The following is a 241,457-nucleotide window of genomic DNA, read 5'->3' as shown; positions in this document are numbered from 1 at the left end:
ACGACCCTTAGAGGGAATTCTGGGTGAATGAAAATGGTGGGCTTGAGGCATTGTGCACCAAGTACTCTACTCACACAGACTCAAAGGCCCGAGTTCGGGCAGGATTCAGGCGTCCTTCTTCATTCCATTAGGCAAATACTAAAGACTACTGTTGTGTGGAGAAATGGATCAGGTAGGCAAAAGTGGATTCTTATAGAAACACTAAGAGACAGACGAGTCCAGGCAAGAGATGCCTCCCCGGGGTGAGGGAATGACTATGAGAATGAGTTTTTGGAACTGTATTTGAGGATATTAGGAGACTGAGTATGTGTAGGCACCCCAAGTTTCTGAAGTGATTTCTCAAAGAATTCGTTGTAGGTGGATTAGAAAGGCAGAATAGGGGCTGGAGATGGCTCAGTACTTGCTCCTCTCACAGAGGACCCAGGACAGTTTTCTAGCAGCCACACAGAAGCTCCCGGATGCTTATGACTCCAGTTCCAGGAAATCTGAAACCTACTTCTGGCATGTATGTGCTACACATAACAGGCAAAACACTCATATCCATAAGAAGTTTAAATATTTAAAATTTTTGATGAAGGCAGAATAAATCACTGCAGTGTTTATTTTAAAAAGGAAAACATATTTTAAGAAGGAAAGGCATAAACTAATATGAGTTATTTATGATTATTTTGCAATCGGAAGATCCATCCAGGAGTCCAAACCTTTTTAATTATTTTTTAGCGTGTGTGTGTGTGTGTGTGAAAAGACTGGAAGAGTGTGTCTGATCTTCTGTAGTTGGAGTTATAGGTGGCTGCAAGCCACCCAACAAACCACCCAACATGGGTGCTAGGAATCGAACTTGGGTCCTTCTGAAAGAGCACCAAGCACTCTACTGCTGAACTAAATCTCTAGCCCCTCTGAGCACAATGAGCTACCAGCCAACAGCAAACACTGGTGAGCTGAAAAGGAACTGAACTAAAGGAATTGTGGTTCTTGGCCTGCCCTCCCCAGTTAGGACTTACATTCTGCCGTGAAAGATATTGTGGGTAGTGAAGCCAGGATACTTGTTCAGAATTTTTCACACACTGAGAAAAACTGGCAATGTGTATTTTTGTTATCCCTTGTTCTCCAAACACCATCTGATGGTTTAATTTTCTAGAAAGGAGAATCTAACATATGTATTTGCTTCTGCTGCAACTGTACTGTAACAAATTAATGCCCTCACACCATCATGCCTCTGAGTTTGACACACAAGAGTCAGTCTCAAAGCCTTTGTCATCATCTTGCAGCGATGACGGTAAGATATTAGATACACATTACACTGATACTTGGTATGTACTGACAGTGCCTGGTTAGCAAATTTTGCAGCATAGGTTAATCATTTGCTGGTCATGTGAGGGTCTGATTGGGTAGTGTATGCTTTTGTTTGCTGAACATGGCGCCGTGACCTCTGATGAGGAGCTGGGTTCCTGAATCTGCAAAGCTGCTTCTAAACTACATGGAGCCTTAGTAAACCACCATTCGATGTAATGAAGCTCTGGTTTTTCAGCTGTAATCACTACCTTGGTGATATAAGAGTGATTTTAGGGAGAGAGCTCATGCTGTTGCTGTTCTCAGTGGCTCCCTCACCCTCTTCCCTCCTCTGCCTCCCCACTACCTAACTACCAGCTCCTCATCATGGAGGTTTATCTGTAGGCTTTCTTTCCCTGGGAATCGCCCACGACACCTTAAGTCTGGTTTGGTGATGCCCTTGGTGTCCATGACTCAGACTCACATATCAGGGAGCCTGTCGCACAGCCTTATTTAATGCCAGCCTTGCTTTACTGGGTCAGCAGCCTCCTAAGCGTGAGGAATCTCAGCTGACCGCTCTACTGCGGTCCTCTCAGGCCTGAACGTGGGGGCGGGCACAGAGGACACACTCAGGAAAGATGGAGAGAATGAATGAGGCCACTTTCTTGACTCCTTCAAGCTGTCAACTCAACCCAGGCTCAGGACATGGTCACAGAACACTCAGTCAGCCTCATCCCCTAGAGGAATGTCCGTTAAGTGCGCAGGAACCAAGGAGAGGGGCGGGAGAGGAGGGGAAGAGAAGGACCAAGCTGAGGGCATCAGTCCAAGCTTCTGAAAGACAAAAACGTAGTCCTCCCTGGGATCTGAGCCGGGGAGGGCAGGGCGGGAACCGAGAGGAACCAGAAAGGATCAAGCAGTTGATGAAAAGAGCAGCGTCCACACAGGGAGACATTCAGCAAATGTTGTCTCCTGCATGCCTGGGTCTTTGTGAGGCATGGATGATGAAGCAGAAAGCCTGCCCTCCTATAGCTTGCATGGAGTAGCAAGAGCAACTAGCAAAGGAATTGGGCTGGGATGTGGCTCAGTGGTGCAGTGTGTGCTTACACGGTCAAGGCGCTAGGTTCCACCTCTAGTCTTCCTCCTACCTGTCATTACACCAGTAAAGAAAACAGCGAGGATGGGGCTGGAGAGATGGCTCAGTGGTTAAAAGCATTGCCTGCTCTCCCAAAGGTCCTGAGTTCAATTCCCACCAACCACATGGTGGCTCCAACCATCTTTAATGAGGTCTGGTGCCCTCTTCTGGCCTGCAGACATACACACAGACAGAATATTGTATACATAATAAATTTTAAAAAAAAACAGCAAGGAAAACTCAAGCCCAAGGCTCTTTACCTGTTTTCCTGCACCAAGCCTTGCCAGATACAGTTTCCCAACAAGCCCTGGGGCTTATCTCTAGGGAGCTGCAGGTGAGTTTTCCAGCAGGCCTGCACAGGTTCAGAACCTGCCCAAGCAGCCTGGGCACACTAGGTGGGGGGCAGGTTTGGCGATCAACACCCTTAACGCCTCTCTGATCACTGCTCTAGGACTAAAGATGTCCTGGGCCCAGCCCTTGGCTGTCCTAATGTCCAGTCAAATCCTAGGCCCTGCCCCTGAAGTACAGACTTGGAGAAGGACAGCTGTCTTATTCTCTGAGGTGAACCTATGTGATCCTATGTGATGGAAACGGGATGCTGGCTGCCTAACAGAATCAAATTCCAAAAGACAGCACTGTCAGGGAAGCAGTCTAACACTTCTCCTATCCAGTGCTTTGCTGAATACTGAATATTGTCGGCAGTGTCCTTTCTTTGGGGAAATCAGGAGTGGAACTGAAAGACTCCTGTGGGCGTCTTCCTTCGGGAGAGACCCCGTGCCCAGAGATCAGTCGAAAACACGCAGCCGGATGCAAGCAGCAAGAGGTTTATTGGATACGCAGGTACCTGGGGCGACAGAGTCTCTCGGAGGACTTGCGCGCCGCAGGTTGGGGGTGAGGGGTTTTTATAGGAGAGCAAAAAGCGATGTTTACAGAAGCAAGATGCAGGGTGGTAAATTCTTAACCTAAATAACAATGAGGGGACTACTCAGCGGTTTACTGTTCCTCTTATCCTGCCCCCCCCTTTCCTGGCTGGCGCCCAGATGTCTGATTGCACAGCCCCTGACTCGTGACGAGCCCCGCTTTATATGTGACTCAGGCCTCGCAATCCTCTCTTTCTTTGTTTCTATGACCAATCCATAAATCTCCTGTCTTGCAGCCAGATAAGGCTGTCCTTGCTCTAACCTCAGGTATCTTTGCTCAGCATTCCGGAGGCCCTGAATTCCGGAGGCCCTTAATTAAGCCTGTTATTTGCTCAGCATTCCGGAGGTCCTGAGCTAGTTATCTGTGAACCTTTGCAAAACGGTATAACTGTGGTTAAAACGAGGGGTCCTTCAGAACATGTATTGACCTTTTATCAATTAGTGAAAAGGAAGGCTTTGGAAAATATTTCTTCTGGGATTCAATAGAGATTGGGTGTAATTCAGAGTATACACAAGATCAGTCTTCAGTTGAGTGCATTCTCTAACACTTCCTGGGCCTTGAGTTTCCTCAGACTGCATGAGAAGTGTAATGTTTACTTTAGGCCGCTAGATGGCGACAGAGCCCCTCCACCTGCTGGCGGTAAGGTTCTCATGACATCCTGAAAAAAATCTAGAAGTTGGGGGTCTAAGCCTGGGGTCTCCAGAGTTTGGCAGCCTCGTGAAGGCTTATGATAGTCCCAGCGCCAGTATCCTGCTCCCTGTCTAATCCAGCTGTGCACACTTAGACACATGTTCAGGGTCTCATCATTGGTGAAAAATGACTGTCGGGACTTGGGCATGGGGGTCTGTAGAGATGTTTCAGTTTTCTCTTTCAGATGAAACAAGCTACCCCACTGGGCATTCTCCTTCTGGTTAGCTTGTGATTCCAAAGAAAAATAAAGTCTAATACAAGACTGGGTTTCAAAGTCTGTTCATGGGTAGAGTTTAAGTTGCCAAGTTAAATATTTTCAAAACTGTGCCTAGCCAAGACATCTTTACAGCAAAGCAAATGAAATATAAGCATTGCTGCCCCCTCAATTGCATGGATACTTTATGAAGACCTTGGGAGGGCCTATGTCACTGTGCTCACATGGAAGCATGTTCTTATAAGAATGGGGGAGAAAATTTTAACTGCATTTCGTTGAAACAAATGCCTCTTTCCAGCCACCCTGTCCTCTGTCACACTTTGCTGGGAGTCGTGACAGTTTCGGGGGAGAGGGGGATTTGACTAAGGGGAAGTGAGCTGGGACTGCAGTAAGACTGAATAGATGTATGGGTGTGGCTTGCAATCGCAGTTAAATGATGGCTGGTCATGTAGGAGTGGCTTCCAGGAATAAACACCCCATCCAACTTGGACAATTTAATGACATTGTGACATGAAAACACAGGACCAAAGGGGATGAAGTGCCCAGAGCCATAGTCCATGATGAGGGAATTTCCATGAGATGGCTGAGCAGGAAAAGTGTTCAGGCTGTATACACCTGAGTACCTGGTGTATACAGGTACTGAGTACCTGGGTTTGGATGACCAGCACTCATGTGAAAACTGATCATGGTAAAGCTCATCAAGGGGAAGCTTACTATTCTTTTTTTTTTTAAATGTATTTATTATGTATACAATATTCTGTCTGTGTGTATATCTGCAGGCCAGAAGAGGGCACCAGACTTCATTACAGATGGTTATGAGCCACCATGTGGTTGCCGGGAATTGAACTCAGGACCTTTGGAAGAACAGGCAATGCTCTTAACCACTGAGCCATCTCTCCAACCCCAAGCTTACTGTTCTTTAGCACTGGTGTAAGCAGAGACACTCCCTGCAAGTGAACACTAAACAGCAAATTCTAGGTTCAGTGAAAGACCTCGGAAAATTAGGTACAGCAGCCAAGATGGCTCAGTGGGTAAAGGCTCTTGATGTAGGACTTGGCAACCTAAATTCCGTCCTGAGACCCAAATGGTAGAAGAAGAGAACCAACTGTTGCAGGCTGTCTTCTGGCCTCTACTCACACACCCCTTGTTCATCAAACAAACCAAAAAAATAAAGGGGCTGGAGAGGTGGCTCAGTAGTTAGGAGTACTTACTGTTCTTGTAGACTCAGGTTCAGTTTCCGTCAACCATCTGGTGACTTGCAACCATCTATAACCCCAGTTTTAGAGAATCTAAGATCATCTTCTGACTACAGGCACATATATGACACATAGACACACATGCAGGCAAAACACTCATACACGTAAAACAATAAATCTAATAAATAAAGCATAATTTACAAATAAACCAGGGATAGGTGGTGGTAGCGCACGCCTTTAATCCTAGCACTCAGGAGGCAGAGGAAGGTGAATCTCTTGAGTTCCAGGCCAATCAGAGGTTAACAGGGAAACCTGTCTTGAAAAACAAAACAAAACACCCCAAAACCCAAAAAGCAAAACAAAAGTCAGTGTGGTGGTGCGTGCACATTTAATCCCAGCACTGGGGAGATAGAGGCAACAGGATCAGAAGATTAAGGTCATCCTTGGTTTAATAATTTGAGGTCAGTCTGGGATACTTCAGAGTCCATCTCCCATCTACCTCAAGAAAGAGACAGAGAGAGAGAGAGAAAGAGAGAGAGAGAAAGAGAGAGAGAGGGGGGGGTTGAGATTTTCATAAACTAGAATCTATCAGTGTCTGTCAGTGTCACCAACAGCAAGGACAGCCAGGACAGAACGTGGTCACATGTTCTCTGCTCCTCACTTGCTACATTCTGAATCTAGGAAAGACACCAAGGCCATGTGTTTCTGTTTTTTGTTGTTTATTTGTTTGTTTGTTGTTGTTGTTGTTTTTTGAGACAAGGTTTCTCTGTGGCTTTGGAGCCTGTCCTGGAACTAGCTCTTGTAGACCAGGCTGGCCTCAAACTCACAGAGATCTGCCTGCCTCTGTCTCCCGAGTGCTGGGATTAAAGGCGTGCCCAACTATAAGACCATGTGTTAAATGCAAGGTTTCCTCTTGCTGCTACTGGGAAGTGGTGGAGTCTGGTGGGAGATGTTATGATCATAGGAGATATGTCCTTGAAGATGGTAGTAGGTTCCCAGCCTCCTCCTCCCTTCCTTGACTTCTTGCCTTACAGGGACCAGCTGTGACCTTCCAGACACTTCCATCACAGTGCACTCCTCCCCCACCTCAGGCCTAACGCACCAGACCAGAACTCCAGAAACCCCAGATTTTCTCTCTCAATAGCAAGCCTGGTTTAGGGGTGCTGGGGATCAAAGGCAGGACTTTGTACAGGCTAGGCAAGCACTCTGCCAGCTGAGCCACACCCCTAACCTGCCCAATACTGTGTTTTGGTGAGCAGGTTTTTGCTTTTATATAGCTAAAATATGTAGCATTTAATAGGATAATGTTTGACTAAAAAGTAGCTTTTCCCCCTTTTGTGTCTGTATTTCATTTCATATGTCCTAAGAAATTTTTAGCTCCAAATTTTATGAAGATCTTGTGTGGATTTTTCTAGAGACTTGGTTGTTTAAGTCCATCCCAAGGGCGATCAAAGGAACAGTAGTTGGCTTTCAGATCCATTTTCTTCCCCTTCCCCTTTCTCTCCCCTCCTTCCTCCCTCAGCCCTCGTTTGCAAATGTATTCTAACATTCTCTGTGATTTTTCTCTTTAATACCTAAGTTCCTTTAGAAAACTACTATTCAATAGCCCAAAATTGGGTATTTTATTTTATTTTATTTTTTTTCAAAGTTTATTAAAATATAAAAGTTTCCATTTTCACCCCTCCTCCCAACACCCTCCCACTCCCCCCACTCCCTCTCCTCTTCCCTCTCCATCCCTAAGAGCAGTCAGGGTTTCCTGCCCTGTGGGTAGTTCAAGTTCCTCCCCGCTCCCTCCAGGACCAGGAAAGTGAGTATCCAATCAGACTGGATCCCCAAAAATCCAGAATATGCAGAGGCTACAAGTCCCAGAGTCATTGTCAATGGCTTTTTAGAAAGACTTCGGGCCAGCCACATTCAGAGAATCCAGCCTCCTCCAGAGAATCTGCTTGGATCAAGCGCTCCTTCAGTCCCAGTCAACTGGCTTTGGTGAACTCTCATTAGATCAGTCGCCTTGTATCAGTGGGTGATCGCTCCCCTTGTGGTTCTGATTTGCTTTTTCATGTTCTTCAAAATTGGGTATTTTAAAATGATGTTTTAAACTTTTAACCATTGAGTTCAGACAACATACCCCTTTGACTGTGTTCTTTGGAGTTTGGACCCTCCAGAAGAGGGTCTATCTTGAGAAGTAAGTGTTCTGGGAAATGTTGAAAAAGAATACATGTTCTCAGATGGTGAGACGGCTCACCAGTTAAGGCACTTACTGCCAAGTTTGAAGCTGATTCATAAGTATATTGCACAGATACATGTATGACAAAGTAACAATAGCAACAAATGGCAAAGTCCCCATTTGTACAGTACTTGACTTTAATGGATCAAGCATTCATATTGTAGTACTTTCTCGTCGGGAACAGCAGCTCATAAATAATGACATGGAGACTTATTATTAATTACAAAAGCTTGGCCTTAGGTTAGGCTTGTTTCTAACTAGTTCTTTTTGGTTTTTGTTTGTTTGGTTGTTTTTTGTTTGTTTGTTTGGTTGTTTATTTGGGGGAGCTGGGGACAGAATTTCTCTGTGTAATAACCCTAGCTGTCTTGGAACTCCCTCCATAGACCAAGCTGGCCTTGAACTCACCGAGCTCCACCTACCTCAGCTTTATGGAACTCACAGAAATCTGCCTGTCTTATTTATTTGTGAAACAGGAGCCCCTCTCACTGAACCCGGAGCTCATGGATTAGGTTACACTGTATGGGCAGCAAGCCCTAGGCTTCCTCCTGTCTCTGCCTCCCCAGTGTTGAGATTCAGGCATGCATGTAGTGCTTGGCTTTTGCACGGGTGCTAAGATTTGAACTCAGGTCCTTGCACAATTTTCCTCCGTAGGTGACTAATGTGGTCAGTTTCTTGTTCATACCTTTGGAGAAAACCTGGGTATAGGTTTTCTCACATTAGGAGTATCTAAACCCAAAACAGTCTATGCATTCCACAGCCTACAAAGAGAGAACAGTTAGCCCAGAAGCTGGCTCCATTACTCTCTTCTTTCTGGAATGAATGGCTGCTTTTACCAACTTCCCTAGTGGTTCTAGTATGACTCATTAGCCTATAAGGTCATCTATCCCTCAGTTGACCACAAATGGTCTCTTACTGGACACTCCCTCTATTCCTTCCTTTTTTCACGTGGCAATGTATCATGGAATCAATCACTCCCAAATCAATTCACAGAACACTTCCTCATTTCTTACAACAGCCATACAGTGTTTCTCATCTGCTAGGCCATGATTTCTTTAGCCGGCCCCTAGGATGGGCACTTAGGTTGTTTCCAGCCTTTCCCAACACAAACATTGCTGCCGTGAATCACCGTGTGTGGTTTCACAGCTGGGCTAGGAATCTGGGAGACCTGGGTGGAAGGGTGTGTGCATCTGTGATTTGTCAATCTTTCTTAATTTCCTCATTGGGGATATAGCAATCTGTGTCTCTGTGTTTCTTATACCAGGCCTGTGTGAGGACACAGGGGTCTCAGAGGCATGAGGCAGTGCCTCATTCCTGAGGGCTGGTTCACCTTGAGAGGTTTTCCGGGCTAGGGAGAAACCCCACTCTCCTCAGGTTTTAAAATATATATATATATATATAGTTATTTATATTTGGGGTATGTGTGTTCGCCTGCATGGATGTATGGTCACCACGTGTGTACCTTGTGCCTCGCAGAGGGTGTCGTATCAGATGGTTGTGAGCTGCCACGCAGGTGCTGAGAACTCAACCCAGGTGGTCTTCAATAGCAGCCTTAAGCCCTAAGCCATCTACCAATCTCCACTCCCCTCAGTTTGGGAGCTCCATTCTTCGTTGCAGGAACTCATGCAACCTGCCACTCTAAGCAACTGATCCTTCTCTTCCCAAAGTCTGATTCACCTCTAGCCTGTCCAAGGCCTACTGTGGTTCCAGGTTACAATCGCAAACCTTTAACGAGCTCTGGGAATTCTGGCCCTCCTATCTCCTTCCCACCACATCCATTTCGTTCCCTACAGTAAATTTCCTAACTGTTGTCCCAGGTCCTCCTTAGGATCTCAGTGTCTTTGCTGTGGTCACCCCTTTTTTAGCTCAGAGTAATCCTTGGGAAGGTTTGGTGCCCTTGCCTCTATGAGGACCCGCCTGTAGCGAACTCATGGCGTCCCACCAGGTCTCTCTGGTCTTCATTGCCCCAGAAGTTGGCGTGAACCAGACATGGAATCTGTGCTCCCGGTAAAGCAATTACTGCGTCCATCTAAGAGACCAGAGACCTCTGGAGTGTCCACGCCCTGCAACCTCCTCTGCAGTACGGCCACCAGGAGGCGCCGTGCTCCCTCCGTGGCTCCAAGAGAGTGGACCCGGGGCGGTGGGCGGTGCAGCGAGGATATGGTTCTCCCGCCAGAGGCTGCTGCGAAAGCCAGGCAAAATCTATGGCATCAAACAACTGGGAAATTTTCCCAGGTTGTTGGCCACCTGCTGTCAGGAGGAAGAGAGGGGAAAAAAAAGTGGGGAGATGGATCTGCTGTCTTCCCTTGGGTCTGGGAGGAGAATGGGCACCCAGCCAACACCAGACCTTAGTTTCCCTCGGGTTTTGGGTCTTCCGTTTAAAAAGCCTTTGGCAGATGTCCTTTAAAGTCAGCGAATTCGCCTTCAATCCAGCACTCTGAAGCGTAGGCAGGCAGATCGCATAGACGCAGACGTTCCTACCCTACCGCCGGACTTCAAGTCTGCTTGGGGTGAGGAGACACATGGATCGGCTTTCCATCCTCCATTAAAAAGAATTTCTTTACTGGACGCTGGAAAAGTAGGAGAGGCCCCCCAAGAATGTGTTTCCATATAGCTATTTAATTTTTTAACTTTATTTTTAATTATGTATATGGGTATGCACACATGAGTGCATGCGCACAGCGAGGCCAAAGGCATCAGAGCCCCTGGAGCTGGAACTGCTGATAGATGTGAGCCACTTGCCGGTGATGCTGGGAATCAAACTCAGGTCCTCTGCAAGAGCAGTATGAGCTCTTACCCATGAGCCATTTCTCCAGCTACCCCCTACCACTCCTTTCTGAGAAAGGGTCTTGTGTATCCTAGGCTGACTTCAAGCTGGCTACATAACCAAGAGGACTTTGAACTTTTCTGCTCCTCTTCCATCCACTTCCTGAGAGCTGGCATGACAGGTGTATGCCACTATCACGCCTGCTCGTGTGGCACTAGGATTGAATACAGATCTTTGTATCTGCTGGACAAGCACTCTATACCAACTTAGCTACATTTCAACCGCCAATGTCCCAATACCCTAAAACAACAACAACAACAACAACAACAACAACAACAAAACCAACAGGAGCAGGCTGCCTCAGACTCGGCGGCCCATGTACCGAGATTGCGAGGATAGTATGACCATTATGAGCAGCCCCAGAGGGACAGTATCTGTGGACTGTGACTGTCTGTAACTGAGAAGTTTCTCTGTGGGGTGGGTCTGGAATGCAGAAGGTGCAGAATTGAGAAAACTGCTTCCAGGCATAGCGGCCACCATTCCCAGCTCAGAGGCAAGCAAAGGCAGTCTGAGAGAAAGACACTCGGGCTCTGGTGTTTAAAGTCACTCCTAGAAGAGAAGCCTCCTTACCCATAGCCTGCAGGTACTTAAGACTTCCACACTTGACAGAGTTGTGGGCCCTCAGTCCCCAGTAGGAGCTGTTCTGCTTTCTACCTAGATGTGAGCTGGAATGGCTGGGCTGGTTCTTAAGATTTTTCTTTTTTTCTTTTCTTTTTATTTATTTATTTTTCGAAGCAGGGTTTCTCTGTGTTGCTTTGGGGCATGCCCTGGAACTCACTCTGTAGACCAGGTTGGCCTCAGACTCACAGAGATCCTCTGCCTCTGCCTTCCGAGTGCTGGGATTAAAGATGTGCACCACCACTGCCTGGCCCTTAAGACTTTTCTTAAGCAAAGACCAAGGTCACACTGTGCCCACTGGCTGGGTTGATGTTTTGTTGGGGGAGGGGGAGTTGGTGATACTATAAACTTAACGAAACTTCCATCGTCACCGTTTCGAACCGTGGTTCACTTACAACGCTCATTCACATTGCCATGCAGCTGTCCCCACTGACCATCTGCAGAACTTTTATTTTGTAAAACCAGAACTCTGTCTCCATCAACACTAAGTCCTCATACCCCATCTGAAATGCCTGGTAACATCATTGGTATGGGTCAGAGATCAGAGGGAAGCCACAGAAGTTTTCAGATTCTCATGTCCCAAAACAAAGAATTGTAACCGGGATATGTGGTAGTAGAAACAGAGACAGCTTATTAAGGAGAGGGACAAAAGGGCAGGCAACGTGCCTCAGTGGTATGCACCATCCAGCAATGGCAGCCGTCACACTGCAGAGATTGAGAATGAGTAGCTGCTCGGTCCACCGGACTGATGTTCAGCTGTCCCAATCTAGCCCTGAAGGCCTGGTGGACTCCTAGAGAGCCTCTGGTTCCAGTCGGCCTTGGGGGTCAAAAAACTGGGCTGAATATTGGTGAAGGATGGCAGCAGCAGTGTAGACAACCCTCCATGAGAGTAGATGCACTTGCCAGCATAAGACAGAAGAGCAAGCAGGCAAAAACCATAAGCATCTCCTTTCAATCTTCTTACAGTAGGTGCCACCAATCCCTATTCAGGGTGGGTCTTCTACTTCAGTGGATGTAATCAAGAGAATGTCTCATAGGTGTTCCCAGAAGCTGATCTCATCGTTGATTCCAGATCCATCAAGATGACAAACAACATTTACCATCCCAGTAAGCAATGCTGTGATTGGTTAGAGGCTGATCAGTTAGATGCCAATTTGGTTCTGACCTCAGGCCAGCTATGCACACAATAAATGATCTGAGCTTCAACCATGCTAATGCTCAACCCTAGAGCTAAGCAGTTTTGCTTTGTTAAGCTGTAATTATTAATATTATTATTTTGTTTCTTAAGATAGGGTTTCTCTGTGTATCCCTGGTTGTCCTGGAACTCACTCTGTAGACCAGGCTGGTCTTGAACTCACAGAGATCCGCCTACCTCTGTTTTCCAAGTGCTGGAATTGAAGGTGTGCGCCACCACTATCCAGTAAAATTTTTGACCTGAGTGTATGGCTGTGTACCATGTGCATGCAGTGCTTGCAGAGGCCAGAGGGGGCATAAGATCCTCTGGGACTGGAGCTACAGAAGGTTAAGAATTTCAATCTAAGTTCTGGGAACCAATCCTGGGCCCTTTGCAAGAGCAGGAAGCGCTCTTTTTTTTTTTTTTTTTTTTTGGTTAAAATATTTATTTATTTATATTTTGCATACATTGGTGTTTTGCCATGAGTATTGGGTCTCCTGGAACTAGAATTACAGACTGTTGTGAGCTGCCATGTGGGTGCTGGGAATTGAACCCCGATCCTCTGGAAGAGCAGTCAGTGCTCTTAACCACTGAGCCATCTCCCTAGCCCCAGGAAGCGCTCTTGATCACTTGCTTACCTATCTCCCCAGCCCGGCATTCTATGTTTTTCAACGTTACACACTAAGATCTGGAGACCTTGTCTTGACCAGCTCTTTCCCTTCTGCAGCTCCAGAAATGCAAACCCAGAAAAAAAAGAAGCCACGGCAGAGATTTGGGGAGCTCAAATCTTCAGGGGGACCGACATATGTCTGGAAACCAAGCCAAGCTTAGTAGATGCTTTGCCCTCTTGTATATACTGGAACACAGCCTGGGAAAGCTTCTCCAGTTAGAGCAGCAGAGTCCTGAGGCTTAGGACATTGGGCAAGTGGGTCTTATACCCTGTACACAAGCCTTGTGCTTGACTTTCTCCCCAGGCAACCTCCATTCCAGCAGTCATTGATCCCAAAAGCCTATGAAACAGAGGCTAGAGTCAGGGGCCACGGTTTCTTGTTGTGGACACCTTAACTCCCAGGATACATCCGTCATTTTGAAATGTGCATTAGGGTGGCAGAGGCCAGTGTAGAGTTCAACTTCCAGTCTGTCATTCCCAGCTCTCCCAATGGTAGAGGAAGACTAGAAGTCTGCCTCTGCCCAGCCTCCTGCTCATGATCAGAGGGTCTCTTGAGTTTTGCAGGCTCTAGCTTGGAAAATCAGGGATCCCCAGAGGTCTCCAGGGCTTCTGCAGCAGAACTTAGAGACACCTTCAGCCTCAGCCCATCCTCCAAAGACCCCCCCCATACACACCCCCAATGTCTGCAGGCTGGGAATGGCATTCTCAGCTTGTATGTTACCAGCCTGGTCCCTGAGCCCAGGCTCTCACTTCAACACAGCAGCTGCTAGTCCTGCAGAAAGCACTGTTTGCAGGCTGAGCTGGTGTTGGACACCCACACCCTATCTGTGGAGGGCATTTGTGGGGTACCCTCCCTTCGAACTTTCTATAAAGGCCCCCGCCCTTCTCTTTCTTGCTCTGTGGATGGGGGTGGATGGCAACACCAGAGCTAGCTGCTGGGCTTCCTCTTTGCCTCGCTTGCTGGGCAATGACAGAGCCTTGGACTTCCAGCTGCTGACAGGGTCACCAAGGGCCACCCAACTGCTCTGCCTCCACTCCCAGATGTCTCAACCTGAACCTATAGCAGCCCAGGGATGCTCGGTGAGGGCTTATCTACACAGGGGTTCTGGGGGCTGGGGCAGACCTTTATCTCTCAGCCATGGGCCTGTCCTACAGTTGGGGCTTTGTAATCTGACATTGTGATTTTTCATCCTTGTTTTCTCCCCGCGGAGGGAGGGAAGATTTGCTGAGTCATGCTGGGGAGGTGGTTGCAAAGGGTTGGGGGTCTAGGCAGCTGGAGGGCTCTGATAAGTCTGAGGCTGGGCTAAGGGGTGCTGGGGAGCCAGCGGGAGGAAACCCAGAGCTGACGGTTTCCAGCTAAGATTGACGTCTTCTGTAGAGCTGCCCTGAGGAGGGCTGAGCCCAGAATCCTGAACCTTCCCTTCTGAGGAGTCTAGGGCATGGCCCAGACCTCAGGGGCCACCGATGCCAGCTAAGCCTCTGTGCATCCTGTGATTGTCTGGACAGTGGCAGTAGCCATGGTGGGATACACTAGGTCACTTTTGGTATGGACACATTGACTGAAAGAAGCCCTGGCAGGGCAGTGCTGGGCCAGGCCTCTCGGCAGGGGGGAACAGCTGAGGCAGGCCCAAAGGGCCTGGTTTCAACAGCCGGCCTCTGTACCTGTCTTCTCCATTGAAGGCCATCTTCCTTATTTTAACAGATCAAATTCCCCCATGCTTCCTCCAGAAACACTTCCCTGACTCTTGGGGCTGGGCTTAGCAACTCCCCTTGGTCCCTCAAAGCCCTCTGAATATCTTTTACCCCCAGGTCTTGCCTCACAGAGAACAATCCAGAGAAGAACCTGGGTTTTAGGGTCTCTCCTCCAACTCTTCGAGAAATTGTTCTCTAAAAGTCTGGGACCTGCCTGATGCCAGCGAATCCTCAGATGACAGCAGGCTCCAGGGCCTCCTGTCTGCAGCAGAGCGGAGTGGGTGGCTGAGAGGTAGGCCTTGCCTGCCTTCCATTCACCTCTACTTGGTTTCCCTGTATACTTTCTGCAGAGTGGTGTGACCTGGCTTCTAGTGCCAGGTCCTCCAACCTCTCCAGGAACTGTGTGAGTGGACCACACACAGATTTGGGGGCTACGTTGGCCTTAGGGAAATGGCAGACAGAAAAGTCCAATAGGGCAGCACCGGGGGCTTCCCCAGGACACTCTACCTAGTTTATTTCTGATTCCCTGAAGGCCAGGGTGCAACCACTGCCCTGAGGAAGGTGGGGGGGGGTAACTGACGCCCCCGAGTCTGTGGCCACATCCCCTGCTGCTCCCAAAAGGGACTTTGGGGACAGGAAGAGCTGCCCACAGTGGTCGCTTTGGTCCCTTCCTGCTGCCCAACTGAGCTCAGAGATAAGTCCTTGTGTGGCCCAGAGAGGCCAGGGGCCCAGGCCTTCCCCAGAAATCATGTCAGAATCCCCTACATGGAGGAAGGGGTCTGAGGGCCATGATAACCCCTCTATTTTTGAGAGATCCGGGAGGAAGTTCTAAGTCACCCTTGGCAGAAATAGCTCTGAGCTTCTGCCTGGCGTCTGTGGCTGCAGCTGGTGGCAGGGTTGGGTGAGGAGTGTGTCACGGTTGGAAACATCACACAGTGGCAGGGTGCCACCTATGCCCCAGCCTGGCCTGGAAGGCTGACCCTGTGTCCCCAAACCAGGATAATCCTGACAACCACGTGTATTGTGCCCTACTACCTCACGGGAGGTGCTGGAATCATGGCACAACGGCAGAAAGGAGGGTGCCGCTGCGGAGGCCTGGGGTCTGAGCTGTTGGAGGGCGGCTAGGAGAGAGGGAAAGGGCAGCATGATGGGGTAGGGGGAGCAGAAGGAGCAGAGGCCCAGCGTCAGGGAGTATATTGTCTACAACCCCACAAGCGGTTCAACCTTTCTGACCTCGGTTTGGGAAACGGGAGTAATGACAACATCCTTCAGAACTGTTAGCACATTTCACCTTCCATTGTCTGGTCTGTGCGAGTGCCCGAGGAATATTCGATACCAGCTTGTTATCAGCGATGCCAGGCAGGAGTTGAGCAGCAGAAACATGTCAAATGTCACTTTCCTACTGTGCCAGTCTTCAGACTGTATCTCTGGGGCTTGGTTTCTTCCCCTCCATTACAAAACCTCCACCCTTCATTTTCTTGTTCAAGAATTGACGGGAGGGTCTGGGTGTGGTGGCGCTCACCCATCATCCCAGCACTCGGCAGGCCGAGGCAGGAAGGTCACGAGTTTGAAGACAATCTGAGTGACAAGGCAAGACCATGGGGGGAAGCAGGTGGAAGGTTCCGAATTCTAGAGCTTGCAAAGGTGAGGAAACTTCTGACCAAGCCACCCCCGGCATTCCAGCAGCCAGAATGGCTTAGCTCCCCTCCCACGTCCATGTCCAGAGCTGTCCTTCTACACTCAGGGATTTTGGTGAGGCCTCTTCAGACCAACTCTTGACTTTGTGAGTCCCTGGTCATCACCATCATCACCTCACACTACATCTCTTGCATCGCTCTGGGGAGAAGCTGAGATTGTTGACTGGTACCCCAAGAGCCTGACCTTTCTTCTTAGAAGGCTATCTGGTGGATGACAGATCTGTGATGGATTCAGCTCAGTGGGACCAACATTAGGCTTTTGCAAGGCTCCTGGGTGCAGCTCTCATATATGCCTCTACTGGACACATTGCTGGCTCTGCAGTTACCCTGGGCACCTGCTTGGGCCTCATTTAGGCAGAAGTGGGAACCTGTAGATACAGACTGGTCCTGGCTTGGAAGACTCAGCTCACTGCCTCTATTCCCAACAGCAGGAAAACACAGTAGGAGCCTCCCCCCTTTTTTTCTTTCCTTTTTATTGCCTTTCTTGCCTTCTTTACTGTTTATTGTTTATTGAAGACAGGGTCTCATGCAGCCCAGGTGTTCACACTCACTATGTAGTCGAGGATGATGTTGCATTCCTGATCCTCCTACCTCTGCCTCCCAAGTGCTGGGAGCATCACCACGCTGGGATTAAATTTAGGGCTTTGCAGATGCTGACCAAGCACAGTGCCAACTGAGCTATGCCCCTCGGCCCGTCTCTCCCTTTTAAAATGAAAGAACACATCCTCTCTCTTCCCTGGATACCTCTCAACACTTTCTGCTAGAGAAACCATGGAAACTCCAGAAGAAAGTAGAGAAAAGGACATTAAAAAAAAATTCACACTCGAAGCTAACCCTGCGGTAACTGATATGTGTGACTCCCTCTGTAGAGGGCTCGCGCAGCGGGGAGTCAGGCTGAATGTGGTTGTGCTGAGCTCTAGAGTGCCATTGCCTTCAAATGCCTTTTCCTTTAAGTCCCAAAGCACTAGAGGTGCTGGGGCGGGGCATCTCCCAGGACCCTGCTTCCCCTTCCTCTGCCTCCTGGCCTCCTGGCCCTGGTCTTCCTTCCCACTCATCCACTCTCACTCTGAAGCTCAGCGGCCTGGTTTCCGGGCAGGGATGAGCACATCAGGAGGTGGGCCTCCCTGGGTGGTGACAAGCGCCGCACTGGACAGCCTAGGGGTCTTGCTAAGTGGAAAGCGAGTCCAGCAGTTACCTCAGACCTCGGGGCAGAGAGAGAGGGTGGTGTGGGAAAGGATGGTGATGTGGCCTCAGTATTCTGTGCTCCCAAGTATTTTTCTCCATGTGTTCTGGAGCATTGGAACCTTCCAGGGAATGGGACTTTTGCTCTAGAGCCTGCACAAGAACACAGCAGTCCCGCTCGCCTGTTGAATGCCCGGGACGGGGTCCCCAGCCTGTGCCTGCCTGGAACTGATTCTCAGCCGTGGCTGCGGGTGGTGCAGTAGTCAGGGCCCCAAGCACCTCGGGGGTCTCTTTTTCCCTCCCAGCTCTTGATTTTGGGTCAAGTGGTTGGAAGTCTGTCTTTCTCTCCTGTTCCCCCCTTTTCCCGCGCTCTGGGCCACCATGCCCCTGATAACACTTGGAAGGCGCTATCGACGCAGGAGTGTCCTCCCACCCAGCCCACTGCCAGGCTCTATGCTGACAGTTGGCAGCCTGCACAGGCTGATAAACTTATCAGGCCAAACCTGAGCACGGCTAGGTCAGAACATGTCCTGCCTCAGATTTCCCTCCAGTTACCTTTCTGCAGTCACAGTCCCCGAGAACCCTGGCCCTGCCTGGCTCCTGGCAGAGCCCAACCCCAACTAGACCTATGGAAGCCATTGGGGTAGCACCCTTCCAAGCCAGAACTAATGCTGTGTCCTGGAAAGAGTCAAGTGTTCACTGTCCAGTCCTCAATTCCTAAGCCAGGGTACTGCTTTACCAGTTGCCAAAGATCCAGGGCTCCCCGTGGACCTAAATTTACTAGGAACAATCAGGTATTGGACCCAAATGATGGAGCCTAGCATCTGCTCTAAGGCTACTCCTGAGGCTGGAGCAAGTCAGCCAACACTGCTAAGGCAGAAAGAAACCTGTCCACAAGGAGCTGTCTGCCCATGTAACAGGAGCCTAGAGAGGCTGGCAGTTTGGAGGGAAGGGGCGGAAAGGCAAACCTCAAATTACTATAAACCTCAAATATAAAGCTCAAGTTATATTTGAACAGCGGGAGTCTTTTTTTAATGCCAACGATAATGTTATCATCCTGCCTGTTGCAGGAAACAGCGTGCTTGGGCATACACTCATCACACACACAGAAGAAAGACAAAAGCATGCATGCACACCGTTTCCCCTCAGGGGTGGCCCCTCTAGACACCCTTGCATCCTTCCTCCTTCTATGTGTGCATATAACAAACAGAATTGTATCATAACACTTACGCTTTTTTTTTCAAAAAAAATGTTTTATCTATTTTCTGGGTGTGGGTGCTTTGCCTGTATGTGTGTCTGTGCACTACGTGTGTGTCTAGTGCTCTTGGAGGCTCTGGAACTCAAGTTACAGATGGTCCTGAGCCACCACGTAGGAAGTGAGGGTTAGACCTGGGTCCTCTGGACTAGCAAGCAGTGTTCTTAACCACTGAACCATCTCTCCAGTCTTGTATACTGATTTTTAAAAAGAATTATGCATATGTGTGTTTTGGTCATTGTTGGAGAAAGTACATGCAGGTGCTTTGCAGAGGTCAGAGGATCAGATTCCCTGGAGCTGGAGCTACAGGGCATTGTGAGCTGCTTAACATGGGTGCTGGGAACCAACCCCTTGTTCACTCAAAAGCAGTACTCACTTTTAACTGCTGAGCCAACTTTCCAGCCCATGTGTCCTGAATTTTAGACTCCCTTTTCACTTGAAATAACTTCCTCTGGGAAGCTGTTAATTCTGCAAATTTATTTTCTCTTCCATTCCTCAGGCATACACATGCCCTAAATCCAAGGTTCTCGGACAAACAGCAGGAGAATGAGTCACCAGTCTTTGCCAGCCCCCAGAAGCCTGGACTAACAATACCTTGGTGGGTCTTCTTCAGGCTTGCCTTTGTAAATAGTCAGTGGGCCTGGGTGTCGGTGGAGAATTGGCTTTGGAGTCGCCATGGACACTCATCTCATATAAAATAACCTAGTATTTATTTGTGGCTTTATTTTGCTGTTTGTTTTTTTAGATTAAGATCTTTCATACTGGAGGCTGACTGAACCCTCTATGTAGCTTGAACTTCTGATCCTCTGGCCTCTGTCTCCTCAGAACTGGGATTGTTGGCATCTGCTGTGGCCTGGTATTTGCAAATAGGCCACACATGCGTACATACATACATACATACATGCATGCATGCATACATACATACATGTGTACATACATACATACATACACGCATCCTCACGTATACTCTAGGTTTTTCTGTTTTTCCAATTTCCCTCTCATACTTTAAGCTGCTGCTTTATGACTTATAACCTCTAACACAGAGCAAGTGCCACATAAGTGACTGTTACACTGTGTTGTTCAGGAGTAATGAGAAACAGTGGGAAAGGGGGGCTGGACAGATGTCTCAGCAGTTAAGGCACTGGCTGTTCTTCCAGAAGTCCCAGGTTCAGGTCCCCTGTCACATGGCAGGCTCACAACCATCTGTGGTTCTTGTCCTAGGGGATCCAGTGCCCTCTCTGGTCTCTGCAGGCACCTGCACACATGTGGGGCACGTAAAGTCATGCAGGCGGGGCTCGAGAGATGGCTCAGTGGTTAAGAGCACTGGCTGTTTTTCCAGAGGGCCCAGGTTCAATTCCCAGCACCCACATGACAGCTAACAACTGTCTGTAACTCCAGTTTCTGGGGATCTGATGCCTTCACAAAATACCAATGCACATAAAGTAAAAATAAATAAAGAAAAAAAAACCCAAAAAAGTTGTGCAGGCACATGCACACAAAACAGCAGTAAACAAATCTTTTTATCTTTTAATAATGAGAAAAATGTGTGGGCATGGTTGGTTCAGACTCTTTATCCCCCATAAACTTCCTACCCTTGGTTGTCAGGCTCAGTGGTCGTGAGTACAGAGGGCTGTCAGACAAACGGCTGTGCTGCTTTGACAGACTGACATGCCGCACTGCTCTGGTGCTTTCCCTGCATCCGAACGCCCCGTCAGAACAACCCTTACAAAGCACACTTACCCGTTTCAGACAGTGTACAGCTGTGCTACCAGCCATGTGGTCAGCTGGTTCTCGTGGGCACTGGGGATGCGCTTTCCTTTATTTTATTTTATTTTATTTCATTTCATTTTATTTGTCCTGGAACTCTCTTTGTATCCTTGAACTCCCAGAGATCCGCCTGCCTCTGCCTCCTGGGTGCTGGGATTAAAGGTGTGCACCACCACCACCACCCAGCATTCTTTTCTCTTTTATGGACAGAATATACAGACACGCTGCACCCACTAATCTCTTAATTGCCTCCCTAGGAGTGGAATAAGTGATCAGAGTTTGAAAACTTGTTTCTGGGGTCCCTGAGCTCGAATGTGAAGCCAAGCAGATGGCTGAGAGGGAGAGAAGAATGTGCTCCCGCGGAGGGAGCTCCGTGGATGTGAGGAAGAAGATCCACTGTTCTGGAGGGCTCAGGGCTGGAGGGCCCAGCGGAGCCTGATTCTCCCTCACCCTGTTCCTGCCTCTCCTCTGGCCTGGGACACCCTCCACTGCCCACCTTAGCCACCTTCCCAAGCTGAACTCTCTGGAGTGTCCCTCTTTCTCCTCTCTTCCGGCCCACAGAGAAGGGCCCTTTGTCTGTGTTTGCACCCAGAGGGCCAAGATTCTTCCTCATTCTCAGACCGTCCCCTTTGGAGCTCCACCCATGCACCTGAGAAGACACAGAGTGGGTTCATTGGCAGAGTGGAGCAGGATTCCAAATCCAAACACTGGGTCACCCATGAAAGCGGAGAAACCAAGAACAAGGTCTCGGGCCCAACTGGATGATGGGACGGACCACAGCTGGGCTTGAGGGACCCTTGGGGGCTGTTCCAATCTTAAAGGTAGCACAGATTCCCATCTTTCCACTCTCAAATGCCCACCACCCAGCCCTGGCTTCCTGGCCTCCGTCTGTCGACCTCATCTTCTCAGCCAGCCTATTCTATCAGAGGTAGAGAGGGATTGGGCCACTCACAGCCCACAGCTGACCTAAGAGACATTTCCATCCTTATCACTGATTTACATTGCAGCCTTGGGCCAGACTTCACCCACATTCAGAAGGAACACAGATCCCAGCGGTGGGGATGCAGTGTCAGGCAGCCACCACCAAGCAGACATTGTATATGGCCCCCTACTTCCTAATGTGGTCAATTTGTTTCAATATTAAAATATTGGTTTTTTAAAAAGATTTCTTGTACTTTTGATTGTGTGTGTGTGTGTGTGTGTGTGTGTGTGTGTGTGTGTGTGTGCATGCGCGCACAAGTGCTGCTGGTACCCCTGGAGGCCACAGACTGGATTACCCTGAAGGTGGAGTTCCAGGCAGTTGTGAGCTACCTGATATGGGTGCTGGGAGTCACACTGGGGGCCCCTGCGAGAGGAGCAGCATTAGCTCTTAACCGCTGAGCCATCTGATAGGCCCAGAGCATTTGTTTGAATATTCACCATTGAGTAGCTGACTGATTCTCTGTAGGGACTCACCAGCACCCCTCTGATATAGATCCCCCTCCCTACCTACCCTGCCCTCCTCCTCCTGGCAGTCCCACCTCCAACCCTCATATGCTCCCACCACACTGCAGAGTCCACACTACTCAATCCATGAAAATGGAGTTCCCAAGGTTGGGAGGGGGAGGGGCAGCTGTAGGATTAAAACTTGGAAAGCTGGATTCTGACCTGGCTGCTAACTGTCTGTGTGACCTTGAGTGAGAGCCACCCGGTCTGGGTCTGTGGCAAACAGAAGTGACAGGTGATTTTCACAGAGCTGGGTGGTATCTCTCGGTTCGCACAGTGACGGGAATTTCTGGCCAGATAGGAAGCTGGGAGGCACCAACAGGAGCAGAGGACAAGGGTCTTGCACTTCCCTCACTTCCAGCCAATGGGCAGTGCCCCACCACACCCGCACCCACCGCACCAGCCTCCCTCAGTGCGAGGTGTTACAGAGTCTGTAGCTAGCTGTTCTACCACCAGGCAGAACAATCACAGGTCAGTCTGTGAGGTACCTCAGGGCTTCCTCAGATCCTGGGCTGCTGCCTATGTGAAGTCCGTCCTGCATAACCCCACTCCACTCTGGGCACGGAGCCACGCCAGCCCAATCTGGGCCATAAAGCCTTCCCAGTCTGGGCTCTGGTACCTGTGCCCACACCCACTGTGGTCTGCGATATGAAACACAGCGCCATGAAACAGCGCCAGCCCACTCCCTACTCTGAGGCCATTGTGTCTCTTCCCCTTCTGCTATGGGGGCACTCAGTGGATGAGCAAACTGCTTGCCCCCGACCTCAACCTCAGCCTCAGCCAATCTGGAGGAAGGTGTTCACCTGCTTTCCTGTCTCTGCTCTCCCACACCCACCTCCTACACAAACACACACACACACACACACACACACACACACACACACACACACTGCAGAAGTGACTGGAACCCTGATATTGTCTTGGTTTTGTTTAGCAAACAAGACACATGCAAAGCAGGTCTCTGTGTGTTGTGGGGGCGGGGGGGGGAGGCTGTATGCATACAAGAGCATGAGAGTATGTAGGCACAGAGTATCCCTTTACCCATCCTCTACCTTCACACTTTATCTCCTTACCTGAGGGGTGCAGGATTCCCGCCTCACCGCACCCCCACTAAGTGTGGCTTTGGGCCAGTTTCTTATGTTGTCTGGGCAGGAAGAGCCTCATATTCATTGCCAGGGGTCCGAATACCCTAAACAAGTCCGTTTAAGAGGCCAAGGCTGGCCTGGGGTGAGAACTCAGGAAGTAAAGAGCTTGCTTTGTAGGCACGAGGGACCTCGATTTGATCTTCTGTATGCATAAAAACAGCCAGCTGTTGAGGTGCACACCTGTAATCCCAGTGCTGGGGAGGCAGAGACAGGAGGATTGCTGGGCTGGTTTGGGCCCTCCCACCTAGCAGGATCCTGTCCCTGTGAGAGGGATAGCCCTTGTGAGGGTTTGAACGGGATCTCTCCCACAGCCTCAGGCATTTGAACACTTGGTTCCCACTTGCTGGTGAGGTTTGGGAGATTTAGAGGGTGTGGCCTTGTTGAAGGAAAAGTGTTACTGAAGGCAGGGTTTGAGTTTAAGGATTTGTGCCATTTTGAGATCATTCCCTCGACTTCATGCCCGCTGTGCAAGACGTGAGCCCTCAGCTTCCTGCTCCAGCTGCCATGCCTGCTGCTTGCCACTGTGACAGACTTAGCCCTCTGAAACCATAAAATTCCAGTAAACCTTTCCTTCCACAAGTAGCCTTGGCCATGCTGTGTAGCCCTGGGTGTCCTGGAACTTGCTCTGTAGACCGGGCTGGCCTCGAACTCACAAACCTCCACCTGCCTCTGCCTCCCGAGTGCTGGGATTAAAGGCGCGCGCCACCACTGCTATAGGACCACAGTGTTTTATCGTGGAAACAGAAAAATAACAAATACAGCCCTCCAACTCTTGAGGCATACACACACACACACACACACACACACTCACACGTTTAAATTGTGTTTTGCAAAGGAGCCTTTTAAAGACAATGGAATTCTTTGAGGGTTCCTTGTCTTGTTTTGTTTTGGTTTTGGTTTGGCTTTTGGTATTAGGAATTGAACCCAAAGCTTCACACATTCCAGTCAAACGCTGTACCACCATTACAGCCAAGCCACCATGGAATTTCTTTACTGAACACCCTCACATCTCCAATAGGCTGGGCTCTTGGAGCTTCAGTTGTCTCATCTGTAAAATGGGACAATATCACATGCCTTGTGGAGGGTCGTGTGGAGTGGAGAAAATGTATAGAAACGCTTGTGTCTGTACTTTCTACCAAGGGACTGTGAGCAGATCCTGGGCCGTGGATGGGAGACACAAGTAGTTTGGTGTTAGAGGAGAGAGCCCCTGGCTGGGATAGCCAAGGGGGGCTTCGTGGAGAAGGTGGCACTGGTGTGGTATTATTGGAGGGGCAGGACTCTAAATAGGAATGCAGAGGGCTTGGTGGTGCTTATGAGAACTGGTTCCTGTGCACTGTTTTCCTTGGATAATTTCACAGAATCCTGCTAATATTGCCACCTGGACAGGACTGCTGTGATTACAATGAAACTCAAGGAAGCCAGGCATTTCTCTCTGAGCCAGAGAGGTTCAGAGCCCTCCTGAAGTCCCAGAGCTCGTCGGGAAGCAGCCCCAGACTTCACTTAGTCACTCCTGTCAAGCTCCTTTTGCCATCTTCACAAGGCAACACTAAAGAGGTCTGTGCCCATTCCTTATAGCTGCTGCAGGAGACTGATACTGCCTGCAGCAGCCCTAGCCCCACCCTCCCAGGCACCTGCCATGATGCTTCTCAGTTGGTCTGTTAGCTCCTTGTCTAGGCCCTAAAGTCTTCAGACATTCCAGGCCCCTAGTAGGCACTTTACAAATGGCCAGATCAATCTTTATTTTCATTTACATCAGTTGAGAGGAACAGGCTTCTGACACACCAACTCCTCATTTCCCAGCCCTGTGGCTGTGGAGCCTGACTCCCGGATGAATGTGGTGGGCTGGGGGGCAAGGGTGAGCAGAGGGGTGCCAACCTTCAGTTGGGGCAGGGGAAACTCTGACTATGGTAGCCAGGAAGAGAATCCTTAAAGCTTCCAAGTCACCAGGCCCAGAGAAACAGACAGGAGGGCTTCTCTGATAGACCCAGTTTTTGTCTGGCTTTGCCATTCTGATTTTGGACACCAGGGTCTTGTAGCCTTCTGTGCTCCGGCAGGGGACAAGACCAGCGTACATCTGTGACTACGGTTCAGAAAGGCCCGAGCTGACACCTTAAGGCAGTCAAAGAAGGAGTGGGGCTTGCTTGATATCGCCCAGCAACTCCACAAATCTCAAAAGAAGCCTCCTGGACAGTCTCCTGGACAGCACTGCTTCTGGGAGGATGGGGGACCAGGGTCAGAGTTGTGAGAGTGGCCTTCACATGAGACACACTGGAACAGGCTGGCCGGTAATCTCACTTGAGGTTGTGCTGGCTCTCACGGTGACGACGTAGGTCCACCTTGCGCTGGAAGCCCTTGGTGCACAGCTCACAACTGAAGGGCTTGAAGCCTGTGTGCTTGCGGCTGTGGGTGATGAGGTTGGAGCTCTGGCTGAAGGCCTTCCCGCACACCTGACACTTGTGGGGCTTCTCACCTGGGGAAAGGGCAAACGGCAGGGTGGGGTCAGGAGGCAGTGCCAGGCCTGCAGCCTCCACCCTGCAGACATTCATTCTCTATTATGTCTCTTTTATGGCCAACCTTAGAGAATGGTGGAAAATAGCCAGGCGGTGGCGGCGTACACCTTGATCCCTCCACTTGTGAGGAAGAGGCAGGTGGATCTCTGAATTCAAGGCCAGCCTGGTCTACAGAGGGAGTTTTAGGGCAGCCAGGGCTACACAGAGAAACCCTGTCTCCAAAGAAAACAAGGAAGGAAGGAAGGAAGGAAGGAAGGAAGGAAGGAAGGAAGGAAGGAAGGAAGGATCAGAAAGTGGAGAGCTACAATAGATATACCCCGGACCAGGTATGCTGGTGCACAACTCTAACCCCAGCAGCCTGGAAATAGAGGCAGGGGAATTTTGAGGTTGAGATTGAGGTCAGCCTCAGCATCATATTAACTTCAAGGCTATCCTGGGGCTATGTGAGAATTTGTCTCAATAAGCAAGCGAAATAAACAAAATTACCTCTCTGATGGTCAATTGTCAACTTGATGGGACTTAGGATTACCCAGGAGACACACTTCTGGGAGTGTCTGTGAGGAATTTTCTAGATTGGGTTAACCGAAGGTCCACCCTAAATGAGGCTGGCACTGGTCCATGGGTTGCGGTCCTGGACCGAGTGCACAAAAGGCAGAAAGCAAGCTGAGCGCCGGCCTTCCTTCCTCTCTTTCCTGACTGCGGAGGTAATGTGACCTCATGCTCCTGCTGCCATGTCTTCCTGCCGCTGCAGACTGTACCCTCAAACCGTGAGTCAAAATAACCCTTCTCGTAAATCGCTCCCAACACTCATCCTGGTCATGTAACACAAAAAGTAACTGATGCTGTCTCTCTCTGGAGTCTAAGCTGGTCTAAGCTGCCGCAGACCGTTCTTGTTCCTCAATAGACCCCCGTGGCCTGGGCAGGGCCTGGCCCACACAAGCACTGGGTTATGGCAGAGAGAGCGTGACAGAGCGAGCGGCTGTGTGAGTGGGTGGATGAAACTACACATTCTGTCCGCGTTCTGCTGCGGGTCCATGCTGACTTGGCTATCTCTCTAGTGTTTCTTCACATTGAGTGATTGTCCAGCCCTCCAGGGCCCCATCAAGCGGGCCTCTTGGCAAATGATAGGATACCCAGAGTTCAGGAGGAGATCCGATGACCTTTTCCCAGGCTTGGCTTGGGGGCACTCACCTGTGTGGATGTAGGTATGTTTCTTCATGTCCGACTTCTGATGGAAGCGCTTCCCACAGAACTGGCAGGGGTAGGGCCGTGTGTCCGAGTGGATGAGCAGGTGGGTAGATAGGGTGGATGAGCGCTTGAAGGCTTTGCCACACATCCGGCACTCGAAGCTACGCTCCTGCCGGAGGAAACGAGGCCCTGGGGGGTCAGGTGCAGGTGGGGCCTCGAGGCCCGGGACAGCCAAGCTGGGCGCAGGACTGGACCCGGCTGGGACGCCCTGAGAAAGAGGACACTCCGTTGGGGTGGCCTCAAGGGCAGGGTCTAGCGGAGCAGGAAGAACCCGCGGCCTGTTTCTGCTTCCCTGGCTTAGACTGAAGCTGCGGCCTGACTGTCTTCCTATGAGATAGTTCCTTGTGCCTTTCAAGGCATACTTCTCAAAACAGGCCTCAAGGTGTGTCAGCTGACTGACAAATGAAACCACTCCCCTAAATATTTCAGGATTTCACCAGTAACCCAGAATGAGTTCCTCTTGGCTGGGACAGCTACGTGCTGAGTCAGTTTAGTTAAGACAGGCTATCACCTAGCCCAGCTTGACCTTGAACTTACTATGTAGGTAATGATGACCTTGAACTTCTGGTCCTCCTGCCTCTGCCTCCTGAGTGCTGTTCTGTACACAACCATTTCTGGTTCATTTGAAGTTGGGGCTCAACCAAGGGCCTCCTGTACGCTAGACAAGCACTCTTCCAACTGAACCACCTCCCCAGCCTAGCAGCCCTAGGATTTGGGGAAAGCCAATTAGCTTGGTGTTGATAGATTTCTTCATTTCTGGGTATTGGGGCAGTTCTAGCAGTAGCATGGATTGGCTGTGGGAAGTTGGGAAGTGGAAGACAGGGCCAGCTCTCAGTTTGTTGCCGAGGGATAGAAGCTCCTGGAGTCATTCCCCACCGTTCCCATCTACCCAGGCATTAGTAATCCACTTCCATCTGGCTTATATGACCTCTCTGGAATCGGGCAAAAGAGAGCTGGAGAGATACATGTTCCACTCTGGAAAGGAATGGGTCCCAAGACTGGGTCCCAACTGACCGAGATAAGTGGGGTAAGCTATGCATTTAAACCTAACTCCAACATTCTGAGAATTGAGGATGCCTTCAGGGCCACCCAGCACATAGGATGCTTTCCTGGTCTCACAGACATACTCTAGCCCCCATCCCCAAATCCTCAGTGCTTCTTCCGACCAGATGTGAGGCCAGTTCAGCCCATCAGAGACCCAGTATGTTAGGAGACTCAGACCCAGGGAAGCAAGTAGTGAGTCGTCCCCGCTCCCGCCCAATTTGTGTCACCTTCAGCCTTTTCCAGCTGCTCACCTGGGAATGGACATGCGTGTGCTGCTCTAAGCTCACAGCGTGGCCGAAGGTTTTGCCACAGATGTCACAGGCAAAGGGCCGGGTTCCACTGTGAGAGCGGCGGACGTGCACTTCTAGCCCATGAGGGGTGGAGAACACCTGGGACAGAGCGGAGGGTCAGGCCCCTGAAGGAGGCAGGCCTGTGGTCATTCAGGCCACGGGCCCAGCTCCTGAGCAGGATGGAGCAGGAAAGGGAACTGCATTGGTTGTAGTGGCATTTCATCTGTATTTTAATAAATAAAGCCTGCCTGAAGAGCAGAGAGTAAAACAGCCCCAATGATCAGCCTTGCAGACCAGGCAGTGAGACCAGGCAGTGGTAACCTATGTCCTTAATCCCAGTAGCCACACTAGTTGTCATAGAAACTGGGCGGTGCATGCCTTTAATCCCAGTGGTGCATGCCTTTAATCCCAGCCCCAGAGACAATTATAAGGCAGAAGGAGACAGCTCTCTGTCTCAGACCCATTCTGAGATTCTTGGAGGTGGGATTGCCATTTCGGACTGAGTTAAAGGTAAAAGCCAGTGGCTGGCTGTTTTGCTTTTCTGACCTTCAGGTTGCACCCCAAGTTCTTTCTCTGAGTTTTTATTAATTGTGCATCAATTGGTGGTCCTGCTGTTTTTCTGTTGTGTATCCCAGGGAGTCCTCTTACCTCTCTGTGACAGTCCCCTGTCTATAAAAGGGAAGCCGTAGAAGGGATCCAGAAGGCCCCTACAGCCCTCATGCCATGCCTGCCCGTCACTCACCTTGTTGCACTTGACACAGTGGTAAGTGTCCATGCCCGGAGAGTAGCGGAGGCTGAAGTCCAAGGGGGACTCGGTGCTGGGCACAAGGGGGCTGCCATACAGCCTCACGGAGCGTTCCAGAAAAGCCGACTGCATGGTAGAAGGGGTCTGTTGGTAGCTGTGGTTGTAGGAGGAAGCCAGGGTATCCCAAGAGAAGCTGGGCTTGTAGAAAGGGGGTGACTCAGAGACTGGCGACTCTCCATCCTGGGGTTGGGATGTCACCAGAGGCCCCTCTGTGTAAAGACACATGTGGGTGATTTATTGTAAGGATTTACTTTTAACTTTTTTATTTATGCAAGTGTGTACTGTGTGTGTTGGTGCCCTCAGAGGCTAGAAGAGGCTAGAAGAGGCTAGAAGAGGGTACCCTAGCTGGAGCTACAGGCAGCCATAAGCTGTCTTGTGATGTTCAGGTCCTGGAAGGGCAGCAGGCGTTCCTAACTGCCATGCCTTCTCTGACCACCAGGTGATCAATCGTTTGTTTATAGACAGGGTCTCTCTATGTAGCCTTGGATGTCCTAGAACTCTCTCTGTAGACCAGTCTGGCCTTCAGTTTACAAAGATCAACCTGCCTCTTGCCTCCCGAGTGCTGCTGGGATCGAAGGTGTGCACTACCACCACTTGGTTCAAGCAATTAATTTTGAAATAAGGTGACCCAGTGCTCCATCTCCCCTGGTGACCTCCCATTGAGGGTTCCAGTGTGCAGCCCCAATATGCACCGTTGCTGTAAGTCTTCACTGCGGTTTCAGCCCCCGCACCCTGGGTCACCACCCTATAGACCTCCGCCTCACACCCACAGCTCAAAAGCCCTCATCTGGAGCAAATGTCTGACCGGAAGTGTGCAGCAGAAGCAGGGAGCCCGGGCGGCATCCAGTGACCTCACTGGCCCTCCCCAGTTTCATGGCCCCAAGAAGTTCTACCACAGAGGCCAACTGTTTTCCTCTCTGGCACTCACAGGAGACAGTGGGGACCCCCTGCTGGGTACCTGGGGCTGAGACCATCTTGGGCAGGCTCTGGTCCAGCAGCACCTCCCGCTCCTGTTTGACTGTGTTCCAGTCCAGGGTCTGACTTGGGAGTAGTGTGCCAAGGACAGGGCTGCTACTCAGGATATGCTCTTTCATCACTGTGAGAAAACAAGACCCAAGAGTCACCACCTACAGTTCCGGAATGTCTGCAGGAGCAAGAGGCACCATGTTTCCAGAAAGAGGGAAAGCAGGGGCACTCCTCTACTGCGGCTCACACCAGATCCTCCGGCCGACATGGGGAGAGGTAAGGAAACCCAGAGCACCTGACCTCAGATCTCAATTGGATTCATGTGTCCCTATCTGGCTCCAAGCTTGATGCACCCAGAACCCAAATGCTAGAGGAGATGAGCATTTCATCCCTTCATTCATTCATTCATTCAGTCAGTCAGTCAGTCAATCAGTAACAGCTGCACTGCTCCTTCTAGCTGCAAAAGAGATGCAGCAGCAGCGTCCAGACAGAGAGTCCAGTGGGCACGGGGTGGGGTCTAGCCTGAGCTCAGACTCACCAGGAATCACAACAGGAGGCCAGACCAGGTCATCGTCCTGTGCACGGGGCTGGTGGTAGGTGTGCGCCTTCTTACTCTTCACTAGAAAGGACCGTGGCATTTTTCAAAGTGTGAGCCACACCTGCAAGGAGAAAAGGGGCGGGAGTGGCTAAGAGTGACCAGCATCCTTCCTTTGGATTTTGGAGCCTCCTCCAGATATCAAAGACACCCTACTCCACCCTGGGTTGTATAGTTTCCCCAAAAGTTCACATCCACCTGGTACCCGTGAATGTCACATGAAGTTAAGATGTGACTGGAAATAGGCCTTGCACCCAAAATGACCAGTGACCCTACAAGAAGAGGGAAACCTGGGTGTACAGAGAACTGCTTGTGTATCAGAAGCAGGAATTAGGGACGCTAAGGACGGCTGACTGCTTCCATGAGCTGGGAGAGACCCAAGAAGTGGATTTCTTGGAACTTACAGAAGGAACCAAACTTACCGATACTTTGACTTTGATCATCTGGGCCCCCCCAGAACTGTGAATTAGTCACAGTCAAAATATACTCATGTTTAGCAATTAGAGTCAACCTAGATTGTACTGGGAAGGGAAAGAGAGGATGGAGCTGGGGTTTCTGAAGCAGACACCCTGGACCCCGGTTCTGAAAGTTATACTTGAAGGGTTGGGGGTGCAGCTCAGTTTGTAGAGTGCATGCACTAAGCAATGATTTCAATCCCTGCGCAAAAACAGGTATGATGGTGCACGCTTATAATCTCAGCTTTTGGGAAGTGGAGGCAGGAGGATCAGTAGTTCAAAGTCGCCCTCAGCTTTATGGCAAGTTCAGAGCCAGCCCGGGTTATAGGAAGCCCTGTCTAAAACAAACAAGGCTCAAGAGCTGTTCTTGAGTTGCAGTTGGACACACTTTGAGAGATCACCCAATCTGAGCTTATATTTTTACATGAAAAAGCTCACGGAGAAGCCAGGTAGGGTCGTGCACGCCTTTAGTCTCAGCACTCAGGAGGCAGAGGTAGTTGGACCTCCTCAAGTTCAAAACCAGTCTGATCTCTAGAGTGGCTCCAGACCAACCAAGACCACATAGTGAGACCCTGTCTCAAAAACAACAACCCCACACTCCCCACCCAAAGAAACTCATAGGGAGAGACCCTCCGTTTGCCTGTTGTTCAGTTTGTCTACTTAACTTCTCTGGGCTAATTTCCTCTACTTAAGGTGTGCTGTCCAGCTGGAATGCTGGTGAGGACCCCAGGTTTTCACTCCTGCTTTTGGCAGGGGTTGAGGAGGGGATACTTACAGAGGAACTTAGAGCAACCGAGACATTGAGAACCTTAATTGTAAACCTTTATTGCCCAGCAGGCTGAGAGCGGCTGCGGCCACACCTTCAGCTTATATTCTACTCTCCAGAAAGGGAGGGGATTTCTGTCTGTGAATCATGGGAAGAGGCCTAAGGCAACCCATCCGCTACACCTGGAGGTTTGCTGTTTTCTCACGGGTGGAGATAAGGAGGTGAGTGTCCGTCAATTCAAGCGGTGAGTATCATCACTTAGCTTCCTAGTCGGGTTTGGGGAGAGTTTGAGGATCAAATGAGTCGAAGGACTGGCTCAGGTCAGAAGGCTCCTGCTGAGTCACCTAGGGTAGCATATGGTGGCCCTCCCACAGATGGCCTGTATCTCTGCCCTAGTCTGTGCGGTGCTTTCACGGTCCTGGGAGACAGAGAGCCCCCTTTGGAGTCCTCTATCTTCCCTGTACTCCAGACTGTTCAAGCTGAAAATCGAGAGCCTGGGAGGAGTCCCACCCCCACCCTCACCCAGGACCAGCCACCCGCTGAAGGCTACGCCTGTGATACGCCCAGCAATGGCGGGAAAAGGATTTGGCTGCGACTGAACAACAGTGCAGGCTAGGTGATAAGACCTCAGCTCAGACCGGGGTGGGAGACAAGATTAGGAAGGACAGCTTGGAGCTTAGTCTCAAGTCACTCCTGTCCCAGGGGGTGAACCTCAAGTCTGCTTCCCCACTGGCCTAGAGCCCTGTTGGGGAGTATCAGTGGTTGGTAGCCAGGCCCGGCCTGCTTTGCTGTGGTGCCTGTGTGCAGGTCAGCTAATAGGGGGAACTAATTCAATGCCAGGCATTGCTGGGAGCAAGAAAAGGCCTTGAGTGTGCAAGGTGTGCAGGCACCTAGGCTGAGCCATTGTGTGGCTTCTCCACTCTCTGAGGAGGAGCTGAAGGGGCCAGGAGGAAAGTTTGGCTTAGCCCAGCAGGTGTACTCTAAGCATGAACCAGAGAGCTGGCACAAGTTCAAGGTCCTCCATTCTCTGAACTCTAAAACGAAGGATGGAATTTAGACTCTTGGGTCCATTCCACCGAGAGATTCTCAGGTCTCTAAACAAAGGATTCGGAGGGGCGGCTGCTCTTTCTGGTACACACATCAGCCACGACCTTATCTTCCAGGGACAGCCTTCCTCCCCGCCCTCTTCCCCTCCTGGGTTCTTCTTTCCTCCCCCTTCTGAATCTTTCCAGCTCTTCACTTCAACCCTGAGAGGATGAAGGTGGGCAGGAGGTGGGGGGCGGGGGCTGGGTTTGCCTCCATCTTTGTTCTGGGAAGACCTCGAGAGCCACAATCTATCAAAAGCTGGTCGATTTTCTTTTACATACATTATTTTCTTAGGAGATCAACTAAAACCAAGATGCGCCCTAAAGTAGTCAAGATAAGGCAAAGCGAAAAAGAGCTGATGGTAACCAGGGTCCGCCTTAGCCTGCCTAAGCACCTTCAGTGAAGCCCTGTTCCATCCGCCTCTCACAGAAGAGAGGCTGCATTTGAGCCTGCTCCAGGCAGAACAAGGCCAGGCAGGAGGTGTCCGTCCGGCCCCAGGACCTCCTACTCACAGCATGGAGACAGCAGTTATTCAGTGTGGTCTGTGTGCCACCGGTTGTGCCAGGCCTTTCATGGTGCAGCTGCTGCACCAAGGAGGAAAAGAAGCCATGGTCTCAGCCCTGTTCCATGTCACTGGCAAGAGGGAAGTAGGAAGTGTCCTCGGGTGGCAGGTGGGGATCTCAAGACTTAGAGAGGATGCTGGCTCCTCCAAGATCAGGGCAGAGCCAGACCTAGGGCTATGGTCCTGTTTGGATTTGACTTCTGGTCCACTGTCCCCACCCCACCCCCAATACCGTCTGTGCTCTTCACAATAGCCACTGGTATAGACTACAGCACCCAAAGAAAATGGGAGCTAGAACAAAAAGCCATATTCCTCTGACCCTCAAAGACCCCACCCAGGGTCCTGACCAGCTTCCGATGGAAGACAGATAAGAACTTCCTTAAAGCTAATTTTGCTTGTGGACCAGAGGTAAGGGTAACACGAGGTAAACCGACCAAAATCCAGGGCAACACAGAACCATGACCACCAACATCCTAAGCCCTTATGCTCACTTGACAAGCAAGAGGTCCTGTTTTTTTTTTTTTTTTCCTCCCACTGGATTGCTCTAGCCCTTATTTGTTCCCTTCCAGGGCATTCTCTCCCCTAACCTGGCAAACAGACATACAGCACTTAGCCAGACCCCCAAGCCTACAGTGGGAGCCAAGTGTTCCCAGAGAATTTCCTTCTCACCCTTGTTGAGTGAGTTTAAAAAGGAAAGAAAGAAAACAGGAACCGATTACCTATAGTGTAGCTAATTAACAACCACTCGGTTTTGATTCAAATACACCATTCTAAGAAAGAGCTCAGGGCAGAGATTGTGAAAGACACTCGGATTTCTTCATAAAACAGAGGCGATGATGGTATCTGGCGTCCGGAAAGAGGCCCCTGTTAGCGTGCTTCATAAACCTTCTACCCCAGGGTCGATGGCAGTGGGTCCATCGACCCTGAGTCAGAACCTCAGCTGGGGTTGCCTCGAGGGACACAGCATCCTACATGCCCAGGTTTTGAGTATAGTGGGCTCAGGGGGATTTGATTGTCCTGACCTGTGGCACCTTGGACAGCCAGTGGGGACAAGTCTGATTCTGTGACCGCGTGAGCCGCTAACCTGGGTTTGGTTTTCCTATCTCTCAGAAGAGACGGTTGGGCTAAGAGATTTCTAAACTTCCCCTTTACTCTAAAAATCCCATGTACAATCTGTCGGCCTTTAGCTAGGGACTGAGCCACCTTGCCTGAGACACTGGCCACTTGGGTTCCCTTTTCAGGAGGGTTGGGCAAGACTGAGTTGATTCTCAGGGTCAGCTACAGGGGACCCTTTGGACTTCCTTATGTATAAGGGCAGAAGGGAAGGAGGGAACAAACAAACAGAGCCATCTCCCCGAGTCATGGGCCAGGAGCCTGGATCACCTTAGGGAGCCTAAAGCCAGTGAGTTACTGTGCAATCCCCAGCACTGCCAAATACAAACACATAAAGTGAGCTAGTGACTTCCAGTCATACACTGAAGCACAGAGTTCAGACACTGTGTACATCCACGTTGATAGCAACTCCATCGTCAAGAGCTGACAGGTGCAGGTTCCATCCAGGCAGGATGGATCAGCACAGTACAGCCAGGCCAGAGCACGCAGTATGATTCGGTCTACCAACCGAAGGAAACTCTGGCGGTATGCATGGCATGATGAACCCTGAGAACATGGGAGGAGAGATAAGCCAGCCACAGAAGGACAAGTGTTGTCCCGTTGCACAGAATAGGCAAATTCACCGAGACTGGAGTAGATTTGAGGTTAACAGGAGGGATAGGTATTGGCTAATAGGTATGGAGTTTCAGTTTCACAAAAGGAATGGGATGGATGCTGGGGGTGGTTTACAAGGTGAATCCACTTGACAGCTAAGGAAAAGTTCATAAGAAGAGCTAGGCACAGGGGCAAGCCCCTGATGTCCTGGATACTTGGGAGGGAGTCAGGAGGACTGTGTGTGAGCCTGGGAGTGCCAGGCCAGCCTGGGCAAACATGGGAGACACTGTCTCCAGGAAAAGCAAGTGGGTCAGTGGGTCTCGGAGGGCCTTTCATTGCCATGGAAGGCCAATGACCTGCATTCAATCCCTAGAACCCATGTGGTAGAAAGAAAGAATGGGACAGACAGTGGTGGTGCACCCCTTTAATCCCAGCAGAGACGGGCAGATCTCTGTGAGTTCAAGGTGAGTCTGATTTACAGAGGGAGTTCAGGACAGGCCTCAAAGCTCCAGAGAAACCATGTCTCAAAAAAGAAAAAAAAAAAGAAAAGAAAAGAAAAAGAGAGAGAGAGATGAGCTCCATAAAGCTGTTCTCTGACCTCCACATGTGTGCTGTGGTATGGGCACCCCACATCTCTCTCACACTCAAACAAACCCTAATAATAATACTACTAATAACAGAAATAATATTTTTTTGCTGTTTTTTTGAGACAGGATCTCTCTACGTGGCTCTGGAAGTTCTGAACTCTCTTGTACACCAGGCTAGCCTTGAACTCACAGAGATCTACCTGCCTATGCCTCCCAAGTGCTAGGATTAAAGGCTTGTGCCACCATGCCTAGTTAATGACCATAATTTTAAGCTAATTAAAGAAAGGAAAGATAAAAGAAAAATGAAGGAAAAGAGCTGGGGGTGTAGCTCAAACTGTGGGGAAGTGGAGGCAGGATCAGAAGTTTAGGGTCTTTTTTTTTTTTAACTACATAGCGAACAAAGAAAGAAGAGGCCAGGGGACCTGTGTACTTCTGTGGCAGACCCTGAATTCCACACATAGGAGCACCACACAAATCAAAAACAAAAGATGGTCAATTTCATGTACATATATTACCACAGTGGAAACAAAATCGAGCAAATGAAACATTATCTGCACTAAGAGCCGAGCAGTGTCTGTGGTTGGGATTGCCGCGGGAAAGGAGTCAAAACAAACACCTCCAGACCGAGGAACCTTCTGCTATTTCTGCCAGGGAGCCAATGTCGTGTCCCAGGGAAGGGAGACCTCGAGCTAGCTGGTTCCAGGACCTCTAGTGGGACCCTCACCATGCCCCCTTTCCTGAAGCATCGGGAATGGTGAATGCCATTAGAGTGATTCCATCAGTCAAACCTAAATGATGCAGAACTGCCCAACTCTCCTCCCCCCCCCACACACATGTTGACCCCTAAATTGAAATGTTACACCTCTCCTGATGGAGAATGAGCCAGTCACCACTTTGCAGGGCTTGGAAGGACACAGGTAGATGGAAGGGCACAGTTCTGCCAGCACCCAGTGGCTCCCATACCCGCAGCCAGAGGTGATCTGAGCTTTCGCTAGTGGTCTCCTAAAGATGCTGGCTTTCTCAAGACCCAGACACGGACCAATAGCATCTACGAGGCATCTCTGCAATGAACCCTATTTTCTAAGAAGCCCAAGAAGGCAAACTTGCCTTTTCCTCTAAAAATAGGTAGGCAGAGCCATGCATGCTCAAAGAGAGCCTGGAGCCCCTGACAGTTCTTCCCACCCACAATCCTGTTGTTCCCAGAGGCTGGGGCAGGCTCAGCTTGTCGCTTTCCTTCGGTGGGTTCCAAAGGAGAGGGCATTTGGGTCCTCAGTGGTTCCAGGAACTTTTGAGAAGGTCATCAGGGGTTGTGGGAGGGTGGGCTACAAATTCTTTCTGAGTTCCCAGCACAGGGCAGCTCTGCCCACAGGGGGACACTAATTTGGGCACCTCCAACTGTGTTGCATACTGCCCACAGCCCTAGAAAAACTCAGCGTGTGTGTGTGTGTGTGTGTGTGTGTGTGTGTGTGTGTGAGAGAGAGAGAGAGAGAGAGAGAGAGAGAGAGAGAGAGAGAGAGCGAGAAGATGATTCAGGGTGAAGCCCAGCTGCGTACAATGAGGTTTCACGAAGTTCCGAGAAGGAAGGCATGATCCCTCCACCAGCATGGGTCATCCTAGACTGGCCCGCACTCCTTCCTCCTACTCTCCTCTGGTGATGGGCAGTGCATCCAGAAGAGAGACTACCACAGTATTCCCCCTCTAACTGTAAAGAGAAGTAGCCAGTCTGCTTGGGATCCCAGGGCAGAAACTTTTCTGAAGAGTTGGGCCACCACAGAGTCTGGCAGCACTCACCTGCAGGAGCTGTCCCTTTTGTGAGTTCTGCCTGAGGATCCTGAGAGCCCGGAACCTCCACACGCACAGTCCCTGGGGACTGCTCTCAGCTCTGTCAACTTTATGAGTCTCTGCACAAACAGACACTTCTCCTTTTTGCCTCTCTCTCTTTTTTTTTTCCTCTTCTGTTCCCCTCCCTGATTTTCAATCTGATTATTTGTGTCAAAATCTGGCGGCTGCAGCGTCAGCCAATGGCCGGGGCGAGAGAGTGCAGCCGCATTTGCTTATCAAAACCTCACAGGAGCTTCTAGCCCACTGGAAATTTCTCCAGAAACTTTGAGTAGGCATTTGGGTGAAAAAAGGGTGGCTAACTTATTAAAATTTAAAACATAAAGCATTCACGTACAGTCCCTGACTTTGGGGACCTGGGGGGGGCATTACTTTCTTTAGGTTTTGTTTCTCTACCTTCTTTCCTTCATTCTCTCTCTTCCCTTTTTCCTTTCCACATCCTTCCCCCTTTTCTTTAACCCTTTGTGTCCCCCCTCCTTCTCTCTCTCTCCTTTTTCTCCTCTCTCCCTCCTTCCTTTTCCTCCTCCTTTCCTGTCTTCCTTAGGTTCAGCATTACTCATTTGTGCTGGGGCATAGAATGGCATCCCTGCTTCAAAACCCTTGGTTGCTGCTGGGCCACTACACCACACTTAACCAACAAGGTCCCTTCTCCTGCTGGATTCATTTGAAAAAGCAAAACAAAACAAAATTGGAGTGTCCCCAGACTCCAACCATAGATAGGCAGAGTAGAAGAACAGAGAAAGTATGGCAGTGAATTTCGGGGCCTGGGACCCTGTGTCTGGCCAAATCCAAGTACAGATTGAATAACAAGTACCAGGGCCGGCATGTGCTGCCATCTGGTGGCAGCAAAAGAGAAATAGAGGCCAATGGGGGGCCTCTGGGTATCCAGGCCAGCCTGGTACCTTTCACCCCATTTGAACGGATAGCTCCATTCCACCGCCCCCACTTTCTCTTTCCTGTTCTGTCCCTTGGCCTCCTCCCACTTGGGGATGACTGATGTATTCCGGGAAGTTTTGCATACACAGAGAACTCCACAAAACAGCACTGTTAGCTGATTTGCATGCTCTTGCAGTCAGGACTGGAGAGATTACATTTCCCTCATAAAGAAAACAAACGTGGTCACAGGAAGCCCCGATTGAAACTGCAAGTTCAAGGTTCGAAGTGTAGAGAGAAAGGGATGTTTCAACCGGGGCCTTTCTGCTGAGAGGCCCAGCCGTGCAGCCACAGCCAGCGGCCACACAGATTCCCCAGGAAAGCACATGACAGTCGGGGCACAGGTCCCACCTGCTGGCCACAGACAGGAGACAGTCACATCTAGCCTGATGATTATTCTTTGTGAAAAGAGATTTAAGGAAACGTCTTGAATATTCTTTAGATGGTACATGTTACCAGGTAGCGGTCATTGAGCACTGTGTCACTGTGCAAAAAACTACTTTTGTTTCTGTTTGGTTTTCCGTTTTTTTTTTTTTTGAAACATGGTTTCTCTGTGTAACAGCCCTAGCTGTCCTGGAACTAGCTCTGTAGACCAGACTGGCCTCAAACTCATAGTGATCCACCTGCCTCTGCCTCCTGAGTGCTGGGATTAAAGGTGTGCGCCACCACTGCCTGCCTTATGCAAAAAGCTTAACAGATCGTAATTAGGACATTTTCAAAGCATTCCCTGACATGGCCCAGCTCTCTCTTACTGTCACGTACATTTACACTTGCCTGTCTTTCCTGCCGAGCCACGTCTCAGTTACTCCTTTGTTGACATCTCTAATGTCTTCATACACCACAGCGCGCGCGGTGCCTGCGCGCACAAACACACACACACACACACACACACACACACACACACACGCACACACACACACACACACCCTTTCCCCTGATAACCTTACCAAAACTTTTGGCTTGTGAACGCACAGTTGTTTGGCTGGTCTCTAGCCTCAAGCTGCTGTGTAGCACAACCAGTTCTACGGTGGCTCTGAAGTCCCATCCAGGGAAGGTTCTTGCTGGCCACTGAAGGACCCAGACCCAGGTCTCTTAGACTCCTCTAGAACTAAGCCCCCCTCCCCCTGGGATAGTAGTGGCCAGGCTACCAGCCCCTTGAGTACAGGACCCCCACCTGGCATGACAGGCGCACACAGCCCTGGACCAAGCCACCTGGGTGACCTCTGGAGCCACCAGCACTTCTCTAAGCAGTCAGTCTTGCAGACCACACCTTCCTTTTGTCCCTCAAGGGCTGAATGCCTCCAGCATCTCTGAGATCATTCATTCATTTATTCGACAGTTACTCCCGAGGTCCTTTCTTGAATGTAGTACTTCCCTGCTTCCTCCTCCCTTCTCTGGGTTTGGTCTGTTGGTCAGCGCCTCCTGGGTCCTCTCGCATGGCGGCAGGGGTAAGAGTGTCCAAAGGTGTGACCATACAGGGCAGACGACAGAAGAGTGAAAGGAATGTTTGTGCCCCATAAGTCCCTTTCAAATATTTTTTTATTTGTGAATATGAATGTGACTGTTTTGAGTATTCACATGGGCAGCAGCATCTGTGGAGGCCGGAAGAGAGAGTCAGATTCCTGAAGCTGGAGTCACAGGTACTTGGGAGCTGCTTGTGGGTGCTGGGAACCAAACTCACATCCTCTGAGAAAGCAGCAAGCACTCTTGGCCACTGAGCCATCTCTCCAGCCCCTCACAGTCCCATCTGCAGGGCACCGATGCGCTGATGAGGAAGGCCGAGGCCTCCTAACAGATAACCTCTCACTGCCATGGCAGTCAGCCCCGTGATCACACGGGAATCATGGAAGGGTATATTCAGATCACAGCAAGTTTTAGACAGGAGCCTCACAAAGTCTTTCTTGGTCTCCAAGGTAGAGCGGAGCGATTGGAAAGAAAACTTGTCACTCCAAGCAACAAGCATCTTGATGTTGAGGTTAGAAGAAGGCAATATGAGCGTGGAGCTTTAGAACGCGGACCCAGAGCTGGGGGTTCAGGGAAGGAAGTGACCTTTATTTATTAGTTTATTTTATGTGTACTGCTGTGCACTGTGTCCCTGCAGTACTGGCGGTGGCCAGGAGAGGGCAGCACATCCCCTAGAAGAGCAGTCAGTGCTCTTAGCCCCTGAGTCCCCCAGTCCCCATGAAGTAGCCTCTAAATGGGTACTGGGCTGAGAAGAGTGACTGAAAAGGGGAACAGGCCAGACGAAGAGCCAGGACCTCAGGGAACTGACCACAGCTAAGTTCAAATGCCGATGTGATAGACTGAAGAAAGGGGAGCCTGGGGAGGAGAGAGGAAGCGTAGCCAGGGAGGGCCTCCCGAATGGAAAAGCCACCTTTGATTTCCCTTTACTTGGAAACGCAGAACTTAGCTGTCAGTGTTTCCCACGGTGTCACAGGTCTCTCAGGTGACCCACTTCCAGACGCCAATTGCAGAAATTCAGCACAAACTGTTAATATTTTAAAGATTTACTTAACATGTGTATGTGTATTTTGCCTGCAGGTATGTATGCTAACCCTGCATGTGCCTGGTACCTGTGGAAATCAGAAGGAAGCGTCAGGTCCCTTGAAACTCGAATTACAGGTGGTTTTGAGCTACCGCCTTGGTGCTGGGAATTGAACTTGGATCCTCTGCAAAAGCAACAAGTATTCTTTTTTATATATTTAAAAATTGTTTAACATAATTTTTTATTGATTCTTTGGGAAACATGTGCCCCAGTTCTGCTCATTTCCCAGTCCCTCCATATCTGTCCCTCACCCCCGTATAGCTCCACTTCCAAAGAAAACTAAAAAAATATTAATTAAAAACAAAACAGATGAAAACCCACTTTGCTCCTCCACCTTTCCCACCTCCCTAGCTCCTCTTCATTCATCTTAGTGGCATTGGGACGGTGATGTATCACCCAGTGTCCCCTTCTGTTCAGTCCGCTTTGCTTGCTAAGTTCAGTGGAATGAGTTGTTGGTCTAGTTCAAGGCCTCTGGTTTCTGGCACACCCTCAACACTGGACCTCACTGAAACTCCTCCTGGATATCCTGACGCTGCCCAGAGTCAGGAAGATTCTGCAGCCATGGTTCCGCACGACCAGTCTCTTGGTGGGCTCTGGCAGATCATGGAGGGGGTAGATGCTGGGGTGGGCCAACTCAAAGCCCTGGATGTGAGACTGGGTAGTAGCTGATTTGGTCAATCCAGGTGTTGGGATCACCCTGCCTCAGGAGAGCAGCGGAGCTCTCCCACACCTGGCAACAAGTATTCTTAACTGCCGGGCCACATCTCCAGTCCCAAGGTTGGCTAATGCTGGGCCACATCTCCTAATGTTGGCTAATTTGACAATAACAAGGCATCCATTTCACTCCACTGATAATTCCGCTTCCGGTCTGGTCGGACTCGGGAGCTGCAGGGATGGTGTCAGGGTTCTCATTTGCTTTTGCTGCCTGGATCGGTTAGTTCCTTTTCTCATTGTCCTGGCAAAATACTCGAAACAGGCAACTTAAAGAAGGACAGGAATCTTTTGGCTTCTGGTGGAGAAAGGGAGACGGCAGCAGCACAAGCGGCCTCTCACTGTTGTGGTCCCAGTCAGGAAGCAGAGAGACGCAGCGCTTCCCACCTGGCCCCAGTGGCTGTCTAGACGCTGCGAAACAGCATCCATGACCCCATTACTCTTGCATTTTGCACATATGCAAAATTAGCACCATGTGAATGACATTGACCCATTCTACTGCCAGCTTGGGATACGGTCTGACCCCCCTGCTACCAAAGGTCTCGTGGCCTTGGTGCTCCTTGGTAAGTGAACCACAGACAACCCTTCCTCAGGCAGTTGGTTGTCAACATGGGATCCTTTTGGAGACAGTCTCCATTCAGGTGCTCTCCTTTCAAATGAACTCGTATTTTCACAAGTTGGGGTTTTTGTTAAGTAGGGCCTTCTTTACCTATTATTCCAGAAAAGAGACAAGGAAGGCTTCTCTTTTTAAAATTATTTTATTCATTATTTTATTTATGGTGATGGTGGTGGTGATGGTGCTGTGTGTATGTGTGTGTGTGTGTGTGTGTGTGTGTGTGTGTGTGTGCAGACATACACATGTAGGGCTGGTGAGATGGCTCAGGGGAGTAAGGCACTTATCACACAAGATTAGTGACCTGAGTTCAATACCCAGAACCCACATAAAATTAGAGAGTAGGCTCTCTCTCTCTCTCTCTCTCTCTCTCTCTCTCTCTCTCTCTCTCTTTCCGTGTGTGTGTGTGTGTGTGAATTTATTGATTTATTTGTTTGTTTATTGTGTGGGCATGCACTTGCCATGGCACGTATGTAGAGGTCAGAGGACAACTTGTGGGAATTGGTTCTATCCCTCCACCACGTATGTCCTGGAGACTGAACTCAAGTTATCAATCTTGGTGACAGGTGCTTATAGCACTGAGCTGCCTCTCTGGATCCAAGTCTTCTCTTTAGTGTGCTAATCTCTTTAATGGCTGCTTTTTTGGTCTCTGCCTTGCCTGCCATCTTTAAGCTCACTCACGTTCCCTTCCCCACCCCACTGCAAGGTTTTTTTTGTACCTTTTTGCTGTCTTTCACTGTAGTGATAACTGAGCAGTCATGATGCCACACCCTGAACACTATGCCACCTTGACATTTTTCTCCACCCAACAACTTGGTCCCTTGGTTTTGAATTCAACATCCACTAAACTTTCAAGACACGAGAAGAATGCACCTAGGTTCTTTGCCAGATTGTAACCCAAATGGCCTTTTGTGCAGCTCCCAGTGCAATCATTGCTCACCTCGGAAACCTCACTGGCCAGGCCTCCACTTTCTGCATGTCTCTTGGCACGCTGGTCTTCCAAACTCCCGCCAGAATGGTCCCGTGAACTCTGCCCAAGGCATTCTCAGGTGCCTGGCACTTAAAGCTCCAAATAATTCCACATCCTTCCATAGACCAGCTCAGAAGGCCAAAAACCACATGATCGGATGGTCACAGCAGTGGCTCCCCTCCTGATACCAATTACTTTGCTCACAGTTTAAGAAGGGCTACTACATGGACAGGTTGGGGAGATGGCTCAGGGGCAACATGCTTGCGGTACAAGAATAACCCCTGAGTTCAGATTCCCAGCACCATGTAAAAAGTCAGGCATGGGGGCACGCACCTGTGATTCCAGTATTAATTAGATAAGCAGAGGCATCAAACTCCCAGGGGCATGTTGGCCTGCCAGATAAGCCCCCCAGTGGGCTCCAGGTCCAATGAGAGACCCTGTCTCAGACATAGAGACCCACAGAGGAAGACACTCAGCATGATCCTCTGACTTCCATACACACACAAGGATGAACCTACTGGCCCTGCCCTCTGTGGGGCTTCTGAGAGCTGACTGAACTGGGCTCATCTTCTCTATGAATTTCAGTGCTAGGAAAACATCCATTTACATGTGTTGTTTGAAGTGCAAGATTAGCCAGAAGCAGGCAGAGAAGAGGAAGACCTGAACTCAGTCACGGGGGAGACTGTGACTTCTTCCAAGTCTAGGTTTTTGTTTTTTTTTTTTTTTGTCAAGACTGGCAGACCCTGAGGAGACTCTTGCAAGCTCTGGGCACTCTAGCTCCTAGTATGTGGCCACACGGTGGCACTCTCTCCTCTTTTTCATTGAACAAAAATAAGTCTTCAAAAAGAATTTAGAGGTGCTGTTTGAAACACAAGAAAGATGTATGATCAGACAGAAATACAGATTTAAAATTCACCTATTTATTAATATTTTCAATCTGAATTTCTTTCTAATTTCTAATTTCTGTGTCTTCTCCTTTTCTTTCTTTCTTTTTCTTTCTTTTTTTTTTTGATATTTGATTTTTTGAGACAGGATTTCTCTGTAGTTTTTGGTGCCTATCCTGGAACTAGCTCTTGTAGACCAGGCTGGCCTCGAACTCACAGAGATCCGCCTGCCTCTGAGTGCTGGGATTAAAGGCGTGCGCCACCACCGCCCGGCCCATCTTCTCCTTTTCTCTCCCCTCTTCCTCCCACCCAGCCCGTTGCTTCTCCTCTCTCCATCCGTCTCACCTCTTTTAGCCATCCTATATGACTGTAATGGTTGCAATTCAGCCTCATCATTACTGACATTTGCTTGGGTAGCCATGTGGCTAGAAGAATCTTCCCAAGGTGGATAAACAGCATTTCAAAAGTCCTTCCACAATCCTACATGAGGCACTATCCTGAGAGAGACTCTAAGGTGAACTCAGACTCTGGTCTTCTGGACATGGTGGGCAGGAAGAGCAACTGAGGCCCTGAGAAAGGCCTGTTGGGTTACCTAGTATAAAGGTTTACTTTGTCGACAAGGCAGAACCTAGAATTAGCTAGGAGACAACCTCTGGACACATCTGTAAGGGAGTATCTAGCCTGGGCTAACTGAGTAGGGAAGATCCACCCTGACTATGAGGGGTGCCATTTCATAGGCTGGAGCTCTGGGCTGAATAAAAATGAAAGAATGAGCTGAGCAGGGGCTGACGAGATGGCTCAGTGGTTAAGAGCACTGACTGCCCTTTCAGAGGACCGGGGTTCAATTCCCAGCACCCACATGGCAGCTCACAGCTGTCTGTAACTCCAGTTCCAGAGAATTTGACATCCTTATACCAATGTACATGAAATAAGGTTAAATAAAGTTAAAAAAAAAAAAGAATGAGCTGAGCACCAGTGGTCACTCTCCTTCCTGCCTGCGGATGCCATGTGTCCAGCTGCCGCAAGCACCTGCCGCCGCCATGTCTTTCCTGCCACGACGAATGTATCCTCAAACTTGGAGCCGAAATCAACCCTTTCACGTCTCAGGTAGACTTTGTCAGGTGTTTTATCACAACACGAACAAAAGTAATACACTTGGCTCCTAAGAAACAGCCAGGACAGAGAGACACTCCCATCCCTCATTCCCACCCCACCTTCTCTACTCCTTTCTGAAGGGTTTGTTTTATTACTTCCAATCTTGATGTCTCAATTTATAAAAAGTAAAATAAACGCCCACTGGTAACTAGCCGGGCCGGTAACCTCCATACACCACAGCTGGAGTTGACCCACCCAGCAGCGCATGTGAACGGGCTTCAGACTTTGCATCTGTAAAATGGGACTGGAGGATGCTTGCCTGCACAGGTATCGTCAGGAAAACGTTAATCTGTAGCCAGCTTTTAGACAGCTTAACACTCGCTCTTAGTCTCCACACTCGCTCTTTAATAGGATGGCCAAGAGCAGCCTTAGTAGCTGGGGGTCGGGAGGAGGACAGGGCAGACAGTGTCAGCCTTGTCCCATCAGGCAGCCTGTGTGGATTTACCTGGCGGGTTGATCATTACTGAAACACCTGGCATTTGGTTACAGCTCTATAAACTTCCGTGACTTCCGCCTTCGCATTGGTCTGGGAGACTCCTAGAATTTTCCACCCTGAGGCTGCTGGAGGTAAAGGAGAAAGTGAGTGTCCTAGGTCGAGGCCAAGTGCTGTAGAGGGCTTGGCAGAACTCTTTTCTTTGGTCTTAGGGAGCATTTTGAGATTGATGGGAATACAGTCAATAGAATTCTAGAATGGAGATCCGAGCATCAGTCCCTAGGCAGGCACGCTGGCACCGTGGCCAAGGCCACACTGGCCTAATCAGGAATAGTCTGCCTCACTCTAGTGCACAGACCCCACTCACTCTTAAGATGCCATCACCATAGATAGCACAGATCAGTAAGTGTGTGACACATGAATATCTGTTCTTTTCCCTCTAAGCCGTGTGTGTGTGTGTGTGTGTGTGTGTGTGTGTGTGTGCATGCTCTTTAGCCAGTTCTAGGAAGATAAGTCTCCTTGTATGTCCATCAGGCCCTCTTAAATATCTGCACATGATGTCCTCAGTGCCTGGGTAGTTTCAGACAGAGGAATTCTTTGCGGCTAGCTAGCTGGGAGAAGGAGGGAGCTTTCACTGCAGGTGGAGGAAGAAAGCGAAGTCTCAAAGAAGGGAACAAGATCTCGGGACGGTGAGTGCCCCTTTGCAGGTTACTAGAAATGCAAACTCATTTGGAAAGTTTGCTCTGTCCCCATCTGCCCCCTGGCTCCACGTTCACTGTGCAGCTCAGAACTGGGCAAGGGCTGGAAGGCAGAGGCAGGGGTGGAGTCAACATGGAAGCCAGGATTTGCACCCAATTTGCATCTCTTTTTGCAAGAAGGGGCTGCCCTTAGAGAGCTTTCTCTCAAACTGGAGTTGGTCAGAGTTCCTCAGAAGCATGAGTGTGGCTCTCGACCAGGCTGTATTTTGATCTTTAAATATCTTTTCAAGTTTTTATTACATAAATTCAGACAGAAACGCAAGTAACTGCATGTTTTGAGCCCTCCATGTCCACATCTACATTAGGCCGTAACATTGGCCAAATAGGCCTTTTCTCTGTGGACACACATTTTAGCTCTGATGGAACAGTTTGAAAATACAGACACCATGACACTTCACCCACGTTTGAGTATATTTCTCCTAAGAATAGGCTATTTACTTACCACATGAACACACAGAAGACAGACATTTTCTAAAGCTGTCCTAGCCAGCCTTCGCGCTCACTGTCGTGGTTTGTCAAAGCTTTTCTTGTCTTTATTATTTTTTCTTTTTTCTTTTTTTTTCAAGACAGGATTTCTCTGAGTAGCTCTGCTGTCCTGGAACTTGCTTTGCAGAACAGTCTGGCCCCAAACTCATAGAGATCCACTTGCTTCTGCCTCCAGAGTGCTGGGATTAAAGGTGTGCGCCACCATGCCTGGCCCGCTCTTCCTGTTTAATTTTTTTTTCAGAGGCTTTCTTCTACAGCGGCTCTGTTAGAATTCAGCACACATACTGCCATGTTCAGCTCATCCATGCCCATGTGGAGGCCGGAGGTTGACTTCAGTTATCTTCCTCTATCAATCTCCATGTTAGTTCATTTGTTTTTGATGGGGTCTTTCACCGATGAACTCACCCATCTGGTATAAAACGGTCCTGACTCCTCTGTCCACTCTCTACACCCCAGCAGAATCAAGGTCAAATGTCTTTACATACTGGGCTCCTAAGGACCTGGCCTGCTCACCTCTCTAATGATCCCTATGGAGGCCCACTCACTGGTGACTGAGACAAGTCTCTGTGACTCAGTTTCTTTTTTTTTAATTATTTATTTTTATTTTAAGTACATTGGGTGTTTTGCCTGCATGTATGTCTGTGTAAGGGTATTGAATCCCCTGGAACTGGGGTTACAAGACAATTGTGAGCTGCCATGTGGTCGCTGGGACCTGAACCTGGGTCCTCTGGAAGAACAGCCAGTACTTTCTACCACTGAGCCACCTCTCCAGCCCCTGTGACTCAGTTTCTTATAAAGTTATACCTACTGGATAGGGTTTCTCTGAAGGCTGTATGTACGCATGCAAAACCTCGGAACAGAGGGTTCCTAGTTCATGTTACCTGTGCCACCTCCTGTCCCAACTGCTCTGGCATTTTTGCCTTTTCCCCACACACGTTCTTGCTCTTCCTGGACTGTTCCTGGCAGTCTTCTGTTTTCTCCACTAACTGCTCTTCTCCATGGTTGAAGTCTTCTCCATGAACAAGAGAGGTGCTGGGTGTGTGTGCTATAACACTGCCTTTTGCTTAAGTTTATTGTAACACCTGCTCGATGGTATTATAATTGCCCCTGAACTTCCCTGTCTCTAACTCTGGTCTATAATGTTGATGAGGCTCTCTTATACTACTGAGAGATCAAGTGTGATCAAGCATTATTCTGGACGTTTCTGTGAGAGCACTGTGAATAAGAATGGCATTTACAGCAGTGGACTCTGAGCAAAGAATAATTCCCAGCATGAAGTGGGCGGGTCATGGCAAACTGGGGCAGCGCTGAGTAAAGCAGACTGGCCTCCACCAGGCTGGGGTAATTTCTGTTATAGTTGGCCTTCGGACTTGATGGGCAGCATTTCTTTTTCTGTTTGCTAACCTGTAAACACACCCTGCAGAGTTTGGACTTGCTAGGCTCCATAATGGTATGGGCCAAGGATCTCTCTCTCTCTCTCTCTCTCTCTCTCTTTCTCTCTCTCTCCCTCTCCCCTCCACTCCCCATCCTGCTCTCCCCAGGATGTTTTAGCATCAGTCATTCAACAGACAATTATGTTAAGAATTTGTTGTTGTTGTTGTTGTTGTTTTTTCGAGACAAGGTTTCTCTGTAGCTTTGGTGCCTGTCCTGGAATGGAACTAGCTCTTGTAGACCAGGCTGGCCTCGAACTCACAGAGATCCGCCTGCCTCTACCTCTTGAGTGCTGGGATTAAAGGCGTGTGCACCACCGCCCAGTGATGTTAAGAATCTTAATGAGGGGTCAGGGATTCAGCTCAGTGGTGGAGAGAAGGGAAATGGTAGAGATGGAAATTTAGATCTTCATTAAGTGAAGGATGCTAGGAATGAGGAATGAATATCTGCACAAATATAAACTTTTTTGCAATATATATTTTCCTTTAAAAAGTACATTTGAGAAGGCATGGTGGCATACACCTTTTATCTCTGTACTGTGAAGGCAGAGGCAGGTGGATCTCTGTGAGTCTGAGCCAGCCTGGTTTACAGCATGAGTTCCAGGACAGCCAGGGTTATGGAGAAAGAACCCCCACCTCTCTCTCTCTCTCTCTCTCTCTCTCTCTCTCTTTCTCTCTCTCTCTCTCTCTCTCTCTCTCTCTCTCTCTCTCTCTCTCTCACACACACACACACACACACACACTAGACTTAAGGCTGGAAGAGATGGCACAGTGGGTAAGAGCACTGGTTGCTCTTGCAGAGGACCTGAGTTCAATTCCCAGAACCTATATGGTATCACACAGTTGTCTGTCACTCCAAATCCAAGGGATCCTATACCCTGTCCTGGCCTACATGGGCATCAAGAATGCATATGGTGCGCAGACATACACACACACAAAGCACCTACCCACATTTTTTTTTTTAAAAAAAGTAGTTGATTCTGAGTTGAATGCAGTGGCACATGCCTTTGATCTCAGCACTTGTGAGGAAGAAGCAGATATAACTCTGAGTTCCAGGCCAGCTTGGCCTATATATTGAGTTCCAGGTGTACCAGGGCTACAAAGTAAGACTCTGTTTCAAAACCAAAAAAATAAAATAAAATGTAGTTTATTCTTTAAAAAATTATTTTAGCTGGGTGTGGCGGCGAATGCCTTTAGTCCTAGCAGAGGCAGGTGGATATCTAGTTTCAAGGCCAGCTTGGTCTACAGAGCGAGTCCCAGAACAGTCAGAGCTACATAGAGACACCCTGACACTAAAAACAAAAAATAGGAAATAAATAAATAATACAAATTAAAAAGATTTGTTTTTAATTATGTGTATCTGTGTGGGGAATGTGCATGTGTGTGCAGAGACTCTTAAGAGTTCAGAAGAGGGTGTCAGATCCCTGGAGCTGGAATTATAGGTAGGCACACAAGCTGTCATGTGGGTTCTGGGAACCAAACCTGGGTCCTCTGCAAGAGCAGCAAGTGCTCTTAACCATGGAACCATCTCTGCAGCCCCAAAGTAATTGTTTTTTATTTTCTTCCTTCCTTCTTTCCTTCTTTCTTTCCTTCTTTTCTTTCTCTCTTTCTTTTTGAGACATGATTTCTTCTATGTAGTCCTGGATGTTCTGAAACTTTATCTTCAGACCAGGCTGGTGTTGAACTTAGAGAATAACCTGTCTCTGTCTCCTGAGTGTTGGAACTAAAAGTGTGTGCCACTACATTCAGCAAGTAATTGATTTCTTTAAAGTAAAAACAGTAAGTGTTTGGGTTTATAATCTATTTAAAAATAAAATATAAGATGAAAACATAAATCAAGGTATATATTTTTTAAAGATTTATGTTATTTATGTGTATGTCATGTGTGTGTGTGTCTGAGTATATGCCTTATGTATACGGGAGCCTGCTGAGGCCAGAAGAGGATCTCAGAATCCCTGGTGCTGGAGTAAAAGTTTATTGTTGGCCACCTAGCCTGGGTACTGAGAACTACACTCAGGTCTCCTGGAAGAGCTGCAAATTTACCCACAATCTCCTCAGAAAAGTCAAAAGAAACTCCTAGATTCTTGGCTGAGGGATACAATCCCTCATGGAGGGATTTTTCACTGTAGAGGTATAACAGCAAAGAAAGGAGACAGCCAGCGCTGGGCAGGATCTTGGGGCTGTATGACGACTATGACATATAACAAAAGCAGCTCTTGCTCTGCTGGCTTTCTCTGTATCTCCATCTTAGCCTTTGTCTGAAAGGATTCTTTTCACAGCAGAGTTGGTCCTCATATTTCTGGCTTTTAAATTTTATCTCCCCCCCCTTTTTTTTAAATTAGAAAGCAATAATTGTTCATATGTTAAGGCTAGTTTTTAAAAACCACCTTGACACAAACTAGAATCAGCTAAGAGGAGGGAACTTCACGAGACAACGTCTCCATGAGATTGGGCTGGAGGCAAGCCTGTGGGGTATTTTCTTGATTAATGATTGATGTGGGAGAGTCCAGCCCACTGTGAGTGGTGCCAATCCTTAGGCAGGTGGCTTTGAGGTGTACAAAAAAAAAAGGCTGAACAAGTCATGGAAAGCAAGCCAGTAATCAGTATTTATCCATATTCCTGATATGAATTCCCTCAGTCATAGTGTCTTAGTTAGGGTTTCTATTGCTGTGAAGAGACACCATAACCAACACAACTCTTTTTGGGGGGAGGGGGATTGAGATAGGGTTTCTTGTGTAGCTCTGTCTGTCCTGGAACTTGCTCTGTGGACCAGGCTGACTTTGAATTCACAGAGATCTGCATGCCTCTCCCTCCTGAGTGCTGGGATTAAAGATGTGCACCATTCCTGCCTGGCTTGAGACCATGATGACTCTTTTAAAGGAAAACATTTAATTGGGGTGGCTTACAGTTTCAGAGGTTTAGTTCATTATCATCATGACAGGACATGGTGACATGCAGGCAGGTATGGTGCTGGAGAAGGAACCAAGAGCCCCACATTTTGATCTGCAGGCAACAGGACGTTAACTGTCATACTGGGCATCACTTGAGCATCGAAGACCCCAAAGCTCACCTCCACAGTGACACACTTCCTCCAACTAGGCCATACCTTCTAATAATGTTGCTCCCTTTGGGGGCCATTTTCTTTCACCATAGACAGAGTGTATCTGAAGAGATGTAAGATAAAATAAACAATTTTCCTCCCCAAGTGGCTTTTGGTCATGGTGGTCTCCCATAGCAGAAGAAACGTTACTAAGATGGGGTAAAGTATAGTATCTGAAAACAGGCTTCTCAAGAAAGATTCGTTTTTATTTGTGTGTGCACATGTGAATGTAAGTGTCCAAGGATGACAGAAGAAGGTGTTGAATCCCCTGAAGTTACAGGGAGCTGTGAGGCACCCAGCATAGGTGCTGCTTATCTATTCTGCTTATCTATTCTCTGAAGGGGCAGTCAACACTCTTAACCAGCCCTGTCCCAGGTTTTTTACCTTGACCTGAGTTGTTTAAAGGGGGTTGTCCCACTGACTGGGAACAGAAGAACGGATAAATTAGGTGGGAGATGGACCCATACCACATTCTCCGCGAGTCCAGAGCCAGAATGAAGACACAGAAGTGCACTCGGGCATAGGAGCAAGCTCAGAGCAGCCCTTATCTTGTGCTATCATGGAGGTCCTGAGAAGACCTCCTCATAGCTATCAGCTTGGAGCTTGAGTCTCAGAAACGTGATCTAGGCAAAGGGAAGGTTCTGAGCTGCTTGTTGGAAGCCCATGTCAGTAAAAGAAACAGATTGAGGAAACACGCTTGCGTGATTCACACTGAAGCAGAAGGCACAGCCAGGCCTCACAGTCAATGGCCCGTGTCCTACAGTTGTCCTTCTCTGTAGGGCTTCGGATCTGCTCTTCAGATCTAGTCACCTCCAGCAAGACTCTTGGTGGCTTCCTCTCTGCTGTCCAGGATGCTGTGGAGCTGTGGCTGGCTCCAACTCCACAGGGACCAGCGCTGTATGGCCTTTCTATCCAGCCCTCTTCTGCCTCAAGGGATGAGATCACAAGGGTGTGTCACCATGTCTGGCTTTTTCATGTGGGTTTTGGGGATTGGATGCAAACCCTCATGCTTACATGGCAAAAATGATCTCCTAGGCCCTTGGTGACTCTTTTTTTTAGGCCAGAATTCTTGGACAGCTTGCTACACAGTACAAAGAAAATGGGAGGCCACAGACTCCCTTTCCTGGTTTAGTCAACAGAAGAAGAAGCATACCTTTAGCATACCTGTATTGAAACACCAGGGAAGCAGTTTTGTTGGTTAGACTCCTTCACAAGAATTTTCTCCTTGGGAGACTAAGCAATGTTTCCCAAACCTCCTTCTAAACGCTCAAGAACAAACCAAAGTTAGGCTCCACCAAAAGTTCACTGTAGTGAACCATTGAGTTTACTAGGCTTACGAGAGCATTGGGTGAGGGGTTACAAGCAGAAGCATGGGTAACCCTAAAATAGCCATGACGGAAGGTATGCACCCAGCACGGAAGATGGCTCCTCCATGCCTGTGTAGATGGAACCCTTCTCCTGTAGTCTTCCTAGCTTATATTTTCTAACCCTTCTCTGAGATCCCAAGCCACGGGCAACTCAAGTAAAGGGCATACAACTGGCTGGAAGGAGTAGCTAGATACTCAGGTGATGTTCCAGTGGCCCTCTCTGCTCACTCCTTCTAGGAAGGAGTGCCAAGTCACATCCACAGATGGGATGGTCTTTTATAAGCAGGTCATAGAAAGAAGGCAGCTGTGCTGCAGGAGAGTTCTATACAATAGCTCACATCACATGTTCAAGCAGGGGCCAATTGGTTTAGCTACATGATAGGCATCTTTTATTGGCGAGGCCTGCCTGATCTGTATTTGGTGGTCTGGATGTAGTGTGATGGCCAGGGCCACCAGGACAAGAGCAGAGGAAGGGCAATTCAGCTCCTCAGAAGAAAGGAGAGATGCGGCCCAGAATAAGGTGACAGATGCCTGCTGTAGGCACCGAGTCGGCACCATCGGCCTACACAGGACACAGTTAGGAAACCCTGCCCCAGGAAGGCTCTAGGGTACTGTGTGGAAAGAGATGGTCTGATGAACAGCTTTTCAGTAATAAAAATCAATCTAGGAAAGCCCAGATTGGTAAAAACACCTCCTGGCAAGGCTGTCAATCTCTGCCTGCCTTCTTGGCCTCCCCTCCGCAGTTCCTGTGGTCCATATCCTGGTAACAATTACTGTTCTTCCAGACCCTGTACAAACAGAAACAATGTGGCCTCTCTTGAGAGCCAGCATCCTTGAGTTCAGCTCTTCACTGTCCCCCCCTTCCTAGGAGAACATTCCAGCCCCATGAGGTCAGCAAGCCGAGGGAAGCAGGGCAGGGAGGGGGCCCTTCTGGTTCCCCCACTCCATTCCTTTGTCACTGTAAGTCTCCCAGCTACTGGTGGTCTCAGCAATCTCTGAGCATATATGAATCCTCACACTGGTGTGAGGCAAGAATCCACTCTTGTGAAATGGTTTAGGGACGAATGAAAGCGAGAGAATTGCAAGCCCTCTCCTCCCCTCTTTCCCTGACCCTTCCCCCAGGGGCCTGTGCTTGGGCAGCAGAAGAATCTGGCACTTGGTGGACTAGCCCTGAGGACTAATGGATGCTCTGCCCACAGCGAACACAGGATGAACCAAGCTGACAAAGCCCGAATGAGGCCCTGCACTTTCCACATTTGAATGTCAGGCCGGCTCTGCTCCCACTCCTTCAGGCATCACCCTTGGTTGTGTGGGTGAGGAGGCGAAGACTTGCCCAGTGAGCATGGTGGTGGAAACCTGCATCCAAACTCCGGCTGGGATCTAGAACTTCTTCCATCTGCCTCTGTGACAATATCTGACTAGCGACATCCCCAGCATCATTCCTACCCTCCCAGTGACCCAATACGTCATGCTATAAAGACTGTTCACTGTGCAAAGAACTCCAGGAGAGATGGAGGTATGTGAGAAAGGCAAGACAGATCCTGGACTCTGCTCATGCAGCTGGTGGCCTAGAAAGAGCGCACTTTTCTTATCCTCATAGAGGACCCCACCAAACGTCTCACATTAGCCCTAGCAGAGCCCATTTGGGGCTTCAACGTCCTGACAGCCCCGTTCACTGTGTGGCTACTTAAACACCTGTTCTCTTCTTCCAGCCTGTCTCGAATTGGGACCCAGTAAGTCCCTAAACTTATTCCCACAACTCACCAGGCATTTTCTTACTGGAAGAAGGATCATGGTCTTCTGGTTCCGAGTCCGGAATGTCTTTCTCTTTGCAGCCACCTCTTCTATTTCTACTTCACAAAAACTAGCTTTTATATAAACTCCAAACTGAGAATAAGCAGTTGTGCTGGCTAGTTTTTATGTCACTGGGGAAGAGGGAATCTCAACTGAGAAAATGCCTTCATTTTTGATGTAATTGGAGTTGAGGGCTCAGCTCATTGTGGGTGTCTTTTCTGAGTATGTGGTCCTGGATTATATAAAATACCAACCTGAGGGAGCCGTAAGCAAGCAAAGAAGCATTGTTCCTCAAGGTTCTGTCAGGAGTCCCTGCTAGGACTTCTTGTCACGATGACTGCAAATGTGCATCAACCCTTTCCTCCCTCAGCTGCTTTTGGCTGTGGTCTTCATCGCATCAGCAGCAGTGAAGTAGGACAGTGGTGTACTTCTGCAGCCCAAGCAGGTGGGAGGACTGATCAAGAGAATCTCTAGTTCAAAGCTAGCCTGGGCTGCATAGCCTGACACCCTGCCTCAGAGTAAAGAAAACCCCCAGAGTGCTACTGAGCCTTGTACTTTTTTTGCATATTTCTACACATTTAACTGCGTTGTGTTTCATTTTTATTTTGACTTGGGTGCCTTTCATTCCTCCTCCTCTCATCATCATCACCACCACCATCTTAGGTATGTGGATGAGTGCCTCCCTGTATGTATGTTCAGGTGTGTGTTCCTGATTCCCAAGGAAGTCAGGAGAGGGCATTGGATCCTTGGTACTGGAGGTATGTGTTCTGGGACCCTAACCCTGGTCCTCTACAAGAGCAACAAATGTTCTTAATGGCAGAGCAATCTCTCCAGTTTCTGCCTGTCATCTTTCACTATTGCTCATTATGTAAGTTTAAATATAATAAAAATCAAAAACCAACCAAACAAAAATCAATACTGGGCAGTGGTGGCACATGTCCTTAATCCCAGCTCTTGGGAGGCAGAGGCAGGCACATCTCTGAGATGGAGGCCAGCCTGGTCTACAGAGTGAGTTCCAGGACAGTCAAGGCTACACAGAAAAACCCTGTCAAACAAAACAAACAACAATAACAAAAAGAAATATAAAAAAGATAAAAACAATGTAAACAAAAGCTAATAAAAAATCAAATACAGGGCTGGAGAGATGGCTCAGCGGTTAAGAGCACTGGCTGCTCTTCCAGAGGTCCTGAGTTCAATTTCCAGCAACCACATGGTGGCTCACAACCATCTGGAATGAGATCTGGCGCCCTCCTCTGGCATGTGGGCATACATGGAGGCAGAATGTTGTATACATAATAAATAAATAAATCTTTAAAAAAAATCAAATACATTCTGATATTCCTCTAGAAAGCTTTTCACTATAGCTAGGCTTCCCCTCTCTCTCTCTCTCTCTCTCTCTCTCTCTCTCTCTCTCTCTCTCTTTCTCTCTGTTTCTGTCTCCCCCCCCTCTCTTTTTCTCTCTGTCCATCCTGCAGTGAGCACTCACTAGGCATGAGACCCAGTGTTTAAGTACTTCACACGCTGGATCTCTTTGCTTCCTTGATTCGCCATTTCAGAGGAAGAAACTGAGGCTCGATAAGACTAGACAACAAGTCACGGCCTGCAATTAAATCGAGGTATTCCGACTTTACAACTGCCTCCTGTGACTAGGGCTGGCCTCTCTAAGTCACTAGGTGTGAAGCCACTCCGCAGGCTCACTTCTGCTGTGATTGACAGGTCGTCCATCCACGCCAACCCCAGCGACTCCTTGGGAACTAGGAACGCACACTGGGAGATCCCAAAGGAGGCAGGTGTGCCAAAGGTAGAGGCACCCGTCTGAGATGGCCCCGCGTTCCCACTGCACCTCGCCAGGTCCGCTTGTTTGTGCCCAAGCTTACTCCAAGCGCGCGCCGCCTGTCACCGTCACGTGGCCGCCCCTCCCCGCCCCACCCCTCGATCGCTCGCGTGGCTCCGCCCTCCGCGCCGGCCCTTCTTTCGGCCTCCTTCAGAGTCACAAGATCTCTCAGTGGGCCTTTAACCTTCGCGATCCTTCCGCCGTCCCCGCCCCCACATTAAAAATCCCTTTCGGTTCTATTTTTCTAGGCCAGCTTGTATCGTCACAAGTGGGATATCCTGTTCTATCTGGAGAAGCAGATGACTTTGGCCATCAGGCATTAAGCTCGGAGTGTAGGAGGCATCCGGATAGGGACTCTTTTTCATGGCGGAGGCCTCCGCCGTTTGGAGACGCATCACGCCAGGGGGAGGTGCTGCGCGTCCAAGATGGCGGCGCCCTGTAGGCTGGAGGGACTGTGAGGTAAACAGCTGAGGGGGAGTAGACGGTGGGTGAGTACGGGGATATGTCCCCCTCTTTTCCTTGTGGGCTTTTCGGGGCAGCCCTGGCAGCGTGACCTCAGCCTGCGGGGCACTGTGAGGCGCGTTGGCCGAGTCGGGGGTCCGGGAAAGGGGGTTCAGGGAGCGTCTCCCTCGCCCTCATCGCGCGCTGGCTCCGGCGGGGCTCGGCTAGGGCTGGCGGGGCCCCGGGGAGCCGAGGCGGGCCTGGGCCGTCGGAAGGGACAGGTGGCTGCAGCTTCGGGTCTGTGGTGGGCCCGCTCTCCCGCCCCTCTCGCTTGTTGCGCTGACAAGCTCCCGCGGGGGTGCGCGGCGCAGGTCAGAGACCCCGGGCCGAGCCGGGAGACCTGGGGGTGGGGCCGCGGCCCGAGACTCCGCGGCAGCCGCTGGCGCTGCGGCTGGAGAATGAATGAAGGCCGCCCGTGGGCGCCCAAGACCGCCCAGCGCCCGCTCTGTCGGGGAAAGTGTGCACGGCCGGCGTGCCTGGCTCCGGGTGCACTTGTGGGTGTTTAATTGATGCAGGGAGACAGTTACCTTCTAGTCGGCAGAGGTGCTCGTTAGGGACAGCTACTCGCCCAGCCACTGCCGGACGCTCATTCATTCATTTGAGGACCCGGAGGGCCCCGCAGCCTGGAGTCCCAGACACCTTTGTGGAATCGAAGCACTTTCTTTGTGTTGGGGTTAAAAGAGTTTGGCTTCGTGCGTTTTGAATCTGGGATGGGAAGGACGTGGGGGCGGAAGGGGGGGGTGCGGTCATCGGCAACCGGCTAACGTTTGAGGGGATAGGGACTACCTCTGTGCCCGGGCACTATTGGAAGTGCTTTGCAGCCATCCTCTCTCTGCAGCTGGACAAAGGAGAAGCAATCTGCAGTCTCCCTCGGTGAAGAAACTGAGGTCTGGAAAGATTGGGGTAATTTGTGCAAGGTCACACCCCCTTAATCTGAGACAGCACTGGAATTGAGGACCGACTGGTTTCATTTGCCTGTTATTTGATTAAAACTGGCCTATTATTAAGTGATTTAGTTAATCATTTGGCCAAGGTATGTGCGTGTAACTTTAAATAAGGGTGCATTTTGGCTTGTATGTCTTACGCTTTTTGTTTCTTGTAGCACCTTGAATTTGTTAGTCCAAATTAGATTACACAGTATTTTGTATTTTTCTATAAACTGATGACATTCACTAAAAAAAAAAAAAAATTCAAGCCCTTGCTTAAAAAAAAAAGTGTAGAATTAGCCCTTCTTTTTACATAGAGTAAGCTACGAAAGTACTAAAATAGACTAATGTTCTTCCGAGATACTTTGATTTATAACTTTATGATCAAGTTGGAGTCATCTGCATTCAAACAGGCTGGGAAAGTGCGGCGGTAAATTCCAGGAAGCATCACAGAGCCTACTCTTCTGGGAGCCCTGATTTACTGAGCAACCCACCTGTGATTCTTAACTTGAGCATCCCTGAATAAACCTGGGATATGCAAATAGGAAAACCGATTTAGGGTTTTGTAAGGAAATGTCCCTTTAACAGTCATACATCAGGCAAACGAGACTCCCCAGACTTCTCTAACCACCTGGTGTAAATGTAGGGGTATTTATAGAGGATGTAAACAGAAAATACCTTCTTACTAAAGTTAATATCTTCTCTAAAAACACCATTACATCATGGGTCTAGAAGGGCAGATGATGTAAGCTTTCTCTGCTTCATGCATTTCCTGGTGTCATGAACACTTGGTATGTCCCTAAATTCCTAGTTCTAAGAAAGCAGGCTCAGCTTTCTTGCATGTTTTCGTTAAGCCGAAGTGTGTGCCTCGGCTGGGTTAAGAGCAGTGATGTCTGGTTCTTTTGCTGCTGTGATGTGAAGCTTTCTGTGCAGACCTGGCTTCACCTGTGAGATAAAACTCAACAGTTTGATCAGAATATTTACATATTTGCAGGGGAACACAACTGCCAAAAGCAAGGGATCCCAAACTAGTTCTGAACCTCTGTGCACCCAAACATCTGGCCCCATAGTACATCTACATATTCTGTCCTTGAGGATAGATACCCTGCCCACGTTTGTTTGTTTGTTTGTTTGTTTTGGAAGAAGTCTGCTTCTCTGTACTGCAAAGATAGGTGATCATGGGCTTAAAGTATCATTTTGGCTATTTGCTTTTCTCAATTCATGATTTATTGTAGAGGGCTTTCTTAAGGTATCTTCTAGCCTATTAGTGTAGTTGTGGTTTGTACACAGGTAGTTTGACCTGTAAGTGCTGTCTTCTTTCAGAGTTTTTTAGATTGTAGGTATGTTTGTTTTTGAATTCCAGTGCCATACTGAACTAACATTAGTTTCTCCCAGAACTGACTAGATATCCTTGAATGCCAGATTTCTTGACTGAAAGTCTTGCTGACCAATGTTAATTGGTCTTCACTCTATGGTAATAGTTCTATAATGACAAAGATAACGAGCGAGTGACTCTTGGGCCAGCGGGGAGGGTGAGCTTGTTTATCCTTTAAACAGTGATTCCCTTTATTTTCTCGTATAAGTCTCCTTTTAAAAGACAAGGCTTATTGGTCATATATAAGTAACTTCAGGCATAAAAGAAAAGTATATGAAATAGTTGAGTTTTTTTGTTGTTGTTTTGCTCATGTGTGTGTTTTAAAGCCTCTGGTCATTGCTCTTTTTTTTTTTTTTGATGTGCATACTCATTTAAATTGCACCGAGATTTCCTGTAATTTGAGTTTTTTTTCTCTTCTTAAGTCTGTAGTTGCTAAAAATTAGTGACTTAATGTAAATTTTAATGAGAAAGAATAAAAATATACACACGCACACACACACATATATATATACACACACACGCACACATATAAAAGATATGTGACCTTAGGACCTTGTCAGTTTCAGTTTCTTCTAGTTCCTCCTCTTTTTTGGGGGAAGTATAAAAGGAAATAGTAAAAGTAACGATATATTTTATAGCCAAATGAGTTCAGATTAACATCTAATGAATAAGTGTCTTAAATGCACAGTGTTATCCCCAAGCAAGGCGTGGTAGTTACTGACCTGCAATTCATAGGTCATGATGTAAGTAAATAGGGTCATAGGGTCAGAATGCTTTTGATTTTATCTTAGTCTGGTGATGAGATAAATAGAGCAGGACTGGGTGGTGGTGCAGGTAAGGACAGGAGCAGTACTCTTCTGCCTGTGGTGGTTAAATTTGTGCTACATTGTGTCCCTCACAGAGAACAGTAGCAAATTTGAAGTGTATCGGTTTTAAGTTACAGAATGGTTTTACCAGTGTTTCAAATACTTGCTAGTAAATGGCTGGGCTGCTAAATTAGCACTCTACTCTGCAATACATTTTGTTTAGTGGTAACATTGTTATAAAAGTTTGTTATGTGCTATGCACATCTAAGTGTTTTTGTATCTGATCCCCCTTTACTTTTCTTATACCCTTGGGGAGACCAGGAAAGAATTCTGAGACTTGCTGAGCTGGAAGATGAACTGTGTTTGATTGGCTTCAGAAGCCAAGTATTTAATGTTGTATTAAGATAAACTGCACAGTCTGCTGATCTCCTAAACTAACCCATAGGTCAGTGGAATTTTTGTTTTATTTATTTATTTATTTATTCATTCATTTATTTATTTTCTTTTATGTGTATTAGTGTTTTGCCATGGGAACTTTAAGGTCCTCTTAAACTGAAGTTACAGACAGTTGTGAGGTGTCATGTGAATTCTAAGACTTGAACCCGGGTCCCTTGGAAGAGCAGCCAGTGTTCTCTTAACCACTGAACCATCTCTCCAACTCCTTTGTTTGTTTTTTGAGGGGCTCATAAAATGTAGACCAGTCTAGACTTACCATATAGGCAAGACTTTGCTTGAGTTTCTAATCCTCTCCCTTCTCATTTTTGGGATTACTGGTATACACAATCATGTCTAGTTGGGTTTTGGGGGACCAAGGCAAATCTGTTTTTTTTAAGGTCTGTAAAAACCTGTGGGCCAATATTTCCTTTTCTACAGATGATACCTCATCACCCCAAAATGCATATAGATAATGAGATTTTGGAAACAGTGTTAGAGATTTTATGAACCTTGCTTAAAGCCCAACCAGTCATTTTAGATAGCTTACTGCTCTTAAAAACACATTTGTAGTCTAGAGAGATGGCTAAGTGGTTAAGAGGACCTAAGTATAATTTCTGTCATCAATATGAGGGTTCACAACCACCTGTAATTCCAGCTCCAGGGGAATCCAACACAGTCTTCTATCCTCTGCAGGTACCAGGCACACATGTGGTACACAGATATTTTTCAGGCAAAACACTTATACATATTAAAAACAAAAACAAAACAACAAAATCTCAGCAAAACTTACACACTTAGGCTTTGTTAAAAACATTTTTTTTTGAAAGCTGGTAGGTAGGAAAAGTTCACTGGTGGAACCTGTTATATTTCCCCAAGGTGTTTGTATATAGATTTTTTTTCTTACTATCGGTCTTCACCACTTTCTGCTCCCTGGATTTCTCCCCCCCCTTATACCCACTACGATTTATTTTATAGTTATTATTTTAAATTTTTTATCTCTCTCTCTCTAACACATATACACCCACTAAGATTTAGTTTATGATTATTTAAAAAATTTTATAACTGTGTGTGTGTATACATGTGCACGTGTGTGTGTGCCTGAGTGTATGTATGTGCACCAAATGCATCCAGGTACCCGAGGAGACTGGAAAATGACTTCAGTACACTTGAACTGAAGTTACAAATCCAGTTTTGGTTGGTTGTGACCTACCATGTGCGTTCTGGGTACTGAATCTGGGTCCTCTGCAAGAGCAGCTAGTGCCTTTAATTGCTGAGACATCTCTCCAGAAACCCCAAAGTCCTGTCCCATCCCATGTCGTCTCCCCCCCCCTCCCGCTCTGGGTTCTTGACCTTTAGTGGTGTTGGAATCACCTCAAAGGTCCACTGTCTAAGATTCATGTCCTGCATCATAAAGATGCAGGGCAAGGCTCAGGATCCTGCCTGCCTCACCACCACCACCACCACTTTTTGTTTCTTTGTATTTTGAGGAAGAGGTCTTTTTATTTGTTTGTTTGTTTTTGTTTTTCGAGACAGGGTTTCTCTGGGAACCTGTCCTGGAACTAGCTCTCGTAGTCCAGACTGACCTCGAACTCACAGAGATCCTCCTGCCTCTGCCTCCCGAGTGCTGGGATTAAAGGCGTGCAATACCACCACCTGGCATCTCCCTCTCTTTTTAAGAACATGCATTTCTAGTAAGTTCTTGGGCACTGCTGGTGATAATGAGGAGCACACTTAGAAAAGCACTGTCCTGTGCTGGCCAGCCCTGTGCCTTCTACCCTGGATTATTTGTTTGTTTCTGTTGTTGGAGACAGGTTCTCAGTCCATCTTGTTGTCTAGCTTTCACTGACTTTGTAGTCCAGACTGACTTTGAAATTTACATGCTTAGTGTCCGTACTCAGCTGCCCTGGAAGGCTTCTGTTTAGGGAAGCTCTATGTAGTGAGTTCTTGAATATACATTTGGTATCTTTTATTTATTTTATTGTTTTTTGAGACAGTTTTACTTGGCTGCCCAGGCTAGCCTGTGGTTCACTCCATCCAACTGTCTCTGCTCCAAGTGCCAGATCACAAGTGTGCATGACCATGCCCAGCCCAGGTGCATTTTCATAGTACATAATTTTGTTCATGCTAATTGTCAAAATAGAACTATTATCTGAAGAAAAAATTTGCCTTGTAGAACCTAGCTGTGACCCTGTGGGCCTATATCTAGAGGGCTTGTCACCTTCAGAGTTAAGTGAGCTTAGTAACCTGTCCATTGTCCATTGAGGACTCTAAGGACAGTCATTATAAGTGGACAGACAGTCTGGTGTGTTGGAGCTTTCTTGTCCTGACTTCAGTGACCTTGAAAGATTCTACAGCTTTGAAGACTAAAAATTACACCTGTACCATCAGCTCTTTTACCCTTTCTTCCTTTTGTGCCCAGAAAGAGAATTAAATCAAGTGTCTAATTTGTTTGCATGCATTAGTGCTGAGAGCATTTTGATTCAGTTGATGAGACGTTTCTTTTAACTCACTCTGAGCTAGGACCAAATACGCATAGCAGTATAACATTTCTGCTCTGTCTCAACTATACTTGATGATGCAGGAATCTGTTTGTGCATGAGTCTGTCTGAATTGCCTTTAGGTTTTTATAGATAAAATCTTGACTAGAGAAGATTAAAGAGGCACTCAACCTCACTGATACTGAGAGTTGCATTTGTATATTATAGGCCATTGTGTACAAAGCTCTCCGAGGTGACTTGACGTGCAGTTATTTATCTTATTTGAGCCACTGTCCTGACAGAGGTAGTGAAAAGATATATACAGGTCCTGCTAATGACAGATGTTGCTCTGGAGTTCATGTGTAATCCCAGATATATAAATGATCCGGCGATATCTAAAGACTAAAATTAATTAAGATAAATTGTGAAAATCTGCCACCACTGTTCTTTCTGTTTACACCATGGTGACACACAAAGCCCCTGTCTTCCTCAAGCCTGCCTTTTTTTTTTTTTTTAAATATATACAGTGTTCTTTCTGCATGTGTGCCTGCAGGCCAGAAGAGGGCACCAGATCTCATTACAGATGCTTGTGAGTCACTATGTGGTTGCTGGGAATTGAACTCAGGACCTCTGGAAGAGCAGGCAGTACTCTTAACTGCAGAGCCATCTCTCCAGCCCCCTCAAGCCTACCTTATATTTTTACTTCAGAAGACTGCTTATAGAAATGAAATTATGGAGGAGGAGTTGATTGAGGAGAGGGTCAGAAGGGAGGTGGGAGGACGGAATAGAAGAGGAAAGAGGGGAGGCTGTGCTTGGAATGTAAAATAATTAATAAAAGAATAATAAGAAAAAAAAGAAAGTTATAGTGAACACGACTTTTGAATATCAAGGAAGGAAAACTCTAGATATGAGGTACTTTTCTTTTTTCCTCATATCTTTTGAAGAAGTGGGGAGCTAATGCTACTCTTATGTTCTGATGAGCATTTCCACCTGTACCCCTCACTTTCATGGAGGTTCATGCTTTACCTCTCAGTTAACTCCCTTCCCCTGGGCAAGATTTAAATATAAAAAGAATAAGTGAATGCTTAAAAATAGAATACTAGTAGATAGACTTTAGTGTACCACAGAAAACTGAAGCCAGCCATTTCTATTACTGTATTGTTAAGCATGAGGGTAAAGTAATGAAGTCTTACTGTTTAGCCAAACCCCACTTGAATTCCTGTGGTAGTGTTCTGTAGGAAAATGGCCCTAGCCTGGCAGGCTATAGGATCTCATCTTAGTGTATCCTAATTTTATCCTACCTTAAGTACTTCTTTTCAGGTAGAAGATCCAAGTGGGATTATTTTATAAGAGGAAGTCAGTGTGATTCACTGATTAACAGGTGGTTTTAGGATTCTGAAGATGAGAGGCGCCTGCACCAGCTCAGCTCTGGTGTAGTGGAAGCAGCTAGGAGGCATTTCTTGTTTGCAAGATCTGGCCAGGAGCTTTTATAGGGCCAATGGCCAGCAGCACTGCCCACAGACTTGCTGTGGCTGCTGAGACAGTTGGCATGGCTCCCTGAGTGTGTGCCACGTGGTACTGTATCACCCTGTCACTAGGGCAGAGACTGTATTGGAGAGGTATTCAGTCCTGCTGTTTGACTTTGACCCAGAGCTTGTCCTCTACCCCATGTAAGTAGATGTCTGTAGTATGGAGCCAGGATTGACAGTCGGGGACTTTAGTGGTAACCAAGGGAACAGACTGAACATTTGCCTTTTATGTACTAAGTACCAAGATAGTCCTGGGTGTCTCAAACACATGGTCCCTGTCCTCGTGAAGTTTACAATCTCCCAATCAGATAATCCCTAAACATGGGGTTAAGAACCCATACATTTTGAAAAATGTATTTATTATATATTTGTTTTGTGTGTATGTTTGTGGGCACACACACCACTGTTCATGTGTGGAGGTCAGAGGACAATTAAACGAAGTTGGCTTTCTTCTATAAGCCATGTGGGTCTCTGGGGATCGAACTCAGGTTGTCAGACTTGGCAGCAGGTGCCTGTACCCTCTGAGCCTGAAGTAAGTTCCCGAAACCCACTGTTTCTGAAGGGCTCATGTTTAAAAAGCAAACTGGAACATGTTCATATATATACTTATTTGACATGGATAATGAATAGCATGGACAGAAGTAGGGTAGAGGGGAAGGGAAGGAGAGAAGCTGCTGTTGAAATATTTTATTCCTGTCATGTAGGATTAGACTTAGCCTGTGCTGCTTGAAGGCAAAATCAGGTTTGTACATTCAGTAACCCCTGTGTCTGCTGCCAGGGCGCAGGTACTTTGTTGGCTGCAGTTGCTCCCCAGTGTGTCCAACAGTTCCTCATACTCGCTTAATGGGGTTTTAGAAAGTGACCAGTACAGACTTCTTGTGGACCATGAGCCTGAGCTGATGGGGTCTGGCAGTGGGAGGGCAGAGAAGGCCTAGGAAGGATGAAGAATCAGCTGAGGAGAGGGCAGAGGTTTTTAGATGATGTGACTGGATGTGCCTGTGCTCAGGTGGGTCGAATGCCTTCATGGCTGAGGAATTTCAATTCTCTGAAGGCTATATAGCAGGGCTGGGAGGGAGTGTGGCCTATGAGAGGGTGAGGATGCAGGCCCACTAAGTTTTTTGTGCCTCTTACTGACCTTACTACTATGGCCAGTCTTCTGAGGTCTTCACTGGAGCTCTATGTGAGTGTTGAGGTTGTGGATATTCTCAGTTTACCTGGAAGATAATTCGAGGTAAGACAGCACTAAGCTAAGTGACTTAGTGTTGTCACTAAGCATCCCAGAGCTATAAATGAAAGAGCTAATGTTTCAATTGGGAGCCTATTCTAGACTACCCTGCCCTCTTGCTGCTAGTGCAGAGGAGAGGAGACTGTGCTCTTAGAGTTCACTGCAGTGGGAAGCAGGTGACTACCTGCCAAGGATGGGGGCAGAGCTGTACTAGGCCAGTCTAAACTCTCTTCTGATCAGGTCTCAGGTTTTCCTTCATTTTAAGGTTATTATAAATACATATGTATGTGGGTTTTTTTGTTGTTGTTCTTTTTTTTTTTCTAGTGACCATGAAAGACACCATTCTGACAGCACTGGAAACTGATGTACCAACTGTCCTCAGAACAGGTAAGGTAAACATTTAGTCTAGTGACTGGAGAGGATAGGAGGGAGTGTCTCACCTTGCCCATTGGTGCCCCAGCATGCAGATGTTTCTATGTTCAGGGGTGTAAGTGTTTATAGTCTTAGCTCCCTGCCAAGCACTAGAGCATATATGGCTTGAGGCAGTCAGCCATATCACCAGTGACCTCTTAATTGTTGTTTGATGCCAGGCACTGAGTGTATTACACAAATGGCTTATTTTCTTTTTTACAACAACACTTGGCCTATTTCCATTCTATAGGAGAAGAATTGGCCTCAAAGATGGGCCGTCCATGAAAATCAGCTCTGTGAGTAGAAAATTCATGTTTTAGCCACTAATTAAATTGAAGCCTAAAGCAAGTCATTTAACTAGGGAGAAGTTTTTAACCCTGGCTTGACCTCAGGAATCCACTTTGGATTCTGTAAACAAGCTGGATGCCATGTCTAGACCTCACCCTGTAACCTGCTGTGCAGTAGGGCCTGGCCTTGGTATTTGTGTCCTCTGCAGGTGATTTCAATATGCATTGTAGCTTTGTGAGTTAGCACTTTAGCTCTTGATGTATTTGTTGGTGGTCTTAAGTTTGCTTTTTTGGATAAATTATTTCTTTTGGTGGTTTTCAGGAACTGATGGAGTCTTGAAGTCCCAGAATATACCCTTGATAGTTATTGAGACTCTGACACTTATGCAGATCTGAGTTTAGTCTTAGTGACCTAAGTAACTATTGAGCTACAATCTTTTTTTTTAAAGATTTATTTATTAATAATGTATACAAGTGTTCTGCCTCCATGCCTGCAGGCCAGAAGAGGGCACCAGATCTCATTGCAGATGGTTGTGAGCCACCATGTGGTTGCTGGGAATTGAACTCAGGACCTCCGAAAGAGCAGTCAGTGCTCTTAACCTCTGAGCCATCTCTCCAGTCCCTTGAGCTACAGTCTTTATTAGCAAAAGTGATGTATTAGTTGCTGTGAAAAATATCTTGACAAAAGCAACTGGAGGAAGGAGAAGGGTTGATCACAGTTTGAGACTATCATGACAGGGAAGTTATGGTGGTGGAAGCTTGAGGCAGCTGCTCACACTCCATCTTCACTTAAGCAGGGAGTGATGTTCAGCTCGTTTTCTCATTTTTATTCAATCTGGGGTCTCAGCCTACGGTGTGGTGCCACCCACACTCAGGGTTAAGTTTGCTCTGTTCCGTTAAAACCTTTTTAGCAGCACCTACACGGGGTGTGTTTCCATGGTGATTCTCAATATCAGATTGACAATGAAGATTAGCCATTGCAGGTACCAGTTGTCATGTTTGTGTTCTGTACAGGAGTCAGGGAAGATGGAAGGGTGTTTATTCTACTATCTTTATACATACACTGCTAATGTGACTCATTTTGTAGTCAGTGGAAGCTCCTAAGCTCACCACTGCCTCACCTTTATCATGAGGATCATGCGGTAGTCAGATGTCACAAACAGGGACTTAGTGTGACTGGTAGATGGTGTTACATGCTTAGAAATTAGATGTTCATTCTCTTTGAGTTTGACTCTTGCTTCTCAGTTTCTTCATGTGTTCTTCATACTGTCCCTTCTGACTGTCTCACTGTGTAGTCCAGACTGACCTCCATCTTCTTGGCTCAGCCACCAGATATTGGGGTTACGGGTGTTTGCAACCACACTGGACTACATTAGCCCCTCTTAGAATTTCACTGAATATGAATTTAGAGTCAGAGCATTAAGTGTTGAGATCAGTTACATCAAAGTGGAATTTCACTGTTGTTAAAAATAAATCTCAAATTTTATTAGTCATTTTTCATTACTACAATTTCATTTTTTGTAGCACTCAGATTTTAAAAGTGTGAAATTTTTGTGTAGCAAAGTTCCTCAACGAGTGCAGAGCACCAGATTGTCTTCTGGTGACTGTGTCCGTGATATGTGTGGTACCCTCTGACCAGGCACACTGGTCCTGTCATGAGGCCACACTCAGGGATATTTCCAGTATGTGATTGTCTAGGGACTCACAGCTTCAAAGGTCTCAGTCATCCTTCAGCTTCCGCTTCTAGAGAGCGCTGGCAATTCATAGTCTTTATTCTAGTGGCTTTTTTAAAATAGGCTCAAGACTTAAGCATTTTTATAAAGAATATACTAAAATCTGAATAACAAATATCTTGCTATTTTATTTTTCTTACTGTTGTTCCCTTCTTCCTGGTTTCGTACTTTTTTGTTATTGTGTCATTTTGTCTGTGATGCTAGGGATGGAGCCCAAGCCCTGACATGTTAGGCAGACTTTCTACCAGTGAGCTAGCCTAACCCTTTTCATGCCCTTTATGTTCTATTGTTACTGGTGGTTATGGATTTCTTTTCATAATTTTTTTTATGTAAAGTTGATTCTTTATCTTTATTTCATCCCATAAGATGGAAAGCTGTCCAAACATGATTTTCTTCTTGAAAGACTTTGAATTAAATGCAGTTCTTACAGGTTATTTTGTTTATAATAAGGTTCAAAAACAATTCTGTGGCATTTCAGGACTGGGGGACATATCTGCAGTTATCTGCTTGTCACTCTCCTGGCAGCGTTAATTTGATCCCTGGAATCCTCATCATGGAAAAGGAGAGCCAACTCCTGAAAGTGCCCCTCTGACTTCCATATATGAGTGTGTGAGATACGTACATACACATAGACAAGCAAATGTAAATTTTTAGGAAATGATTCTGTGAAGTTATGGTTAAGATAGAACTTCATTTTTATGTGTTATTTAAATTGTTAGAAGTGGTTGACTCAAAGAACATACATTGTTATTTGTAAAATTATCTAAATAAACTACTCTTTTAATATTTTTATTTTTAATATTTGTATTATTAATTTGTCAAGTGATTTAAATGTTCTTGATTAGGGCTGGGGATGGAGTTCAGTGGTGTAGTGTTAGCCTACTATGTGCAGGGCCTGGATTAGATCTCCAGAACTATGTTGGATATATCATTAACTCACTGTTTTATTTTCATAATTGCATATTTTGTACTTAAGTTGACAATTTTGACTTACGCAGGCCTTAGGTTTTGTCTTGACTGTTTTGTTTGAGTTAATATTTAGGTGTGAACTGTTAGTTTAAATATACTTCTTGTCCATAATAGCAGGACCTTGTATCTAGGTGTGCTATGAACCATGTAGTGATATCTACCCTACACAGGAAAAGGATGTTAGACATGCCACCCACTCCCATAGTTAACTGTTCAACTGTAGCCTTTCAAAGGCTGGCACATTAGCCTGTTACAAGTATGAAGACTGGAAGTCTGCTTTTCAAGATCCTGCTTTCCCTGTTGTTGAGACCATAATGTTTCATGCACTCAGAGTTGACCAGTAGCCATAGAGGGTCAGCTTGGCTGAAGGTTCCTCGTGATTAGAAAGTTTCTTTTATTCCAAGTGGTGCCAACAACCTCCTGCTCTTCTAACATGCGATCAGGGGAGGTTGCTTAGACATGGTCCTCTGACCAGAGGACTGAAGGAAAGGTGGCGACAAGGGTGTGGGAGAGAGGGCTCTAGGAGTAGAAAGAAGAGCCCGTGTGAAGGCCTGGCCAACTGCAAGGAGACACACTGGCTTGGGGTGAAGAGGCAGAGGTGAAGGATAAGTAATTGGCTCATGACATGGGGTGGTATAGGACACTGGTAAGTTTGGCTCTGATTCTCCAGGGGAACGTTCTGACTGATTTTAAATGGGAGCCATCCTGATTTCCATAGTTCAGAGTTTCTGTACATAGCAGGCAGAGTGAGGGAGGCTGCTGCTCTCTTGTTTAGAAGAGGGAGATGGGTGGGGGCTGTGCTTTGGGGTGTGGCAAAGGGGATACATAGCAAAATGAAGAAGTTTGCAGATGGGTACATGTGGGATTTGGGGGTGTGGGGAGCCAGGGATATTATCCAGGATTTGTCTCTTTTAGAGATCCAAAAGACAGACAGAGCAACAGGTTTGAGAATCAGGAGTAAGTGTTGAAGGTTATGACTTTTTTTTACATGCGCAGCGCCCTCTGTGTGGTACTGCGGCATTCCTCCAACAAAATAATGCTGAAGGAAATGTTACTTAGCCCTGTGGGATGCAGAAATGGTTCTTTGGGATCTGCCTTTTGAATTCTCCATAATGTTCTTTTCTGTAGTATGCTGTTTCCATAGCTGTACTAGGCTGTGTTGCTGTGCCTGTGGTGCTGAATTTCCACAGACTGAGGTGCATTTAGTAGGTGGTCAAGCGGAGACTCTTCTCTCTCTCTTTGCACATACATGTCATGAGCCCTTCCTGTCTGTTTCTTTGATGGTGCACACAGAAGCTCTCTTCAAACCTACCATGTCTGTCTTAGCACTTTATGCTTGGATTCCCTAGGTCAAAGTTAATATTCCCGTCCAGGGACTGATTACAAAGCTTGTGATTTAGCTTTCATGAGAGTGTCTAAAGTGCTTGAACTAGGGTTGCTAATGAGGATCTCCCGTAAAGCCCAAGATTTATATTCTTTTTTTTTTTTTTAAGATTTTATTTATTATGTATACAGCGTTCTGTGTGCCTGCAGGCTGTAAGAGGACACCAGATCTCATTTTGGATGATTGTGAGCCACCATGTGGTTGCTGGGAATTTAACTCAGGATCTTTGGAAGAGCAGCCAGTGCTCTTAACATCTGGGCCATCTCTCCAGCCCCGATTCTTCTAGGAACTAAGAGTTAGATTTTTTAAAAAGTGTATTTGAGACCCACAGATAAAAAAATTGTTGTCAAAAATATTCTGATGTGTTATAGAATAAAACTTGATCTTGGCTTTCTGTAAGCCTTTTGGAAAGAGAAGACTCCAGAAACCACTGTTCACCAAAATTTCATTTACAATTTGAAAACAGGCAAGTAACCTGAGCCTGTTGTTCTGACAATGCCTGGGTGGTAGAGCAGACACCGTCTAGGTTTGTCACTGCGTTCTGTACTGTCTTCTTTTGGAGAGCTAGCCTGGCATTACTGTCTTCGGAGTATACTGAAGACAGAATCTCGCTTATCGTACAGTAGATAGAATAAAAACAAACTTGGAACAGAATATTTGAAATTTGTGAATTACTTTCTCCATCACTAGCTGGAAGAATTTTTGTGACATACTGTAAATAAGTGCAGGGATTAATCAGGCAGATGTACTCTTATGAAGTTGTCCTATAGGTGTTGACCTAGAGCTATTTCTGTTATGATGGGATCCAGCTAATCAGTGAGGAGTGTACAGAGCTTTGCACCACACCTCATCCTGTCACTGAGCAAAAATGGCTGTGTTGATATTATCTTCATTTATGAGCTTAATTTAATTCAGTTTTGTTTTTGTTTTTGTTTTGTTTTTCAAGACAGGGTTTCTCTGTGTAGCTTTGGATCCTGTCCTGGCACTCATTCTGTAGACCAGGCTGGCCTTGAACTCACAGAGATCCGCCTGCCTCCACCTTTCAAGTGCTGGGATTAAAGGCATGCACCAACAGTACCCAGCATTTAATTCAGTTTGTAAGAAGATAAAGTTTGGGCCTGGAGAGATGGCTTAGTGGTTAAGAGCACTGACTGCTCTTCAAGAGTCCCTGAGTTCAATTCCCAGCAACCACATGGTGGCTCACAGCCATCTATAATGTAGACCTGGCGCCCCCTTCTGGCATGTGGGCACACATGGAAGGAGTGATACACACATAATAAATAAATTAATCTTTTAAAAAAAAAGAAGATAAAGTTTATTTCTATTTTTAGTTTTAAGCTTTAAAAAAGATTAATTTATTTTATGTGTATGTATTGCCTGAGTGTGTGTGTGTGTGTGTGTGTGTGTGTATAACAATTTTGTGCAGATGCCTGAAGGGACTTGAAGAGGGCTTTGAATTCCTAGGAGCTGGAGTTTTAGCAGATCGTGAGCTATCATGTGGATGCTGGGAACTGAACCTGGGTCTGCTGCAAGAGTAACAATTCTCTTAACCACTGGGTCACCTCTCTAGTCCTTTTACTTTTTTTGATACAAGGTTTCACACTGTAATTTAAGATAAATTTATAGCCATTCTCTTGTCTCATTCCCAGGTGCTTGGATTACAGGCATGAGACACCATGCTGGTTTCAGTTGGATTTTTTTAAAGTATTTCTCAAACAGGCTTTTGTATCACCTATTTAAGAAACCTGAAAATGGTTGACTAGTGGTGGCGCATGCTTTTAATCCCAGCACTTGGGAGGCAGATGCAGGCAGGTCTCTGTGAGGTCGAGGCCAGTCTGATCTATACAGTGAGTTCCAGGACAGCCAGAGCAGTTACACAGAGAAACCCATAACAAGTTCCAGACTAGCCAGGGCTGCATAGTGAGACTATCTTTTAAAAACAGGCAAAAAAAAAAAAAAAAAAACCACTTGGAACTGGATGAGGTGGTGGGTACCTGTAATCCTAACAATTAACAATGTGGAGTCTGAGGTGGGGGCTTGCTTAGGCCCAGGGCTTCCAAGACTAGCCCAAGCATTATAACAAGACCTCATCTCAAAAAGGGGAGGGAAGAAAACCAGATGAATTGCCTGGGGTGTTACTAGAGTGATTGCCTGGGCCTAAGCATTCCAGGTGGTTCCCAAATCAAGCCTAAGAACTGCTACTGTGGCTTCCTCAAGACAAAAAAATAGGGTTATATTTGTTTAGCATTTTAGGGCATCCTTATTCTCCTTTGTAAAGTAAAGCTAAAACATGTTTGCTTCATAGTCACTATGTTGACTAAAGTTACATATTTAGTCCAATGTCATAATCATAGATTTGGGGCTCCCGAGGTAGGCAGATCTGGGTTCAGATTTGTTCTCCCCTGGTTTTACTTCTTGCCTTCTCTGTGACCAACAGCAAAGGCTTGTTCTATTTCCCTCTCTTCATAATGTAGATGCATATGCCCATCATGTGGTAGTAGTATCAGGAGCATATACAATGATGTTTGTTGAAAGTACACAGTGCTTCTTATACATAGTAGTGAGTCTCTGCCTGTTTAAATCTGTTTTAAAGATGGTCACACATATGTAGTGATGTAAATGTAAAGATAAGGCAGTTGTTCCATTTCCAGTTTGGCAGTGTGTCCTAGTGGTCCCACTGTACAACCACTTGCCTACCGCTGGTAGCTTTTGGGTATGCAGCAGATGTGTCCAATGAGTGTGTGCTAAAATCCAAGACAATCCCTGGTTAACTCCAGCTGTTGGACTGGTGGCCTAACCAGCTTTCTAACTTCAGCCATTGACAGTGCCATGAAGAGAGTAGCATGTGCAGCTTAATTTGTGGAAGCAGTTCGTCTACTTTGTAGAGCAGGATTGGAACAGTGTTAGCCAACACCCAGGTGGACATAGATGTAGAGAGAACTACTGGATTGCTGTGGTGACAGTTCCAAAGAGTTCCATTGGCTTCCTAAGTTTGTACATGGAAGAACATTCCTGTCTTTCATCAGCACAGTTCTGCCTGCAGAGGCAGTGTTGAATAGCTTCTCTGTCTTGTTCTATGTGTTTTTGGTTTATGGGGTGTTAAGTAAGAGTCATTTGTCACGCTGTCCTTATTCCCACTTTGCAGTCTGGTAGTGGCCCTAATGAAGAGCTGTCCAAGCCTTTAGCACACGTCCTGGAGCCTGCACAGCATAGCTGAGTGAGAGAATGGCCCAGCTAGCCAACATTGGGGAACTACTCTCCATGCTGGACTCTCCCACACTGGGCGTGCGGGATGACGTGACAACCATCTTTAAGGAGTCCCTCAATTCTGGTAAGTGGAGAATTGTCCTCACAAGAAGAACTTGATCTGGAGCTGAGTATGTTGGGGCCTGGAGGCAAATGAATGATTGTCTTCCTCTTCAGTCCTCCATCCTTGTGGTTAGAAAGTTGCACTTTTTTTGTTGTTGCTTCGAGACCTTGTTTCACTACGTATTCCAAACTAGCCTGGAACTTGTGACCCTCTTGCCTTAGTATTCCAAATGCTGGGACTTCAGGTGATTCCTCCACACAGTCTTTCAAAGTGCTAGGCCAGAGAGAATATCCATTGGTGGGTTCATACTGCATGTGTTTTGAACATTTAGTTATGACAGTGTTCAAGTACACACACACTGCTATGAAGACCATGCAGCAGCTCATGAACTTATCTTCAGGTTCTGCCATTTTGTCTTTAAAAAAAAAATGTGTGTGCATTCAAATGCTTGAGTTTATGTGTACTGCATGTGTCCAGTACTCCGAAGGTCAGAAGGTGGTGAAAAATTCCCTGGAATTGTGAGCCACCATGTGGGTGCTAGGAACTGACTCCACGGTTCTTGTAAGAGCAGAAAACTCTTAACTGCTGAGCTATTTCTCCAGCCATTTGTTTATTTATGTGTTTATTTTACTTTTGTATGTGTGCATGTGCACATATTAAAGAGGCTAGAGGAAGACATTTGGATGTTCCAGTCTCCTCCTATCACTCTTTGCCTTATTCCCTTGAAACAAGGACTCTCACTGAATCTGGCTGGTGGCCAGCAAGCTTGTTATTTATTTTTCTGTCTCGGCCTCCTGGGACTGCACGTATTCACGACCATACCCAGATTTTTTATGTGTTCTGCTTGACTTTTTATGTGTTCTGGAGATTTGAACTCATATCTTCATGCTTGTGCCACAAGCACTGTACTCATGGAGTCATGTAACTATGATAGTATTTTATGTGCTTTTGTGGGTATTTAGGCCAATGAGCTTGGAATTATCCTGTTAGCCTCATGAATTTAGAAAGGCAAAAACAGTGTTTAATGACTTTGGATAGTGTAAAAGGACATTTTCTGGCTTTTATGACAATTATTGAGGGAAAAGGAAATAAGTCTGATGAATTATCCTTTTTGTTTAGAACGTGGGCCTATGCTTGTGAACACCTTGGTGGATTACTATCTGGAAACCAGTTCTCAGCCGGTATTGCACATCCTGACCACCTTGCAAGAGCCACATGATAAGGTAACTGAGTGAGGATGTCTGAACATCCACAGCAGTTTGTCCACAGCTTATCTCCAAAGGCTTGAATACATTTAAAATAATTTGTAGGCTCTGAAAAGTTTACTAAGTAACGTAAATTTCAGAGACTTACAAATCTTGTTCTTTAAAGAAATCTTGTAATTCCAGGATTGTAGTAGATTAATGGCAATTGAAATAAAAACTTTTTTAAAAGCTTTATTTATTATGTAGTGTTCTGCCTGCATTTATGCCTGCATGCCACAAGAGGGAACCAAATCTCATTATAGATGGTTGAGCTACCATGTGGTTACTGAGGGTTCAATAACTCAGGACCTCTGGAAGAGCAGCCACTGCTTTTAATCACTGAACAATCTCTCCAGCCCCCAAAATAAAGATCTTTAAACTTGTGCTTTGAGTAGGGTTTTTGAACGTATTGATAAGGGAAAATCTCTAAGTTTTGCATTTGCAGGTGAGGTTGCATGCTTTTACAATGCCTACTGTGGTCTTCTTTACTCCAGGCCAGACTGCAGCTTGATTTACATTTAAGATTAGAACATGGATGCGTGACTGTTACAATAAAGGTCTTTCACCTTTGCAACCTTGAGTTGTTTGTAATACAGTCTTGTCCCTCTGCAACTCTGTGTTAAGGGATCCTTTTTCATAAATTGCAGCTGGCTGTTCTCTCAGGCCAAATGAAGAAAACTTTGTTCACTAATGTGGTTTTGAACATCTCGGATTAAGCTGATTAGTCTTTTGATTGGAACCTTAGCCTTTATAGGCTGGACCATATCTTTACCCCATGGGCTTATTAAATCTTTTGGGACCTGTATTAGAGAGAAGACTCGAGCTGGGAGTTTATCATTACAGCCTGTAATTTTGTTAACTTCATATACTTACAAGAAAATTTCTCTTGATCTTTTACATTTTCAGCACCTCTTGGATAAAATTAATGAGCATGTAGGCAAAACCGCCACCCGTCTATCCATCCTCTCGCTGCTGGGGCATGTTGTGAGACTACAGCCATCTTGGAAGCATAAGCTCTCTCAAGCACCTCTTCTGCCTTCTTTATTGAAATGTCTCAAGGTAGGTTATTTGCAAGGTTTTGAAGGAAATGCCTCTGTAAATATTGTTTCTGAAAAGTGTCATAATACAGCTTGCAGGAGTCAGTTCTTTGCTTCTACCATGTGGGTCTTGGACATTGAACTCAGGTTTTCAGGCATGATGGTAGGCGCCTTTACCCACTGAGCCACCTTAACAGTCTTGAATCTATCTATCTATCTATCTATCTATCTATCTATCTATCTATCTATCTATCTATCTATCTATTTATTTATTTATATTTTATGTGTATGTGCAAGTCCTTGCATGTGTATATATGTACTAGATGTATGTCTGGTACCCATGGGGGCCAGAAGAGGGAATTGAATCCCCTAGAAATGTGTTACAGACTTGTGAGCCACCAATCCAGTTCTGGGAACTGAACTGGGCTCCTCTAGAAGACCAGTCTGTGTTCTTAATCACTGAGCCATTTCTCTAGCTCTCCTGTTTTTGTTTTTGTTTTTGTTTTTGTTTTGGTTTGTTTTTGTTTTTGTTTGTTTGTTTGAGAAGGATGTTGGGATGTTGCCTTGTAGTCCTGGATGATCTAGATCTCTTTATGGAACCAGGCTGGCTTTCAATTCAAGGCAGTCCTCCTGCCTTAGCCTCCCACATGTTAGAATTACAGGTGTAGCCACCATGTTTGGCTTGTAGGAGTGTTTTAAAAAATAAGAGAATTGGTCTGGGGAGTATGGCTTAGTGGTAGAGCTCTTGCCTAGCATACATAGGCCCTGGGTTTTGTTCCCAGTACTAGTGAGAAAATGAACTAACTCTCAATATGCAGTGTCCTTTAATCACTTGATAGAAAGCTAACGTCTTAGCAGGTAGTTGAATGGGTGAATGTAGCAATGTAAGCTGTCTCTTACACTTCATCCAGGTGATGGGTTAGGGACTCTTGAGGCTTCAGGACTTGGGAGTCTCAAGCCAAGTTAAACCCATCTCTCAGATGAGGTGGTGGAGGGAAATGGTCCCCCAATATCACCACAATGGTGACAGGGCTTAGTGCTTCTGCTAAGTCTATTTCAGTGCTGTCCCTCAAATTCTTAGGGGTCAGGAAATGAGCACAAGAGGGGCTTCAGATCTGTGACCTCAGGATTTGGACCCTCATCCCAGTGCTGAGCCTGACGTCGCCCTTCCCTTCTGCAGATGGACACTGATGTTGTGGTCCTCACAACTGGTGTCTTAGTGTTGATCACCATGCTACCGATGATCCCACAGTCAGGGAAGCAGCATCTTCTTGATTTCTTTGACATCTTTGGCCGTCTCTCGTCATGGTGCCTGAAGAAACCAGGTACAGCTACAATCTCCTCCTCATCAGGCTTTTCAAGGGAATGCTGTCCTTACTGTTAGCAGCCATGTGCTGTAGGGGAAGGAAGAATGTATGGTATTTACTACATAGAGAAGAAATACCTATTGCAGGGCACATAGGAAGTGGGACTGGCAAGACACTGCCCTTATGCTGTTGATCAGAAAGGGTTGTCAGAAACTGAGGGACAGGATGTACAACTTCCTGAATCTCATTAGTAAAACTGGGTCACAGCTTCTACCTCTGGATGCTGTACAACTGAGCTTACAAAATGCTTGTGTCCTCTGAGCTGTTGTGTACAACCATAGCTTCACAGCTTCAGTTGTGGGAACCTATTGGTTGTCATGGAGGAGGAGACAGACTTCAGTGTCCTCTTTAGGGTATGAGTGTGAAGTGCATGAGATTTTCCCATATCAGATCATATAGACAGGCAGTGCAGCTCCATCAGAGGGATTCAGAAACTGTCAGCCTGTGAACAGCTTCTGATAGTCCTAGCATGAAATATTCATGTTAGAAGATGAAATATGTATGATGTATGAGGGAGACTGCTGCAGCTTTCTACACAAGGACTATTGAGCACAAGCCTGGTTTGCTACCTTGACTGTATCTTCTTGGGAGAAAGGGACTGTTGCTCCTAGAGAACTGGACTTTCTTGATAAGGCCAAATTAATGGAATTGTCCAAGCACTTTAAGCTAATATCTACATTGTAGTGTTTCCTCTTTAGTTATAATTCTGCACAGCTAAGATAAATCATATTTTGGCTTTGAAGGTTTCTTACATGCTCCTTCTATAAACTCTCACGTGTTCAGTATGTACCAAATTCTGTGTGTGGTACTAGGGGAGGGGAATTGCTCCCTTTTCAAGACACACATGCTGAATCAGGCAAGAAATGTCACTACAGATTGTAGGGAGCGTGACTGTGAGATTGGGAGAGTGACACCAAGAGGAACCTCAGTGTTGGAAGAGTGTTTGGAGTCTTGTGGGATGTCTGGAGAGGAGGAGGTGAGCTTCAGAGAAAAAACATGCTGGCATCCTCAAGTTCGTGTCTGTACAACTGGTTTCCTTCCTTAGGCCATGTGACAGAAGTCTACCTTGTCCATCTCCATGCCAGTGTTTATGCCCTCTTTCATCGCCTCTATGGAATGTACCCTTGTAACTTCGTCTCCTTCCTGCGCTCTTACTATAGTATGAAGGAAAACGTGGAGACTTTTGAAGAAGTTGTCAAGGTGAGTTAAAAACAGCAGCTGTTGTGAGCCTTAGAGCTTCTTTCTGACAGGTACTTTTATAGCGTTCCTATTATGGCAGACAGGAAAATTTTAAGAAGAAATCCGTGATACCTCTACTTTAAACCAGGTAGCCACTAATTGTCTTTCCAATTCTCTAGTCAAGAGTTGTTCTGTGCATTTCATATACATGGGATCATGCAGGATGTGGTCTTTTGTGAGTGACTTCTCACTGTATTTCAAGGTTCATCTGTGTTGTAACATGTATCAGTACTTCATCCCTTTTTGTTGTCAAATAATGTTCCATCATGTAGATTTGCCACACAACTTCACACCTATAATTTGTCAACCCAAACTCTTCTAGCCAATGATGGAGCATGTGCGAATTCATCCGGAATTAGTGACTGGATCCAAGGACCATGAACTGGACCCTCGAAGGTACAGAAACCAAATTAGTGACAGAATTTTTGAGTTTCTTAAGAGATTGAAAGTGTGATCTATGGATACCTTTGGGAATATAGATATTCCACTTGCCGATGGGCTGGAACTTTGCATATAAAGCATACTCCTCACAGGGCTATGACTGCTTGAGCAGAGGCAGTGGCACCTCAGTGCCTGTCCCCAGAAGCCCAGAAAGGCTTACTTTTTGGTACTTAAGGAGGTTGGGAGGTTAATTGGGTAGCTGAAAACTAGGAGATTACAGAAAGGCCAGGCATATTTGGAATAATGAGGCAACTTGGGTCCCTTTCTCCATGGGCATCGCCAGGTGCCTGACACCCCGTGGGCTCTGCAGGAATTCCCAGATGTGTCCTGAGGAGCTGCTGAACCTGCTGAGTTGTATGAAGCTCAGCTCCGTCAGCCTGTCAGGCAGATTTATGATTCCCAGTGAGGGCATGGAAGCCTGCTGGGGGAAACTGAGCCACAGGTGTCAATCTCTGGGATCTTAAAAATACTGGTTTATACCTGATAACCCTTACAAAGTCATACCTCTTCTGTCATGCGGCCCCAGTCAGCTTAAAGCAAGGTATAATAACAAATAAACATGTAGCTAATCCCAGCCTGAAAAACAGAACATTCCAGTGTTAGTTCTACCTGAGAAGCTCTTCCTCCTACTCCCTGTCTACCTCAGAGGCAGCTCTGCCTTGCCTCCATGTTCGCTATTTTCTCTATAGTTGCCTTAAGTGTGGCTTGTTTTAAGAGCTGATTGCTCTTAGATACAGACTTGCAGAGGATGAGGGCAGGAGCATTGTCACCCTTGATGGGCCTGGCTTCACCTTCTTTTAGAGTGCTTTCCAGGGAGTCATTGCAACTTACAAGTGAGGCCTGGGAAGCATAGGCTTTCCCTTGTCTGTGTCTGGCAAAGCTTTTCATGAGAGCTGTTGTCAGATGTGCTGTCCTGGCTGCTTCAGCAATAGGGGTCTCTACAAAATCCTTCTGTGGAGTAAAACAAATGCTGATCTAGGTAGGCAGTGAGAGCTTCCTCAGAATGTAGTAAAGACAAGTTTTCTCAGGTCAGTGGATGCTGTCCCTTGGCTGAAAGGACAGTGGGAGCCTTGGAGATGTTCAGCAGCATGCTTGTCTTTTGGCAGGTCTGTTCTGAGCTAGCTGTGGGCTTGCTCTCTTGAGCCATTGATTGGTCTCTTTCCTGGGCAACATCTCCCATTTCTTATATTTCGTGACTTCTTTCCCATTTCCTGTATTTCGTGACTTCTTTCTTGGTGTGTGTGTGTATGTGTGTGTGTGTGTGTGTGTGTGTGTGTGTGTGTGTGTGTGTGTTGGTGGGTACACACATGTGTATGCATGTGAAGGCCAGAGATGGATGTTGGTTGTCTTCCTCAATCAATTTTTTCCTACCTTATTTTTTTGATGCAGGAATGTTCTCTGAATCTGGAAGTCATCATAGGCACATCCCACTGTGCTTTTTGTGTGTGTGTGTATGTGGAGATATGGGTTCCAGGGATTAGACAAGCACTTTCCTGACTGGGTCATTTCCCAGGCCCTTCCTCCGGTTGTGCTGTACTGCATCCTCTAACATTTAGGAAAGATGTTGTTGACCTGGCTGGATGTGAATGCTGGGCTAATAGTCTCCTTTAGTGACTGGAGGCAGAAACCCATTGCCATCTTGCTGACAGTCTTGCTGGTGCATTTTTGTCTCTAGGCTGGCAGAATATCTCTCTGTTAGTATGATAGTCTGAAATTTCCTTGTGATATACCTTGATGTGAATCTGTTGTCATTGTTCAACATACAAGGTTTTAGGTCTTAGTAGATTTCCTTCACTGTTTCAGCATGGCTTTCTCTCCTCTGTTGTCCTTCCTACTCTCCAGTGGTGACAACAAAACCTAGTTTTCCTTTCTGTCCTTTAGTCTACTTCCTGCAGGCTTAGTTGTCATTGATGTTCAGCCTTCCCTCTTTGGTTATTTCCACTGTTAGGCTTTTTGCCTAAATGCTCTCTTTAGTTCATAGAGTACTTTTCTTTAGTTGCCTATCTTCGTCTCATAGTGCCTTTTTTATTTTCTCTGTATAGTCTGTTTCTTCTAAGCCTTCCCCCCTTTTTTCACTTGTTTTGATTTGTCCTTTTTAAGTCTCTGAGGCTTTTTGCAAAGCTTTAGTGATTTTCTTGTTCTTGAGTGAGAAGACAGGAAAGCTGCTTGTGAGGTTTTATCTAGAACATTTTTGTGTGGGTCTGTGCTTCTGAGGGAGATACCAACACTAGGATTGTGTTCTTCTTTAGCTGGTCAGATTTTTAGACAATTCTTCTGATCTCCAGGCTAGTGAGGATCTGGCTGTTTCTGCAGAAGAGGTAGGTGGTTTGAAGAAGAAGAGGCTTGGTGGTTTGAGCATTTAGATTGTGTACTTTCTCGTAATTTTTTGGCCTGGGATGCATTCATGCCCCCACCTCTTCTGTTGAAGCTTTGTTCTGACCTGACTTCACTTTCCTGAAGAGAATAACCAGATTCCCAGTGAGGAGTAGAGCTCTTTTTGGGACCATAGAGTTGGAGGGCTTTCAAATGCTCCATGCTTCTCCAACAGCTGCTTCAGGGTAGCTGTGTCTAGCTTCCAGTTCCAGAAGATCTGAATGCTCTGAGTTCTTGGACCCCTAAGGGTTGTACAGTATAGCCCAGCTTGCTGGTGGCTTGAAGCTTTGGTTTAGGGCCTTGCTTCTCCAGTTGTACATGCCAGTTAACACCTGTCTGCTGCTCTTCACATTTAGACACTTATTCTTTATGTCTTCATCTCCTCCCTGTGTTTTGTATTTAAAAATAGGTCTTTATTATAGGTGGTGGGACTTCAGGAGATTGTACTCTTGGGTCAAAATGTTCCATCAGCCATATTAGCTTGGGGGCCTTCCCTGTCAACAGCACATAGCACCTCAGTGCCCAGGGTTATAGACCTTCTGGTCTTGGAAGGAAGCTTTGTCTGCTGTGAGAGAGTCAGAGAGGTAAGGAAAGGAAATCAGGAAGAAACATTGACAGCAAAACCACAGATCAGACAATTGTCCATGGTTGTATGGGGCAGGGTGATGGAGTAAAGGGCGTTCTGACATAGTAAAGAGCTCTTGAAATTAAAATGAGCCCCTAAATAAGCATTTCAGCAAAGGAACTGGAGTACAGCTAAGACTGGCTCATCTGAACAAAGGACAGAGGCAGGTCTTTTGACCTCTAAAGAACAGCTTTAGAATAGTAGACAGAGCCTAATAGCCAATAAAAAATGTTTTGAAGGACACTTTAGTAGAAGAACCTGTAAAAGAAATTCACTGAAGTCGAAGCTTCTAGATGGAAAAACTTTTTCTAGTGCACAGGTCAGTCAATTGAAGGATTGCTGCCAGGCCTCAACTTTGTGAGATTTCAAAACACTAGAAGAATAAACCTTTCAGAAAGTTGCAAGATAAAAACAACCAGATGCTTAATAAGATCCTGAAGTCAAAATAGTGTTAGCTTCTCAACTCCTTCACGAGGTTTTTAAGTTCTGTGGTGTGGGTCTCTTTTAGACAGGCCAGAGCTCAGAGTTTACACCCCTCCCACCCCAACCTACATTCCCAGCTGGCCAAGGGAAAATGCTCTACCAAAATAAGCCCAAGAAGGTTGGGGTTTGATGTAGGTTTGTCAAAGAGGTGTCAGAACAGTGGGCTGAGGACTGACACAGCTCCAGAAGGTCCCTCAGCGGGGAGGGGAGACGAACCCTTGTAGATCCTTCATTTCATTATGTGAGAGAGACAGTGGGCATCAGTCCAGAGCAACCAGGGTAGCTCAGTTAACATTGGGCATATCATAAACTAGGAGAAGGAAACAATGCCAGGCCATCCCAAGTGAAAACTGTATCAGAACTCTTCAGCTCTGCCATGGTTGATGCTTACATAGTCTTAATAATTATTTAAGTCAATTTTGGAAAAAGATGAAAACAGCTTGGGGAGTGGGGAAGGATGAACAGCAGTGATTCTGGTCCTTAGAGCAAGTTAATAAGTGAGAAGCATAGAGTGTATTTGCTGGGTCTTAGAGAGTTAGGGAAGTAGTTCAGCTAGTAGAGCTAGAGTAGCTGTCAGAGACATTAAAATATGAGCAGTCTATTTAAACCTGACGTGGTAGTGTATACCTTTACTCCCAGCCCTGGGGAGACAGAGGCAGCTAGATATCTGAGTTTGGGGCCTGCATGGTCTACAGAGTGAGTTCCAGGACAGCTGGAGTTACACAGAGAAACTCTGTCTCATAAAAACTAAAACCAAGATTTTTTTTTAAAGTCTATTTGAGTATCAAGGAAATACTTGTTTTACATGAACTAAAATAAAAGATTTAGAGCCAGTGAGATGGCTCAGTGGCTGAAGGCATCTACAGCCAAGCACAAAAACCTGAAGCCACATGGTGGGAGAACCAGCCCCCATAAGTTATTCTTTGACCTCTTCAGGTGCACTCCACTCCACACATGTGGAGTGTGAAATATTTAACTGGATTCTTTCCTAGCATGTGCAGTATTTAGAGTTCAATCCCCAGTACTGCAAAATAAGCAAAACATCTACTGTAATCCTCTTTTATGTTTATTTGCTTATTGTATGTGTCTGGGTGTATGCACATGCTCATGCATGCATGAATGTATGTGTGTGGAGAAGAGGACAGCTTATTGGAATAATTTTCTCCTTTTACCTGTATGTAGGATCCAGGGTTTGAACATGGGCAGTTAGGATTGGCCTCAAATGTCTACCTGCTGAGTCATCTTGCTAGCTATGTATTTTTTTAAAGGGATCTTTTCTTTACTAAAATTAATCCTGTGTGTATTGATTCCTCATTTAATCACTTTCTAGTCATGCTGAGGGTGTGGAAAGAGGAGTCCCCCCCCCCCACCAAAACCCCATATACATGTCTATACCCAAGGGACTATGCTTGGAACACATACAAACACAGGACAAAAGTCCTGTCAGAATGACCATGAACTTAGAGCCACAGACAGTAAAGCTTTGTGTCTTAAGAGCAAGTTTATGCTCGGGCAGTGTGCACAGTTTAACTCTTCTGCTGGTTTGGGGCATTTGTAGAACATTTGGCAGCTCTAGAAGAGATTAAAGAAACTAAGAGAGTGAATACTGTCTGTAACTCCAGGTTTTTGTGGTGCTGGAGATTAAACTCAGGTCTTGTAGATGTTGGCAAGCGTCTGTGACAGAGTTACAGTCCAGCCTCTGGTTTGTGTGTGTGACAGGGGGTGGGAAGGTGTGTATGTGGAGGTCAGAGGGCAACTTTTCAGGGATCAGTTCTCTCTGTTTTGAGGCAGAGTCTCTGTTTCTGTCCTTGCAGTCCACTGGCACTGGAGCTTCTGGCTGATTCTCCTCTGTCTCTTTCTCCCATCTTGCTGTAGGACTGCTGGGATTGCAGTTGAATGCTACCACATCTGACTTTTTATGTGGGTACCAGGGAGCAAACTCAGGTCTGTCAGGCTTTCTTGAGGAGTACATGCTTTTACTTGTTGAGTTATTTCCTAGCCCCTTTAGTTCTTTGAATTTCAATACTTAATACTGTCAGTCTATTTGTGGGCACTTATCAGAACACTTTGTGGTTTTTTTTCTCATTTAAGATATTCTAAAGTGATCAGATTGCTCATTGGTTCTCAGGTGCCTGTTTGCTAAGCCTGATGACCTGTTCACTCTATAGGACTCCTGTGGTAAAAGGGAAGAACTAACTCCACAAGCTGTCTGCAATCTCCACCTGTCTCGCTGTGGCATTCCCCTGCTCCCAAGTAAATAAATAAAATGAAAAAGAAATCTTTTAAAAAGAGATTATATTCTAATCAGGTATATCCTAGCACTTGGGATTGCCACAAATTCAAAGACAGCCTGGACTATAGAGTGAGTTTCAGGAGAGCCAGGATCACAGAGTGAGACCCTAAGCCAAAAAACATAAAATTTAACCCCCACCAAAAAGATGGTAAAAGTCCTTTAGTATTCAAAAACATGATTTTTAAAGTCAATTTTAGTAATGTATATGGTTTACATACAGTAAAATTAGTTTTGTTAAGTTTTGACAGCAGTTGTGTCCACAGTAAAAGTTTCCATGGCTTCTGGCAGCCACTAATCTATTGAAAGCATGCTAATCACAGTGTTGTGCTGACCACTCTGCCAGAGGATAGCTCCCTTTGACTGGCCTTATTCCTGCCAAAGCCATATTGCAGCTCAGCATTGTCTCCTATGTTTCTGTAGGATTGATTGGAGATGTGTTGGCCTGAGGTTCACACTGCAGAAACTCTTTTAACATCTTTACATGCTTTTTAGTCTTAATTGGCTGCACAGTATTTTTGGTCCAGGATGTGTTAGAAGAACCTGTAGGCTTTGACTGGAGACCTCAGTTCAGCCCAGCTGCTTAGTGCTTTCAGTTCCTCCCATCCCCTGATTAGCTTTGTGTCAAAGCAAACCTCCCCGAGAGCTGCCTGTATACTCAATCTAAGAAGCTATTCTTCATCTTTGTTGGTGATATTTTTCTTTCAAACTGTTTCTATTAATTTCATGAAATCGTTTTAACTAGGGAAGGTGATTTGTTCAATGAATGGCTAGTTTTTATCTAGTGCTGTTCCTGCCTGGGTAGCATGGTTGTGCCTCATGCTTTGCTAATCACAGTCCGGTGGCCAGCACTGAGTTGACCTCTTGAGGATTTAACTATTGTAGTTAGGTGAATTAGTGCATACCTTTCTTGACTTTTGTTGCCTTTTCTAGGTGGAAGACATTAGAAACTCATGATGTTGTAATAGAGTGTGCCAAAATCTCTCTGGACCCTACAGAAGCCTCGTATGAAGACGGCTATTCTGTGTCTCACCAGCTCTCTGCCTGCTTCCCTCACCGTTCAGCTGATGTCACCACCAGCCCTTATGTGGACACACAGAATAGCTATGGTAAAAAGCAACAGGTCCTCTCTGTTTACACCTTCATCTCTGGAAAGCATTGTTTTTATTTTTGCTTTCAGTGCGCTTCCTAGAGTAAGACTGCCTAGGGACCTCTCCTGGAATAGTCTAAATTAGAGTTTATCTCTATTTTGTTTGAATTATTTTCTACTTTTTAAAGCTTAAATGTTCTCAGTTTCTCATCTAATAACATTGCAGATCCCCAGACTAGTCCTCAGCATATAACACAGTGAGGTACAGGTGCTTACATTTGGTTCCTGTGTCATAAGGGACTCAGCTTCCAGTGGAGCCCCAGACTGTACACTGACATGGTCCGAGAGTCTGGATTCATGGCAGCTCTTGGCTTTAGCTGTAATGGAGGCTGCACATGAGGCTGTCAGGCATGGTGTGCCTTTTAAATTGTCCTCATGTATCACTAAATCAGACCTGCCTGAACTTTAACTTCCAAAGGGTATTTAAAGAATCTTTAAAGGCTGGATATGGTGGTACACTCCTTTAATCCCAACTCTTAGAAGGCAGAGGCAGTGAATCTCTGAGTTCAAGGCCAGCCTGGTAATGTAGCCAGTCCTAGGGTAGTCAGGGCTGTACAGTGAAACCCTTTCTCAAAAACAACCCACAAGAATCTTTAGATGTTAGTTTATTCTCAAGTATGCCCAAGCCTCTAGTGATTTTGTTTATTTGTTTGTTTTTTGAGACAGGGTTTCTGGCTGTAATTCTGACTATCCTGGAACTCACTCTATAGATCAGGCTGGCCTCAAACTCACAGAGATCCTCCTGCGTCTATCTCCTCAGTGCTGGGATTAAAAGTGTGTGCCACCAACCGCCCAGCTGCCCCTAGTGATTTGAAATAGAGAATTGAGTGTTATCAGATGATCTAGAAGATTGAGGCTGTTTATCAGAATGACTCAGCACCCTATACTCACCCCTGCCTCCTTCCCTTTCATTTCAGGGGGCGCTACTTCCACCCCTTCCTCCACTTCTCGGCTGATGTTCAGTCCAGCTGGGCAGCTACCTCAGAGTCTGAGTTCCCCATCAACACGGCTGTTACCTGAGCCGCTGCAAGTATGGTGCCACTCAGTGTGCCTTCCCCTGCTCTCCTCCTAGTGAACTTGGGCCATTGGTCAGGATTTAGTATGTAGTGTGGCAGTTGCACACTGTGAGTTTCAGGAGGGCCCTTTAAGGGCTCATAATAGGAGCAGAGAAAGCCATTGTTACCACGTGAGCACCTTGGAGTCCAGACACTTGAAATGCAACATGCAGTTTGTAGTTCTAAACTGAACGTGGCCTAGAAATCTTGTGTAGGATGCAGTGCTCCCTTACTGATGCTAATGTTCCTTGTTGATTTCTAGGCTACTCTCTGGAGCCCATCTATGGTTTGTGGTATGACCACTCCTCCTACGTCTCCTGGAAATGTCCCGCCTGACTTGTCACACCCCTACAGTAAAGCCTTTGGGACCACGGGTATGCGGGTCGTAGTTGGACTTGATTGATTGGTTTGGGCCTGTGTTTTGTGACAGAGGATCTCATAGTGACTTTGGGTGCCATTTGGCATGTAATAAACTTGTTTTTTGAAACTTAATATAAGTTTCTGGACTTTTCAGAACAAGTAAAAAGATAGACACTGAGGCCAATCTGGATCAAGAAGTTATCTAGACAGCTATATTTGTAGTGGTAGCAGTGTTGAGAAAATGATAGCTTTTCTGATATTTGGCTCAACCTTTCTATGTATTGTCCTTGTCTCTGAGCAGGTGGAAAAGGAACTCCTTTGGGAACCCCGGCAACCTCTCCTCCTCCAGCCCCGCCCTGTCCCCCAGATGACTGTGTACATGGGCCAGCCTCCCAGGCCACAGCCACACCCCCCAGGAAGGTGAGTGGCAGGCCAGAGATACCAGTGCATATCTTGTCTTGTAAATCCTAATTATGCCAAGTACCATCCTGACCCCAAATGGGTTGGAATTAAATCATAATAATTGAAAATAGGTGTCATCTCTTCTCAAGGTAAGACCTGCCAACCCTGAGACCCCAAAAGCCTTTCGGACTCAGTGGGTTAGACCAACTTTCAAATCAACATTGATTGCTGTGTGCCCTCCCTGTGTCATTGGCAGTACAGACAGTAATAAGATGCTGACCCCTTAGCACAGACCAAGTTAGAGACCAGACTCTCAAGGTATTGCATCCCCCCCACCCCCATACTCTTTCAGCTTAGAAATAGGAAAAGGGAGGAAAAAGCATGTTCTACACTAAGAAGCAGAAATGATGAGTTTTCATTAAATCTGGGCCTTGAAATTATGTATATACCCTTAGGAAATGTAGCCGAGTATTGTGGCACACGTTTGATTCAGGCTCCAGAAGCGGAGGCAAAAGGATTGTGAATTCAAGGCCAGTATAGATGCAATGAGACCCTGTCTCAAAAGAGCAAGCAAAATAAGAAATGTACTCAGAGCGTGTTTTATTGCATGCTGCAAGATGAGGAGAGTTCTACCTTGTAGCTGTTTGGGTTGGAGCTGAACTAGCTGCTTTTTTTCTATGGAGCATAATTTATCTGAAAGACAAGTGACTGACAGATGCTTTATTCAGGCCTGAATATTTAGCAGGAAATTTCTTTTTAATTGATTTTTTTTCAGATTCAGTACAGGCTAATGAATTTCATTATGACATTTTCATACTTATATATACTTTGCTCATATTTTCTTCTTCCCCTACTTGTGACAGTTTCTTAAATGATGAATCAAGTCTGTCACTTCAAGGTAAACAGCTGACAATAATTTATAGCCAATAATAAAATCCAATTATTTGCAAGTGAAAATAGGCCATTAAAAAGCTCATAAGCCTAGGGCCTGGCATGGTGGTGCAAGCCTTTAGCTGCAGCACTTGGGAGGCAGAAGCAGTTGGATCTCTGTGAGTTTGAGGCCAACCTGGTCTATGTAGCAGGCTCTAGGTCTTCCATTGCTACATAGATCCTGTCCCCAAAAAACAGCCTGGTCAGAGTAGCACACACCTTTAATCCCAGCGCTCAGGAGGCAGAGGCAGGTCAATCTCTGAGTTTGGTGTCAGCCTGATTTACATAGTGAGTTCCAGGATAGCCAGGGCTACACAGAGAATCACCGTCTTCAAAAACAGTGAACTAACCTTTAAACCCATTACTATGTGCCGCAGAACATGCCCAGCATTTTCACTGTTTGCTTCCATTTTCAGGAAGAAAGAGCAGATTCCTCAAGGCCTCACCTGCAGAGACAGCCGTATCTTCTGAATGACCGAGGACTAGGTAAACTCCCTGGGTAATGATGGACCTGGCTTGTCTCTTTGCATTGAACTCCATAGTTTCAAAGCTAAGCTAGGTGGAAGAAGGGTGTTCTGGAGGAATAGCACTGATGCCGACATAGAGGCACACAACAATACCAGTATTAGAAAGCTGTTAAGCTCCTACCGGAAATGTGTCTGCTTTGAGCAGGTCAAACTAGGTGATTTTATCTATCATTAGAGACATTATGGCCTGAGAAGTGTATTTTTTGTGGGATTGGGTTTGGAACTTTTGTAAATGCTGCGTAAGTTCTCTTTCATAATGGTCCCAGCTTTGTCGCTTCATCTGGAAAAACTATTGTAAATCTGTGTGCAGTGTTTCAGCTTTGTGTTTTGCAGGGGTTAGCCAGTGTGACCTGAGTTGTCTCTATCTTTCTGCAGAGGATTTGTCTTCAAACAAAGGTTCCGTTACTCTGGGGAATCTATCAGATTTCCTAGGTGACCTGGCTTCTGAGGAAGACAGTATTGAGAAAGATAAGGAAGAAGGTAATATGTGTGGGTTGCTACAAGGCGGCGAAAGTATCTTGTTTCTGTCTCAGAACTAGGCTCTAGAGTCATAACTCACGAGCTTGCTAGACTTTCTGTGTTGAGGTGAAAAGTAGTGTTCCAGCATGTACAGGGAAAGTATTGCCTGCTTTAATTCTCCTGTAGTACACAAACCCAAGCCCATTTGCCTGGTTGAGTGTTTACAGGGCTTTCTTGTTTCCCCACCCTCATTTCAGCTGCGATATCTAAAGAACTTTCTGAGATCACCACTGCAGACGCGGATCCTGTAGTTCCTCGAGGGGGCTTTGACTCTCCCTTCTACCGAGACAGTCACTCTGGTTCTCAGCGGAAGACTCATTTGGCAGCCTCTGGGACTCAGGGCTCCAGCGTGAACCCTGAGACTTTGCACTCCTCTCTGGACAAACATGGGCCTGACACACCAAAGCAAGCCTTTACTCCTATAGACCCACCCTCTGGCAGTACTGATGCCAGTCCCGCTGGGGACAGAGATCGCCAGACTTCTCTGGAAACCAGTATCCTCACTCCCAGCCCTTGCAAAATTCCACCTCAGAGGGGAGTGAGCTTTGGAAGTGGTCAGCCTCCCCCATATGATCATCTCTTTGAGGTGGCCTTGCCAAAGACTGCCTGTCACTTTGTGAGCAAGAAGACTGAGGAGCTTCTGAAGAAAGTGAAAGGAAACCCTGAGGAAGACTGTGCGCCCTCTACCTCCCCAACGGAAGTACTGGACAGACTGATAGAGCAGGGAGCAGATGCGCACAGCAAGGAGCTGAGCAAGTAAGCCTGGGCCCTGTTGTTTCTAGACAGCGCAGGGCTATGAGGGCAGAGCAGGACGATCCCTTTCCACTTGTACCCGAGACAGCTGGTTTTCTTGTGTTGTCTTAAATATCCTTTTATTTTGTTGCTTTTTATTTATTTATTTTTGTTGCCCATGTTTAGAGCATGGGCACTTGTGCCTGGATGATCTGTGACAGAGACAACATCCGTTTGTAAATAAGTCAGTACAGGTCATTCTGTGCCTCTGTTCTGTGAGGATGCTCCAATGGGTGTTTGCACATCTGTTCACTGAAAGCAGGCATTAAAGATGAGGTTATAATAGCTCAGAGAAAGTAACACTGATTTCAGTATATCCTCCAGGTAGAGGTTTCTGTTTTCTCTTAGTGCCATGATGAAAGATGACATCATCAGCATTCTCTACAGGTCCACAGCACACAGACATTGAGGCAGCTTTCAGTCTTTTTTTCCTTACCCTGGCAGAGAATTCCAAGGAAAGAGAAAGAATTACCTGGCTAAGTTGGGGTTGATCCTTTTGCTGCTGGTTCTTAGGAAATGTTAGCTTAATCTTTTGTTTGTTTGTTTTGAGACAGGATCTCACTATATAGCCCAGGCTAGTCTGAAATTCATGATCTTCCTACTGTGGTCTCCCAAGAGCCAAGATTACAAGGTTGTACCACCACACCTGACTAATTTTCACCTTTTTATTTATATAATACCCTAAGGTGGAATTTGATAAGAATTGTAATATTTAAAACTCCACTTATAAAATGAAATTTGGTATGTTAGAATCAGGTAGATGACTTGCATTTATCTCAACAGGGTGACAGTAGCTTGTCCAAGGAGAGTGACTGGGTGTGTGTGGAGGGAGTAGGGCTCAATGTTTCCTGGAAAAGGGTGGTTGGACAACAGATCCTATAGCACAGCCACTAAGCCAAGGAGTTCAGTGCTAGGGCTGAGACTTAGTTATATGCAATGGACTGCCTGCCCCTTCCCAGCCACCAAGACTCCCTTCCAGCTTAGCCATAAACTTGGGAGTATGGAAGTTCTCTTAAGTCACTGCAGATTCTGACCTTGCTACAGCTAAAAGTCCATATTTTTTGGCTGAGGATGTACCCCCGTTGGTAGAATGCTTGCCTAGCATTCATAAAGCCCTTCATTTGATCACCAGCACCATATAATAAAATGGCCCATACCTGCAGTTCCTGCACTTGGGAGATGGACGCAGGAGGTTCAGAAGTTCAACATCATCCTTGGCTACACAGCAAGTTCAAAGCCAGCCTGGGTTGCATGAGACTTTCTCAGAACACTATCACCAACAACAGAAAGTCCAGATTCGTGTTTTCTAGGTCAGATCAGTAACTTATTATAAAATCTTTTCCTAGGTTGTCCTTACCCAGCAAATCTGTTGACTGGACCCACTTTGGAGGTAAAGTTGTTGCTTCAGCACACATCCAGCCCTACTCATCCCTTTTCTGTACTTGAAGGGTGCCCTTAGGAAGGGGCTTCCTTTGACTCCTGTTCCAGTTGGTGAGAGGATCTCAAGTATTGCAGACTCAATGTTTCATATTTTTAAGGAGTGGCAAGTACTATGAACTTGGGAGTTCAATGAAAACGTAAGCACCAGGTTTCACTAGTAAAGATCTGCATGGTGGGAATGTGCTAGAAAGTCTCGTTGGGAAGCACAGAAGTGAGGGAGCAGTGGCAGAGAGAAAGGAGGTCATGATCAGGTTTCCTGCCTCAGGAGCCCTCCTTGGTACCATCTTTAGATTCTTTAAAGGGAAGGCAAGTAGAAGATTCTTCCATCTCTTAAGAATGCAGTGCTGGGAACTCACACACTAATTGGTTAGTGTCAGAATTGTGTGCACACATGTATGGAGACGGTCTCTCACTGGCTTGCTACTCACAGCTTGCTACTGTACCAAGGCAGGCTGGCTAGTGAGCCCCAAGGGTCTGCCTGTCTTTGCTTCCCCAGTGCTGGGATTACAGGCACAAACTTCCGTGCCTCTTTCTTCATGGGATTTGGATATCAAACCAGTCCTCCATGCTTACATGGCAAGCATTTCATGGATGAGCTGTCTTCTAAGACCCCAAGGATTATGTTTCTTAAGTAAGGCGCATGGGAGGCCCTTAACAGAACTGTGTGTAAAAGGCCTTTCTGCCACCTTCCCTCTGCTTTAAAATCAGGCTCTCCTCCCTCAGATGAGATCCGCACCCTCCGAGACCAGTTGCTTTTACTGCACAACCAGCTGCTGTATGAGCGGTTCAAGCGGCAGCAGCACGCCCTCAGGAACAGAAGGTTCCTGCGCAAGGTGATCAGAGCAGCCGCTCTGGAAGAGCACAACGTGGCAATGGTGAGCAGGCAGGGGTATCCATTCACATGGTGGCTTATAGAGAGCAGCTGCCAAATAAGAGAGTGGGCTTTGTTAGTCCCAGCTCTGCTCCAATGGCTTAAGGGCAAGCCACTTAGCCTGTGAGGTACAGGTATACCCAGATGAACTCCTTCAGCTCTCAGGAACCATGAGAACATGTGATTTTTTTTTTTTAATGACTACTTGGCATTGGCCATGAATGTAAAGGGCCCATGTAGTTTTATTTTTCCTGCTGGTAAGCTATTTCATGGTACAGAACTGAAGGGGTTTGATGTCATGGAAATAAAGCCAACCAGATCTGGACTTTGAATGGTGGATTTCACCTTTTGGGTTTGGTGGAAGGTTGTTTATTTGTTTGAGATAGGTTCCCTCCATATAGCCCTGGAACTGGAACTCACTATGTAGAGCAAGCTGGCCTCAGACTCACAGAGATCCACCTGCTTCTGCCTCCTGAGTGCTGGGATTAAAGGCGTGCACCACCACACCTGGTTTATCTTAAGCCTTTTGATGCCTCTTTACCCATTCTGTAGACAACAAATGATAGTGACAGTCTGTGTTGTATCCTGTGGTGTTAAATTGTACCAATGAGCATTTGCCTTGTGCTGGGTACACTGGGTGATAGTGAGGACCCAGCATTCTAAAGGACTAAAGCACTATATATTCAGGGTCTTCCTCAGTTGGCAGCTAGGACTTCAGCAATTATAAGAAGCATAGTGTTTCTTAAGGAAAGTTCCATGTGCTCATGTGGATTTTGGAAAACATTGACAGTAGAAAGGCACCAGGCTGGTAAATATATGATTAAAATTCCAGGGCAGTGTGTGACTGTTGATGTTGGTGATGTGGTAAGCTTGAGTGTCACTGCCTGTGTTGGGTGGCCCCTAAAATGATGCTGTCCCTTCCTTTGCTAGAAAGATCAGTTGAAGTTACAAGAGGAAGACATCAAGATATGGAAGGTGAGTCTTCAGAAAGAACAAACTCGATACAGCCAGCTTCAGGAACAGCATGACACCATGGTGACCCAACTGCACAGCCAGATCAGACAGCTGCAGCATGACCGGGAAGAATTCTACAACCAGAGCCAGGAGTTACAGGTATCGCTGCTGTACAGACGGATGACAGTAGAAGATTTGGCATCAGCTATGTCCTGTCACCTTACCTTATTCAGCTTGCCTGAGATGAATACTTTGCTTTCTAAAATGACCTTATTTCATGTTGCATAGTTCTTACTGAGGACAGAAGTTCCCCAGATTTCTTGGTTCATAGTTCCCTTAGTTCTCTGGAGCCAAAAGAAACAATTTAATGTTCCTCTAAGCCAATGGTTTGCAACCTGTGGGTTGTGACCATTGGAAAACTGTTTTATTTCCAATGGGTCTTAGGAACTCAGACACCACTCAGTAGTAAAATTACAGTTATGAAGTAACAATGAAAATAAATTTATGACTGGGGCTTCCTAAGACCATAAGAAATGTTTTCTTATGGTCATGACCCACAGGCTGAGAACTGTTACTCTAAGCAGACGAACACCAGACTGATTCCTCCTGACATAGTTGCTGGGTGGAAACAGCACACCTACATTTAAAATATTTTAAACTTCACTTTTAAATAAGTATAATTGCCAAGGTCATGTGACCCTGTTGGGCCCACACAGTGTTCTGGCCAGGAATCGGTAGATAGTGACACTCTCATTTCCATTCTGTTTTCTCATATTGTTTTGTTTTGTTTTTAAAACACATAAGCCACCAAAGCCCAGCTTTGCCAGGATGTGGCATTGTCCACAGGTATGTGGCCTGTCTCTACCAACTTATTGGTAGTTCCCATGATATCCCCCAGATGTCACTGTGGTCCCCTTAAAAAGTGAAAAGTCTGGGCCACATTTCTTTGTGGCTGCCTGGCCTGGGACATGTAGTTTGGAAACTGTAAGGATCAGGTCTTTGGGAATTTTTCCCCTTTGTTTTTTACCTTTATGGAATCTCTCCTTCAAAATGAAACTGATGGACAAGAGAGCAGTTGAGGAACAGAGCATCTCCAGCTCTGCCTGTGCCCATAGGTGCTCTTGTAACCTCACAACCAACTCTCTTTGGTAGACAAAACTGGAGGACTGCAGGAACATGATTGCAGAGCTACGGGAGGAGCTGAAGAAGGCCAACTACAAGGTGTGCCACACTGAGCTGCTGCTCAGCCAGGTTTCTCAGAAGGTAAGACGAGATCCCACCTGCTGACTCTTGCTTCAGGGCAGGCAAATATATTACTTGTATGTATGTGTTGGTGCTCCAGCAGGGAACAGTTCTACCCAGGAAACATTTGTCTGAAGACATTGGTGCTCCTGGCAGTGAGTGGGTAGGTGGCATGGGTATTGCCAAATGCAGCATTCCCTCCAGAGCAGACAGCCCTCACAATAAATGTGCCTAATGTGCTGGGGCTAGGCACATCCTCTGGAGCCCCTTTTTTTAATACCTTGTTTATGCAATATAAACAGTTAAGGCTTTTGAGCTGTGACTCCCCATAGGGATTCAATGACATCTCTGTGTCATATATTCAAAAAGGGTGAGTTCTCTGGGACTGTGTCCCATAGCTGTGTCTGCTCCAGTGTTCTTGGACTAGCTACAATGGAATACATCCATGTTGCTTCTGTCCAGGGCACAACCTAAGTATATTTCTGCTGCCATTAGGTGCTTTCTTCTCCACTAGCCCTGGACTCAGGTTTATTCTACCCTGCATTACCCTGTGCTCCTCGAGAGTCACTGTCTGTCGACTAGTTTTGCCATTCTGAACTTGTACTTTCTCACTTCCATCTGGACAGCTCTCCAATAGTGAGTCGGTGCAGCAGCAGATGGAGTTCTTGAATAGGCAGCTGCTGGTACTCGGAGAGGTCAATGAGCTGTACTTGGAGCAGCTGCAGAGCAAGCATCCTGACACCACCAAGGTAGGTAGCCAGGGCACTGAGAGGCAGAAAACTGCTGCCTGGCCCCGTGTTCTGCAGAGCAGCTAGGCCCAACCACACAGCACTGGCCAGTCATTGGAGGGCATGGAGCAGGCATGTGCTCTAGTGGGACTGCTTTGCAGGGGTACTTTTCTCACTGCTGTGACCAACCTCCTGAGAAAGCAGCCGGAGCAAGGAAGGTTTATTGGCTCACAGTTTAAGGATCTAGTCCATCTTGTCCAGGGAGGCGTGGTGGCAGCAGTATGAAGCATCTGGTCACATTGTATCCACAGTCAAGAAGCAGAGAGAGATTCATGTTCATCTTGCATTCTCCTTTTTATTCATTCTGGGACCCCAGTCTATGGGATGGTGCTGCCCATATTTAGGATTGGTCCTACCACTTCAGTTAACTTAGCCTACATTAGTCTCTTCCAGAGAGACCCAGAGGTTTGTTTCCATAGTGATTCGTATCCTGTAGGTCACCAAGTTTGGCCGTCACACAGTGCAAGAGTGAGATGTAACTGCTGCAGAGCAGGAGGGAGGGGAAAGGTGGGGGGCACCCAGCTCTGTCTAGCACACCTTCCAGGACCTAGGGTGTGTGGGTGCTGCTGTGACCCAGCACTTGTGCTGCTTTGTTTCCTTTTCCTTGTGACTCTGGTCCTACCGATGTTTGTTTCAGTGCTGGTGTCAGCATCAAGGCCTGTTAATGTTTACCAATGCACTAAGACAGCTGTCCGTGTCACTGTACAGTCAGCCTTGGTGGAATTAGTGAAGGGACTGGGTACTCTGATGCTCTGGCACTGCTCTTCCATCAAGTGCCTTTAGCACCCTTGGGTCAAGGCTCTAAGAAATGTTATCTGTGGTCTCCAAGTGGACAGTGTCGTCTCAGAACTGAAGAGACATCATTCGTAGTAGAGTTGCTTCTGCTCAGTTCTTTTTACCCTCCGGTTCAGATTCTGGAGGATGTCAAAAGTGAAACTGTCTAGACTGCAATAATGAATTACTCTGAAAGCAGAATAGTTTCTAGAGAATGTAGGGAACAGACCCAAGGACCCCCACCCACCCACCCAAAGAGTTTGCTGAGGTGCATTGTTTTTTGAGATAGGGTCTGCCTATGTAGCCTTGGCTGCCCTGAAACACGCTACATAGACCAAGCTAGCCTTGACCTCAAAGAGATCCACTTATCTCTGCCTCTCATGTGCTGGGATTAAAGGTGCTGCCATCATGTCTGGCTGCTGCTGAAGCAACTTTTTGATGCCTCCAGAGAGATGATGCCTAACTGGACTGACTTCTGTTACTCAGACTTCTGAGACCATTAGCAGCCTTGTTCCCTCTTGGGTGCTGTTTCACAGTTAGGAACTAGGAAGCCCACTTGTTAGGTGGGCTGCCTTCTGTTGTATATCACAAAACAAAATGAACAATCTCACTTAACGATACAGAGTTTTAGTGCTGTACTTGAGGAAAGTCCTGAGACAGATGAATTCCAAGTTGGTCAAGGTGGCAGTTTGGGACCAGCATGAGGAAGCCAGGCTCTTTGTGCTCTTCTCCCCACCATCTTAGCTTGTTAGTCTTGTCCACCAGCTAGCCACACTGGTGTGCCAAGTGCCCCAAGTTCAGCCTTCACAGGCCAACCACGTGGTATTCCCAGGAAGAAGCGAGTACCCCCTCCTATGGGTGGGTGTCTCTCAGAACAACCCTTCTCAAAATCCTCTGCACACTTTCAGTCCTGTGTCCCTTTCTGTTAGGTTTGTATGGTGCTTGTTACTACCTTGCGAGGGCCTTGAGCAGGCCAAGATCTGCCCCTAGGTGGGGATCTGGGTCACTGTTCTTCAGGCCCATAGAGGAGGTGCAGGCATCTCACAGGCTGTGAGGTACTGAGATGCCCAGGACTCGCCATTTTAATTCCTTGTGTGAGCATCCATAAATAGTACAGGTGCTACTATTGCTGTGCAGGGGGTTCTAGGGCCCTGCACATCTCCAGATGGTTAGTTCCTCATAAGATGTATGGTGCTGGCCCAGAATACTCCCATGTACTGTAACCATCTCTAGGTCACATGCACAAGCCTAATGTCAGGTAAATACTATATAAGCAGCTGTTAAACTATATTCAAGAATAATGACAAGAACCCAGCATGGCACACTCAGTGCACACAGTGAACATGTTGAATTTTGGCTGGCAGGGTCTGTAGCTGTGGAAGGTGATTGTGCTGCCTCTGTTACAGAAGTCATTACCTGCAGCTCTTCAGCACAGCTGGAATGGCCATTTTTTTAGCCATTTCTACCTTCTGCTTTCTGGAAACGTCTGATTCACTGGTCAGCATTGAGGCTTGGTGCCTTCCAGAAAGGTTACCTCCTTGCAACTTAACAGTTTAGGATCTTTTCTGAAAAACTTGTATGGTGTTGGGTGTGTGTGTGTTAAACAGTTGCTAGGAAAGCCTTCTTTGCACCTTTTGGGAGCATATCAGTCTACACTTACTGTGGATTTCCTGATGCAGGCAGGCCACCTGTATGACTTGGCTGACAAACTTTAGCAAGTATCCAGCCTAAAAATGCTGCGTCTCCTGAGCAGACATATTCTTTTCGTGTCCCTATCTCAGCTGCTAGTAGAAGAGGGAGGAAGGGTAAAAAGAGGGCAAATGACCAGTGCCACTAACCTGATGCAAAGTGGCTTATCCAGTGCATTTTGTGGCCAGCATGATCCTGTGGGCAATGGTCCACTTTTGCGTCTTTACTGGTACTGTATGCACCCTGCAAACGGAGTAAATATATGCTTCCTCTTACAGAGTCCTAACATTCGCTCTCAGGGTACTTGCGATTCCTGACTTTTGTAAACATGCTGTGGTGACTGTTGTACAACATGGCTTCCGTGTTTCAGATGGTTTCCTCAGTGGTAGACATCAGAAATGCCCAGGAAGCCACCCTCACTCGGTTGGGTGAGGACACTAAGTGCCTCTCAGTGTTGGGGACACTTCTTGTTGAGTTACATTGCACAGTTGTATATAAGTACTGACTCTAGGCCTTTTTTATAGGAAGTAGAAATGATGAAAACTGCATATCGGAAAGAACTAGAAAAGAACAGAAGCCATCTTCTCCAGCAGAACCAGAGGCTGGATGCCTCACAGAGGCGAGTGTTGGAACTGGAATCTCTTCTGGCCAAGAAAGACCACCTTCTTCTAGAACAGAAGAAATACCTTGAGGATGTCAAGAGCCAGGCGAGGTGACTCACAGGAAAGGTGAGGGTGGGATAGGGGTGAGTCCCCTCCCATGTTCTGAAGCAGGTCCTGTCTTTCAGTGGACAGCTGCAGGCTGCAGAGAGCAGGTATGAGGCTCAGAAGAAGATCACCCGGGTGTTGGAACTGGAGATCCTAGACTTGTATGGCAGGTTGGAGAAAGATGGCCGCCTACGAAAACTAGAGGAGGACAAAGCAGAAACAGCAGAAGCAGCAGAAGAGAGGTGAGAACGGCTGCATCAGGGTTCTGGAAGGCTCTGCACGAGGGACCACAGCCAGTCAGGCAGCATGGCAGGCCTGTGGGGAGGCAGTGACAAGCAGCTGAACTACTGTCCTCTGCTCAATCCTTTACAGAGAGTCATCCGGTTGTCTCCCGGCCACACTCGATTATCTGCCCTTCCATTGCAGATGTCATTCAGTATAACCCCAGCTGTCACTCCAAGTGACTCTCCTGCTTGTGTCTACTATTACAAACAGAGCAGGGGGGACAGGCAGGATGGCTCAGTGGTTAAGAGCACTGGCTGCTTTTGCAAAAAGATCTTAGTTTGGTTCCCAGCACTTAGGTGAACCATTTGTAATTCCACTTCCAGGGAACTTGACACTGTCTTCTGGCCTCCTCAGGAATCAGGCACACACATGGTACATATGCATACACTCAAATATATAAAAATTTTAATTAGAGAATGGGCAAGCAAGGTCCAAGGAGCAATTGTAATTTCCCATTTCCCCAAGAGTGCTCCAGTTACCAACTGCATTCCTTCTGGGTCTCTTACAGGCTTGACTGTTGTAGTGACAGCTGCTCAGATTCCTTGATAGGGCATAACGAAGAGGCTTCTGGCCACAACGGTGAGACCAGGACCTCCAGGCCTAGTGGTACCCGGGTCAGCTGTGGAGGCAGAAGCACTGGAGGCAGCAGCAGCAGCAGCAGTGAGCTTTCCACTCCAGAGAAACCCCCAAGCCAGAGGTTCAGCAGCCGCTGGGAAACCACTGTGGGTGAGCCCTCCAGCAGCATCCCCACGACTGTTGGCTCACTTCCCAGTTCCAAAAGCTTCCTGGGCATGAAGGCCCGGGAACTGTTCCGTAATAAGAGTGAGAGCCAATGTGATGAGGACGGTGTGACCAGCAGTAGCCTTTCTGAGACCCTAAAGACAGAACTGGGCAAAGATTCAGGCGTGGAAAACAAGACTCCCTTTAATCTAGAAGCCTCACACCCATCTTCCCCAAACTCGGACAGCGTGGGGCAGCTCCACATCATGGACTACAATGAGACTCATCACGAGCACAGCTGAGGGGTCTGTCAGTGTTAATTTGCGTCTTTGTCAGCACAGAACAGGAGGTGTGAATGCACGTTCTAGGCTTTTCTGTTTCCAGGGTCTGAGCGGCTGCTTGTGCAGTGACAGCTGGCGGAATGTGGGATGATGGTTTTTAGGTCTGGCATTGAGATGCTTTCCTTCACCCCACCCCAGCCTCTTTCATTTACCTAGCAGTATGTACTAATTGAGGGCCTGTGTGTGTCCCTTGTAGCTTTATTTTCTTCCTTCCTCCCACCAAATGGTTGTGTCCTTTGAACCTGTGCAATATGAGGCCAAATTTCATCTTTGGGCCCAACACACCACTCTGCTTTCCTAGGTGCAGATAGATAGGTGGCTCTTGGGTAGACCAGGCAGTTAGTGGCACTGCAGGTAAGTCCAGTTTTGTCCCTTCCAGGAGGCTGTAGCCTACAAAGTAGATTGTCTTTACAGGAGCGTTTCCACTGCTCTTTTAGATGCTGAAGTTCAGCATCTAAAGCCACAGATGTAGAGAAACTGGTTCCTTCACCTCTGCCTTCTTTTAGAAGCTTGGATATGCTTCCTAGAAGGCTCTGCGAGAATACCAGTTGTTCTGATAGTGTAGTTGGTGCTGTGGAGGCCACACTGCCTTACTCTCTGGAAAGCTCTTACCCCTCTCCCCCACTACCTCTTATTTATTTGGTATTTGCTTGAATGCTGGCACCATGCTGCCTGTAGGTGGGTGTGTAGGTGGTCGTTCTGCAGTCCGCAGATTGTGGGGAGTGGTCACTAGGAGAGGCACCCAGGATACTCATGCACATGTGGAAGTGTGCCTTTGGCTGGCCCTATCCAGCTGAGCCATGGTTCCACCCTTCAGTCTGTTTGCCTCTCTTCGTCCACGTCTCTGATTACCAGCTGCTTTGTGATTCTGTAGCGGACAGGCTCAGAAGAGCCAGAATTTCCTTAGAGTTTATGTGACGATCGTTCTCGGGCTGGGGATACCTCACTATAGTAGGTTTAGCAGCTTTTTTACACCAATTCTGACTTTGCAGGAGAAAGTCCCCCTGGAGCTTCATGTCAAACACTTCTGTTGGGAACAGCAGAGCGACTCAGAGTCTGGGAGGGTTGATGGAGGTTGGTAGCCTGTACCACTGCCTTCCCTCATGCTCATGAGAGGTGACATGGTGTTCGATCAGAACAAGGTGGTGGCAGAGAGCCCAAACTCGACCAGTGCTCCTGAAATAAATGCTGGAAGTGTAAGAGTTGTTGCCTGATATTCTGGACCAGGCAAGGAGACACTTGGGAAGGAGCCAAGAGCTTGGTTTTCTTGTTTCTATTCTATCTGGTATATAAAGAACAGAAGGGTTTAGCTACAACAACGGTAAAACATTAGAAAACTAATGGTATGAAATCTTACTGCATATGGAAGTTTCCAGCCTAAGGATGAATGTCTTTTTTCAAAGTGTGGCAGTAATTATCCTAGCATCTCTAAGTAAGGTGAGACTCATTGTCACCGTGGCAGTACTGGCTGGAGACCTGTTAGGGCCATATATTTGCCAAAGCTAGCCCACAGGAAAACCACGCCACTGACTATTCTCAGACCAGCAGAGGGCAGCAATTGCCCCTTGACGACAATGCCGTGCTTTTCATTTAGGTCTGCCCAGAGGAAAGCTGAAAACCTTGTGTTCTCTCACCTGATCCATTGTAGAAAAGGGCAGATGAACTGGGAAAAAGGTCTCACAGTTAATGGGAAAACACTGCTCCTATTAACCCCCACTCCCCTAGCCGCCACACACACACAAGATCTGTGCCAGAGAACCAAGCCTTTTTCCAGTAGAAAGAAAACTTACAGACTGCACAAGTGCTGAAGTTGAGGGAGAGGAGACAGCAGCATGGTAGACTGAGGTACAGGCTGGAGTTCTGTACCCAGTGACAGAACCTGAGCATCCTGTGTGGCTTGAGTTCTAGAAGGCTGTTGAGGCTTTTTTTTTTTTCCCAGCTAAGGTCGGGGGACTGTGACCTGAAATCATCTTGAAGGTACCCAGCCTAAACATTGACTCTTTCCAAAGGATTTGAGAATCAGTGAGTGGAAGCTTCTGTTTAGAGGGCAGTGACAGAGCATCCAGGGATCAGTGGGTCACCTGATGCTGCTGCAGTCAGGAGGGAAACTTCTGAAAGGCAGCTGAGGTGTAGGCCAACGTATGGAGCAGTAGGTGTCATGGGCAGCCTGGTATGTGTGAATGCTGTGCTTGAATGGCTCCATCCTTGAATCACTTGGAGTCTGTGCTGTGGTTGTCTCCTGCAGTCTGGAGTCTGTTAGCAGCAGCAGTACAATGCCACTGGAGTGGAGGAGCAGGTCAGTGCCTGGGCCAGGAACTAAGCACGCATCTGTCCAACATTCCTCCCTGACATCCATAAGAACTTGCTTTAGGAGCAAGAGCAACATGACCGTGAACATGAGGGACGGGCTCTAAATGGCATCCCTGGAGCAGGCAGCACAGCTGCCAGGGGCGAATGCTGATTTGATAGCTTTGCTGACCCTTTCAGGAAGAAAGTCTATTCAATCTTCTGGACTAAGCTGCAGAAGCTTCTGTTTGTGACATGGTTAGCAAGGAGTCGCTCTTCTTAGAAGGCAAACTCAAAACCCAGGAAAAGTCATGGAAGCCACAGGTGGTTAAAAAAAAAACCTCCCCAAGCTGCTCTGGCCAGTGACCAGCGCCTCCCTGGGTGGTGGTGGCACCACAAATGACAAGACTCGGGGCCACTTGCATCATATGTGGTCTCTAGTGCTCAGAGGAGAAAGACAATGTTAGCAGTTGAGTAGTTGAAGATGAAAAGAGCTGAGAGCAGAGCACAGAGCTCAGGCTGACAGGGGAGAAGTTGAGCGATGTGTAGTTTGGTGTGAAGCCAGCCGGGAGGGACCTACCACTGGAAGCCAGAGAGATCCAAAGAACAAGCAGAAGTACTGTAGTAAGGTGCTCGTCTTCCCGAGCAGTAAAGGTGGGAGACACTGGATAAGCTGGCAGAGGTGTAGGCATTGCACAGGCTCAGCGTCAACACATACGGAGTCTGCCTCCGCCAGAGGCCAGTGGTCCTGCACACTGTGACTCAATGGCAGCCTACATCTGCTGCACCTTCACCCCAAGGTTGTAGATCCACTGCTGTGTACACTGGAAAATACATCCAGTGTGAGGGTGTTTGTGTCCTTATATACATCCAGAGATCTGTGGCATGTGCCTCCATCCTCCCTTTATCCCCACCTGCTCCCTACCCCCAGTTTGCTGCAGTCACTGATTGCCTTGGGTTTAGCCTATCTGTGTAGGTAAAAATGGGAACTGGCCCTTGAGCTATGTTCCCATTCAGCTTCCCAGTCTGTGAGTTCCTGGTGTGCCCAGGGGAGCAGAGTTTCTGATATCACCCATGTTTAAATGTGCTGTAGAGAAGCAGCTGCAGCTACATTGGAAACTACACCCTGACCACTTTTGGTCTCAGAATGAAATTAATGGGGGCCAAGAAGTGCCCTGCCCTTCCCAGAGCCCCAGTATTATCCACCTCTGGATAAGCAGGCTGACTGAGCCACTGGAGCTGGTCTTTGACTAGACTGATCCCTCTCCCTGCCCCACCTCACAGTGTTGGAAGGGAGGTCATGATGGTGTTTGTTAGCTCTCTGTCAGGTCAGAGGCAGGCAGGCGTCTTTGCACTAGGGAGATTCAGTGGTCACCCTTCATGAGACTGGACCACAAAACACATTATGGAGGAGCAGGTTTTGCTAAGGCATGATTTAGTTTTATAATCAATCATGGATTAACCATATATGGCTAACTTGGAGTTTAAGGGTGGGGGGAGTTCCCATCAGTGAAAAAAAAAATCAGATTTTAAAAAATTTTATTAGTTCAATGGAAGTCACCTCTTCTCAAAAGGTTTGAACTTTCCCACTATGACCTTAAAAGCATGTCAAACAATCCGCATCGGATGTCATAAATACAGGTTACAGGAGAACATGGTACAGTCTCAGTGAATGGAATCAAAGGTTTGCTGTCCTTAGAATGTTCTGAAATGTCAAGGCAGTTGCTTGTGTTTAACTGTGAACAAATAAAGATTTATTGTTTTGCACTCTGCAGTGTTGAGATGAAGTGATTTTATGCTGGCTTTTGGGGGCTTGTGGGTGAAATGAGATGGTCCAGAGACACTGTTGTCTGTCTGGAGTGGTTTCCTGATGGTACGGAACAGTGGTGGACTTGGGCTGGGGAACAGATAACTCAGCTGCCTTAAACTCATGCCCCCGTGTAAAGTGCAGGATGTGAAGAGGACCACCTCTGACAGCATGGCCCCCCAAGTCTGCATCTCAAGTCTTCCTGCTTACCCTAGCCCTGACCAGCTGTGTTTGTGATGCCAAAGGACAGTACAGCGTCTTCACCACCTGCGCCCTGATGCCCCTCTGCTCCTCAGGTACTGGGCAGAGGTGAGAGATAACCTTTACATAATTTTGAGATTCTTCTTCCACCTTGTCCCTACAACTCAGCCTGGATTTAGTGGGGTAAGCAGAGTGTGAGCTGCATGTGGTGCCTGGAATTACTGCACTGCCCTTAACCTCAGGAGGCTGACTGTCTGAAAACTCGGGGGTTGTCTGAATAGGTCTCTCGTCAGACAAGGAAGTCACTCTTGGGAGCCTACAGACTGGCCCTGTGTGGCCTGAGCCTCCTAGAGGCAGCCCACTCTGAAGGGAAGCACTGAGCTTGGCTGCAGAGGTCTCTGGTGCTGTCTGGAGGGGCTTTGCCTATATGGCCACCCAATGTCATCTGATGTCTTACAAGAACAAGGGGTTTGGTTTTTTGGTTTTTTGGGTTTGGTCGGGTAAATCCCAGGAAACTAAGCCAGGCAGAGAAATGGTAGAACACTTTATTCTTGAATGTCTCCCCCCGAGGAAACAACAATACAGAAGCTAAGTCGTCCCCTGTGAAGGGAAAAACCAACAGTCAGAGCTCACTTCTGGCAGGCCCAGAAGCCAGGAGTACACATTTACAGTGTGGGTAGACTAGACCGCTGCAGAGACCAGGCTCAAGGGCCACAAGACAGTCTGACTTCTGCCATGCTCTCCCTCTCCCAAAGGAGAGAGAGCATTCATCCCTTGTTTTAGTCCAGGGAACTGAACACAAGAGAATTCAGCCTCCTGATCCCTTTCCCCTAACGTGTTCATGAGAGACCTTGCAGCTCATCTTGTCCTTGTCAAGATAAGGAGCTAAGTAACCCCCCCTCCAGTTGCTCACTACAGAAGCCACAGCTGGGCAGGAGGCCTGGGCATCAGCACAACGCCCTGCGTCGGGGACATGCCCTGCCAACACCATATTGTTTAGGCAGCTCCATGAGTAAGGATCCCTTTCACCAACACGGAGGTCAAGAGACGGAGATGTTAGAAGTGAAAAGCGAGAGAGAGGGATATTCTCAATGGTGTATTGGCCCCCAGTGAAAATGGATGACCTGTGGAAGCCAAGTACGTTGACAGCGAGTTACAGTTTCCCACCGGGTGGTCTCCAGGGAGGCTTCGGGAAGCCTTTGTCTTTCCCCCTAGATCTGAGGCTCTCTTTTGCAAGCTGCCTATACTTGTGTCTTCCTAACCAGTGCTGGGTAAACGTGGTCTGGGCAGGTCTGGTGGTGGCTGCGGCGGCTCCCTGGCTACCCAGGACCTCACTCACGTGCTGCAGCACTTTGCGAGGTAGCTTCTCCGAATGAGCAATCCACTCTTTCATTAAGTCCAGGACGATAGGGATGAGGCTGACCACACCTCCGTAGTGGTTCCTGGCCTCATCACAGCTCAGGTGGTTCACTACGTCATGCGGGTACCTGCAGGATGGTGAGCAGGTGGTGAGGTCTCCAGGTCGGAGAACTAGACACACATACCTCAGGCTCCATCCCTGTGTGTTCTATTCCAGAAAGTTCAAGGCCAAGAGCCCCAGGTACTTCTGGTATAGGAGCTCTCAACCATCAGGGCCTGGAGAACCTCCTGTCACCTTAAAATACTGGCTACCTTAATCCTTCTTACACTAACATCTAGTGAGCTCCCAAAAATGGATTATGGAGCTTTGGATTCTTTGAGGTCACCATGGAGCCCCAGGGGATGTAACTTTGGTGTCCCACTTCTGTAGCCACTTCTCCCTAGTCTGGTTCTAAGTCCTAGAAGACTTTTTTTTTTTTTTTGGTCCTCTTATGTCTGTGACCCAGTTTTCCATCCGTTTGATGAGGTCAGTCATTCTAGTGGGTAGCTAGGTGCTAGACTCGGATGAATTAGAGGCTGTGACCTGTGCCAGCAGGGGAGAGCCAGCTTACAGGATCCTGTCCTTTCAGCACATTCTGCCCCATCTACACCCACGAGGGACTTACTTTGCTCTGAGGATGCTCAAGTCATTGCTTTGGCTAACCAGGGTTTTGCATTTCTCGAGAAGGCTGTTGGTGACAGAGGTGCCGGAGTGCAGCGCCTCGAAGTGTTGGCAGAGTTTGTTAAGCTCTGAGCAGATGTCCAGGAACATGAGCAGAATTCTCCGGTCCGTAGAGTTGTTGCAGTAGTGTTCCATGTAGCTCTGCACCTGCAGAGGCCACACGTCAGGAGTTGGAGGTGAAGAGACAGAGGGCACTGCCCCAGACCTCCCACGACCACAGGCTTGATGCCGGACATGGAGCATTCGAATGACAGACAGCTAATGTTTATGTTTTAAGCACCATTGCAAAAATACTTCCCTAAGTCTGTTCTCCCTCACTCATCACCTAAGCTCTCCACACTAGGTAGGGGCTTTTTGTGTCCTCGTTTTACATACGTCCTAAATGCTAGAGGTCCAGACATGAGAAATGACCTGCTTGGGTGCCAACAGAAGTGGCCTGACTGATTTGCCTCCTCACACAGTGACCTGAGCTCCACCACCCTGCTTACCCAAACTACGGAGGAAGAAACAAGAATCTTTCAGACTGGTTGTACTGAGTTTTGGAGTCAGAAAAAGTCAGTTCCAGGCCTGACTGGAGAAATTATTGTCTGCATTAGGACAGTGCAGTGTGGAACCCCAACCTGGATTCAGAGACTGTCTCTAGTGTATGGAGGAGTAGGTGGGGGCACAAGTTTATATTGCATTATGGCACCCCAACCTGGATTCACAGACTGTCTCCAGTGTATGGGGGAGCAGGTGGGGGGCACAAGTTCATACCAGACTTCATATACCAAGTAAACTTTTAAACCCCCCATAACTGTGTAGATAACATGCTGAGAACACTAATTCTCTGCTATGCTTTCCAAGGTTTCCTTGATTAGGGGTAGGGATCCCTCTATGGGTCTTTTGCCAGTTACTTGGAACCACTCAGAGACTTTGCATCTAAGCATAGGCAAGGTAGATTTACGCGACCGACAGGCCTGAGTAATGGATTTAATCATTCCACAGCTGTTACTCTCCACGGAGTGATGAAAGGTGGGGTGCCTCTGCTTCCTCTGACACTCCAAACGGTCTCTGTCTAGACAGGGCTACTCTGTTTCTTAGTGATCTGAGGGGATTCCTCCCCAGCCTGTAAGGGGTAGATGCTTCTGACAGCACACCTGTCCAGGCACCTGGAGCGGGGACTGCATCAAGGTGTGACCCCAACAGAGTGACCTCTTAGGGTGGGGGTGGGGCTTCGACAGTAGACGGATCTGAGAGCCATCCCTTCTGCACCTAAGGTAGGAAGCCCTATCAAGCAGGTGCTCAGGAAGTGGACTTGGGCCACTATTAGAGACTGAAAACCTGTCCCATGCCCTTGGAAGGCTGTGCTACTGTGGGAATGTAGCCAACTGCCCTTCCAGTAGATTCAGGGGCATGGGCATAGACCAGCTGATCACTGTGATAGATGGATGGACATGAATTCAGTTTTCATAGAACATTTTCGTCGTGGGGGTCAGCATTTTTCAAGGAAACAAGACATTTTTACGAAATTTAGAGAAAGAATGTAAAGGGTGTCTCTGGCAAAGGTTGTTGTTCCCGGTGCTCTCATTTCTCCTGGGTACTTCGAGACTGTACCCAGCCCACCACTCCAGCCCCCTTTAAACAGGCATTTTTTGGGGGGGGGGAGCTTGACTTCTTTGCAGGGGCCTCTTCTTTGGTTCTAGGATTTAGCTTGTGTATATGTTCCTAGCGGCCCAGTGACTTCCCGGAAGGCCTCCAGCCCCCACCGAGAAAACGTGGACAGTAGCTCACCTTTAAAGAAAAGGGGTAAATAAAAGTATCTGCAGAACCTCTGCTAGTGAGCTGGGCCAGGTGCCAGTTTGTGGCAGAATCTTTAGAGAAGGACCGTCATATGCCTGCTCACCAGCCAATCCCCGGTGCTCAGCCGGGGCTCGCAGGTGACACTAGACGCTGCGGGCTTGGTATGTATGGGTCAGGAGTTTTCCATGGATGCTTTCATTACATGTGCCTTCCAGGTGGGGAAACTGAGGTTAGTGGGATATGCTCACCAGCCCAAGGCTACAGGGTGCCAGGTGAACTTTAAACCAAGCTGGCTGAGTCTTGAGCCCATTTTTTTTTTTTTAAGTCACTTGCCTATCTGATAGGTGGCAATAACCGAGGGACTGCTTCCATCCATTAGAATCTGAGTTGGCATAGAAAACAACATGCAATTCCCCTCTCTAGGGCTCCACCGTTGATGTTTTGGGTACAGGGACTGGGCTGGGAAGAACACCCTCCCCCGCCCTGCACCAGCACCCGGCTTGCCAGGCCTCACCTGTCCCACGCTGGAGATGGGCCGGATTTTGTCGTGGGCGTTCTCCCGACTGTGCTCTAGGGCGGCAATGAAGGTGAACTGTTGTTGCTGGAAGAGCTTGTACTTCTGCTCGATGCTGCGGAGGGTCTCCTTGACCTCGTTCATCGTGGCCCTCGGCTCTCACGGACAGCGAGGGTCTGTCGGGAGCAAGAAGAGGGGCTTGAGGTCCCAGGAGTCAGGACTTCCCTTCAGCTCTGGAGGGAAGCGCCCTCCCAAAGGAATGTGTCCCTACTTTGGGGAAAGGAAGCAGGAAGCGGGTCCTGGAAGGCACATGCTTGCTCTAGGTCCTTCAAGTTGTCCACCGCTGCACCGGGTCTGACCTTGTCTGCTTCCCCTCCGAGGACACAGTCTGCCATAAACTGTGGCTTCCTTTGCCTAGGGACAGTTTATCTGTCCTCAGTGTCTCCAGATCATAGGGTCTATGCTCATACACACACACACACACACACACACACACACACACACACACACACCGTCTCAAATGTACATGTACACACAGCATCCAGGACCCCTTCTGGGGCAGAACCTGGGATTCAGGGACACGCCATAACACCCCAAACCAACAACGTGTCAGTTTAAAAAAAAGTCTACCACAGTGAAGTTGCTGAGAGTCTGGGAATTCTCCCTGTGAGCTAAAGAGTCAGTCCTTGGTTGTTCTGTGTGTGTCTCTCTCTCTGGGCTTGGGGCAGGAGCCTTGGCCTTAGGTTTGCAAGTTTCCAGGACAGGTGTGGGTGCAGACCCTTCTCCTGTCTTATGTTAACCTGCACTGTCTGATCAGTGAAGCCATCTGCAGGGAGTGCAGCCCAGGGGCCATCACTGATGTGACGCTGTTATCCTCAAACACTGAGAATCCTCCATGGGCAGAGAGGGCAGGGGGTGCTCTAGTCCATGCTGCCAGGGTTTACTGACCTCGGGCAAAATGCTTATAGTCTTTAGGGAATGACAGAGCTGGAAGGAGCCTCAGCAGCCGGTACCCATTAACATTCAGGGGTTATACAGAGACCTAGAGATAAGGAGTCCCAGTGTGTTTGTGCCATAGACCCCCTGGCCCCCAGGCTTCCTGAGGCCTAAACACATCCTCACTGCTCTACATCCCTCCACCAGGGCACGCAGAGCCCAGGTTCCAGCATGCCAGCCTGTGTCACATGATCCAAAGACATTCCAAGATGCTGGAAGCAGAGGGGGCAGACATACAAGGTCAAGTGTAAGGAAGGCAGCTTCCTAGTGAGAAGGGTGGAGCTGGAAAGGCAGCCCTGTGGCAGAATAATGTAAAAACTGAGACCAGACCAGAGTGCAATCTCTATGGATTTTATCTGCAAATCAGAGAGCTCGGAGAGGACTGTAGGGGAGGCCTTTTAGAGACCCAGTGTTGTCCCCAAATCTACCCCATTAACCCAAGTGGGTACCCCACTGTGTCTGCCAACAGCTAGGGGTAGCTGTAGCCCTGGTTGGCCTGGTACAAGTCAGCCCCCTGGAGACAGAGCGGCCCCTTCCTGAACTCTGCACTCTCCATGCTGTGGACAGGGTGAGTATGGGGCTGAGATTCTGTTTATTGGGCATCTGCCACGTGCTCGGCCTCTTCCCCAGGGGACAGAATAGCTCGCTTGGGCACAGTAGGTTTTCTCTTGTCCCTCTTCAGAATTTCTGACTCACCAGGGAAGGGTTGAGGGTGAAGAGAGGAAGACAAAATTTAAAGATTAGATGCCAAAAAACTCAGCATCCAGTTGAAAGAGAAAATAAATATTTAAAAATCTGCTTGCCTCTGCCTCCCAAGTGCTGGGATTAAAGGCGTGCACCCCCACCGCCTGGATTTGTTTTGAATTTTGGAGAACACTGCATTAATGTATCTATCTTGGCTGTTGAGATTCAGGGCCCCTTGTGCTCTATTCACAGATGACTGCCCCATCCCGTTCCAGCTTGGCGCTTACAAACGACTCAAGTTGTAACCTAGGAAAGTCAGAGATGCCCGGTGGTGGCTGTCCAGGGAGATGGAGACGGTGCCTTGTTAGCCTGCCCTCTGCCCCTGCAGCCTGCTGCTGTGTAGCAATAGTCAAGGCTGTTCTGCCACCACGGGTCCTGGGTTCAGATCCTGTGTCACCCTGTCTACCGACCTCGGCTGACAATAGTCTCTGAGCTTGTGCTCTGTAACACAGCAGCCACCCAGCCTTGGGGAGGGCATGTCCTGAGATGACAGGGACCCCAGAGCCTAGAAGTCAGTACTCATTTACAATAGAACTCAGAGCGACTGTGATTACCTGGCATGCAGGTGAGGGGGAACTGCCAGCACAGGTGTGCTGAGTACCTGAAGAGAAGGGGCTGCTAGGAGCTTATCCTCCTTGGTGAAGGGGTTAAACTCTAAGCTTGAAAAGAAGATGTGCAGGTGGGTGGGCAGTGTCCTTGGCTGAGGGGCAGGGGTGGAAGACAAGGCCAGGCCAAGAGACCCCTAGGTCAAACTGGGCATTTCGAACCGCTGAAGGCATCTAAGCCTTTGGGTGGGGATGAATACCACACTTGGTCCTTCCTCCCCTGTGCCAGATGCAGTTCGGTGCTGGACTCTGCAGTAATGGACACGGTATCTGAGGCCCTGCCCTGGGTGAACTCTACTGGAGCGGGGAGAGGTCAGGGCAGAGCTCAGAGTGGCAGGGCGGACACATGAAAGCCAGGGCTGTGCGGTCTGCCAGAGGGGCATCCGCAGGGCAGAAGCCTGCAGACATCTGCAGGAGACTGGTCTGCTGATGAGAACAGCCTCTCGGTGGTGTTCTGGAAAGCCCTGGGCATGCGCCATTTCAATCCCTGGCCACAGTTTCGGACAAGGGACCACAGTGGTCACATAGGATGAGCGGAGGATGAAACCGACACCACACAGTTAGGAAGAGGGCAAGCCAGGGTCTGTCACATCTCAGTGAGCTCTTCTACCACGCCCTCCCTCCCCTCCCTCTCTTATGTTCCCTAGAGACGAGATGGCAGGCATCGGGTTGGCTGTGGCTGCTGGGGAATGGGGTTGATCTACCAAGGATCTGAAAAGTTACCCAGTCACTTCTAGGGTTCCCATTAGTAGCTCAACACTGAGACTCCCTTCTACTCCCATCCCAGGGCAATGAGGACTAGCTGACCCTCATGGGGCTGCCTCCTGTGTGTTCAGCTCCCCGCCACCCTCTCTGGGCTTCTGGGTTCTCCAAGGAGACAGTGCTAACTGACTTGCTGTGTCCCCATGAGCCCCCTAGAGCAAACCTGGCTCAGTTCTTGATCCTAGCAACTTGTGACACGCACACGTCAGGGATGTCACAAAAGGGGCTGTAACAAGCTATCCAAAGTGATTGTCCCTTGAACACAAGCCTCTGCAGCCAAATTAGAGTGGATGAAAGACCTGAATGCAGGCGCTCCTCTCTCTGGTGGGAGGAGGGAGGGGAAAAATGATTACCCCGTAGGTTTTAGGCTTTAATTGATTTGTATTTTTCCAGGCTGCTAAAGAAGATTAGATCATGGTATGAAAAGTGCCTAGGGCCTAAAATAAATGAGGAGAAACGAAAGCCACTTCAGAGATGTCCAGGAAGCACACCACACCTCCCCAGTGCAAGCTGCAACTCGGCTCTTGAATTCTTTGTTGGGGAAGACAGCTTCTTGCTCCCCAGCAGACCAGTCTACCAAGGCCTGAGGCCTTTAAGAAAGCAGTCCGTCATGGTGACGGGGGCAAGTGTCACAATCCCAGGCCAGTATGCCTGCCGCCAGCCTTGGGGCTGCCTCTGATTTCACCCATGGCCCCCGGCAAGACTTTCCCCTCCCATAAGTCTCAATCTGTTTCTGCCCAGGGAGGGAGCTTGGTTCAAAACTCTTCAAGCGATCAGAACTTCCGAGCTCTGCCCAGCAGCTGGTCAGGAAAGAGATCTGGAAAGAGGAAACGACTTGCCCAAAGTCACCCGGTCAACTCCTCTGCACTGTCCTGTATTCTGAGAAGAAAGGTTTTCATTTGACTCTGCCTAGTGCAGTGACCCAGGAACCCCTGGAAGCAAACCTAACTTGATTCTTGACCCCTGTAAACAGAGGAGCTACAGAGGGCTGGAGACGGACGGCTCAGTGGTCAAGAGCCTTTGCTGTTCTTCCAGAGGACCTGACTTTAGTTTCCCCGCACCCAGAGCTGCCTGTCATTCTAGCTCCAGGGTCCAAACACCCCTTTTCCGGCCTCGGCTCTTCCTCGGCCCCACCCGTATATACATAAATACAAATAAAACTCGTAAGGACGGGGCTACTGCTGTCCAAAGTGATTGATGCGAGATCAAGACTAGTCTAAAGATTAAATGAGATACCACTATGGACAGGAGGGCCCATACTGCCCACTTTCCAACGGCCAGTCACTGCTGACTACTCCAGAGCGGTTGTGGGGGTAATGCTCCAGCTGCCCCCAATGCTCAGGGTGGAAACTGAAGCCCAGGGCAGATTTGTCTAGTCCACCATGGATATTTGGACACACCCAGCACTTGGACTTTGGGCTGTCCCTGTAGGCTGTGCCTCCCTCCCTCTTGGTCAGCAAGCTTCCACATTTGCCCCTTTCCCAGCAGCCAGCTCTCCTCCTCTAGGCCAGGACACCTCCGCCTCTTGTCCCATCACTCCCCGAGTGCTTTCTATGCAGTTCTAGGGCGGCGCCCCAGCCTCCTTTACCCTGGTTTGATTCGTACTGGCCTTCGCCTCACTGAGTGTCCTGAAGCTTGGAGTGCCTCCGTGGGTGTGTGGGGCCCCGGAGGGCGGGAAGGCCCTCCTCAATTCTCGGGAAGCGGGAGTGGGCGGGGTCGAGGCCTAAAAGACCAGGCAGCCCTGGCCGATTGTGACCACAGGTGCCATGGCAATCAGGTCACATGGCCCGGCAGCCCAAACCAAGAGGTCCGCCCAGGTTCCGGCTGACCCCGGCTGCAGATGACTTTTGCTCTTGCAGATACCGGATCCACATCTGCTTAGCAGATCCGTATCTGCGCTTAGCGCCTTTCGTTTAAAGATGGGGAAACTGAGGTCCAGGTGCGGAGTCAGGGTTGGACCCTAAGCACCCAGGTTCACACGGTGGCTGCACCAGAAGCAGGTTTCTGGGATCCGATCTCTCTCAGGAGGGCCTGGGAATCTAGGGCTGTGGACCCTGGGGCGTTGTGGGATTTTTCACGTGATGGCCCCTTGGGGCATCCTTGAGTCCTTGCTCTGTGCCCTCTTGGAGCATCCTGGGATCCTTGCACTGTGACCCCACGGGCGTCCTGGAGTCCTTGCGGTGTGGCCCGTCGGGGGTCCCTCTGCCCTGGGGAGGGAGAGCCTACTGCAGTCAGTGCTGCAATGGATGGAACGGGGAACCAGAACTTGCCCCAGAGGAGGCGCGCACCGATGACGCACAGCCTGGCGTCCCAGCAACGCGGTTACTAGGGAGCTGCAAGCAGTCCGAGATATGGATGCGGCTACTGCCCCGCACCTCATCCCCCCGGAAATGCTTCAGTACGGGGAGGACAACCACATTTTCGAGATGATGCAGGTGTGACCGGGTGACCGGGCGCCCGCGGGTGGGGAATGCGGCAAAAAGACTTCAGGGGCCAGGCTAACAGCACGGAGGGAGAGGTGCTTGGGGGGGGGGGGGTAGTCCTCAGTTTCTCCACTTATGAAATCTTGCGGTAGTCTCCAGGGCCTCATTTGGAATTGTGGTGACCAAACTGGTCCTTGGCCGCCTAAACAAGGTAGAATCAGCCACCTGACTTCAAAAGACCAGTTCAGGAAACAAGCAAGAGTGAAAAACAGAGAAAGATTTGTCCCATATGACCATATTGGGATGAGGAACACATAAAAGTCTGGTGATCTTCTCCCGCTAGGTTCTGTTTTGGGGTCCGGACTGGAGTTTTAGATTTAGAGGGCAGAGGTGTGTTTAACTAAGCAGCCTTATCGTGTGGTCCCACCCATCACTGACCCTTCTTTGTCTCAGGTCCACTCTCTCCTGCAAGCTGGTCCGACAAGTTATAAGAACAATATGGAATCTCTGGCTGGCACCAGGCCTCAACCTTTTCCTTCTCCCAGCATGAGATTCCTGGGAAATTCGAGTTTCTCAGTGACCATTGTCTCAGCTGTCAGTCAAAGGGAGGAGACATATGTATTTTGTCTCACTAGAATGTCTTCATTCCTGTTGGGACAGGTTCATGGGGCTGTCCAAGTTCAAGATGACATCCCTATCCGGCGGCTTCTTCTAAGGCAGCCTGTTTTCTACTTAGTCTTTATCTTTAGAACTGGCCTTTCCAAAGCCCTTATCCTGGCTCCCAGCCTGTCCTGGCTCCCAACCCCCTGTGGCGTAGGCCAAACCCTGTCACCACCTCTGTGTGGTCCACATGTGCTCCCCGCAGGTGCAAAAGGCTTTTTAAAAGCTGGTCTGGTAAGCTCTTAGGCACTCAATGATTCTGGGGGCCAAGGGTAAACTAGAGCCCAGTGTCCTATTCTGCAGTTTGAGGTATTTGAGCCCCCCAAAACAGAGCCATGGTGACATGAGCCCAGGCCAAGGAACCAGAGTCTCCAGCCAGCATGCTTCCTTTAGAATGTATTAGTGGTGAGGGGAAACAGAGAGTGGCCATTCACAAATAAAGCAGTTATGTTGGGGGGTGGGTGACAGGGACGGGGAGATTGATGACCCTGACCTGTTTTCTAGTTGTATTGATGTTGTATCAACAACAAAGCTTTCAGCTCATCTGAGTAGTATCTCCACTGTTTTGATCACCATCACCCCCCCCCCCCAAAAAAGAGGGCTGGAGAGATGGTTCAGTGGTTAAGAGCATTGCCTGCTCTTCCAAAGGTCCTGAGTTCAATTCCCAGCAATCACGTGGTGGCTCACAACCATCTGTAATGAGGTAATGAGGTCTGGTGCCCTCTTCTGGCTTGCAGGCATACAAGCAGACAGAATACTGTATACATAATCAATCAATCAATAAATATTTTTTTAAAAAAAAAGAGAAAACAAAAGCATTTTGTGTTAGCCTTAGGAAGTTATAAAAATGGTGTTCGTTTCCTGCCTGCCCTTGAACCATCTAAGATGGGTGTCATCAAAGCCATGACACGGAAGCAGGTACTGGATCGTGTCCCCTTTCCCCTGCACTTGGATTTCTGCGGTAGTGTATCTGACTCTGTGGAATCTTCTCAGATGTCTGTGGATCCGAGGGGCTTCGCAGATCCCCTGCTGTTCACCCCCATTGCCACCATTTCCAGAGCTCAGTTCACAGGCACGGACTCAGCTTCTTTTCTTCTTGTCCTGAGAAACACTCTTGGCGTTACCCATCTGGAGCACGTGCTTTTCGGATGCACTGTCTATGCAACGTCTTAGCCAAGAAGCAAGCAGCTACATGCCCAAGCACAGAGGGAGCCCAGCTGTGCCACTGGACAAAGGGTGGGTGGTGAGGGGAGGAGAGCTGAGGCCCTAAGAAAGGAAGAGAATTGCTGGTGAGATCTAGAGATGCGCTGGAATGGGGCTTCCCATTGGTGCTCTCGACTGCCCTGCACACCTGTCCTCATAAGTGGAAGCCCCTTCCTTCCCACCCTGCTGCCCAGCTCCAGTCAACTCTCCAGGTTCCTGGTGCCACCCTGACAATTGCTTTTTCAGATATACTTACTCAGTTGGATGAAATGGCCTGGGTACTCAAGACTGTAGATATTTGGCTGACAAGTATCCTGTCCCACTGTGGAGCAGCTAACATCTGCACTGGGCACCTGTTGCAATTGTGCAGACAGGGAAGCCTCCAGAACCCGTGGAGAGGTAGAGCAGGTGTGAGGTGAGGCAGGGAACACAGGTGCACATGGCAGGCCTGTGCAGAAGCATGGAGCGGCAGGGATTTACCTGGGTGCACCGTGATCTGATGGTCAAGTAGCCAGGTCAAGGAACAGGAAGCATTCTGGAAGGCCACCTATCACTACGGCCCTGCATCAGGGCAACAGTGCAGGACCAAGGGAAGGCTTGTGTGGGAAGCACAAAGGGAGAAGGGGTGGGAGGCTTGCTGCTTAGACTTCCTCAGGCCTCTGCTGCCAGCGACCCCAGCAGATGCCCCACTAGGTGATCTCCATGGCAACCAGGGGCCCTGCAGGTGTTAATCTCCTGCTATCTGCTTGTGCCCACAGAACATGCTGGAGCAGGTCCTGATCCACCAGCCGGAGGAACCCATCTCCTTCATGATCAACCACCTGCGCCGGAACAATGACGGCGGTGAGTACTCACTCCAGTGTGTGTGCCACCATCTCCACCAGGGACCCTACCCATCCTGGCTGCAGCCCAGAAGCCCTCTGTTCCTAGCTGTGTCTGAAGGGAGATCAGAATAGGACAGGAAGGGGAGGGTACTTGGACAAGTTGCAGTTGCTAATTGGAGAAGGCCTTCTTGTTCTTTCTGAGTCTAAGAAAAGCTCTCTTGCCAAGCTATTAAAATGCAAAGCCCAGAACGACCCATGTAATCAATTATTAATGCTTCTGCCTGCCCTCACCGATGTCGCCTGTTGGGTTTAAGCTCTCTGATCACTCTGCTTGTCAGGTGAAGTTTGCTTTCTGCTCTACCTAGACAGGCAAGCACTCGGACTTTTCCAAGGGTCTCATTATCAGTACCTGCTAATGAGTTGCCGAACTCCCCAGACCTCAGCCAAAAGCGGGTTGGCCAGACCGGAGGCTCACATGCAGAGCTGGGAAGAGAAAGGCCCTCCAATGAGCTGGGCCACTTCCTGCATCCCATAGTGGTAGATTTGCCAGGTAGAGGGAGGATTCTTCTACCCTGGGTGAGCCACTTGGGGATCTGCTGTCTTGTTGGTTGTAAACGGTTGGTCCACTAGCAGTCCTGAGGAAGCTTTATCTTCCACTAAAATTAGCATTCAAGGCTTGAGATGCACCCATGGTGAAACTGGGATGCTTACAGTCCAAAATGATGCTAAATCACCTAATAAAAGTTAGGTTTATGTTTGAGCTGGGTATGGAGGCATGTGCCTTTAATCCCAGCACTCAGGAAGCAGAAGCAGGTAGATTCCTGAGTTCGAAGCCTTCCTGGTCTTCATAGTGAGTTCCAGGACAACCAGGGCTACACAGAGAAACCCTGCTCTGAAAAACAGGACATCTCTTTTGTCATAGTATCTTATCAGTTAGCAATAGAAATAAAACTGGAACAAATCTTTAGAAACCCACTTTTAAAGGTAGCTGGAGTAGGCTCCATGCCTGCGGATGTGCCCAGGTAGCCGGAGCAGGCTCTATGCCTGCGGATGCGCCCAGGTAGCCGGAGCAGGCTCCATGCCTGCGAATGTGCCCAGGTAGCTGGAGCAGGCTCCATGCCTGTGGATGTGTTCAGATCACCAGCCTTCCTCACATGTCCTGCCCCTGCACCTTGGTAGACATGAGGGTCCTCTTCTAGCTCAAGTCTAGCACATGGACCCCAGCAGGGAGTTAAAAGGGAGCCCCAACAGTGTCCTTTTCTGAGGCTCTTTCAAGGCGGGAATAGCTGAGTCTGGGTACCCGAGTACTCTGTCGAGGTTTTGACCAGGGGGTGGTGGAAACTGAGCTGTGACAGGAGAGAGTCAGAGAACTCGGTCCCCTAGAACTCCACCTCCTTCTTCCAGCCTTACATACCCTGTCCCGGGCAATTCTCTCTGCCCCTCCCTTGTTGGTTGGTCACTATACTGTGCTGGAAATTTTTCATTGCCCTATTTACTGTTGGTATGAATGTCCTGTTTGGGTGGGTATGCCTCTTGGAGGATTTTTTTTTAAGGTTTATTTTTGTTTCTTTTTTGTGTATTTGCCTGTATGTGTATGTCTGTGTATCATGTACATGCAGTACCCATTGAGGCCAGAAGAGGGCATTGGATCCCCTAGAACTGGAATTACAGATGAGCCACCATGTGGGTGCTGGTAATTGAATCCAGGCCCTTGGCTAAAGCAGCCAGTGCTCCTAGTGACTGAGCTCTCTCCATGCCCCACCGTGGGGGAAATTTTTTGAACTAATAACCTTCAGGCTTCTGTAAACCTCAGGCCGGGTGTGAAAGCCTGGAACTTGAGGCTGCTTTGCCTGCTCTTCCTGTCTTAGTACTACTAGGTGACTACAGGTTAGTGTTTCAGCATCAGGTGCCCTGCACCAGCCTTCTCAAGTCCCCGTGTCATCATCCTGGTCTGACCAAGTACAGCTGCTGCCTGCTGGATGGCTAGCTCCTCCCTGTGTGACAATCTGCTCGTGGTCACCTACCACGCATCTCCAGGGTTGTGGCTTTGCAGACTGCTCTTCATGGAGTCCCCTCTTTATTCCACACAGCACCCTCTGCTGCAGGGAGTGGAATCCAGGCCTATGTTGGGGACTCCTCGCCATGGTCAGCCTCCCACCCCTCATCTGGATGGGTGTCTCCTTCTAGCACGGAAGCTCTTCAGGACTCATGCTGGGTCCCATAACCACGGCTTCAGAGGCTTAATTATCCCCCGGTTCTCCACCGTGGTCTCAGGCCTTGGCTGAGCATTTATGGGACATCTGTGTCTTTGGATGGGGTCTTCATAGACTTTCATTCCCAGAAAAGCAAGGCTAAACAATGGGTAGAGGGAGGCCACCTTGCTGTTGTGATTTTTCTAGAGTGTCTAAGACAAGACACGTGGGATCAGCTTGAGCCATGCCCCTCTGGAACTTAGCAGGGTCCCATGCCATCCAGCCTGCATTTCCCTCACACCTCTGGGCAGCGGTAAGAGTTGCTTGCCTTCTAGTCACCAGAGCCACCTTCCTGCTTGCTGGCAGCAGGACAAACCTGGGCACACAAAACACTGACCAGCGACTGACACGGAGGAGGAACTCGTCCCAGCCTGTTGAGCATGCCCTGGAGGGAGGGAAGGAACCCCCACACTCGGGCTAGCAGCCCCTTTGCCTCCAGAAAAGCATTTAGTACAAAGTGAGCATTTACGGTGGCCCTGGGCAATATTAGCACAGGCAGCGGTGGATATAATGGAGCATTTCGCTTCTTATCAAACGCTTGTCCAGGAAAGCCTTGTATTGGAGTTCTGATACCTGAGGGGTTCCTTGTGAATTTTAAATCGTGTTCCTAGTTAAGCCTCCAAAGGCTTCATGGATGGAAAGGTTCTTTGATTCCCTTTGAAGTGCTTGGAGGAGTCTGATTACTCTTGGCAGTCAAGCAACCTTTTATGACACTGTTTATAAATAATTACTCATGAGCTAGGCTGGAGTTTCAAGTTAGATTTTAAGAAACTGAAATTAATCACATAAGCGAGTATGAGAAACGGGGAGGGAAGAAGGGCCACGATGTTCCTCTTTAAAGTATTTTCTTAGGCGTGTATAATTTGGGCGCCACTTACAGGAGCTGGGAACGGAGGGGAGGAACATTTCCCCCTGTAGCCCCCGCCCATGGCCTTTGCCAAAATGAACATACTGGCTAGGAGCTGGACTTTATGGCTGGATGTCCTGGTTACACGCTCAGTGTGAGATGCGTCTACCTTCCAGCACTGCCATCCCGGGACCCTGGATCTGGCTGGTGGCATTCTGAGGGGTGGGCAAAGGTCTGTGCTTAGAGCAAGGGGTGCCAGTGCAGGCTCTCATGGGTGCCAGTGCAGGCTCTCATGGGTGCCAGTGCAGGCTCGCATGGGCGCCAGTGTAGGCTCGCATGGGCACCAGTGCAGGCTCGGGGTGCCAGTGCAGGCTCGCATGGGCGCCAGTGTAGGCTTGCATGGGCACCAGTGCAGGCTCGGGGTGCCAGTGTGTGCTCGCATGGGCGCCAGTGCAGGCTCGCATGGGCGCCAGGGTAGGCTCGCATGGGCACCAGTGCAGGCTGGCACAACAGCCTCCCGCATCCTGACTTTGGCCGGGCAGGTACTCTCTCTATAGTCATAACAGTGTCCCCAGTTCCTGTTCCTCTCTGCCTTTGGTCACCCTCCCTGCTGCTCTCCAAACTCTAGATTAAACTCTGGCTCCAATCCCACCATCCTTTTCCCTGGACCTAATGTCCACAGAGCCACCTCATTTCCATTCTTGAGCTGCAAATGGTGTTTCCACCTGCTATGACAGCTCTCACTCAGATAGAGGCGAGGCATGAGAGGCCTTGCCTTGGCCTGTGTCTTGGAGTAGAAATGGATTCCTTGCTCCTTGCCCTGAGCCCTGCGCCAATGCTGAAAAATGCCCCCAGCTCTTACACAGCCTGTGTCGTGTGTTGTGCCCACCCTCCGCCCTTCACCAGCGGCTCTGCCAGGCACGGTTCCTGGATGGTGGTGGCTGGTGGCAACCCTGTGAACTGCAAAGCATCAAGGACAAAGGCTGTGGCATCAGTGCCTGGAACAGCAGTCTTCTTCCTCCAGGTCATTTGTGGCCTTGTTTGGAGTATCCTTCCTGGCGGGGTAGCCCTGGCATGGCTCCCCAGCTGTGTTGGATTCTGTGATCCTCTATTCTTTTACTAGAGCCTGGCTCAACTTGGCCACCCATGGGTCCTTTGCAGTTCCCTACAATGCTGACTGGCAAAGGGAGCCTTTTGTAGGTGGCAGCAATGGTGACTCTCAGTGGTCTCATCAAGGCCCAGGGGATAGCTGAGGTGGCCACTGCAGTTTCTGCTGTGTGGGTGGCCCTGCAATATTAACTTCTGTGGAAAGGTTCATGTGGATAAGACTTTGTACCTGTCCTCCGAGAGCTGGACATTTCCTGGGGACAGCAGTGCCCCTGTTTTTAGGTTGCTGATGAAGCTTACTGCAGTGGAAGAGAAGCAGCTACAAGTAGCTGAGCCAGTTCCTCCACAGTGGAACCTGGTGTAGCCTCAGCAGGAAGAAGCTAAACAGTAGGGCCCAGAGTGTCCCCTGGCTGGGCTGAGGCAAAGACATTCTTGACAGGGAATGACAGGCAATAAGTGGACATATGTTAGCATTATCTGGGAAGAAAGGGGCTGCCCTAGGACTCTCAGCGGAGGGAGTCATTAGGGGGTTCCCTTGGGGATTCTCTGAGCCCCAAGGCTATTAGAATAAACAGGGCCCATCTGAGCCTTCTGGAAGCTATACCCCTGAAGGTCCAAGGGAACCCCAAAGATCCTGGGACTCAGGCCAGCAGAGCACTGTGGTACCCAGAGTGTCGGGCTCACTTTGCTAGCCTGCCCGCCACGTGGAGCCCCATTACGTCCGCAATCCCATCCTCTCTCTGATGGGTCCTGTGCTACTTGTGAAATTTTCAGAGTTCTGGCGGTGAGGCGGGGCGGGGGGAGGGTGTCATCTCACACTCTTCTCCACCTGCACCTCGGAATCGAAGAGGTACTGGGAATTGGGGCCGAGATCTATTTGAACCCAAGCAGTCTAGCGGAGTGACCATGTGCTGGCCTCTAAACTGCTGGCCTAAAGGATACTGTCTGGTTCCATCTCCGTGTCTGTCCCCAGAGTCATCCATGCTTCTCCTGTGCACGGAGAAGTCCTTCCAGCTCCACGTGGGTAGCTGAGCCTCGAGAGAGTTGGGTAGACAGCATCCGTGTGTCCTAAGGCTCAGGGGACTCATTCTGGACAAGTAATATGGAGGTGACATCTTTAGGACACTTCACTGGCAGCCATCCTGGGCTCGGGTGTCCATCTGACCTTGTTGGTACCCCATCCCACCCTTTTACTGCAATAGGCTTCTCTCTCTTCCAGTTACCAGCAACTGTTCCATGGTATCCCAGATGACACTCCAGGGCTTCTCTAGAACCAAGACTATCCCAGAGCCAGGACTTACAGCCACAAATAAGCTGCCAGGGTTTTAAAAAATTTGCCTAGAAATGCCTGCATTCGAAAACACAGACTTCCCTGCCTTGGGTTTTATAAATCTGACCCATACACTGCAGGCTTCTTTCACTATTTTCTTCTATAAATTGACGGGGTGTGTGTGGGAGATACATTCTGCTAAATAAGAAGGCATAAATATATATATATATATAAAGCATCAAAGGTCGATTTACATAAAATACAACTTTATTTGAAAGAGTGTTCCCAAGACAAAGTCCCTGTTTAAAATGCTTTATGGCATTTGAAAATCCCAATTGTTTTTGATATTCATTAGTTTGGCGAACAAGTTACTGTGTCCGTGTCCCCGCGGAGACAGAAAAATAAACCATCTCTGTGATCGCTTACCTCTCTAAACACAGAGAATGCGTTCTGGGGCGCGAGCGTCTCCCAGCCTCAGGATTATGAATGACCGTGTCACTGGCAGAAATGAAATCTGGGGAGGAAAGAAATAGACCCAATGCAGCACAGACAGGGGAGGCCGCTTTGTCACGCCCAGCGCTGACAGCCAAATCTTTTTCTTCCACAGTGCCGAAGGTCGTGATATTAGGTCCGCCTGCCTCAGGGAAAACCACCATCGTAAGTGCATTAGATTAAATGTGGTTCTAGAAGGTGTCATCCATGCTCCGGTGGACAGGAAGCTGTGCACTGGTGTGCACCACCTGTCTGCCCTTTTCTCCTCTTCCTGCCCACTTTCTCATTGTACATGGCAGTGTGTGTTCATAGCCAGGGTCTTAGTTAAGGTTTCTATTGTTGTGAAGAGACACCCTGACCACAGCAACTCTTACAAGGAAAGCAATTAACTGGGGTTTGCTTACAGTTCAGAGGTTTAGTTCCTTATCCTTATGGCTGGAAGCGTGACAGCATGCAGGAAGACTTGGTGCTGGAGAGGTAGCCGCGAGTTCTACACCTGGATCAGCAGGAAGCAGGAAGAGCAAGTGAGCCACTGGGCCTGACTTGAGCTCCTGAAACCTCAAAGCCCACCCCGGTGACACTTTCTCCAGCAAGGTCACCCCTCTGAATGGTGCCATTCCCTCAGAGCCTATGGGGGCCATTTTCATTCAAACCACCACAGGTGGGAATTCAGAATATAGAAAACGACAGTCACACAGCCCTTCAGGGACGAGCGCTGCCTAACACGTGGGCACCACCCCTTGCCTGGTTACACCTCAGAGGCACCCTGGGGTCCTCTCCTGGATACACCTCAGCAGTACTCAGGAGATACCTCAGAAGCACCGGGGCCTTCCCCCAGCTGTAGCTGAAGAATTCATTTCTAGAAGGAATTCTGGGCCAACGGCCTGCGTATGTTAGGGGCACCGGTTATGGAGTCTCAGTGTGGACTGAGAAATAGCTGAAGTGGGAAGGGCAAAGGCCTCTGCCTTTTAGTGCTGGGATTAAAGGCGTGCGCCACCACGACCCGGCAGGCTTTCTTTTTTTTTTTTTTTTTAACTTTTATTATATCTTACTTATTTTGTATGTGTGTACATGCACACATGTGCATTATTTGGGGGGAGGCATACATGAGCCATAGTGCATATATAGAGGTCAGAGGGAAACTTATAGGAGTTGATTCTCTCTTTCTACCACGTGGGTCCCTGGGATCCAACTCAAGTTGTCAAGATTGGCATCGGGCACCCCAACACACCAAGCTAGTCCCTGGTTGTAGCTGTTAAATTCCACAGGTGTAGTAGAATTATGACAATCTGAGGGCTTTTTCTACCTTCTAAGCTTGGGTGACAGTAGGCTTAGGCTGTCTCTTGCCCACTGAGCACTTTACCTCAAAAAGGAACTAAGATGGGTGATCCTTGCACAAGACACCTGTGTGTGCTGCACTGTGAGGGTCAATGAAGCTGTTGTCATTCGTCTGTCCGTCCGTCTCTCCAGCCTTCTGTGCCTCCATATGCAGTTTTCCTGTTTTGTTCTCCTCCTTTCTCGTCAGCCTCCCTGAATGCCGCCACCGCCATTGTGCTATTTTTAGAGGCAGAGGTTCCCCCACTTGTCTATTTTTGGTATTGCCAGAGCTTTGAAAACTGCAGGCTCCAGGGGTCTCCTACAGAGGCTGTGGTCACCCCTGGGGCTGGGCCTGGATGGCCAGTGATCTTGAGGCTGGGATCCATGATGACCTAATGCATCTAGGCACCTGCTGGGCTCCCTTAGTGAGCTGTGTTCTCAGCAACAGGGCAGCTGTCCTTTAGGTAACCGGTCCTCTCTGATCCCTAGAAGGGATTTGCTGGGCACAGCAGGTGAGGAGCACAGAGGCCTACCTCCACCTCTTCCTCGTGGTCCACAGAGCTCAGGAAGACCCAGGGGCGGACGGCCACACAGAGCCAATGCTGGGTGAACCGGCTATGTCTGCTGCTGGGGGGCCTCCTCCAGCCACCCACAAATGACTGTTTCCCATGGCCAGCCTTTTCTCCACTGCCCAGCTACTGCCCCGACTCCTCAGCCATCTTTTTCTAATGAAATACAGAAGGATTTGGCAGATTTAATTCCATTGGTTTTTGTTTTGTTTTGTTTTGTTTTTTGTTTGTTCAAGTTGGCCTCAAACTTAACAATTCTCCCGTTTCAGCTTCCAAATGTTAGTGTTACAGCCACAAGCTACCATACCCGGCCTTGTGTGTGTCTCTGTGTCTGTGTATCTCTATGTGTGTATATATCTCTGTGTGTATTTGTGTGTGTGTTTGTGTTGTCTGTGTGTGTCTGTGCAACTATGTGTGTGTGTGTATGCTTGTAGACCAGAGGATGTCTTTGAGTTACACTCATTAGCATCATCTACCTCCTCAGAAACTGGGTCTCACTGGCCTTGAACTTGCTAGTAGTCTAGACTGCCTGACCAGTAAGCCCCAGGGATGCTCCTGTCTCCACCTTCACAGCACTGGGGTTACAAGTGTGCCGTCATGCCAGGAATTGTTATATGGGTTCCAGGGGTTGAACTCAGGTCTTTCTCCTTGCAAGGAAAGCACTTCACTGACTGAGCCATCGCCCCCACCCAGTGGAGTTATACCTAAGGTGTTTGCTTTCATTTCTTCAGGCAATGTGGCTCTGCAAACACCTCAACAGCAATCTCATCACCAAGGAGAACTTACTAAATAAAGAGTTTTCCCAAATGGCTGAGGAAGCCAAGAAACACTACGAGATTTACAAGGTAAGCTTGGCCCCTGGGCCAGGGCCAGGGCAGCTGTGGCTTCAGAATTCCACCTTCCTATTCACTTGGCTAACTTCCATCTTCTTCTTTTTAAAAATATATTTTAGATGATTTCTTCATGTGTGTGTGCGCACTCCCTCAGAGGCCTTCAGAGGGCATCAGATCCCCCAGAGCTGGAGTTAAAAGTGGTTGTGAGCCACCTAATGTGGATGCTGGAAACTGAACTCGGGTCTTCTGGAGGAGAATCAAGTGCTCCTGACCACTGAGCCGTCTATCCAGTCCTCCATTTTCTTTTGAATGAACTGAATGAGTCTTGGGTAAAATAAGATGCAGGCAGATATGACAGAGGAAAGGGGGAATTTAGAGGCCAGGCCCTTCCTTGAAGGAAAGCAGGTAAAGAGCAATGATTTGTCCTGGTTAAGACACCGTAGTCCAGTCCAGTGAGGAAGGGGTGGGGGCAGCGCATCTTCATCCCACAGAGGGGGCCTGGTGGCCATACCTGGACTGCGGGACTGGGCTGCGCTGTGATTTCAGGGGTGGCCATCAGACACAGCAACCCCATGCTAGACTTTGGAAGTGTTTCTCTGACGCTGTAGGGTTCCCCATGGCCCTGTGTGCACCCTCAGTGCTTCCCATTCATGCTTTTGTTCCTGGTGCAGCCCACAAGGATTGAGACTGCTGTTTCCCAGACCCTACCAGCTTTGTTGTGTTCGCCAAATAACCCCAGCCCAGACCTGACAGCCTTTCAAGTGCTGGGATTAGCAGCACACACCGTGTCCTCTGGGGTCCCTGCAAGTGCCATACAGGGATGTGAACCACCAAAGAGATGAGTTAAAACCCAGTGCAGACTTTGTCAGACTGGATCAGACTTCTGGGAGTCTAATGTCAGGCGGTTCATTATCAGCATATTCTAACAGTACAGTTGGGGTAAAGGTTTCCAGGCAACAGTCAGCCCAATCAGTGCAATTCCAGGTGCACATGCGCCTACAAAGGGATTCTTTTATATAGTAGGTGTGACCATAAGGGTGGGCTCTGTGGCTAAAAGGCCTAGAATCTAGTGTGGTCTGTTGTAGTGGTTTTAATCTTTTGGCTCGTTTGCGGGGCCTGCCACCCAGGTCCCAAATAAATCACACAAGAAGACTTATTCTTAGTTATGAATGCCTGGCCTTAGCTTGGCTTTCTTGCCAACTTTTCTTATTTTAAGTTATCCCGTCCACCTTTTCTCTCTGGGCTTTTACCTTTCTTACTTCTGTATACTTTACTTTCACTCTGACGCCGAGGCTGGCCCCTGACATCCTTCTCTCCTCACTCTCTGCTCCTCTTTTCCTAGGGGCTCCTTCTATTTATATTTTTTGCCTGCTCAGCCTGTCCTTGCTCCTGCCTTGCTATTGGCTGTTCAGCTCTTCATTAGACCATCAGGGGTTTTAGACAGGCCAAGAATCACAGCTTCACAGACTTAAACAAATGCAATATAAACAAAAGCAACACACCTGAAACTAATATTTCCCACCAATGATCTCTGACCGATAGCATACAGGTCACCAGGACATACGGCACATGTGGCATCTCCCCTAAGGATGGGTAAGGGTCTAAGGAGGGAAGAGTCTGGGATAATCATCCTGGGAAATTAGGGTGAGGCCTGCACCTATAGCAAAAGATGGGTGAAGTCTCCACAGATAGCAAAAAGGTCACCAGGTCGTTAATAGAATCCACTCTTGACTTTCCAGATAGGTTGTGGGTATTTGACTTTATCTCCTCCATGGAGAAGACATCCCTGCATGATTAATATTCCTGGTTCTCTTGGTGCTTGTCTGTGAGCACAGGACCTCTGTGCCCCCAACAATGCCCAGATAGCCAAGTGTCTTTTAAAAATTGGTTTTTGTGTGTTTGGTGTATGAGTGTGTGTGTGTGTGTGTGTGTGTGCATACATGATGCTGCACATGCGTGTGTGTGAAAACCAGAGGTTGATGAGGAGTGTGTTCCTCAATCACGCTCAGACATGTTCTTTTTCAGCCAGGTCTCTCAGTGAACCTGGAACCCACCTAGACTGGCTGGCATCTCTGCCTCGTTTACCTCCTTGTCTTGTATTTCAGCACACTGTTTCTCTGTAATCAAATGCAAAGATTTTTTTTTTCAAAATTCCTTTTGGGTCAAAGAATGGGGATGTGTCTTGGCATTCTTCTCTGAGGTCCAGGCTCCGTCCTCCTCCTGTGGCACCCTCGGGTCTGCTGATACTCAGCGTATGGGCCACCATCCAGGTCCCCTCAGCCCCACCATCTCAGAGCCACATTTGCCCAGTGCCCTGGCCACAGTCAAGGCCTGTTGGCCCTTCTAGTGCTTAGACCCCAGGGCATGAAGCCATATAATACATCAGCTGGGCTGGCTCGCTTGTGAGACAGAAACACAAGCACATTTGACCTTCAAGTCAGACTTGTGACCTTCAGTCATCCACCTTGCCAAAGGACACCTTTTTGTCAAAACCAGAGATTAAAGGAGACAGCAGCAGGTAGAGACAGCGGATAGACAATAGACACGTGACCCAGCCACCTGCTGAGCCACAGGTAAAGCCTGGGAGGTGTGCCCAGACTGCGGAGCTAAGGTTCATTCAAGGCTTTTCTAAGAGCAGGGCTGTGATGCTGCCAGACATGGAGGATCCTGGAATCGAAGTGTCAGGACGCCATAAGGGGCAGGACTGTCCCCCAAGACACTGAGGATCGCATGGCTCTTTGTTTATACGACAAAGATGTGAAGGAGATTTGAGATCCTCACGGGCCAGGTCCTGGCTTCAGCGGCTCCCAAGTCAGGCCTCACAGCTTTAGGATTGGATTCTCTGCAGGAAGTGCAAACTGCCTACCCCAGGGTCCCCTCCACCCAGTTCCAGCAGCACAGTGTCTTCTGCCCCAGGCACCTTATAAACCACCTGTGGCCTGGCCCGGCCTTGTGCCTTTAGAGCCAGTCCTGAGGAGTGGGATCAAGGCACAACCTTTAAAGACACCCTCTCGGGAATTGTGAGACGAGAGGCCCAGCTCCACCCAGCAGACTCCCCTCTGTCACCGCGGTTATTTACATCATAATTGCTGTGTCTGGGTGTCCTCTGAAATGTGTGGCATCGGAGCAGAGCTGCCTTTTTTGTGGAGTGAATAAGTGACCTGAGTTTGGAATGCTGGGTTATTCCTAATTCAGGTCTCCACGGCGTTCACAATGTATTTTCCCCTTGCATCCCAGGCTGACTCTGAGCTCCAACTTCTGATGCGCTGGCCTGCACTTCTCGGGGACTAGAGACTACAGGCCTGTGCCTCTGGGTCCAGCTTTGTGTCTACATATCCAAAACCTGGTTGCTGGCTTCTGTGCTAGTCTGACAGCCTCCCGAATCCCAGGGCCAACACTGCCTGTCCCTCCTTAGGTGTCACTGGCTGCCTTGTGGTGGACTCTGCCTCTCTCATTCCCTCCTTCTTGTCCCCTGTCCCCCAACTTCTGCCTCTCCCTCCAGAGTCTTAGGAGCGGTTGTTCTGCCAATCCTTAATTTCCTGCTAACTTGCAGCAGCTGAGCTTTGCATAAGAATCTGGAAAATGTTCTTTTAAACAAAAGAAAACAAATTTTTACTTTTAAATTATATTATGTGTGTATGTGCATGCGTATGCGCAAGTGTGCACTCATGTAGGCTCCAAGGCACTTGTGGAGGTCAGAGAACAACTTGGAAGAATAGATTCTCTTTCCACCAAGAATTGAACTTGGGTCATCAGGATGCACGGTGGCAAGTGCCTTTACCCACTCCTAACTTCTGGACCAGGGAAAGGTCCTTGGCCATTCTGACAGAGCTATCTGTGGAAGGCAGACCGGGGGCTCTCAGCTCCTCCCCTCCTGCTATGCTGTTAGAGTCTGTTCTGTGCATTGATGTGCCCACCTAGGTGACCCAGGGACATTAGGGTCCCCGAGAGTGGACCCTGGTGATAAGTGACCCAAACTCATGCCATTCCTGCGTGAAATGAAGACCAATCCAGGAAGTTAAGTGGTCTTATGGGCAGCACCAGGCACAGCCCAATTGCCTGGCACCTCCAAGCATCCAGCATGTCCTTCAAGAGACAAAGGTACACTGGGGTGACATACCAGTCATCCCACCACTGGGCCCCACACCTGCTAGAGGCGACACTAGAAGCTGCCGGGAAGAGAACAAAACCCAGACCGGCTGAAGTAGATGCAGCCAATGCTGTCCCTAAGAAACCAAGAAAGCAGACTGGCCCCACGGCGAGTCTGGGTTTTGTGAGGAGAGCCGCTTGTTTCCTGGCTGCTTGGCAGCTCAGACCCAAAATAACCACAGAGAAACTATATTATTTAAAACACTGCTTGGCCCATTAGCTTGGCTAACACATATCTTAATTTAACCCATTTCTAGTAACCTGTGTATCGCCATGTGGCTGTGGCTTACTGGCTGAAGTTCCCAGACTGGGCTACATGGCTTCTCTCCTAACTCCTCCTTCTTTCTCCCAGCATTCAGTTTAGTTTCCCTGCCTAGCTCTGTTCTACCCTATCAGGCCAAGCCAGTTTTCTTTATTAACCAATGATATTCACAGCATACAGAGGGGAATCCCACATTAACTGGGCACTTACGGCTGTGCCCAGGAGAAACCACAAGGGCTCCAATTACTTGTCTCTGCCTCTCCCCGTAAGCCAGGCCTGGGTGGTGGGGGAGGGGGAGGATGAGTTACATGGTTCTGGAAGGAGGCGGCCTGACTCCTGCAAAGACAGTCTGGCAGGGCTTCTGGAAGCAGCCCAGAAGCCCCTGTGATGATGTGACACATCAAAGCTGCCATCTAGACAGCACAGTGGCAGGGGACAGCAGGGGGCATTTGGGATGGGCTTTCCTCAAAGCCACCACCTAGCCCCTGCTGGGAAGGCATCCAGAGGCATGCACCCCACCCGGGCCTGACACCTTTCAACTGTGTGCTTTGACTGCTTAGATTCTGTGCTTCTGGGCAGCTGCTTCTTGTGTTCCTGTACTTGTCTGAATGCTGCGTGAGAAGATGGCATCAGGGAGGGGGTTGAGCCCTGGGAACATGGCCCAGGCATGCAAACCGCTCTGGCAGGGAGTGGACGGGAAGAGAAGGTGCTACCTATCCACTCCCTCTTTATTGCCAACCCTGGGGAGCTCCGTTGGAGGATGTGGGCACCAACAAAAAAGCGGCCTCACTGGCCAGTGGCTCCCAGCCTGGTGGACCCTTTGACTCTGAGGTCTCTTTAGGCTACAGGCCATGTGAGGTCCCAGTCCAGGTGCAATGCCATCACTTGGGACCATGTTGGAAATGCAGGCTCTCAAATTCAGAACTCCTGGGGCAGGTTCCAGGAACCCACTGGCTGGGCTGAAGATGTGGCTCCCTTAAATAGATTGCCTAGCATGCATCAGGCCCTAGATTAGATCCCAGTAATCCGAGCACGCGGGAGGTATAGAGGCAGTAGGCTCAGTCGTTCAAGGTCATCCTTGGCTATGTAGGAGTTAAAGAAACCAGGGGTCATGGGAGGTGATGCTGGGGAGATGGCTAAGTAGGTAAAGTGCTTGCTGTACAAGCATGAGGACCTGAGTTCAATCCCCAGCACCCATGTTAAAAAGCCAGGCATGCCAGGTAGTGGTGGCACGCACCTTTAATCCCAGCACTCAGAAGGCAGAGGCAGGCAGATCTCTGCGAGTTCGAGGCTAGCCTGGTCTACAAAGCAAGTTCCAGGACAGGACAGGCTCCAATGCTACAGAGAAACCCTGTCTCAAAAAAACAAAAACAAAAAAACCAGACACATATCATGCATGCTTGTAATCCCAGCACTGAGGAGATAGAGACAGGAAGGGTGCTGGGGCTAGGGAGTCAGCCAAACCTAGTTGGAGTGTTCCAGGCCAATGAGAGAAGAAGAAAACACAAACAAACAAAAACAAAGGTAGGTGGCACCTGAGGTGAAGGTCCTAGCTGTGGTTCATGATTCTCATGCGTTATTGACACATAAAAGTCAGGCTTCCAGGAATGTGTCATTGGCGCTATTCTGATGCTGGCACCATTGTCTGTTGGTCAACATTGATGCCCAGTTCTTTGGGGTAAGACCTTCTGTCATTTGCCCAGTGGTGTGAACACTCTCATCAAAGTCAGCTTTTGGTCAGCAGTGTGAAGTCATCAAATGTGCGGTTGGAGAGAGGTGTGCACACCCCCTCAAGCCTCAGCCAACTGGCTCCCATTCCTACCTTGTGTGGGGTTCAGAGGCCAAAGACACCATTCCTTTCATTGAGGAGCATCACCACTACTGGGAACCACAGACACATCCTTCAACAGCCTGTTATCTGGATTCATGGGGCGTAGAACAGCGTGTGTTGTGCACTCACGAGCCACAGGGACCCTGAGGGTTGGGGAAGCCTGCTGCTTCCCCATGATGTAGGCATGGCGTTGGGTAGTAAAACATTCAAGAATGTGGAAGGGATGGTATGGGTATACCTTCTATGGGGGGAATGCTCAGGGGCCCTGTCAAGGGTGCGGCCCGTGTCTGCCCCCCCCCCCACCAGGCTGGAGTTGGGGACCTCACACCATGTGTCTCTCCTCCAGAGGATTCCCAATTCGATGCTCATCAGCCTGGTCCAGGAGCGCCTGAATGAGGACGACTGTCTCAGGAGGGTAAGACTGTGTGGCACTGCGTGCCTCCGGGTGGTTGCCAGGATAAGGGGGAAGGGATGCATCCATCTGTGAGGTGGCAGAGAGGTAAAGCTGGCAACTAGAAGCTGAGCAAATGTCAGTCTGTAGTCATGGGCGCCAGAGTAGCTGTGGTAGTTGACAATTCTGTTGGGGTGCCTATAGGGACAGCTAACCTACTCTGAGCCATTCTAGAACAGCCAGCAAGATGAAATTGCCAAAGTATACATGGGAGAGGGGTCAAGGGACCCAGCTAGTGACACTGAAGTGTCCAAGGTCTTTGACTTTTAATCTTTCTAAAAAAAATTATTTATTTTTATTTTATGTCTGAGTGTATGTATGTGCACCACATGGGTGCAGTGCCCATGGAGGCCAGGAGAGGGCACAAGATCCTCTGTAACTGGAGTCACAGACAGTTGTGAGTTGTATGATGGAGTGCTGGGCACTGAACCCTGGCCCTTTAGAAGATCTGCCAGGGCTTTTAACCACAGAGCCCTCACTCCAGCCCCGACTTTTATACTTTAAATCATTCCCTGCACAGTTTCAGAAGCCTGGTCCAGTGTTTGAGAGCAATCCACAAATGGGCAGACAGGCCCAGAGTCAGAGCAAGAGAGATCAGAGGAAACCTGGAACAGAGGCGTGTGTTCAATAACAACAACCCAGGCAGCTCCCTAATGCACACTGTGCCTGGCTTTTCCCAAAACCTACTCACATGCCCAGCATGGGTTGAAAAGCAAGGCCAGCTCCAGGGTCATGCGCACATGTGCTGTCTGTCTGGATGACCCTGTCCTCTAGAGCTCGGGATGCAGCAGAGTGACCCAATGGCAGAATGGCAGTTACAGCCAAGATGGCTGTACTCACATCGTTGACCCCACTTGTTCCTGGTGCTTTTCTCGGGTGCTCCAGTGACACACCTGTTAGTCATAGGTCCCTGGGGCTCTCTTCCGTTTTCATTTTCTCTGCTTATCAGATGTCATAACTTATAGTGAACTTCATCAGGCTCCGTAACCCTTCCAATCCCATCCCCCTTCCCCCTCTGACCCACTTAGCAAGGTCTTCATTTGGGCTATTATTTTTCTCAGTCCTAAAATTTCAGTTGGTTCTTCTTTCTGCCTCCGGCTTCTTTGCCAAGACTCCGATCTTCCCATCATTTACTAGATTGGCTTCAAAAACAACCCACAAACTATCTGCTTTAGAGCCTTGGTTTTGCGAATGATTCCAGCCCTTGAGCCGTTGGTCCCACAGTGATGGAGTCTCTCTTCCTCCACGTGAGTCAGGGCTGGCCTGGCTCTCTGTGGGCTGAGTGGATGCTTTTCCTGTCATGAGACCCTGGGTCCTGCCCTGTGGTGAATGTTGACGTTTTTGTCTTGGCAGGTGATTGATTCATGTGGATTCTAGCATGTTCCAACCAGGGGGCTCTAGGTTTTGGTTTTGATGTGAATCTTGTTTTCGACTGCATTGTGAGGACTGCAGGGACATCCCTTGCTGCGTCAGGGACTGTCAGGGGCCCTGGATGAGATCAAAGCCTTCACTTCTCAGCACATTCCTTGGAATGCTGTTGGGGAAGGCATGGCAGCAGGATGTGAGGCGACCAGTCACGTTGAATTCACAGCCAGGAAGCGGAGAGAGACAGATGCTGGTGCTAAGCTCGCTCTCTCCTTTGTATTACTCTGAGAATCCAGCCCCTGTTCAGGGTGGGTCTTCTCTGCTCAGTTAAGCCTCTCTTTAGATGCCCTCCCGGACACCCAGCAATGTGATTCCATGGCGGTTCCAATTCCAGTGAGGCTAGCAGGTTAATCATCATTTCCCTAAAACAAAACAAACAAACATGAGTGAAATTAACCTCGTGCTAAAAAAAAGCCTGTAGTCACCCACTGTAGCAAAAACTAACTCTGGGGCTTCCTGCGTAGCACCGCCCCTGGTTACTTCCTGTTCTGGGGGCTTCCTTCCTAAGTATCCTCCTTGGTTACTTCCTGTTCTGGAGTCTGCCTTCCTAAATTCCTTTTCTCACCACTTCCTGTTATACTCCTCAGTCTTCTAAGTTCCTTCCCTGGTCACTTCCTGTTCTGGGGGCTGCCTTCCTAAGTACCTTCCAGGTTACTTCCTGTTCTGGGGGCTGCCTTCCTAAGCTCCCTCCCTGGTCACTTCCAGGCAGAAAGTTGTGATTTTTCTTCCAAGACTCTATTTCCTACTACTGTGCCCATACCGGAACTACGTAGTAGGAAACTGGAGAAAGGGAGAGCTAGGAGCACATCCATTACAATCTCTTAGGACCCCATTTCTGAGTCATGCTGGCTGCAGCAGGAAAGCCTGTGGACTGGAGATCCTCCCACACCCTCCCTGACCCTGACCTCTCTCGGGGCCCCTTTTCCATCCCCTATTTGGTACCTACTTTAAGTGTTCAGGATGCGTGAATGCGTGGGTATGTCAAGGTAGGGTGTGTTTAATCCATTCTGCCCAGACCTGGAGCCTGTGTAACACACATATATATACATGTGTGCAGTGCAGATATAGTATCTCTCCCTCCATCCCTCCTCTTCCCTCCCTTAACAATTGATTTGGGGGGCAGGCAGGATCTAGAAGATCACTTAGGTGTTTTTTTTTCCCGGTGTGGTGGTGAGTGAGCAGCTGTTTTCACAGCCTTGCCCTGTGTGCTCCAGTCATGTGAACTATGAAGAGGTCACGTATCAGCTGAAGTCTTGGGGTCAAAGAGTGGTCTGAAGGGTTTTTGCTTTCTACTACCTCAAGTCACTCACAGCCAGCCAGTGGTCTCCTACCCAGGCTTGAGCAGGTGCCCAGAGCAGGGGCTCTTCGGACAAACTTTGCTGCGATGAGATCACTTGGGGCTTGCTGCTTCTGTGTCTGTGTGGCAGCCGCTCAGCTCTGACGTAATACAAAAGCAGCTAAATTCAGGAGCAATGGAAGGGTAGGGCTGCTCCCCAGTAAAACTTTACTGACACATCCAGGGTTGTCCAGGTGGATACACTGGCTTGTGTTGCAGGAGTCACCCTGAAGGGGCCTGGCTGTCATGGTCTGTGGGGGTGTTCTGTGGGCCTCCTCTCCACCCCACCCCCAGTCATAACTGTGGGAACACAGGAGATGGGAGGGAGGCAAGGAGTGAATAGAGAAGGAAAAGGGGGTAGCTCACTCTGCTGTCATGTAACTGGGGACAAACTGGCTGGCATGGAAACTGAGTCATCTGGAGCCAGCTGGGCAGCTCTGAGAGTCACTGTCCCTCTCCAGTCTCAGAACAGACAGAACAGTACTGATCGGTGTAAGTGTTTTTCTTCATTACTGCATCCCGGCGGCTATAAACGTGGAAGCCACAAATGCTTGAGGCTGAGTTAGGGTGGCCTTGTGTGTCCTGGGAGCAAGATACATTCACATGAGCCCAGCTGCCCCGCTGCACTTCTGTTTTAACACATTCGGAATGTGACACAAAGGGCTGGGGAGGGCTGAACAATTAGGAGCACCTGCAGCTCCTGCAGAGGACCAGAGTTCGGCTCCCAGCAACCATATCAGGTGGCTCACAACTGCCTGTAACTCCAGCTCCAGGGTATCTACTTCTTCTGTCTTCTATGGGTAGCTGCTTATAAACGTGCAGACATACGTACATAAATAAATCTTTAAAGATGAAACATGAAATAGACACTGACCCAGCTGGTCAGGGCTTCCTGGTCTCTATCAGACTTTATGGACTGATGGTTTCGGGGAGACTGAGGTTTCCAGTTATCTCAGTTGTATGTCTCAAGCTTGCCCTCCAGGAGACGTAAGAGTCACGCAGCTCACCCTGGCTTTGCACCTCCGATCCTTGTGCCCACCTGTCCTGAGTGCTGGGTTACAGACATGGACCACACTGGTTTCTGCAGTGCCAGAGATGGAGCCAGGGCTTTGCATATGGTACCAGTCACTCTTCCAGCTGAGCTGCATCCCCAGCCCCAGCACAGTCTGACGTCCAGCAGCCCATCTTGAACCTATTACAAGCTTGAGCCATGCAGCCTTTTCTGCAGTACACCTGCAGTGTAAGCCAAGTTCAAGGTCAGGCTTCCTTGACCAAGAGTTCTTCCCAAGAGCTCCCACTGTCATTAATCTACTATTATCTACTTTTATTGATGTGTTTATATCATAATTGATGCCTTGATTATATCTTATTCCATCTTTTCTTGCATGTGAGTGTGTGCAGGTGTATGTTGCATGTGTGTGGAGGCCTGAGTGTGACATCAGTGTCTTCCATGACTGTTCTCCACTTTCATTTACTGAGGGGGTGTCTCTTGTATGGATGGGATGTCTCCTGTATGGATGGGGTATCTCCTGTATGGATGGGGTGCCTCCTGTATGGATGGGTTGTCTCCTGAATGGATGGGTTGTCTCCTGTATGGATGGGGTATCTCCTGTATAGATGGGGTGCCTCCTGTATAGATGGGGTGCCTCCTGTATGGATGGGGTGCCTCCTGTATGGATGGGGTGCCTCCTGTATGGATGGGGTGTCTCCTGTATGGATGGGGTGCCTCCTGTATGGATGGGGTGTCTCCTGTATGAATGGGGTGTCTCCTGTATGAATGGGGTGCCTCCTGTATGGATGGGGTGTCTCCTGTATAGATGGGGTATCTCCTGTATAGATGGGGGGGGTCTCCTGGAGACTTGGTCACCATTCCTTCCTTCACGCCTCCATTTCCCCATCTTGCACAACAACGGGGTTGTGCGTGAAGACTGAGGTGCCTCTGACCTACGTGTCTGTGATTGTGTCCAGCCAGTGTTTCCTGCAGGGAAAGAACCACCTTCTTCAATTTGTTTTAAGATTTCTTTTAACCTTCAAGGGGCATCTGGAGCCGTTTTCATCTCTTCCCGACGGAGACAGAATTCCAGGGCGAGGCGAGGCTTCTAATTATGAGCTTTGGTTGTTCAAAAGCAAAACAAACCCTCACCCAAAACAAGCAGGCTCTCTTGCTTTTCAGGAGAAAAATGACACATATGCATATTCATTTATATGGTAATTATTATTATTTAACTACACAGGGACTGGAATTGGTAATTTAGAGCACAAAAACCTTGCAGGAATAGCGTTCCGGGAAGCATAACCCATCAGGAGGCTGTGGTTAATGCTCTGTTTCTTTTCCTTCTTCTGCTTTTTTCTTCTTTTGCAATCTCTTTGAAGAATTTTATTTGAAGTGACCATCAAATGCATTAGAGAAAGAGAAATTAGCAGTTGGTTTCAGAACTATGGAAAGGTGGCAGCTCAACCTGCTAGAGATATATGAGCTGCTCCTTAGGGACAGCCATGTCCCTGAGGTCAGCATGTGCCCACACTTCTCTTGGACAAAGGCAGGTGTGGGCCCTGGGAATGTGCATAAGAAGGGTCAGAACCAGAGACACCACGGCACCTTGGCCAGAATGCGTGCACTCTGATTGATGTGGACGGTTGACGCTCCCTTCCTGTTGCTTCCCACCTGCTAGCACGCAGGAGGCCCCGGTTCAATTCCAAGCACTGCAATTTAAAAAACCTGCTGTGACAGAAAGAAAAAGAAAAAGAAAATGAATGCATTTTTTTTTTTTTTTGGCCACAGTCCATCCATTCAAATTGTTCAGAACTCAGAAACCACCGAAGGCCCTTCTCCTGGCCACGCCCAGCTACCTGGGCTCCTCCCCTCAAGACAGCTGTAGAGCAACTTGCCTTCAGAAGATGCAGGTGTACACAGAGGAAACACCTGTTTCTTTAAAATAAATATGAATCCGGGCATGGCACACATCTGTCACTCTGCCCTGGTGGGTCAGGCAGGCAGGTCCCCGGTGCTTCCTGTCCAGAGAGTATAGCTGAATCAGTGAGCCTCCTTGTGTGTGTGCACACGCATGCACACACACACACACACACACTTTCCCATGCAATGTCTTTAGAGCCCCACAGCCTGCCTCCCACCCCCACCCCTGAAGCCTGGGCTCAGCTTCATCCCTCCATCACCCTCCCTCCCTGGATACCCAGGCCTTTTAGTCCTCCTCTGGATTGACCCCGCCGCACTCAGGACCTCCACACTCCGTGGCACATAGACCCCAAGGTACCTGCCCTTGGTTTTCTACTTTCTGGTGCCCACATCTCATGCAGTCCCCATCTCTGGAGCAGGCGAGACCACGGCCTGGCATCACATCATACAGTAATGTGTCTCCACAGTCTGGAGGGGAGGTTCTTCTTGTTGGCACCATACAAAGAGCAGCCAGGTTGGAGGGGTCCCCGTGATGTCTCTGGGCACCTCAGACAGCAGCCAGCCTCCACCCACAGGAGCCGGAGACCTCGGCCACACAGCAGGAACAAATGGAGGCTGTCCCACTCTGCATGAACCAAGAAGAGAGTTCCTCCTCACTCCAGCCTCCAGATGAGAGCACACTTCAGAGAAGTGTTATGCCTTCCTTATGATATGCGTCGTAAACAGGTGTGAGTCTTTCCCACACCCTAGCTGAGGAAGGATGGTGGGGAGGAGCCCTTGCCTGAATCCTCTCCTCTCTTTCACTTATTTCCCAGTTGTTGTCCTCCTGGATCTGGTTTGGTGACAGAACAGGGCCTGTAGAAGTGTGTGTGCCACAGTGACAGCAGCTGACCTAAAGCTCTATTGGTGGCCTGGAAAACACCCTCAGTTCTGGTCCACTGACCCTCAGTCCACAGCCCAGTCCCCACTGCTGTCCGAGCCTCCGTTCCCCTCCCGATTATTTGTGTGCATATATTTGTGTACAGTGCCTTCCCATCACTCCACATTTATTATTATTATTATTATTATTATTAGTGTATATGTGCATGTGAGGGGGACCAGTGGACTCCAGAAGAGGTCTTTGGATCCCCTGGAGTAGTAGGCAATTGGGAGCCACCTGATGTGGGTGCTGGGAACCAAACTCGCGTCCCCTGGAAGAGCAGTAGGTGCTCTTAGCCTCCGAGCCATCTCTCCAGCTCTTCCACCTCTGAGACGCTCTTCTGCTTCTACCCAGGGTTTGCCTGTCTCTGCCTTCCTGGCACTGGCATCACAACTGTATGCCAACAGTTTATGTTGTTATGTGGGCTCTGGGCTTCTACGTCCTCATGCTTGCACAGGGGGTGCTCTACTGGTGGAGCCATCTCTCCAGCCCCAGTTTCCCTCTTTATAATAAGATTGTAGGTAGATAACTTCCAAAAACTATTTAAAAAAAAAACATATATTGAGCTGGACGGTGGTGGCCCATGCCTTTAATCCCAGTGCTTGGGAGGCAAAAGCAGATGATCTCTGTGAGTTTGAGGCCAGCCTGGTCTGCAAGAGCTAGTTCCAGGATATCCAGACAACCAGAGCTGTTACACAGAGAAAAACCTGTCTCAAAAAAACAATATATACGCATATAATATACTTCAATATATATATTGAGAAAGGGAAGTCAGTGTGATGCTACAACTAGAGTCCCAGCATTTAAGAAGCAGAGGCAGGAAGATTGCTGAGAGTTAGAGGCAAGCCTGGGCTACAGCATGAGATCCCTTCTCAAACAAAGGATACTAAGAAAACAAGTCAGAAATCATCCACGAGGCAGGGTGATGGTCTTGCTTTAACATCAGACGTCTTGATGGTTGAACATTATTTCTGCCCATTGAAGGAATAAAAAAAAAAACACTGGAAAACTTCTCAGCAAAGGGCATCACAGCAACTTGAAAAATGGGTTCTGAAGAACTTGGACCCCAGGCCTCAAGGGGTGCTTCCACTTGGGATGTGGCAGTTGAACTTGACCAGGGCGTGGGAGACCAAAGTCTAATGAGAGACTTGAACACTTGAGAGACTTGGGGGTCACCAGATAGCCCTCCATGGTCCATCTAAACCACCCAGGGCAGCAGCCGCACCGTCTCCTGAAGGAACCAGAAGAGAAACATGTCTATAGTGCTGACATCTCCACCTGAACTTTCCACTCTGACCACACCGCTCTGTTGGGTCCTAACCACCATCCCCCTTCTGTGGATCAAGGTTTTATTGGCATGGTGATACCAAACCTGTCAGTATTTTTGGAGCATGGGGCCCAAGGAGCATGGGGGTCTATGGAGCACGGGATCCCTCCCGGGCACCATGTGAGAGGCGAGGGGACTCTCTCACTGACCTCTCAAAGCATGGACACTCAGTGACCAGTGCACTGAATATCGGTTTCCTCTCCTTGCATTACAAACTTAGGGGCTTACAACAACCCATTTAGTATGCCTGCATCTCAGTGAGTCTGGATCTGATCTCAGCCACCAGGATTCTTTCCTCTGGGTCTACAATCAAGAAATTGGCAGGAAGTCGCTGGACACACAGCTTGTGCCCACCCCGCTTTTCTGAGCCACCCCTCAGATGGCTGGGCTGGGACACGCAGACAGGAAGTGGCTGGAGAGTCTCCCAGGACTGGGCGCTGCAGGGCATGGCTCAGACAATGACTGCCTCGTTCTCTGGCTGGAAGATCCAGCCCTGTGCTCAGTGCCATGTGCTGCCCTTGTGTTCACTCAGACAGGCTAAGATACTCCACTGTCGGAGGAGCTTGGTTGATGTGAGCCGTAAGTATTATACGGTGAATGTACAGCCGACAGATTCAGAGACGAACCCACAAGTGTACAATTTATGGGGAGCCCGACGGGAGCCTGACTTGCAGGACTTTGGGAGCACCTGTCTTTTGGATAGTCGCTGTCAATTCTGTAGAAATCTTGTGAAACTGTGACGTTTCTCCCTTTCATGATGAGATTTATCCCCAAATATCCCAGCAATGTATAAAATCATTCTTTAAACCCAACTTTTCCTGTACTGGCATCTGGCTACCTTTCCCCACACTGTGGGGCTCTGGTGTGAAACCTTTGTTCTCATCGTCAAATCTACATAAAGCTAGACCCCACAATTATCCTTATTGACAGGGATCATTGATGAGAAAGGAGCCCTGAGCAGGAGGCACTGAGCAGGAGAGACAGCATGTCTGCTCTCTCTGTATTTACCTTTCCCCTTCATGTGACACAAGGTCTAGTCTAGGAAATTAACTGTGTGCAGCTTTACCCCCAAAATATACAGGACAAAAGCTTGGGTCGCTAAACCAGCCGCAGAGAAAGAGAGTCCTTCTCACCTGGGTGTCAGCAGAGAGACCACAAGGATGCTTAGACTGGGGGAGGGGGTCAGGCTTCATCCTAATCCTCCCAGTATCTGTCGGGGGAGCTTCACAGCCATGCCCCTTCTGACACATAAGGCGCCTACCTTTTATCCATCCTGTTAGCCCTAAGCAATGCATGCTTGGTGTCATTGTTATTTACCAGAAAATTGTTAACGTTGTCTGTGTGGGTATGTAAACTGGAAACCTTGTGGGATGGGAAAATCAGAGGAACATCAAAAGAGAAATATCGAGGAGGAACATCGAAAGGGGAACATCAAGAGGGTGTTAGAGAGGGCATGGGAAGAATAAATGGGACATGATAAAAAGACTTATGTGAGCTCATTTATTTCATTTACCCTCAGATTTTTTTAGTTGGATTTTTGCCTGCTATAGTGAATGCCTCTGAATCCTGAGAGGTTTAGTGGGCTTAACCCCAACATAAACCTCGATACGTGGTGAAAGCCATCTGCGTGTGACTTAGGGGTGGAGGACTGATGCTTGTTTCTTCTGTGCTTTGTGCCGGAGTACAGTGTCAGCTGGGCGAGCATGGCGGTGCACACCTGTGATTTCAGCGCCTGGAGAGGTGGGCGAGAAGGGAAAGGGAATGGTGGGTCAGGGAGAAAGGAGGGAGAGGGAGAAAGAAGAAAGGAAGGGGCCTGGAGAGATGGCTCAGAGGTTAAGAGCACTGGCTGCTCTTCCAGGGGTCTTGAGTTCAATTCCCAACAGCCACATGGTGGCTCACAACAGTCTGTAATGAGATCTGGTGCCGTCTTTTGGCCTGCAGGCATACATGCAGGCAGAACAGTTTGAGAGTGAGGCTGGCAGTACACCAAGAGCCTTAAAGACCATTGTCAGGGCCATGATCTAATGAGGTTGGAGGCATAGCACACCCAAGGAGTAGGTAGTGCACAGTCTTCCTATAGGGATCCATCAGGGACAAAAGCCACTGGGCATAATTCAAGAATCCAGGCACCCTGTGTTCTGACCACTGCATTTCAGACTTCGGGGTGAGGGTTGTTGACAGAGGAAGGCAAGCAAAAGCCACATACGGCAAAAAGTATATAACTATTCCACTGAGAAGAGAATCGTGCTATGGAAATGCTGTCTCTCAACACCATCCCCCCTGCAAAGCAACAGTGGCCTCCCTGCCTGCACGAGACCATCACAGTCTGCCTGTGGGCTACCGACATTCCTTTGTAGGAGAGAGTAGGAAGGGTCATTGGACCCTCGACTGAGTGTCCAGCCTCTCTCTCTAGTCATTTGCATGCAATTCTGTCCTAACTGTACATAGTCTTGGGTCTCATATATTCAGGGCTAGGGTATATGGGCTAGGTGGAAGGTTAATTGAGGGAACTCCATGTATGTGGCCATGGGGAAACCACCACCCCACCACCCAGGGCGGCTGCTTTGGGGTCACTGGCATTTCTGTCAGTAACTCCCCACCCATGCACCCATGCTCCAGATATGAGCCCAATAAACCCGTTGATCCCGGGGGTAAACTGGTGGAATCCACTCTTGGTTTTGACACTGGAACTGTATGAGGACAGGGTAGGTGTCATTTATGTCTTCCCTTCCCCCTGCCTAGAAAGAAATTCTCACAACTACAAACCATGATGAGCCAGCATTTGTTAGCACGCATGCCAGCGGCCCTGAACAACTGGACCAGGAGAGGCAAGGGAGGGCAGAGGGGCTGCAGAAAGATGAGTGTGAGTGGGGGGGGTGCCAAGCAAGCCTAACACCCACTGCCCAGAGGCCAGGCAGGCAGTGAGTGCATGAGGCTGGTTCCCTGTGCACTCTTTCCTCGAGCTAGGGAGAGCAGGCATCAGGTTGAGGGTGCAGCAGCCCAGTGGAGAGAATGCTTGCTCAGCAAGCAGAAGGCCTATGCTCCACCTCCCCTCACTGCATGAAACTAGGCTTGGTGGTACTCACCGGTGCTGTGGCGTGTTCGCTGAAGATGTGTTACATTTGTTTATGCTGTGGAATGTTTGTTTAATGATGCAAAGATGTGTTGCATTCTTTTATGTGGTATTTGTTTAACCCTGTGAAGCTGTGTCACTGTGCCTGTCTAAAACAGGCCAGACGGTGGTGGCGCACTTGGGAGGCAGAGGCAGGCAGATCTCTGTGAGTTCGAGACCAGCCTGGTCTACAAGAGCTAGTTCCAGGACAGGCAACAAAGCTACAGAGAAACCCTGTCTAGAAAAACAAAACAAAACAAAAAAACCTAAAACACCTGATGGTCTAATAAAGAGCTGAATGGCTAAAAAAGCTAGGCAGGAGAGCGATAGGCAGGCTGGCAGGCAGAGAGAATAAATAGGAGGAGAAATCTGGGACGAGAAAATGGAGGAGTAAAAGAGGAGAGGAGGACTCCAGGGAGCAGGCACCCAGCTACACAGCCAGCTATGGAGTGTATAGAATAGAGAAAGACAAGCCCAGAGGCAAAAGGTAGCTGGGATAATTTAAGAACAGCTTTCTAGAAACAAGCCAAGCTAAAGCCGGGTGCTCATTAGTAACAAGACTCCGTGTGTTTATTTGGGAGCTGGGTGGCAGTCATCCCAAAGTTCAAAGTAAACAAACAAAGAAAAAACCAACTACACACCTGTAGTCCCAACACTGGGGGGGGGGCAGCAAGATCAGAAGTTCAAGGTCATTCTTGGCTACACTGTTGAGTTCAAGGTCAGCCTGCAACAGTCTCAGCCGCAGGCGACCCAGTCTCAAGAGAAAGAGGTGCCAGCTCTGGCTCATGGTGGTGACTGGAAGCTGGGTTGTCTCCTACCCTGAGAGCCACAGAAGTGTCTTGGGTGTGTCTTTACTCCACGTAGAACCTAAAGCTTCTCGGGGCTCACACGTGTGTGCAATCGTGATAATTCTGATTTCACAACAAAAGGAGTGGGCACTGAGTGTGTTTCTGACCCTGAGTTTTAAGCTTACTTGCTTGGTAGGTTTCTTTTTTTTTTTCCTTTTTTCTTTTTTTTGGTTTTTCAAGACAGGGTTTCTCTGTAGCTTTGGAGCCTGCTCTGGAACTAGCTCTTGTAGATCAGGCTGGCCTCGAACTCACAGAGATCCACCTGCATCTGCCTCCCAAGTGCTGGGATTAATACCTGGTAGGTTTCTAGAATCTCCACCCTCATTTTGGCCACAGTTTCTGTTGCTCCATGGCCACAGCGCTTTACAGTCAGTTCCTCACGGTGGAAGTGTTACCCAAGCAGAGGAGCCAATCCACCGCACAGAACCGGGGCTGCTTGCTTTACTTCTCCTTGGGGTGTTAATTGGGTTGACTTCAGGGTCTGTCACTCCATGAACGTGGGCCACTGGGCCACTGTGGAGGCTCAGGGATCAGTAGCTGTCCTTGGCACATCCATGGCTCTATGAGGCCTCTGTGCAGATGCAGCTCGGAGCTGGAAAGGAAGCGGAGGTTTGAATTCCTGGCACAGCACCAGGCAGAGCACGGAGTTTTATTACCACTTTATCCACCTCCCTTATGGGGCTCATGGACAACCAGGCCGTGGGGCGGTGGGATGTAGCCAGCGCCAGCTGAGGGAGGAGACACGTTATCGTTGAATAAACCTATGTGACTGGTCGCATCCCATCGCCACGCCCTCCCCGCCGCCACGCCCTCCCCCGCCGCCACGCCCTTCCCAGTGCCACATGGGAACTTTGCTTTCTCTGAACTATTTTTGGAAACTAACAGGATTCTAGCAGGAGAGCGGGGCTGTCTGAACAAAAACAAACTAGGGGGATTTGTGGGGCGAGGGGAGGAGGGATTGATTTTGTTTTTAGATCTCTCAATATTTAGCCCAGGCGTTGAACCCATAACAGTCCTGTTTCCGCCTCCCCAGAGCTGGGATTATAGGTGTTCATTGTGCCACCCCCGTCCCCAAAGGAAATAACTATGTTTTGATGTTCAGTGCGTCCTTAGAGGCAACTGACCATCCTGGCTGGTTCCCATTTTGTATAATGGCATGCTCCTTAGTTCTACCCAGTTAGCTGGGTAGAACTAAGCTAAGAGATCCCGGACTCACCCCAAAGGGGGCTCTGCTGGCCTTGGCTGTATGGAAGCACAATGTGGTTTGTGTGCTGACGGCTAAGCAGCCAGGTTGTGGTACAGGGGTTGGGGGAGGACACTGTCAGGCATGAATTCGCAGAAGTGAAAATCAACTCACCAGCACCCTTGGCTGACTGAGGTACCAGGTCCTGTTTGGGGAAAATCTCCTCTCACCTGGCTCCTGGAAGGCCAGCCTCTCCTCTCCACAAGCCATTTTTGTGCTTAGTTCTGCAGACCCAAGTAGGAGTCCTTCCTGCATGCAGTTGGAGATTGGTCTACCTAGTTGGGAGTGATTATGTGAACCCCAGTACTGAAACAAAAGGATCGGGTACATATCGAGTTCATGGCCAGTCTGGGCCACACATACAAACAACAGTTCACTTTTCTCAAAATTATAAGGGTCGAGGTGAAGCTAGTGAAGTCCAGCCCATCTCCCTGGCTGCCTGCCTGGTCTCATAATGGCATTTTTTTTTAATGTTACATTTTCTTTTTTCTTTATTTAGTGTGTGTATGTACATGTGTGTGCAGAGGTCACAAGGCAACTTGTGGGAGCCCATTTTCTCCTCCCATATGGGTTCCAGGAACTGAACTCAAGTTGCCAGGCTCGGTGGCAAGTGCCTTTACCCACTGTGCCATCTCACTAGCCCCCTTTTCTCTTATGTGTTGGGGATCACTTAGCATTTCATTAGAGAAAAAGCAGGGCAGTGTGGGATTTCTGATGCCTCTAATACTTGTTTTGGTAACTCAGACTTTGGGCCAAGGGAATGTGATGAGAATCTAAGCCTCCAGCCTCTGTTGGCCTCCTGGAGACCCTGGATGAACCAGCCAGCAGCTCCCAGATGCCTCCAATTGAGCCTTCTCTAGTGATCCACAGTCGGAGCCAGGAGGAGATCGGGCAGTTCTGGGGGATGCCCCAGGGAACACCCACATTCTGGCTTCCCTTTGAGGAGCAGGGAGGAAGAGAAGCACATCACAGAGGCAGCGGTTCCGAGGGCAGCCAAGCTTCCCACAGGCCTTGCTAAGTGCGCTTTGATAAGTCAGGAGAGCAGAAAGGGCCAGTGTTGTGCACAATGCAGGCCGAGCCTTACTGCATCGGGCCATGCTCCGCTGCGCCTCGCCAGCTTCCCTGGGCTGCCTGGCTTCTCTGCTTCCCTTTCTTGCAGCTGTGACATCTGCTCGGTGCCTGTCCCTCCTATGATACCATGCCCCTTGCAGCTGTGCAGGCCCCCAGCTCTGTGCGGAGTGCCCTGAGCATACGGCCTTTTTGATGTGTGATAAAACAGAGCCGAGCCACGGGGGTACGGTGAGCTAAGGCGCTGGAATATCAATTAACCTGCTCAGAACAAAGCTGGGGCTCCAGTGTGGAGCAGACAACTCACCAAGGTGTCAGGAAGAGGGATAATGTATTCTAATTAGGGGTTGCCGGATACCTCTGCACCAGGCCACCCCTGGACCCACAAACCTAGCGGGGCACAGTGGTGGCAAACGTCTCAGTGTGGCTGGCACGGCTGTCATCGGTCGGTGTGTCCTGACTGATTACTTCTTGCTTTGCCAAAAGTGTTCTCGGCTCTGATTGCCATTCCCCCCTGGTATGGGCGTCCATTTTCCGCTGTGCCGGAAGCCTCTGTGAAAGTTGTGTGTTCTGGGGAAGAGGGCTGAGCCTGGGGCACTCACACAGGGCTCTTCCAGACACTGTCCGTCTAAAGGCCACGGATGTGGACCCACGTGGACACGTGTCTGCCTGCCTGCCCTGTGGGACGAGGGGCTGCCCGTGAATACCTTAGGAGCCTCCTTCAAGTCAGAGCAGACCCGAAGGCCCCCTTCCTCTTCCTAAAGTCTCCAACCCACACAGGAGGTCATCCAAGCCCAGGAGTCAGGAGGTGTCCCTTGTTTTACTTCCTTTCTGTGATCATTGGGAAGCCGACTTTTGCTTGGGTGACGTGGGCTGAGAGCTGTTCCTGTAAATAGCCAGCTGCAAGGGCTTTGGACCCAGTGCTGAAATCTGCTGTGGACTCATGCTCAGGAAGGCAATATTAAAATCAGGTCTTTCCAGGAAGGCCTGCCTCTTCCACTTTCCAGAAGTGACTCAAACCTGCAGTCCCAGGACTTGGAACGCTGAGGCAGGAGGATTGCTGCAGCAGGCATGAGACCAGTCTAGTCTACATAACCAAGACCCTGTCTTTAAAACAAAACAAAGAAAAGGGGGTCTCAAAACTGAATGACCAGCTCCTGTGTAGAGGAAGCAGGCAGGGCTCATGATTTCCACTTCACACTCATCGTAGGAGATGTGTGTACGTGTGCATGTGTGTGGGTGTGTGGGTGGGTGGGTGCATACATGTGTGTGTTTGAGAGTTTAGCTGAAGTACCCAAGACGCTGGTCCTCTCCTCCCCATCAGGAAGGGAGGGATCGGGCTGCAGCCATGCCTCAGTCCCTGCAGATGCTCGTTTGCATCTGTGGGGCTTCCTCTTCCTCTTGCCTGCAGTCCAGCACTTTGTTGCCTATAACAAGGACTTGAGGGATCCAAAAGCTGTTAATTTTTTCTCTCTTTTGCTTCATTAGTTCTGAAACCAAGGCTCTGCGGCAGTGTTTCCCTGTATAAAGAATTAATGAAAGCTTGCCTGGTTTCTTCAGGGTGCTTTAGGATGTAAATTTGTTTAGGTTTTTATAAACCCGTCAGTGGAGGCGGCTGACGCCTGAATATTTCAGTAGTGAGGAAGTGTGGGTCTGATAGTATGCACCTGCACACGTGTGTGTGGTCCTGATAGTATGCACCTGCACACGTGTGTGTGGGCCTGATAGTATGCACCTGCACATGTGTGTGTGGTCCTGATAGTATACACCTGCACACGTGTGTGTGGGCCTGATAGTATGCACCTGCACACGTTGTGTGGGCCTGATAGTATGCACCTGCACACGTGTGTGTGGTCCTGATAGTATGCACCTGCACACGTGTGTGTGGGCCTGATAGTATGTACCTGCACACGTGTGTGTGGGCCTGATAGTATGCACCTGCACACGTGTGTGTGGGCCTGATAGTATGCACCTGCACACGTGTGTGTGGGCCTGATAGTATGCACCTGCACACGTGTGTGTGGGCCTGATAGTATGCACCTGCACACGTGTGTGTGGGCCTGATAGTATGCACCTGCACACGTGTGTGTGGGCCTGATAGTATGCACCTGCACACGTGTGTGTGGGCCTGATAGTATGCACCTGCACACGTGTGTGTGGGCCTGATAGTATGCACCTGCACACGTGTGTGTGGGCCTGATAGTATGCACCTGCACACGTGTGTGTGGAAACCAACGGTCACTGTCTGGTGTCATCTTCTTTTTATCTCAACCTTGTTTATTTGTTTTTGAGACATGGTTTCTCTGTGTAGCTGTGGCTGTCCTGGAACTCACTATGTAGGCCAGGTTGACCTCAAAATCAGAGAACTGTCTGTCTTTGTCTCCAGAGTGTTGGACTGAAGGCATGTACCACTGTTCCTGGCTCTGCCTTATTTTGAGATAGTCTCTCTCTGAACCTGGAACTTTTCATTTCAGTTAGCCTGCTGGCCAGCAAGTTCCTGAGGTCCTCTTGTTTCTAGTTTCCCAGAGCTGGGGTTTTAGGCACACCACCACGTCTGATTTTTTTGTGTGTGTATTCTGGGGAATACAAATGTGGGTACCCACGTTTGTGCACCAAACACTACCCACTGGGCCATCTCCCCAGCCTCTGTGCCTTTTTGGTTCTAAGGAAAAATGCCTTTTGCCAGAACCTGCTCTCTGTAAGTCAGGGTAGGAGGTGTGGACTCACCCGCTCTGACCACAGAGACACTGAATCCTCAGGATGACTGGGAGGAGAGACTCTGGGGAGGGGAGTTCCTATTGCCTCCCTTCACTGTGAAGTGGACTTGAAGCCATTGTTTGTGCTCACTCTTTTTTTTATATTTATTTATTTATTTATTAATTATGTATACAATATTCTGTCTGTGTGTATGTCTGCAGGCCAGAAGAGGGCACCAGACCTCATTACAGATGGTTGTGAGCCACCATGTGGTTGCCGGGAATTGAACTTAGGAACTTTGGAAGAGCAGGCAATGCTCTTAACCACTGAGCCATCTCTCCAGCCCCTTGCGCTCACTCTTTTTTTTTTTTAATATTTATTTATTTATTTATTATGTATACAATATTCTGTCTGTGTTTATGCCTGAAGGCCAGAAGAGGGCACCAGACCCCATTACAGATGGTTGTGAGCCACCATGTGGTTGCTGGGAATTGAACTCAGGACCTTTGGAAGAGCAGGCAATGCTCTTAACCTCTGAGCCATCTCTCCAGCCCCTGAGCTCACTCTTTAAAAATTTGCTTTATTGCTTTATCTTAATTTCCAATCTAAAGGTGTAGATAGTGTGTCTGTGTGCATGTGTATATGTATGTATTGTATGTATGTGTGTGCATGTATATGTATGTGAATGTGTGTATGTGTGTGTATATGTGTTTGTGTGTGTCTCTGTGTGTATGTATGTGTGTGTTTATAGGTATGAATGTGTGTATGTGTTTGTGTGTGTGCATGTGCGTGTGTGTGTGTGCGCACTAACTCTAGACTCTCTGGATTTGAAAAGATTCTAGCAACTGTTAAACGCAAAAATTGCTAAGGGACAAGAAAACAAACAGGAAGGGGAGTCACTGACTTCTGCCATAGAACATCAACTGCTCATGAATTAATCTACACACCCAGTGCTATTTCAGAATACTCAGGGCGTCTATCTCAAGACAGCAAAACGTGTTTTGATGCTCACCTGAAAGAATGCATTTTTAAAAAAGAAGAGAAAATGTGTTCTGTTTAATATTAAAAAATTATAAAATTATAACTTTAAAGGTTAAATAAAAATAGGTTAGTTATCTACAGGTAGGAAGAGGGGACAGGCAAGCTCGTGGCAGTGATTCCAGCTTGAGAAGAGAAGTGTCAGCCAGGGAAAGGCTGTTCCAAGGCTGGGACAGCTGGGAGCCTCGAGGCAGCAAGTTAGATGTTAGCTTCATGTGTTCACAAAAGAAAACATGGTTCTATAAATATTAGGTGTAAGCACATGAGAGAACCCAGTTTAAATATGAGTGAATATTTACCTCCTTTCATGGTTGGAAAGGCCTCTTTGTGCCTCCACAAACGCCAGAGTCCAAAGCAGGAGTGCAGGCACCGACTCAACAACAAAACCAGCATGTTAAAAACAACACTGTGTACGCTTGACGGCCACAGGCAAACCTTGGAAAATGTGGTGACAGTCTCTGCCTCAAATGGGTTCACTTCTTAATATGTAAATTAAAGCAGCCCAGGGCTGTGTTATATTTTTACTGGACAGGTTTTCTCCAGGGTCGTGTCCAGCATCGGAAACCATGCAGGGAATGGAGACAGGTGCTCTTCCATCAGACTTATAAACTGTGGTGTGATGGGGCTTGGGAGGTGGTCCAGCAATTAAGGGGGCTGCAGCTCTTCTGAAGGCTTGAGTTCTGTTCTCAGCACCCACATCGGTGACTCACCACTGCCTTGTAGCTCCAGTTCCAGGGAATCTGATGCTCTTCCTGGCACGGCCATGCCTGACTTTGCTCCTGAGACCCCTGGTCTCAGCACTCCTGTATTCAGCACACGGAAGGACTGTGTACCCAGACATGTTCACCAGTGTCAGGACTTACAGAGTGAATCTCTCTATAGAAAAGGAGTTATTAGAAGGACTTAGAGGCTGTGGTCCAGCTAACCCAACAATGGCTGCCTATGAATCGAAGATCCTAAAATCCAGTAGTAGTTCATTCTACAAGGCTGGATGTCTCAGCTGTTCTTCAGTAGATACTAGAATCCAGAAGAAGAAGAGGAAAAAGAAAAGAAGAAGGAAGAGGAGGCTCTAATGCCAGTGAAGGAATGGACTTGTTAAGAAGGTCAAGAGCAAGCAGGCAGAGAGAGAGAGAGAGAGAGGGAGGTATAGCTTAATGGGGGCTTGCTTCTTTCATGGCCTAATATAGGCTTCCAACAGAAGGTATGATCAGATTAAAGGTGTGTCAAAAACCAGCATTAAAGGTGTGTCTTCCTACCTCAAAGATCTTCTGGCTCCGAAGACGAGTCAGCAGCCGCGACAGGTGATGCAGTTGTCAGGCAGGCTTCTTTGTTTGAAAGGTCCCAGCACCCTTTAGACCTCATATATATTGGTTTTTCGAGACAGGGTTTCTCTGTAGCTTGGAAGCCTGTCCCGGAACTACCTCTTGTAGGCCAGGCTGGCCTCGAACTCACAAAGATCCTCCTGCCTCTGCCTCCCGAGTGCTGGGATTAAAGGCGTGCGCCACCAACACCCAGCTCTAAAATATAATCTAAAATAGGGAGGGGCAGCTTAGGAGGTAAAGGTGCGTTTTGCTGTCAACACTGATAACCTGAGTTCTACCCACATGGTAGAAGAATAGAACTAACTCTTGAAAATTGCCTTCTGACCTCCACATGTGTGCTGTGGCAAGTGCACACCTACACACACACACACACACACACACACACACACTTACCTACATGCACATATACACACCTCCTACCCACTCACACACGCACAAAATAAATAAATAAATGTAAAAGAATTAGTAATGAACCCCTCCATGCTCTTTCTCTAGGGCTGGATCCTGGATGGCATCCCTGAGAGGCGGGAACAGGCGCTGATGATCCAGACTGTGGGGCTGGCGCCCAGGCACGTCAGTGAGTAGACACCCCCCCCCCCCCCGGCCCCAGCTGCCCCGAGCGTGCAATATGAATATGAATCCTGCTCTTTAACACTGGCTCCCTCCCTTCTTCTCCCCTGGGTCCAGTCCTTGTCCATGGGAGGGTTTCAAGGGCTTGGAATCCAGAAAGAAAAAGACGCATTAGGTAAGACCTTGCTTCAGTGACAAAGCTAATGTGTGGAGAGAGAGCTTGTCATGTAGAAAAACAGGCAATCTCCACGCTGTGGGCCTCTTCAGGAAACCAAGGGAAAGGTGGCAGGGACCAATCACAGAAAAAGTCTACATGGCGATTTCCCACAAGGAAAACTGCGGACCAGTGACTTGTTCCACCGGGGACTGTCTGTGGGATGGTTTAGGGCTATCTAGGAGATGGGTGACATGGGGGGCTGTATGTCATCACAGCAGAGGCCCCGAGGTTCAAATGTGTGGCCCCTGAGCCCTGAACACCTCGCTTGTTCCTTTCTTCTCTGCCCAGTTGTGCTTAATGCTCCTGATACAGTCCTGATCGAGAGAAACATGGGGAAGCGGATTGACCCCAACACTGGAGGTATGATGACCCCACCCTCGCCCCAAGGCATTCAAGAACAGTAAGGGGCTGTCCCGTCCCGCCCTCTGCTCCAGGACCCCAGGGGGCCGCACAGAAGCCCCAGCAGGCAAGAAGAGAGAAACATCAGGGGTGAAAGGCAGTCTTGTTTTCAGGGACCCGGACTCTCTGGGTTCTGAAGAGCTTGCCTTGAGTCTCGGAACCACGCACTGGGGACACGGTACAGGGGGCTGGTGTTCTTCCTGGGAAACTGTGTGCCCCACACGGCTTGCTCCGAGTGTGGAGAAATACGGCACATGAGTTTCCTGAGAAAATTGTCCTGTGCCACAAACGGATCTAAAGTGGCCACATTGTTGGGGGTAGAAACAAGAGGAAGGTACCTACCTCTCTCGGGTTTGGTTTTCTCTGGACTTGGGGTAGAAGCTTGAATTGCTCTGAGGACAAATTGAGTATGTAGGCCTACCTCAGGGCCTAGTGCAAAGTCAGCACTCAGGAATCTGTGGCTGCTCTTAGTCCTGGGCTGAGGGGCACCGCTGTCCTTCTCGAGATGAGCTGTCATATAGTCTAGGTCGGCCTTGTGCTTGCTATGTAGGCAAATATGACCTTGAACATTTGATCTTTCTGCCTCCATTATAAATGGCCTAAGAATAGAGAGTCACTTGAGGGTCCCCACATTTAGAATGTCCTGGAGGGAGGAGAAAGGCATACCAGCCATCGGTCTGAGAAAGTTGTCATGACTCCACCAAGTATGTAAATGCCACAAGCCACCACACTTGGTCTAAGAGGTGCTGGGAATTGAACCCAGGACCTTGTGCATTTTAGGCAAGCACTTTACCAACTAAGCTACATCTATCCCCAATCCATCATTGTCTTTTTATTGTTGTGACCAGCAGCTGATGTTACTCGTGCATTGTTATATGTAAGAGCCTTGGTGGTGGGATGGTGAGTCACATGCCCTGGCAACGAGACAGGCAGTGCAGCAGAGCCCGCGGCAGCCCTGGGTGGGTACTCCAACCCCGTGCCTCTCCCTGCGCAGAGATCTACCACACCACCTTCGACTGGCCCCCCGAGCCTGAAATACAGAACCGGCTGATCGAGCCAGAAGGCATCTCAGAGATAGAAACAGCGAAGAGGCTGCTAGAATACCACAGAAACATCATCAGGATTCTTCCTTCCTACCCCAAAATCCTGAAGATCATCAGCGCAGACCAGCCATGTGTGGACGTCTTCTACCAGGGTAAAGACAGGCTGCCCCACATTGAACCACACAAGGGCTGGGGTCCCTCTGACCACCTGACCACCCTGCTCATCCCACTACCCCTCAGACTGGCAGCAGCAGCAGCTGGGATGTGTGGGGACCCTGAGTGACAAGTTGATGGGTCATGCAGGGACCCCTGGGTGTGACTCTATCCCCAGCCACAGAGTGTTTGGGGGGATATCTCCCTTTCTTTATCCACAGAGTGTTTGGGGAGGGGTATGATGGTAGCAAAGACCTGAGGCCTGATCTTGAATAAGAAGAAAGAGAACTATATAAAGATTAAGACAAAGACAAACACATTCATTATCAACCCAAAGCAGGCACGGTACTCCACGAGCTGGGATAGATTGCCTGCTGCCCACCACCAGACCGCATGGCCAGCCATATAAGTGATAGGCGTTCAAGGGCAACCTTGCAGAAATGGGCTATTTATAAATATTTTTAAAATATTTAAGTTTTGACGTCTCAAAATCCTCTTATCCCCTCACGTGTGCTACCAGAGGAAAAGGCACTTAAAGTATTTCAACACAAGAAGGTGTCAGCAGACCTTTGAGGCCCTTGATGGCCCCTTTCTTGTAGGCGCTTTAAATCTCTTCAAGGAAACAGAATTGAGACGATGGTGTGGCTCAGTTGGTAGGACGCGTGAAGTGTTGGCTTCCACATAAAACCTGGCATGCAGGCAGGAGGAACAGAAGATTAGGGCCTCTCTGTTATACAGAAATTTTGGAAGCCACCCTGGACTGCCTGAGACCATGTGTTTTTTTTTTTTTAAAAAAAAAGACAGACCAGGCGGTGGTGGCGCACACCTTTAATCCTAGCACTTGGGAGGCAGAGGCAGGAGGATCTCTGTGAGTTCAAGAACAGTCTGGTCTATAAGAGCTAGTTCCAGGGCAGGCTCCAAAGCTGTAGAGAAACCCTGTCTCGAAAACAAAACAAAACAAAAATACAAAAACAAAACAAAACAAAACAAAAGACAAATCATTTTAAGTCAAGTGTGGAAGGACATCTCTGTAAAGCCAGTACTTAGGATGCTGAGGCAGGAAGACAGACAATTTGTGGCCAGCTTGGGAAGTATAGGGTGACCCTGCTGCAAAATTTTAAATTTAAATTTGGAAAAACTCGGAGGGCTACCGGTGTGGCTTCACTGGTGGAGCGCTTGCCCAGCGTGCCCCCGAGGCAGTGCCTGCACTTGCCAAGTAGAGGCAGGGATATCAAAAGTGCAAAGCCATCCTCAGCTGTGTAGCAAATACACGAGACCCTATCGTAAAAGGGGGGGGGGAGGGAAACAGTGTTTGTTCTGCGAGCATGAGAGTCTAGGTTTAATCTCTAGCACCCATGTAAAAAGGTCAGGTGTGACAGGACATACATGTAATCCCAACACAGGGACGAACAGACAGACAGATCCCAGCCTCACCTACTTGGTGGGCTCCAGGCCCCTGGGACTTTATTTCAAAAGACAAGTCGGATGGCTCCCGAGATTGTCCTCTGACTTCTAAATGTGCACACACACTCCTGGGCGCCTGTGAGCAAGCAAGCACACCCTCACACACACCAAAAAGATAAGTGTCCTTTTGATTGGGTATGGGTTTCAGACACTTCTCTGTCAACCCTCTGCAGCCTTCTCTGCCTGGGGCCTCTCTGCACTCTCTGGGGAACCCCAAGCCCTCTGCCGCCTGCCTTCACCAGTGGGCAGGCGTCCGGAAGGTGGTACTGTGTAACATGTCAGGTTGAGACTGCCTTGAATTTTCCAGAGCTCTGCTTCTTGAGGAGATCTTTAGTAGCAAACACATGCTTTTAAGATAAACATCTACCATGTTAATCTTATGCCACGGTTCCGAGTTTACACATTAATTACTTCTAAATTGCTTAATTAAATTTAAAAGTGCATATGATCATTCATAAAGAATTCATGCCTGGAATTGTAAATAAAAATGTGAGCATCTAAATATTAATTATTATTAATTAATAATGTGGAGAGATAAGTTGAAAATCGGACTGCAAGATTCCCTCTGTGTTGTTTTTTTAATCTCAGTGCATCCAGGCGCCATCTATTTCCAAAAAGAATAACTGGATGTGGAGACCGTCTGGGGGATCGTTACTTCTAATTAACTTAGTTATTTACTGTAAATTAGGCATCATTTGTAAGCAGGCTGCTTCTCTGTAGTGTCTGTGCTTTTGAGAGGTTCTGGGTTACAGAGGCCTGAGAATTGGGAGCTATGGAAGGGTCTCCTGCTTTGGGCTGCCCTAGAGGAGGAACGGTACCCCAACCGTAACTTTGAGAGAGTTGTCATGACTCTACCAAGACTCCAGACAGCACTAACTGTCTGTCCAACAGGACAAGGATGATAGCTCCCTCATGAAATGGCAGGCCAAACAGATGAATATTTAACTTAGCAGTTCACACGTTGCCACGGTGCGATGTGTCCACAGTGGTGGTGACCACAGCCTTAGTGGTGGTGACCACAGCCTTGGCGGTGGTCAACTCTAACTCACTGTGCTGCTAGTTCTGAAAAGAAGGAACTGTAAACCCTAATGACCCAGTGAGATGATCCCGTAACGATGCCAGAGTTCAGGGCAGGGATGACAGCTCAGTTGTAGGGTGCTTATGCAGGCAGGGGGCCCGAGTTTGGATTCCCAGCACCCCCTACCAAGGCTGGCAACGTGAGTTTGATCCCCAGGACTCACGCGGTGGAAGGAGAGAACTGACTCCCTAGCACTGCCCTTTGATCTCACACGCACTGTGGCGTGTGCATGGATGCAAACTAATAAATTCAATTAAAAAGACATTAAAGGCTGGTCTAATGACGCAGACCTATAATCCTGGTTATGGGGAAGCAGGGACAGGTAAAGTTCAGGTTCAGTGAGAGACCTAAAAATATAAGGTAGACAGTGACTACCAACATTGACCTCATGGCCCCATATGCAGGAACTTATATGCACACATGCAACCCCCCCCCACATAAACATACGCATGCATACCTATGGATAAACCATACGTGCAACCCCCCCATATAAACATATGCATGCATACCCATGGATAAACCATACATGCAACCCCCCCAAGATTTCAAAGTCTGTATAATGAACAAATGCTGTTGGCTCTCAATTGGGCTCCTTTTGCCTCACTACCTCCAGGGGCAGACAGTTGACTATGTTCAAACACATTTATTGGTTGTGCTATTGGCATCTCATGGATAGAAGCCAGGTTGAGCTTCAAATGCCACTTGAGCCACAAGATTGGAAAATCCCATGATGGGCACACCTACAAATCCCCCCTAAGATGAGCCCTTCCTCATGATGGGATCTCCTTGACAAAGGAAGATTGGCAGGTGCCACTCGGAGCTGCCCTTAGGTAGGACAGCCTGGGGGCCTTGGCAGAAGGTGAGGTCTTGAGGGAGGAGACTTTGTCTTGAAGGCTGTGCAGACCGAGTCTGCAGCCTCTGTGGTGGCCAGCTGTCCTATGCAGGTTCCCTCCAGGCAGCTCTCTGGCAGCCCCTCCTCCTGTTCTCACATTTCCCCTCTTCAGGGTGGGCACAGAAGGGGACCTGCTTGATGTGAAGTACCTCTTCCCTGAACTTTCTGGCGTCCTGTGCCTTCCCACAGTGAAGACTCCTCTTTGTTCAAGATGTTCACCCCTGTCTTTCCACCCTTCTCTTCATCAAATGCCAGAGGAACAGCACAGGTCAGGAGAATATGGCGGAGTCGGCCCGCTCCTGCGACCTTTTTCATTACTGCCTTTTTGGAGTCTCGGAACAAAGTTAGCGTCCCTGGAGTGAGGCCGTACAAATTATTCTCCACCGATTCCAGAGTCCTTTAGAAGTCCCTGCACACCAGGCCTCTTCTCAACCCTCTGCACTTATCAAAGCCTTTGTGCGACACACAGCACTCGCCTCCCCTAGGAGACCAGCCTGGCTCTGGGGCTTCAGGTTAGAGGCTCAGGCCGGATGAAGACTGGAAAGCGCCTAACTGAACAGTAAATGAGAGGTGCTTTCCTGTCTAGGGCAGCCTCCCACCTCCAACACACTCAGCGGGAACTGGGGGAAACAAGGCTGCCTGCTGCACGCTGTGGAGCGGTTCCAGGACAGGGCTTAGAAGCTGCATCCCTCCCTGTGCACCTCGGTGCCTGGCCGCGTGGTTCTTCTGCGGTTCTTTTCCCTGATAATTCCTTGGTGGTTCGAATGTCAGGTGCACTGAAGGGTCCCGCTGTGCTGCAGAACCCATGCAGGAGTGTGAGCGGGCTCCTTTCCTCATCGGACCTGGGTTTGATATTCTCATTTGCTCTTGTTCCAGCTCTGACTTACGTCCAAACTGGCCACCGATGCAATGCCCCATTCACCCCCAAGGTGCTGCTGTGTGGGCCATTGGGCAGTGGGAAGAGTTTGCAGGCGGCCCTTCTGGCTCAGAGATACGGCCTTGTTGACAGTGAGTATCTCACCGGAAGTGTGGCTACCTGCCTCCTACCAGCCCGGGCTTTGTGTGTCACTGGCTGTTGGGAACGTTCTCCTTCCTGTTCTTGCTTGTTAACCTTTCCTACTCAGTTCACCTCCGTCAGCATAGAAAGTTTTTCTTCAGAGGACATCACCATGAAGACAGTAACCCATTAATCACATCCACAACCCAAGGGGCCCGAACATTTTCTAGCTGTCCATCTTCATGTCCCCTAGAGCACTCCCCTCCCCTCCCCGCCGCCCGCCCCCCAGTGCTTCCAAGCAGCCCCTCACTGGGTCCTGCTGTTTCCTTCTTGGCCTGGCTCGGCTCCCCCAACCCAGGTCAGTGTGACAACAGGCAACACTTTCTGCACCAGAGGAAGACGCCTTGCTCTGCACAGTTTCAATAAATATTTCACCAGGCAGAGAGAAAAATATTGAAATCAGCTCTCGGGGTCTTTTGCCGACGTAGTCCCAGGTGGCCTGGGCTGCTGGCCTGTGTTAGTGGGATCGAGGGCCAGGAGGGAGGGAGAAGCGACTGCAGACCCACAGCGTGGTGCTGGGGTGTTTAAAGGTGCTGCTCCCCTCCACCCACCGTGTGCCACAGCCCACTAACCTCTCAGAAAGTGACTGTCCCCAAGGACACAAATATGCACATACACTGTCCAAATAGTACACACATGCAAGTCTATCTAGAGACAGAGTGTGGTTAACCATGGCCACACTTGGAATAAATGTGTGCCTTTTAAGACATTTGTCACTTAAAGACATGGGGGATGAGGTGGAGAGACAGCCGTGCTGTTACCCACACTTCCCCAGGCTTCAGTTCTTGGTAAGATGTGGGTTCCCACCTCCCCTTGTTTCCTCTGAGCCTGAAGACTTTCCTTTAACATTTCTTTCCCTTAACAACTGTCAGTGACAAATTCTCTCCCTTTCATATGTCTGAAAATATCATTTTCTTGCCTTCATTTCTGAAGAATGCTCGTTACATATAGAAATCTGTGTTGGCAGGCCTGGTTGTGGTTTTCCTTCCTCTCCCAGCTCTTTGAAGGCGGCGTTCCACTGTCGTCTGGCCTGTGTGTTCTGATGAGAACTCAGATTATTTTTGTGTCCTGTCACCCTGCCTACAGAAGCATCTTCTCTCCCCCTCTGGCTGCTTTTAGTATTTTCTCTTTCTCGTTGGCTTTTAACAATCTGAGTATAGGTGCATAAAGGAATGGCTTACTTTATGTTTATCCTTCCTGGGACACACACAGATTCTTGGATGTATCTGTCACCAAAATCTGAAATACCGCCACCGCTGTTTTCTGGGTGTTCTATGTCCCTCCACTCTGCTCCATTTTCTGGGACTCTGGTGATGTGTGTTAGCCTGTCCATCACAGCCCTGACCTGTCCACCACCCTGCTCTGTGCTGTTTTAGATTCTTCCTTTCCTCCTTTCTTGCCTTTAGACACAGCCATGTTTCTCGTTTACCAGATTGTATTGTCCAGTTCCAGGATTCTCATCTGGTCCTGTTTTTCTGGTTTCCGTGTCTCAGCTGGTCCTCATCTGTTTATTCATTTTAACTATCTTTTCCTTTAAAGTTGAAAATGCTCTTCTGCTCCACTGCCCTGCAGCCTTGGTGTGCTAATACTGACAATCTGTTGTCTGTTGGTTGAGTCTGTGTCCATTTCCTTTCTTGCATTAATTCTGACAATCTATTATCTGTTGATCTGATTCTGTTCTCCATTTCCTTTCTGCAGCCTTGGTGTGCTAATTCTGACATCAGATCTATTGTCTGTTGATTGGCTCTGAGTCCATTTCCTTTCATGCAAAAGTTTGCATTTTTTTTTCTGATTTTTCCGGTAGTTTTTATTTTCATCCTTGGACACATTGGTGCTTGTGTTGAGCGTGGATTTTGTGCTTCTGCATTAAGAACTTTAACTTTGGGTCAGCAGGATGGCTCAGGGGGTAGCACACAGGCTTCATGGCCTGAGTTTTAGACCCAGATTGATCAAGATGGCTGAGGAAAACTGCCTCCTGAGAGCTTTCTTTTGACTTCCACACATGGGCTAAGACACTTGCATACCTGTGTGTGCATGCATGTACACAGATACACAGACACACACCATAGAAATCCAGGTGACAAGGATCACAGCCCAGGGCTGCCTGTCACTGGAGCTGCAAAGCGTGCCTCCCCATCTTTCTCTGACTCCCTGGCTTCCTATGCTTCCTTCTTCTGCTTCCCTTCCTTCAGATACACTACCCACCGCGCCTCCCCAGCCAGAATTGGAGGCTGAGCACTGGGCTCAATGTCCGAACCTGCATTTGGGTCCCAGCCCTGTCACTATACCAGCTGACCTGGGTTATTAGCCCTTTGGGTCTCAGTTTCCTTATAAAGGGGCACCGGATGGTTGTCAGAACTGAATAATCAAAGGAAACAACGCAGTGCGCCGCGGAGAGACTCTCACACTGGTCTGTGGCTTGTGGTTTCCGCAGTTGTCGAGGACTAAGTCTGTGGTAGTTGGTCTTTGCTATGCAGATCATTTCAGGGTTTATTTTGGTTTCTTTCGTAAGAACAAGAAAATCCCTAACTGAAGTTTATTAGCCAAGATTGTATGACTAACAACATAGCTTTCAAGCCTTCTGACTGGGTCTGGAAAGATAGCTCAGTGATTGGGGCTGGAGAGATGGCTCAGTGGTTAAGAGCACTAACTGCTCTTCCTGAGGTCCTGAGTTCAATTCCCAGCAACCACATTGTGGCTCACAACCATCTGTAATGAGATCTGGTGCCCTCTTCTGGGGAGTAGGCATATATGCAGACAGAACATTATACATAATAAAAATCTTTTTAAAAAAGATAACTCAGTGGTTAAGTGCTATATGACCTGTGACCTTGAGGAGGGGAGTTCGGATACCACCCACATAACAGGCCAGGTATCCCATGCACGCATGTAACCCCAGCTCCAAGAGGAGCAGAGGCAAGAAGATCTCTGGGGCTTGCTGGCTTCCAGACTAACCAAGGTTCAGAGAAAGACCCTGATTCAAAGGAACAGGCAGAAAGCAATAGAGACACCTGACACCCTCATATGAGTTTTTACACACACACATGCATGCATCCTCTCTCTCTCTCTCTCTCTCTCTCTTCCTCTCTCTCTCTCTCTGACACACACACACACACACACACACACACACACACACACACACACACTTGGGCTGAGGATATGCTCAGGGGCTAAGAAAATGTTCTGCTCCTTATAGAGGATTTGTGTTTGGTTCCCAGCACCCATGTCAGGTGGCTCACAACTGCCTGTAACGCCAGTTCCAGGGCATCTGCTGGCCTCTCCTGGCCTAAGCAGGCATCTGCACACCTGCGCACAGATGCACAGGCATAGGCACCATTGAAAAACAGCTCTGGCTTTGACGAGGGATGAGAGCCTGTGGGGTTTTTGTTTTGTTTTTCACTCACTATTCCCTGACCAATCCCTCCCTTGTGTTGGCCCTGGGTGGAGGCTGAAGACACAGTGGGCAAGACAGAAGAGACCCCACTGCAGTGGGCATGCAGCCATGGGGAGTGAAGAAAGTGGCACCCACCAGGGGGCTCCAGCAGGGTCCTCAGTTATGACTTAGTGTGTCTGAGATGTCTCTTGGCCCTTTCATGAACCCACCATCCCTCCAGCACCATGCCAATGGAAGGGCTGGGGTATCGCCATGCTCCCCGACCCCCTTGCATCAAATGCTGTGAATATGAACCCAGCATGCCGCCAACTGCACACTGTTCCTCCACTGCAACCCAGAGAGCGCCAAGTCTGCTTGGCAATTCCGGGTATAGCCAGGGCCCTGCAGGAGCCTCCCTGTCAGCGACAGCCTCGTTAGTGTCTTCCCGAGCGGTCCATTTTTAATGCTCTTTGGCAAATGCATTCCTTTTCATTCCCCTTCTCCCTCTCCCTCTCCCTTCCAACTTCCTTTTTGATATTTGCTTCCTCTTGGACACCCCCCCACACACACCCTTTTATATCTTTTTGGTGACCTTTCCCGCCCCAGCAGGCAGTGAGCCAGAGTGTCTTTTTTCCCATCTTTCCTTCTCTTTAAAATTTAACAGTGTCTCCACTCCTCTCCCCTCAGTCTGCTGCGGGCAGCTGCTGAAGGAAGCTGTGGCGGCCAAGTCAAGCTTCGGGGAGCTCATCCAGCCGTTCTTTGAAAAGAGGATGACAGGTAGGGCCACACTTTCCGCTACCCGCCAGCCTCGTGGCTCCAGGGCAGGTGCTCTGTCCACCTGCGGGCATAGGCCGGGGAAAGGGGGGGGGCAGGCATTTGGGGATGCAGACGTGCCCCGGTTGTGTGCAGCAAGCTTTCTTGGACCGCCAGTCCCCAAATCATGACATGGAGACTCATTATTAATTATGAATGCTCAACCTTAGCTTAGACTAGTCTCTAGCTTTTTCTTTCTTTCTTTTTTTTTTTTTAACTTAAATTAACCTATTTCTATTCATCTATGTGCTGCCCTGAGGCTTGTTTACCTCATCTATGTGCGACTGTCCATCCTGCTTTCCGGCTTCCTCCATGTCTGCCTGTCTGGCAGGCTCCCCAGCAGGCTGTCCCCCAGGCTGCTGGCCAGGTCCCCTTTTCTTTCTGCTCACCAGCCCCGCCTATCTCTCCTCTGCCTAGTTATTGGCCATTCAGCTTTGTATTAGACCAATCATGTGTCTTCAGCAAGCAAGATAAAGCAGCAACGCATCTTTACACAGTTTAACAAATACAGTATAAACAAATATAACACATCTTTACATAGTTAAACAATTATTCTGCAACACAAACAAATGAGACACATCTTACATAGTTAAACAAATATTCTCTTCCACAACAGCTGTGGCTTGTTATTTTAGGAAATGCCTAGTGGCATCCACATCTGGTCCCACGCCAGGTAAGTCACAGATGTGGTGGCTTGCCACCAGTGGTTTAGAGCATTCTATTTCTTCCTGTTAAGAAGGTCCACTTTTCACAGATGGCCCAGAGGAGGCCTTGCTAGGGAAGCGGGATCAGATAGCCTTTCCATGGACTTTGTGTCATTTACAATCTGAAAACATTCTTGGATCTGAGTCTCCAGAAAGGGCACCTCTGGGCTTCCTGCTGGGTCAGCTTCCTGAAGCAGGGCGTGTTGGGCAGCCTGAGAACCAGTGTACACCTGCAATGCTTTCTGGCCTGGTTCAGATTCCAGTACTGCCCCAACCAACCAGTCATGTGGCCCAAAGAAACCCCCATGTGCTTCTCAAAGGTTCAAGTATCTTGGCAGTGAGATGGAGAGAGGCATCTATGTGTGCAAGATTTTCATGTTCATTGCCTGGACTGTCAATGCACAGGGCCCAGGAGGTGGGAAGCAAGGGCAGCTGGACTGGGACACAGCCCAGTCGGTAGAGTGCCTGCCAGGCATGCGTGAAGCCCTGGGTTGGATCCCCAGCACCACATGAATTGGGCATGGTGATGCCCACCCGAAATCTCAGCACTTGGGAGTTGAAGGTTACTCTACATAGCAAGTTTAAGGTCAGCCTGGACGATGTGGGACCCTTCCTCAAAAAGAAGAATAATAACAATAGCAGCAACAGTAGCAGCAAGCACAGTGACGCCTGATGTGTGTCCACGAGTCCTGCCCCCGCCCTACACAGTGCCAGGTTCCACACTGCAGATTTATGCACTGAGTGAATGGACAGGATCCCAGAGCATGGGCCCATGGGGTCTTGGCTTTTGCCCTATGCCATGCTATTTGTGACAGTGAAAAACTAGCTCCCACCAGCAAGCACCTAGGAGATCAGAGCTAAAGACAAAGTCAAGGAACAGAGCAAACAGTCATGGACTTTGCAAGGGATGGACCCTTCCTGTAACTTGTCCACATGCACCCCCTGCCATGAAGTTACAAAAAAATGTATTTGAGTAGTTTCCAAGTTTGCATCTCTTGGGTTATTTTATGAAGGGTGTTTTCTCGTGTGTATAAGCTGAACAGCATACCCAATTATCCACTGAAGGACTGCACCAAAAGTCATGCCCATTAGCAATGATGTATGGAATGCTGCCCCTGTGTGCATGCCTCTGTCAGTGTGTGCCTGCCTCCTCTGTCTCTTTACCACCTCTGGCTGTCACCAGCATGTTTGCCTGCTGTTGCTGATGTAACAGACTTTGTGGTTCAAGACAACACGTTTATTTTATTATGGAGGTCAGAAATCCTGAACTAAAGGGTTGTCCAGGACCTGCCTTCTTCTCCCTCTCTGAAGCCAAGCAGTGGAACACATCTGTGTCCTGCTCTGTCTCTGTCTCTCTCTTCTGCTTCTCTACATAGGCCTACTCACTCTGTAGACCAGGCTGGCTTGGACTCACACAGACCTGCCTGCCTCTGCCTACTGAATGCTGGGATGAAAGACATGAGCACCTCACCCAGCTATTCCTGGCTTCTTATTCCAAGGACCAAAATAATGACTCACACAAATGTGCAAAAGTAAAAAGGAAGCTTCACTTAAAATCAAAGCAATAGTGCGGATCAGAAGCACCCTGTCGACTGGTAGGGACCCCAGGAGTGGCTGTTGTTCACGGCTTTCTATTTGTAGGGTTTAGAGAGGGAGGAGTTTGGTTGCAAGGAGCCTAGTGAAGGCTGGTCTCTGTTTTGATGAATAGATTGTGTAAACCTTTCTTCCCATAATGTATCTGGTTTTAACCACACTCACTTAGGCATAGGCATAGATGCTAAATAGAGAACTTGCCCTAAAATGTTCTTCAAGGACAGTTTTTCTTACTACACATGCTTCTAAAACCAATCTAATCTATCCCAACCCATAACCCGTAGTTGTTGGTTTGTGTCCAGGACTGAGTGGAAATGGGGTATTATCAAGGGACATACTAAGGAGAGGATATTGGTTAGTTTTTGTCAACTTAACCCAAACTCATACATTCCTTGGAAAAGGGAACCTCAATTGGGAAGTTGCCTCCATCAGATTTGCCTGTGGCCATGTCTGTGGGCTCGCTCTTGATTGTTGATCCATGTGGGAGCCCACTGTGGGTGGCACCATCCCTAGGCAGATGGGACTGGGCTGTAGAAGAAAGGTGGCTAAGCAAGTCTCGGGGAACAAGCCAGTAAGCAGCGTTCCTCCATAGCCTCTGCTTCAGTTCCTGCCTCCAAGACTTCCCTCTGCCCTGGCTTCCCCTCTATGATGGGCCATAGCCTATAATATGCCAAATAAACCCTTTCTTCCCCAAGTTGCTTTGGGTCATGGTGTTTATCAAAGCAGCAGAAACCAAACTAGGACCAGGAGTAACTTGTTTCCATCATCTAAAGCAGGCATAGCTGCAGCTATATGTGGGTGGGAGTTCTTAGGCTGCATAACATGTTGCTGAGTGCATTGTTTGGGGAGGGGCGTGTGTGTGCACGGTCCAAGCGAAGCGGATGCTGAGATTGTGAAACTGTTCCTTATGCTTGCTGCCTCAAGGGTATAGATGTCCATTGGAGGCTGGGGGAGTGTTATTCTGCCTATCAGAAAAATAAACTTTGTTGATCTGTTTTTAGTTGTGACCACCTTTTTGATTACAAGCGAGGTTGGTAAGGTAGAATATAATATGATAAGATAATTGTTCTGTGCATTTCAGTTTTTGTGAATTGCTGTGGCTTGTGTTTCTTTGTACCCAATTTTTATTTGTTTTTTTTAATAAAGCGCTGGGGATAGAACGCTAGCACTAGGCAAATACACTGCCTCATACCCTTGCCCCATTGTCAGCGGAGGTCTGGGCTGTGTGGTTGCCCGGCTGCTTGCACATGTTCTTTGCTTCGGTGTTGTCCATTCTCCCACCAGGTCCTTACACCAACTGTATGCTTCAGGTCACAGGCTAGTTTTGAAGATTTGGTATTGTGCCTGAGAGTGTGGCAGCTTCTCCCCACCCCTGACAGTGACAGTGGGCATGCCATTGTCACTCTTGAGGTTCTCCTAGGGTGCTGTTCACTGCTTCTTTGTGGGGTCCTGAGGCATATGGCTCTCTAATTTTCTTCCTTTGCCTTTCTCACTGGGTGTGGATGCCAGGCGTTTGGCTTACTCAAACATCTCTAAGGTGCAATTGGGAGCAATGGGGAGCCATTTCCTCTCAGGATGTCTGGCTCCTTCAGCCTCCACTCAGACATGCTGAGGAGGCCCTTATGAGGCCTAGCTGACAGGCATGGCTTTCATCATGGCCTGGGGTCCTGTGACTATGGAAACAGGTGTGTGTTTCTCTGGACGGCTCCCTCCTTGGTGTTTTGTGCCGGTTTATTCCTCCACACCTCTGTGTTTGTTTAGACAACACACCGCCAGCCGTTCACGTTTCCTACAAATTAACGACCCAACAACCACCACTACCAGACCTTCGCCACAGAAGCAATGCATTCTGCTGTCTTGTCTCACAGCCTAGCAGGAAGTGTATTTACATAACATCTCCACTCAGGGCCTCATTAGTGGGCTTGGGAGAAGCTGCCAAGCCAGCCGGAGTGCTGGCCTTGGAGAGGGGACACACACACTGGGTGGCGGGGCCACTTCCCAAAATCTAGGGTATGTGGGGGGGGGCGCTAATGATGCTCCACAGTTGTGTTTTGAGAGGAAGGTGGGGTAGAACAGAGGACAGCCACACCGTCCACAGTCATGCCTGCTTCTTGGAGGAGGCTGTCTGAGGAGCAATGACGTCTGTGACTAGAGAGTGCCCTAGCCCACAGGTGTGTTGACACTCAGGTGTGAGGACTGTTCCCAAATCCTGACCCTGTGATGGTTAGTGTTCTCTGTCAACCTGACCTGCAGCCGTTACCTAGGAGACAAGCCTGGAGGCGCACCTCTGCAGGATTGTCTTAATTATGGTAACTAATGCAGGAAAACCCAGCTTGCCTGTGCACAGGAACGTTCCCTGGCAGGGATCCTGGACTGTGCAAGTGGAGAAAGGGAGCTGAGCAGCAGCCTGCATTCATAGCTCTCTGCTTCCTGATTGTAGCTGCGCTGCCAACAGCTGTGTCTTAGTCAGGGCTACGATTGCTGTGATGAAAAACCTGACCAGAGCAACTTGGAGAGGAAAGGATTTATCTGGCTTACACTTCCGTGTCACTGTCCACCACTGAAGGAAGTCAGGACAGGAACTCATACAGGGCAGGAACCCAGAGGCAGGAGCTGAGGCAGAGGCCATGGAGGGGTGCTGCCTACTGGCTTGCTCAGATTGATTTCTTATAGATCCCAGGACCACCAGCCCAGAAGTGGCCCCACCCACAATGGACTGGGCCCTCCCCATCCATCACTGATTGAGAAAATGCCCTACAGTCAGATCTTATGGAGGCATCTTCTCAACTGAGATCCCCTCCTTTCAGATGACTCCAGCTTGTGTCAAGTTGGCACAAAACCGTCCAGGACAAGCTACTTCAAGCTCACACAGCCTAAACTTTCCCACCATGATAGGCTGGACCTTCACCTGTGAGTCAGAATAAGCCACTTCCTTTGTGAGATGATTTTGTTAGTATTTTATCATAGCAACAGAAAAGGAAACGGAGGCAGAGCCTATGAAAAGGCAGCCCCCAGAGCAGCAGGTAAACACCATCAGCTGGAACTAGCAAGGACAGATGCAGTTGGGATCTGAAGTCACAGTCCTCCCAGCCTGGGGAAAGTCACCCAAAATGTTCACATCCTGATGGTGATCCTGGGAGATGGACTCTCAGACCCTGCCCAGGACAAACCTTGGTTTGGCAGAGGCAACAGTAGAAGGCAGATGCTCAGAAGGACCCTCATGAAAGAAGCCATGCCGTGTCTTTTTACACCCGATGTCAGAAGGTCCCTCTCGGCTGCTTCAGGACAAGTTGGTAAACTCTGTCACACTTTTGGGATTCAGAAGGAGACCACACAACCACAGCTGTTCCTCTGTTACTTATAATGTGTGTATATTTGTGTGAGTGTGTGTGTGTATGGATGGATAGATCTTGTCAGTGTATGCATTTGTGTATATGTGTGTATGTATGTATGTATAAGTATGTGGGTATGTCTCTCTGTATCTGTATGCATGTATATGTACGTGTTATATGTGTATATGTGTGTATCTGTATATGTGTGCTTGTGTGTATGTATGTATGTGTGTGTCTCTGTGTGAGTCTATCCAGGCATCTCAGATGCCCCTCTTCAGATTTCCACACATATTCTAGTACCTTTTTCCTGAATGCCAACAGCAGTCTTAGGAATGTGGAAATACCAAATACCTGCAAGGTACAGAGGGTTTGGCTAACCAGGCAGAGAGGGTTATAAAAACAGAATCAAGGGGGTGGGGGGGACATCAAGGAATGTGTCACGTGCCTGTAACCACAGCAAGTAGAGGGCAGAGAGAGGTCAAGAGGTCAAGGTTATCCTTAGCTGCAAGGCTTAAGGTTTGGGTTTTGATGGATTTTGTTTGTTTGTGTGTTGTTGTTGTGGGAGTATTTTGTTTGTTTCTTGTTGAAACAGGGTGTAGCCCTGGCTGTTCTGGAACTCACTCTGTAGACCATGCTGGCCTTGAACTAGGAGATCCACTTGCCTCTGCCTTCTGAGTTCTGGGATTAAAGGTGTGTGCCACCGCTGCCTGGTTTATAGCTTAAACTTGAAGCCAGCCTGAGCTACATGAAAACCTGTATCAAATAAAATAAAGAAAGTAAAAAAGACAGAGAGACACAATTGTGGTCCAGAAGCCCCTGGGACCTCTGAGCTGATTGCTGTCCCTGCCATGTGGCCACCCGTCGTGGAAGCTTCATCCCAAGTCAGTCACCTCAGACTCACCTGGGAACCCGTAGGTCAGCTGTAAGCCCTCTGCTTACCCATGCTGCTGTTCCTGACCTCCTGGTCACCTTTCTCACAGGCAGACCCTCCCTGCTGCGGCAGCCCAGGCCCCGTCCTCTCGCCTCTCCCCGTGCATGCCCCAGAGCCTCACAACTCTGTGTCCCTGCCACCCTCTCAGTCCTGTCACCGGCTCAGCCGGGTGGATCCAGATGTCAGCTTTCCCCCCATGGAACCCCTTCCTCTTGCGTCCCCCACTGGGCCTTGTGATGTTCTGTCCCAGCTGTGACCTTTGTGGACTTGGTGATGTTCTCTTCCTGTCCTCACAGATGCTGCCAACACCTCTTTCCTCTCAAATCAGCAGCAAAATTAATAACCGGACTGTTCACTCCCCATCTTTCTACATTTTCTGGCCAAAGGACCCCAGGGCCCCATCTTGGCTTGTCTTCAATCTCTCGGTCCCAGCTCTAGGCAACAGCACCGCAGAGAGGGCCAGTGGGACACTTATTCTGTGCCCCTGACTTTGAAATGTATAGGTCTGACCTCCCAAACTCCTTCTGACTTGACCTTCAGCACACACAACGAATCTATCCCCTGCATTCCGTGTGAGCCATTCTGTAGGCAGGCAGCCTCCCGTACAGCCCACAGGGCCTGGTCTGACGCCGGGCTCTAGTTTCAGGTATGTTCTTGTCTCCGAGACGCTCAGGGTGTTTTTGCCTGGGTAAGAAATGAGTAAAAAGGATTCCAGACTCTTGGAAAGGTGAGTTCGCCAGCATTTCTGATCAGCACCACCAGCCTCCTTTGCTTCTGTGGAAGCCCACAGTGCTTGCCTAGGTTCTCTCCCAAAAGCCAAGCAAGGGGCTACGAGGTCTCCGTGTGTGCTCGCAATGACGGTGTCTCCAAGTAGTGTCGTGTGCGGCTCCTTCCCCTGGCTTCAGTTCTCCCAAAAGGTGTCTGTGGACTTTCTGAGTTTCAGAGACCCAGAACTTCCTCAGGAAAGCGGCCACTGTGACTTTGTCTTCCGAATATCTGGTTCTCTGACCTCGCTTGGCTGTGCTGACTCACCTAGTTGGAAAACGTGCGCTGTCTTTTTGGGAGCTAGAGTTCATTTACAGATTGTGGTCCCCTAGGTGACTCACTGCCACCCTGCCTTGGTTCAGGAGGGTGGTGTCTGCCCCTGATCTGGTCATTGGTCTCATTCTTGAATATTGCTTGAGTTTTCAATAGGGGAGAATTAAAAACAGCCGAACGGCAGGGGTCTGGTGGCACATGCCTCTGATCCCAGCACTCAGGAAGTAGAGGTAGGTGAATCTCTGAGAGTTCCAGGCCAGCCAGGGCTACAGTGAGACTGTCCCAAAAAAACACAGAACACCAACAAAACCCAGCCAAAGGCCTAGATTATCTTTGCCTTAAATGTATGATGTATTTATTATGAGCTGTCCACAACATGCTTGGTCCCATCAGGACCCTGCCTGCAAGCACCCATCTCTTCAGCGGGGCTTTTTGGAACTGGGTTCTAGCTTTTCCCGCTCCTGTCTCTCCAGGAGTGGAGAGTCATCCACCACAGCTCTGCCTAGCTGGCTCCTGGCCTGCTTGCAATGAATTCCCAATTTACCTATCTGACAACCAGCAGTTAGAGTGGGAAGGCCCACATTCCTTGAGACATCCTAGGCATGCGCCTACTTCCAGGGGAGACTATAGCTATTTAATTGGCATAATAAAAATGACAGTTCTGGTGTGTTTTGAAAAAGATCCTTACCTGGAGTTAGCAACATTTCTTCCCACACAGCCTCGATTTCCTAAACATGTCTGCCTAGTAAGGTCCCTCGAGGTCTCATAGAATCTCAACAGAGGTGGGAGGTCTGAGGGAGATTTGAGACCCTCACTTGAACAATCACCTAGCAAAACTAGCTAGCATAACTCAAGCCATGCAGCCCAAACTGGGACGATTACAGCAATTCTGAGAGCATTCTGCGAGTCCGGGTCCCAGGAGGCCGCCTACATCAGAGCCTACTTGCAATGCCTCGTTTTGTTTAAAATGGGGAATTAATATTCTCATCGCTAAATGCACACGAAAGAGTCGACAATAGGCTGCATTCCCCTTTTGTTTAAAACTTGCAAAGAGCTGCGGAGTTGAAAGACCATGCAAAGCCCCCGTCTGAGGAGGCAAGAGGAAGCCGATCCTTGTTTGGAGCCTGTGCTAGCTGCGAGCTGCCTTCCCGCCGAGGGGAGACCCTAGGGGACCTCTGCCCGCTACCAGCAGCCTTCCAGTGTGGTGTGTTTGTACGCGCTGAAGACAGCGCAGGCCTCTCTAAATAATTTACCAGTTGATTAATAGACTCACAGGGGTATAATTAGTGGAGGGAGAGACAGCGGGCACAGTAACCGGTACACGCTTGGGGGAACCGCCAGCCTTTATTTTTCTACAGAAATTTTCTAGGGTGCTGGGCGTTTGAAGCTAAGTTGGGAAGAGCTCAGCGCCTCTTCCCTTTTGAAGTGGAAATAGGACAGTTTGAATCCGTCGAGTTTAATTTTTCACAAGCTTTAGGGGCCCCGCAGAGTAACTTCCTTTTTATTATTGAAAAAAAAAAAACCCACGTTTTTCTTTCATTTTTCTACGCGTGCACACCCACCCACCCCTGCGCACGCGCACACACACACAGTCCAAGCAGTAAGCCCTAAACACATTAATTTACTTTTCTATCATCGTGGGTTGTCCTCACTCTGCCTCCCCCAGGTATGTCGATGCCTGTCCCCCAGAGTCTCATCCCAGTCAGAGGCCCGCTGGAGGGTGGCCTGAAGGTGGATTAATGGATGCCCCCTGTAATGTATGCATTCTCCAGGATCCCTCACCTCTGCCTGACAATGCTTTTGAAGTAGCTCCCTTTTTCAAATCAAACTTTGGACTTCTCCACTGGGACTGCTACAAAGACCTCCGTATGGAAACGAGGTAACCGTCTTCCTTCGGCCCAGCAGGGAGCGGCGGCCAGGCTAGCCAAACAGGCCACTGGCATAGAAGTGCTCTTTGCATTTTGAGGGTCCAAGGGCCTGTTAATGAGGATGCATCTAGCAAGGGGGTCAGTGCACACGTGGGTCCCCAGTCCTCCATCAACAGGTCTGTGCCTCCCTGAAGCCGAGTTGCTCACTTGTCTCCACGAGGCTTCTCATTTCCGAAACTCAAATCCAAACGGATCAAAGGCCTCAACATAGAGCCAGCCACGCTGAACCTCATAGGAGAGAAAGTGGGAAGTACACTTGAACACATTGACACAGGAGACCACTTCCTATATAGAACCCCAGACACTGAGAGAAACAATTAATAAATGGTACCTCCTGAAACTGAAAAGCTTCTGTAAAGCAAAGGACACGGTTAACAAGACAAAACAGCAGCCTACAAAGTGGAAAAAGATCTTCACCAACCCCACATCAGACAGAGGACTGATCTCCAAAATATACAAAGAACTCAAGAAGTTGGTCATCGAAAGAATAAATACTCCAATTTAAAAAATGGGGTACAGAGGCTGGAGAGATGCTCAGAGGTTAAGAACTGACTGCTGTTCCGGAGGTCCTGAGTTCAATTCCCAGCAACCACATGATGGCTCACACCCATCTGTAATGAGATCTGGTGCCCAGAACACTTTATATATATATTTTAAAAATGGGGTACAGCCCTAAACAGAGAACTCTCAAAAGACGAATCTCAAATGGCCGAAAGGCACATTGTCTTTCCACGTGATCAAAATGATATCCAGAAAGGGGCATTGCCTTGGCACCACGAGCCATGAAGTTTTCTGTTCAGTAACTAGTCTGGTGGGGGAAACTGAGTCAGCTGAAGATTATTCCTTCATGGATTCAAGCTGGAGCAGGAAACCAGGCAGCTCGCTCCTCCCTGCTGCTTTTCATCTGCCCCAGACTTCCTGCAGCCTCCAAGCGCTTACTGCGCATTGGGTATCCAGTCGATAACAAAATAAATCCAGACGTTGCTAGGCAGTCTAAGGAGAGCCCAGAAGTGCAAAGTGTCCTGCTACCCAGAGTGTCTGGAGGCATCTTCCTCTCCGGGGGCAGCCAAAGAGGCCTCAGAGAAAAGTGAACTGCAAAGCAGTCAGCTGTGAAATTGTCCTCGACAGGTTGTCCCTGGAAGCCCAGCCTACTTCTCCAGGCAGGAGGTCCCCAGTGTGCCATCTGGGCAGCCCTTGGCATGGCTGGCACTGCAATCAAGCCCATTTCGGGCCTTCCCAAAGGCAGGAGTGGTTGGAAACCCCTTTTCCTCTGGGAGTGTCCTCAGTTAATGGGAGCAGCATTGCTTCTTTCTCAAGTGGGGTCTGCTGAAGTCTGAGGTGCAGTGAAGGGGGCCACTCCGCACTATGGCTTTTGTGGCCTCTGTACCTACAAATCTGGCTCAGCGGGGTGGGGGAGGAGTTGAGAGAATATCTAAGGAGTTCGTCGTCCAGCCAGTGTTGGGACCTCCCTGCATGGGGGACCCTGGTGTAGTCCTGTTGGATGCAGCCTGCGGTTTCACACCTGTCTGCACCACTCTGAGTGCCATTAGGGCAGCAAGGGGCAGTGGGTGACAGAAGACGCTGAGTACAGAGGGCCCGGACCAGGTGGGGACTGAAGGGCACGGGACCTAAGAACAGAGAAGAGGAGGGTTCTGCCCTCGCCTCCAGGCAGCACAGCCTGTGTGCAGGGGTTCAGGGCTGGGTGTGAGGAGGAAGGACTTCATCCCCCTTGAGCCGGCCCTGACTGAATCCTCCCAGCCAGTTGAGCACGACCGGCTTACTGGGAAGTAAAAAGGACCCCAGCCCTTAGCATTTCCCTGTCTGCCTGTGCTCTTCTCTGCAGTGGGGCTGGGTGGGCTGTTCCTCAGTGCCCGATACCAACAGGCTCATGAGGACAGGGCAGTGGGTATCTGTGAACAGCAGGGTAGGCAGGTGACAGACGACCCAGCCCCTCATGCTGTGGACAGTTACCAAGACTGACTTGCTGACCCTCACGACCTGCATGCCGCCTCCTGCCCTCTGCTGCCTGCTTCTGTGTAAGTGAGAAAGAACAGAAAGGTGACTGCCTGTGGGAGGTGCCGGAGAGGGCTGTGGACACCCTGGTTATTAGGGCAGCAGAACCGTGCCAGCTGAGTTCCCATCTGCCACGCACATTCAACCGTGTGGCCTTGGGCAAGCCGCTCGCCCTCTCAGGCCTCAGCTTCCTTGCTGAGGTCTACAGCTTCATCAGCTTGCTTTGTGTGCGAGCCCATCCATGGCACGCCAGGTGCAGGGACCGGTGAGATGGCTCAGGAGTCAAAGGCACCCGAGTCTGATCTCTGGAGCCCACATGGCGAAGGCAGAGAACCGGCTCTAACAACTCGTCCTCTGCCCGCCAGACACATGCTGTGGCGGTGCCCCCATAAATAAATGTAGTTGAGGCAATAGCAACATCAGCATCCAGGCACAGAGAACACAGAATGCTTACTCGTTACCCTGCTTCAGTGACGGGAATGGGCCGAATACAGATGCACTGAGTGTATATGTTGCATGCGTGTTTGTATGTGCCCGCACCTCTGGAGGCCAGAAGTCCATGCTGAGTGTCTTCCTCAATCACTCTCTACCTGATTTCTTTGAGGCACGGGCTTCCACTGAACTTGACACTTAACAGTTAGGCTAGCTGGGCTGGCTGGCAGGCCCCAGGGATCCTCTGACCGCACCTCCTCAGGGCTGGACTGTCAGGTGTGTGCCTCCACTCCCCCTTTTCCTTGAGTGCTGGGATCCGAACTCAGGTCCTCCTGCTTACACAGCAAGCTCTTTACCCTTCCCCCAAGCCTCCATGTATACTTTTTGGAAATCTTGTTCTTTTCCTGTGACAGCCACCTGTTTTGGATGCCTGGTCTCCATAGTAACCAGGAGCAGCTATACCTCTGGTACCCAGTGGTCGGTTGTAGTGTGACAAGCTGGCCTACTATGTCATTAAATGGAGGCAAATTTATAACGATTTTGACTTAGCATGCCGATTTGGAATAGGGCTCTAGGGAAGCCTTGCTTCCACTCTGCCCTGACGTGGGGTTAGCTGACATGTGAATTTCTGCACATTGTTGGCTGGTCCTCCAGAGTCTTGCATCTGACTCTTCTCCTCTTGGGCCCCTTCTCTATGCCTCTGCTGGGGCTAACAAGTCCAATCCAGATGCCCTATCCCTGTGCATTGTGCTTTGGATAAGCTTGGGACAGCTAGGGCATCTCCCCCTGTAGTCCTCATGTGACTGGCTCAGCTTCTTCCCACACATAATAACTGCAGGTTCCCGCAGCCTTCCTATGCCGTGACTGTCTTTCCCAGCTCAGTGTGGAGACAGGCACAGTGGTGCAGGTTTCCTGGTCTCACCCATGTAGTGTTCTTCTCCTAAAGGCATTGGCAGAGCACAGAGCTTGACTGAGCCACCGAGTGCCTAGATTGACTGTATATATCCATCCAAGTTCCGCCGTCCTTCCTCTCTGCAGCTCCAGGCAAGTAGCTTCCTCTTGCTAGGCTTCAGTTCGCAGTCTGAGGCCCTGCTGTCACTGTGCCCACAGCATTGTAGTCACGATGACATGAATTAATACTTGAATTAAAATGAACACACATGCTCAGACCAGCCCTGGCTCAGCAAAGGACCTAGAGCACACCTCCACCCACTGTGGTCCCATCTCCATCCCGACCACAGGGCTCACCACCTGGGTTTCTGCTCCCGCACCATGGCTGGCTGTCTTCTCACAGATCACCAGGGCAACAGCATCCGAGATGCCTGTGAGATGTAAGAGGAATAAGCTGCTTCCGAGCTGCACTCTCAAGGTGGAAGGAATCGACTTCCTGGACTCTGATCTTCCCTCGCTAGGCATATCACACCTTCAGTCAGTTCACACACACACATACACATGCACACACATGCACACACACACACGCACACACACACTAACTACCCTGGTCTCTTTTTCAGATCCTTTCAGCCCCTTAAAAGATATAAAATGAGGGCTGGAGAGATGGCTCAGAGGTTAAAAGCACTGATTGCTCTTCCAGAGGTCCTGAGTTCAATTCCCAGCAACCACATGGTGGCTCACAGCCATCTGTAATGAGATCTGGTGCCCTCTCTGGCACGGAGGTGTACAGGCAGTAGGAACATTGTATACACAATAAATAAATCTTTAAAAAAAGTATTTAAAAAAAGATATAAAGTGAGGTAAGAATAGTCACCAAATTGTAGTGCATCGTGTGGCTAATTGAGCATGTTCACAAGTCTTATGTCATACTAGATGAGGTTGTTTATAGAAGACAGCCAGTGCTTGAGCGATCTGTCCTCCTTCTGTATAATATTATCAGGGATCAGCTGAGATGCCACCCTGCTGCAGGCATATGAGCACCAGCACCGTGTCATCTCATCTGCGTAGGCGTTACAGAGCGAGGGAGGCGGGAGGAGAGTGGCCTGTCTTCGAGGGCTGAGAACCAAAGAAGACCCCAGCGTTGGCAAGAGCTCAGGGATGACAAGCTTTCCTGGAGAGGAAACCAGATGCTTCCTGTGGCCACTGTCTTCCAAGCACTTTGGTTCGTTGTTAGGAAACGTAGATGTAAGAACAGAGACCTCCGACAGAAGGCACTTGTGCCATTTGCTGGAAAACAGAGAGCTGGAGAGCTTCGTGGGAAATACTCCAGACTCAGAAAGATAAATGCAGACTCCTCTCCCCCATGTGGAGTCTAGATTCATTTTTTTTTTTTGAAGGACATGGAAATAGAAGAGGTTGGAATATTTGGGACGTGGGAAGGGCCAGCAGAGGTAAAGAGATGAGTCCAGTTGCCACCCTGTGAGTGAGGATGAAGATGGAATAATGAAGCCTGTTTATAAAATCGGGGTTTTTTGTTGTTGTTTTGTTTTGTTTTTGTTTGTTTTCAAAAAGGAAAAGGCTTTTAGAATCTAACAAAACCTTAGAAGCCTCGGTCTAATCTTGAACCTGGGGTTCCAAGGCCTGGCAAGACAGGAGCTGTTCTGGGGTACGAGAGCTCAGTTTACCAAAGAGCCAGAGAGCCCCCTAAAGGCTTTTGCCCTTGTGCAACTAATTGTAAGATGCAGCAGGTGGAACAATCCAGGTCTCTTCTTAACATCCTCTTGGAAACCTGTGCAAGACACACAATTGGCCAGTAGGTGGCAGTGTATAATAAACAAACAACATCTTAATCAGAAACAAGGGGCACCAGGTCCTGATACTTCAAGCTCACCACAGATCATCTTCACACTCACATGCTAGTCGAAATTCTGGTGACAACACAGAGAGGATTGCAGGTCACCAGTTCTATAGGTCACCAGTTCCAGAGGCAGCACCTGATAGTTTTGCTTCCGTTGACTTAAAGCAAGATTTAGAGTTCCCGAGACCCAGGTTAAGTCTGGGAAGGCATCCAGCCTTTCCCTCTTTAGCATTTGGGTATAAGGAGTGGAATTCAAAGCAAAAAAAAAAAAAAAAAAAAAAAACAACGCCATCTCCTCTCCATGGTCATTTTTGTTGTTTTTAGCTCTCCCCACCTGGCTACCTGGGGTCTCTTGATGACTCAGAAGGAACAGAGCAGAGACCCAGGGACTGTATTCATGTGCTGGGAAGTACGGTACAGGAGGAAGGAACCCTATTCTGACTGCCTTCCTTAAACCTGGTCACTGTTTTCTACAGTACTCCAAGGAGAGCTGGAGAGGGGAGAGATAACAGGAGCAATTTAAAGAAAACATAAGAAGTGTGGAGGGACAGGAGTGGGTGCAGGTGAGGGGTGTGTGGAGGAGAGGTGTGGTGCAGGTGAGGGGTGTGTGGAGGAGAGGTGTGGTGCAGGTGAGGGGTGTGTGGAGGAGAGGTGTGGTGCAGATGAGGGGTGTGTGGAGGACAGGTGTGGTGCAGGTGAGGGGTGTGTGGAGGACAGGTGTGGTGCAGGTGAGGGGTGTGTGGAGGACAGGTGTGGTGCAGGTGAGGGGTGTGTGGAGGACAGGTGTGGTGCAGGTGAGGGGTGTGTGGAGGACAGGTGTGGTGCAGGTGAGGGGTGTGTGGAGGACAGGTGTGGTGCAGGTGAGGGGTGTGTGGAGGACAGGTGTGGTGCAGGTGAGGGGTGTGGAGGACAAAAGGACCGGGTACAGATGGGGAGCGGGTTGTGAGAGGGTGTGGAAGGAAGTTATGAGTAGGTTTTGGAAGAACATGTGCTAGAGTTAAGGGCCTCTTTCTGCTTCGTCTCATGGTGTCCAGGAGGGTTATAGCACAAAATACTGTTTTTTAAGACCTCAGTATCTTCCTGGTAGGGTGGACAGCAGGGGGCGCTGTGGTCTGCTAACAGCCTGGATGTTGGCTGTGGCTGGCTCCCTTCTGGAGCAGGCTGAAGATGACATGTTAGACCCACAGAGAGGAACCAGTCCCAGCCAGCTCTATCCCACAAGTGGCCACTTCAGGATGATAAGTTGTCCTGTCTGGAGCCCGAAAGTGATGCTTACAGGAAGCTGGGTGTAGGGCGGGCCTGAGGGCTCCTGGGTAGAGGGTGTCTTGGTAGGTACCCTGCTGAGCCCCCCCCCCCCACTAAGCACACCCAACCCTAAAATCGGTGAACTGATATTTTAATAACCTTGATGTCAACTCAAGGACCGTGAAGAAGGAAGAGAGAGGGAAGAAAACTAACGTCACATGGTATGACCCCGTGGAATAATAGACCCCTCACATTTTGCACTCTGCTAAACTCAGCTGACAGGACACTCTGGAGAAGTAGCCCTTGGCAGCGGCTAGAATGAAGGGTGAGATGTTAACTGTCAAGCTCCGAAACCAAGCCTGAGGCATCTAACTTAATGGTGAATGACTTTAGGTGAAGAGTCATCTCTGGGAGAAGAGGATAAATGTACACGTTATCAAGGGAATTTTAAGCTTCTCACAGAACACTATCAGCGAGATCTGGTCACAGAGCCTCTGGCTGCTAAACTGGTTGGTCAGAACACACAGGGCTGGACCAACATGCCCTGAGCCTGCAGGGAGCAGGGCACACAGGCACCTGAAAGCCCTTACACAGACTCTTGGGCCATATCTGGGGTCTTCAAGTTCCTCCCCTCTACACCCAGACCCTACCCCTCTGCTGGCTACATGGGTAGGGCAGTGGCCTCAGTATCCTGAGGGGGTCAGTCATTTATTCTCGGCCGGCAGTCTCTCCATCCTCAACCCAGATTCTTGAGAAAGCACAGCCAGTGCACCAGAGGACACCCCTAGAGTGCTTCTGGGGGGAAGACTGGCACACGCCTCAGCTCTGTAGCCTCCTGGAGACTCTGGATGTATTGATGCTTCATGTTGTACATGGATGATAGTCCTTGCCAGGATAATCCAAGATGGGCAATGCTGGGCAAACCCTCATGATGCCAGGCTCCCGGCAGAGCTTCCCTAGCTGGTAAAACAAGAGGATGGGAGTCACCCACCCAAGGAGTTCCTCATGTGGGAGCCACCTAAGGGCAGCCTTCTGTCCCAGGAACAAGTTCACAGTGACCAATGCAAGCTCCTGCAGAGAGAAGTTTCCTATTTTAAGGAAATAGCACATGGGACATGTCTCAGTGAGTAGTGTTGGCCTAATACACATGGGGAGTATAGGAAGCCATGGTCCGAGCCTCATCCTCAGCACCACATACACCAGCTATGAGGATATACTCTGGTAATCCTGGCACTTAGGAGGTGGAGGCAGGAAGATGAGAAGTTCCTTGGTTACATAGTGAGATCCTGACTCAGAAAGTAATAAAAGGAGGGAGGGAGGAAAGGAGGGAACTCTGTCTGTCTGTCTGTCTGTTTGTTTTTTCAAGACAGGGTTTCTCTGTGTAGTCCTAGCTGTTCTGGAACTCGCTCTGTAGAGCAGGCTCACCTCAAACTCAGAGATCAGCCTGCTTCTGCCTCCCAAGTGCTGGGATTAAAGGCCTGTGCCACTACTGCCCAGTCGGGGAGGGAATTCTTTGGGGACTGTCTCCAGTATTCCAAGTCCATGCAAGCCATGCATGCAGTGACTAAGAAATCCTGTCTACAAAATAGAAGGCTCGGAGTAACAGCCAAAGTTGCCCCCTGACCTCCACGTGCATGTGGTGACATACATGCTTGCATTCACACGAATGTGCATACACTGAGCCCTTGACTGTGGACGTGATGTGACCTGCTGCTTCCAAGTTCCTGCATTGACTCCCCTGCTGTGATGGACATGTGGACTAAACTAAACCCTTTCTCCTTTAAGTCAACTCCTGTCAAGTCCTGAGATCACCACAGGGCAAGAGGCAGCCCTAGCAGCTGCTCTGAATGGGCAGCCAGAGGCCTTAGTTTGGTTGAGACAGGGTCTCCCTACACAGGCTGGCCTTGAACTCACAAAGATCCACCTGCCTCTGCCACCCAAGTACAGGGATTAAAGGCATGTGCCACTGTACTGGCTTGCTCGAAAGCCCCAAGTCTAAGGTGAAGCTCATCCTTTGGAATACAGCTGTAGATTTTTTGAGACAGAGCAGCACCCAGATAATCATAACATGGAGGGCAGTGCCTCTCATCCACTGGCTGCCCTGGCTGCCCTGGCTGCCGGCCTGTGGGGCCTCGTGAGGCTTCAGAATGTGCCCTAGATCACTTGCTAGAGCCAGAGATGTTTGGTGATAGGGGAACCTTGCAGAAGCTTCTAGAGAAACAGCCAAGCATCCCTGCTTGGGGCCCACATCCATGGCAAACAGTAGTAATATTTACCGAGTATTTCTGGGAAAATGAGTGCAAAGCGCAGGCGATGCCGTGCAAATTGCCAGGATGCAGAACATTAGCAACATGGAGCATTTAATGAGTCTAGGAAGAAGGGATGAGTTTCGGGAAAATGTCACTTGCAGCAATGTAAACAGGCTTCTCACATCTCCTGTGCTGGGGACTTAGTCTCCAGGTAGGAGCAGAGCTGTGATTCTGGAGAGATTGGGTTCTCAGGACAGATAAGGGGAGACTTAGCAGGAAGCCAGAGGGGTTGCTGTGAACTTCAAGTCCTCTGAGGTCAACTGGATGGAGCCTCAATGGTGTTGGGTGGAAATTAAAACTCCGTGCAGGGTGTGCTTTCATGAGAAGCATTTGCTGTGATCCCAATGCTTGTGGCCCCCCACCTCCCAATTCATATGCTAAGATGGTGGTCGGAGAAGATGGAGCCCTAAGGAGTGATTACATCTCAATGATGGAGCCCTCCTGGATGGCTTCCATGGCAGCTTGACAGCCTGAATTCAATCCCTAGGTGTGAGGAGAGATATGACTCCATAAAATTCAGTTCTGACCTCCACAAGCATCCCTTTGAACAGAGAGAGCAAGGGCTGGAGAGATGTCAGCAGTTAAGACCATCGGCTGCTCTTACACAGGACCCAGGTTTGGTTCCTAGCACCCACGTGTCGGCTCACAACCATCTGTAACTCCAGTCCCAATAGGGCGCGTATAAACTAGAGAGCAGTCCACCCTCCCCAGGGTCGGCCCTCAACTTTGCCTCTTAGCCTCCAGATCTAAGAGCCAACGCTGCTGTTCTTCTCGGTTCATGGTACCTTGCTTTAGCTGCTATATCAGACTCAGATGGAGGATGGTGTCTTGTTAAGGTGTGAAAGGCGAGGGCCAAGATCACCTGCTGCATTGCCCCGTCTCAGGCAGCTTTGCTGTTCCTGTCTCTCTTGTTGCTGGGCCACAGAGGGACCTTGTCCAGGTGGTTCCAATTGGCTCTGCCCAAAGCTACCCACGCAGTAGCTCGGCATGTGGCCCAGGAAGACTAGAAAGTTGTTGGCTACAGCACACTCTCTTATCCTTCTTCCACTACAGTGCCAGACAGCATCATCATCAAGGCTCTGACTGAACGTCTGGGCCAGCAAGACTGCATCCAGAAAGGGTGGGTGCTGCACGGCTTCCCGAGAGACCTGGACCAGGCACGGATGCTGACCTCTATGGGCTACAGTCCCAACAGGTGAGCTGCTTCCCGAGGCCCTCCCAGGGCCCTGGCAATCTTCTTCCCACTGGGGACTCAGCTGATGGTGGTGTGCCAAGAGTTTCTAGTGCACCAAAGGAGTGTATGTCGTCCCATTCCCCATGCATCCCACTCCGTTTACCCTGTGAACTCAGTCAGGCTAAGGTTCAAATCCTGCTGCAGGTTGCGGGTTTGAGTTCTAGTTAATGTTGCTCTGGATCTGTCCACACGCATGAGCTGCCCTTTGAACAACCTGGGGCCTGTAAAGACATTTTCAGTTCAAAGCACAGTAGAACACACTGGTTGGTATGTGAAAAAAAGGTGGGGGGGGTCCACTTCCAGGCTTTGCTTATTTGATGCAGGATATCCTGGATCTTGGGCTGCCCTTGAACTCACTGAATAACTGAAGATGACCTTGAATTCCTTACCCTCCTGCCTCCCACTTCTGAAGTGCTGTGATTGTACCTCATATCCGGTTTGTGTGGTGCTGGGCATTGAACCCAGGGCTCTATATATGCTAGGCAAGCATGCTAGCAGATGGACCACATCCCCATCCCACCAGTCTTAATAGCTGTGTGGAGCCAGTATGCTCTGGCCAAAGAGCTGTAAAACCCAAGCGTAGGTACCTCAGAAGGAAGCTGGCTCAAAAGTGTTTTGCTTACATGTACTGTTCATAGTTGATCACCCATCACTGAGGGAAGTCGGGGTAGGGACTCAAGCAGGAATATGGAGGAATGCAGCTCATTGGCTTACTCAGCCTGCGTTCTTACAGAACCCAGGAGCCACCTGCCTAGAGATGGCCCCACCCGCAGTGGACTGGGCCTGCCTGCATCAGTTAACAGTCATGACAGTGTCACACAGACATGGCCACAGACAAATCTGGTCTTTCCTGATTTGTCTGGAATCAGAAAAACCTGAGGGCGGTGTTTCCTCACTGAGGTTCCCTTCGCCCAAGGGACTGTAGCCTGTGTCATGCCGACAAACGCCACTCAGCCTCCCTCCCCAGTATCCAGTAAGACACAGAAATAATCGGAAAAGAGAGGACGAAACAATAGCACACTGGGGAGGGCACAGTGGGGAGGGCACAGTGGGAAGGGCAAAGTGGGGAGGGCACAGTGGCGAGGTACAGTGGGGAGGTCCACCCACCTCACAGTCACCTCGGGATGCTTGCCTGAGCTTTTGGTTTGAATAGAGGAGGAATGGGGCACAAGAGGTTGCATAATTAAGCAGCCCTAGTGGAGGTGTGCTTCTGGCCGTCATTGTGTCAGCCTGGGTACACTTGGTTCCTTGGGGTGACCTCCGCCCCCCCCCCGCACCCCTCTCCCCATGCAGCCACTTGGAGACAGCTGTTCTCTTGGGGCGCGGTCAGCCACGCGAAGCTTTGCAGTTCCTGGAGTCTAAGTGGTTACAGCTTTAGGACGGTGATTGGAGACCTGCAGATGCCCGTGGGATCTAGAACAGGACGTTGTGAAAGCTGACAGTCAATGGCTGAGTTCCTAGCATCTTGGTATCTTCAACCTTGAAGGGGATGAGCTAGGTGAGGTAGGCTGGCACTCTGATGACTGACCTGCTTGTACAGAGCCCAGCCGCAGACTGGCCCACAGTAAAGCAGGCAGACTTAGAACAGCGCCAAGAGGCCAGGTTCTCACGCTGGTCCCGCTACATGATGACCTAGTTTCCTGCGGGCCAACCTGCTATCTTTTCATACGCGGCAGTCCCTCAGGGAAGCTCATATGACAAGAGCTCAAGAGACAGGGGGGTCTGTCTCTTCGTATTTTCTCAGGGTGACTACCATTGGGTTCCTGTGTGGACTGGCTTCTCTCTGGGTCACCTGACCTGCCTACTGGAGCCTTCCTTTGCTAGCACTAAGGGAAGTCTCTTTGTCTTTCTTCTGAATCCAAGTTGCCTCCTGAACACCTCTCCCATTCCTTACTCCCTCTTCCTCTCCCCACTACCCTCCATTCATAGACATCAGCTTTCTCCTCTCTCCCACCTTCAGTTCACCGACAGCTTCCCCCTACTCCTCTACTCCTGATACCAGCTCCCCCTCTTCCATGCATGGACACCAGTTTTCCCCTCCCGTACCCCCGCTCCATCTCCATCCCTGGAAACCAATTCCGCTCCCCCATTCATGGACACCAGCTCTCTCCCCCCCTCCCCATTCACAGACACCAGTTCTCCCTTTCCCCTCAATTCACAGACACTGGCCCTTACCCTGTCTTGCGCTGTGAGTGTTGGGAGCAGAGACAAACACTGGGTATCTATGTGCCAGTCTGTTACACGAGCTGTTGTCTTGGTCTTCTTTGGTTAAGATTTACTTTCTAGAACTATGACAGTTTTCTTTTCCCATTCTTAACTCATGAAGTCCTCCTCTGCAGAGCTGGATCGAGCCACGATCACCAGCTGTTTACACAGGTCGGCCTCCGTGTTTATTAATTCTGATCCATCTTTCATTTGAATGGATTATACGAAGTCATTTTCGGCAGGGCATGTAAACACTCGGCTTTGCATCCTTAAGTATGTCTCTGTCTTACCTTCCTATAAACAACATCTGGCCGAGTTCTTGATGGTGTCCAGCACACACACACACCAGCATCCTAAATCATTCCTGCCTCTGACGTCATGTGGGGCCGAGGCCTGAGGATGTTAGGATATGGTTCCCTCCCTCTGCTCATTCCCTTCTCTCCCTTCTTCTTCCCTCTTCTGCTCGTCTTCCATCCCAATTTCCCACCCTCCCATCCTTCCTCGTAGCCTCCCTCCCTCCTTCTCTTCCATCTTCTCTCCCTTTCCCTCCCTTTCAGTACCCTTCCCCTCAGACCAGAGGCGCTGACTGCTTCCCTGGCCATTTGCCTGTCTGCGAATGGTGAGCGCATGGGGCAGGGACCAGTTCCCATGCCGAACTTTGCCTCTCCTTTTCTTCTCTATTACTTTCTCTCCACTGTTGAGTTCACTCCTTCTCATGGCTCCTTCTTTAGTTCTAGAAGCTTCTGGTGTCCCCTTGGGACAGGTACCTACCTGTCCTCTTAACTGTGGCAGTATTCTTCTTATCTGTTAAAAACCCCATCATCTTTGAGTTCTTGCTTCTGCGGAGCCTGCCCTCTCTAAATTACCCTGAGCATACTGATCCAGTTTTATCTAAAATGCCCTTGTGTTTTGAGGAGTGATTTTTCATCTAAAGAGCACTCATGGTCTTTTTTATTAACTTTTATCACTTCCCTTCCCTTTCCGAGACACTCCTGTCTGTTTCGTAAATCATCTGTCTTTGGAGAGGCCCGTGTGTGTCTCACAACCGCGGGAGCTCGTGTCTCAGGTCTGACAGACACGGTCATAATTTACCACAAGTTTGGCTGCTCCAAGCTGCAGATTTAGTTGGGCTGCGTTCTTTTCCTGAAGCTGGGAGGAGAGGTAGTCACCCTTCGTGGCTCATAACTTGTCACCTTCAGACCAGCACCTGACCCCTCTTCATCCATTGTCCTTCAAGGAGACCCAGGAACCAAGGATGACTGGACACACCGAGATCCCTAATCTGCCTCATTGCCTAGTCCTTTGTCCTCGTGGACTCTGGGGATTAGGAGGTAGACATAGTGCCATCATGTCTGCATATATATGCACTTGGCCTTGTGTATGACATTCTGTCGTATGATGCCAAAGAACACTGACCAAAACATGCCCGGCTCAGATCAGAGGCTATGGTATGTTGTGAACAGCAGTGTTTGTGTGGCACATAGAGGTTTCTACTCTTGTGAAAACAGTGGCTTCATTATGGAAAACAAATGCAGCAGATATTTCTCTGCTGTCATTTTTCAGCATGTGAATAGCAGATTATTTTGTTTGGGCGTTGTATTGTGTTAAAATGTTTGGATTTAAAATTTGCTGTTTGTTTTGCTGGCTTGGATTTCATTTAAAAATTGTTCAATTAGGGTTGGGGATGTAGCTCAGTTGGCGGGGTACTTACCTATGAAGCACCACGTGATAGGTTCAATCCCCAGAGATATATAAAACTGGGTTTGGTGGCACACATTTATTATCCCAGTACTGGGAGGCAGAAGCAAAAGAATCAGAAGTTCAAGGTCACTCTCAGCTATATAAGGTGGTTTGGGATGGCCTGGGCTACATAAGACCATGAGTTTAGAAAAAAAAAGTCACTCAATCGGGCTTAAGAGATAGCTCAGTGGTTAAGAACACTTTCTGCTGTTGCAGAGGACCTGGGTTCAGGTCCCAGCATCTGCATCAAGTGGTTCACAGTTTTTGTAACTTCAGTTCCAAGTGATTTAAAAACATAAATCTCTCAGGCAGTTCTGGTACACTTTAATCCCAGCATTTGAGAGGCAGAGGCAGGCAGATCTCTGAGTTTGAGGAAAGCTTGGCCTACAGAGCAAGTTCCAGGACAGCCAGAACTGTTTCACAGAGAAACCCTGTCTCACACCAACCAACCAACCAACCAACCAACCAACAACAAACAAAAGCAAAGGCAAAAATATTATTCAGAATTGGATGGTGTGGCACACACCTTTAATCCCAGGACTCGGGAGGTAGAGGCTGGTGGATCTCTGTGAGTTTGAGGCCAGCCCGGTCTACAGAGAGAAACCATCTCAAAAAAACAAAAACAAAGCCAGGCATGGTAGCGCACGCCTTTAGTTCCAATACTTGGAAGGCAGAGGCAGGTGGATCTCTGTGAGTTTGAAGCCAGACTGGTCTACAGATTTAGTTCCAGGACAGGCTCCAAAGCTACAGAGAAAGCCTATTTAAAAAAACAAAAAACAAAAAACCAACCATCCAAACAACCATGAAGGACTTTTGCTTGAGATCAGGGAATGTGAAGTGCGAGGGCTCTGCGTCAGCCTCACTCTCAGGGGGACTGTCATCAGCAGACAAATGACAACAGATGCTGGAGAGTGTGCAGGAGAGGGGAGCCTTAGTCACTGGTGGTGTAAACTGGCGGTGTAGAGGCTTCAGAGAGCTAAACTGGCGCTGCCTTACGACCCAGCTCGACCCTCCTTAGTCCCCAAAGACTCCACATCCTGCACAGAGACACTGGCTCATCCGTGTTGACTGCTGCTGTATCCACAATAGCTAGGGAAGGGAACCAGCCTAGATGTCCAGCAACTGGTAGACGGGCAATGTGAATTGAGTATTAGTCGGGGTTCTTCAGAGAAACAGAACTTACAGAATGATCTCTATATAGAGAGAAGGGACTCTCTCTTTTAGTAGACTGACTGACAGGTTACAGTTCAGCTCATCCAACGATGGCTTCCTATGAACGGAAAGTCCAGGAATCCAGCCATTGCCCAGTTCATGGGGCTGGATGTCTCAGCTGGTCTGCAGTAGACGCTGAAACCCTGAAGGAGTAGACGCTAATGACAGGAAGGAATGGATGAGCTAGCAAGGGGACAGCAAGCAGGCAAAGTGGAGCTTTCTTCTTCCATGTCCTTATACAGGCTCCAGCAGAAGGTGTGGCCCAAATTAGCCGCAGGTCTTCCCAGCTCGGGAGATCTGGAGTAAGGCATGCTTTCCGACCTCAAAAGCCAGACTAGAAGTAGATCTTCCTACTTCAAATGAAGTAAGAATCGCTCAGGTGTGCCCTCTGCTTTTGGGTTTTAGTTAGTTCCAGATGTCGTCAAGCTGAAAACCAAGAACGGCCATCACGAGTACTGTGCACAATGGAATTTTATCCCACTCCAAAGAGAAATGAAATTATGCAATATATACAAGAGTGGATCGGACTGGGAAATAGTATTTTTTTACATTTTTAGTTGTGTGTCTGTGTGGGTATATACACATGAGTTCAGGTGCCCACAGGAGACAGAGGAATCAGACCCCAGGGGCTGGGTTTATAGCAGTTGTGAACACCAGATGTGGGTGCTGGGAACTGCACTCAGGTTCACCACAAGATTGATAGCTGCTGAGTCACCATGTCAGCCCCAGGAAATAGTAGGTGTAGTAATCCAGGCTCAGAATGGCACAATATACCATGTAATTGCTCTCTTACGTGGATCTTAGCTTCGTGTGTGTGCATGTGCGTGTGTGCATGCGTGTGTGTGCATGTGTGTGTCTGCATTCATCTATATGGGAGTAGCAGTGGGTAGAGGTGTCAGGGAACTGGAAGGGGACTCCTGAGAGCTTAAGAAGAAGGTGAGAGGGAGTGTGGGGTAACACCTGCTGTGTGGACAGAGAAGAGGGGATTGTATTCAGCTCTTCTGAGGGAAAGAGGGTTCACATGGGGACTAGAAGTGGGAGATTCAGAGGTAGGGAGAAGAGTCAGCCAAAACCTAGCAGGAGTTAAAATGCCGCAAAGAAATCCACTACTTTGCATGCTGAGATAAAACATCTAGAAAACAAAAGTGTCACTTTCCTGGGGAGGAAAAAAGAATTCCCAGAAACCTCCAAAATGGCCCTCAACACAGGCCTGCCATTTTGTGCTGTGCGTTGGTGTAAGGCGGCCTTCTCCACATTAACTATAAAATCAAGATAGCCATCAAATCTCTGTCCTGTAGTATAAAATATTCTGCCAAGATTGCATTCTCCTCTGTATGCAAATTTGTTTTCCTGTTTAATTAAAGGTAAAAATATGTTTTTACTAAAGAATTGTTTTAAACTAATCTTCCGTATGGCTTATTATCAATAAGTGTTTGGTTTGCATGTTGATTCTACGCAGAGCGGTGTGAACACACACAGTGAAAGGGGGATCATGAGTGACAAGAGCTTTAAAAGCCTTGACGTGAGTCGCCTGGGAGCCCAGGCCGAGGACATTGGATCTCCTGGAACTGGAGCTACTACTTAGTCAAAAGCCCCAGGGACTAAGGTCAAAGGCAGCCACCGAGGGTGTCAGGTCAGCTAGTCCCCAGGGCATGGGAATATGGAGTGTCCCTTTAAGGGAGGGTACGCAGGTGTCACCTACAGGGAGGGAACCAAGTGCTGGTTGTGTAAAGCAAATGACTTTTACTTCTTGACTCAGGGTGCCCAGGCAGTTCAGAAAGATTGGCAAGGAGAGGGTGCTTGGGCTCTGGGTCATGCAGGAAGAATATTCAAGAAGCAGTTTGGTTTCAGGAGGGCTTGCAAGTGGACACATCTCCATTCACCTTGGAGCTGGGTTTTTTTTTAAATCACTTTCTAAATACTTTGTAAATATTTCCAATCTAATTTATTTGACCCTAGGACACAAAACAGGCAGAAAATGTACAAAGATGGCTGTCTGTAGTGAGGTCTGCTCCTGTGCCTGGTACACCAGCACTGTGCTCTCCCTCCTTCCTCCTCCCTCCTCCTCAGGCACCCTCTCAGCTTTGGACTGAACATTCTGGAGATTAACTCAGAAAGGGCTTTCAACCATGAACCCCTCACATCCAGATTCAGCGGGAAGGAGAGAAATGTCCTAAAATGAGTCCGCCCCGTGTGAGGACAAACACCAGAACTGTAACTCTGGTCTAGGTGTGATGCTGGTCATAAAACACCCGAGCCCGGTGTTGCCGGCTTGACACTAGGAGAAAATCTTGGCAGAATTATAGCCACGAAACCAGTCTAGGGATACAATACAGAAACCTATAACTCAGATATAAAAACAATCTCCGAAGGCCCCACAGTCACCCACCCTCCTCTTTTTTCCAGGAGAATTCAATGGAATTAGAATAAAATAAATTTACATATATATCAATTTTATTATTAAAATATATTCACACTAGTAAATAGAGTTATTGGGGATGGGCAAGCTTCTCTGTGTGCCAGACTCAAAAATAGACCTCTTTGGCTTATCAGAAAACAAAGTTATTGTCTCCTCACCAAATATAAATCTCTTCTTGGAGCCAATAAGCACAGTGTGTTCAAATGCAATGCTTTGTCAAGCTCCCGCCTCATAAACCCACAGCCCATAATAGTAAATTACATTCCGCCCAGCAGTATCAATCTCTCTGCTCTAGAATCTCATGGTGAGGGAAGCCCGGCAATTGATGTGTCGAAAGCAAGGAGAAAAAGTTATTTGAGAACAAATAAAATGGGCTATAAAGTTTGTTAAAACGTAACAATAATAGGGAGAAACAAAGAGAAAGGCTGCCGAGGCTGCGCATAGAAGCCTGCCCTCTGCATACTGTGAAATAATTCACTTCGCTGCAAGTCTGCAGCCATGTCTTTTCCCTGAGATCCATGTTCGCTATGGAGAGGGAGGTATAAGCTCTGAAGGATACCTGGAAGTTTATCGTATCTCTGACAACTGGGTATCTGAACCCCGACTTTTCCCTGGTACCTTAGCCCCCACTTCCTCCCCAGGGCCTCAGTCATAACTGTGGATCCTAGAAAGGGAGGCGAAAGACAGTGCCTTGATGGATCTCGAGTGCCGTTTAGCAGACATAGCAAGCGTGCTGTATTCTCCAGTGTCCCTCTCTCTGTCCCACTGCGCTAATTTAGACCATCAAGAACACTCTAGAACACTGCCCATCTGTGGCTTAGACTGTGCCAAACCAGAAACTGCTGTCAAGGTTCCTTGGAGGAAATGGTGGAATCTGAATTCACTGTTTTGATGTTTTCTAAGTGGGCCACGTGAGTCTTGCCTCCAGAGGTTGGCTTGTCTCTAGCAAGGCCAAGGGCTCCCCCTGTAGCTGTCAGTGTCCTGCTGGTTCTGGGTATCCTGCTGCTGATGTTTTCACTGGACAGACACTTCACATAGCTGTTACCTCCAAGGAGCCAGAGGCCAGCTGCTGCAGAGAGAGGCCCACAAACCAGCCCTGTGTGCACCGGGCTGAGGCTACACCAAAGGCAGCCTGTCGGAGAGAGCCAATCATACAGCCAAGATTTCTTTCCTGTTTCTCCAGGGTCAGACCATCCTTGGGTCCCAGACTGATAAGCATCCCTTTCTCAGCTTCCTGTCCATCCTCTCTCAATTTCCCATTCGCTCTGTATTCTCTAACTGCTCTGAGGCTCATTTCTCCACTTAGATTAGGGTTCTCCTCCTCCTCTCCTCCTCCCTCCTCCTCCTCCTCCTTCAACTCCCCCTCCTCCCTACCCAACCTTTCTCCTCTTCCCCCCTCCTCTGCACTCCCCCTTCTTCTCTTCATCTCCCCCTCCTCCCCCTCTTCCTCCTTTCCCCTTTTCTCCCTCCTCTTCTCCTCCTTTTAAAACGTGAGTCGTTTATTTTTTAATTCTTTAAATATTTATTTTACTTGCTGATCATGGTAGCATATACCTTAATTCCAGAGGCAAAGGCAGGTGGATAACTGTGAGTTTAAGGACAGCCTGATCTACATAGTGAGTTCCAGGTAGCCAAAACTACATAGTCAGACCTTGTTTCAATAAAATTTTAAAAATTATCTTATGTGTATGAGCGTTTTGCCTGCAATGTGTGTCTGTTCATCGCAAATGTGTCTGGGCCTGCAGAGGCCAAAAGAGGACATTGGATCTCCTGGAACTGGAGTTACAGACAGTTTGAGCTGCCATGTAGGTGCTGGGAATTGAACCCAGGTCCTCTGGGAAAGCAACCAGTGCTTTTAATCATTGATTTTTAATTATATTGTATTGGACTAAATAAGGTCATTCCATCAAGTATGCAATATGCATTAGGCTTACCCCCTCTCTTTGCCGTCCTGTCCTTTCTCTCCTGCCCCAGCTCCTGTCAGTCTCCTTCATCCCCCTGACAGGTCCCGTCTCTCACATCATTCATGCAGAAATGATTTTATGCATATTTATATAGTTTAGAACACGCAAATGAGAGCAAATGGGTGACATTCATCTTCTCTCTCTCTCTCTCTCTCTCTCTCCCTCTCTCTCTCTCTGCTTTTATTTTATTTATTTTGTCGCTGTTGTTTTGAGACAAGTTTTCTCTGTGTAACAGCCCTGACTGTCCTGGAACTCACTCTGCAGATCAGAGTAGCTCCTTTCAGAGATTCACTGCCTCCTGAGTGCTGGGATGAAAGGCATGCACCACCCTTACATGGTGACCTTTTGCTTTCTGAGACCAACTTAATCCACATAATGTGATGATCTCCGGTAGGTACGCATCTTCCTACAAAGGACACGACTTCTTCCTTCTTTACGGCTAAAATGTCCATTGCCTACATACCCAACACTTTCTTTCTCTTTTAGTCTGCTGTTGAATACATGACTGGTTGGTTTTTGTTTTTAAGACAGGGTCCCACTACGTGGCTTTGGCCGGTCTAGAATTCACTATGCAGATCCAGTTCCCTCTGCCTCCTGAATGCTAGTTCAAAGGTGTGAGCCACCACACCTGGCTTGGACAGTTAGTTTGAGCCATCGTGTAGCGCTTAGGCCTTATGTAGCATTAAATAGTGGTGTGACCTGTTGACTTGGAGTGGTATTGTTTTTTTTTTTTTTTGTTATTGGGTTTTTTTTTTTGTTTTTTGTTTTTTTTTACTATTCGCTCTTTACTCTTTGTGGGGTCCACCACTCAGCTCCCAAATAAATACATGAAGTCTTATTCTTACTTAGAAATGCTCTTGTTTCTAGCCAGCTTTTCTTCTTCTTCCTCCTCCTTCTCCTCCAATATTTATGTATTTGTTTGTTTATTAAGTATACAGTGTTCTGTCTGTACGTGTGCCTGCAGACCAGAAGAGGGCACCAGATCTCATTCCAGATAGTTGTGAGCCACCATGTGGTTGTTGGGAATTGAACTCAGGACCTCTGGAAGAACAGCCAGTGCTCTTAACCACTGAATCATCTCTCCAGCCCCTAGCCCAGATTTTCTTTACTTAAATTATTCTGTCTACCTCTTGCCTCTGGCCTTTTACCTTTCTGTATATCTTTATTTGCTTCTTACTCCATGGCTTGTTGTGTTGCTAGACGGCCGGCTCTTGGAGTCCTCCTCTCCTTCTCCTTTTATTCTGGATCCTCTCTTCCCAGATTTCTCCTCCTATTTATTCTCTTTGCCTACCAGACCGGCCTGTTTCTCTCTCCTGTCTCATATTGGCCATTTAGCTCTTTATTAAACCAATCAGGTGTTTTAGGCAGGCACAATAACACAGCTTCACAGAGTTAAACAAATGCAACATAAAGCAGTACAACATACCTCTGTACATTAAACAAATGTTCCATGGTATAAACAAATGTAACACATCTTAAAATGATGTTCCACAGCACTGGAGTCCTCACACAGATTCCTGGGAGTGACGGAGCCGGGTCCTGGGGAAGATCACCTTTTCAGGCCTCCTTCCACAGAGGAGGCTTCCACAGAGCTGGATGAGCCTACACTACAGCTTTGTACACATCCTCACCAACATACCCGTTTGTTCGCTCAATGACTGCCACTTTGACTGGGGCAAGACAGTCTCAATGTAGTAGAGAGGTTTTGTTTACTTGTTTTGACAAGATTTTCTTTTATTTTAGAGTATTTGCATGTGAGTGTTGAGCTCATGAAGGCCAGAAGAGGGTGTTGGATCCCTCAGAGTTGGAGTTACAGAGGGCGAACTGAACTTGGGTCCTCTGCAAGAGTAGCACTTACTCTTAATTCCTGACCCCTCTTTTCAACCCCTCGGTGTGTTTTTATTTGCATTTCTCTGATGGCAGATGACGGTGAACATTTCTTCCTGTGTTTATTGCTCATTTGTACCCCATCTCCTGAAGGCTGTCTGCTCATTTCATTGAGCCGGTCATTCACTGGATTATCTGATTGCTTGTTACTCTCTTTGAGTTTGAAGAGGATGCTTTCCCCCTCCCCTCCATACCCCCTCTTCCATGAACAAGAATCATGGGGATTGGGTCTTTGTGGAGTGACAGTGTCTCCCTTCCATCTCATCAAATTCATTCCACACACAGCCACAAAGCAGGTTTACTCAGGGAAGATGCCTGTACTAGAGAAGAGGGGGCCAACAACCCCAAACCTGGCTCCTAAGTTGTCACTCTTCCCAGCAGCATGATTAGTGTTCATCTCTGTGACCACATTTAGCCTCAGTTTTCTTGTCTATAAATGAGGCAGTAATCACTAATCTCTCAACTTCCTAGCACCCCCTCTCTAGAGGGTGGAAGGAGTGTGTGTGTGTGTTTGTGGGGGGGTGTCTATGTAGAGAGAGGGTGATACAAATTCTGCAGCTGCAATACCTTAAAATGCGCTGGCTCCACATGGTCCCCCACTGGGGAGACTCACTCAAACATAGAGTTCTCTGGTAGAGCAGGTTGCACACACCCTGTCAGAAGCAGTGGGGAGATTGCTCTATATATTGAGTGTAAACAAACTGTTTCAGGACAGTCACAGTGCACAGTCGCCACGCACTGTCACCATGCACAGTCGCCACGCACTGTCGCCATGCACAGTCGCCACGCACAGTCGCCATGCACAGTCATGCACAGTCACCATGCACAGTCATGCACAGTTGCCATGCACAGTCGCCATGCACAGTCATGCACAGTCACCATGCACAGTCGCCATGCATAGTCATGCACAGTTGCCATGCACAGTCGCCATGCACTGTCGCCATGCACAGTTGCCATGCACAGTCATGCAAAGTTGCCATGCACTGTCTAGTCCCATCTCAGTAGAAGTGGAAATGGCTGCATCGTTTCGTGCTAAAAATGGCCACCCATGATGCAAGACTAGTACAAACAGTTCCTTGTCTTTATTATTATTGCTAATTATTAATTATTCGCGACTAGTTTTAAACTCTCTCTGTAACCAAAGATGGCCTTGAACTCCTGATCCTCCTGCCTCTGTCTCCCAAGTGCTGGGATGGCAAGTAATTCTGCTAACATTTAAATCGTAGAATATCTGCTGCATTGTGAAGTCCAGCACTGTATTGGCAGGTAGTTCATTTGCCCAAGCTCTCTTGCTTTTATTTCAAAGATTGTTACTTTTCATTCTTTGTGACAAGTTCCTTGATAGAACAACATAGTGAAGCCCTTGGATAAGGCCCGGGCCTCTTCTAATCGCCGCAAAGTGAGGATGTTACCATCCTTAAGAGGGCGGCAGGAAGAGCAAAGGAAAATTAAAATGCAAAGTAAGAATGCTTGTGCAAAGCACATGCGCGCGCGCGCTCTCTCTCTCCTCTCATTATCACCCGGTCCTTCCAGGAAGCTCTCACATCTCTGCAGCTGATCCTTACGTGGATTAGAGATAATAAACAGCCCATTAATGAAGGCCTGAATGAAGAAATGGAGTTGGTCTCCGCAGCAGAACTCGGCGGCTGGCAGAGGTTAATAACTCCATTACCGCAGCTCTACGCCTGAGCTGCCCGACCAGCAGGGTGTTAGCCTTATCTTACTCCTCATTAATTGAGCTAATAGAACCCGGGTGACCCTGGCTTGCTGCTGTCGTCACAGAGTCTGGCAGACATGGGCTGGAATACTTATCACCGTCTGGACTGGGATGCCTCTGGCTTGAGGGAAATTTCCTTTCTTGAGGACATGTGAGCTGCAAACGCCATGGCCATCATCTAAGCAGATCTGTCTGCCACGGAGATTCCTGCATTGCCTGGTTGTTTCCCACAGGCGGAAGCATAACCAGGGCCAGCGGCTTTCAATGGCTCCTCTAGGCAGGTGTCACTCTGGGTTGCAGGCCTTAGCTTTCCTGTGGATGACTTTAAACTGGGTGTAGATGGTACCTCATGCCTGTAATTCTAGCACTTGGGAAGCTGAAGGTTGCCATGAGTTAAAGGCCAGCCTGGATCACAGAGTGAGACCCTGTCCCAAGACACACACACACACACACACACACACACACACACACACACACAGAGAGAGAGAGACTTTGGAGGAAGTGACCATTGTTTCAGCTAATCCTCTGGGGTCAAGGGTGAAAAGAGTCAATGTGTCCCTCTGTGAGACATCAAGGAACCGGGTGCACCCATTGCACAGGAGGCTCTGAGATCATATTTACACTGGTGTCCATCTGTAAAAATGCATTCCCTCTGCCTCTCCTGTAGTCACATAAGAGAAAAGATCCTTTAGGGCCCAGGTGTGTTCAACCTGTGGCCCATGAGACACATGAGGCCAAGTGCAAATCAGCTACACCTTCAACCCAACACAGAATCACAAACTTACCGTGTGTGTGTGTGTGTGTGTGTGTGTGTGTGTGTGTGTGCATGCGCGCACCTGTGCATGTGCATTTGTGTGTGACCGATTGCACAATTCTTCAGTGTGATCTTCTTCATAGATGAAATTGCCATGTTGCAATGCAAAAAGTGAGACACGGCCGAGTGGTAGACATGCCACATGCAGATAAGGGCAAGCCCAGGCTCTGTCACTCACGGGGAGTGAGAGGGAGCTGCCAGGTAGGCCAGGCGGGGGTCGTGCCCAGCCACAGCTTCTCGAGTTCATGAGTCCAGGCAAGTATGTCAGCTGGAGTTCAAGGGTTTCCTGTGCTCTGGCTGATTTAAATAATTTCTCAACTCCAGGCTTCTGATGGCATACAGGGCTTCGGTAAGAAGCAAACTTACTGAATTTTAGCAAACTACTTGTAATGGGGAGCCAGACATTTTTGAAATTTATTTTTAATCGTGTGTGTGTGTGTGTGTGTGTGTGTGTGTGTGTAAGTAAATGTGTGTCATGTTTATGAGTGCCTGTGGATCCCTGAGCTGTTGTCATAAGTTACTTGGCCCCCTGACACAGGCACTGGAAACTGACCCCGGGTCCTTTGGAAAAGAGCAATACATGCTCTTAACCACTGAACTCTCTCCAGCCTCAGGAACCAAAATATTTAGCCCCAATTTCAAACTGGGCCTTTTGAGAGCTTGGTGGGATGGAGCACAGCTTCAATCCCAGCATTCGGGGAGGCAGAGACAGGTAGATCTTTGAGTTCAAGGCCAGCCTGGTCTACAAAGTGAGTTCCAGAACAGCCAGGGCTAAAAAAAAAAAAAACCAAAAAACAAAACAAACCAAAAAAAAACAACAAAAAAACCCCTTGTCTTTACAGACCAAAAACCAAAGTGCATCTGTGTGAGTCCTTTTGTACTGTGGTATACTGCCCTGGATGGGATGGCCTATGCTGGTATTGGATCCTTGACCTTGTGAAATTAAGGCTTACTGGGGAACCCCACCCCACCCCTCTCATCTCTGCATCCTACAGCACAGTAACCCTTCTGTGTCCCTCTGCTATGCCATGCGGGCCCTGGGCTGTTTCTCATGTACTGTCCCCAGCACAGACCATCCTTTTGGGCTGCTGGCCCGGCTGCAAAGGTGCTTGTTATGCTTCCTGTACTTAGAGATATCCCTGTGGCTGGCCTGACAGTGGCTCTCAGCAGGCGGCAGGCTTCACTGTAGCAAAGCTTGTAAGCCATTTCCAGGCTTGAGGGTGGGGGCCTGGAACAAGGTGCCTGAGTGCCTGAGCTCTGAGAGGTCAGAGGGCAGGCTGCCCAGGGAGCTGAGTCTGGGTCTGAAGACAGAGGCACACCCACCCTGGGCCCCAAACCCGGTAGTGACCATTATAGCAGTGAGGGGCCATCAGCCCACAGCCCTGGAACTGTAAATGTTAATCTTTCAGTAAATAAGAAATGGAGTGGACAACGAGAATGCTCTCATTACTTTCCTGCCAAGAGACTGTTGACATTTTACCACTCATTTCCAGTGTTTGTGTAAGAAAAAGTCTGGGGACGAGAACCCTGAGCAAATGGAGGAGGTTGCACCGCCTTTTTCCTGGGTTAAAACTTACTTGATGGCAGTCTGTTACTGGGTTTGTTGTCTGCCTCTGAGAGCACAGGAGCAATTACTTTGGAAGCAATGACATCAGAAATGTCTGCTGCCTTGGGCCTCTGCCTGCAGCCACGAGGATTCCACAGTGTGTCAAAACACGTGAATCTCACAGTCAGAGAGACAAGGTGGTCTCTGTGGACCCCATGGGGAACCTGGGACTTGGGAAGGGTTCCACATGGTACCTCAGGGTGGTAAACAGCAGGTGAGCCTACGAGAGATGAGGAATCAGCGGGTCTTAAGGAAGAGTCCCTGAAGACTCGGGCTTGCTTAAGTGATGTCTTCTTAAACCTGATTTTGTGAGCTAAGAGCTGGGCCAGCGAGGTGGCTCCGTGTGGAAAAATGCTTGCTGCCAAACTGGATAACCTGAGTTTGATTCCTGGAAACCAAAAAACAACAGGTACAAAGTCCAGAGGTGTGTACCATAGTTCAGTGTTCTTTTTTATTGTTAGCCAGCTTTCCCTAAGTGTTGTACAGAGATGTCAGAGCTGTCTGTAGCACTGACCCCACTCTCCTGTGCCCCCAAGGGACCTAGGGAAGGTCTTTTTTGCCCCCCCCCCACTCTTAGCATGCCATCAGTTAATCATCATCTTGATTAGATTCAGAACGGCAGACGGTTTCTCCAGAATGGCTTTACTGAGGTGGGAGGAGCCACCGTAAGGTAACAACGCCATCCCGTGGACTGAGTGCGGAAGCAAGCTGAGCACCAGTGGTCTTCACTGTGGATGCGGTGTGACCTGCTGTGTGGTGACTCTGCCTCTGTGGCTTCCCCGCCAGGATGGACTGTGAGCCGAATAAGCACTTCCTCCCTTAAGTTGTTGCCTGGCAGGTGTTTAGTTGTGGCAAGGAGAATAGTTGGTACAGTATTCCAAGTGCATGTGCCATTTGGAGAGAAAGAACTGACCTTTGGGACTTCCTGCGTCAGCGCTGCTGAGCTCCATGGCCAGGAATTGCCCCTCTGCTCGACTTCACTCTCCCTGGGACCCTTCAGGACCCACTCTCTTCTCTGACAAAATCATCTCAATTCCTTCCCCCTGTGGATTCCAGGCTCTCATTAGAGGCCCAATGCTTTGCATCCAACCAGAACCAGGTTGGCCCAAGCTGGCAGTGAGTAAGACATCTGAGAAGATAAACATGCCTTCTGCAAGGCAGAAATCAGATCAAAGCAATCTCCTGCCTTGGGTGGAGAGTGACAGGTGACCTTTCACAGAATGGAGCCCGGGGTAGTTGGCATTTGAGTGGCGCCATGATGGAGATGCCCCCATTTGAGAGAGACGCGGCGCTCAACCGTTAACTTAAATTCATTTCCTGGAGACGGGCAAGCACCTGGCAATATGAGCCGACTTGGGGAAATGGTGTTTGTTTTTCTTCCCTCGGAGGAGACTCAGGAGACACCAGTGTGGGCTTCAATTTCCAGCTTCCTCAGAAGTATTAAATAAAGTGCTGAACTTCTGAACCCAGCCTCCAGTGGGAAAGCCAAGACCCCCGCCAGATGAGGCGGTGCAGGGTGGGCTGCGGGAGCCCGTCTTTCCTAAATATCAGCTAAACCATTTAATATCAAAAACTTTTCAGGAAAGTCTTCCACAAATACAAGTGAGGCTTTACTTTTTTATGAGATTGTGAAACTCTGAGCACTGCTGTCCCTGTTGAGACTCCAGATGCCCCCGCATGGACAGGTGGGTCAGCCACTCCCACCCCCCACTACAGTGTGACACCTCTGCTTCCCTCCTAGGCCTCTGCCTTTGGGGAATGTATTCTAGAAACGAAGACAGGGCCACATACCAAAGATGCGCCAGGCAAGAGAGGAGCCCAAGCCTCTCCTTCCCAACCCCAACCCTTCTCTTCCTGTCCTCAGGTCTCTGTTCACCTGCCACTTCTGTTTCCTGAGCATGGCTTTTCTCCTTCCAGAGAGCCCTGTGGGTTTTCCCACAAATCCTTTCTTTTCTAAAGGCCTAGCTCAAACAGTGCCTCCTATAGGAAGCCTGTCCTGATACCTGTCCGCTCCACGTAGGCCCAGAAAGATACGAACCGTTCCTGGTGTGACAGATCAGTGCTTGCTTTATGCAGTGTTTGCTAGGCAAGCCCCACCCGAGTTCTCAGGACACAAGGGGAAACAAAACCCAGTGTGCCTTGCCATCACGTGTCTTCCATTCCGGCCGGAGTGAGGAAGACTCAACAGTCAGCATGCACACGACACAAGACATGCCAGGTTCCGTGGAGAACTGGGGAGATGGGAGAATGGACAATTAGAAGGGAGAAGAAGAAGATGTTTTGGATTTTTGATGGGTGGTGGTGGCACAGGCCTTTAATCCCAGCACTCAGGAGGCAAAGGCAGGCGGATCTCAGTGAGTTCGACACCTGCCTGGTCTACAAAGCAAATTCCAAGACAGCCATGGTGACACAGAGAAACCCTGTCTCGGGTTGGGGGCGGGGGGAGAAAGAAAAGAAAAGGAATATGTTGGATTGAAGGTGACCAGGGAAGGCCTTTGTGACAATGAACAGAGACTTGCAGAGGGGAGTAGTGAGATCCGGGTCCTTTATGTTTTATTGTCTTTATGAGTGCTGAGGCTTGAAGCTGGGGCCTTATGCATGCTAAGCAAATCTCTACCTCTGAGCTACATTCCAGGCCCCTGTGTTTTAACAGGACAGCTCAGGTTGGGTTGTGATATCTCATACCTGTAACTTCAACACCAAGGGTTCAGAGGTAGCAGGATTGATTCAAGTTCCCGGCCAGCTTGGCTGACATAGCAGCCATGGCTCTTCCCACGGCCTCTCTTTTTGGTTTTAGACTCAGCCTTTGACCCATGTCCTCACACGATCATCTTCTGTACCTGTGTGGCACAGGCCCTGCTGCATGTCTGGATGCCCTCTTTCCCAGGAACATTCAGTGTGCTGGCCTCAGGTCCTGGGTAGCCTTGGGGATCCTAATCACCACAGCAAAGCCCCATCTCCAAATACAGCTGCCCTCTGGGGTCCTGGGGGCAGGGCTAGGTCATGTCAATCTCAGGGGACATAGTTCAGCACATAGAACACCCAGGAGGGATCTGTGTAAGTCTAGAGCTGGCGTGTGGGGTGGAGCATTTGGGTCTCTTGGCTCTCACATGCTCAGTGCAGTCCCCTGGGTCCTAGAAGTGAGCTCCAGCCATGTTTGTTTCCTTGGTGGTTCCAAACATGACATGGCTGGGCAGTGGCCCTAGCTGTTCATATGGTGCAGTAGAAGGCCGAGAGCCTTGAGGGAATTTTGGTCAGAATGTTCTAGACAGATGGAGACCCCGCCTCTCCTCCCCATCATCCAACTTTCCTCAGAGCATTTCCAAGACTCATCTGGATGTAGGCAGCCTCCCGCAACTTAGCCTGCTGGCCTCAGAGAGGAGACCCTAATGTGGCTCACCCCACTAGGTCCTCACTCATCTGGTGCCTGTTTCTAGAGCTGCCGTATTCTAGAAACTACGCACTGGCTTTAGCGGCCTCGGTCCTTCGGTATTGGTGAGGTGACTGGTAATCCTGGACTCTGTTACTGTTCTTGACCCAATTCCACGCCAACATAGAGACCCTGTGCATCCCCTCCGGCATGTTGGCCAGGGTTCCCCACATTGGGTCAGAGCTTGGGGTGAGCAGTTACCTGATAGTAACCTGACTCAATCTGGGAAACTGTCCCTTCTGTTATGAACAGGGTTCGGGGCCACCTTCCAACCTCCCTGCCCATCCCCTCTACTTTGTCAAGTCAAGCCTAGGACCCTGGGCTCTTTTCTCATTCCATGGCTCAAAGCAGAAAAGCCCACCCAGAAGTGCCGCAGGTAGCAGCTGGTTCACCCTCCTCGTGGCACTGAAGGCTCAGAGGAACTAAGCCAGTCCTCCGGGTGCTGTCACTGTTGATTTGGGGTGACCTCCTGCCCCAGCTGGGGTCTTGGCAGCAGTCTGAGTTGTTTTTGCCTTTGTTGTTAAATGCCGTATTCTACAGGTGAGGGGCAGAGCTACCCACCAGGCCTTCCCGAGTCCTTGTTTGCTTCCCTGCCCAGCCTTACAGTAGGTCATGGCTGTGGTTCTTGGGTGGACCGGGTTGCATTTTACCTGGTGGCTTCTCCATTGGTTGTTTTAGCTTTGTGCCAGATGTGGCACTGGGCAAGAAGCTCTGGGAGGGCCGCCCTCCCCCCCTCAACAATAATTAGCCTTGTAAGACTAATGGAGGAGATCGTGTCTAATTACCCCATTGAAGGCCCAATTATGCGATTAGCTATAAGCTAATGATGAGAAGAGCCTCGCATTTGCATAGCATTAAGTTAATTGCACCATAAGCGGAGGGTCGGGTGGGTGATGACGGCAGGATTGTGTTTCTGAAAGGCTCCTAATGACCAGAGAGGACTGTCCGCTGACAGCTTTATTAATTAACAGCGATCTGGTTACAGGCTGGAATGGCATGCGGCAGCCAGTGCAAAGGCTGGGCTTCTCGGAAAACATGAGGAATGGGGTGGTGGGGGCTTGCTGCTGGTTCTCAGGCATAGCCCCTGCCGGGCTGGAGGCAAGCTCATGGGTACCTACAAGAACTATTCTGGAAAAGTGTTCCCATTCTTGCTGGGCCCTTCTGGCTGTGCTTCTTGCACACACTGGCTGTTCTCTGACCTTCATTTGCTGTGCTTCTGTGTGAGCCAGGCTGGGGACCCAGCATCACCTGGGGTCCCTGTCCAGGGCTCTTCCACAGAGGGTCCCTCTACAGCTTATCCCCCACAGCATGGTAGAATCAGCACCAAGTCAGCCTGGCGCTCCTGTTTGTCAGCGAGATTTTTGGAGTGTGAATAGTCTTGAGAGATCCTAAAATAAACAAACAGATATCAAGATTCCTAAAGACTCAGGAGGCTGGGGAGCAGCAAACAGGGCCCTGCTGTACTGTGATTTTGATGCCCCTTCCCAGGAGGCCGGCCACCGTGGATTTCCACCTTCCACTGTCCTTCTTCCCTCATCTCACCGGCCACCTGGTCCCTGGTCTTATCCCTGGCCTTCGGGATTCTGTCCTGGTCACTGCTTGGTGAGTGAGTAATGAAACCAATCAGAGCAGATGGCCGGGCAAGGACCCAGCAGCTCCCGGTGAGCTCTAAGACCGTAGCTTTTAACAAACAGAGTCACTGGTACTTGTGATCCAGCTTGCCCCTTCATCTGCAAACAAAAGTAACACAATCTGTACCTGGAGCCATAACTCCCTAGGCACCAGGAAGCCTTACACTGTCCACGCATACTACAGGGCATCCGAATGCCCTCTGTTGGAAGAGGGCTCAGATGTTTTCAGTTTTTTCCCCATGGTAGATGTTGATGTAGCCCCCAGTGTTGTTTTTGCATTTGATTTAGGCTTCTTAGTAAGAAGAACTCACAGAAATAGGATTGCTGTGCCAACTCAAAAGCTAATCACTCTTTTAGTTGAAAGGGTCAGGGCTGGAGAGCTGGCTCAGTGGTTATGAGTACTTGCTTTTCTTGCAAAGGACTTGGGCTTGAATCCCAGCAACCGCATGATGCCTCACAACCATCTAGAGCTCTAATTCCAGTGGATCTGATGCCCTCTTCTGGCCCCCTCAGGCACTGCATGCATGTGGTACATATAAACCCATACAGGCACACAGAGAGACATATAATTAAAAATAATATAAATACATCTTTAATTGAAAGGCTGGGAATTCATTGAAAAAGAAACTTTAAAGGAACAGTTGAAAATTAATGATTTTAAACTTCTAACTTAGCATAGGAAAGTAATAAATCCAAAGACCATCAAGAGATTGCTCTAAGACAGACAGTGTTGGCACATGCCTTTAATCCCAGCACTCAGGAAGCAGAGACAGACAGATCTCTGTGAGTTTGAGGCCAGCTTGGTCTACAAAGCAAGTTCCAGGACAACCAGGGCTACACAGGGCTAAACCCTGTCTCAAAAAACAAGCAAAGGCCGGGTGGTGATGGCTTGCATCTTTAATCCCAGCACTCAAAAGGCAGAGACAGGCAGATCTCTGTGAGTTCAAGGTCAGCCTGGTCTACAAAGTGAGTTCCAGGACAGGCTCCAAAGCTATAGAGAAACCCTTTCTCGAAAAACCAAACAAAAAAACAAAGTGCATGAATGAGTGGAGAAAAGTTGCAGTTCCCGAGGCCAGAGGTTGGCTCTTTGACAAAATTAATAAGGTGGTAAATGTCTAGCCAGATTTGTCAGTAAACAAATAAAAAGATAAACAAGTTTATAATACAGTAGAAATCGTTACACAATCCTTATAGGACAGATTAAAATGATAAGAAAAATGTTACTGTAACTTAGCACAGTAAATTTGAAAGCATGAGCAAAAAGGACATATTTTTAGGAAAAACTGTCTTACTAATATTGACATAAGAACTAGAAAATCAAAGCTAGGGCTTGAACCTAGGCCCGTACGGTGCTTTGTACCATGAGCAAGCTTCCCAGCCCCTCCAATTATATCTACTTACAACTACAGAATAAATTAACGCAAACACAAACTTCCTCTCCCCCAAACACCAGGCCCATATGGTTTTTATGAGGGAAATATACCAAGACATCTACCATATTAGTCATCTTTCCACAATAAACCATTTCTAGAAGATGGAGACTGAAGAAACACACCACAATACATTTAGCAAGATTAATAGAGACTTATAAAACCCAAGGGTAAAATGAGGTCGAAAAGATACAAGACACTGAAATTCAATGTGATTCATAAATAGACTTGACAGCCAATTCAATCCAATTGCATATAAAGACATTCAAGGGCAGTTCATACATCAGAAAAGTTAGATTTGAATTCACCATAGTCTGCCTCTTAGGGCAGTATGCCCTATATTCCCTTCTCAGGAGAGAGAGGCAGAAGGATTATGGGTTCAAGGCCAGGCGTGGCAGACAGACAGACAGACAGACATATAGATAGATTTAGCAGAATAATAAGTTAAAGGAAAAAAACACACACCTATTTAAAAAATGGAAATAAAGCATTTGATAGTATTAAATATAAAACATCACCGGTTATAAAAAGAAAGGAATTCTTAACCTGATATAGAATATCTTCCCAAACTATACTGTCTTAGTTAGGGTTTCCATTGCTGTGAAGAGACACCATGACCATCGAAGAAACTCTTACAAAGGAAAACTTTTAACTGGCACTGGCTTACCGAACAGAGGTTTAGTCCATTGTCATCATGGCAGGAATCATGACAGCTCACAGGCAGACATGGCGCTGGGGAGGTAGCTCAGAGTCCTACATCCAGATTGGCAGTAAACAGAAAGAGAGAGTGATGCTGATCCTGGCTTGAGTATTTGAAACCTCAAAGCCTGCCCCCAGGGACACACTCCTTCCAGCGAGGCCACACCTCCAATAATGCCACCCGCTATGAGCCTTTGGGGGCCATTTTCCTTCAAACCACCACATATCCCAAACACAGACCTCTTCAGGGAAGCGCTCTAAGCCAGTGCTAAGACCAAGTCTGAGGTGATTTCCATTTCTACCGTTTTTCTGTACACTACCAAAGAGCGAAGCACCAATAAGAGTGAATAGCGTGGACTACAAGAGCCGGACGCCCCGTCTGTAAATTCATGTTTGTTTATATCAAGAAAACATGAAGAGCCCATGGCAGGGCTGAGGATGTGGCTCAGTTGGTAGAGAGCTTGCCTCACATGTGTGAAGCTAGGTTCAATCCCCAGTGCTGCCTAAAAAATGGGTGTGGTGCTGCATGCCCAGAATCCTAATCTCTTGGAAGTGGGAGCTGGAGAATCAGGAGTTCAAGGTCATCCTAAACTCTGTACAGAGCAGGAGGACAGCCTTTGCTACGTGAGACCCAGGGTATCTTACAGACTTCTCACTTACTACAAAGACACTGTTTAAACCGCCACACTGACATCCAAAGGGGCTGTACCAGTTTGCATTCCCACTAGCAATGCAGAAGTGTTCCCTTTTCCCCACAACCTCTCCAGCATAAGTTGTCATCAGTGTTTTTGATCTTGGCCATTCTTACAGGTGTAAGATGGAATCTCAGAATTATTTTGATTTGCATTTCTCTGATGACTAAGGATGTTGAACATCTCAAGTGTCTTTCAGCCATTTTAGATTCTTCTGTTGATTCTGTTGAGAGTTCTCTGTTTAGGTCTGTACTCCTTTTTTTTTTTAATGAAGGATACTCATGTGTTTGTATTTTTAGAGCTGATTTAGTCTGGAGTTTTATTTATTTATTTATTTATTTATTTATTTATTTATTTATTATGTATGCAATATTCTGTCTGTGTGTATGCCTGCAGACCAGAAGAGGGTACCAGACCCCATTGCAGATGGTTGTGAGCCACCATGTGGTTGCTGGGATTTAAACTCAGGACCTCTTGAAGAACAGGCAATGCTTTTCACCTCTGAGCCATCTCTCCAGCCCAGTACTCCATTTTTTTTTAATTGGAATATGTGATCTTTTGGTGTCCAATTTCTTGAGTTCTTTGTATATTTTGGAGATCGGACCTCTGTCTGATGTGGGGTTGGTGAAGATCTTTTCCCACTGTCGTTTTGTCTTGTTGACCGTGTCCTTTGCTTTCAGGAGGTACCATTTATTAATTGTTTCTTTCAGTGTCTATGCTGCTAGGGTTATATTTAGGAAGTGGTTCCCTGTGTCAATGCGTTCAAGTGTACTTCCCACTTTCTCTTCTATAAGGTTCAGTGTGGCTGGCTTTATGTCGAGGTCTTTGATCCATGTGGACTTGAGTTTTGTGCATGGAGATAGATATGGGTCTATTTTCATTCTTCTATATGTTAATATCCAGTTATGCCAGCACCACTTGTTAAATATGCTTTCTTTTTTCCATTTGCTATTTTTTGCTTCTTTATCAAAGATCAGGTGTTCGAAGATGTGTGGATTGATATCCGGGTCTTCTGTTCACTTCCATTGGTCCTCCTGTCTGTTCTTATGCCAATACCAGGCTGTTTTCAGTACTGTAGCTCTGTAGTAGAGTTTGAAGTCAGGGATTGTAATGCCTCCAGAAGTTCTTTTATTGTGCAGGATTGTTTTGGCTATCCTGGGTTTTTTGCTTTTCCAAATGAAGTTGGGTACCGTTCTTTTGAGGTCTTTGAAGAATTTTGCTGGGATTTTGATGAGCATTGCATTGAAGTGGATCTCTTCTGAGTTCCAAGCCAGCCAGGGCTGCAGAGTGAAACCCTGGTGATGGTGGTGATGGTATAAAAGTTTTTGAGCTCATTGCATGGTTTTTGTAGGAAAGCAAAGAGTCAAGAGCATCCCAGAAGAAGGGTAAGGTGGGAGGGCTTGCCCCACAAACACTAAGGCTGATTTGAGACAGTGGGTGCCAGCACTAGAATAAACCCTAGAAGAGCCAATGGGAAAGTCCAGAGCCCAGGAGCGGCTCACACCCACCAGTACTCTTTGATGTGGACAGAGCACAGGCCAGTGTGAAAGGACGAGTTTCCCAGTGAATAAGGCCAGAGAACACCTCTGAATATCAAAACTCTGCAAGTGGCATCACCAATCTGTGTTGTCCATGGGTACCACCCACAAGCAGAGAGCTCTTGATGTGCGGTCGGGACAAAGACTCATAGACCGAAGGTTGTGTGTGCTCTGGAAATGGCTGTAACCAAAGAGCCAAAGGCTGTCTGTGTGCTAGGGACAGCAGGCTGCAAGACTCAGGAACATTTACATTGAATTGAAATGTGAGCGGCGATGGCCTGGGGCTGATAAGGCTGCAGCCCTCCCCAGGCTAGTGGTTCAGCTCAACTGAATTCCCACCCCCAGGCTCAGGCTGTAGAAATGTCTGACAGCGTGAAACTGAAGCTCTAGGAAGCTTAATTGTTCCCTAGCAGCAGTGATGCTGTGATGGGGTTTATGTGTGACTGTGTCAAAGTGACTGTTTTTTTTAAGAATGGCTATACACCCAGAGCAGTGCAGTTGCTCTGTGTGTGTGTGTGTGTGTGTGTGTGTGTGTGTGTATACACTCACCCTTCCCTGTGGTTCATATAAGGAGGCCAGAGGTAAAGACTGGATATCTTTCTTTAATGCATTCCACCTTTAAATTGCTTTAATTATTATTTTTTAATTTTTTAAAAATTATTTTAGTGGGTATTTTGTCTGCATTTATGTCTGTGGCCCATGTATGTGCACTGCCCGTGGAGGCCAGAAGAGGGTGCTGTATCCCCTAGAACTGGAGTTCTAGATGGTTGTGGGTGCTAAGAACTGACCCCGGGTCCTCTGTACAAGCAACCAGTGATCTTAACCATTGAGCCATTTCTGTAGTTCCAACTGCCTTGTTTTTGAGACTGGCTCTCACTGAAGCTAGAGCTGTCCACTTCAGCCAGCCTGGCTGGTCAGCAAGCTCCAGACGGAGGTCTGCCCGTCTCGGCCTCCCGAGCACTGGACTTGTTACATAAGCCACTTTCACCTGAGTGCTGGGGACCTGAGCTCAGGTCCTTGTGCGAGTGCAGCAGGCGCTTTACCCACTGAGCCGTCTCTCCAGCCCCAGCAGTTACTTTTTAATGTATGTGTAGAATAATTAGCTGGTAACAGTTATTTCTGCCTCTAACATTTTGAGTGGCCAGCCCCAAGAAACATAAGACAGGCTGGGAAATACTAGGGCTAGTTGTGGAAAAAATTAGTCCCTTTCTGGGGTGATGTCACCTGTGATGTCTGGGCGTCAGTCACCTGTGAGCATGGGCATAAGGCAGAGATAACTCATGGTGGGCTTGGGTCTCTTGAACCTGGTCAGCTCTGTTCTTTACTCCGGTTTCTATTGCTGTCTTGTGGGGTGAGGGAGGGGGAAAGAGAGGGGGGCTTGAACATGCCAGGATTGTGAATCCTTTAGGAGAACAGTCCTGGAGTCAGACAGCTGAGAGCGAATTCTTGTCAGTAAATGGATGCTTAGCGACCGCACGTTGTATTCTAGAGCAGCCCCACGCAGAGCTCTGCTGAGTGACCAGGACACGCACCAGCTCGCACTCCGGGCCGGTGCGTGTGAATGGACGGCAGGACAGATTTCCGGAGCTGCTGATCCCCAGGGACAAGCAAGAAGCTCGTGGGGGAAGAGAGACCGTGGACTCTCAGGCAGGAAGAGAGACCACGGCCTAACAGAGGAAGGGCCGGAAGGGCCAAGGTCAAGGACAGAACCAGCGCCCTCTCCCTGGCTTACCGCATCATGGAGCCTCAGTTTCTTCCTCTCCGATGTGGGATCAGTAGTGCATGTTGTGTAAAGTCGCAGAGGGCACAAATGAAGCAGTATGTACAGATAGTAATGCCTTCTAGCAATTGTCCATGGAGACCAGGACTATCTAGTAGACCCCACGGGTAGCCCAGACAGCTCTATCGGAGAACTGGTACTACTGTCAAAAGGATGGGAAGTCTTTTTACCTCATTGTTCCTCTTCCTCAGCTGCAAGAGGGCAGTTATCTTTCCTAAATCATACCAGGTGGGTGAACAGTCTTAGGCTGGAAGAGGTAGAGTCAGAGGAAGCCGTTCCTCAGCTCCCAGCCCCGCTACCCTTATCCCACACTGTGGAGATCTTTCCTGCTAATGGCCTAGCCCCTGTGGCTGCCCTGGATTGAAATGTCAGTCACTTTAGCTGCCCCTGGTCAAACATGTTCAGTTGTCATCTGCTGGGTGCCCACGGCAAGCACTGTGTCATAATAGAGACAAACACCGCACTGGAGTGAACATGATGGGTCTGGAATTATGTATTTAATTCACGGTTTGGATAGAGTGCTCATAAAATCTTGATCATGATACAGAGGCTAATAAACACTTCAGATCATAATGATCTGGGGGCTGGGGGGGGGATGGCTTGGGGAAGCAGTTAGTTTTAAAGTGGTTAGAGACGGAGAGAAAATCAGCCAGGCAGAACTCTCCAGACACCAATCCAAGGAGTTGTCTATGTGGGGTTGGTAATGATCTTGAGTGAGCCATATTATGGGTGTGTGGATGTTAATTTGAAAGGCACGTGCATGGACAATTGCACCGCTGTGTGTGGACATCGCCCTGAGCCTTGTTCTACGTAGAGGCAGGTGCAGCTTGCCAGAAGGCATCAGCATTCAACCCCATTGCAAAGCCTGAGCCCAGAGGGCAGCCAGGGGCGACTTCGGCTCCGCAGACCACACGCGTACCCTGGTGTGTGGCGGAAGCTGTCCAGGGTAGAGAATGTGCCCCAAACCACTGTGCTATTAGTGGCACCTCCAGTGTAGGTGGGGAGAAGCTATTGCCTGGCAGACTAGGTGTAGCACAGGTTCAAATCCTGTTTTGCACATACTGGTCACATGACTTTTCTGCAAAATGGGGTTGGTGATGTGCACCTGTAGTAAGAGGTAAATTACCAGTGCACATCCTGAGCTCTGAAGAAGGGAACCACCCACCACCTCTTGTGGCTAGAAAGAAGTCACTGGGAAGGTGTCAAGAACAGGATCTTACTGTGCAGCCGTAAGGGCTGACCTGGAATTTGTGATTCTCTCTAGGATCATGGCTGTGAACCACCACAACCAGCTGAGAAGGAAACATGGAATTGTATCAGTAGGGTTGTTGGCTTTCTGGGGTGAAGGGGTGCAGTTTAGGTTTGACTTACGCCTTGGAAAGGGGTCCCTGGCCACTGAGCCATTAAGACAGGAAAAGGTTTCAAGGTATTTGGTTGCCATGAATGGTAAGTTTTAAATGAGCAACATGATTGTTTAATGAATGGCTTGGGGAACTGCAGAAGCTCCCCCGCCAGCTCTGCACCCAAACCCAACTGATGGTGAGCTGAGCCCCCCAGTAGCCTCCTACCCTAGGTTCCATAGAAAGTTGCAGACCTTATCTCCTGCCCTGGAAGCTGCCTCGTCCAGCAGTTCTCAACCTGTGGGCTGAGACCCCTTTGAGGGGGTTGCATATCAGATATTTGCACTGAGATTCATAACGTAGTCAGATTACAGTTAGGAAGCAGCAAGGAAATAATTTTCTGCTTGGGGGTCACCACAACATGAGGAACTGTATTAAAGGGCCACAGCATTAGGAAGGAGGAAAACCACTGGCCTAGTCTGATTGAAGCCAGAGTACTTTCCTCTTGAGAATAATCCTGTGTATGAGACTGAGCTGTTGTTTTTCTGTCTCCTCAGAAAGAGAAGGAAACACAAGGAGTTAGATCTCCAAGGGACTGGTGGGAATGTGGACAGAGGCTACTCTCTCAGTCTCTGTCAAGGTGTTCATACAGGGAAAAGCAAATAAAACAAAGCAACAAAAACCCAACAAACAAACAAAACAAAATTTTTAAAAACCCACCAGCAATAGGGACTGCAGAAACAAAAGACCCTCTCTGCTTGGAAATCTTTGAGGATCTGGGGCACTCACTAGCCAAATGACCGTGGGGTTTGAGGTTCCTGGGTTCTCTGGTCCTAGGGAGTCATAATGCGACTGCTATTGATGTCACCACTGTGACAACCGGTGACTTCTGAAAGGACGAGGATTTTACTGGCTGAGATTTCTCCCCAGCTCAGGATCAGTGCTGGAAAAGCTCAGACCGTGTCTTCTGCAGATCACTGTCCCTTTATGCGGAGCAGCACTCATGGAGAAAAAGCAGGGAGAGCAGGCCTGTCCAGGCGGAGAAGCCTGAGGAGGAGAGGATCGGACACAGGGAGGAGCCGCAGGCCTGGCCCACAAGGGACTCATGCAGGCCCTAATTGTCTCTCAGCACAGTGGGAACTCTGATAAATATGTGTCAATACTTCAGAGACAGAAAGGTAGAGGAAGTATGTCTTGGAGGAAGTGAAAAGATGGCAGATGCAGATACCGTGCCGAGCCCCCATGGCTGCTGTCCTGACTGCCTTCTGCAGTGGCACTGGCTCTCTATGTCAGTTCTCTGTGGCTGAGGTCCAGCCACTGCCTTCACCAGTGCCCCCTTCAGAAACCTCGGATTCTGCGGATGAGAGTCTTGAGCTGGCACACTTTAGTTGGTGAACATTTATGGAGTTGGTGAACATATGGAGCTACCGTATGTCAGGCCCTGTCACAGGAACTAACCACTAGGCAGGGGACAAAGAAGGTGCATTCAGCTGGGCAGTGGTGGCGCACGCCTTTAATCCCAGCACTCGGGAGGCAGAGGCAGGCAGATCTCTGCGAGTTTGAGGCCAGCCTGGTCTACAAGAGCTAGTTCCAGGACAGGCTCCAAAGCTACAGAGAAACACTATCTTAAAAAAAAAAAAGCAAAACAAAACAAAAAGCAGCAACACAAAAAAGGTGTATTCTGCGCCTGCAGGAGCAGATAGTAAGCATGAATCACATGTCCCCATCTCCTAAGAGGGGACTGCAGAGCAACACAGTAGGAAGTGTGAACCTAGAGAGAGAGTGTCACCTCAGCAGAGTCCTAGAGGTGCGGTAAGCCAGGACATGGACATCCTAGGCTAAGAGACTGGCCTGTGCAGAGCCAGGACCCCCAAGAGGCCTGTGGCCAGGAGTGTGAAGTGAGGACCAGGAGTGTGAAGTGAGGACCAGGAGAGCCAGCAAGGCTCATGGCGGACACCCGAGCTGAGCCAGGTGTGACGCAAGGGTCGGTTATTTGCAGAGCATCCACAGCAAGACCAAGAATGTCAGAGTCAGGTGGACCTAGAAGGAATGTCATTCTTCCTCTGATTGACCTGGCAGCCTTGGGCCCCTCCCTCTGAGCCTCCTGGGGCCAATCACAGAGCTGTTTCAGCAGGCTACAGAGGGTAACTGTGACAAGTACAATGTGCCATGTGAACGAAGATGCTGCAGAAGGACACACCATGTGACATCATACACGCAGAGTGTCCAAGGTTCACGGGCAGAAGGCAGAGCGTCCGTGGCAGTGGATGGGTGTGTGGCATTATGAACATACTGGGTGCCACTAACTTGTACCTCTAAGGTGACTTGTTTTACATCCTGTGGATTTCATCATAAGTGATGAGGGCTGGTGAGATGACTCAGTGCGGGGAGGCCCTTGCTGCTTAGTCTGACCACTTGATTTGGTCCTCAGGACCCACATAGTAGAAGAGAATAGGTATCCACAAATTATCTGCTGACCTCTGCACTACAGGTAATGGCTCTCTCTCTCTCTCTCTCTCTCACTCTCTCTCTCTCTCTCTCTCTCTCTCACACACACACACACACACACACACACACACACGCTAATTTTAAAACTTTGTAAATGGATGAAGCCCGACATGCAGCACACACCTGTAACCCTAGCATCAGGGAGATAGAAACAAGAGGATCAGGAATTTAAGGTCAGCCTGGGTTGCCTGGCCAGATCAAGGTCAGCCTGGGCTATGTGAGACTGTGTCTAAAAGCAAACTAAAAAAAAAAAAAAAACAAGAATGTAAGTGATGAGCAGACCTGCTGTGTGTGTGTGTGTGTGTGTGTGTGTGAGAGAGAGAGAGAGAGAGAGAGAGAGAGAGGAAATAGAGGAGAGAGAGAGAGAGAGAGAGAGAGAGAGAGAGAGAGAGAGAGAGAGGAGATAGAGGAGAGAGAGAGAGAGAGAAGGTGCACTAACACGGCTAAGCACGGCAAAGCCACTGCAGTGGCATCCAGCAGCCATGGGGCCTGAGACTGTTTATTCCCCGGTGACAGCAATTGTCCCACTCTGCGGGTGGAGCAGCTCTGCCATCTGCATCCTGCCCGCACAGAACCAGGATAAGGTGTCTGTCTCACCAGAGAATGTCCAGTGGTCACCACTACCTGTTCCAGGGAGGTGGCTTGGAAAAGCTGGCTAGTTACTGCAAACCCTAGCTCCCATTCTTAGCCAATGGGGGACAGTGGCGCCCAGCACCTTCAGGCGAGACACAGCTGCAGGATGTGCTCGCCCACAGTCAGTGCTGAGGGTGAAGGCTGGTGATCACGCAGACACTTTGGGAAGGTTATCAACAAGGTGTGTGCCACACCTGCCCAACTCTTAGTTACCCGTAACTTGTGAGTCCAATCCCCTTGTTCCTTCCTCCCTAACCTGTGACACATCTTTTTTTTTTTTAAGATTTATTTATTTATTTTGTTTATAGTGTTCTGTACTGCATGTGTGCCTACAGACCAGAAGAGGGCACCAGATTTCTTTACGATGGTTGTGAGCCACCATGTGGTTGCTGGGAATTGAACTCAGGACCTCTGGAAGAACAATCAGTGCTCTTAACCTCTGAGCCATCTGTCCAGCCCCCTGTGACACATCTTAATCTTTTTTTTTTTCTTCAAGGTTTGTTCATTTCTTTGTTACTCTATTTTTGACTTAGAAGTAGCTCTCAGCAAGGGCAGCCTACATCTCTGGGCAGCTGTTCCTGGTGTTTTGTTTGGCTTCCTTCATTGTTTTGACTAAAAAGTTAGCATATTTGGCAGCCTCTTTATTTTTCTTAGTGTGCTGTTTCTACAGGACAGTGGAAGAACAAGACGCCGAGTCTTGGGTGTGTTGGGCCAGGGCCTCTTTCCTTCTCTAAGATTTTCCAACAGTGTCATCATCTCTAGAGAGACTGGAAACTCTTCTGATTCTGCCTGCTCTCCTGGGCTGCAGCTGCTGAGGCACAGTATTATCCATCAGTCCAGGGGTAGTCCACTCTGTCAGTGTTGCCAGAGGCTGTTCGTTCTTTCCTGGCCACTCAGACCCAAAATAATCACACACAGAAACTATATTATTTGCAATACTGTTTGGCCAATAACTTAAGCATATTTCTAGCTAGCTCTTATATCCTAAACTAACTTATCTCCATTAATCTGTGCATCACCACAAGGTTGTAGCCTACCAGCAAATTTCGGCCAGCTCTGGCAGAGGCGTCTATCTTCAGTGGTGTCTACGGCTCCTCCTGGACTCTGCCTTCTCTCTCTCTCTCTCTCTCTCTCTCTCTCTCTCTCTCTCTCTCTCTCTCTCTCTCTCTCCATCTCTGTTTGGATTTCCCGCCTGGCTTTACTCTGTTAAGTCATTGGCCGAAAGCAGCTTTATTCATTAACCAATAAAATCAACACAATACAGAAGGACTTCCGCTCCATTGGTCCAGGGATGTCCTTCCCCCCTGGCCAGCAATAACCAAGTTGAGAACACTCAGGTTGCCACCCACGAACAGACATGTGCCTCCTCCCTCCAAGAGTCCTCCTTGGTCTGTAACAGGAATGCCCCTTACCCTACAGCAGGCACACTCTGCCAGGGGTCAGCATGCCTTGCTTCGTGGGAAAACCTTGTTTGTTGTTCCCATCACTGATTCTGACCACGTGACCCTCCGCTCTTCACCCAGAGCATCAGCAGCTACTTCTGTGGCCATGCACTTCTAGGAAACACAAAGCTTGTGCTCACCATCCACGTTCATGAGTTCCTGACAGCCTGTGGCTGGGATGGGGCTACTCAGCTTCATCTTGACAAGGCCGACCACCTAGAAGGCAATGTGAAAAAGTGAATTTTAATGCTCCTTTTTCATAATTCTAGTGGAAACACATTGCATTTTATTTTACTTTATTTATTTGTTTGTTTGTTTTTACTTGGAAGAGGAAAGTGTTTGTTTGGCTTACAGTTCTATTCCATTACCAAGGAACACCAAAGCAGGAACTCAGGACAGGAACTTAAATCGGTGCCATCAAGGAGCGCTGCTTACTGATTTGTTCTCTATGGCTTGTTCATCTTGCTTTCTTACACACCCCAGGACCACCTGTCCCAGGAAGGCACTGCCCCCGAATCGTGGGACCCCCTCCAGGTTCCAAGATGGTGTCTGATGTCTGTATGGAAGCAACCACAGTGAGCGGCTCGTTTACCATGCTCGCTCGTGCTGCTGGCCTGAGGAGACTCCATGGGGAGGTGTTTGTTGAATGAATGAATAACAGTCATTGATTTTCCCATCTTTGAGGCATTGATCTGTGCTGAACTGTTCTCACTTTCTCACCAGCCCCTCTTACATCTGGTGCTTGGGTCAGACCAATCCTGTGTCTCTCTGTCTTCAGAGTCTAGCAATCGTGTGCTTGCCTTCTGTCTGTCTACTTTTGTGGCAGAAGGACACTGACATCGTAGCAGAGGATTTTCTAGGAGACAGGAGGCCACTCACGCCCTGTATATCTACCTTAGTTCTGTCTCTAAGGGTAAAGCACAGTGTAGGTTGCTTGAGGTATTGGGTTCAGTCCTCAGCAAAAGCAAAGCCAGAGCACTGAAATCTGCAACAAGGGCAGAATCTGGCCCAGTCACATGTGCTGCCCACACTGTGCTGTTTCTTTCATCTAAAACGATGCTTTTCCTTTTTACAAGATTACCCTCGGGGGCTGGAGAGGTGGTTGAGCAGTTTAGAACACTGGCTGCTCTTGTAGAAGACCTCAGTTTTATTCCCAGCACCTACATGGAGGCTCACAACCATCTATGTTCAGTTCCAGGGGGTCTGCCCTCTTCTGGCTTCCGTGGGCACTGCACTCATATGATGCACCAACACCGTGCCTGCAAAATACTTATACACATAAACTAAAAATACATATTTCAAGAGAAACAAATACAAAATAATCTTTTCGGGCTCAGGGTTCATCTCGCAGTGGCGGGGCGTTTCTCCAGTATGTGGTTTCCACTGCCTCTGTTACAACAGCAAACAGACATCTTTCTCTCAGGATTGTATGGCTAATGTTTTTCCTAATTGTAGAAACAACACAGTTGTGTTGTGAACAGAGCAAACAGACCTGTGTAAAGTGGGTAGTCCCTTTGGTCGTCCTCTTGCCTATCCCGCCCCACCCCGGTGGTTCTGACCCACTGGGTGCCAGCACATCTGTCCAGCTTTACTTTCCTTGATAAACAAAATCAGACCATTATTTTGTTCTTGTTTATATTTTTCAAGACAGGGTTCTCTGTGTAGCTTTAGAGCCTGTCCTGGAACCTGCTCTGTAGACCAGACTGGCCTCAAACTCACAGTGGTCTACTTGTCTCTGCCTCCGAGTTCTGGGATTAAAGGTGTGCGCTACCCTCCCCCCCCCCACCCGCTGCAAAATCAGACTGTTATAATCCATGCCACTGCACAGCTTTTAATAGTTTCAGGTTTTGTTCTTTTTTTTTTTTTTTTTTTTTTGAGAGTCTCACACTATAGCCTAGGTTGGCCTCAAACTTGGGATTCCACTCAAGCTTCAACTGGCAAACTGACAAGTGTATTGGGTTTGCTCACAGAGGGACCACAAGTGAGGGACTACATACAAGATTATGGGTGACCCCATCAGTGACCCAGCATGGGTCACTACTTAGGTGGAATTCCCCTTACTCCGGTCAGCCTCCACACATTATATTTGCTAGTATCTCCTGAGACCATACATAGCTGGGGTGGGGAGCAGCAGGAAGGCGGCTGGCATCGCAGGTGAGGGTCTATCGGCCCTTCACACCCCTCCTTCTATGAGGGAGCACCAACAGGCTGCATCCTAACAGTCTCCTGCTCTGTTCTGCTCGAGGATGGCATCACATCACAGGATCACATCATTTTTGCTCTTGTGCAGCTAATATGCTTAGAAGAAATTCTGAGTCAGGATGCTTGAACTCCTTTGGGCCACAGTTTCCCCATTTATGCAATAGGAATACCATTTGTCTTTCAGGATGACATTAGGTAGCAGCTTTAAAACATCTAAGGCAGTGTACCTAGGAAATGATAGTTTGGTTTAATTTTTAGGCCAGAATACGTTAAACCCAGCTGGACCACCAATTGCTGGCAACGTTTAAGCAGAGGCCCCAAGTGATTATTAAAAACCAAGTTAACATTGCTGCTTTAGTTTGCAGTTGTAGTGGCTGCTGTCTGGGTTCTTCTCACCTGTGGCCACTGGGTTTGCGCCACCTAGTCCAGGAGGGGCCCCGTGCACATCCCCAGACATCCTGCTGGCTGCCAAGGCTGTCCTTGTAGGTAGTACTAGTTGCTTAATTTGACAGCATAGTGCTATTGGGGAGCAAAGCCTGACCCCTGCTATGGGGTGCAGGGGGGGAGGGTAGAGAAAAGGAATGGGGGTCAGCCCCCAGGTGGCAGGTTCTAGTAAAACACACTTAGCAAAAGCCCAAGATGTGGTTTATTCCAAGTCAGCCCAAACACTAAGCCTGGACTTCGCAACACTACTGCTCAACTCAGCACCATCCTCGCCCTGCCTTAAGTGAGTGAACCCTGGCTTGTTACTGCTTTTCCCTCAAGGGGGACAGGGCATCGATGACAAGTCTGTCACAGGGGTAAGGTGCTGACACTGACCAGGCCGCCCCATAGCTTAGGGCACGTAGAATTGGTCATGCAGGCTTTTAATTTGTTCGTGTGCATGTGTGATCTCTGTGGGGTGTGTGTGTGTGTGTGTGTATGTGTGTGTGTGTGTGTGTGTGTGTGTGTGTGTGAGAGAGAGAGAGAGAGAGAGAGAGAGAGAGAGAAAGAGAGAGAGAGAGCGAGCATGCACACACGTCCATTTGTAGTTCTCTCATGTGAAAGTGAAAGTTAGAATTGGCTTGGAAGCCGAGAGACAGCAGTAGAATTCTGGAGATGAACCAGTCATTCTGTGTGAATGTTCTGACCATCTGAGAGGAGCAAGGAAGCTTCAGAGTGGGTGGGGGCTGGAGACAGCCCCTCCCTCAGGCATCCGGCTGATCTGGCTGGGAGATGGGACCCTTTCTCATTTCCTCTCAGCCTTCCCTCTTCCTAGTGTGCCAGGATCTTCTCATGCCAGGGATGGGTACAGTTGCTTCTTGCCTATTTCCTTTCTTGATCCCTCCAAGCATCTGGTAGCAGACTTTCAAGTTTGAGTTCAAGTTTGCCGTGATCTGTATTTAATGAAACCCCGTGTGGCTGACTTGTATGTATGGACAAAGCAAGGCCTGGAGGAGACCCTGAGAGTAACAAGTGCCCCTGGTGGGCTGCCCTGTGGGAAGCCCCCAAACTCTGGATATGGACTGGGCTGAGGAGGCTCACAGGGTGGAAACAATACAAAGGCAAGAGGTCTCAGAATTCAGTTCCCACTTCCCTTGAAAAAAAAAGGGGGGGGTCAAGTCTCAAGGGTCCCCAAGGTCATGAAGTCAGCATCTGGAATGACTGTCCCTAGTAAAACAAAAGGTGACTGATCACATGCTGAGCCCTTTTAATCACCTAATGGCTGGGGACCTTCGGGTTCCTAGGTTTCTGGGGAGGCCAGGCCAGACACTGTAACAACACCCAGGTTTGGCCTAGCTTCTCCACATTACAGCCACAACACTGACGCAGACAATTGAAGTATTTGAGAACAATGAAATATGCATGGCTATCTGTGACAACCCCGCAAAGTCGGGCAATTAGCTGCGTAATCTGAGAGGGGAGCCGGCCCTCGGCAGCCCGAGGCTCCCCATTAGTTAAATGCATTTTGTACGTCCTCATCCCATCAAATCAACTAACACTTCCTTTAATTGGTTCATGAATTATACAGCCGCCCCCTGCATTATAATTTAATCGCCTGTAAACATTCCTAGGGCCCCACCAGTAAAGTGTATCGGCGCTCATTAATTCGTTAATTCCAGCAGATGGAAGGGGAGATGGGACGAATGGTTTCGGAACAGAGCGCCTTGGGCAATGGAAGAAGGGAAAAAAGGTGGGGGGCCACTTAGGTTTTTTTTTTTTTCCAGGGCTGTCAGAAACTCAATCTGCGAGCTGTCAGCAGCCCGGACCAGTCCCCACCCCCTCCACGTCCTAGACTGCAGGGAAGTGACTGGTGGATTCATAGGGAGGCTTGTCAACTGGCTTTAAACATCAAGCCAGCGGGTAAACCGGGCCCAATGTAAATTAATTCTTGTCTTACGCCCCCCCCCCTCTGTCCCCATGAATATTTCATGGCGGGCGGCATAAATATTAATTCTAATAGCTCTGCACAGTGGTTATTATTTCTGTTTTATGACAAATATTCATAAAATATTCAAGACCCTTTTTTAGAACATTTACACACTTGATTGTGAATTTTCCCAGTTTCCTGGGGACACTGTAAACATATTGGGGTTCTCTTGATGGACTCTTCCCCCTTAATTAATACCACTGGCTATTAATATTTAATCAGACTTGTTTTTTTTTTTTTCCAGAAGTAAAGTCTATTACGTTGCTGAGCCAAAGGGTATTTTCTTCCCTTTCTGTCTGTAAAATGGGAGGTTTTCACCCTCCAGCCCCCAAGACTCTGACTCACTGGATGGGCTGAGGAGGATGCCCTCCTTGCCTTTATTTTGAAGACCTTTTCTTTTTCCTTTTAACCGAGTTTCTAGAGACAGCCCAAGTAACTGTGGTGAGATTCTTCAGAAGAGGTCTGTTGCTGTTTTTATGCAAGAATTTAGCATAATTCTGGAATAATTAAAGTGTGGGTTTAAGAAACACAGTGGCAGATTCCTTAGGCAAGGCAACCGTGGTTGGGGGTGAGCAGTCTTTTACAGTCTGCATTGTTTGTCTTTGACCCCAAGAGGCAGCTCGCGGTGTACCATCCTCCATGAGGAGGGTGAGCGGTGAGTCAGTCCTTGGGCAGCCACGGAGGAACCTGAACAGTTACGTCCAGCTACATCCTATGAGTTGAGTGGCTTCATTGTTCACTGTGTGGTCCCTAAGTCTCACTGGAGATTTCTGGAACCTTTTAATGACTCACGGTTATTTGGCACATAGGAACATAGTAGGGCAGCAGAGTCTGATGGACCGGGAGCCCAGGCTAGAGACAGCACATAACCTCTAGGCCCTAGAAATGGTCAGGATCCCAGCACCTATGCAGGTGTTTCTCATGGTGGAGAGTGGGTGCGGTAACATGTGACATGCTGAGATCAACTCTGGTGCAGTGTGTCAACAAAGTTTTCCGTGGGGATGCTGGTGATTAAAGGTAGTGATGCTGCTGCTGTTGCTGGTAATGACAGCAATGGTGATGACAGTTGATGGACTGATGGTGATAACAATGTCAGTGATGGCGGTGTCAGTATGGTGATGGTGAGAGTCATAGGGGTGATGACAATGTGGTGATGGTGAGTCATAAGGGTAATGACAATGGTAGTGATGGTGCTGATAATGGTGATGATGGTGATAATGGTGATGGTGGCCGGTGATGAGCAAAAGGACCAAGATTCAATGGTCTGGGTAGGCCAGTGGGACAAAGGAAAGTAAGAATTCCTCAGAATACAATAACTTTAACAGGTTCAATGGAAGTGGGCCAGGGAGGGTAGGAAGCAGCTTCTGTAGTCTCTGCAGCCTCCCTTGCATTTGTGACAAGGGATGGCAATCACCATGCCTCTGGCCTGGTGCCACTAGCATGGGGTCCCTTGCATGGAGGGAAATAAGCACAGAATAGAGGGTTAAGAGCACACATCTGGAAGCAGTCCCAGGTCCAAGTCTTGGCCACTTTTCAGCTGAATCACTTTGTCCAGAGCCTTGTTCTTCATGGCCTGTGATGTCAATGTCAAAGCCTCACGGGGTGTCGCGAGGATTAAGTAAGGCAATGTCTCCCCAGGGACCGGCTCAAGGCCCCAGAACTCCATAGGCAAGTGGTCAAAGTCTTGGCCCACACCAGAAGGGCCATAGTCCTGGCTGATCCCCAGAGGCTGTAGCATGTGACAGGCACGTGCAAGAACCAATGAGTCCAGCTCATGAAACCATGTGCAGCACTTCCCAGCTCCATACTCAGTGATGTCAAGTAGGCAGTTTGTAACTATTTCGGGAGAATTTACACCAGAGAAATGGGCAAAAGCTCCAATTTCCAGGGCTCCCCCTGACATGCATAAACTGGATTACCAGCAAAGCCTGGAGCAAGGATGAGGACAAGGGATGTGTGAGCTCTGCACTCCCTTTATTATTCTAGCCACTGGTTTTTGTTTTGTTCTTGGAAACAGGGTTTCACTACGTTGCCCACGCTGATCTCAAGGGCATCCTCCTGTGTCAGTCTCCGGAGTGAACTGGGCATGATTCACCACGCCAGGCTTTTCCTGTATGTCTTAAGTGGCATCAGACAATTTCATCTATTTGTTTACTTTTGAGACAGTCTCATGTAGCCCAGGCTACCCTTAAATGTGTTAATGTCGCTGAAGATGACCATGTGCTTCTGATCCTCCTACCTCCACTTTCTAAACCCTGGGATTACAGGCATGTGTCACCACACCAATTTCTGCAGGGCTGGTGACAGAAGCCGTGGCCTCATGAATGCAAGGGGAACATGCTACCAATGTAGCTATATCCCCAGTCCCAATATTCCTTTTATTCAGTTACTATGTCTTGAGCATAGTTCTGTGCCATGAACTTTTTGAGCTAAGCTCACCAGTGAGTATCTCTGTGTTCTTCCTTTGGAAACCATGGTCATCTCAAACAAGAGGACCCCGCAAGGGAGATGTTTTCAAACCTTTCTGGGTAGTTTTAACTTGATACAACCTATAATGACCTGAGAAGAGAGTCTTACTAAGGAATTTTCTAGATCACTTTGGCTTGTAGGCATGTCTAGAGGAGGGGTGGTTCTCTTGATATAGGAAGACCCTGCCTACTGTGGGCCGTACCATTCTCCAGGCAGAGATTCCCAATAGTATAAGAGAGGAGGAATCTGGCTGAAAGCGAGCAAGGACGTCTTTATTGTCTCTCTGCTCTTGACCGTGGAGATGATATGACCTTGAAATGGGAGCGATTTTAAGTCCCTCCCTCTGTGACGTCCAAGCTGAGAAGGACGGTAGGTAGCCTGGAACCGTAAGCTAAAGCACGCCCTTCTCTTCTCTGCATTGTTGTGGTCAGGGCACTTCACCACAGTAACCAAGATGAAACCAGAACATCTTCCCACGCCACTTGTGTCGTTTGGTCGGGTTAGCAAGACAGTGGTCAGAACAAAAGCATTTGCATTCTCCGAGGCCTGGAGAGATGGCTCTGTGGCTAAGAGCACTCTTACAGAGGACTGGGATTTGCTTCCCAGCAACCACATAGGAGGTCACAACTTCATTTAACCCCAGTTCAGGGCACCCTCTTTCAGCCTTTCTGAGCACCAGACACACACATGCAGGTACACATACACACACACACACACACACACATACACACACACACACACACACACGTGTATATATGTATATATGAAGTACATTTTTTATCTTTAAAAAAGTGTTTACATTCTCTTGTCAGTGTTTCCTGTTGGTCTAGCTATAAAGGACACGTGGATCTGTGACCTAATTGTATAGGTCAAAAGCACCAAATAAGCTGGAATAGTGTGTGTTTGTGTGTGTGCGCGCGAGAGAGAGACAGACAAGACGAACAAACTAGGCCAGAAGTCAACCATAGCTGCTATTCCTTCAGCTGTCCACCTTCTTTTGAGAGTCTTTTACTGGACTAGAACTTGCCAAGTAGGCTGGATGACTAGTCACAAACTCTAGGGACCTGGTCTGTCCCTGCCTCCCCTGCCTGCCCAGTACTGGGATTGTCAGTGCATACCCTCAGGCCCTGTTTGGTTTTTTTGTTTTTTAAGATGGATTCTGCAGATTTAGCTCAGGTCCTTTTTCTTGTAAGACAAGCACTATCTCTGGAGCCCCCGAATTTATTTTTTAAAACAGCAGAACGGTGGGGGAGTCTGAACACAGATTTGGGGGAGAACAGCTGCTCATGGTGAGATGATTCAGGCTCACAAGACCCTTGGGAGCTTAGGGAAGGGCGAGTGTCCTGTTAGCCTGGCCTTCCTATCTCAAAAATGTGAATCTCAGCCCATCACTACCCTTCTGACCCAAAGCCGGGATGAGTGTGCACATGCCAGCCAGAGACCAAGGATTTGCCTCACAGGTGGTGACCAGCTTGTCTCCTGTTATTCTTGTCTTAAACTCACTTGCTTTTCTCTGTGGGAAAAGCTTGCAGAACTCCCTGGCTCGACAATTGGCTTTTCCTTATTGTCTGGGGAGCTCCTGGGTGGCAGCGTGCACAGGAAAAGAGTTTTTTTCTTTCTTCTCAGTGGTGAAGGAAATAAACATTTTAAAAGGGCTTTTAAAAAGAGCTGGAGTCTGCAGGAGGATCCTGGGTCATTCTCCTTCAACCGGGCTGCTGTGTTTGGAAATGCACTTCGTAAACCGCCAGAAGCGCTCGCTAATTTACTAGTTAACAGCAGGAGAGTGAGTTTGTTGCTTGCCCCTGGAGAGACTGCAGGTACCGCCAGGGTAGGTTTGCGCTGTCAATTATGCGCCGTTTTTTCCAACAAGAACTGGCCAGTGGGAGCCCTAGTTTTAAAGGAGTGGGATCTGGAAATGAGAGGGGCTGTCACTGCTGTCCAAGGCCAGACGCAAGATGCCCAAGGTGGTAGGATCAGGTGGAGGCATTTGCCCTTTGGTTTTTCAGATTTGCTTATCAGAGTGAAGCAGCCACGTGGCAAGCACTTTACAATCCTGGCCAGGGAGACCACGTGTCCAGACTCTCCTCTGCATGGCTCTTCCTGGGCACAGCCTCTCTCAACAGTGAATTCCAGGAATCTTTGCAGGCTTGGCCTGTGACCCAGGCTCCTGTCAGGAGGGCCAGGAAGCCAACTGCATGGAATCGAAGCTGTACTTTGCTATGATGGTATCGGGCCAGATTGTGTGCCGACACCCACCTGTCCACTTTCAGCTTATGTGCTGGCTCTTGGCATTTTCCGGGCAGGAAGGACACAGTGCCAGCCCCTGTCCTGAACCTTGGTGTACTTCAAGGATGAACCTGCTACGGTTTTAATCTGGACTGAGCATCCTCCATTGGGGTGGTGAGAACGTATAGGGGAAACTGAGGCTGGGCAGGTGACTCAATTGATAAAGTGCTTTCTGGGAACCTGAAATCACAGAAAAATGCCTGGCATGCTGGTGCATGGCTGTAATCCTAGCCCAGGGAAGGCAGGAATAGGAAGATCCATGGGACTCCCCAACTAACCAGCCTAGCTCTAGGAAAATGAGAGACCCCGTCTCAAAGGAGGTAGGCAGGCTTCCTTAAGATGATCCTTGAAGATATTTTATGGCTTCTATATGCTCAGCAGCTAAGAACACTTGTTGCTTTTGTAGAGGACCTGAGTTCTAGTCTCAGAATACACATGTCAGCTCACAACCATCTATAATTCAGTTCCAGGGGATCTGATGCCTTCTTATGACCTCTGTGGGTACCAGGTACATACGTGTTGTTCAGACATACATGCAGGCAAATTACTCAGACACATAACATGGCTACTTCTGCTTTGTGCTCTCAGAACACCGTGAAATTTGTCACTGATGGAGGACAACCTTGGCTTCACCTTCTCCTTTCATGTCCTGGACGCAGCTTCCAGTCAGGGCTTTGTCCATCACTCCATCATCTCATCTGGGGTGCTGTTTGTGTTTTCTCTGGGAACTCTCCTCTTTCCCGGTCCTCCTCCAATGGTGGTCACTGTGTAGTTCTCCCTGCGAGGAAACACCATGAGTTGTACCACAGCCATAGAGGGTCTGCACAGGAAGAGCCCCGGTGCCTTCCTTTCAGCCTGAAAGATGGGCTCCCCATGGCAGAGGCTGGGCCTTTGATATGCTGGAAAGAGGAGGCAACTTGAGCCTTTTCCAAGAAACTATCTTCAGACACCACACTCTCCCCTTTGGATATCAGTTCTGGAGATACTGGAGCAGTTAGGGCACCTGCACACGTGTGTTGCCAACTGTGCATGCAGCTCACACTTCCTGAACTTTGGATACAAATGCTTGTGTTTTGCAAATATTTTTTCCCATTCTGGCTTATTTTTAAAATGCATTTTGAGACACAGAGGGTTATTTGTTTTAATTACATTTGGTGTGTGTTTGTGTTTGTATGTGTACATATGTGCATACATGTGGTGGTCAGAGGACCAGTTCTAGGAGTCAGTCGAAGAGGGATCATGAGAGCAGACACCTTTGCCCTGTTACCCGGGTCAGAGACAAACATTCGGTCTCTCACCGTTTGCACACTGTTAGCTGTGTTGTTGTTGCTGTTGTGTAAGCTGATCTGTGTTGTCCTCTCTCATGCATGGTGCGCACCTGTAGTTGTAGCCCTCAGGAGCCTGAGTCAGGAGGATTGATAATACAAGGTCAGTCTGGGCTGCAGAGCAGTTGATGCCCAGCTTAGGCTACATAACGAGACCCTGTCAAGTTAGACTAAAAGTATGATAAATTTCACTTTCAATTTAAGATCGATTAAAGCTTACTTAGTTGTAATAATAAATTATTCTCTTAATGTATTGTTGGACTTTTAATTTATGCAGTGCTCTGTGCACTGCACTGTTGTGGAAATTACTATGTAAAGATGTGTTCCATTTATTTACGCTGCGGCATATTTAGCTGTGTAAAAGTGTGTTACATTTGTTTATGCTGTACTTGTTTAATAATACCAGAATGTGTGTTTAATTATGTAAAGGTGTGTTACTGTTTCACATGTTTGCCTGTCTAAGGCACCTGATTTATCTAATAAAAGCTGAACAGCCAATAGCTAGGCAGGAGAGGGAGAGGCAGGGCTGGTGGGCGGAGAGAATACATAGGAGGAGAAATCTAGACTAGAGAAGAAGAGAACAAGGGAGAAAGAAGAGGACATACCTGGGGCCAGAAGCCAGGCAGCCGCCCGTCAGCCAGACCTGCAGACAGCAGGAAAGAAAGATACACAGAACGAAAGGGAAGTTAAGAATCCCCAAGGCAAAACGTGGATGAAAAGAAAGATGTTAGGTTTTCCTTCGTCTAGGGAGAAATAAGCATAAGCGAAGGCTGAGTGTTTATAACTAATAATAAGTCTCTGTGTCATGATTCGGGAGCTGGTTGGTGGCCTAAAGAAAAAGCTTGCTACACTATATTGTATCAGTGGTGTTTTGTGGCAGTCTATGAGACAGTCATTAGGAAGCAGATGTGTCTTCCTCAAGTCCATGGGCCACTTGCAGCCTTCATTAGCAATACATGAGTGTGTGAGCATGTGTGTGTGTGTGTGTGTCTGTGTGTGTGTGTAATATCTGAATAAGTGTGTGTGTTTGTATGTAAGTGTGTTTTATAACTGGACGTGGCTCCTGAGTGTGAACTTTGTAGATAACACCATGTTCAGTGTCTCAGAGGTTGAATGAGCCCGACAGACAACATGGCAGTGAGCAAAAGCTTGTCATGGTTCCGACCTGCTAGGCTGCTGGGAACCAGCTGTGCTCGCTTCGTGGGGTGGCTGCAGCTACACACATACCAGCAGGGTTGTGCGGAGGTGGCCCTCAGGGAGGGGAAGCTGGGCAAAGGGAGAGGAAGAGACCCACCTTGGGAGTAGCTGGCTTGAGAAAGAACATCTGGCCTGCTTCTCCATTTGTTGGTTAGCTGTTTTTCTCTTGAGTTCATACATGTTCTAGTGTATGATACCAAGTGTGTCAGGTGTTCATGTGGTTTGAATGTGAATTGACTCATGTATGTGACTGCTTAGACACTTCCAGGAAGGTTCTGGAACCTTTAGGAGGTAGAGTCTTTCTAGTAGAAGTCTGAAGGGGCGGGGGAGGTTGGGGAAGGCCTTGAGGTTTCAGTGACCCACCCCAGCTTTCCTTTTGTCCTCCACTTCCTGGTGCCCACTTGAGTGAGCGGCTGCCTCATTCTCCTGCCGCCCTGATGCCTTGACTGTGAGACGGAATAAATGTTTCTGCCCTCAGATTGCTTCTTGTAACGTCTTAGGTCACAGCAACAAAGGCAACTGGGGCTGGTGAGATGCCTCAGGGGTGAGGGCACTTGCCTGATGACCCGAGTTCAGTCCCTGGGACCCACAGGTAGAAGGAGAAGACCAGCTCCGGCAAGCTGTCTGTAGAGGGTACAAGGGCCTGCGCACCCAGATAAGCAAAAAGGAAACCAGCAAAGTTGAACACACAGGCTTGTCTCTTAGAGGAAGGAGGTGCTTACCTGCCTTCCGCCTGGAATGCTGAGAAAGGACATAGTTCGCAACGTGGTGATCTTTGCTGTCTGTTGGGCCAGCCTGCACCCGAATCCCCCAGAATTTTAAGCTTTTTTATCCCCAACCATCCCCGCCTAAACCTTGATAAACCTTGAGCATTGCTTCTCAGCTCATAATTTGTTGGAGGTATAATTTGTACTTTACAACAGCCTACGTGACTTCCATTTTTCTTTGGGCCAGGCCAATCCTGACTCCCACAGATGTTATGTTTACCTCAGTCATTTTCCCTAGACCTTTATCTTGAGCACTGTTTCTAAGCCAACAAGAATCCATTTCAGGGATGAAGCCATATGTACTTTGTAAAGAGTTTCAAGATAGCTAGGTGGTGGTGGTACAGGCCTTTAATCCCAGCACTCGGGAGAGATCTTTGTGAGTTCAAGGTCAGCCTAGTCTTCCAGAGAAAGTTCCCGGACACCCAGGGCCGCACACAGAAAACAAAACAACAAAGTGTTTCAGGGCTGGAGAGATGGCTCAGAGGTTAGGAGCACTGGCTGCTCTTCCAGAGGTCCTGAGTTCAATTCCCAGCAACCACATGGTGGTTCATGACCATCTATATTGGGATCTGGTGCCTGCTTCTAGCATAAAGTCATACATGCAGATAGAGGACCCATATACATTAAATAAATAAATAAACCTTTAAACAAACCAACAACAACAACAAAAAACCCAAAATGTTTCATTGTAGTAAACATGCCTTAAGCTTCATTGTATCCACAGGAATGAGTTAACTCTCATCAGGAAACTTTTCCCCAAAGTTGTGTTGTGCCCAAATACCACTAAAATCAACCATCTGGTGTCAGACTCCAGAAGTTTGAGCCAGTGACAGCTGAGTAGAGCTGACCTGAGTTTCACTTCTCCCACCCACGGTGCGTGCAGGGACCTGCACAGTTATTCTTTGACCTCTACCTCCCCAAAAATGAATAGATAAAAGATTTTTTTTGAAAGAGTAACTTTGGGTAAGTACTAGAAGGAATCCAGAGGAAGCCAACCTAAGCAAAAGTAGAGATATATAAGTATTTGTGTCAGTCAATTACTGAGGTATCAGCCTCAGGCTATGCGTGGTCCTATTTCATCTGGTCACCTCCCTGTTGGCTCTGCGCAAGCCTTTCTAAGGAAGGCCCTCTGGGTAACTCTGGGCTTCCATCTGTCCAGCGCAGTGAAGTCAGTTGATGAAGCTCCTGTAGAAGGGACTGGAGCTGCCTTGCATGTGCCTGGCTTGGTTGGGTCTGCGTCCTTCACCAGCCCCCATAGCCAGGGGAGCCCTGAGCCTAGCCTCTTCACAGCCCTAGTCACAGCCAAGCCACAGGTACAAAAGAACCAGAGGGAAAAGGTGTCTCCCAGCCAACGGGAATGGAGCAAGGCCAGTCCAGGTAGGGTCTGAATAGCCATCCCTAGCTGTCTCAGGGAGCTGGGGTAGACCTTCTGCTCCCTGAAACACACACATGCACACGTGTGGAGAATCATGCCAACCTTGGAGGTAAATGAGTGACAGCAGAGAGGCCAATGCCCCACAAGGCCACATGGGCAGACACTAAGGGCCGGAGGCAGCAGGCGGAAGGGGACAAGGGTGGCCAGGGAACTTGGTTGTGGTTTCTGTGAAGAGGAATGAACAAGGCAGTGTAGGCTCCAGAGTGGCCAGTGGTTGATTCTGGAAGACTCTGGTCACCCTAGTATCTGGCATTGGGGTATTACTGGACTCAAGAGTGGGTTTGCTAGAGAAGGAGGGTGGGGCTCTAGGCTCTAGGTGGGTTTGCCGTGTACCTGAAAGTCATGTTGACAGGTCAGCTTTTGATACCTCCAGTGTCAGCCAGGGAAGGGGAGGAATAGTCTCCCTAGGATTAGTAGGTTCAGGCTGTCAAAGCTTTGCCAGGTTCAGACAGTAACAAACATGGCTACTGTGGTCTCTCTCTGCAGGGTGTTCTTCCTGAATGTGCCATTGGATTCCATCCTGGAGCGAATGACGCTGAGAAGGACTGACCCTGTCACAGGAGAAAGGTTGGTCAGGCCTTACTGGTGGCTGGTCATGGAGGGCTCTTGGTGGCCAGGTCCCCTGCAAAGTCACCTCTCCGCTAAGGTACTCGGTCTATTGTAGACCTGCTTCAGAATAGCACTGGCTACTACTGATAGAGGCTAGAAGCGGGTTTGTTTTCTGCATTCTTCTGGGCTCCCTGTCTGCAAGAGCGAGGGAAGGAAGGTACCAGGCCCTGCAGCACCACACTGGTTAAGTATCTGGCCACTGTGTTCCTAGCCCCCCCGCTGGACTCCCGCTTCAGAAATGGCTGCACCAGATGGGCAGCCTGTTAGTACTTAACAAATAGTGCTCGGAAGGATAGAAAAAGAACAGATGAAGCTGGGGAGATCTCAGATGGTAGAGTACTTGCCTTGCAAACACGAGGACTTGAGTTCAGTCACTAGAACACACACATACACACACACACACGCACACACACATACACACACACACACAGATAAACTCTTTGTGGCAGTACAAGCCTTTAATCCCAGCCCTTGGGAAGCAGAGGCAGGTGGATCTCTGACTTTGAGGCTAACCTGGTCTACTTAGGAAGTTTCAGAACAGCCAGGGCTACATAGAAGAAATCCTGTGTGATGGCTTTTCTTTCTTTCTTTTTTTTTTACTTTTTTTTTTTAAGATTTATTTATTTATTATGTATACAGTGTTCTGTCTGTCTGTATGTTTGCTGGCCAGAAGAGGGCACCAGATCTCATTACAGATGGCTGTGAGCCACCATGTGGTTACTGGGAATTGAACTCAGGACCTCTGGAAGAGCAGTCAGTGCTCTTAACTGCTGAGCCGTCTCTCCAGCTCCTGATGGCTTTTCTTTGGTTGTCAACTTGACTACATCTGGAATTAGCTAAAACCCAAGAGGCTGGGTATGTTTGTGATGGTCTTTCTTTCTTTCTTCCTTCCTTCCTTCCTTTCTTTCTTTCTTTCTTTCTTTCTTTCTTTCTTTCTTTCTTTTTTTCTTTTTGTTTGGTATGGTTTTGAGACAGCATTTCTCTGTGTCCCTAGCTGTCCTGGAACTCACTCTGTAGACCAGGCTGGCCTTGAACTCACAGAGATCCGCCTGCCTCTGCCTTTCCAGTGCTGGGAATAATGGGGTACACTGCCATGCTCAGGGTTTCTCTGTGTGGTTTTGAAGCCTGTCCTGAAACTTGCTCTGTAGACCAGGCTGATCTCGAACTCACAGAAATATGCTTATCTCTGCCTCCTGAGTGCTGGGATTAAAGGTGTGTGCCACCACTGCCCAGCTCCAGATATTTCCTTAATTAAATCATTTGAAATGAGAAGATCCACTCCTTTTTTGTTTGTTTTTTTTTGTTTTTTGAGACAGGGTTTCTCTGTGTAGCCTTGGCTGTCCTAGAACTTGCCCTGTAGGCCAGATTGACCTTGAACTCAGAAATCTACCTGCTTCTGCCTCCCAAAGGCTGGGATTAAAGGTGTGTGCCACCAATGCCCAGAAGACCTACTTCTAATCCGGATCTTGAGAGATGAGAAGATCCACCTTTAGTCTGGCCCACACCTTCTGCTGGCAGCCTATATAAAGGACATGGAAGAAGGAAGCTCGCTCTCTTTGCCAACTTGTTCTTGCTCTTCCTGGCAAGCTCATTCCTTCATTGGTATCAGAGTTTATGACTTTGGGTTTCTGGCATATACTGAATACCAACTGAGACATTCATTCTCAGAGACTGAAAAACTAATGAGTTCTTGGACCTCCTGTTAATGGACAGTCATTATTTGACTAGCTGGACCATAGCTTGTAAGTCATTCTAATAAATCTCACATATATATTCATTCTATTAGTTCGTTCCTCTAGAGAACCATGACAAATAGAGATTTTGGTACCAGGAGTAGGGTCTGGAACAGAAGACTCTTAACAGGTCCAGGCTGCTCTACCATTTGAACCTTATGATTCAGGAGACCGGATGGTACTTGAGGTGTCAGTGACAGATAGGGATGCTGTTTGGAGCCTTTGGCAAGCCCCTTTGGCAAGCTCTTCTGTGAATCATAGAAGAGACTTTTGGGATTTTGGAGCAAGTCTCTACTATTGTCCATAAACGCTGTCCCTTTAAGAGACAGCTTTTGGCCTGCTACCTGGCCTTAGTGGAAATGGAACATTTGACAGTGGGCCACCAAGTTGCCATTTGACCTGAGATGCCCATCATGAGCTGGGTGTTATCTGTGACCCACCACGTCATGAAGTTGGACAAGCACAGCTGCAGTTCATTATCCAATGGAAGTCGTATGCAAGTGGTTGGGCCTGAGTAGGTCCTGAAGGCACAAGCAAGTTACCCGGAGGAGTGGCCCAAATGCCCATGGCTTCTACTCCCATTACAATGCCGTCTACTGCCAAGCATGTGTTGGGGACCAGCCTCAACAAAAATGCCTCTTGCCAGGGTAGGGGCGTGGGAATCAGAAAAATAAGTAAAGAGTACAAAGACACAAGTAAAATAATAAAACAGAAAATATAGGATAGTACTGGGAGGGAGTTCCAGTGAGTTCTGAAAATCACCTGCGTTTAACTTTCCATACACTTTTATACCCTAATACAAAAGGGGGGAGAAGGCAACAGAATTTTTTAACACGATACAAAGGACAGCTCGAACAGTTAATTGCTGCAACACTTTGAGGCATCAAGTCATTAGCATTCTGTTTGTTTAGGCTGTGAAGCCACACTAGACCAAGTATTCTGAAGGCAGCCACTCCCCAGGTAGCCTCCTGTTACAAAAGAAGGAACAGAAGTATGCTTGAATATTCTGACCATCTGTCAGGGTGGAGTGGATCTACCTGTGTGAGCCATCTTAATGTCAGAGGAACCAAGTACACCCTGAGTCAGGATGTGTAGCCCTGATTGTTGTCATCAATTTTGAACACTCTCCAAACTCTCTGACCATCAGGTTTCAGGTTACATTTTTGGGCCTCCACAAGCACGCACCTATAGCCTCATGGGGTGCTGTTCCCTATGATCAGCTGACTGAGGAAGAGAAGACCAGGGCCTGGTTTATTGATGGTTCTGCACACTATGCAGGCCCTACCCAGAAGTGGACAGCTGCAGCATTACAACCCCTTTCTGGGACAACCCTGAAAGATACTGGTGAAGGGAAATCTTCACACTGGGGAGAGCTTTGGGCAGTACACATGGTCACACAGTTGGCTTGAAAGGAGAGATAACCAGATGTATGGGTGTTCACTGATTCATGGGCTGTAGCCAGTGGATTTGCTGGATGGTCAGGGACTTGGAAAGAGTAAAACTGGAAAATTGGTGAGAAAGACATCTGGGGAAGAAGTTTGTGGACAGATCTCTCCAAATGGGCAAAGGATGTGAAGATACTTGTGTCTCATCAAAAGGTGATTTCAGCTGAGGAGGTGTTCAATACAGTAATCAAGTAGTTAGGATGACCCATTCTGTGGGCAGTCAGTCTCTTTGCCCAGCCGTTCCTGTCATTGCCCAATGGGCCATGAACAAAGTGGCCATGGTGGCACAGATGGGGGTTATGCACAGGCTCAATAGCATGGACTTCCACTCATCAAGGCTGACCAGGCCACAGCTGCTGCCAGATCTGCCAGCAGCAGAGACCAATACATGACGGGGAGGAGTGGAGGGGGCCTTGGTAGGGGGCAAAGGTAGGGAAAAGGAAAGAACTTGGAGTTTTGTTTGTTGTTTTGTGTCCAGCTCTGGCTGACCTGGAACATGTAGAGATCTGCCTGCCTGGGCCTCCTGAGTTCTGAGATAAAGGGGAAACTGGCTCTTTCTGACTTTACATTCTGCCCCCCATTCCAGCTGACTTCTGCTCTCTCTTTGAGCTGGGACCACATCTTCATGTCCCAGAAGCCCAAGGCCAGTCCAAGATACATCCAGCTGGCCCACGGCCGATGGTCGTGCCTGGTGGTAATGGCGACTTGGCAAGGGCGCCCTAGCGTGGTCGATATGATGAGGACTGAGAGCCCCCGTGTCATCTGTTTCCCCCCTAGGTTCCATCTCATGTATAAGCCTCCTCCCACCATCGAAGTCCAGGCCCGTCTCCTGCAGAACCCCAGGGACTCAGAGGAGCACATCAGGCTTCAAACAGACCTGTTCTACAGGAACTGCAGGGACCTGGAGCAGTACTATGATCAGGCCGTCACTGTCAATGGGGACCAGGACCCATACACAGTCTTCGAGTACATAGAGAGCGGGATCATCAATCCTCTGCCCAAGAAAGTGACCTGATGCGTGCAGAGCCAGGAGCAAGCCCTGGAGACACTACGATCCCCAGCCCACAACCTTTGCCATGTGTCCCCCTTTCCTCCAGCCAATAAAAATGCTAGACACAACCTCAGGTCGCCTTCTTATGAAGTCTGAGAACACAGGACAGAGGAGGCCCATATGGGGATACGGTGGGATGCTGGATGCATCCTCCCTCTAAAACCAGATGTGGATGAACCTCACCTCGAGCAACAGCACCGTCCCACTGTGGGTGTCTGGGTGAATGCACTGGTCACGTTCTATACAGGAATGGAACCGACACTAGCTAGGCCAACAATGGCTGTCTGCATGCTGGAGAGTCTGAGAACCTCATGAGCGCTTAGTCCCCAGGGCTAGATCATCTAGATGTCTAAGTCTGGTGCTGGCAGCAGGAAGGATTCGTGGAGTCACTGACTGGTCTTTAGTCTGCACTGGAAGGTTGGAAAGACTAGATTCTGATATGGTAGATCATGGTATGAGCAACAGCAACAGAGCAGATGCATCCAGAGGCTTCCCACCCCGGGGGAACCCTTCCCTCTCAGCTCATCCTCCCAGACAGACACGCCTTTTCATTGATCCCAGGTCCTGTCAAAATGACAATCAAGTTTAGCCACCACAGAGTTAAACTCACTCTTCACAGCCTAGCTGTCCCCCGCTAGCAGGTGCAGTGATAAATACCGCCGGCTCTCGGTAACCCAGAGGGTCCAGTGTGGGGATAGGCAGAGCCCTCAGCCCGGTGAGGACACAGGCCAAGCTCTGCTTTACAGCTTTGGCACTGAGCTAGGCGCAGGGCACCCACCTGTAGTCCAGCACTTGGGAGATGGAGACAAGAGGATCAGGAATTCAAGGCCAGCCTCCTGTTATGTGGTTCAAAGTCATGCTGTACTGCCAGGAAACTCCATCTCAAAAAGAAAGGGAGAGCCAAGTGGTGGTGGTGCGTGCCTTTAATACCAGCACTCAGGAGGCAGAGGCAGGCAGATCTCTGGGAGTATGAGGCCAACCTGGTCTATAGAGTGAGTTCCTGGACAGGCGCCAAAGCTGCACAGAGAAATCCTGTCTTGAAAAACCAAACAGGAAAGAAAGAAAGAAAGAAAGAAAGAAAGAAAGAAAGAAAGAAAGAAAGAAAGAGAAAAACAGAGAGACAGACAGAAACAAAGAAAGAAAGATCAAGAAAGAGAGAGAGAGAGAGAGAAACATGGTGTCCAGTAGAACTCTCTGGAATGAAGGACATTGCTTCTATCTGCACTGTCCATGTTGGCAGCTTCTGGTCACAGGAGGCTCCTGAGGCATCTGCAATATGGTTGTGCCACGGAAGAGGAGCCTTTTTTTAAATTTTTTTTAATATTTATTTATTATGTATACAATATTCTATCTGTGTGTATGTCTGCAGGACAGAAGAGGGCACCAGACCCCATTACAGATGGTTGTGAGCCACCATGTGGTTGCTGGGAATTGAACTCAGGACCTTTGGAAGAGCAGGCAATGTTCTTAACCACTGAGCCATCTCTCCAGCCCCTTAAAAAATATTTTTATGGTTTACTTAACTTTATTTTATGTGCAATGGTGTGAAGGTGTCAGATCCCCTGCAACTGGATCTTCAGACAGCTGTGAGCTGCCACGTGGGTGCTGGGAATCGAACCCGGGTCCTCTGAAAGAGCAGTCAGTGCTCTTAACCTCTGAGCCATCTCTCCAGCCCTCACAGAAGAGAAGTCTTTTAAGTTTTATCTAACTTTTACACATTTGAATATAAGCAGCCTCTTGGGGCTGGCAGCTGCTCTATGAGCAGTGTGTGTGTGTGTGTGTGTGTGTGTGTGTGTGGCAGGTGTGGCAGGTGGACTGGAGAGGGGTTGTAGGGCTACTGAGTCACCAGTCATCCCCTGCCCTCTCTATAGCCTGCAGGCCCCGCAGGGAGAGCCAGGACAGAGAGACTTGGGTTTGCAGGGGGAGCCAGGACAAAGAGACCTGGGTTTGATGGTGTGACTGGGCTCCTCCCATCATCTCCTCCTTCAGGACAATCCCAGTCAGGTGGGTCCTTAGGTGTCCCACACGCACCTGTTGCCAAGACTGACCTGAAATCCAGGATTCCTGGGACCAGGTGGACCTCAGATTCTAGCACTTAGGGCTCTGGGAAACTTAGAGACCTGGGACGGATGCCCAAAGGCTCCTCTAACTTAGGACAGCTCAAAGTCCATTTTACAGAGCTCACCCCTGGGCCTGCCCCAGTTCAGAGCTGGTCTGGGAGTTGCTTCTTGCATGTCTTGCCTTCTGTGCCTCCCCTCTGCTGAGTGCCTCAGCTCCCATTTCCCTAGGCTGTCAGACCCTGAGCGCCTCCCAGATCTCCACTAGGGCCTCTCCACCAAGGTTCCCTAGTACCCACCTTGACGGTACACACCCATTTCAGCACATGTCTAGCTTGCCAGGGCTCCCTGTAAGGTGCCAGAAGAGACTCTTCTCAGAGTCACACAGAGAAGCAAAGTGACCTGATAGGTGTGTCCCGCAACTCAAATCAACACATGGCCAAGATGGCCTCTGTATGTTTTTTGTATGGGTATTTTGTCTACATAGTGAGCTCCAGAACAGCCCTGCTTCATAGTAAGACTGTCTCAGCTATGGTTACTATTGCTGTAAAGCTGGAGAAGGAGCTGAGACTTCTACATCTGGAACTGCAGACAACAGAAGGAGACTTTGAGTCACACTGGACATAACCTGAGCATACGAGACCTCAAAGCCAGCCTCCACAGTGACACACTTCCTCCAACAAGACCATGCCCACTCCAACGAGGCCGCACTATAGATGGAAGTTTCTGTCCTGCCCGGTCCCCCCACCATTCAGTCTCAAATAAACACACAGAGGCTTATATTAATTATAAACTATTTGGTCTATTGTTCAGGCTTATTACTAACTACCTCTTACAACTTAAATTAACCTATAATTCTTATCTATGTTTAGCCATGTGGCTTGGTATCTTTTATCAGTAAGACATTCTCATCTTGCTTCCTCTGCTTCTGGATGACAATTGCATCTCTGTCTTTTCTCTTCCCAGAATTCTCTTAGTCTGGTTGCTCCACCTGTACTTCCTGCCTGGCTACTGGCCAATCAGTGTTTTATTAAACCAATACGAGTGACAAATCTTTACAATATACAAGGGCATTATCCCACAGTCCCACACCTCCTAATAGTGCCACTTCCTATGGGCCAAGCATTCACACACACGAGTCTGTGGGGGCCAGACCCGTTTAAACCACCACAGGCTCATCTAGTTCAGGCTGGTCTTGAACTTCCTTTGTAGTCAAGGATGACTTTGAACTTCTGATCCTCCTGCCTATACCTCCTTCCTAAGTACTGGGATTCAGGTGTGCATCACCATATCTGGATCTGAAGTAAACAGAAGAGACCCATGTCCCACACTGGATGTAGCTTGAGCATATGAGACCTCAAAGTCCGCCCCCACAGTGACACACTTCCTCCAACAAGGCCACACTTTCTCCACACCTCCTAATAGGGCCACTCCCTATAGGCTAAGCATTCAAACACATGAGAATGCACTCTGCCAGCTGAGACACATCTCCAGTCCAGCCAATGCTTATTGAGCCACGTCCCCAGCACTAGGGAGATAGCAGAGGAAAAAGGGCAAAGTTTTCATGCTCATGTGACTGGCATTTATTGTGAAGAGATAGCAAAAGTGTGTGTGTGTGTGTGTGAGAGAGAGAGAGAGAGAGAGAGAGAGAGAGAGAGAGAGAGAGAGAATCTGATTTCTGACAGCCCCGGAGAACCATCACCCATAGGTCTCATTAAATACTCGCATCCTCTCATCAGACTTACTTCGTTTTACCTAGGGCTGTCAGTCAAAGTTCCTGAGCACTTTGGTAGGATTATGGCTAGTCTAGCGGTGTTCCCAGGGGATGGGAAAAAAAGGCAATTTAAATGCAGCCACACTCCTATGAGACCCCCATAGAAGGCAAAGGTGGCTTAGATGTTGAGTTTTATAGCACATAAAGAGGTTCAAGTGCATAAAAAAAAAGCCATATAGTTGACCACAGAATAAACTTCCATGTTTTAAAAACATAGGTATCTTTCATTATTGAAATATGTTCCTTGCTTTAAAAAAATGTAGTGACAGAAAGGAAAATGTCCATCTTCCCCCTGACCAAACTTTCAATAGTCATCCTCGTGATGACCACAGATAAATCCCTGGAATTTCAGTTGCAGGGGACTGTGAGTGGATGGATGGATAGATGAATGGATGGATGGATGGGCGGGCTAATGAATGATGAATAGTTTGGTAAATGGATGAGTAAGTGAAGGATGATGAATGGGTGGGTAAATGAATGGATGTGTGGGCAGATAGGTAAGGGGGTATGAACAGATGGATGGGTAGACAGAGGATGAGTGGTGAGTGGGTGGGTAAATGGATGGAGGGGCACCATGGCATGATTGTATTGTTTACATTTGTTTTTACTTTTTTTGTGTGTATAGGTCCATTTACATGCTTGTGTTTGTGCATATAGACCGGAGGTGGGTATCTTCAAGGCAGGATCTCCTGTTGAACCTAGGGCTCGTGGACTTCCACAGATCTAGCTTGCCAGTTTGCTCCCCTGTGTTGAGATTACAGGGAGGACAAGACTACCTGGCATTTCTGGCATTTACAGGTGACGGGGATCTTGACACTTGGGTGGCAAGCACTCTGTACCAAGCCATCTTCCAGCCCTGTGCCATCTGTCCACTCTCAAGGTCTTCTCCTCCATGTCATGAGAATCTTCAGTTTCTTCAGTGGCCAAGTTAACAGCTACGCATCCTGATTTTCCTCACAGCTAGAGAACACGCTTCTAGCCAGTAAGTCATTTCAGGAAGGCTGCTCTTTTTCTCATTACCAGGATAGGGCACTGGGCATGGTAATACATGGCTGCAATCCCAGCCTTGGGGAGGTGGAGGCTGAAGGATTCTGCATTCAAGGCCAGTCTCAGACAGTGAGACCCCGGTCTCCAAAACAAACAGTTGTGTGGGGGTAGGGGCATGCCTTTAATCCCAGCAATCAGGAGACAGAGGCAGGCAAATCTCTGGGAGTTCGAGGCCAGGCTGGTCTACAGAGTGACTTCCAGGACAGTCAGGGCTAGAAAAACCTTGTCTCGAAAAACAAGTACAACAAAACCAGAACCAATGACTGGTGGATCCCTTGTCCACTCCTGGAAGGTCTGGACATCAATTCCCTGCAGCACCTTAAGCCGTGAGCCCAACCTGGGTCTGAACCTTTCTAGGGTTTCTGTGCTGATCATCCACCTGGAGCCTTAGGCTATGAGGAGCAGTGGGCAGCATCTCAACAAGAAGAACCAGATTCTTTAGGCTTCTCACATAGACCAAAGACCATCAGCTCACGGGGAATCCTCCAGGCCTTCAATGTTGGATTGGGATGGCTGGGGCAGTCAGCCTTGCGGAATGAGCAACTATCTGCTCCTTGCCCTTTCCAGTGTGAGTCAGCCATTGTGTTGGAACTACTCTGGCCATTTCATGTAAATCAGTCTAATAAATCCTCTTTTAGCTGGGCGGTGGTGGCACATTCCTTTAATCCCAGCACTCGGAACACAGAGGCAGGCGGATCTCTGGGAGTTCAAGGCCAGCTTGGTCTACAGAGTGAGTTCCAGGGCTGGCTCCATAACTACTGAGAAACCTTGTCTCAAAAATAATATATATATAATACATTTAATATATTTATACATACAAATTTAATTAATTTAATATATATACAAATATAATGTATAGAACTATAACATATGTTGTATATTATATGTATTATACATACAGTATATACCATACAATATATTGCATAATATATTACACATGTGATATAATTACATTATATCACATATATTATATATTATAATAGATATTTGTATATGATAAATATAAATATATTAATATATAATTAATTATAATATAAAGACGAATTAATATGTATTTAATATATATTAAAAGAGGATGTATTATACTGTATATTATATTTACTGTTATATTTGTACACATTATATATATAAATATATATATTTCTATTGGTTCTGTCTTTAAGGCCCTAATAGTTGTGCTGAGATAGATCATCTGGTAAAGTACTTCCTTGCAAATCCAAGGGCCTGAGTTTTATCCCCAGAACTCATTTTAGAAAAAACCAGGTGCAGTGGCCTATGTCTATATTCCCAGCACTGGGGCAGATCCCTGGGGTTTAGTGGCCCAGTCAGCCAAACTTGCTTGACCAGCTCCAGATTGGGAAGTGAGTATAAAGTGTTTTTAAGCCCTTGATCTCCCCATTATGTTTAAAATAATAAAAAAAATACCCTCATGTCCCACCTATGCATCTCACCCCTAAAAACACCAGGATCTATCGGACCAGGCCAGATACCACAGCACTTAACTGATGTGGGATTTCCCTCTGTATGCTGTGATTACCATTGATTAATAAAGAACTGCTTTAAGCCTAGAGCAGGGCAGAACAGAGGTAGGTGGGGAAAACTAAACTGAATGCTGGGAGAAAGAAGGCAGAGTCAGTGAGATGCCATACAGAGGGGTAAGACGAGCTGCCAGCTGGAACCTTGCCATAGGCCACGAGTCTCATGGTAAAATATAAAATAATAGAAATGTGCTAATTTAATATGTAAGAACTTTCTAGGAATATGCTATCGTGATTGGCCAAACAGTGGTTTAATTAATACAGTTTCTGTGTGGTTATTTCGGGAGTCTGGGCAGCCAGGAAACTAACAAGCAGCCTCCTACAGCACTGAACCACCTGAGAACCCTTGGTTACCTTCTCATTGAGGGCCGCCACCTGGTCTCTGCTATTCCAGAATCGTTTTGAGCAAGGGAATCTCATTCTTGCCTCATCGTTACTGACCTCTTACTGTCTGTTCTGGGTTGGAGCACAGGCACCACCGGCCTCTCCCTGACCCGTGCCTGGCCCTGGCTTTTGCCGAGGTTCTCTGTTGTCTCTGGGGAAGACAGCCCCTGGTCATCTGCCTCTCTGGCAAAGGAGCATCTGGGCCCCTCTCTCAGCATTGCAATGAGGCAGCACTGTGTCTGTCAGCACTAGGATCTGAGTCTGCACTAGCCACATCCTGTGCTCTCCTTCTTCCACTTTCAAGGCTTGTC

The 241,457-nt window shown here is 48.4% G+C and overlaps 4 protein-coding genes and 1 long non-coding RNA gene across 16 annotated transcripts; 3 read left to right on the top strand and 2 right to left on the bottom strand.

Moving 5' to 3' along the window:
* Positions 1 to 24,872: 24,872 nt before the first annotated feature.
* Gfi1b (growth factor independent 1B transcriptional repressor) lies at positions 24,873 to 37,732 on the bottom strand. 2 transcript variants are annotated; one of them, XM_048431870.3, is made up of 7 exons: positions 37,571 to 37,732; positions 30,560 to 30,680; positions 30,014 to 30,151; positions 28,993 to 29,264; positions 28,212 to 28,349; positions 26,860 to 27,124; positions 24,873 to 25,628 (listed from the first exon to the last, which is right to left on the bottom strand). In XM_048431870.3, the coding sequence occupies exons 2-7, from the start codon at positions 30,657 to 30,659 to the stop codon at positions 25,450 to 25,452; spliced, it is 1,092 nt and encodes a 363-aa protein (XP_048287827.3). In that variant the 5' UTR covers positions 30,660 to 30,680; positions 37,571 to 37,732; the 3' UTR covers positions 24,873 to 25,449. The 2 variants fall into 2 exon arrangements, with proteins under 2 accessions (XP_048287827.3, XP_048287828.3); XM_048431871.3 differs by having other exon boundaries at positions 26,860 to 27,025; positions 37,571 to 37,729.
* Positions 37,733 to 45,525: 7,793 nt separating this feature from the next.
* On the top strand, positions 45,526 to 54,900 carry LOC146890496 (uncharacterized). The gene is made up of 2 exons (XR_014998919.2): positions 45,526 to 46,551; positions 54,126 to 54,900. It is a non-coding gene; the product is annotated as an uncharacterized LOC146890496 (long non-coding RNA).
* Positions 54,901 to 56,970: 2,070 nt separating this feature from the next.
* Tsc1 (TSC complex subunit 1) lies at positions 56,971 to 104,697 on the top strand. Of its 6 annotated transcripts, none has more exons than XM_087899807.1 (23): positions 56,971 to 57,090; positions 66,230 to 66,292; positions 73,835 to 74,020; positions 75,119 to 75,222; positions 76,150 to 76,302; positions 77,461 to 77,605; positions 78,693 to 78,847; positions 79,209 to 79,282; positions 86,032 to 86,207; positions 87,166 to 87,278; positions 87,566 to 87,677; positions 87,965 to 88,083; positions 89,412 to 89,481; positions 89,898 to 90,002; positions 90,239 to 90,797; positions 92,180 to 92,223; positions 92,982 to 93,148; positions 94,075 to 94,257; positions 95,251 to 95,361; positions 95,967 to 96,089; positions 99,116 to 99,303; positions 99,379 to 99,540; positions 100,092 to 104,697. In XM_087899807.1, exons 3-23 carry the CDS (start codon positions 73,915 to 73,917, stop codon positions 100,603 to 100,605), a joined length of 3,483 nt encoding a protein of 1,160 aa, XP_087755933.1. In that variant the 5' UTR covers positions 56,971 to 57,090; positions 66,230 to 66,292; positions 73,835 to 73,914; the 3' UTR covers positions 100,606 to 104,697. The 6 variants fall into 6 exon arrangements, with proteins under 6 accessions (XP_087755933.1, XP_087755936.1, XP_087755932.1 ...); XM_087899810.1 differs by having other exon boundaries at positions 57,020 to 57,119; positions 92,997 to 93,148; XM_087899806.1 differs by having other exon boundaries at positions 57,020 to 57,119.
* Positions 104,698 to 105,469: 772 nt separating this feature from the next.
* On the bottom strand, positions 105,470 to 114,190 carry Spaca9 (sperm acrosome associated 9). Of its 4 annotated transcripts, XM_048432299.3 has the most exons (5): positions 114,010 to 114,188; positions 109,315 to 109,490; positions 106,963 to 107,165; positions 106,278 to 106,425; positions 105,470 to 105,538 (listed from the first exon to the last, which is right to left on the bottom strand). In XM_048432299.3, the coding sequence occupies exons 2-5, from the start codon at positions 109,456 to 109,458 to the stop codon at positions 105,527 to 105,529; spliced, it is 507 nt and encodes a 168-aa protein (XP_048288256.1). In that variant the 5' UTR covers positions 109,459 to 109,490; positions 114,010 to 114,188; the 3' UTR covers positions 105,470 to 105,526. The 4 variants fall into 4 exon arrangements, with proteins under 4 accessions (XP_048288256.1, XP_048288254.1, XP_085537582.1 ...); XM_048432297.3 differs by having other exon boundaries at positions 105,470 to 106,425; positions 114,010 to 114,190; XM_085681456.2 differs by having other exon boundaries at positions 105,470 to 106,425; positions 114,031 to 114,188.
* A 46-nt stretch (positions 114,191 to 114,236) lies between these two features.
* On the top strand, positions 114,237 to 234,414 carry Ak8 (adenylate kinase 8). 3 transcript variants are annotated; one of them, XM_048431879.3, is made up of 13 exons: positions 114,237 to 114,360; positions 117,466 to 117,550; positions 123,615 to 123,664; positions 126,117 to 126,230; positions 132,807 to 132,875; positions 152,656 to 152,737; positions 153,236 to 153,307; positions 154,341 to 154,541; positions 158,853 to 158,984; positions 163,094 to 163,183; positions 182,550 to 182,691; positions 229,995 to 230,075; positions 234,073 to 234,414. In XM_048431879.3, exons 2-13 carry the CDS (start codon positions 117,469 to 117,471, stop codon positions 234,308 to 234,310), a joined length of 1,353 nt encoding a protein of 450 aa, XP_048287836.3. In that variant the 5' UTR covers positions 114,237 to 114,360; positions 117,466 to 117,468; the 3' UTR covers positions 234,311 to 234,414. The 3 variants fall into 3 exon arrangements, with proteins under 3 accessions (XP_048287836.3, XP_085537578.2, XP_048287835.3); XM_048431878.3 differs by lacking the exon at positions 114,237 to 114,360 and adding an exon at positions 114,379 to 114,856; XM_085681452.2 differs by lacking the exons at positions 114,237 to 114,360; positions 132,807 to 132,875 and adding an exon at positions 114,377 to 114,856.
* Positions 234,415 to 241,457: the final 7,043 nt, after the last annotated feature.

Source organism: Myodes glareolus, chromosome 21 (assembly GCF_982192425.1).
Source record: "Myodes glareolus chromosome 21, mMyoGla1.1, whole genome shotgun sequence".
NCBI lineage: Eukaryota > Metazoa > Chordata > Mammalia > Rodentia > Cricetidae > Myodes > Myodes glareolus.
Note: the sequence above shows the minus strand (reverse complement) of the source record. Positions and strands in the feature narration are given on the sequence as shown.

Coding starts and splice junctions, on each gene's coding strand:
- Spaca9 (XM_048432297.3), bottom strand. CDS start 109,458: ATGAACGAGGTCAAGGAGACCCTCCGCAGCATCGAGCAGAAGTACAAG. Junction 107,166..109,314: donor CCATCTCCAGCGTGGGACAG/GTGAGGCCTGGC, acceptor TGGCCTCTGCAG/GTGCAGAGCTACATGGAACA. Junction 106,426..106,962: donor TTGAGCATCCTCAGAGCAAA/GTAAGTCCCTCG, acceptor ACCATCCTGCAG/GTACCCGCATGACGTAGTGA.
- Ak8 (XM_048431878.3), top strand. CDS start 114,773: ATGGATGCGGCTACTGCCCCGCACCTCATCCCCCCGGAAATGCTTCAG. Junction 126,231..132,806: donor AACACTACGAGATTTACAAG/GTAAGCTTGGCC, acceptor TCTCTCCTCCAG/AGGATTCCCAATTCGATGCT. Junction 158,985..163,093: donor GAGATACGGCCTTGTTGACA/GTGAGTATCTCA, acceptor CTCTCCCCTCAG/TCTGCTGCGGGCAGCTGCTG.
- Gfi1b (XM_048431870.3), bottom strand. CDS start 30,659: ATGCCACGGTCCTTTCTAGTGAAGAGTAAGAAGGCGCACACCTACCAC. Junction 29,265..30,013: donor CAAGATGGTCTCAGCCCCAG/GTACCCAGCAGG, acceptor GTCTTTACACAG/AGGGGCCTCTGGTGACATCC. Junction 25,629..26,859: donor ACATACCTACATCCACACAG/GTGAGTGCCCCC, acceptor CCCTTTCCCCAG/GTGAGAAGCCCCACAAGTGT.
- Tsc1 (XM_087899807.1), top strand. CDS start 73,915: ATGGCCCAGCTAGCCAACATTGGGGAACTACTCTCCATGCTGGACTCT. Junction 78,848..79,208: donor CTTTTGAAGAAGTTGTCAAG/GTGAGTTAAAAA, acceptor AAACTCTTCTAG/CCAATGATGGAGCATGTGCG. Junction 87,678..87,964: donor TAAAGCCTTTGGGACCACGG/GTATGCGGGTCG, acceptor GTCTCTGAGCAG/GTGGAAAAGGAACTCCTTTG.